We start from the raw sequence: 288,358 nt of genomic DNA, 5'->3' as shown, positions 1-288,358 counted from the left end.
CTTCAGGCTAGGACACGTCAAGGGCGTATGCCCCAACTTACGACTGTGTCCCCGCTGCGCTGAATCTCATGCTGAAGACGCCTGTCGGGCGACTACTCTGAAGTGCGCCAACTGCAGTGGTCCTCATGCTGCCTCGTCGAAAGACTGTCCTCGAATCCAAAAGGAGCGCGCGGTTCTCAGACAAATGGCCCGAGACAACTCAACACACAGGGAGGCAGCCGAAGTAGTCCGGCGTCGGCGTCGACGTCGGCATCATCGAAAGTCTTCAAAGAAGGCACATTCCCGAGACGCTCCTTCCCACTCTGTAGCGGTTCCATCCAGTAGCGCCGCGAAAGGGCCCACCACTTCTACGAAAGAAACAGAGAAGCCTCCTTCTCTGGAGGAATGGCCCACGCTCCCGACGCGCTCTTCTGCCAAGGAACCTGTGCAGGTTGTGGCCACACAAGAGCCGTCTCCAACCATGGAAGATTTGCCTAAAACTGATCGTCAAGTGATCTCGGTGCTGCGTTCCCTTATAGAAGCCATCCGAGCGATATTAGTCGACATGAAGACACCATCTGCTCGAAGCGCACTTGGACTATTGGACGCCCTAAGCCCAGTGCTTGAATCTCTCAACTAGGAAGATGGCTACTTACACCTCAACATTTCTTAAAGAAGTCAAGGCTGCATCCGTCATCCAATGGAACGCCAGAGGACTAAAATCACGCCTTTCAGATTTTCGTCAGTTTGTGTTTACCAACGTGTTTCCAATTATCGTCATTTGTGAACCCAATTTGTCGAAACCAATAAGACTATCGGGGTACGAAGCTGTCATGTCTTCAACGAACGGTGCGTGCAGCAAAATCATCGTCTTTGTTCGTCGTGAACTGACGTATGTTGTGCAACCAATTGCACATCACGATGACAATCAGTATGTCTGCATCACTGTGAAAAAGAACCAACTCATGTTTACTCTCATAGGCGTTTATATATCACCGTCAAGTAATCTCGATTCCAGGAGATTAGCGGATATTTTGAGAGTGTGTCCTGCACCATGGGTCCTCACAGGTGATTTCAATGCGCACAATCACGCATGGGGAAGTACGCGGACAAATGCAAGAGGACGCAGGTTAGCAAACATCGCCTACAACTATGGCCTTACTCTCCTGAACGATGGCAGCCCCACTTTTCTTCGAGGGGTGACATACGGCAGCTGTCTAGACCTTGCTTTTGTCTCCAACTCCCTCGCGAGATACGTCAAGTGGTTTCCAGATGTTGAGACACGAGGAAGTGATCACATTCCAATCTACCTTAACATCAAAGGCTTGTCTAGTTATGGTCCACGGACGACCATTCGAGCAGTCCAATGGACCAACTTCAAATCTGACATGGAAGATGCTTGCAGCGATGGCCTACGATCTGGGTTAGAGGAAACAATTAAGAGCACAATGCAAAACGCCACTCGCACGGTGACGATATCTTCCACACGAAACGACTTTGATATAGAGTTGGAGCGACTCCGAGCACTGCGACGCCGGGCGGAGCGTCGGTATCGGCGTACAAAATCAATTCACGATCTTAGGGCAGCCAGGAGGATGCAAAAGAAGATTCGGCGTCGCATGGATAGGTTAGCGTCGGAACGATGGACAACGTTTTGCCAGTCACTAGACCCTCGCAAGCCACTCTCACACATTTGGAAAACGGTGCAAGGTCTGCGTCACCCTATGGAACAGCGCTTTCCATTCAAAGCGCTCGCGCTATTTCAAAGGAGGCCAGACATCGATGTCGCAGAAGATTTCGGTGCGCAGATCGCCAACCAAGCCACTCGTCCAGATTCTCCAGTGAGAGGTGACGTCCCCCGTTCCCGTGACTACCACATGGACCTCCTTTTTACAATGGAGGAGCTCGAGGCGGCACTAGCTCTCTGCAGGCGTTCAACTTCTCCGGGCCCAGATAGTATTCCGTACCGAGCCTTGTGCATCCTTGGGGAAGGTGCAAGGAGAGAACTGTTGAGCCTCTACAACATCTCGTGGCAGGATGGCAATGTTCCTGATGACTGGAAAGTAAGCCGCTTGTTGCCCATCTTGAAGCAGGGCAAATCCCCACTCGAACTAACCTCATACCGCCCAATAGCGCTGGCCAGCTGCGTAGGGAAGATAATGGAACGGATGATACTAGGCCGCCTGGAGTGGTATCTTGAATACTACAAGATTTATCCGAATTAAATGGCTGGTTTCCGACGCGACCGCTCTTCTACTGACAATATCGTTGATCTAGTTTCGTACGTTCAGCACGAAAGATCCCGTAAGCGACTATCTGCAGCTTTGTTTCTAGATGTGAAAGGCGCTTATGATAATGTACTACATGAAGCCATTTTGGGTGCTCTTGCGGTGGTTGGCCTTGGTGGTCGAGTCTTTCGGTGGATTTCGAGTTACCTGGCTGCAAGATCATTCTTTGTGTTAACAGAAGATGGCCCAACTACGCAACGCTATACTTCCAGGGGTGTTCCTCAAGGCGGAGTTCTTAGCCCGACGCTATTCAATCTTGCACTAATTGGCCTTGCTGAATACTTGCCAAGCACCATTAAAATATCAATATACGCAGACGACATCTGTGTCTGGACATCGGCAGTCACACGTCCTCAGATACGTTCCCGGCTTCAAAAAGCAGCAACTATGATTGCCAACTACTTGTTCAAACAAGGTCTCAGCATATCACCAGAAAAATGCGCGCTGGTGGCTTTCACTCGCAAAGCAATGACCCCTTATGTCATCTCAATCTGCGGGCGACCGATTTCTTACGCCAAAACCCACCGGTTTCTGGGCATCATTATTGATAGGAACCTCTGTTGGAGTCCACATGTGACCTATATGAAGAAGCGCCTGACCGCTATTTCTCAACTGTTCAAGTTCCTGGCAGGAAAGACGTGGGGGATGTCAGTAGACGCAATGATGGAGCTCTACAGGGCCCTGTTTCTCGGTTTCCTCAGATATAGCTTGCCTGTGCTTAGCAATACCTGCAAGACCAATGTTCGTGTTTTACAGGCAGTACAAGCCCAAGCGCTGAGAGTGTGCCTCGGTCTGCCCAGATGTACGTCAACAGAAGCAACAATTGCAATTGCTGGTGACTATCCGATACAAACTCACATTGTTGTAGAAGTCCTGAGAACGCACATCCGACACTTCGCACGTGCCCCTGGCCATCACCTTGCACTGTTGCCTTCAGAGAGGTGCCAAGCATCGTTCGCCAAAATTATCGTGAAATACAACGATAAACTTCCCTCGGGCTTCACTCATGCATCTAAACCATCCATACCACCTTGGTGTCTTATTCGACCCACAGTGCATCTTAGTGTACCAGGGATCCGGAGGAAATCTGAGTTTTCGTCACCCGTGCTGAAACAACTGTCTCTTCTTCTTTTGCACGAGAAATATTCAGACAGCATACATGTATACACCGATGGTTCCACGAACCACCAGTGTTCGTCAGGGGCAGTAGTTATCCCAGCAAGAGGTGTTACCATCAGCTTTAGGACTGACCACTCCACGGCATCTACAGCAGCGGAACTAGCTGCTTTGCGCTCTGCACTTTGTGTGGTCAATCGGGAACCACCGCAACAATGGTCAATTTTCAGCGACTCAAGGGCTGCCCTACAATCTGTGCTCTCAGCACTGCGTCGCGGCCCGTACGAACAGCTTGTTTTCGAAATTCGATGCCTTCTCCACACTTTACTCGAGAAAGGGCATCATGTGACGCTTCAATGGCTGCCAAGTCATTGCGGCATCATAGGGAACGAACATGCCGATACTGCCACGCGGGCAGCCCTTGAAGGAACACGAAAAGAAGCCATACCACTTTCGAGGACTGATGCTGCCAGTAATCTTCGACGGCTTGCGCGTGAAATCACGTTTTCACTATGGTGCCCACCAAGCATCGATACGAATCGTCAACACCACCTGTCCTATTTGATGGCTCTCCGCATGCCCACTGGACTCGACCGAAGAGAAGCCACCCTACTTCATCGCGTATGGCTAGGAGTGGCATTTACAAAATCTTACTCCTTTGTCATAGGAATGGCCGACAACGCTCTCTGCGATGCCTGTCATTGCGAAGAGACGCTACACCACATTCTGTGTGACTGTCCATTGTATGAAATCCAGAGACAGTCACTGGCGTCTGCTTTTGCGCGCATCGACAACAGCCAAATGTCTGTGGACACTATTCTGTGGAGTGCCCGAGAGAAGACACTACAACAGAAGGCGACGAAAGCTCTGTTGAAATTCCTACGCGACACCGACTTGAACAAGCGACTGTAACAGCAATGTCACACACCGCGAAAGACAAGACTGGACTATGACTGAGTGTGCGCGCAGGTGCTGCCGAATGTGCTGTTTCTATCTTCCCTCTCTGCTCTCTTTCATCTCCCTTATCCCTCCCCCATGCGCAGGGTAGCAAACCGGCTGCCTATAGGCTGGTTAACCTCCTTGCCTTTCTTTTCCCTCTATTTTCCTTCCTTCCTTCTACATGTATAATAAAGCTTTTCTCCTTCAATGTCAACTAATGCACAATTAGAGATGACATATCGCTCTCTCATGCCCCGCCGCGGTGGTGTAGCGGATAAGGTACTCGGCTGCTGACCCGCAGGACGCGGGTTCGAATCCCGGCTGCAGCGGCTGCATTTCCGATGGAGGCGGAAATGTTGCAGGCCCGTATGCTCAGATTTGGGTGCACGTTAAAGAACCCCAGGTGGTCGAAATTTCCGGAGCCCTCCACTACGGGGTCACTCATAATCATATGGTGATTTTGGGACGTTAAACCCCACATATCAATCAATTATCGCTCTCTCATAGCGGAACACACACTGTTTGGGGGATCAGGAAGACAGATGTAGATGCTGTGGTGAGACCACAAACAATATATTTCTGGGAAAGCCATTCAGGCAGACGCGAACATGCGCGAACAGCTCGTGCTTAGTGCGTCGTCTTCGTTGTCTCCTGGTCGGATTCGTGAGGCCCGCACTAGCCCGCTACATGATGTTCACAGACGCCCAAATCTTCAAATATCGTGCGGGAGTGGCTAATTTTGCGTGCGTCAGCGCCTCAAGGCCTGACCACACGTAGCCGCTGGAGCGCGTCAACACGTGGGTTATTGACGGGGCGTCGCACCCTCTCCTTTTTCTTTAAAGAGGGGGCGTGGAGCTTTGCATAGCCGCGAGTCTTCACTTCCCCGTATAGGGAGAGGGCGCGGCATTTCACGCGTTGGCACGCTGCAACGCACACGTGTGGACAGACCTTTACACGACAGAGCCGAGTTGCAAACATAACGAGGATAAACGCATGCTCGCAAAACGTACTCCACTGGGTCCGTATTTCTTTTTTATCAGCGCAATGCAGGTGAACCACTTTCTACTATTTATGTCAATAGTGCGGGCAAGGGCGCATCTTTAACATTACTTCATCGATTTGGGCCAACAACAGTCATCTTCGAGAAAAAGAAAATACGACCAAAACTAATCACCTGCTCAAGCTGTCGGGCCCACTTGAACTCTCGCTTTGCGGGCATGTTCGCCCTGTTTGTAAGGGCCGGTTCCCGCTAGCGGCAAGCATGCCTCGCTGTTTGAGGTTCGACGTTCTCAGGCAGCCGTGCACGGCGGTTTCCTTTGCGCACTTCTGCTGTTCTTCGCCGTTCGAAGAATGTGTCCAAGACCCATTGTTGCGCCGTTTGCCGCTTGCCGGAGAACGAGGTTGCCAATCAGCGACGGAGGAGCGACACGGGTGAGCCGCATCGTCTGCTTTCTGCTCTCCGCGTCATCTGCCTCTGCCGCGGGACACTTGGAGCTGCTTGTTTCTTGCTCCGCTGTTTTCACGCGATAAGTGTGGGTGTCGTGCGTTTTTTTCCGAGGCTTAGTTCCAGCAGTTAAAAGAGCGTTTCATCCTCTCCGATATTTATAAGAAGCGCAGCGTAGAACCAGATAACGCGTCCGAAATCTGGCGGCCCTTCAAGTGGCACCAGCTATCCATGGTTAGGAACAACTATAAACAAACGAGTAATATGCTCTCAGAGATTCCGGAAGGCTCGCTAAATCTAGAACATTGATTATTTCAGTATGGATCTCTCAAAAACTCTGCCGAATCTATTCGAGTATTCTGTTGTCGAAGCTTAAGGACATGCGTCTATATAAGGCAAATGGAAGCATCAGTTCGGAGCTTACGAGCTACAGAGTTCACGGTGGCCACTTGGTAGATTCGAGGCGGTCGACATCTGTATTCGGAAGGGTACCCACTTTTATCGGAGGCTGAAATGCCTCACCGCTGAAGCTTGCTGTGCAGTTCGAACAGCTCTCCTGCGGATGGCGCCGGCCGCTCGTCTACGCAACCGCACCGTCAGAACAGACTTGCCGCTGGCGTGGAACGGCCCTAACTCGGCTCTAGTACAGCACAGACGCACTGAAAAGCCGCAGCTCATGTACCGTAGTTAAAGATTTGGGTGGCCCTACGTGTGGTGCCCGCGTATCCCATTGGACAATTCAGCACGGAAGCTATACGACAAAGAAATGAATAGACGTGGTTGTATAGTGTTAGTGAATGTTACTGTGTGGTTGCTCAGATGGTGTGTGACAGAAGCCCTTACCTTACATTGGTTCTTTTTGGAGAGCCACCATTTTGGCCCAGGTGCACATGGCTATCTTCTTTTTGTAAAGTGTCTTTAGCCGCACATCGGCTGATTGCGATGTAGCTGGCAGGAGGGGCTTGGGCGCGACCTATACCCCTTCGCAACAGCTTGAGATGCAGCCTTGCGCAGCCAGCTCCCGTGTATCACAAGTTGGACTGAGTCGTTTTATCAGGGTTTGCTCCCGATAACGTCCAGACGAGCTTGATGCGTTTAGCCATCCCCGTAACGTGGTCATCGAGAAGCAGCGGCAGAAAGTCTTTCCTATTCTTTATAGCGTATACGTGATCAAAAATGTAGGACTCGGAGCAAATTATACTCTTCAGGCGTCCTGTCAGTGCTGGATTCTACTAGTAATATCTACAAAGAAGCAAGGTAATCTTTGTTATAAGCACTAAAGCAGCGTTTTCATAGACAAAATTGAGATGAAAGATACAAATCAACACAACAGTTAAATGAACGCCGAACGTAGCCCAATAAAATCTACAGATACAGAAGTGAACCTACAGGCCTATCAAGCATGAACTACACACGCATCACAATGTATGAACAACAATGAACAATGTAACTTGTGCAGAATGACAGCTCAACTGCAAAGAAACTGAATGAAACGTGGGAAATATTTTACATTCAAAACGTCATCTTTTGAAAATGAGCAAAAAAATGGTATACAGTCTAAACTGTGATCACAACATAAATTTAAAAAAAAATAGGGCGCTCTATACTTCGCAGTAAGCAAATACGAAAGAACTTGAGAAGCTACCTAAAAAGTCAAGAATAATTCGGAACACTTAATAACTATTTCTGTATCTTTTCTACATATTGTCTCATTCAGTTTTGTTTTTGTAGATTTATGAAAAGTATGCACCGATAAACATAAAATAAAATAAATGTAAATGGTAGCACACAAGTATCCTCCGGAATAAACTGAAAATACACATAACAATTCCTTTATTATAGGTATAGGGTATGTCTCATATTATAGGTCTTTGGTCAATACAATTCCGAAACGGAACTAGCTGCGAGCTCATTGGGCATTAGTTTACTTGTGCAAGATATCCAAATAAAGTTAACTGTATCTAATGCATTAAAACGTGTTAATGGAGCTCACTAGGTACAATTGCATTGTATTTCTTGCTCTTGGTATTGGCGATACTGTGTTGATGACCTCGAGATTAAGATTATGTTGGCGTTGTTCGTGTCTCCCAATACAAGCACCCAGAGGAACCTATGGTAGAAGAGGAAGTAGACATGACGCACATCATTGTGCATCGCTGGCAGCCATTTCGACTGTGAGGCTCGACTGTGAAGAAGCTTCCCGGGCTCAGGATCGGGCGGTAGTATCCTTTTTGTTCTTTGAGAGTTCTTTATTTTCCGGTAACTGTATTGGTCTTTCTCAGCTGAAGCGAGTCATTCCATTTTGATGTCATTTTCTTCCCCTGGCCAAGGGCACTCCCCTTGGTTAGCTTCCACTCCCGCCAAGGATTGGCCGATAGACTATTTGTTACGCAGTGGAGCGAGAAGTGTCCCTGTGGCGCTGGTACCTACAGATGGGGGCAGTATTCCGATCAAGAACCCAAAGGCGATTCAAGTGGAGCTTCGAAAAGCCACTTCGCATCCCCAGGAGATCACTGAGGTCCGCCAGTTTGGTCGCGGAGGCATCCTGTGCTGTTCCGCAGATCAGGAATGCATTCGTGAGCTCCTGCAATGTTCCGAATTCGCAGCGCATCCGGTAAGCCCATTTATTCCGGCACACCTCGCATGCTCGAAAGGATTAGTCCGCGGTGTAGACACAAGCCTGACACCTGCAGATGTGCTCGATTTGTTTTTGGTGGCGGGTGTAATTTCAGTGTACAGGTGCACCCGTACAATTGACAACATAAAATCACCAACAGAATCGGTGATAGTGACCTTTTTAGGAATAGTCCGACCTTCCGAAATTAAGGCATGGCCACTGATCTATAGGGTAGAGCCACTTTCCCCCAAACCCCTGCAGTGTTTGAAGTGTTGGCGATATGGACATAGCGTCAGAGGGTGCCGATCAGTTCTTAGATGCCGTCTGTGTGGTGAAAATCATGACAGCCGCGAGTGCAGCTCTGAGCAAGAGAGGTGCTGCTTATGTAATGGAGCGCACCCTGCAGACTCCGCAGACTGTGCAGCAAAAGAAAGGGAGCTTGTCATATTGGATATTGTAGAACGCAAGAGGTGCTCTCGGAGAGAAGCCGTTGCAGAAATGCAGGAGAGATCCAAAGGATATGCCAGTGTTGCAGCACGTAATACCACCGCCATGGATGCATCTCTCGCAACATCTATCGCAGAGGCCGTTGAGAAGGCTATGGAAAAGGCAATGGAACGCCTCGCAAACAACCTTTTTGAAAGCTTGGCACAATTGGTTTCCAATCAACTATCTCAAATTCTAGGTGTAGCATCTACGAACGATTGGGCTCCTCAGACATCATTGGTATCGCAGCGTACGGAAATAGAAAGTGCGACAACACGTCAGCGAGCAGTTTCTCCTGAGGCAGGGACTTCCAAAGCAACGGAAGACGGTGATCTTACGGATGATTCGGAAGCATGTGCAGATATGGATATGGACTCTCATAAGGCTCTGAAGCGAACCCGATCTCCCCAATCAAAAAACTCTTCGCATAATTCGAAATCTAAAAAGTATCTATCCAAAAAAGAATTCTTTGAGAGCATGTCTAAGAAAGACTTTTTGCGAAAGGACATTTTGGACCAAGCAGTTTCTGCGACGGTTCTGTCGTCAAAATAGGTTCACTAACCATATTACAGTGGAATTGCAGATCTATTTTTTCCGCAGCCACAGACCTATCATACCTTTCTTCACAACTTTCCCCGGATATTATATCTCTGCAAGAAACCTGGCTTTCAACCAGCCAAACGTTTCACCTAAAAATTATCGGCTATTTCGATTGGACCGACCTAGCAGAGGTGGTGGGCTTGCTGTCTTGATAGCAACTAAGTTTAGTCACAAAGCTACGATCTCTTATCGTTGTGTGACTCCAGATTGTGAAATTTTGATAGTAGACATAATATTACCAGACGCTTCTCCCTTGTCGTTTGTAAATGCGTATTTCCCAGCCGGGGTGCAAGACACACGAAATCTAGACGATATGTTCTCTGCCTGCAGAAAGGATATATTAATCACTGGAGACTTCAATTCACATCATGTGGCCTGGGGTTTTAAAACAGATTTAAGCGGAAAACGATTGTGGGAATGGGCTATTGACAAGAATTTATCTTGTTTAAATTCGCAATCTGCAACTTTTGTCCGAGGTCTCTCTAAATCTGTAATTGACTTGACATTTTCAAGCTCATCTCTAAATATATGTTCGTGGCAAACTTTAGACAGTGCTACTAACAGTGACCACTTGCCTATTAGTTTTGTACTGAACTTTCCAAGAATACATGTCGCCGAAAAGGTCCGCTCATTCCTCAACTATAGAAAATTAGAAAAAGACTTGAGGGCTACTTTTGATCACCGCAAGGACATACAAGGTGACATTAGGGCTATGAGTCTGTGTGCAGTGTTAAAAAGATCAGTAAAAGACGCAACGTTTAAATTAGACTCGGCCACAAGAGGTTCTTTTAGTCCATGGTGGACTGAAGAGTGCACGAGGAGCTATAGAAAACGGAAAGCTGCATGGAAACAACTGCTGGTCAACCAATGTCCAAAAAATTGGTGTGATTATAAATTCGCAGCAGCAGACTTCAAACGCACAGTAAGTACAGCAAAAGATGGTTACAATATGAAACGACATGAGTATCTTTCTAGGGCTAAAAACAAAAAAGCGCTCTTCAGATTTTTAAGATCTCAAAAGATGTTACCACCCGCTGAAAATATTGACTCTTCTGTTCTTTCCCCCCGTGAGCTCTCTGATTTAGTAGAAAATATTGCAAAAGGACTCCAAGATAGATTTATGTCAACTCTACCACTGCACATTGTGAACCCAATGGCAGGCGAGGATTTCGAGGAGGTTACTTTAGATGAGCTGGCAGAGATAATAAGGCACTTATCTCCTTCGGCACCTGGACCAGACGGGGTAACAAATTCAATGATAAAAGTAATATTCGAGATTTGTCCAACTGAAGTACTTAATCTGGTGAATTTTTCTTTGACAAAAGCTTGGATACCTGCGGAATGGAAGCTGTCTAAAGTGATTCCACTTCTTAAAAAGCAGGAAAAAGGATTCGCCTTGGACAATGTAAGGCCGATATCAATCACGTCAAATCTGGTTAAGCTAATTGAAAGAGTTTTGAATGCCCGGGTAATGAAATATATTAATAATAACGCAATATTAAACCCCAGTCAAATAGGTTTTAGATCCGGTTGCTCAATATGGTGTGCGCATGTTGATTTAGAGAGCCGAATACAACTGGCTCGGCGTCGGCGCCAATACTGTGCTTTAGTTACTTTAGATTTGGCTAAAGCGTACGATAGGGTTGAGCATTCAATTTTATTAAAACAGATGGCATATCACCACTTTCCCAACTACATCACTGCGTGGGTGTCGGAGTTTTTAAGAGGGAGAGAGTATTACTGCTTTAAAGATGGGTACTCATCAAATAGATATAAGCAGACACGTGGCGTACCACAGGGGGCTGTCCTGTCGCCAGTTTTATTTAACATTTTCTTAAGCTCCATTCCATCAACTAAGGATATTCAGTTATATGTGTACGCGGACGATATTGCTTTCTTCGCAAGTAATACCGACCTTCAATCATTATACGAGAGTCTACAGAATTATCTCAATATGATAGAAAGATGGCTTAAAAATATTCATATGACCCTGAACGTAAAGAAAAGTGTGCTCCTTGCATTCTCTTTTCTGCAGCCTATCAACATCTCGTTAATGTACAGTAATGAGCTCATTCCGCAGGCGAATTCCCTTAAATATTTGGGCATCATATATAATGACACATTAAATTGGAGAAGTCACATTGATGATGTGTATTCCAAGGCAACACGGGCCATGGGGTGGCTACGGAAGCTTGCAAACCGTAAAGCGGGTTTAAGAAGAGATGTGCTAATAATGATATATAAACTTTATGTGCGGCCCATCATGGAATTCGGATGTGTACTATTTTCTGGCAGCGCAGCCTATAAAATGAGACCCCTGATACTGCTGGAAAGAGAAGCGTTGCGTTTGTGTCTGGGTCTACCAAAGTTTGTTGCAAATAACGTGTTGCATATGGAAGCTCGCCTACCTTCTCTGCTAAATAGGTTTAAAATTCTTACTGTGCAAGCATTCTTAAAGATATACAGTTCACACCAAAGATTCTCATTTTACGTTTTCATTCAAGAACCGACTGTATTTTTCGAAACCCATTGGTCGCGACTACACACCCCGCAAATAGTATTTGCACAAGCGCTACTAAAGCAACTGAATGTAAAAATTAGACATATTGGTCCAATACACAACCTAAAGTCAATGCTTAGCATACAATTCGATGATATATTTCCTCATAACGCGAAACAATTGGCATATAGGTATTTAAATGACCAGTTAGCAGATTATCTAGCCCACCTAGAGATAAGCAATATCATAGCGACTGATGCATCTGTGTCAAAAGAAAAAGCTGGGGTTGGCATCTTCTCTCCTTCTTTGGACTGGTCTTTTTCGATTCGACTCCCAGATTATACCCCGGTATTCATGGCAGAATTATTGGCCATTGTTCTTGCCCTACGCAAATTACCCTCAAGCGAATCATTAGCAGTTATCATTACAGATTCGTTATCAGTTTGTAATGCACTTTCTACGGCAGTAAATTCAGAGCTGATGAATACGTTTCGGCATTTAGTACCGAAAAACGTAAAAAAACTGCATTTGCTATGGGTACCAGGTCACCGCGGATTATATTTGAACGAAATGGCGGACTCTTTAGCTGCAGTATCCCTGGGTGGGCCCACCATCCCAGTTTTGCCAGATACGGCTTACGTAACCGCGCTAAGAATCCGAAATGCTTGCCTGCAATGGGGAAAAGGTAATTTGGATAAATTTAAAGATTTCGAGCATTTGAGCTATTGCTGGAATAAACAGTGGTGTGTATCTCGCCAATTAGAGGTCACTTATACCAGATTGCGCTGTGCAGTTCCACAACTAAATTATTATCTTAATAAAGCTCAGCTCAAGGCGTCACCGCTATGCATTTGGTGCAACGAAATTGAAACAATTGAACATTTCTTTTTATTCTGTCATCGGTATTCTTATCAGAGAAATAGATTTTTAGTAACCCCATTACAAAAGAAGCTCGGAATACAAGTAAATTTACCAGTAATTTTATCACTTGGCGGAACTTCATTTGGTTACTGCCACAGGGATGTATGCTCCGCTGTGTTTGATTACATTAACGCAACTAAACGATTACCATGCTAGTGAACCACTACCTTTTCAAATCTTTAGTTTATGATTCGTAGTTATGTCTTTCAAAAACAAAAGATGGTTTGACCGCTTGCTCAGCACACATTTTCGTTTTTTGGTAGTATTACTTTAAGCTACTTTTTTAGATTGGCTTCATTTTCAGTTTAGTTTCATTTAAGTATCCTGCCGCCCGGTTCTTGGCCCATCCCCCTTTGTGGGTAAGCGCCATCCATAAAAGGCCATCAGCATCAGCATCAGCATCACTAGAGTGTGTTTTCTGTTGACGAAAAGTAGCATAGAGAGTCTGCTGTATTTTTTAAAATCAAATTGAACTTTAGATAAGGGTATACTATCCCTCAGGAATGTAGTAGCTGCATTATTGGAGTAAGAATGTCCATAGTGTCACGGGGTTTTTTTCAGACCTCATGTAAAAAATACAAAAGCAGTAGGTGGAACCCATTTCATATTTTTAACTGTGCGCCCTAGACCTATAACAAGCCTCCTTTCAACCGCTGCCCTTGCTTTAAATTTTTAATCAGTTAACGCACCAGTTCACAGCCCAATTTAAAATTGACCAGTGATGGTCCATCGCCTTTAAAACAAACATTCGACAGCACGGCTATAGGTGACGCGTTTCCTGTGATTCATTCACGGAACTTTTTAAACCGCTTATTATGTTATTGTTATTCAATCATTTGCTTATTCTACGTCTAAACTTAATTCCAAAGAATTTTTAAGTATACTTCTAAAGCATTTCGGTTCCCGACATATTAGAATTTAGGCGAGAAAACGAACTTTCGTTCTGCAGTGAACTTGAGAAAAAAAAAAGCATACAGAGAAAGTAAACTAGACACGCGCGGGTCGAACGAACACGTATCAGCGCACGGAACAACTCCCACGGGTTCTGCTCTCATCGCCGAGGGGACATCGTGCAGGACAAAACGTTGGCCCGAGTCAACCAGTGTCCGAGCACGCAGCACACAAACAGCACGGCCCAATCGGACCGGGCACGTATGGACACAGGTCAGCACAGCGTATACAGGCTGTGGCGGCGCCGCCTTCCCATTCCGCGCGACGTGATCAAATCTTGGCGCGGTCGCTCATAACGAGATGCGAGTTGAGTTCGCGAGTATACTCCACTGTTCAACTTTTACCGTTTTTCAGCTGCAGAGCCACAGGCGTAGTGTACCGTGCCACAGACTGAGTGTGTGCTGTCGCCTTCGGTCGTGATGCGCGTCTCGTCAAGGGTTGTGCCATGCAAAAAAACAAAACAAAAAAAAACAAAGGGGGGACAAAGGCAGACACGCTGGCGGCAGGAGAGACAGTGGGGCTGGCACAAGACGTGACGACGACAGGCCAGGCTGAGCACGTGGGACGTGATTCGTGGCCAGATGGATGTGCTACCAATACGGGCTGACAGCGGCGTTCTTCTTTGGGTGGCGTGCTTTCTGTTGGCCCGGTTTCGACAACGCTGACTCATTAGCCAAAGTGCGTGGCGTCCGCGAGCTGAAGACCCCGAAGTGAACTGCTGCGCGCTTTACACTTTGTTGCTGACCTCGACACCATGGCTTCCTGTCTGGCTTCGCTTGGCGCAAAGTTTTGGTTGGCACAAGGAGGGCGTGGGGAAGACGCGATCGCGGGATATTAGTGGGCATGGTTCGGAAAGATAGCGGCATATGGTTGGAGAACGTTTTGCCTTATTAAAGTATTAGTTGAGTGGAGTGCTTCGCGAGTGACGGGATACTGATCCGCGAACGTGTGTTCGCTTGTACGTACACAAGCCACGGAGTGAGCAAGTGTAATTATGGTGTGTACGTTTGTTCTGGAGGAGTTAAACGCGTCTTCTATCAGTCGCAGCTCTGAGCGTTGTGAGAGGCTTAGTCTTCTGTACCTTCTGGTTGCGCTAATACAAGATGATGACAGCTAGGCCAAATTACTGTGTGTTATCACACGACTCGCATAGTGAAGTACAAGACCAATGACCACCTGCCCGGCTCCGAATGATTGTTGGTTGTGCCGTGAGAATCATGCGTGATTAACCCCCATTTATCATTGTACAAGTATAGTTTATGGTGACATTTGATTGTTATTTCATGTGTTCAGCTGACCAACATTTATGGCTGAGTGTTAACATATTCCAGCTTAAAGGCGCAACGCGGCATTTGGAGTAAAAGAAGCAAAGCTTTCCCTCGTTCATTAACGTTTGAACGCATTGCTGTCTCAGGCGGTAATGTGTTTCTGTGATGGCTCTGCAGTCATGGGCTGCCTGTGCAGTGCCCTTCTTAACTGCAGAAGGCGCCGGTGAACATAGATTGAATGATAATGGGTGCAAGTATTCGTCGACCATAATTCCTGAATGCTGTACTGCGTCTGTGCCGCGAACCCCTTAGCAAATGCTCGCCCAGTTTGCATTCTCAAAACTCGCGCAAGGAATCTCTGAGGACGAACAGTGTACAAATAAACTTATGCAGAGATGACACCTCCAGCGTTTACTTGCACATGCATACAAGATTTCGTTTTTTTTTCAATTCATTAAGATTAAACTAGCATGGAATGTATCCATTGATTATACAGTCAGACTGAGTCCTGAAATTGTTTGGTTCCCTTGTTACGTACATTGATGCATTACTCCTTATTATACACACCAAGACAAATGCCTCGCGGATGAATTCCAGAAACGTAAAAAATATTTTGTTGCACTAGCAGGCATTTCGTAATTAGTATGCTGAATCGCGTAAAAATGACAACGTGTTCCCGAAAATAAAATTCAATCACCTTTAACTCACCTTGTTACATAAGCACGGTTGTAGACAATATCATTACTGACTCCCCCATAAGTGCAGCCTGCCGTCTGTAATTCTGAAGATCATTTGTGAGCAGGCAGCGTATAGGGACGGCGCACTGCTCTCCCATAGTTGAGTACGAAGTACTCGAAATCGTTAAACACTTTTTCTAAATATATAACTGAAAAATAATTTACTGTTTACGTGAAGTTTCTTCTTTCTAATTATGGGAGCACGTTGCACTTTTGTAAAGCCCCTACGGGAAAACACACAAGCAACCTAATGTGATGTAGAAATGTGAATGTATTAGTGTTAGAACAAGAATAATCGTGGAGGGTATTCAGCAACGGTGATATTTAATGAATAGCACATTGAGAGCGAGCTCAGATATCTTTCGTTTGGGAGCATCACGTACGGTCATGAAAAATATAACAATATAGTACAGATAGTGGCATTCATGCATGAGCTAAACTGAAACAAAGTCTGATACTTCAAGCTATTCTTAATTGAATCACATGTCAGGAGGGTAGACATAAATTTCATTTCATGTATGTGATCACGATCAACAAAAAAAAAAGCTACCTTTTCACAACTGAGAGCTGTGCATGAAACTTAAAATAAAAACACGTTACCTACACGTGATGAGTGTTGTGTATACACGCAATTAAATCAAGTGTATGTTTTTTTTTAATTTCTGCGCTTTGTTGCACTTATGCGGCACCACATGCTGATGAATTGAAAACACCACCAATAACCTTCCTTGTAGCAACTAAGAAGATTAAGCGGGCTAAAGTAGCAGCAATGTTTACGGATTTGTGCCGTTGCACTTGCCTCAAGTAGTGAACTTAAAAGGGCCCTTCTGCGACATTTGGCACGATTTTGCCTTCGTATGGGCTACTGTGCTCCGCCATGCACGAAGAATTGCACCAGCCATAACTTAACAGCTTAAGAATATTTTGTAGCCCTACACAATGCATCAGTTATAGACTGTTACATCCTGTTACATATACCTCTCTGGATTCAACAGAATAGTGTGCCTACACATTGCGAGGTAATGCATCGGTTGTACCTGTATTGACCCTCCGTAACAGTACATTTATAGTCCGACACAATTAGAATTACAACGACCTAATGACCTCTGTTTTCAAATCATAAACTGTCATTGCTTCCGTAGCTTACCTGCCACGGGAACCGTCTTCAGAGACATCGTACGCAAATGTGCGCGTTTACAAATGCACATATTGTGAGCACACCTTTTGCGAATTTATACTTTCGTGGTTTTGGACGTGTTAACACGTTACCACATGCGCACTAGCTATATCATTGCCAAAACATGACTTTTTCGCATGTATGTATACCCACCCCTTATTTAAAACCCCTTAATAGGGGTGTTTAAGAAATAAAAATGAAATAAAATAAAATAATACAAATAATACAGCTGTATTTTTTAAGGCTAATAAATGTTGAAAACAACAAGCGATCGACCGCGTTCTCGACCAAGTCGCAGCAAACAGGAAAGATCACCCAAGGATGGCTCAAAAGTTTCAAAAGAGTGGCGGCCTCGCATGTCACGTATTGATCAATGGCCCCGTAACCATGGTGACGGGGTGGGCTCGCTACCCGTCTAACTTATCGTTCTTGACGATAGATGGCGACATTGGCACACTGAGTAAAGGAGCCATAAATCTGCGCCCTAAAGCGCTTTTAATCCCTACGTCATATACCTGTCCACTCGGCCAGCTCGGTCGATTGCGCGGGCGTGCTTACGACCGCTGAATGAGCGATTAAGCGTGGCGACCCAGAGTTGAAAGAGAGAGAGAGAAAAAAAAAAGCTCATTTGGAATATTGTTGACACCAGATCAAATGGTTCTTCAAGTAATCGTTTCTTTGAAGCCCTTACAGAATGTACAATTTGCTTTTCAGCGAGGGTGGGTAATTGCATACGCTGAGTGTATGAACGTCCCTATCTTTTTTTTCCCCTTCAGGCCTCTTTCTCTGAGCGTATTTGATAGGTGGTCGATAAACGTCACCGCAAAGCACACAGGCTGCGGCGAATGCGGTATATTTAGATAAAACTGAAAATTCGCTAGAAAATTACTTTATATCTTTAGCATTGCAAGTTGGCGTGCACCAATATTCTTGAATTGGGATATGTAGGAGGGATATCTCGAATCACAGTGACGAAAAAAGTGCCCTGCAAAAATAAATAAATAAAAATAAATAAATAAATAAATAAATTTGCCTAATATTTCGTTTTTAAGAGTGCAGTTGTCTCCCAGCGTTTATGCATCCGAAAAGTGATCTTTTTCAAGCCCATACAGAATGCACAATATACGCTCTCCCAGTTGAGTGCAGTAAACGATATGCTGCAGGGGGAAGAACATGCGAAGACGCGCTGCACATTGATTCATATCCGGGCATCAATTGATTGACATTGGTTCATATCTGTTAGGCAAGGAAAACTATCGTTTTAACAGCTCCTAACCACCGGTTTTTCATCATGCAGGACGCTCCCGATTGCGTGGTCATCAACGGCACCCGTGTGTTCATAAGATATCGCCATGAAGCTGCCACCCCTGCACGGACTGGACGACTGAAATGGCGATACAATTTTTCTACAATTCCACTGCGACCAATGATTTCTTATTTGGCATTCCAGCCACATCAACCTCGCTACACTTCCGGTGGTCCTTTTAAGCACACGGCACATGGACTTGCCTTTGAGTGGGCACGGAAACACTGCGCTTTTCACAGCTCCTAACCACCGATTTTTCATCATGCAGGTGTGCACAAAATTTTCTCTATACGCTAAAAATTGGACGACTCATTTTTGCTACTTTTTCCTTGCCAAAAAGTGTTGTGCGAAGTTGTATGTGACTGTTCGTCCATGCTTTTCTTGCTCCCATATACAATCTGGAGATGTTAAAACTAATTCAGGACCTAATTAACACACGCTCTGAGAACCTACTTGACATTAATTCGTTACCAGAAAAGCCCGCCGAGCGAATGAAAGCAATGTTTAGACCATAGTCCAAAATATACACATGCACCCGTTCGCTGCAAAGTTTGAAAGCGCAAATCAAGCTAGCTGCTGACGTGAAAGCAATTAAAAGTGGAAAAGAAAGCATAGAAACAAAAACTAACCAGCATACAAAAAAAGGCTCGATGAACTCGAAGAAAAAATCAAAGGACTTTAATCAACTTGGCAAAGATTTATCAGGAATGTACGCGTCCAGATCTCGTCTAACGCACCGAAGTAATAATTACTAAACACACTTTGATGAACTTGACAGATTTAGGCGTGACAACCTAATCTTTCATGGCATCACTGATGCTAAAGAAACCCGGAGTGAAACTGAAGCTAAGATATCAGCAGCGATAAATGAAGTATTTGAATTTTTCTGCACAGAGCCGATTGATCGCGCACATCGCCTTGGCACGTTTGCACCTGCCAAATGCCGCCCCATAATAGTCAAATTTTGTAACTACAAGACCAGACAAAATGTTTTGTCATTTCGTAATCACAGGAAACAAAAGAACATTTCAGTGACGGGAGCTATTTGTCCAAGTACCCACACCACGCGAAAAGCTAATCGAATACACCAACAGCTATCCTGGGCAACCGCAGTCTAAACTGCGCTATAACAAATTACTCTTGAATGACAAACGTTTCTACTTCAACTCTGAGCTTGATCGCCTTAAAGAAAAACTCGCGCAGCGACTAATCAAGTCGCGGAGACTCCACTGGGTGAAATGCCTCATCACTGTAGGGAGAAAGAGGCGTAGTGGCATATCATCACATCGTCAATCGCATCCAGTATTTGTATCATTTGTTAACGCCAGAAGTGTTCTCAATAAACATTGTGCCCTCTCATCCTATATCCCTCTCATCCAAAAGCGCCCTCTCATCCCTCTCATTCAAAAGCGTCTTATTGACGCTTTTGTGCCGCTCAAATCTTTGAGGTGTGAGAGAGAATCACCTTGGTTTAATAAGTATTTGAAAAGACTGTCCAATAAAAAAAAACGTTTGTTTCGCTCTGCAAAATTTATGAATTCCGAGGTGCAATGGGAATCCTATTTTTTCGTGGCTGCTGACTACAAAGCCGCTTTAAAGAGCGCCAAGGACACGTTCAACAACCACACTTTGCCTGCTATGCTTATTAACAACCCTAAACAAGAAATACACCACCACATTGTTACTTACATCTACTGATAGTGTTGCAGTCCCGCCACACGAATGTGCTTCTGTTCTCAACAATGTTTTTGTGGCGGCTTTTTCCAATGATGTTACTTGCGATGATTTTAACTACCCTGTTTTTGAAGTTCCTCCTATGGACCCTGTTATTTTTGACGTATCCGGCATTCAGAAGATTATAGAAAATCTTAAAGTTTCTTCTTCTTGTGGCATTGACAACATAAATTCCAAATTCTTGATTAATACAAAGTTGTATTGTTCCATAATTCTTAATAAACTGTTTGAACAATCAATTGAAACAGGTTGTATTCCCAATGATTGGAAAGTTTGAAAGGTGATTCATCTGCACAAGTCTGTAAATACACATTGCCCTGACAACTTTCGTCCCATTTCTCTCACTAGTATACCTTGTAAATTTATGGAGCACGTCATACACTCTCATCTCGTCTCTTTCTTAGAATCGAATTCTTTTTTCACTATAGCCCAGCACGGATTCCGAAGTCATTTTCATGCGAAACCTAACTCGTATGTTTCACGCATGAACTTCATTGCATCCTCGATCACGGATCTCAGGCACACTGTATATATTTGGATTTTTCGAGAGCCTTTGACAAAGTTTCGCTTGAACTTCTATTTCTTAAACTACGTAATCTTAACATTGACACTAATGTACTTGCATGGTTGATCTGTTTTCTTTCAAACCGCTCACAATTCGTAACCGCAAACAACTTTGACTCACATCCTTCACCAGTCCGTTCTGGTGTACCTCAGGGGTCCGTTCCCCTTCTGTTTCTAATCTATATAAATGACTTACCGACTAATATTTCTTCTTCAAATAATCTTTTGGCAGATTATTGTGTTATTCATCGCGAAATTAACGACAATAACGATGTCTCTTCCCTTCAATTCGACATTAACAAGGTCATGGACTGGTGCAACACTTGGAACATCAAACTAAACATTAATAAGTGTAAGCACATGCACATTTCTCGAAATTCTAGCGCAGCTTCCACTTACCACATTAACAATGTCTTTCTTGAAACTGTACTCTTCTATAAGTACCTCAGTGTTCACATTTATTCTAACCTGTCTTGGAAAACTCATATTCATTATATCATAAATAACGCCGACCGCATGCTTGGGTATATTCGCAGGAACTTCTCTTATTCATCCAGTTCAATAAAACTATTACTTTATAAAACGCTGGTTCGCTCAAAATTAGAGTATTCTGCATCTGTCTGGAGCCCCGGCATTGAATCGCTCATTTCCGATTTAGAAGCTGTGTAGAACCGTGCCTGCCGTTTTATACTCTCAAACTATCACCGAACAAGCAGCGTAACCGCTATGAAATTAAGTTTGTCCCTCCCTCCTCTTTCTCATCGCCAGTCAGTAGCTTCATTATGTCTTTTTCACAAAATGTATTACAACAGCTATCTGAAACAGAAATTATTAACAAGGCCATCATACATATCTGCTCGAATTGATGACCGCAATAGAGTTGCAGTTCCATCATGCCACACCAAATGTTTTCACATGACTCATTCATACCCAGAACTTGTGTCAGTTGGAATGATCTTCCCCATGATATCGCTTATATATTTGATAAAAGTATGTTTCGTAAAACTATTGATCTTCTCTAAATGTTTGTATATATATATATATATATATATATATATATATATATATATATATATATATATATATATATATATATTTGCTTGTATATATGTAGTATATATGTGTATATATATAAGGTTATTATTGTTAGTATACGTTTTTCCTTATAAATTGTTGTCATTTATGCCTACTTTATTTCACTTATCTGCTGCGAGTTTTTTTCTTGGCTGTTTCACGTTGCTTCTCTTATGTATATCTCCACTCCCCTCTGTAATGCCCTCGGGCCCTGAGGGTACAATAAATAAATAAATAAATAAATAAATAAATAAATAAATAAATAAATAAATAAATAAATAAATAAATATAGATACATGCGATGCGAAAATAGTAGCTTTAACTGAAACGTGGCTCTCCACGGAAACAATAGATTCGGAAAGGTTTCATGAGGCAAACAACTTTATGGCTTATCACTGCCACCGCACCGAGTATTGAGGAGGAGGCGTATACTATATATACTTGCGGTCTCGAAAAACATATATAGTATATAGGAGAACAATAAGCTGTTCGTTTAGAGAAATTCGTTTTTCAGAAACAGTGAACAGGAGTAACATTCCAACATCTTCAGAAAACAGAGCATGGACAGACACAAACATTTGTTATAAAGATATGTTTCGAAAAATTTATTCACTGACAGTGTACATCAATTACTTTTGCACGGTACATTTCAACAGAATGGAGCTCTAACACACAAGATATATGCATTTAGAAAAAGTTCTTAATGATTTAGAGTACTTGGTACTCTACTGTGAGAGAGCTATAATCCAACCGGTGCACCTTACATTTCATAAGGCCCTGCTTATACTGTTCGAAGTAGTGCGTGTGTTTAGAAAAATTTGTTAATGATTTAGAGTACGAGGTGCCTTAGAAAAGTGTTTAACAACTTAGAGTAAGATGGAAAACTGGGCTAGTTGGTGAGCATTCATCGTGGTTAACAGCGCGAAACACCCGGACAGGAGCGATAGAAGGACACGGTACAGCGCTGACTTTCAACTGAAATTTTTATTGAAAACACGAGAATATATATATAGACAGAACAGAAGACCTCGTGACCAAACCAGCCCCCTCAATCGATAAAATTATACACGGCGACAAGGCTTTGTCATGTGCACGCAATCTTGCCACAAAATAACACATACTTCAAACTATAAGATTCCAATGTCGTCAAGAAAACCGGGCATGAGCAGACGAATGAACTTTAGCCACTATCTAACAAAGATAATTCATTACCAAGTAAGGCGATAGACGGCTGGCTAACGCATTGAGACCCTTTCTTATTTATAAAAAATGCCTCCATAATTTCTCTTGAAAGCTTGTCTGGGTGCTTGAAGAGTACTTTTGTTTTTTCAAAAAGTGGGTGGCATCCACATTCGCGGCAATGCAAAGACAAATGTGAATGCGCAAATCCTTTCAAGGAACTGTGGTGTTCCCTTAGCCGTATATTGACACAACGCCCGGTCTGACCAATGTACTCTCGCCCGCATGAAAATGGGGTTGAGTACACGACATTCTGCATGCACAGCGCTGTACCGTGTCCTTCTATCGCTCCTGTCCGGGTGTTTCGCGCTGTTAACCACGATGAACTTAGAGTACTTGATAGTCCACTGTGGGAGAGCAGAAAGCTGTCTCAGTGGGTGTCCAAGAATACCCATCGTATTTACAAATCACACAGTTATTTCACGCACGGAATGAGCGTGCGTCTTTAAAATCACGACCCACTATACCACCGAACAACGTCAGGAATGCGGCATGTTTGGCAATAAATTTTGGCGATGCCCGAATTTTTCACATATGTAGAATTCTTCAGGCGGGTTTCACATGCATGCTGTCAGAGAGAACTTTAGTTCATTGTCACCAGATGATTCAACAAAGCTGTCGTAGAATGTATTTTTTGTATTTGTATTGAACCACTTGCGTGATGCATTATTGGGGTTCAGATGTATACTTGCTTTTTACAAGCCTTATTTTTGTGGGTACAAAGGCGGAGACCTCAGATGCTTCGTGAAACGCGAAAAACTGATCGTGGGCATAAAATTAGTTGCAGGTTTGAAGACTTATGATGTAGCATGTTTGAACGGTGAATAGACATGCAACGAGAAACATGTGCGCAAGAGAATCAACCATGACTCCGCTTCGCGGATGCCAATGAAACAGTAAATCTGGTGGCGTTCCCTTCGTCGGTCTGACGCACTTCTGCGTTTCGAAAGTGTCTGCCACTCTTTTTATCACTGATTTTTCTTGAACACTTCTTGTTTCATGAAATTCGACAGTATGAGTGCTCAGAAATGCTAGTTCCTGACGAAATTGAGCCGACTTCGCTGATAATCGTCGTGGTAGCAGGAATTTCTTTTGCTTGCTCATCATGTCAAAGAGAGCTTGCCACTCTCCATAGAGCATTCCTCTTAATTGTCAAATGTTTTTTTTTTCTAACTTAATGTCGACTCATGCACCACTGGAGAAGGCATATATGTATACAGTTTTCTCACTACAGAACACATGGGGCTCGTGAAAACAGGAATACATATGCCGATCATACTTATAATATGGAGGATTTCACATTGCGAAACCAAGGCATGATTACGAGAGACGCCGTATAGGGGAGATCTCCGGAAGTTCAGACCATCTAGTGTCCTTTAACGTGTCCATGGCATCGCAGAGCATACGGGCCTCCACCATCTCACCTCCATCGAAAGGCGACCGCCACAGCCGGGATCAAACCGGCGACCTTTGGGACAGGTGTCAATGCTGTGAGACCACAAACTACATATTTCTGCAAAAGTCATTGATGCAAACGTGAACAAGAACAGGCGCAACCATGCATTTCGTGCTTGGCGCGTCGTAGCCTTCTCCCGGTCATATTATTGTGTACCGCACAAGCGCTCCACATGCTTTAAATGTTCGGCCGAGAAGTCCGAAAAATCCGATTGATTGATTGATTTGTGGGGTTTAACGTCCCAAAACCACCATATGATTATGAGAGACGCCGTAGTGGAGGGCTCCGGAAATTTTGACCACCTGGGGTTCTTTAACGTGCACCCAAATCTGAGTACACGGGCCTACAACATTTCCGCCTCCATCGGAAATGCAGCCGCCGCAGCCGGGAAACGAACCCGCGACCTGCGGGTCAGCAGCCGAGTACCTTAGCCACTAGACCACCGCGGTGGGGCTCCGAAAAATCCGAGGAATCTCAGATATGCTAGAAGAGTGAGAGGGCGACACACCAAAAGCTGAATGAGAAATCCGCAACGCCGGTATACGAGCGACCGTACAAAGGCTGTACAAGGGACTGTCTTCTTCGGAGACAAAGCTTTGGACCATGGCTGAGCCGACAGCAGTGTACGATGAGCGTTTTGAAAACGCGTAGTACCGGCAACCTGGGCATCTCAAACAGATGCTTCGCTAGTTGTTCAAGAAGACAGCGCGAAAAAAAAGTGGGCATAGAACGATTCAGCGTGCATGTCACATAACCAAGGAGCGGTTGTGGTTGCTCAGATGCTGACTGGCAGAGGCCGGGACCTTATAATGGTTCCGCTAGGTGTGCCACCATTATGGCGCCGGTGGTGATGGCTAGCTTCTTTTTCTTGGGAGTCTACTGCTGCACATCGGTTGATTGCGACGTAGCTGGCAGTAGTGGCTTTGGTGGGAATGTAACACTTCGCAACAAAGACCAAGTTTCGCGCAGCCAGTTTCTGTGTGTGAGAAATCAGACAGCTTTATTTTATCAGGGTTTGCTCTCAACAATGCCCAGTATACTTCACACTTGTTCCTCGCTGCATGTCGCCTAGGCCGGAACATGCTCATGGGGCGGCATCGGTGACTTTCTTATTCTTTATGGCGTGCGTGAGCATCTCACTGCAGTTCACGTTAAGCAGCCTCATCGATTTCTCTCCACTTGTTTTAAAATAGAAAATGTGTTCAGAAAAAGTTGTTAACGATTTCGAGTACTAGGTCATAGAGTTTCCTGATATACACTAGAGGGAACTTTGGCGCTATAGAGTGTATGGTAGCTGCAACGCAAGGCGCTTCAGCGATGGGAATGATTGGTAGTACACGTATTTGTCGAATCTTCGTACTTCTCGCCTGCTACTAACTCCGTGTGTGTTCGTGTGCCTTATAAATGTTTTCTCACAAAACAAAAATTAGGAAATATTCAGCTCCTGCGCTTCACCACCTTATTCTGTTATGCTTAGCATTTTGAATCGGGTCACAAAACTCAAAAGGGTTCATTTTTTCCTTCAAAACGAAACCTAAACCAGCAATAAATGATGCCGTAAAAATGATTTGTCGCCCGCAAGTACGAAGACTAGGCAAATTCGTGTACTACCAATCATTACCATAGTCGCTGAACGATGGCAGGCCAGAGTCCCCTCCAGTTAATTCTATAGGAACCTCTAAGCTATAGGCACTCTACTCATTGGAGAGCATGAAGCCTTCTAATTGGCCGCGCACTTGATGATGCCCTGGCATATTAATTCGTCTCCTAATGTCTGTAACGAAAAAGGAAGTTGACTGTTTCGAAAATGGGCGAATAGTCTAGAGTACTTGGCATACAACTGGTCCACGTGGAGGGGGTGGGGTTAGGAAAAGTGGGTAATGGTTTAGAGTACAGGGTACCCTACTATGGGAGAGCACAAAGCCGTTCTGTGGACTTCAATGCCACACTAGGAAGTTTACAGCATGTTGTCGCTTCATAGAGACACTCAAAAAACTACTACAGTTAGAAAATCACATACGAAGAACGCCCCAACAAAGAGCTTAACCCGCGACCGCCAAAAAACATCAAGTCAACACTATGTTTGACAACGCGTTTTCGCAAAGTCAGAATTTTTTACAATGTGTATAATGCTTCAGGTTTGTTTCACATGCTATAGAGAGAGGGCTTTTGGTCAATCGCCTTCAAAAGATTGAACAAGGCCGTCGTAGAATGTGTTTTTTGTGTTCGTATTGTACTACCAGCGTGATGCATTATTGTGGTTCACATGTACTCGCAAGATTTAGAGGTATTGATGAAACGCGAAACGTGACCGTGGGCGTCAATGGCATTGATCAACATGAACGATACAATAACTATAGGCCCTATATTGCGTGATCACAAATGACGTCTGCTGTGATGTAATCCAAACGTTTCAGATTCATTGGTTGTAATGGTTGTATTAGTACTAATGTAACCGCACTTCCCTGTACGCACAGAAACTGACTTATTTGCGCAGCAGAGTTTGTGGAAGCCAGTTCCTGTGCATGTCCTACAAAAGTCATGTAGCCAAAAACAGGACCACATGAATTTGTTTCACTTCAAATCAACACTTGTACTTTATTGAACGGCATATGATTTTATTGTTGAGGTCTGTATTTGTAGGCAGCCAAGGTAAATTTTATTTCCTGCTTGTTTGAAAAAATTGAGTTCATTATCTTCAAAATGCGTATGCCCGAGAGATTTTTTTAACATATTGTCTGATATGTTTAAAAATTCACTCCGTATCCACGGAGCCCTGTGGATCATCGGCTAACAGTGAATCCCCGTACATTGCCCGCTTTAGATAATTTAGCGAATGAGACTGTTTGTGATCTTAGTGGCGTTGTTATCAAAGCTCGAACGATCGCACACTTTGCAACTGTGTCCAAAGTGGCAGTCGAGAAATTCTCGTTTCAAGCGGGCGTGCAGCGTCATTCACGCCGGGTTACATACGTGGTTTTGGCGCTTCGCCTCGGCTTGTCTAGCTCTGAACTCCGGGTTCACTTGCCTTCGTTGTCGTTTCGCCTCTGCTTCGCGAGCCCTCAACATGGGGCTCACTTGGCCGACGCCTTCGCACCGCTTCGGCTTTGCGAGCCCTCAGTGCTTGCTGTCGAGCCTCGTGCTTGTCCATGGCGACTGACACGTATGCATAGTCTGAGAGCGAGGAAAATGGAGTGCGCTTCGCAAGTGCTTCTAGCGGTCGCCATTGAAATCTTACCGGGGAATCCACCATAACGAACGCAAGTGCAATTAGATGCCTACGCCAGGTGCATTCCGCTAGCTTGACCCTAATATGCTTCGCCCCTAAAGTTGCGGGCACTTTTAGCATTTCATGCCTTTAAGACTTGAACGCGATAGCAATATCCTGTCCCTATAGCGCGTACTTCAACCATTTAGTGCATACATTGTATTGTATGATGTTACTCGAGAAGTTTGAATTCTGGATTACTAGAATGTGATCAATAAAATTGAAAGTCTCTTGTGTCAGTAAAGCTTTCACATATGGCTATGCTCCATGTAATGGGTAGCATGCTTTAAACCACGAGCAACTATGTGCGTGAAACTTTTTTTTTATCTAGCTATATACTCTCTAGGCAGTCTTGAGCGAATACGCGCAACGTGTGTGCTTTTCATAACGACAAGCCGTATTTGAACCATGAAGTCGTTAGCATAATGTTCTGACACCCAGTTGTAGTGAACGCGTGTACCACGTCATATTACTGCGATACTACATGTTCGATTGTGAAAGCCTGCAAACGGGACGCCTGTGTTTGTAAAGTATGAACGTCTACGCGCACCCTTTGCAAGACCCAGGCCGCAACCTTGGACCACGTGATCTGGGGATGCAGTAGGGACCCTCCCCCACCAAACCTCATAGGACAGTCACCTTCAAGTGAGGCCTGGGAGAGAATGCTCACGACCACATGCCTGGACACCCAACTCCGGGCCATCAAACGCGCTGACGAGGTGGCGACCAGGCATGGCCTGACAGCCTTCGCCACTTAGGAAACCGTCAGCTGCCTTAATAAAGTTCTTTACTACTACTACTACTACTTGTTCTCACTGTATTTTTAACCAGACACGTACGTGGCTGCAGTGTGTGGTGTAAAAGACCTGCTTGCCACGCAAACTGTCTGAATTCGATCCTCACTCTGACCACGAAACTTCTGTTATTTTATTTGCATCTCTCTCGATTTTTTGACCATGGACAAGAATATTCACAACCAATGACGCCAACGCGAGAATTTCTGCGATTCGAGCTTAACGCAATCAAAATATGTGTTTTTAAGTCACAATTTCACTGTATATAAGGAGGACAAATAATTACAGTATACTTTAACGATCACGTTAAGATGCGCAGTATTGAGTATTAATAAATAAATACAACGACTTGTGCAACTCTCTCATGCATTTGAGGTCGCATGCAAGAAACTCATCAACCATTTTTATGGCTGTCAAATATTCAAGTACAGCAATTAGGGTCGCTCTTTACCCCGCAACTTCTGTTTTCCTGTTAATTTGCTTGCGGTCTCGGAAGAGCTTAAATTTTGACATCAAAAGTAAGTAAAGCTGCCTAGCGCGACTAAAAAAAAATGAGAGGGCCGAAATAACATCAACAAACGCGTACAAGTCGTTGATTGTGCAGAAAATTATCCGCATCGCGGGAGGCTTAATTGAGCATCTTCAAAAGGAGAATAGACAACCGAACAGCATGGGCGCAAGAGAATTAAGTGAGGAATCCTCTCTTTTGTGAAACGTGCAAGATGAATTCGGAGGGATGTTATTATTTCTCAACATTATGATCGACATCAAAGCTGACTGGTGCTAACTCCTTATCTTCCGAGGTTTACAAGGTACAATAAGGTATGTGAGGCTAAGAAATTTTCGTGAATGTGAGCATATACCCGCAAAAACTGCTCAGCTCACTGGCTGGTGACTTTAGCAAGTTACCAACGTGGCTCATGTCTTGCTACAACGAAAGCCAAAATGTCTACAGACAGCCCCGGACCAATAAGAGCGAGGATAAAGAAGAGCCACGTAAACTCTGTAAGCAGTGTGTCTGGGAGCGGGACACGCAACCGAAATCCGGTTTGTGTATCACCTCGGGTACGGCCATCCGGCCGCTGACGCCTAAACATATGTTTACGCCTAAGCTGTCCAAAGGGATTGGCTACGCCTGTGCGTGGTGCCGGGGACAGGTATGACGGAGTAGGTATTAACTGCGGGGCCCGGCGCCGTGCTGTCCAGTCACGTTGTAGCCGACGATGATGGAAGGCTACCGGTGCGGTCGAATGACGGCCTGTGCCACGCACACACCCCTCGTCCCCCTGTTCCGAAACCGTCGCGCTTTTCTTTCACACGCCAGGCTTGAGCATCGACTGCAAGAGCCTCGCGACGAGACTTCACCGCTTCCTACAGAGTGACTCTTTGTCGATGCTGGAGCTACTTCCGTGGTTACGAATTATTACAATGCGAAAAAGCACGAAGCAAAAAAAAAATTGCGGCTTTCTGTTTAACGACGCGAAAGCAAACTGCCCGCAGGGGATTGTGACCCGCACGAGCTACAATAAACAAAGCATTTAGTAAATGGGTGAATTGTGGCATAACAGTAGGCTGTTCTGGACCCTTGCTTTCATTAAGCAATGGATAATATATGTAAAAATGCATGGTGTCCACACGTCTTTTTGGAGCAGCGTCTGTATTTAGTAGTGAGAAATGCATGTTTGGTAAACTGCACCGAACTGACCGACAACGAGCCATTTTGGATATAAGAGAAACGCTGAGAAGTGATTTAAAAAAAAAGTGACATTCTAAATGACATGAAAAGTATTTAAGAAGAACAACAAACTCCCCCGACATGTTTATATTTTAGTACTTGATGTATACTTGAGGTCCATACAGAGAATAAATCGTGAGTATGTATCTCTTTCAGAGTGCCGTTGAACATGTACACTAGAACTATACTTTTTGAGCAGGATTATTCTCGGAAACGCGTGTTATTTCCACAATAAATAAAATAATTATTAACGAAGTGTCGCTCGTTACCTTTTTTATGTCTTAACAGCTCTTATTACAAAAGTGTAACCAGCGGCATAGAAAGTTTCAAACACTTCAAACGAGTCCTGACGATTGCATTGCATCTTCACTTTCTTTTTCCAGCGGAGTACAAGTCTCCATTGAGTTCTAATGTAGGAAAAATAAATTTTGTCAGATAAATAATTGTAAGAGTACTCATTTTTTTACCCGCACCCTTCATAGCCGTTATTTCAATACTGGTACTAGTATAAAATAATTCTAAACAGGTGTTCCTAAACTTATTCATTGGGTGATACTCCAGACCTCTGAATGGTTGAGGGGCAGCACATGAAGGCTGAAAGCAAAAAAAAAATTAACCAAGTAATATAGATAAATGCAACATCCCCCCCCCCCCATATGGTTCACTAGACCAACTCTGAAAATAATTCACAAATAAAAACTTACCATTTAAATACACTATCGCATAATGTGTTCGACTCTGACATAATTATTGGGGAAAGATGTACATATACAGGGCTGAGCGAAAATGTTTGCTAGTGACCTTGCAGAATTTGCCCAGTTTTCCTGTGCTGGTGAGGTTTGCCGTACTCGTTCAGTCCAGCGTCTCAATTTTGCTGTTTGCTCAATGTGGAGCGTTTGGCGATAGTTGGTGGAGTGCCCTTCTTGTCACGGACCTGCTGAGGAAATATATTACACTCAAGTACCAATTATTCACCCTCATATATTTTCTAAACATTTAAAAGCTGATTTAGGCGGAAAGTCTCTTTTTATTTTTCAGTAATGTTTGCCACGTTGACAAAAGTAATGTTCATGCCGGAACTTGAGAAAGTCATGTTTTACAACAACTTGTTATGGAGTTGTTTATTTTATATTATTATTATTATTATTATTATTATTATTATTATTATTATTATTAATAATAATAACATTATTATATTCATTAACATGAATTTAAATGTACTTCGTTAAAACAGTTAAATATATTTGATGACATACACTGATATAAACAATTACCTAAATAAATAATGCCAAAACGAGTTTGACACCCAGAGCAGACATCCGGACGTGTCTACATACAAATACAGTTTTTTCTTAACACTTGGATAATAATATTGAAACAAATACGATAGAACACAGACATAACATTGAAGATGAAAGATTTCAATGACGTTTACACTAAATGCCTATGGTTTGAAATTATTTCCCTGGATATGTACTCGTCACGTCCTAAACTGGACATTTTTCATTACTGCTTTTATTTCGATGCGTTTTGGCACGCAAAAGTGTGAAACGTCACAGGGCCAGATGAGCGTGTGTGTGTGCATCACTGCATTTGAAGCTTTTATGCTGGAAAACACAGCATAACCAACTGATGGGTATGTGTGCATCTAAGTAGTATAATATTATACGTTGTTTTACGTCCAGAAACCATTACATGGTAATTAGGCATCTGTATATATACTACAGCACAAGGAAAAGCTGTTTAGCTTTCTCTAGAATGTGTTGTAGGCCCGTTTGCTGAGATTTGAGTGCACGTAAAAGAACCCCAGGTGATCGAAATTTCCGGAGCCCTCCACTACGGCGTCCTTCATAATCATATCGTGTTTTTGGGACGTTATAAACCCCACAAATGAATCAATCAATTACTGTAGATTGTCATGGCCAGACTATATAAGCAGCTGCTCCCAGTTGTTCTCGAGCCTGTGGGAACGGTGCAAGTTGGTGGCCTGCTCTCTTTTTTTATATAACGTTCCTGTCTAAATTCACTTAGAGAAAATATTTTTTTTCTTGATCGTTATCTTTCTTCTCTTCATTTTCTTTTTGCAGTAAAAGGCAACATCAAACTCGTGTCCCCACTTTGGCAATCTGGAAGTAGGAGGTAGAAATAAGTCAAAATACAAATTTTTTGCCACACACACACAAAAAAAAACTTGTATAGAGTAGAAAGCATTGTATTCTGCAAGTGTCTTTTTGAAGTGATATCTGCTGCCGAAGCCATCCAGACATGAAACGCTGCAATTACAGGATGTGTTGGTTCGACAAATGCACTGTTTGACTCGCTGTAATATGAAACCTAGGTTATGAGCGTGCACGTCTTTTTATGAAATGATGTGCTCAACAGGGAGAGTTTTGAAATTCGGTGCGAGAAAAGGAAAATGCTAGAAACATTATTGAAACTTCATAAACGTTTCGGAGACCCATCAGACGACTCGTGACCTTGTTGCCTTTTGCTTTATGTTTCCCTTCTAACAACTTATATATTACATGTACGTGTAGCCATCAGGTTCGTACATAGTAGAGTATTACGCACCGATTAGTGACTCGACAAAAACTTAAGGTGACAAAATGCATATCGGTGCATATTTCTCGTGGCAAACGCTGATGTTTTTGCCAAAAAATATTGGCCTTCAAAAGCAGCCTTAAATGCTATGTATTTCAAGCGAAATTCACGGAACTTGTAAGCACATTGCGTGCACGTCTTGCGTGTGAAAGAGACTTGGTGGCATACTCTTCACAGTCGTCCATCTTAAGAAAATGTAAGGTTTCGAACAGATCACTGATTCTATGCATTCTCGAAGTGTAAGAAATTTCCATTGAGAGAGCTCGAGCCGCAAAGTTGAACGTTTTACATTAATATTGCGTCTGAGCTCTGAAAATGAGCAGCACGTTTAAGTTTTTTTTTTAAAAAGGATTGCTGCGACTTCGTTCACCTAAATTGAGGAATTCTCAACTGTGTTTCTCATGAAGAAAGTGCACGAAAACTCTGTGATTTGTGGAATAAGGTACTTAGACGTGGTCACAGCACCGGTCTGACTCTTCTGCATGGTTTCAAACAGTGTAGGATTCCCATCATTCCAATGCTTGCACCGTAAATGCTGTCATATCTACCCTGGAAGGTGATGCATGGTTCGTCTCTCTTATCAGCGAACTAGAAACTATAGCCTTGACGAGCCACTTAGGTTCAACTGATTACATCCACTAATATACATATTCAATACACCATCTGTAGAACTTTCGCTAGAGGGTGTATGCGGCTATACATATTAGATGTCGCTTTGTTTAAGGACATATGACCTGTAACTAAATTTCACAGCCTGTAGCAAGTACACTGCAGCATTTAAACTTACATGATAAATAAAAAGCGCACACGCACTAACAGAGCCCGCGTACCGTAAAGTGCCAAAGTCGGGCGTACTGTGTTTTTTTCTTCAAACCCCCAGGCACGCCATGCTGCAGCTGCACCCGTGCATCCTTGGCAGACATTATGCGATGTGAGTACGCTTCCCCGAAATATATTTGGGGGGCTACGTACAGCACAACAAGCCAACTAAAATAAGTACATATTTAGCACATTAACAGTTTCCTTGTGGTGGTGCCACTTCGCCCACTTGAGATTATTTGTCATATATCTGTAGTTAGATGTGAACAATCTCTTGATCGCTTACATGGCCTAAAGAATTTCATTTTAACATGAGCTATTGAAATTCAATCGGCCTCTTTCGATTCTGCTTTTCGTGCTGTTCAAAACGCACTGCATTGGATGCGACACTGCCTCTGCGCAAAGCTAAAACGCAGTTCAAAACGCAGCATCCAACATAATACTACTGATTTCACCTCATCTGAATGCACAGTAGTTTTGCCAGACAGAATGCTTGCTGGGAAAAAGGGGAAAGAAAAGTGAACTCTGAACACATTTATTGAGAGTGCGACGGGGTATATATGTGCGCATAAGGGCATTTTGAAAAGTTATCAACGTGAGTATATAGCCCCTCCTTCAGGTTATATTATCTGGTGATAAAATTCCAGGGTCATATATTAGATTCTCGGGTCATATACCATCGCACGCTTGCAACAAATAATGTCTATACAAGATAGAAGTTCAGTGGCCTTTCGGTTACGCATCTAATGTTCTAGTAAGAACAAAAAATACAACTTCAGGAAAGACGACATGAGACATAGCTCTCGCACTGCACCGTCCTGTTCATCGGAAAGCGAGCGGCCGAACGGGGACTACGCCTCTTTGCGACACCGAAAGATTTCGGCATGCATGACGAGCAGGCGCGAGCGAAGCGCCGTGTCGCGAGTTTCCGCTCCTTTGCGATGCGTTTGATCGAAGCAGAACATCCACCCACATCCTGTATCTGCGGGCACTGAATTAATGCGACATCTTCCGGAGACGTATCGGCCTGCAGGCCGTGGGGGTCATTACTCAACCGCCGCATTCGGTGAAGACCTGAGACGAAACCACCAGGCTGCGATGCCTGCTGTGTACAATATCAGAATTGGCGAGCAGGGGGGCCGCGGCATCCTTGAGCGTTTGCTTTCGAGTGTGAGTGATCACTTTCTCCGTATTTTCACGAGGGCCTCGTAAACAGGCCCCATCGGCACTGCGAGGCCGGCAGCATTTCTCGCATCTGTGTGTCAAAGCTCGCTATTTTCGTCCCAGTGCCACCGACGCCTACTGACGCATGTTATAAAGCCAAAAACGTTATAGGTGCCTTGAGTCATATTTTCAAGATTTGGTGATACCTGACGATACCTCGCGAGACTTTATGAACACACACACACACACACACACACACACACACACACACACACACACACGCACACACACACGCACACGCACACACACACACGCACGCACACACACACACACACACACACACACACACACACACACACACACACACACACACACACACAGGAGATACGTAGCGTGAGCTATGGACGCACGGATGGACGGACGAGCAAGCTAGCTCACGCTAGTGAAGCACCAGACCCATAGTGACACTTCACTACAGGAGCTTCCATGCATTTTCCGGCGCGCCAGATGTGCGCCGTGTGACGTCAATGCTCCTCAGGCATGCGCAGAACGGCTCTTGGTAAGCCACGCGAAACTGCTCAGCCTCGGCCAGTGTAGCTTACGCTACAAAAAGAGCTTATGTTGATCAAGAGCCACATGACACTCAAGTAAATGTATACGTGTGCCGCCGGCACACCAGAATTCACATCGCTTCATCGTCATGAGGCGTTGTCAATGATTGCACATATCACCAAAATAAGACGTCATCACGCGGATCATCTCTCGATATAAGCTGGGCCGACCCCGGAGGCAGAATGCCTCATAGTGCGAAGGATCAATGGAATCGACAAAGAAGAAATGGAAGAGTAACAAAAAAAAAATAGGATGGCTTTGTTGATGCAGTTGTTGCAAAAGAATGCATGAACAAGTCTGCGATTTTTTTCGATGCGTCCGGTGTTGAGCGCCATGAAATGTCGTAAAACAGAATGCTTCCCCGAATCGGATCGCTTATGCAAACCACCCGGGAAGTCGGAATCAATATTTGCCGTATAAACCACCAGGCATTCGTGCATAGTAACGATAATAAATCATTTTCCACTATTCAGTGAGAGGTAAGTCTACTTCGCAATGTTACTATTTATAGATATAAAAAGGTAACTCTTGGGTTAAATGGGGCAAGTGTAATACCATCACTTGACAGACGCGTTGCATGTTCTATACTACATGCGGTCAATTTCACAGCCTTCATTATTCCTTTAAAGGTCACTCTGTCTCCCTCTTTCTTTCTAGCATGGACAACCGGATGTGATCGGTACATAGGCACCCGCCTGAGTATGTCACTGGTATGAACCAGCGTTGAGTAAAAAAGAGAGAGGGCGGGGGTGGTGTTAAAGAAGAACGAGATTGGATGCCAGCCACTGGACGAGCCCCGTCAGGCTTGTTAATAAGGACACTGCGTGTGCAGACTTCTCAACCCTACCTGTTCCGTTTATTTATTCTCTGTATAAACTTTCTTATAATCACTCTAATCATTAAGACATATAATAAACTATAGCAATTCAAGAGAAATCGAGGTAGTTGTATTAAGCACGCAATGATTTTCGGATGCTCAATGGACTTCAATTTTTTTTTTCTCGTTGCTGTCAACATATTTTTTTTTCTTATTTTCATCAACTACAGCGCCCTCGTTGAACATCAGTGTACGGGGAGGATAATAACATTTTAAATACATATACAGAAACGTAATACAAATAAAAAATAAAGATAAAAAGACATATGCAACGTTTTGGGCAACTTTGCTCGTAGGAGCTGCGGAATATTGAGTATTAGCGCATGAAACGATTAGGTGTCACTTTAATAGGGCGAAAGCCTTACATGTCTCGTGCGAATGGGACCATGAGCGAAAAGCCAACGGCGACGCGAAGTCGTACAAATTCGTTCGCAAGGTAATATCGCGAATCAAAATGCACCATTAAATCACGACACCAATTGACTTTCCCCTTCCACTTGTCTTCAATTAATGCATAATGGATAACGATTTACTACGAACATAGATAGGGATTGACGGATAACGATTTACTACGAACTAACCACTATAGTAGCGTCCCGACGCGGCAACACTTTGGTATTCAAAAGCTTCACGAACCACTGACCTCAGCTTACACGCACGGCGAATCTCGCAAAAAGCCCAAAGCAATCAATACTGAATTCCGCGATCGGTCATTAGTCTAATCGCTCACACGTTTACATATAAAAAAAAACTAAATCTCACAAAGTGTGGCCTGCAGTCATTTGGCGTCATTCATCAAAACGCATGTACTCCCGTGGTGCTGTCGTGAACGCGCAGAAGAAAAAAAAAAGAGAGAAAAAGGCTAACAAGGGTGCTTCAAGGGCTGCTGCGGCAACCCCGGGAATCACTGTCATCAAGCCGGGGCCACCTATTTATCATTGGGTGGCAGGCCCAGCGAGCAAAAGCCCAGGCACAACCCGCGGCAGACATCTTCCGGACGTCGGCGGGACGACACCGGCAGCTCCGGAAAGCGTTCGCAGCACGGGAACGGGAGATGGGGCTTATCCTGTGTACGGATCATACCCTCCTGTGCAAATCAGACAAGCTCGAGTCTAAGCCGGCTGCTCTGCCACTCACGCCCTCACCCCCCTCCTCTTTATCCCTTTCGCAAGCACCTCCTATCTCCCGACTGCATCGAGAACAAGGCGCCATCAGTTGGTCCATGTTTCCCGTATACTGTGAAAGCATGTATGTGTCTACGACCTGCGAATAGGCAGATTCCCGTTGCGGTCTCACGTGGGATAGAATAGGTGTAGACGTGTAAAGACGCCGTGCAAGTAATTGGTGTCCGTATGACAGATAAATCAGCACTTTTTGTCAGGCTTGTAGAAAAACGATCTAAACAAGCAGTCAGAGATGTTACAGCGCAGATACCGCGTGGCTATAGGCGCTCGATTTGATGTGTAGTGTTTAACGTCCCAAAACCACCATATCACAATGAGAGACGCCGTAGTGCAGGGCTCCGGAAATTTCGACCACCTAGGTTTCTTTAACGTGCACCCAAATCTGAGTACACGGGCCTACAACATTTTTGCCTCCATCGAAAATGCAGCCGCCGCAGCCGGGATTCGATCCCGTGACCTGCGGGTCAGCAGCCTTATTTACTAGACCACCGCGGCTCGGTGTGGCCATGACGCTTTTGTACTATTTTGTTCAATGTTTCACAGCTCATAAAACAAGGACGAACAAAGAAAGGACGCACAGAGAGTTGTGTGTCAACGCTCTGCGTGTCCTCTCTATGTTGATCCTCGTTTTAAGAGCTGGGAAACACCGAATTATGTTGCCCCAACTAACCCAATGTTCAAACTCGGGGCACTATTTCACTTTGTTCACTTTGGTATTCCCCACCCAAACTATAGGTACGCGTAAAGAACAATATACATTGGCGGGAAGCAATCACTTGGCAAAAAATGCCCAGAACAATGTCAGGCACACGATTTTAGACTATTTATAACGGATACTAGAACCTATTTGTACAGCCCTAAATCACTGTAACAATAACAGGGCACAAGAAAGAGGGGATATAGAAAGGTCGAAGCTTACATTGGTATTTTGCCTCTTGGCATATTTATGTTTGCAGGATGCAGTCCACGAGACTGTTATGGGCTGCAGCTGTGCAAGAACAGCTGCGCATCAAATAGTCCTTATAATGTTTTTTGCCACTTCTGTGCAGAACAGGCCCGTCACAAAATATCATTGTGTGGCCTTCAGGTCAGCTAAAGCTCTGGGTGTTAGTGGCATACAACAATAACAATTGCTCCAGCTGTGGAAACTTCCACCTCCCCCCGTTCACAAACGTGCATATGAAAAAAGTAGGCACAGCATCCCAGCATTGCGGCTGAGTCATGGAAATACGACTGCTATGACTCGGATTAGACTCACGTCTTCTGCGTCACCAGCCAGTTTGTGCCAGCTGATGCCGATGATTGATGTGCAGATATCATGGGCAAGCATCATGAACGACGTTAGCCATGGACACCCCTTCTAAAAATACGGCTAACATGGTCGTCACATTTGGAAAATCAAAGCGAAAATCTTGCCATCACGGAGAAGTTGCTCATTGGATAGAAGTTCCGAGACATTTAGGCTAAAAAAGGATAGTCAACATATGGGGACCATCAACGCCAAAAATGTTGGTCTGTCTGTGTGTCTGTACATTTGTCTCTTTGTCCTCGGTAACAATATCCTTAATGGCACCAAACGATACCTCAAACGGCCAACCCCATCCGCAGCACCCACCAATGTTGCTCAAGTTTCAGTGTTCATACTTGAGCGATTGTCAGTTAAACAGCAAAATTGCGCATATCTGAAGCATCATAACAACGCGTCGATGTTTTGTATGTGTGTTTTTATACTAGAGAAAGCACACTGAAGCAGTTCTAAGGACCACAGGGTTTATCACGCTGCGCCGACAGTTCAGCGCGATGCTCAAAAAGGCATTTCAAATGCTTTGCTAAGACGACACGGTGGCACCTGCCCGTCGCTTTGCGTTATACTCCTTATCTCCTTTGAGACAGGCGCACATCTTTCTCCGTGGGCGCGCACGCCTTCCTTCGTTTTCGAAGATAACTGCCAGATGGAGCTCGTGTCTAACGTGTCTCGATGAGCTCGTTCACCTTCGCTGCATGGATCGAGACTCTCTAACGCAGCGCTCCCAGAATACAAATCACCGATTTTCTCGCACAGAACATCAAATAAACGTTTCATTCCCTCTCTCCACACGCAAGATTATCGTCTTTCGACGATATTTGCAGTGAAACATGCAGATATGGGGCAATTTTTTTATTCATAGTTCTAAGTGTTTTTATTCATGTTCTTATTCATAGTTCTTATTCATAGTTCTTATTCATAGTTCTAAGTTTTATTCATAGTTCATAGTTCTTTCGTTCCTCTAACCAGGTGTCTGCGCCCGATTTAGGTTAGACCACTGCGCAAAAAAATGACACCAACGCATCACAATATTCTAAATCTTACGTACCTGTGCGTGTATTTGATTCTCAGCGTTCAAATAACCTAAAAGCAGTGCACCCCATTTCGCGTGCATTGTGAGTGGTTATAAATTACCACATGTAAAATTGTGTGCACATCTCATTTCATCAGGTGTATTGTTTTCATACGTAATCATATGATTTCTTTTAAAAAAACGCTGCTTTGCCCCATATCTGAAAAAATGATTTTTTGCCTCTGTGTGGCCGCAAGATGCTTGGTTGCATTATGTTAGTGTGTTCTAACTGATTATTAAATCACAATAATGAACTATATGCTAGAACGCAATAGCATCACAATATGGGCATTCTACAACAAATTATTTTCTTCTAACATGCACTTCGTGGGGTCACACATAGTAGATATCAATGAAGAAATTCTTACGATATGGCCAGCCACAACTCTATCGAAGTTTGAAGATGTGAAACTCCTAAAATAATATATACTTTCAGCGCATTTCCACGAATTCGAAATCCAATGTGTCTGTTTCTTACCAAGAACCAAGCGAAGGGGTGATTATTCAAGCAATTTTTTCCTCTTGAATGAATTATCGTTTGTTCATTCAAGTACTATACAAAACGAACAATTGTCAATGTATCGCGAAATAGAAATAACCGTTTCCTCGACATCATTAAGGACACTCATTAATTCTCAAGCACGTTCCCTGACCTCCGTTCCACCTTTGCAAAAGAGAAACAATCATTATACGCAATTAAATTCTCAGAACGTATGTTGTATACACTTTAATGGAGGAGCACGTAAGCAATAATCCCAGTGTCTAAACACACTAAGTATAGTGATCTCAGACCCACTAACTATGAAAGTTAATCTGTTGAAATGTTTCACTAACAAATATGTAATAATGCAATGCGGGACCAAGCGATTTCGTCACATGATGTTCCTGCGCTTCGCCCAGCCTGCACCGACATGCGACCAGGTTGTCACGCACCCTTCGACGAAATCAATCAACGGCGTTGCTCATCTCCCGGGTTCCTGATCGTTAACCCACATCTCATTTCGTGTGGTCGTCATCCTCAAGCCTTACTTTTTTCGTGCCCTTCTCTGGACCGTAATGAGAACGGACGGTAGATTTATGACCGTGCGTTCGGCACAGACAGGACTATATGACAGGCTCTATATTTAGGGTGGCCGTCATTGTTATTGCGCCGCAGGGAGATCGGTCGCCCAGAAAAGGACAATTTGGGAAGAAGGGCTGAGACGGGGAAACGGAAAGCAAACACAAAGGTAGGTCTCTGCAACTAATTTGTCCAAATCGGCACTGGGTTGGCAGATCTCGTCTGCTAACTGTTTCCTCCCAAAATAATGTCGCACTCGTATTTGCTTTAGGTACTGTTCCAATGGAACACGCAAGAGTTTCAGCCCGAAAGATATCACTACCTCAATTAAACACGGGCAGACTTGGTCAGCTGCCGATTCTTGTTCACATAACTATAATTTTATGTACGAATTTTGAAATTTAATGCTGTGAGTTATGTGTAGTAATGCTGCAGTAATAATAATAATAATAATAATAATAATAATAATAATAATAATAATAATAATGTTATTATTATTATTATTATCTTTCGTTCACACTATTTCTTCCATTACTTTTTCATCAACATTTTCTTTTGTTCTAGATGACATCACCTAATATGCCTGAAAACGTGCATAATTTCAATCCATCACCCACGGTTGCCTGCTAACCTAAACGGTGCTTGCTTTTTCTCGACACTGTTATGGCATAACTCGGGAAGACTGTATACGAATATATGAATGTATATGAATTGACTGTATACATATCACATAACTTTTCACAGTACACCTTTTGCTAATATCCTCCAGAATGTCAGCTGTCACTCATAATTTAGAAAACTTGACTCTTTGCAAAATGAGCTTGGAGCTGAGTTTCTTCCACGAGAAAAAAAAATTTACGCTCAGGAGGCTGCAAGGTTTTCTTTTGGACAGCAACAGTACATTCCTTGCACTCGCTATTGCTGTTTCTTGTTGTGAGATTATTGCTTTCGTGCGTTTCTCGTTTCGCACAAAATGCTGCATGGTCGTTCAGGAGTTCTGGTCATATAGCACGAAGAAAATAAACAATTACATCAGTGCGTAAAAGTGTAAGTTCAGCAGCTGATATAGAGCAAAAGAAACCAGTGACTGCATAAGGACGAGAACTTGCCGACGAGGCTGTTGCAAAAATAAAGACTGACCCATGGTCTCTGAGCATGTCCTTAGATTCACCTTTGTCATAGCCATCGTGGTCTCTGTGTGATAAAGGGCAGCTGTTAGAGATAGGACAACACAAACACAATTTCTGGTTTGGAGCACTGATTTCAAGTTTAATAATATGGCTATGAAAGTGATTAAGAACACTTTTTCTGTAACGCAATGACCCGGAATCTACAACGAAATTTTGAATGAATGAGCAGCTTTCCTGTAGTTGATCAAAATGACTGATTCTGGGATGTTGCAACGTCCTAGAGATAGTGAGTTATAGCTAGCAAGAAGTAAGTGATGCCTCCATACCAGCTTTGAAATTTCTGTAACCTGGTATTTCATTACAAAAACATCAACCTAATTGCACGAATGTTCTTCTATTTAGACTTCGTTATTAAAAAGATAATAAGCCAGCAAATTGAAACTTGTATGGCCTCATCAGTATGGTGCCATGGCCGATAGACCACAGCAGGATAGGACATCGAAGCCAATGTTTAAAAAACACTTCACGAACGTGTTTTCAAGATGATCCATGCTATATATATATATATATATATATATATATATATATATATATATATATATGACCGTTTTATACATTAGTTGTTTCCTAACTTCTTTATGAAAGCTCGTAAACCGCTAACATTTGCGGTGAAAATATGTTGACGGATTATGTTCTGTTTTTCATTCTTAGGCACTACATACTGAAGTTGCCAACTTAGATTCTGTCCAAACCCACCATGACTGCAAGTCTGGCACATGCTTACATGCCTCCGGAGCCGCCAACAGCAAATAAAAAAAAGAAGAACAAAGCCTGCCAGCAAACCTGTTTAAAACTACATGTTAGTGTTTCCGGCTAATGCCCCTCCGCAATAAATAAGCCTAGTTAGCGCCGCGGAACGTTGTTATCCTATTCTTATATACATGTGTACACTATCTCCGTTACGGCTTTACAAAAATGCACTCTTCTTTTTGTGTGTAAAGTATGGTCTCCGGCTGCACTTGCAAGCGTTTTTCAATAAACAACCGTGCCAATTAGCCCTACAAAAATAATGAAGAAAAGGAAAAAAAAACAGGACGTCCATACGTGAGTTTAGCAGATGAAGAAACTTGTTCGACGTAATTTTCCTGGAACGTCTGGAAGGCTTAAACTACCGAAAGTAATAAACGGCTTGCATTGTACTTCGGTAATCTTTCGTTTGTTTTTTTTCTGGCTTTGGAAAAAAAAACGTATTTCTTATAAGTTGCATGACATGGTTTAAGTTTGAATCCTTTTTAAGGGCGTTTTTTTCTGTTTATTTTGTGTTGGTTGTACCTTTATTTATGTAACCCTTTTCATTGTATTTTCTTATTTCTTTTTTTATTGTTGAGCTTTAGTTGCGTCCAGTTCCGCCACTGCCCTTACTTCTAAAAGCCACGCACTGATGCTTTTAGCGCCCCGCCCCGGTGGTTATAGTGGCTAAGGTATACTCGACTGCTGACCCGCAAGTTGCGGAATCGAATCCAGTCTGCGGCGGCTGCATTTTCGGTGGAGGCGAGAATGCTGTAGGCCTGTGTGCTCAGATTAGGGTGCGCGTTAAAGAACCCCAGGTGGTCGAAATTCCCGGAGCCCTCCACTATTGCGTCTGTATAAAATCATATGGTGGTTTTGGGACGTTAAACCCCACATATCAATCAATAAATCTGATGCTTTTAGAGAAGACACAATGGCATCGTTTATATTAGGTGACACCTTAGAGCTGCATACACGCAGACCAGGGAAGAGGACAAGACGTACTACTGAGAACTCGTGTCCTGTCCTCTCACGTACTGTTTTCGTCATTGCTCCCAGTATTTCGCTGCTATGACTGCTGTGAATGCAACAAACCAACAAGCTCAGAAGTGTGTTCTCTTGGCCTGACTTATAGGCTATCCGGAGTTTCCAGTGGTTGTAATCGCACGACTTGCAGACATTAAATTGCGAAGAGCTGTTCACGTTCATCGTTAATTACCTCGTCAACTGAGGCATATTACGTTATCGAACCTGTCTAAAGGTATCAGACAACGATATCTCGTTCCTGGCATCTCCCGCCTGCTGATTTAATCATGCACTTGAAATTACACGTACACTGATATCTTTGTATATACATTTGGCGCGCATGATTGCTTTTGCCAACCGCTGGCGTTTTCATGTTCTAAAAAGTGATTGAGATCTTCAAGAATATACCAGCCACTGCATTTCTCTGCATTAATTATTTATGTTTATTGAGATGTTACTCCTTTTCGCGCTACATATTTTACGAAATTATATTCTGATATATATATATATATATATATATATATATATATATATATATATATATATATATATATATATATATATATATATATATATATATAATGTGTGTGTGTGTGTGTGTGTGTGTGTGTGAGCGAGAGAGGAAATGGCAGAGAAGAAAAGGCCGGCCGGATAAACAGTCCAGAATAGCCGGTTTGCTATCCTACAAGTTGGAACAAGAAAGGGCAGATTGGAAAAGGGGGAAAAAGAGTGGAAAGAGAGAAAGATAACACACAACACAGCAAACAGACAAACATGCAGCCTGCCACTTGTCCATCACGCTCGCGTGGTACGCGACATCATGGTGGCAGCCACTTGTTCAAGTTGAGTTCCGAATATATATATATATATATATATATATATATATATATATATATATATATATATATATATATATATATATATATATATATATATATATATATATTATATATAACGCGTCCTTAAAGCGCCTTCAACGTACTGCGCTGTAGATACAGACAATAGTGTCGTACGCATTCGCCTGAGACGAATAAAAAGTGAAAGCCAGAATTTACTTCGCGCGAATCTGAGGTTTTACGTGCCAAAACCTCGATATGATATGAAGCACACCGTAGAGTGAAAGGCTCCGCAAATTTCGATCACCCGCTGTTCTTTAGCGTGCGCTGACATCACGCATCACACGGGCTTTTCGAATTCTGCTGCCGTAACGCAACTGCCGCTGCCAGAATCGACCCCGTGACCTTGGGGTCAGCAACTGAGCTTCGTAAGCCCTGCAACACCACGGCGGACTTTTAATTCCAACCTCATTTTAACATCTCCCCCCCCCCCCCCTCTGCATACCACGAGGTGTTGTTTTGGCTCCGGGTTCGGTCCTCCTTGCCCAAAGGGTCAGCATCATATCATGACACCATCGTTTCGTTACATGACGTTGCAATAACGGTGACCATAGTTATAGCGCGAGAACAAAACGACGACACAGAGACAAGAAGGACACGAAAGACACATTCTTGTCTCTGTGTCGTCGTTTTGTTCTCGCGCTATAACAATCGTCATGCCATACCAACTAACCCAAGCTGCCACACTTCTAAGTTGCAATAACGTCACGAGGGTGCTACAAAGTTTGATTATATCGGAACGTCTTGACGATTTTATCTGCAGTCACGTGATCTATATGTGTGATTAGAAAAGGTGGCTATGTGTGTGTTTAGAAAAAAATGGCAGCATATCCACGGAGTGAATGATGGGGAGTGGGGCGAAGCATTCGTATGTCCATTCGTTCTTGCTTCCGTCCGTTCCTGCGTACGTCTGTGTAACCGTCCATGCGTCCATCCACCCATCCGTGCGTGTGTCTGTTCGTGCGTCCGTCCCTGCGTTCGTCCATGCATCCGCGCCTGCGTCCGTTCATGCGTCCATCCATGCATCTGTCTGTGTGTCCGTTCGTCCATCTATTCAGCACTCCAAGTACCACCATCTCGCATCTTTTCATCATATATTCTCCATATAGAAGCACCGCCATCCAGCGGACATTTCAAGGACTAAACGGGAGGTGGCACATGCACACTTTCTTACGGCTTGCGCTTCGGGTTTACTTCCCACCTTTAACCACCTTGAGTTCATGGTATATACTAGTTCACTGTATTCATGGCTATGCGGCCCAACGCTCGCTAAACCTTTCTAAAACAATGGAGGTTACACCCAGCGAGTATAACGTAGCAACCCTTTCTTGTCAGATCGTGCTCAATGTACATACCAATAGCTGCTAAGGGGAATCGCAGCGTGCGCGTTACCTAAAGGCCGAATGTTCCTGTCTCTCATTCCCCCTTAGCAGCCATTAACATGTGCATTGAGCACTATCTTTTATTGTTCAACAACGCACTGAAGAAATCTCTCACCGGAACCACCTTGGAGGTCAAAATCGTAAGGTCCGCTATTTCGGGTATGTGCCACTGGTGGTTACGTACTACGAGGGACGCACAAGCCACGCCATAAGGAGCTTCGCCCCTAAAAGTGTTTAACGATTTCGAGTACTTCACACTCAACTATGGCAGAGCGGTGAGCCGTCCCTGCTAAAACCTAGGTGGTGAGTAAGCCACACGAAAAGGTTGGTAACGATTCAGAGCACACTGGCGGTAATTGTTCGTATTTTACGAGCAACGTAAAGCTTTCGCCTTTATAGAACTGTCCACTCTGCACAAGGTTGTCTGGTTGGTGCAATTATTCAGGCCGGAACTGTGATCGGTAGAACGGTACGGTGCATCCCCCACAGCACCAAAGATATGTCCCACTTACTCTCTTAACGCCTTGCTTGAAACACCGTACTGTTAGATGGCGGTCGCCTTGGACCCCATCGAAAATAAAATAATGCCCTCTATCTACCAGTAAAACATAGAAGATGAAAGCTTCTTACTGTCGTAAATTATGTCGCCCCTCCCGTAGCATACCCACTTCTTAAATGCTTGTCAACGCCTGCAGCTGGCGGAATGCTTTCACTAACTACCGAGCAGCTACTGACACTCCTGCATTGAGATATTTTATTTTAAAGACGCAGGAATATTCAACGCAAGCTTGAACTATTCGTTAAAGTGTTGTGACAAATAACAAAGGAGGTTGCGAAAACGGGACAAGAATATACTATCTTTCTTCTTTAATTGAAGGCAGTTTCTATATTTATATATTCTCTTCGCGTACTGCTAAAGCAAGCAGCCACTTATGTTCCGTACTACGCCGAAGAAATCCGAGACATGAAATTTCACAATTTCGAAAATTGTTCCCTGCAGACGTTGACGAAATTCCCAGCACATTGCCCTACACAACAGTACTAATGTCTACCTCCATCCACGCACACACGTACAACTAGAAGTGTCTCACGTACTGGCGACTTTTGAAATTATGGCTAGTCCTTCCACTGCCACACAATAAAAGCGGGACTGTTAGCACGCTGCACATTGTGGGCTTCAAGTCTAACACCAACGGTGAACTAGAAATCGCTCCGCGTGAATATCAGAAACAAATATCATAAGCTATGCTTGCTTGGTGCATGTGCCTGAACCGATTACAGCAGGTGAAGGCGCACTGTGACCACTTATTTTCGGTGGCCATAGGAAAATTTACCCACTCGTAAATTCCTTGCAATATTATGAAGATTCTCTTTTTCCCTTTGGCTCACAGACAGGCGAAAGTTTCCCTAAAAAGGGGAAAATTCCCTGCACGAAACATCACTGCAGTACACTGTAAACGAAAGTTAGCCGAAATGGGAGTTTCTCCAGCACATGAGCCCACAAAACTCCCCTGCCCCAATTATTTACTCCCTGGTAGGGAGTGAACTCGGCACATGTCATCGTAAAACGCCCCCTCCGTAATCACAGAGTTTATGAACGACATGACCTTGTTAAACTCCCCAGGGAGTTTCAGGTCACGTGGTTACAAACTCTCTATAGGAGCTTTAAAAACCCTCTTTGGGCGTGACGTGTGTGTGTGTGTGTGTGTGTGTGTGTTTGTGTGTGTGCGTGTGTGTGTGTGTATGTGTCTGTACGGGCATAAGTTTGCACGTCGGTGTGAAACACATGTGATTTGTGTGGCTAACCGTGTAAGCATCTGTCAACAGGCAACGAAATTATAAGTGCAGCGAAGAATAGCAACGACCGGTTGGTATTTACTGGGAACATTTCAATATATTTCGCACCTTAAACCACGCTGCACATCGGTCCGATTCCTCAACGAAACGTCCTGAATGCCACGCTTCAAAGGGCCGAGTAACAAAAAAATTCGAAGAATAAATTAATGGTAGCAAAAGTAAGCTGTTACGATCGTCAGCGGCTGCTCCTGGAGTTTCACCATCAGAAACTTCGAAGTGGTCTGAAGTAGGCTTCGCTCGACTACGGCAGGCTGGCCGGCAACCGGTCTGAGAGTTGCGCCGGCGACGCGCTCACCCCGTCTCCGCCGATAGTGGCTTCTCGGAGTGTCACCGGGATTTCACCGGCTGTAACATCTAAGTGGTAAGAAGGCCTCGCTATGCCGTCGGTATCAAGCCGGCATCGTATCGAACTCGCACTGTGCGCTGGCCACCGCGGCAAGCGCTACGAGCTAGCACCGACCACCGGCGATGCAAAGAATGTGTTTCACAAAAAATGAAGGCTGCTGGGATGTATAACTGTCTTCTGCGCCTTGCGACCGCAGCTGTCAATGACTAACTACAAGGCGAGCGCCGAACGTGGCGGAGTACGATCGTCAGCGATTGCACCGTAAAACTTCGAAGCGGTTCGAAGTAGGCTTCGCTCGACTACGGCAGGCTGGCCGGCAACCGGTCTGAGAGTTGCGCCGGCGACGCGCTCGCCCCGTCTCCTCCGATAGTGGCTTCTCGGAGTGTCACCGGTATTTCACCGGCTGCAACATCTAAGCGGTAGGAAGGCCTCGCTATGGCGTCGGTATCAAGCCGGCATCGTATCGAGCTCGCACTGCGCACCGGCCGCCGTGGCGAGCTCTGCGAGCTATACATGCAATGCATGCGAGCAACGGGAACAGCGACTGCGAACCGTCTCATTCGTTTAAGTCTATCGCTCCGTAGCTTAAACTGCGTGGATAGCGGACACCTATTTCTGTGCATGGGAAAAACGAGACGTAAACTGCACATCAAGCATTTTGTGATCGCCAGCTGTCATTCATCGAATCACCGTGCCGTACTCGTGAGTGAGGCCTAGTCGTCGAACGCGGTAGCGGCGGTCTACCTCGGTTCATCGCTGGAGCTGCTGAATGTGCCTCGTTAATGTGTTCATTCAAGGCCGTGCGCACTTTGTGTATGATTCAGTGCATTTTACGGGTCCACAAACAGCACTGCTGATGCGAATTCAGCCTGTACGACAGAACGTCAACTGATAAAACTTTTTCGTTATAGTAAAAAAATATTAAATATTAGGCAGGATTAGGATAAAAGGCATGTGTGTTGAAGTGCTTACATCAGACCACCGCAAGTTCATACTTACGCCGCGCGTATTTATTGCTTAATTATTAGAAAAAAAAGGCTTTCACCTGGGCTACAGGAGGTCAGAATGTGGTGCCTATATATACTCGGTGACTATATGGTAGGTGTGTACTGCGTGTGGCAAGCTGTGGTGAGTGCGAGTGTTGTGATATTACGTGAACGTTGTGATAATGTTTGTGTACTGTAATCATTGTTGTGCGTATTAAATGTAATGTAATTAAAGTTACGCTTGCGCATGGTACGGCTGCTGACGTAATTTTTTTTCTCGGTCGATGCAAAAAATTTACTCCCATACTAACCTGAAAAAGTTCCCCTATGGATGTAAATAAAAACCCCCCTGACACCCTGCGAAAACCCCCTTCTGATGGGGAGTAAATTTTTTACTCCCAGAGACGGGTTTTTTAAAACTCCCATCTGGGTGTGCGCTAGAGGACAAGGTCATTTACTCCCATTTCGGCTTATTTCTGTTTACAGTGAGTAGCTATACGCCTCAATAAAAGACGTTGTAAAACTAAATAAAAAAGAAAGAAAAACGGCAGTGAACTTGACGTCAAAGTGCATATATGCACTGTGAACTAACGTTTTCCTCTGGCCGCGATTGTGCAGCTACCGCTTTATACGCTACGCCACTCGCGTGCATGACCGTTGGCGGTTAATGGCGGTGAAGACGTTGGGTTCGCCCTCAAAAAAGAAAAAAAGAAAAGGTGCAAGAAGCCAAAACAAAGCTTGGTCAGCGCGGCAGCACAGCGGTTTTGTTCGGAGCGTGGCGAGTTTGTCCAGTCGTCCAGAAAAAGAAAATAACGAAGAAACAAACGCAGAAAAGAGGGAAAAAATCGAAAAAGAAAAGGGCAACATTTTTTTTTGTTCCAACGCTTCTCGGCCAGAACGGCGCGCAGCGCTGTTTCTTTGCATTCCTTCTCTGTCTAGATTGTGTATATTTATATTTTTTTCTCCAACTTCTCTCGGATCCAGACGGCGGCGCAATCAGGGAAGCGCATCGGGGAGAGCCTCTCGCCAGGTCTGAATACATGCATAGCAATATTTCCGGCGACACCATCCTGCCTGAGCAGCCCGCGCTGAGATAAATTACGCATAAGCGCGCATACAGTGTGCCCCTTCGCTCATAGAGCGATCGCCTCGCCCCCTCTGCCTTGTTTCCGAGCCCGTCGTGCTGGCGGCGGCGGCTCTTGGCGAACACCGCACGAAGCCGTCACACCAGCGCGCCAACGAAATGCCGCAGTTCCACCAAATTTCTTGATAACCTGATGCATGAGCAGCCTTTTTTGCTGTTGCTGTTGTTGTGTGTTCCGTATTTTTTTTTGCCCACTTCCCCTCGTACATATTCACTCACGCTACGCGTTCTAGTTGTTCCATTCTGCGTTCCTAGATTGAATACAAGGCAGACACAGCCCCTCCATGCAACCCCTCTTCCCATTCCTCCGCCTACACACTCACTCACCCCATCCACCTTTCGCTTCTCGGTCCAGTGGAGACAAGCGCGCCGGCGACGACGGCGAATTGCGACACAAAAAAAAAAAAAAAGAACGACACCTAAACTACAGACGCGGTTACACGAGCACACACACGTACTGTGGGAAGAGATAAGAAAACTCAACAGCTTACAACTTTCGTTATATCGTCGCCACTTTGTCGGTTTCCTCTCGATTTGATCGTTTTATTATTACTTTTTGTTTTTCTTTGCGAGTTGCGCGCTCTCTTCGGGTCTTTCGTGCATGCTGTCTGCGCGGTTTGTGCAAGTAATTCGCGTCCGGTGTGGCCACGTTTTTCGCTTTATACATTTTCTGTCCTCTCGTTATGTCGTCTTTCGATTTTTATCTTTATCACTCTTTTTTTTTTCAGTCTCTTTTCTTCATCTTCTGCTCTCCTTTTCCCCCGCAACCTCCTCTCCTTCAATCTTCTTGACGTTCCGGCGCTATTACTAAATATCCAGCCCCACAAACAGCACAAATATTTATTTCCTTCTCGACGGCGACTGCCCGCGCGCTCTCCTTCGCAAGTCGTCCCGCCGAGGGGCACCGCAGCACTGCTTCGGTATTTCACCCTCAGAGACATTGCGAGTCGGGAGTCGGCGAGGAGTTCCTCGAGACGGCCGCGGCTCTCCTCGTCGCCGCACCGCAATTGGAGCCGGACGCGACGGCATAGCCGACGTCTACGTCTTCGAGGTCATTGTTGTACAGTCACAACGCCGAGTCGAAGCCAGCGCTGCTGTACCCCAAACGCGGTGGTACCCTGTGCAACGGCGCCGTCCCCAGGAACGCTGGCCAGTCGTAAGGTCAGTTGCTTTTTGTGTTTTTGTTTTGTTTTACACGTCAAGAGAGAATTTATGTACATAAAAGCAGAGAGGCCGGCCTGAGCGACATATAGCTCAGGCCTGCTACTCTACACTGGGGAGGGTGGAGCGAAAGAGTGATGAAGGATGATGGCAAGGCAGGCAGAATAGTCCTGTTACGCTGGGGCCAATTCAAAGACGTGCGTCCAGCCCGGTGGCTTGTAAGGGTGCTATCTTTAAGACTTCAAGAAAACGAAATAAAACCTACGAGTTACTCTCTTCGGTGAGTCTATACACGCCACGTGTAATGTGACTCTCTAATGAGAACCTAAAGCGAAACGATAAGTACGTTTATACTGATAAAATATACACTGAGAATTCGAGCCTCATTAGTTTCACCTGTAGGCCCGTGTGCTCAGATTTGGGTGCACGTTAAAGAAACCCAGGTGGTCGAAATTTCCGGAGCCTTCCACTACGGCGTCTCTCATATTCATACGGTGGTTTTGGGACGTTAAACCCCACATATCAATCAATCAATCAATCAGTCATTAGTTTCACTGTCATAGCTTTATATCGCATGGTAAACCCTGTGTCAAAAGTCTTACTCTTAAACATCACGCCACCGCGATATTCTGAGGTGACGTCCGGGATTTCACAAAGTATTCCCGTGGTTCGGCCGCATTGCCTCAACAAACTTTTTCTGAAACTTGGTGTTTTACGTCTGCGGCTTCTTCGGAAGACAATGTACGTCGTTTCTACTTAGGAAGAACAACGTAGGCCCTAGAATGACGCCACGGTCACTGGGGCAGGAACCTTACGGCAGCGCTGCCATCAGTACTTAGTTTATTTCTTTTTTTCTTTTTTTTTGAGTGCTCGTACACGTTTTTTCGTTTACGAAACGTGTTCTCGAAGCAAGAATGAGTATTTTCGTATTGTGTTAGAGTAATTTACTAATACAAGAGAAAAATGCTTTTTCACTGCAGTGGTTCTTAATGCCACGCTTTCTAACTCTTCTGGGCCCCGCCGCTGTGGTCTAGTGGCTAAGGTACTCAGTTGCTGACCCGCAGGGCGCGGGTTCGAATCCCAGCTGCGGCGGCTGCATTTCCGATGGAGGCGGAAATGTTGTAGGCCCGTGTGCTCAGATTTGGGTGCACGTTAAAGAACCACAGGTGGTCTAAATTTCCGGAGCCCTCCTCTACGGCGGCTCTCATAATCATATAGTGGTTTTGGGACGTCAAACCCCACATAACAATCAATCAATCAATCAATCAAGCAATCAATCAATCATCTAACTCTTCTGGGTCCCGCTACTCTGCAATGACAGCGTAATGATCTCATGAAAAAATTGACGTGTCTCTTTAAAGGTATTCATATAAACCGGACAAACAAAACAGTCAGAGGACTCATCTTCTTTCTCTTAGAGTGCACAAAAATATTTTTGTGTTGTTTCGCTATTTCCTTTTCAGTGACCACGTGTTAAGTTGGCACGTACTTTAACGCGCAAGGTCACCGGGACGGCTTCGCATTTTTGTATACTGGATTAAATGTTCCGCTCGCCCTGTGCTAATATAGCGAGGCCTCTGCCACTTACGCGAACGAGCCGATCGTTTGATCGGAATGCTTCCGAGAAGGTCGCGGCAATCGGGGCTGTCCCAATCCAATCGAACTTGTACCCCCCCGGCAGGGCAGTGTGCCACTATCTCTCGTACACCCTGTATGCGGGTTTTCTTCTTGTCCTCCTTTTTATACACCGCTTGAGGACGCATCTAAAGCAAAAAAATGGCAATTTATAGCTTCGCAACCTCTTATAACGCGCAATAAACGTGACGAGATGGGGTCATAACGTGAACGAAACTATCCTCGGAGACCGGTGTCCTCGATCCGTTCAACACCCCGTAAATAAAGTCCTTGGAAGACCATTAACGTACGACTGATATCTAGGCAAAGGGGGTGAAAGTGTTTGACCTCGTAAGGAGAAAAGAGCGAACGGAGTCCCGCTGCTTAAATTAATTTTTGTATTGGTACTTGAGCCTATACCACTCTTATTTTTCTCAAATTGGGACTGTAGAGGCAGACAGGAAGATTATTGTGTGTAAATACCGGACCGCTATTGAGAAAACAACTCGCACGTATTTGAACTAAGTATTCAGATTTGTACTCTGTTGGGACCGTTGTCCTGCAAGAATCTTTTTCTCATGGGCGTGTTCCGGGCTTTGAACATAACAAGCTGTTCTCAACGCTGCCTACCCCTTCACCGCCTCCCTTTGACCTTTCTTTAATCAATGCTCTTTACGCTATGCATCGTTGTATTAAAATTACTGATGCATTTTCACCTACAAGATCACTAAAATAATGCATCAATGGCAGCTCCAGTGCCCCTTCCTCACTCTATATATAGTTTTTTTTTTACTGACTTCGCAAAACCCTCCCTAAAAATTTTGGCTACACCACTAGCTCTCTTTCAGGAGGCGATCATTGACTTCAAGTGCAATCAATATTCTTCTCAATCTTCAATTTAGAGAAACTCAGAGGTTCTGTTTCAACTAGCTTGTGCGTCATCACGATGGGTAAGGGCAAGAAGGGGAAAAAAAGTTATGATTAAGCGAAGCAGGCGCGTATATTGTATTTGGAGCTCGAACCCCGATGGATCAGTTGTCACGTGGTGTGTCTTGCCTACTTAAGAAAAGAAAGGAGAGACAGGTACGCTAAGCCTTCATGATACCTTATTCGCTAGGCTGTAATTTCGCAGGCCAGAATGGGTATGAAAAAGACAGACAGACAGACAGACAGACAGACAGACAGACAGACAGACAGACAGACAGACAGACAGACAGACAGACAGACAGACAGACAGACAGACAGACAGACAGACAGACAGACAGACAGACAGACAGACAGACAGACAGACAGACAGACAGACAGACAGACAGACAGACAGACAGACAGACAGACAGACAGACAGACAGACAGACAGACAGACAGACAGACAGACAGACAGACAGACAGACAGACAGACAGACAGACAGACAGACAGATAGATAGATAGATAGATAGATAGATAGATAGATAGATAGATAGATAGATAGATAGATAGATAGATAGATAGATAGATAGATAGATAGATAGATAGATAGATAGATAGATAGATAGATAGATAGACAGACAGACAGACAGACAGACAGACAGACAGACAGACAGACAGACAGACAGACAGACAGACAGACAGACAGACAGACAGATAGATAGATAGATAGATAGATAGATAGATAGATAGATAGATAGATAGATAGATAGATAGATAGATAGATAGATAGATAGATAGATAGATAGATAGATAGATAGATAGATAGATAGACAGACAGACAGACAGACAGACAGACAGACAGACAGACAGACAGACAGACAGACAGACAGATAGATAGATAGATAGATAGATAGATAGATAGATAGATAGATAGATAGATAGATAGATAGATAGATAGATAGATAGATAGATAGATAGATAGATAGATAAAGTGGAGGAAGGCTAGAGGGAGCCACTGCGCACATTCCATCGGCGGCAAAGGAACTGAAGCGAAGTGTATCATCAGTTATCCGCGAACCTGGTGGCCAATCAACATGACTCATCAACTTCTGCCGTCGTCATCATAGCCGCGGCTACCTTCGGTGGTAGCGACGTGTGTTTTCGGTCACCTATTTTTCTTTTTTTAAAGAATTGTAGAGCCAAATGCTGTGATGCAAACAGTTGAAAGAACCACTTTGTTCTCCTTTCCTCATAACACTCACTTCCCACGTTGGCCTGATGCTTTATACTTATTTATACTGGCCTGTGTAACGTCATGACTAGCTCTGTTATGAAAACAAAACCTTCTGCATTGCTAAGAGGATGACTTGATGTCTGTCATAGTATGTTACGTATTAAATATCAAGCAGCATGAGAGGTCCTCACTGCTCAGAAAAAAATGTTTGGGGACACTTACGCATTTTCCTACCAATACAATCGGTCCGCCAATTAAGCAAAAACCTAGGAGTGCAACAGCGCAGATTTTCCAGAACCTAAGGAGACAGGAAGAGAAAGGTTTCCATGCAATGCTGGATTGGGTTCGAAACAACTGACTAAATTATAAGCCTATGCCCGCACCATATGTACATCATGCGATCTTGTCTCCGAAAGTTATGTGTCATGGGCTCGAACTATTTTATATTCAAATGGAAAGCATATTCATGATACGACGTGAGCTCAAGTCTATATTTCACGCTCTATAGTCCATACAATGCACGACAAAAATAGAAAGAAAACAAGATTATATTTCATCAAGCTGATGGTGACGAAAATGGCTGCAGTTTTTTTCGCAAGTCACTGGACGTCGCGTTTCTTAGATATCCTACCTCGACTTTCCCCCCTCCCTCTCAGCACCGAGGCAACGGAGGTCGTTTGGGAAGAGTGATTGGGTATTCGATCATCTTATGTGAGAAAACTGTCGGGAGAAAAGCATTAATGAGGCGCGAAGAAGACAAGTCGAGGAACTGACGTTCGAGCATTCTACCCCAATACTGTGGAATGAAATAGAAGGCGCCACGAAAACGTTGGGAGGCAAGACGTGCACACGTAAGTGAAAACTGGCTCGCGTGGAGGTAAGAAGGGAGAGGTGCCTAGCAAAGATCAAGGCGCAACTAAACTGCTACACGTGCGGAAAGCTCAAGAGGAAGACAAGTATAAACTGTAGAAGACAGCAAATAAGAAATAAGGTAGGACGGCAAGCCACGGATCCCAACGTCTCACGAAGGATGCGCACATCGTGAGGTGCTGGAGTCCCGCTCATCCGAGATGACGATGGGGCCCAGGAACGTGCCACGGGGGCCCCCACCGGTACGAGAAGGAGCGTCTCCTGTTCGAGCCGTGTACGACAGCGGCAGATGGACGGGCCCTCCGTCCAAAGAGGCCTCGGGCAGCGAGCGGAGGGAAGCCTGCCTTCTTCTCTTTCTCGATGTTGTTCGGTGGCCGCCCTGCCTTCCATCGCCCTCCTTACCACCATCAGAATGCAACGCACGTCCAGTGGCCGGCCGTGCTCTGCGGGCAAGCTAGAGAGGGGGAGAAAGCGCGGCAGGAATCCTTCCGTAGCCGCAGGTGACCCTCGGTGCATTGCTGCTGGGGCTCGTGTCGGCTGGGCGGGTGCGTCGTTGCATCTTCTTTCCTCTGTAGCGCGCCCCGTCCATGTCCTTGCCCTGCGTCTTGCCACTTCGCTCCGTCTTCCTCTGTTGCAGGGAAAACCTGCACGAAAACGGCGACAAGCATCAGTGGCGACGCGTGATGCGCAGAAGCAAGATGGATCGGATGGGCAGCACACGAGTGCTAATGTTTTTCCCAGCCGTGATACATGCAGCGGTGATTCCATTGCCTGTTCGCTTTGCATGGCATCTGTTATAGTGCAAATAGACGAAATTGCGAATGGTTTCGCGATGCACTGTTGTTTGGCTGCTCGTTTTGTCGGTACTAGAAGTGCTTGTAGAGATTCATGATAGCAGTGATCGGGATAGCGCATAAAGAAAATAAATACGGCAGTACATCTGCCGTCTGCTTTCTTTCTTTACTGCGTGTGCCGTTTTCTATACGTTGTTATATATTGTATATCTCTCGATTTGTCACACATAGTTATGAAGTATGGTAGATGCGTTGCACCAGGTAGTATACAAAAATTACCATAAAAATGGGGAAGTTGTTTGACAGACTCGCTTTGATGAGACTTTGAACTGTAAAGTGTATAACATCACATTATGACAGTGAAATGATCCACAAAAAGCAGGGAGCGTCTTTCTTCGAAAATGTTTGTGTGATAATTCCACGTTTTAAATGCGAAGCATTTCTTAGTGAACTTCGGCAACTTTGAACGGATCTATCTATCTATCTATCTATCTATCTATCTATCTATCTATCTATCTATCTATCTATCTATCTATCTATCTATCTATCTATCTATCTATCCGCCTACGACTTTTGGCTCTCCTGACCGTTTATACAATGGTATCGATACCAAACTTAGTATGTCATAACATGACTGTATGGAGAACATATTTGAATAGTCATAACACGAAAATCATGATATGTGTGTCATGAATGTCATGATTCACATTTCATGGTTCACCAACCCTAGCGGTGGTTTCGTTCACATGGCATGTTGCAAAACTACTATGGTATGACATGATTGCATGGCGAACACAAGCGTTAGATCTTAACATGATAATCATGACATGCGTGTCATGTAACAACACGACTACATGCCACGCTCATGATGTGCTCGCGACCGTTTCGCTAGCGTTACAGATACCGAACTTGGTATCAAGGTACGTGAATGGATGACAAAGGTATGCGACTGGTATGCGTGTTGTTATGGTGCCTCGAATATGCGCAATAATTGCTTTTTAATTGACATGAACGCTGAACTTTGAGCAATACTGGTGGGAGCTGCAGATGGGGTTGGCCGTTTGGGGTATTGGCTGGTCACTTCGGTGCCTTTTAGAATGCCTTTTAGGGTGCCGTTAAGGGTGGATGGACAGACAGACAGACAGACAGACAGACAGACAGACAGACAGACAGACAGACAGACAGACAGACAGACAGACAGACAGACAGACAGACAGACAGACAGACAGACAGACAGACAGACAGACAGACGGACAGACGGACAGACGGATGGGCAGGCAGGCAGGCAGGCAGGCAGGCAGGCAGGCAGGCAGGCAGGCAGGCAGGCAGACAGACTAAGGCATTCCTTCCCCACCAATGCTAACAGGCTGAGTCGGCATGTGTTTGTTAACAGCGAAAGATTTTCGCGCATTCGGAATTCAGTCAAGGGTGTCTTTACATGGCTTTCGCTTTAAGTTCGAGGCAACGCTTCTCCTTCATTCAACAAATAAGAATAATAAAGACGAAAGAACAATTAAACATTGCGAAACCATACACAATTACGCAACATTCACGCAATACCCCCCTCCCTTACTCTGCGACGCATTTACTCGAATTCCCTCCGTGGAAAGACGCGGGAGGCATTGTTTTTTGCTGTATAAATATGCTTAGATGTAGTTGCGTTTGTGGTATTGATCATGTGGGAAGAAGTGGCACCCGGGTATTCAATATAACAATAAAACACTCATTGTCCCTGCCTTGAAAGAGTCTATTTCTTTCGCGACTTCTTCCTTGACATTCTCCCTGCACTTGGCTATCGTCTCTGAACATATGCATTGCAATGCTTTCGGCTATACAACATATATACAACATATATACAACGTACAAAATATGTAGCTTGAAGAAACAACCTTTCTCCTGTTGCAAATGCGGTGGTTAGCTGAGCACATGCTGGCTGATATATATAGTGTTTGTTCAAAACCGAACAACAGGTAAGAGCGCCGCACAAATATCCATACAATAATGTATTCTCCGTTAGTTGGACATTTCGGGTAAACTGTAAAAACAAATATCTATTGTTTATTCTATTCTATATAGGAAATTTTATACATGTATATTTTTAGCAATTTTATAGTAATGTTGTTAATGGCACATATTTTTGCCAGAATTCACACTTTCATTGGCACAGCAAAAGCAGGTGGTATACTGTATGCGCATTGAGTTCTGTTCAGTTGGCATTAGAGTAATAATAATTGTTATTTTGGGAAGAAGAGGAGACGATGGCTTATATGTGAAACGCCTTCCATGTTGAGAGCATGCTACATTGAGTATTATTCGTATTTTACACAATGTTGCAGGATAGATAACCACTTCCGAAACATTCTGTCCCTATCCAACTAGCCTTGTTGCATGGTTAGCGTCTGACAACCCTGTTGATGGTCCAATTTATTGCTCACCATTTGCTCGTATACTCGACTCATTCACGTTCTGACGGCAATTTCCCCTTAAGGTTGTAAGCTGGAATCAAACTTAAGGCTTATTGATACTTATTATGATCACATTCAGAACATCACCCACATGCGGTGTATCCTATTCCGGTACACATCCCGGCTACTGCATGCACTCCATGAGTGCTCAGGCAATCTATGATTCGTCGTGCTACAAGCTAAGGCGGCAGTGACGACTAAGTGTTGTGGAAGCATAAAGTTGTGAAATCTATGTGTCAGTATTACTACAACGAAAACAGTCTGGCTAGCATTCATATTTTGTCGAGTGGCCGTCGTAGTATCAATGCATACTTTATTGCTCCTTTATAGTAGATCATGTTCTTGCGTCTTTCCAAATGTTTGCAAGTAATAAACATTCACAAAAGTAGAAGCTTCTGGACACACACACACACACAAAAGAAATCAATTTAACCTTCGATTCTCTAATAAGCCATGCTCTAGTGATTACAATGGAAATATTTGTTGTCGGACGGACTTGGAGATGTCATCTGAGGACGCCCGCGTGCACCTTGTTTCATTAGGATAAATCTTAACTTCTGCCCACTGCATCACCCAAGCATGCTGACAGATATCTTAACTTGGGGGCAACTTCTAATAGTAGCATATAGTCACTGAAGGCCTTGGTTGAATCTCTGACGAAACTTTACATTTATAACTAATTTTCTGGAATATTCTATGCTTATGTTTATTCTACACATATGCAAGAACACTAAATATCGTAAGAAAACGATGAAAAGTGGCTAATAAGTTTACTTTTAATGTCACACTTGTATGTTAGTATTGGGGGCTTGAACGCGCGGTAATTCAATGACTCCCAATTCTATGTATGTCCTAACATTGATTACAAGCAAGGCTAATGATATGGAAAGCTTAATGCACTGGTGTGGAGATTCTGTCACTAAAGCTATGACGTTGTTACGAGCTTATTCCTCCTCTGTATTTTTTATGAAATAACCATAAAAACTTTTATCACACACACATTTGGTCTGCGTGTGTGTGTGTGTGCGCGTGCGTGTGTGTGTGTGCGTGTGTGTGTGTGTGCGCGTGGGTGTGTGCGTGCGTGTGTGTGTGTGTGTGCATGCGTGCGTGCGTGCGTGCGTGTGTGTGTGTGTGTGCATGCGTGCGTGCGTGTGTGTGTGTGTGTGTGTGTGTGTGTGTGTGTGCGCGTGTGATAGGACACGTTTGGTGTACTTTCGACATATATGTGTACTTCTACATAACCATCTCTCAGTATACTATGAGGTGGTTTTCCGTCAGAGCTGCTACATGTGTCATTCGACGTTCGTAGGCCAAGGGACTACAAAGTGGAATTACGCGTTGGTATAGTGAATTTAATTACATAAGTCAGGAAGCCGCAAATCAGTGCTCGGTGGCCTTGTGGCGCCTCGTTGGAGGAGTCACGAGGTCAGCCTATGGTATATCGGCTCATTTCGAATGCGGTATCCCAAGGACCTACTTCACGGCTACGCATCATCTGCTGGCCAAGAGTTCTTCGGCAGAAGCTATTGGGCAAATCGCTGTATTACTGGAAGTTGTTTGTTGTCGAAACGGAGCAGCGTAACACGATGGGCGAATCGAGTTCTATTATTTCAGCGAACTGTACGCAATTTGATTAGATAGCCAGGTTTTTTTTTTAATTTTATCGCAGCCGGACACATTTCGACATATTTTGCCACCGTGTCTGTTCTCAATACACTAATTAGTACGTTTGGGGTGTAATTACAATACGCGATATTCTGTATAATACAAAGCTGTGCGCATCGAGTGTCGTTATTTCAAAGAGTCATGATCTCAGAGCCCTTTCCAACTTAAGATGTTATTATAAAGCTAGGAACAAACTTCCAAACAACAGAAACAATGACAAAATTCACAACGTAAATATTAGGCTACATTTTGCGTACGCTTGTGCGAAATTTTAAAGATGTGTGACGATGCCACAGGAAATGCATACTGTTTATGGAAATCTAGTGCCTTTTGTGGAACACCGGCTACTCTTTTTCACATGAGAAACGTTTTTGAAGAGAGAGTCTATATGTACGCTTCTGCGTGTGCTTGTTTTTTTCTTGTGTGCTTGTGTATGCCTACATGTGACGGTAAAAAATTGGAGGGTGGGGGGAAGAGAATTGGACATTCCTAGCCTTTTTGCAGGAGGGTCCGATTGGACCTTCTGGCTTCGCCAGTGTGGAAGACTACATACTTTGTCAGCTGTACGAATCTTATTTTGGTTATACGGCATACAATTTCGCTTGAAGCAACATGATAATCAGCAAGTGCTTTTTTATCATCATCGTCAGCCTGACTATGCCCACGGCAGGGCAAATGCCTCTCCCATGATCCGCCAATCAACCCTGTCTTCTGCTTTCCGTTGCCACGTTATACATGCGAACTTTTTTAATGTCATCAGCCCACCTATCTTTCTGTTTGCCTTCTCTAAAAATCCAGTCCAGTTTTTTTTTCTTCTTCGCAGTGGCTCTCAATTTGAATGTGACCAATGCGCAAGGTGTTTGTTGCATGAATGAATGCGTCATGCAATCGTTGAGGCCCTTCGCACACTTTCTTTCTGTCGGTGTCTTTCGCATTTCCGCGAAATTCTCTGACTTCTAACACTTCGTGAGGCCTGTCAGTGACAGACTTCGCGCTTTTCCGGAATGCCGCCTTACTCGCACGCACGGTTCATATCATTCACAACTTGGCGCATTCGCGGCTCTCTTTCGAGAGGCGTCCCCCTGTTTGGCGCCGCGTCCGTTATCGAAGTATTTTACTTTTCCTTTTTCGGGGCCGCTGTAAAAAAAAATTTTCAAAAGACGTGACAGCAGAGCTCAGGCTGCGAGCGACAAGCATCCCCCCACGGACCACTTATTCACGACCAAGGCGCTTCAAACAGTTTTCTTCCGCTTTTTATGCCTTCATTGCCGCGTCAAGCGCCGCCAAAACGCAGTCCTGGTGGCGGTGGCGCCCTGAAAGGGACTTTTCCGATCCCCCTCGGCTCTCTCACGGCAGCGCATCGCCCTTTTTTTTTCTCTCTCTCCTCCAGGCTCTCACAAAGTTGCCTGAACCTCCTCACCATGAACCCGACTCCCCTTCCTTCGTCCTGCCCGCCCTCTGGCGACGCGGTGCTGCGCTGGTCCACCCCGGATTCTGCGTGAAACGGGGAGGCGATGGTGGCGCCGCTGCGAGCTCTGACGACGCGCAAGATGGCTGCGCTGCCAAGGTAAGGCTGCGACTGGCACGTCGCTTTTCTCCTATCCGCCACTCCCCTACGGCCCGCATCCGTGACTGCTCGTGTCGCGAAGCGATGCCTCTTGCCTTTCCGGTGGCTTCCACACTAAGCCCGACACCACAGTTAAAGACAGACACTCCCCGTTAGGCCCGGAAGTCCGAACGCCTCCGTTGGATATCGCTAGCGCTCGGAGTCCCCCGTCTCTTCTCGCGACGCGCAGTCGGCCCTAGTCCCCGTCAGGTTCGCATCCGTGCTCTCGTCCTCGCGTCAACCTGAACGCCGACACCGTCTGTTGACTCCTGCGACCTCACCGACGGCCGAGCAATCTCCCGTAATCGCGGCTTTCGATATCCGCGAGCGGCGCTTAAGCCTACGCGCTTGCCGGCGTCTGCTACAAAATGTTTCTTTCGCCCTCGGACCTCCTCGCTTCCTCCGCCTGCCCTCCTCCCGGCGATCTCCCCCTCGCTCTCCCACGGTTATAAGCCAGTTCCGCGGATATAAACAGTGGCCAAGGGCTCGATACAAGCGGTCCTTGCGCAACGTTCAGTGAATCGAATCCTCTCGTGTCCGGCCACCACATATTTTCTGCGACCCGCCAGGATGGCCCGACTCGCTGGCGCGGGTCACGGCGTGGAGCTGACACTAACCGCTCAATTGTCACGGGACGAGTGATGATGGCCTCGATCGCCATTTTTTATTGCTGCGACGGTACCTCGTTGTCGTTGCGCGGCGACAGTTTGAAAGAAATAATCGGCCATTTTGGTGTCGTCGTGGATCGCATTTCTGTCAGTGACTTTCTCAATCGTACGCTGTTAGACTTCTCATGTGGGAAGTACGTGGCGTGCACAGCGAAATTATTTGGTCCCCCTAAACGCACACGCTGCAGTGGCACATTGATCGGATGGGCACCTCCGGGACGGTAACTCGCTGAGAGAGGGGGAGAGCTAAAAAAAAAAGGAACAGCTAGTGTTCTTTTGCGCACAATGTTTCAAACTGTTCCGGAGGGTCAAAAGTGAACGGCGCTTCAAGATCGTTGGGAGATAACAACAAGAAACAGAAAAGTAACAGCCTTGAATTAATTGGGCTGTGCTCTGGAAGTTTTAATCACAGAAACGTTGTGTTGTAATCGATTATTTCATCACCCTCTTTACTATTATGTTCTCATTCCTGTACGATGATCTTGCTATGCGCATGTGCGTTATTTTATTGAATTTGTATTTGGCTGCCAACAAGAAATTAGAATGCTCTTTAAGTAGACGAAAGAGATTATTGTGAGAGTGAAACTTTTTAGCACGTTCGAAGGCATCCAGAGTGCATGCGTGCCTGCATCGCTACTTTTTTCAATGAAATAACGACTAGAGGCATGGAGCCATCGTAAGGAACGCCTGTAAAAACAAAAAAATAATCTTTAACGTTTCTACTAACGCTCTGCGTAGTAGTTAGAACATAACCATGTTCTGTGGGATACGCCGCGTAAATAGCAATATTCATATCTACCCCGGGCAGATTGTGCTGCTGGTGTGCCTAAGCGCGGGTAGGGACTGTATATGCAGCACTGTTTTGCATACATATTGCGTCTACGTGTCCTCTCCTCTGATTTCCAGGATTATGCCTGTGTTGATATATGCTGTCGGGATCATACGGATTCTTTTCATTTCCTCATGTAGCATTTCATATGTACTCTGCAGATTCAACGAACGATTTCGGACTCATTACTTTTATTAGAAAGCATCCGCGAGGCTGACTAAGCAGATCCAGGATCACTTCTTGAATTTCATGTTTTACATACAGAAGCACTGTTTTGTTGCTGCTAATGTTTTCATTGCTTTTTTAAAAGCTAATGTCTGAGAAATGTCATTACAGTTCGCGTTATAAAAATTAAAACTGCTTGGAGAATTTTAAGCAATAACTCGTTGAAACAGTACCGATGCAGAATAATCCAAGCATGCATGTTCGTTCGTCGTTGACAGAGAGAAGACTGTTTGATAACGGTTGGTATGTTTTGTGTTGATGTGGTGCATAATTAATCGACAATACTGTCCTAGATAGGCATGCGTAATATTAATGCGATTGTGCGGCTAAGACCTGCCCTGTTATTTATTCATACTCAGTAGTTATACTCAGGTACTGCAAATCAAGATATTATCAATCATTCACTTCTGATTGATATGTGGGGTTTAACGTCCAAATACCACCATATATGATTATGAGAGACGCCGTAGTGGAGGGCTCCGGAAATTTCGACCACCTGGGGTTCTTTAACGTGAATTATTCACTTTTCTGTTTCCTTGTTTGTCTGGCTTCACCACGTAAGACTAAAAGGTAAAATTTGGACGTATATTTAGTCCTGCCAGAAAGAATGCAGGGGAAGCATGATTTTTGTTCTGACGTGACAATTAAGTACATCTTACCGTACTGATGCAAAAATGAAGCCAGAAACAGAAATAGTATTGTTTTGATTTGATCGATTTGTGGGTTTAAATTCCCAAGTCCACTATATGATTATGAGAGACGCCGTAGTGGAGGGCTCCGGAAATATCGACCGCCTGGGGTTCTTTGAACGTGCACCCAAATCTGAGCACATAATAGTATTGTTTCGTCGTATGTCGCAGGGTAATGTACACCTTCATATCTGAATAGCGTTCTTGTCATGTATGAGTATATTTTACCAAATCTCAACAAACTTTCTAGGCTCAGTGCACGAAGTACTTGATATAATCTCTTACTATGTGTTTTTTACTAGCAATTTTTTTTATACAGAAGAAAACTAAGGAATATTTTATGTTGTGCTGGAGGGAATTTATCTGACAGAGCTGATGAATTTTATGAGTATTTTATTTTCTTATTTTCTTATGCCCATTACGAATCTGTCACCCACTGAGCTGGTGGGTTGTATGTTTCAAGAGGTGTAATTTTTTTACTTCAACGAGAAAAAGGTAACAAAGTAAAATTTTGCGCATATAGTGGTAATTACTAGCTATGTCTAGCAGTAAAATAAGGATTATTGTAAGGTGCGGTAGCCTTTATGAGTAATACCACTAGGGACGAGGCACGCATGTTTATTTTGTAGGAGGTAATATTTGTTGCTTTTTTGTACCTTTATTCCTTCTTAAGCAGCTAGACATACAAACGAAATTCACTTTGCCATTCTCACATCGAAAGTTGCTCAGGATAAAAATGTCCCGTATCGATTAACAAAACTCGCCATGAATAATTTTTATTGAATATGCTCGCGCACTAATCCGTGTCACTTCCTTGCGTAAAGGTTAGTTCTTAGGCTTTTGCAATCGGTGTAAGCTTGCCTTAACAAGTGTGCTACGGATATGAGTTTGTATATTAACTCATGTGTAAATATTTCGCAGCTAGAAGACGCGTTCGCAGTAAGATGTGCATAAAAGAGCTTGAGAGAGGAACCATTGAATGACTTTTCCGTGTATGAACACATTCAAACTATTACATTAATATGCTATCACGCTATCATACCAACAAGCCCGAATCGCCACCCTCATTAATAAAAGAAGGACTTGAGATTTCATTCATGCTTCCATCACGAAAGTGAAAACACTGCTTTATAATATCAGTTCTCCTTTTTTAGGCTTGAATGGCCACTGAATCAATAAGTACAACTTCGTTTCAAAACGGTGTGTGGCGTATAAATTATTTATTTAGCAGTATTGGTGAAGCTGCTATGTTGGTCCAACTATAATTAGGCAAAATGAACGAGACCCTTCATATGAATCGCTAAGTGAGATTGAAACTATATATAAAGTCCTCCGCCATTAAACAAAGCACGCTGCTCAAATTGCCGTTATTCAAGCGTTTACCGACTAACTGTCCAGCCATTAATGCAGAAGCATGGGGTATGGATTTGCACCACTTTAGGTAAGGAGATGTATTTCTTAACCCGAGAAAATCGCGCAAGTCAACAACGAGCAATGTTTCCGTGCAATCGGTGAAAACAACGTATAAACGTTGAAATAAATATGGAAAATTGAGTTTTTTTTTAATATGCATAATTTTTACGACGTCCCGCTGTCTAGGGTATGCGAAGCTGGGAGTAATGGCTCTATTTACAGCTCACTGTGAAAATGGAAAGTCGTATAGTCTATAAACACAGTTGTCCGGCGCAACTCTGCATCCTTCTCTTTGAGGCTTTCACTTCCTCCACTCTTTAAAAAAAAATATCAGAATAAATGAAGCGAAGTAGAGCCTGCGAACATGCATCTCAAAAGGCGGTTCATTTTTACAACGTTGTAAAACGTCGATTTCGTTTTTAAAGTGTTTCAAGAAGCTGACGCGCACAGTGTATAGTTATGGTATCGAAACACGCCACCACTGAAGTAAGGAAGTGTACTCGCCATAAAACTTATCCACTTAAAATGACGTTCGGAGTGGTTAGTTTCACATAACTATTGCGAATACACTGTTTAGAATCACTTTAGGCCACGAAGAAATGAAAGGAAATAAAAATTTACGCTGAATAAAAGTGCTACGTTATGAATGCCGCAATTGCACCATCAGCATTACGCATACAGCCCGTTTAGGGCGTCGCTGCACATTCAGAATGTTTAAGGTTACTGCTAAGTATAGGTTACTCGCCTAATTTAATCTCAAGTATTTTCTTCTACTCACACCCTACTTCCCCTCCCCCGACTTCCTGATCAGCAGAAAGCAAGTCAGGGGCATGACAGACACGTCGGCCTCCTCTGAATCGTCATACATACATACATACATACATACATACATACATACATACATACATACATACATACATACATACATACATACATACATACATACATACATACATACATACATACATACATACATACATACATACATACATACATACATACATACATACATACATACATACATACACACACACACACACACACACATACATACATACATACATACATACATACATACATACATACATACATACATACATACATACATACATACATACATACATACATACATACATACATACACGTAAACAACCAAATTTTACAGGCTTACAGAGCAGAAAACAAAAGATGGACAAAAGAATAATGGTTTTACGTGAACAATGAACTCGCCCAACGAATTACGTTCCCGAACAAACAAGCAAGCAAGCAAACAAACAAACAAGTGAAGAAACAAACCAACAGCTTCTCTCTTACCTTCCAGACAGCCCACTGAGTAATTTTTTTTTCGCTTTGAATGTGCAAGACAAGGTAACCACAGAATATTTTATGCTACGATTACATTGATTGAAAGCTTTTTTAGAAACAATAGTACGACCATTTTTCAATAGGGCATTGTGTGAATCATATACTATAGCTGTTCTTATTCAGAAAGACGGACAGATAGGCTGAAGCTGCAGCGCCTCTCATCCAGCTAAACATTTTCATAAGACTTTGGATTAACCTTTGACATGATAGCGCAGCTAGTTTTCAAACCATCCACGATTTACTTCACTATCCTCAGAAGATACAGTCCCTGACCTGCAGGCTGTGATCAGCCCAGTCAGCTATGCGTTTCACCCCTTGCTTCTTTTGTCGTCATGGCTCACACATGGCGTCATGACACACACACACACACACACACACACACACACACACACACACACACACACACACACACACACACACACACACACACACACATATATATATATATATATATATATATATATATATATATATCTTACTACACTGTTGTCTTGGACCTATATATGGTAGTGACGCTTTATTCTTTATTTGAAGGGCCTTTATGAGCCGCCTTCAAAAAACCATGTCTCGGATCTCCTCTCCAAGAAAGAGTATGTACTACTTTCCGGGTCGTCCTTTATTGCCGTTTGATGTGGGACTTAACTGAGAGGTGGCAGGTTTCTTCTGTTTTAGCTTTCGACTGTGGCGCCCAGTCTTCGGCGACTGTTGTTCATTATGAAGACGAAATTCCTCAATTTTTCACCATATGGTGAATGCTCTCTTCGCTACGTATTTTAATTTTGTTTATTTCAGTATTGTGGGACTTCTAGCTCTCAAGTTGGAATACTTTTCCTTTCAACTACGTCACTTCTGCATGCTTCGCGAGCACACTGAATGTTTTTTTGCGCGGCCGTTTCCGGTGCTAACGCGGTAGTTTAATTGCACCGCAGGTGTTTCAGTGAGAACAGTAACACCGACAGAATGACAACGAACAACGTCTGCGACAATAACGCCAATTACGCATTCGTTCTTTTGCTTTTTTTGTTTTCTCATACTCTTGCACTTTGCTTTGTTGCGGGCTTGTGTTCGCGCCATTGCTGTGTACTGTAGCCTCTGGCTTGGCGCGTCTTCAGTGAAGCAGTGCATCACGTGACCGGGAGATCCTTATCGGCTCGCAGCCGTGTTCCGTTAATTGTTGCTGCGTGCGGTCTTAATTGGCCGCAACGCCGTGAGGAGAATTTAATCACCGGCGCGGCCGATCCGACTGCGCGATGCCGGCCAGCGTGCAGCGATGCGCGAAAAATGACCCGGGTCTAGGCTGCGGATTCCAGCGACCATGCGTTCGTGGTGTGCCTTTCCTATATAGCTTTGAACGTGAGTACATTTTCCAGTTCAGTGTCTTAAAGTTCGAGGAAATCGTTCCTTGCAGGCTGACAGTGTTCAGAGAAACGAGTCTGAAGACAACGCTTCACTGGAGCGTAATATTTGGATTTAGATTTTCTTTTTTCTTTCTACTAATGCATGCAATGTGTATCGTCCCGCCGCGGTGGTGTAGTGGCTAAGGTACTCGGCTGCTAACCCGCAGGTCGCTGGTTCGAATCCCGGCTGCGGCGGCTGCATTTCCGATGGAGGCGGAAACGTTGTAGGCCCGTGTGCTCAAATTCGGGTGCACGTTGAAGAACCCCAGGTGGTCGAAATTTCCGGAGCCCTCCACACGGCGTCTGTCATATTCATATGGTGGTTTTGGGACGTTAAACCCCACATATCAATCAATCAATGCAATGTGTATCCTCTGTAGTTAACATTTTATCGCTTTTTTTTTGCTGCTGCACAGTACTAGGTTTACATACTCGCGCATACAAAGCAGATGCATCGATTCACGGTGCAGATTCCCGGTTTCCAATATTCGTGCAGTGGCCATTTGGTTGTCATCACTACTTATATTATCAGGATTCTTGTAATGAATTTATTGCTCTGCGAAATGCCGGCGCAGCAAATGCATTGCGAAGTCATCTGTGGAATGCGATAAGAATTCGCGTGGCTCTTAGCAATTACCGAAATGTAAAGAGAGAGAGAGAGAGACTAAATTGAGGGAAAGGCAGGCAGATTTAGAGGTAATTGGTGTATCCGGTAACTCACGCTAGTTTACGCGATTCCTATATTGCTGTAGCAATGGCGTTCATTACTGACTCTTTTGCCCACATATACAACGAAGTTTTATATGAAGTATTAACGTAAGATATGCAAACAAGTTGAGGGGTGGGTGAAAGCTCGAAGGGATGACAATCTGTCGAGCAAGAACGTTGCAGGAGCCAACACTTCGACAAGGAAAGTTTCTTTTAGACAACTCCTCCGGTCAGAACATCAGCTGCAGCGCTATTTGCTCTTTGTTCGACGATTTCTCATCAACATAATTAAACTATGTAACTTTGCTAAAGTGATCCACTATAACGCCACACCAGTCCGCGAGGCGTTCCTTGTACCAACAAGCTTGCCTTTGTTTGTGGTGACTGATGACGGCAGCCATTATGATGATCCCCGTTTTTTTTTTTTTTTGAGAAAGCTTTCTTCGTACGTTCCATAAGTTATGAAGCATAAAACCAAGCGTTAATATAGTTGAGCAGTGGTGAATTTAATATAACGTCGAAAGAGGAGGAACCCTACTGGAACAACAGCAATACGCATAACTTAGCAACTTAGCAGCAATGTGCTACGAGAGGAACTATCATTATAGTAAATAGCCAAGTTACGTAACGATATATATAAATGACAAGGAAGCCTGAAGCAGCATGTTAGGTAACCAATGGCGTTCGGCGGTGTAAATTGTAACGTATCGGGCCCATCTAAAAAAAAAAGTAGACGGAGTTACGCCGAGACCGACAACTATAATTAGGGTACGTGATTACATCCGGCTGCTGCATGAACTTTTGTCCTGAGCTGTAGATATATGTTTGAAATTTGTAGTTTGGTTGAGTATTTGTGGACAGATAAATAAGAAGAAAAGGAGGTGTAAGACACGGAAGCCATATAAGTAAGTCGTATATAAGTGTGTGGAAATTTGTCACGTAGTTCTTAAGTTAGAAGCTGTGATGTAAAAATGACAAAACAATCTTATCTGGTTTTTTCTCAGAAGTGAATGCAAAGTATGAAAAGTCTAGCAGAAGAAATGGGCCGACTATACCAAAGTCGTTGCTACAAACTACTATAGCCATAAAAAAAGACTAACAAAGCAAAGTGACAAAATATAAAAGAGGAAGTAAAATATACAGTTCCCAAGACTTCAAGATCATAACTGGGATAAAGTGATGATAATAACAAAGGTTACACTAAAAATGCTTGTAAGCTGCTGATCATTGGGAATTTATGAAAACGTTGCCTTATAAAAGATTTTGTGGAGCATAGGAAGTTGATCTCGATTTGTTAAATAGCGACAATAAATAAAGGGTGTTCCTGGTGTTCAGGTCATTTGTATTAAGCAGTAAGTAACCTAGGAGATCGCACGATGTATTAAACCTGGCATAGAACTTTGAGCTTTCAAGCGTATAAAATGTTTTTATGAGATCATGCTTTGAACCCTTGTAATTGCAAATTTTTTAAAAGTTGTAGTAGGCTTCTGTTATATTCGAGTAACTATGATGTGTAAGCTGCAAGGTAGGTCACACGCAGATTGATTTGAAAGCTAGCCAGTCATTGACAAATTTGTTCGAAGTCTCTCGATTGACTGAATATAGGGGGCGTATCTAATAATCATATGATGGTTCTGGAACGGTAAACCCCACGTATCAATCAGTCATTGAATATATAGGGGCATTTGTTTATTACGAGAAATTCTCATACGGTGACAGTTAAAAATGTTTATGTTATGATCTCACACGAACGTATATCTCAAACTTTATGTACGCACATTTTTTACTGGGCCGCCTCGTTATTCCAAGTGGTGATTCGTCGGTAAGGAAAGCTTCCGTTTCTAGAAGTCGCGAAGAAGTGTTTGTAAAAAATGAAATTATATAGGGTTGGTGGTACGAATACACTAAAGGAAAGAACCAATACTCCAGATACGCCAGCAATGGCGTTGAATGTTTTTAATGGTACCCTTTTATTACTCATCTGTAAACAATGTAGCAATGTGGCATTGAATACTCGATAAGTGGGTGAGACTTGGCGCACTCATCCTGTCAGACAAAAAATGTTGATTCTTTGATTACCTTTACAGCTGCTTTCCGTACTAAAGATAACTGATGATAACCGTATACTAAATATCTTGATGAGGCGAGGAACTAAGGTCAATTTCTGCTGCCTTCTATAGGAGTCCTTTAACAGTTAACTTTCGCCATTTTACTTTTCTTTCAAGCATGAGTGCCGAGAGAGTTTGGGCACGGTAAATCGCGCCGGACATAAAACGCGGACTGCTTCAAAATAAGGACATTTATTATTGATCGCCGCGTAATTGCGCTCGTATATACCGGATAAGTTTCTGCGATCGACCCGCCTCGTCGAACTTTGTGTTTGTGACGTTTTAGTGTGTGTGTGTTTTCGCTTCGGTCCCGCTCTCTTTCTCTCATTCCATTTTCCTTACTTTTCTGTCTCCCATTTCCCCTTCCCCAGTGCAGGGTAGCAAACCAGACACTTGCTTAACCTCCCTGCATTTCTTCATACCATGTCTCTCTCTAGTTTCTGCGACTCTGTCTCCCGCAGTCGCTTTTTGGGCACAATCGCAGACGAGCATTCTGAGAGTGAAGCAGGCGTACATAATAACGTAGTAGAAGAATCAAACTGAACCTCATATGTGTCAAATGTTTCAAGGCAACGCTGCAGTCAGTACTATCTCAGCGACGCCTCCATGGCCAATATCTATAGGAGAGTTGAACTTGCGGCAGGGCACTCTGAGCAGGATGAAGTGCTTAATTCTTCGAAAAAACATAACACATACCCGTGAAATACTTCTTAAGGAGCCGCAACTTTAGTCGTGAAGTGAGTCACGCGTGAAGCTAAGGCGACCACAATACAAATACACAATACAAATACTACAAATACACACATCCAAGACTGGCTATCCTTCGAGCGGCTGCATAAATTATACGTATATCGAACGCAATATTTCATCGGAATGAGCTAAACCGAGGGTGCAGAGACGACTTCGGCGGGAGCAAAACGAAAACGATGAGAGATATACGAAAGGGCACCACAAGCATAGCCGAATTGAGCATATCAATCACAAGCGTGCTTTGGAAGTTCCAAGACGGCGTGGTACGATTCGTTCCGTAAAAAGACGCAGGGTTGGAGAAGGAAGGGGGGGTAGCTTTTTTCGCCGAGAGATATGAGGGAGAGATAGGCAGTGGTCGTCGACTGGACGCATGATTGACCAATCGCTTGGTCATCTCAAGCCGGTCGCCCCTCTCTCCCAGGATGCGACCACTTCGTAGACGTATACAAGTCGCCGTCCGGTTGCAGGAAGACGAGACTGCGAGCTCGTCCACATTCGCGTCCGATGCCAGTTGCCAGCACGCCGCGTCTTCCCCCCTTTCAACGCACCAATGGCCGTCCGGCCATCGATCAAAATTGCCGACGCGCTCCGCCAACCGGACGCCCCTCGTGATGCATGCATTAAAGCGTGCGTGCAGCGCAGCTTGCAGTCAGTGGCTCGCCGGAAGCGCGCATAAACCGTGTTTACGGTAACGCAAAAAGCACTCGTCCCGAATCTCCTCGTTTCGTCTTCTTCCTCTTCTACATACTTCGTTTCTGCGTTCTGCTTGCATTGTCTTACGGCTTTCCTTAATGTCTTTGTAATGACGTTTTCGTCTGGTGCGTCCCCTCGGTCGAACGTGAGGGCCGCCGAGTTATCACTCGGCTTGAGGTATTCACGCTAGTTTTTTTTTTTTCTTGCTCTTCTTCACGGAAGAAGAAGCACGGGCACATTCAGAAGCTGAGGCGGCATGCGGGAGGGTCAGTGACAACTGCATCCTTGAAAGTTTACGCATCGTGCATCCGTATACACAGCCAGAATCGCGGCACTGGCCTATGGCCTTTCTTCCTGTCACTTTTCCCCTCTCACCATCGTCCTCCTCGAGAGAAAGGCTCGGTTGGAGACATAAAGAAATGGTGACCGCCTGCACTGTGACGCGATTTGATGGTGAAGCGACGTGTCATTTCACGTGGTGGCTCGTGTCATTACACGCTTTGGCGCCCTTCAAGAATTTTCGAGAGAAAGCCCGAGCTGTGAAATCATCGTCAGCAAGCGTGTCAATGGTAATTAGGATTGCTTGGGCGAGACCAGCTCGGTTTCGTTCTCTGCAATTTGTAAATTATGGGGGCGATCGCATTGCGAGCTGCCTGCGCTGCGCACGGCTTGAAGGGCCAACGCCGGGCTATTGTTACATATGGTTAGCTTGATTAAGATGCATAGCCTCTTCGCATTATACGGATTTCGCTGTTTATAGGCTCTTGCGAAGATACCTAAAGTGTTGAATTGCTGGTCACGGAAGAAAGCAGCGAGCTTTACCTCTTATATCGCAACAACGTTGTTTGGCCTTGTAAAGTGTGCTGGTGTTTTCTGAAGCAAGATTCTCTTTTTGGAATATATGAATCATTGTGGGCTCGAGCCACCATGCGAGAGCAAATCTTTAGGAAACAAAGTGACGAATGCGTTTTTTTTTCTTCCTGGGAAGCTGATTTTGCGTAGTTAGATGGAAAAAAAGTGAGGTAATATCGAATGATGTACTGTTGACGGAGGACTTAGGGGTTTAAACTGTGAAGTACATGTTTATATCGCCCACACAAGATGAAGTAGCAGCCGAGAAAATTGCACTAAACAAGCTCACTGTTTGCCTATTGCGATTTCGGAAATAGAGGAAAGCATGAGACGACAACGAGCATGTTCCACTTGTAGGTATACGTATGCGTCATATAATAATAATAATAATAATAATAATAATAATAATAATAATAATAATAATAATAATAATAATAGTTCAGCTGTTTCAGCTGTTTAAAACGCATGCAAATTTATGCATGTTCAAAAGCAGAATATTGAGCACTGCGAATAGAATACAACAAAGGACTGCCACAGAAAGCACTGTCTTGTACATTATTATTATTATTATTATTATTATTATTATTATTATTATTATTATTATTATTATTATTATTATTATTACGAATAATAATGGATCTATAAGCAACACAAAATCAGTGTTTGCACAATACCAAGTGGCTGTTCAGAAGGAACAGGCAGAAGGACCGAAAAGGACCATTCAGGGACGAACGTAATCGCAGGAGAAAAGGAGCTTGAAAGTGATCGACTCACAAAGCGGTCGTGCATGTAGCTTAAACAAATTAGAAAGCACATGAATCCTTTTGGCTGTATCAACTGCTCTAATATAATTTTAAAGCAGCACAGTCATTTGAAAATATAGTAGTAGGTCATTCTTCGGCTAAGGAGAACGATGGGGCGGATTTCTTTTCTTGATGTATCGTGCACAGAGATGCGGAAATATTTATTTATTTTATCTTTTTACAAGATTTCTGCTGGCTTCAAAGTGAAGCCATAAACAGGAGTGGGTAACATATAAATATAGCACACTGGACATTTTCACAATATATTACGCACAGAGAATGCCGCGGACACACAGGTTTTAACGCGGTAAAAAGAAAAATATACAGTGCATGACATGCAATCGCGCATAGCATAATACCTATATAAGTGCGTATACTAACACCACTTGTGTACTTACAACGCAACGTCACCAAACAAAGAGTACAAATATGGCAGGAAGATGTGCTATAAGTTTTTTAGCTCCGATAATAATGACGCCACTGTCACCGCCTCCACAATCCCACCAGGTCAAAGATTGGTCAAAGATTCTTTTTTAAAAGTGAACATTAGTTTTCTGCGCATCCGCTCTTAGTAATAATCAAGAGAACCTTTAGATGGTCTGTGTATTGTACGTGTAAATTAATAAATAGGCAGAATGCTGTGTACGGCGCACGTTGTTTTGTCAGGAACTGGTGGCACAACGAACATGGACGGCATTCACGGAAAGCTCTTGGTTAGAATTGTCGGAAAATAATATGCGACGAAATCTTCGTATTGTCAGCGTCCGGGAAATCGAAACATATGCGTGCTGACGAAAACATGCGTCAGTTGGGCCCTAGTGTCTCTGCATATATATATATATATATATATATATATATATATATATATATATATATATATATATATATATATATATATATATATATATATATATATATATATATATATATATATATATTGGCCACACAGATAAGATATCAGACAACAAATACCCCTTCATCGGGAGGACGGGCGTACTAATATGGAAGGCAGTATGCTAGCAGCAAATCGGTATATACCAAGGCGAGATTATTTGTATTGTCCTAATAAGGGGTTGACAGCTGGGATACTTGGTGACTGATCATTATACCGTAAGGTTAATTAGTAAAGCTGAAGATTACATGGACAGCAGGGACAAGACATGTATAGAGTGGCGTGCCCTTGTGTCCCTGCTGTCCCCGCAGAAAGTTCATAATATATACACTGCCTAAGTGCTTTTTAGGAGCGAATCTGTTTGGCAAATCATTCCTTGCATCTCGTATCACAAAACTATCCTAATCATAAACGTATGCGTGCCACAAAAATCGGGGTAGATCTGCACTATACCCACCACTGTTCCACCAAAAATAAAGAAGGCAATAGTTATAAATGACTGCAAAGCGATCGAAGTCAGCGAGCCGAAGATTCCGAGTACGTACAGCGAGAGCACGTACAGCGAGAGCAAGAGTACGCATAGCGAGAGCAAGAGTACGTACAGCGAGAGCGAGAGTACGTACAGCGAGAGAGAATTGACGGAAGGCTAACGACGACGTTCCCGTGTGTCTTATATGAGAGGTGCGAAAGCTTGGATACGACGATAGTTATAGCGCGAGAACAAAACGACGACACAGAGACAAGAAGGACACGAAAGACACGAGCGCTACTTCGTGTCCTTCTTGTCTCTGTGTCGTCGTTTTGTTCTCGCGCTATAACTATCGTCATGCCATACCAACTAGCCCAAGCTGCCGCACTTGGATACGAGTTTCGGTCTGTGGAGTTTGGACAATCGTGTCGTGTATGTGGTTTCACTCGAACCTCTACATGTGCTCTGAGAATCAGCGTAGAGACAACCTATAACATCACCTATCTAAAGATTAACAAGAAGCAACCTCGAAACCTTCATCACCTTATGGCTAATGCCTAGAAACACCCACCAGCAAGCATGTTAGTCGTAAAAGCGCCCAGTTTCGCTGTTTATAGCCTTGCGTGGCTTAGTGCAATATTCGTCCATGTATTTTACGAATTGGCAACCCTCGCTACTGATCTCTCATAATCATATAGTGGTTTTGGGACGTTAAACCCCACATATCAATCAATCAAATCAACCCTCGCTACTGAGAGGCCCCACACGAAATTTAGTTCAGTTGTCTGTGCACATCGTGTATCGTTTACGTCAGGTTTTACGCCTGCTGAGAAACTGGTGTATTCTCCGTGGTGCCTGACACTTCTGCAAGTACGTCTTTCAATTCCAGGAATACAGAAAAAATCTAATTTGCCTTCATCAGCCCTAAAACAATTCAGCTTGCACCTCCTGCACGAAATGTACAATAACCACGTCCACATATGCACGATTGTTCAACCACAGCGTCTGGTTCTGGCGGTGCGGTGGTGATTCCAGCTAGAGGAATCAGTCTGCGAATCAAGCTGTCACACTTCACTACGTCTACGGCGGCAAAATTTGCGGCTTTACGTTGCGCCCTAGGGTACATCAAATCCCAGCGACCGAGTAAATGGGCTGTGTTTTCCGACTCGAAATAGGCCCTACAGAGCATGCAGTCAGTCCTTCGACGAGGTTGCCATGAACAGTTAACTTACGAGGTTGTCAAGCTTCTTCACCACGTCATAGAAACAGGCCACGAAGTCAAAGTTTCAGTGGCTGCAGCCATTGTGGGATCAGTGGCAATGATTCCGCAGACAACGCGGCTCGCACATCGCACCAAGAAGGGCACACCCTTCTGATTCCTTTGTCAAGGACTGACGCTGCAAAGCAACTTCGTCACCTGGCACGTCTGTGTCTGCTGGAGTGGAGCACCCCAAGTATAAGACATACGAGACTCTACCAAATAAACCCTCGACTGGAACTTCGACCTCCATCCGGACTCTGTCGACGTGAAGCTTCGCTTCTTTGTCGCCTTTGGTTAGGGGTTACCTTCGCGAAACCATATACAACCCTCATCGGATTGACCGACAATGCGGAATGCGACGTCTGCTGCACCAAAGAAGACATCGACCATCTGATATGCCATTGCCCTCGATTTGCCTCGGAAAGACAGAAGCTTTCGGAAGCATTGCGACAATTGGACGATCGGCCATTCTCTATGCAGATGCTACTGCAGTAGCATCTGCATAGAGGACGGTGTTCCATGGAACACCGTCCTCTCTTTTCGTCGGCTCAAAAAGCAGTCAACGCTGTCTTGTGCTTTTCAGGACTACAGGCCTACATGACCACCTTTAACTTTTGTGTAGTGCCACCGCTGCATACGCTTCAGCCCATTGACTGACAATCCTTTTTTTCTCTTTCTCTTCTCTTTCCTCTCTCTCTTTCATCTTTATGCCCCCTTCCCATTCCCCCAGCGTAGGGTAGCAAACCGCGCATGTGCCTGGCTAACCTTCCTCCCTTCTCTCTTGTTGTTCATCTCCCCCCACACACACGTTTTATCATCATAGTCAAAATAGCAGACATTTATAAAAAAAACCATAATTTGTGTGTGTGTGTGGGGGGGGGGGGGGTGACCACGTCGTGAAATGGATTTGCTATGGCGATGTGGGCCAAAATATATGGGATGTTATCATTGTTAGTAAAGTCGTTAAAATGTAGTAGCGCAGGAGAGGCTATGTGATATAGCGTGTATTCCCGGGAAAATGTGTTACCAAAGTTTCACAGCCGTTGTTGACTCTCCGCGATTACGTCAGCCAGCAGCTGCATGTTGCATGTTCGCTGCATGTTGCAGAAGCATGGGACTAAGATTGATGACATTTTGTTTTCGCGTGGCCCCGTGTAAGAGACTTTCTTCTCCGTCATATCGTGTTGTTCGGTGTTGTTTTGTTTATACTCGGTCTAACTGTATACTTCCTCTACGTATTGTCAGTTTAGTATGCCGTGTGCGTAGTTCTAGTCTTGATTCTTTTATCTATAATGTGACGTCAATCGCATGCCTTCGCTCGGCAGATCCCACCGCTTATTGTTCAAGTTATAACAACCAGCTCGCACACATTTTCGCGTGCTGGATAACCAATATGCCTAACTTATATTAGCAACTTAATTTCTTCTTTATAGTGGCACCTCCCATGCCACCGTGCATAGCTGGCGAGCAACGCCTGTTCTGAGAGTGTTCAGCCCATATTAGAGAGTTTTAGTGCTGCGGAATGGTGCTACGTACGCATCACGCAAGCGCCTTGCGTTACGTGGCGTCATTTGCCACTAATCGGCTTTTAGTACGCCGTGGTACCCGCGTACGTAACGAGCGTGAAGCGTGTTGCGTCATCTGGTATATCAAAATAGAAGCACGCGTTGTTGACGGCCAATGTGAGCCAATCCAAGGGTTATAGCCAGATTATGGCCATATTTTAAGCTACAGAGCCGGTCGGTGCTTGCCTTCGATGCCGCCATTTTGCAAAACGAAGTCTGGCGCTTTCACGAACTTGTTCGAGAGCGGCGCCATCAGCTCATACGTACGCACGCACGCATCTCTTGCGTGCGTACGTAGCGGCCGCGTACGTAACGCGATACGTGCGCGTTGCGGTCTGCGCATGCGCACTACGCAGAACGTGGCGATCTCACGTACGCAACGCCGCCACGTACGCAGCGTACGCAGTACTAAAACTCTCTATTTACTCAACCTGTTCGTGCATCTGTCACAAGACCATACTTCTCGTTACCGCTGGCGTTTCGTGATCTGCAGACGGAGCGAGGTGCCTGATACACGCGCTCTGTGGCATAATCGCTTATTCGGTTAGCGTTCCAAGTGGTGGCTCGATCCTGCTCGCGATTCTCTCGGTGGATTCGACACTATGCTTTTTTTGCTTCACTTTCGCGTTCTCAACGATACTTTTCTACCCTAGTCGGTGGTATACTGCACTGCGGGGCTACATCTTAGGCGAGAACGCAGAAGCGATTATATATACAAGCAGCCACTTGCGATGTCCCGCGCAACGCGTTGGGCGGGTATACCTGGGTCCCGCTCCGCCGCAGCTGTTATACGACGCGCGTGTTTGGTATACGGCGTTCGTGCGGTTGCTTAAGTGCTTGAAATTTATGCTGGAATCCGTTTCAGGTGCTTATCTTCGTTCCGCTAGACGTATTTGACCTTGGCTTCTAACGTTCATGAGTTACGTCTTTTCGAGGGGTGAAAGCCTCGAAAGACTCGAAGCTCTTCAGATTCGGGCACGCTGTATGTGGTTAGGTTTGACCTGTTCGCATGGTCTTGTAAGGGTGCGCGTGTTCGGGTGTGGCCGCGCACCTGTGGTTATCTTTGCATAGCGCTTCTTTGCAGGTGCCTTCATTTCGTTTCGCTCGGTGATTTGCACCGGTTTTGCTTATCTTGCAAGCGATCTTCTTGCTCTCTCTTTTTTAGATGCGGAGCATCTTATACTCGCGCCTTGTAGTGCGCCGTCCGCGCGGTCCGCGCCGTCCGCACCGCTTCTCGAACATTCGACAGCTGACGCGCGCGCATGCGCCGTCGCGCCGTCGCCCACTCTTCCACCATCTGTGCATCCCTTCCTCCTCTACACACCGCGCGCGCTTCACTCCTCCACCATCTGTGCACCCTTCCTCCTCTACACACCGCGTTCGACGTCTACAATTCTCCTGATTCTCCAGTGGACGCGCATGTGGCGTCGCGCTTCGAGAACATTCAACAGCTGACAGTGCATGCGCCGTCGTGCTGTATATATACTCAAGGTCGGCGCTCGCTCGCTCAGTTGCCGCTCGTCGGTTGGTTTGTACGGCGCGTCGACGTCCAAGGTCGCGGTGAAATGAATTCCAACGAATCCACAAACACAATGATCGACGTCCCTTCGACCAGCGCCGCCCTTTCGCATACGTGTGTACGTGTTCACTCATTTAACACCCCCTCCTACAACCACGTTAACCAATTTAGCCATCGACCCAAGTAAGTCGCAATTTAACACCCCATTTCACAACCACGTTAACCAATTTAGCCATCGACCCAAGTAAGTCGCACTTTAACACCCCGTTAACCAATTATATGGTCCGCATCCTCCTCAGTGTTCCCCCGAGGGAAGCTGCGGGCAATTTTTTTAAGCCAGGCATTGGAATTTCTTTACATGTAAGCAAGTTACGCATCAATGAAAAAAAAAAAGCATCGCCACGCGTCAGCCTTTGCGACTCTAGAATAATTAACGTCAACCAACTACGGCCTCATCATCATCACCAAATAGTATTAACAATACCTGGTTTTTCGTACGTGCCAAAACTACAATATGAATATGATACACGCCGTAAGCTGTCGAATTTAGGACCATCTGGTGTTTTTTCTTAGCGTGCACTCACATCGCACAGTACATGGGCTTCTAGTATTTCGCCTCTATTCAAATGTGACCGCTGTGGCCGGAATCGAACCTACGACCTTCGCTTCAGTAGCCCACCACCATAAGCACTGCTGCACCACGGCAGACTCATCATCATCATTATTATTCATATCCAGAATCGAAGTTCGCTAGGAATGATAGAGAAACGTTTCATGTTTTGCAAAAAAAAAAGGTATGTCGTTTCACCGCCATTCAGACTGACAAGGGTACGAGGCATTTTGGGTGTACACGCATTTTACTGCAGCGGAAAATTCACACAAGGACTGCAAAAGCTGATATCCTTAATTGTGCAGTATCGATGCCGTAGATGTGTTGACTAAACAAAAGCAGAATAAAGCCCTGGCGGTTGCTGCTTACGTGTACCCCCTAAATCATTCCGTGAAATTTATGAGGCGTACTGGCCCAACCTCAGCTTGATAAATAATGATGCTGCTTAGTCAAGAGGCTTTTTTGGTTGTGACCGGGGATGCGAAATCCTACAAGCTTTGTAATATCTAATTTTTTTTTTCTTTGAGCTATATAAACTCTCTAGGTACATATGATGATCACCTGAATGCACTCGTGGTCATACCTTCCTCAGTGATTCCACGAGAAAAAAAAAAAAAACTCGATATATTTTTCTTGGCAGCTTTCTTGCCTTTAGAAGGGGCTCATTTTCTTCTAGTTTTGCGATGGTGCATGTTTAACCTCTTATAGCTGGTCTTGTTGTTTTTGTTTTCTTTTCCGAAATACAAGAATTTTAATCCCTGTTTGAATGCTTCTGTGCGAGCTGAAAACATTTCTAATTACTCCCCCACCATTTCGCAACATCAGTGATCTGCATACTATAGTTAATTAGTCGAAGCGGGGCATCTAGCACAGAACACTTTTTGTATGCTTTTGCATTGAACAAATTCGGACATGGTGAAGTAACAGATTCGCTCATTTATGCCACTGTGCGAGACACTTCATATCAGTATGTCACATATTATTTAGCTGAATGTCTTAACCGCGCAGGTTTTCGAAGTATTTTCCCGCCTTGAAGCATGACGCGCGAAGTGTGTGTGTGTGTGTGTGTGTGTGTGTGTGTGTGTGGTGTGTGTGTGTGTGCGTGTGTGCGTGTGCGTGTGTGCGTGTGTGTGTGTGTGCGTGTGGTGTGTGTGTGCGTGCGTGGTGTGTGTGTGTGTGTGTGTGTGTGTGTGTGTGTGCGTGTGTGCGTGCGTGCGTGTGCGTGCGTGCGTGTGTGTGTGTGTGTGTGTGTGTGTGTGTGTGTGTGTGTGTGTGTGTGTGTGTGTGTGTGTGTGTGTGTTCTGCCTTAAACAAGCAATGGTAGCCCGTATGCCGAATGTTGCAATAAGCAACACGTGACGCCCCCCACTAAGAGGTTCCTTCTCCTGATCATTGCGTTCACATTCATGACTCTTGACTTGAGATTCGGTATGTCGGCAAATGGCAGAGTGTCTTTCGTTCATGTATTCTATAGCTTTCTCTATCCCTCTTCGTATACGTTTGCAAACTGGATATTTTTTAGCCACTTCTACTTCTACTCGCAGTTCTCATACCTATTGTTTAGCCGACGTTGTGCTGTCGGTGAAGCTGCAGTCATTAATTGAGCATTATATAGTGAACATTTATTTATTTAAGCACAAACAGCTTTCCAGCCACACAGACGTAGTGCGAAAGATGAAGTGCATCGACACAACTATTGTATCAGTAGATGACTTAGCGTGCTTAATTTTACAATGAAAGCTGTTATGAGAGCACGACAGCCGTTTTTTAGCGCCGTATAGTCGTCCCCCACTGTCGTCGGTGTCCGTAACATCTTCGTATTAAATAAAAAAAAATGCTACGAAACGAATAAAAACTATTCGGTATACAATGAGTCGAATGCGGGCCCTCTCTGTGGCAGCCCAGCATTGTGCCGAAGAGGTATGCCGCTGCTTGAAGATCCTTTCCAAAGACGTCCTATGCAGGTTTCATGTCGGGGAAGGAATAAGCTGAATATGTGTATTAGAGCTTTTTAGGTCCGTTAAACAACAACAAAAAAAAAAAACGACGTTACGGAATGCAAACCGCGTAACGAGTGCGTCCTCGATACTTTACAACCCGTCACGAAAGGCTCAGACATCTTTCTTCGTCATCAGGCGCAGGTTCAGCATAGTGCACACGACACCTTACAGGTCTGCATGCATAGCAGGTATACGACGCTTTTCCGAAGAATGACGAGTAATGGTCAATGGTGATAACGCTTCCCTACTACACAACTACTATGATGGTTTATGGCATGGTGGGTATGTCGCAAGTGTAATTTTATTAGTTGCTGAGAAACCACGTTACCTTGTGTAATACAGTGTGGCTATAGGGGAATATATTGAAGACCAGGCGTCACACAGTGCGAATTATGTAACTGCATAGGTCGTTTAAAGCTTTCAACACATTTCAAACGGCTAGCCATAATTCTTCATGGCCACTAACCACCGCATCGAAAAGGCGCACACAATGTGTTGCAGATGCGTGGCGGGCACCTCGCTTCTACGCATAGTAACGAATAATGACTTGGCGGGCGCTTACCTTTTCCACAAAAATATTATGAGATATGGCGTAGTGTGTTCCCCGAAAGTGTACTTGTAGTATACAATAGTTGCCTCAAGAGTCTTTAAAAAAGGCTCTAGAAAGCGCGCTTTTCTAGCTTTCGCTCTGAAGGTGCAGTGCGTTCCCTGCTTGTCTAACGCTTATTATTTTTTTTTACTCTTGCTTTTAAGTTCGAGTGCATCAACGAGGCGGGACTCTCGTCGCTGATCAGCTTCCCTGCGTTTCTCTTCCTCCCCTCACGAATGGCGTAGTAGCTAGGGTTAAGTGGATAGTTAAGTGGGTTCAACTTCCTCTCCTCCACCCGGAATCTTAATATTTTGTTGGTGCACATATATGTGCACACAAACACACGCACGAACGTTTGTAAAGGATGGTCGGACCCGTCTCACCAAGGAAAAAGTTAGCGGCCACAAACCTGCCCAAGGCGCTTCTCTGTCTATATATATAAGCGTAATCGTTCTAGTCTGCAGTATACATAGAAGGTGAAACGAGAAGAAATAAAACAGTCCTCAAAGAACAATGCTCCATTGTTTACGTCGACGACGCGCTTACACCGTTTTTCACGTTACGCTTGACGGGTATACTTCCTGTGCACGGTGTTTCGACCAGGCGTGTCCATAATTGTAACTCGCCTTCGTTCACAGAATCCTGGGTATCGCTGGACTGTACGATAACAACTTGTTTAAGGCTTGTTTATGTCGGATGCCAAATAATTATCCCCATTACATATTTTTGTTTCGCTACTTTTGCTGCATGCCTAAAAGTGAACTGGCGTTTGCGGCGTCACGAGGGATTAACTATTTTCTATTCTTCTATAAGTTTCCTCTGCGAAGCCCACGCGATAACAGAAAGTCGTATATAAAAACATACGTACCGTATTTACCCAATTTTAATGCGCCTCCGATTCTAACGTGCACCTGGCTTGCATGTCCCAAAAGCGAAAATGCAGCTATGGGACTGAAATTTAAAAGTGTGTACGCAAATCTAATGCGCATGCGGTTTTATGCTCTAGTACGCGTTGGGATTGGTTAAATCGGTAACCTACTTTGTGCCAGGCATAACTGTATATTTCGCATGTGCAGGTTCCTAAAGGCGTGCCGAAGCTGACGCATATATGTAAAAAAGAAAAAACTGAGTTGCCACTCTGCATGATGTCTGGCTGTCTTTCACGCCGTTATCAATGCTTCGCTGCAACTTTCGCTTAAAATGTGGGCGAAGGCGAAATGTGGATCAATAGTTAAGGAAAATGCAGGGAGCCACAATAATAAACAGAAGTTGAATAAGAAACTCAAACTTAACTGAATATAGTACGCTGCTACGATTACCAGCGATTATCATCAAGATTGCATCAATGTTTCGCTGCTTCTCGTTGAACGCTTTAGTTCACCATGTTTGTTTCGTATTTATGTGCTGTACAACACAATGCTGAGAAAAGATGCCGGGTTGTTAGCCAAGATAGTTTAAGCAAACTATATTCAAGAACGCCGGTATGCTTTTAGTTTTTTATTATATATAATGTTTGATAGGAACCATCCTCTTGAATCACTCTTGCTTTTTTTTTTCAATGGTGCAAGTCAGCATTTTACTTTCCAGAAACAAAAAAAAAAGACAAGTATAAGTCGTACTATTTTGATTAGGTAGCTCTATTCTTCTCCATCGTTAGGAAGCAAAAAGATTGTTATTTTTTTTCCTTTTTGTCATCCATGCACAGACGTAGCAGATGGTTGTAAATGAAACAAGCATGTTTTTCTTTCTTTACTGCTGGATTCGTTCTGCTTTAAAAAAAAACTATTTGTCGTATACTCGTTCGCCTCGGTAGATAAGCTATGGTGCTCATCTACTGACCCGGAGGTCGCGGGTTCGATTCCGGCCGTGGCGGTCACATTTCGACAGAGACAAAATGATAGAAACCGGTGCGCTGTACGTTCGATGTGAGTGCACGAGAAAGTACACCGGATGCTCTAAATTTCCGGAGACCTCCATTACGGCGTCCCTCGTAAGCACATCATGGTTTTGGGACGTAAAGCACCTTAAGTTATAATTCGGCGTACACTCTAGATATTGTAGTAGATCTTTGCGATTTCAACGGCCAGCTTGAATTCTAGTCCTGCAGATTATGCAAGGAGTATCCTGGTCACGTCATGCGGGACTTGGACTTTCAGTTCAATGCAGCGCGGAAATTACTGCTAGCCAAAATGAAAAAAAAAAATCACAGAAAATTGGCTTGCCAAGGGAGATGTTTATGTGCTGTTAGGCCTAGATCCCCGGTGAACTTAAATAAACTGTGCTAAAGGGATCCGACTTTGCATCCGCGTACTGATGAAGTCAACGATTGGTGTTATATCACGGGTAATCATGAATGCTGATGCGGGCCTTAAGTATACCCTTGTGACATGAAAGATCTGGGACGAAATTAGCGACGGCTTACCTCCGTAAGTGCCCTCTTCCATTGGGCAGCCGCTTTGTCTAATCATATGCCCGTCATCGCCATTGGCTAACACGAGTGCCTACGAGGAGTCGTAGCGTAATTTGCGGTGAAAATATATATCCTGACTGTTTTTCTTTTGTTTAGTGAGGACGTTTCATGCTTGACTTTATACGATACGTATATCATGAAGTTCAGCCACTTATTACTGAGCCTTTTTTTTTTGTAATTTGGCAAGCTCCACGCTTTACAACACTTGAACCACATTATGCACTCAACTATTCCGTGCAGTAGAGTGGAGTCGCGAAATGCGGCCACGGAATGGCTCGCCAGGCATTTCTCGTCCGTTTATAATGAAGCCCCGCGGTTTCAGCTCACTCATCAATTGTCATCTCAAGAGTCACTTATCAGTCGATATCTCAAAAGGGTGCATATATCTGGCCCTGTGTCGAGGTGGAAATCTGATCGGCAAATGCGCTAACGACTTGAAGCCGTACTTATTATGATGCTCACATGGATTCCATTGCGTAATTCGAAGAAGCTTACGGCAGTGTATTTGTCCCAGTGTTGATAACGACATTTATTAACTGCCTGAATGCTTCCAATTATCCTAACATAAGGTAAATTGCTTGTGTTTTTTTTTTCTTTCTGTATTTACCTGCCCATAAAACATGTCTCGAATTATCGCCCGATTTCTCTTTACTGCACCACATCGAAGATTCGTGGGCCGGCTCCTCACAACGTATATTTATTGCGATAAATTGTTGATTCCAACACGAACTTCGTGCCAGTGGATCAACTATCATGAGTCTTGGTATATTCAGAACGCAGATCTCCATGTCCTCACTTCGGAGAGGCCAAGTTGACAGCATGTATACGGCGACCGCAGCAAGGCTTTGGACGTAGTCAACCGCTGGCTGCTTAAGCTTAAATTTATGCACTTTGATGTCGCCCTTTCAGTTGCAAATCTCTTCTGGAGTTATTTTCTAAATACATCTTGTAAACTATAGAAGGCCAGACGTGTTCTGTGTACAAGACATCTGTAGTGAAGTCTTTGAAAGGTCCCTGGTAGGACCACTCTTCCGTTTTAACTAGGTTTCTTCCGCCATACAGAATTATTCTTTTCCTGTATGTCTCAGTGACATGGAGATAACAAAGAAAATTCATTTGGTTAGCTATTACGTTATCGTGAAGCCAGATTTGTATTCTAAATTAGGCGCTATCAATAGCCTGTCTCTGAACACTATACGAAGGCCAAAGCCAGGATCGTCCCTCGCGAAACTCGACGCGTGTAATTTTTATACTCTGTGAATTCCGTATATCGTTACATATAACTTTTACGACAAGTGAACTCATAGTAGCTAGTTCCGCGTATAATAAGCGGACTTGGCTTCTTTTTTTGCTTGTAGTTGCTTGTAGAACTTTCCAGTCACTGTTCGCCCTTTCCGGGGCTTATTTGCACTGCCCCAGCAAATATAGTTGCTTTAGTGATCACCACGGTCATGCACCAATGCGCGTCTGTCGTTCACTAATAGCGTGTTTGTCGATGACTAGTTCTCTGTCAAGAGGGGGCGAAGACTCAATGGGGCACCCCGACCCCACGTCTTACAAAGTTAGTGTATACGGGGCAGATGTTGAACCTCTCTTGACCCCCCTCCCCCGTGTGGTCGCCTATAGACGAGCGTTGGAGTCCAACATACGTTCGGGGAACCGACAGGTGACGATGGCAATCGTGCCTTCAACTGAATGGAGACTGCCCTGTAGACAATATAATGAAAGATCCCGCCACATTCACGAATTGAATGACGATGAGCTGGTGAAGCTTCGGAGGTAAATCTGGTAAACCGTCAATCCTCCGTACATTTTGTCCACTTGTTCATCATCATGTAAAGACGTGAGAAACCTAACTTCGTGCGCTTGGCTGCAGCATCCCTCGCCGCACCGCCTCTGCAGGATCCGCTTGCCTGTGCTTGCGTGCCGCCGCCGCTTTGCAGGCTCTCCGGGTCAGCTTGTCTCAGTGCTTTGTTCATTGCTGCTCTGTCTTGGTTCTTCTTTGTTACAGTCGTACATTGCTTGCTTGCCTGCACTCACGCATTTCGTTATTATTCTCCGTCTCTTTAATAATATTTGTTGCGGTTTAATGTCCCAAATCGGGATATACAATTGAGGGACGCCGTATGCGACGTCCCTCATTACCATATCTTGATTTGGGACGTTGATTTCTGAGGAGACGCTGCTTGAGAACGCAAGCGGCACCATCATGGCTTCACCATTGGCAAGATTTTGGGTGCATGGAACCACGCATACAAGTTAATGCAACGAATATGCTCAATCGATTAAGACACGGATGTGACTCACCGTCTGTGATGTTAAGCACATAACTGCCGTTTTGTCGATGACATGAGTGACATTTGTCTCCCTTTCTCTCTTTATCTCTCTAACTTTTATTCCCCTTACCTTCTGCCCAGTGCAAGGTAGCCTACCAGGCTCAGCCATGGTTAACCTTCCTGTCTCTCTTTCATCCTTATTCTCTCTCTCTCTCTCTCTCTCTCTTTTAATCTCTGAAAATCTCGACCACCTGGGGTTATATAACGTGCGCCTAAATCTAAGCGCACGGGCCTCTCGTATAATCTTTATTTTACTAATGACATAGCATCGGCTTTAGATCGCGGCTCACTTGTGCATTGCATTTTTCTTGACTTTCAAAAAGCTTTCGATAAAGTACCTCACCAATTACTCCTCCTGAAAATTAGTGCCTTAAACATTGACCCGAACATTCTTAAATGGATTGAATGCTTTCTGACTAATCGCACTCAGTTTGTAACAACTAATGGCTATAACTCACCTCTTTCTAAAGTAACATCCGGCGTACCCCAAGGTTCCGTATTAGGCCCTTTACTCTTTCTTATATATATTAATGATCTCCCAGACAGCATTAACTCCGCTATAAGGTTATTTGCAGATGATTGTGTAATTTACCGCGAAATAAACAATGAATATGATAACCAATTTCTACAGTCAGACCTTGACACTGTCTCAACCTGGTGCAATAAATGGCTTATGACTCTCAACTCTAACAAATCTAAATGCATGTCAATAACCCGGCGATCTATTTCTCCCCCCTGTACCTACAGAATTAACGCCGTTCCCCTCCAGCATGTCTCTTCATATAAGTACCTCGGCGTTTACATTACCAACAATCTATCTTGGCACACGCATGTTACCTACATCTGTAATAACGCTAACCGAACGCTAGGATACTTACGCCGCAACTTTTCTCGCGCTCCGCTGTCCCTCAAAATTCTATTATACCGATCACTAATTCGCCCAAAGCTTGAGTACGCGTCCGCTATATGGGATCCCGTGCAGCAAAATTTAATTAACGCGTTAGAATCTGTTCAGAACCGCTCAGTTCGGTTCATTTGTTCTAATTATTCCCGTACTGCTAGCATATCAGAAATGAAATCTAACCTTGACCTACCCAATTTAACTGTCCGGAGGAAACTGGCGCGACTGCATTTTTTTCATAAGATATTTTTTCACAATCCATCAATGAAGCGAGACCTCATTTCACAACCGTCATACCACTCGATCATCGCGCATTGATCATCAGCATAAGGTTGCCATTCCGTTTTGCCGCACCAAATTCTTTTCAGCAGCCTTCTTACCGAAAACAGCCGCCGATTGGAACCACCTTCCCTCTTCCGTTGTATCAATAACAGACCCTTTGTTATTCAAGACTGCAATTTCTCAGCAATGCTTGTAACTATACGCAGTTTCCATTATCTATCTTTGTCTTGTATGTGCTTGAATTCTTATACATTTTTAGTTGACTTATGTTGCCTTCCTGATTTGCACATCTGATACTTGTTTCTTTATTTTGTCCTTTTTTCTTGTGTGTTATATATGTTGTACCCACCCCCTCTGTAATGCCCTACGGGCCCTGAGGGTATTCTAATAAATAAATAAATAAATCGCCTGTCGGTGTGTTTCGTCACTTTAACTCTTTGTTACCGCGCCGATAGAACGTGATCATCAGTGATTCGAAAGCGCCGAGGGAGAATTTAGTAATATGGCGGCTCCTACCCACTATATAGTAGTTGGGCCACACAGCATATTCTGTAAGCACTCATGCATCGTTTTCAGCATAGTTCGTTTTTTTGGGGGGGAGGGGGGGAGGTGAAGGGTGCCTGAGCGGCGATGATATTCAACAGCGCCTCAGAGACAGCGGTACGCGTGGTTTGTTCGCGAAAATAGATGTCGTAGCGAGACGCTCTCAAAAATGTCCTTTGCACGATGCTGTTGCATATAGTTATTTTTGTGCTGTATGTAGTAAAAGTGACGCTGAGAGAGATGTCAAATCGTGTAAATATTGTTCCGATGGTTAAAAAAAGTAGTTTGAAGCTTGCACTGAGCCTCGCGATGTTCGACACACACTGAAGCAGATCGGTCTCATGTTTCCTTATTGGTTCATCTCGGCAGAGCCTTTGCTTAAATTGTTACTTGAACTTCACTTCAACTTGGCTGTAGTGATGATGCAAGATTGCTTGAATTTGGTTGTCACTGCATGCCACCTTGTTTCTTTCTACACGAGTGACCCATGACTGCGTTTGGTTAGGCGCGACCTGTACATTGGCTCTCATTACCACAATGTATCGTGTGATGGTGGTGTGACTATGGTGGTGTGACTATTGCCTTCCCCACTTTTAATGGGCCAGTTACTCAATCTATGTGGCCCATAGCCGGTAATGATGACGAAAGGTTTTTGGTACAAGGATGATTCACTAAGCATCTTCGCTTTTAAAACCCGTAGAACGAGCCCGAATCTTTGTCAGGTGTTCACGAGTACGTTTCACTTTTGGGCGCATTGGTCTTTATGCTGAATGAAATGTCAAGATAATGCTGGTACAACTATATTGTCTATGAGTATAGTTTTTCAGTTGTACATTGGTGAATAATTGGTGGCATCCTTTTAAGCAGCAGAGAGCGGTGCGCAGCGCAAGGAGGGAACCCGCCTGTGATCTAATTAGTGTTGCGGATTTATGTGTCACTAGGAAAAATGGCGTTTGTGGCAGTTTTTCACAGCGGAAATACTAAACACCATTTGTGTTAACAAAAATGAGCATGCTTGATTGTAAGCTCTGTAGCCGGAGTTATATATATATATATATATATATATATATATATATATATATATATATATATATATATATTGTAAGCACATTCCAAGCATTTGATCGTTCTCACTTGCACATACCCATCATCATCGTTCTCACTTGCACATACCCATCATCATCGTCCTCTCTCTTGGTGTGGTTCTGAGCGGAGCCAGACATCGCAGAATAAACGCTTCTGCTCGCCCTGCCTGCTCGCCGTACCTAGTCTGCCTGCGTCTTTCAGAGTGGTGGAGGTGCTGGGTAAGATCCCGACGTCCTCCTACGTTCATTTCCCACCTGGAGCTCCGATCTGGTCGCCGATTGCACCCAGCCACCCACACAGGTATGCAGACATCGGACCTAACGCCTAGCCCTAACGCTACAGCCCCTACGCCGGCGGCTGCCCGCTCTTCATCTACTGTCACCAGCCCTCAGCGCGAACCGCCCGTGTTCGCGGGTCTTCGCGGTGACGACGTCGAGGAATGGCTTGACCTTTACAACCGTGTGGGTTCAGCCAATCGATGGACCGAAGCAGAGAAACTGAGCTACCTTCCTTTCTATTTGACCAGCGTAGCCAAAACCTGGTATTTTAATCACGAAACTGACTTCGTTGATTGGTCGACCTTTGCCAACAAACTGCGACAAATATTCGGATGCTCATCGGGTCGTTCCGAAGCCGCGAAACAGAAGCTGGCTGTGCGTCTACAACTGGCACATGAGTCGTACACTTCGTATATCGAGGATGTTTTGGCCCTCTGTCGCCGTGCGAATAAAGACATGACGGAAGATGAGCGCGTTCGCCACATCCTTAAAGGAATCGGCCCAATCGCATTCAACGCCTTGGCTGTTGGCAATCCCGCTACGGTTAACGACGTCATTTCGACATGCCAACGCCTTGACCAGTTGCAGTCCCTTCGGCTTCAACAAGACAGTGATCCACGCCTGATGCCTCCCTCTGAATTAAAAACCCTTATCCGCACAATCATCCGGGAAGAACTTCGAGACCTTGAACAGCAGCGGTCCACTGTCGCCTCCGCTCCGTCTCCACCATTCGACCTGCGGAATCTTGTTAAGCAGGAGTTAGCGGCAATGGCGACACCGACATCCCCGGTCGCTCCGCCAGCACGCCCGATGCCCACATACGCCGATGTGACGCCCAGGTCGACACCGGCAGCACCGGTTGTTCAAACGGTAATGCCCACATATGCGGAGATCGCTGCGATTCCGCCTGCTCCCGGGGCATCTAGCTCTACGGATACTGCCAGTAGCCATTTGGCTGCTATGCGAGGTGGAATGACTGCTGCACCCTTGTATCCTCAGTGGCGTCAATCCCGTCCTGTTTGCTTTTACTGCGGTATACGAGGCCACATTTCTCGTTACTGCCGTCGCCGCCAGCAAGAGGAACGACGAGGCTATGCTGAGTTCGAACGAGACCGGTTCCGAAGACCAGATCTTTATGCTCCAGACACCTACCCGTCCGCGCAGTACCGGTCTCCGTCTCCTCCAGTGTCCCCTCGTCAACATCAGGAATACCGCTCCTCCAGACGACGCTCTCCATCGCCCTATCGCCGCTCCGCATCGCCGCTTCGTCCAATCATCTCCCGTCCTGTTGACCAATCTTCGGAAAACTAAGGATTGCAGTTTTTGGAGGGAAAACTGCGTCCCGTCGACCAACAAAAATACCTCCTGTTCGCCCAGCTAATATGTTGTCAGTGATTATTGAAGGTATTCCTGTGCAAGCTCTCGTTGACACCGGTGCAACCACTTCTGTTTTGCGTAGTGACTTGTGCTCGCGCCTCCGTAAAGTCAGAACGCCCTATGTGGGACCTGTGTTGCGTGGGGCAAATAACGTGCTGATTCAACCTGACGGACAGTGTACGGCTCGTGTTTCTATTGATGGTATACGTCACCACATCGAGATGATTGTGTTGCCCACGTGCATTCATGAACTTATCCTTGGTTGGGACTTTCTGCATTCTGCTTCCGCTGTTATATCCTTTAAAGAGAACGTCATTCACATAACGGATACAACGGATGCGCCCATTCCAGTTTCATCACCCTCGATCTCCAACTTGGTCATTGTTGAAGACTGCGTCCTGCACCCTGGTCACGAACACGTGATAGCTGTCGCATCTACCCAAGTAACCGACGGTGATGCACTTGTGGCTCCTTCGTTTCGCTGCACCTCCCGTGGAATTCTCGTCGCCTGTGCTTACAATGTGCTTACAATATATATATATATATATATATATATATATATATATATATATATATATATATATATATATATATATATATATATATAGTGTAACGGATGAGACATGGCGTCAGTCAGAACACCAGTTTATTCTGACCCTTCGTCTTCCTCATCTTCCTTGCCCACATTCCCCTGTGAAGCGTCACACGTTTCCCCCTCCCTCCGTGAGAGCGTCAACTTATTGGGACAATAGTAGCGACGCAGTTTGTTGACGTGCACAATATCAGTAGTTCTGCTTAACGGAGCTACGCATCGATCGATCTCATAGTTCACAGGAGAGACTCTGCGAGGAATTGTGTAAGGTCCTTCCATGACTGAACTGAGTTTTCCTTTGTTCGGGTGCCAAGGTGTTTCGTAGAGGACCAATTCACCAGGTTGGAGATCTTGTGGTAGGAATTTTTTGTCGTAGATTATCTTGTTCTTCTCATGATAGGCAAGCGTGTTCTTGATTGCACTTTTCCTTGCTTCTTGCACACTCTCCATTGGTGCGTATAAAATTGTGTCGTATGAAGGAATTCCATACATTAGGTACGATGGTGGATATCGTGTTACTTCATGTGGGGTTCTGTTGTATTCATCGACAACATCCGAAAGATGTTTGACCCAAGACTTCTGTGGCTGCTCATTCATTTCGCACTTTAGCCGGGTTACAATAGTCTGATTTGTACGTTCGTTCATGCCATTACATTGAGGGTGTTGGGAGGATGTGAACAATTGGTGGACACCATTGCGTTTTAGAAACTGCTTGAATTTTCCAGCTGTGAAAGCTGGTCCACGATCAGATAGGAACTTCTTGGGTTTTCCTGCTGCAAAGATGGCGGTGATGCACAAAATGTATGCGTCACAAGTTTCGTTCTTGTGGGGAAATGCCCAGACATACCGCGTAGCGTGGTCGATCGCCAAGTGAATAAACTTCTTTGTCGAGCCATATCCTGAAAAGCCACCTATAGTGTCCATTGCTAAAAGATCAAAGGGTTGTTCTGCAGGTGGTAGTGACTCTAGAGATCCGAATCTCTTGGTTTTCGGCTTCTTGCAACGCTGACATATGTCACAGTGGCGCACGTAGGATGAAACGTCTGTGATGATTTCCGGCCAATAGTAGGATGATGACAACAAGCCCAGAGTTTTCTTTACTCCGACGTGTCCGAACTGACAGTGTGCTTTCTGCAGAAGGCTCAGTCGAAGCTTGAGAGGAACATACACTTTGCGAATTCCTTTACGTGTCACGATAGTGACCCCGTTTTCCGTTGTGTACTTGCAGCGAGGGTGGTCATCCTGGTAAGTTTGAAGTTCTGGTAATGAAAGGAGTTGAACCATATATATAGGGCTTCGCGAAAATGCGTCTGCCTCGATGTTTTCGCTGCCTTTTTGATGTCGAATGTTAACGTCATACATCGACAGCTTCAAAGACCATCGAAAGAGACGGCCATGTGGGTTTTTTATGTTTCTGAGCCATTGTAAAGCAGCATGATCGGTGACAACAGTGAATGGTCGTCCATGTAGGTAGCAGTGCCACTTGTCAACAGCGTCAATTATAGCGAGGCATTCGAGCTCTGTAATGGCATAATTTAATTCGTGCGCGAGTAGCTTACGCGAGTGATAGGCAACGGGGTGTTCTTTACCATCATGATCTCTTTGCTTCAGAACTGCACCTACGCCTACGTTAGATGCGTCGCAATAAAGAATGCATGGTTTCTCGCAAGAAAAAATTCGTAAAATGGGTTCTTTGGTCAGACAGTATTTCATGTTCTCAAAGGCTTGTTCACATGAGGAATCCCATTCCCATGGTGTGTCCTTCTTCAACAGCTTCGTAAGTGGGAAAACTATGTCACTGAAGTGCGGTATAAACTGGCGGTAAACGTTGGTGGTGCCTAAAAAACGCTGAAGTTCTTTCGGGGATTTCGGTCTTGGGAATCGCAATACAGCTTCTATGTTTTTTCGTATAGGCGACACTGTACCGTGCGACACTCTGTGACCCAGATATTCAATAGAATCTTGGGCAAAATGACATTTCTTCAATTTAAGTTTTATATTCTCCATTTTTAGGGCATGCAATAGAGCTTGGAGGTGCTGTAGGTGCTCAGTAAATGTGTCGGAGAAGACTACGATATCATCAAAATAATTAACGACATTCTTTAAGTTATGTTTTCTGATAACTGATTTCACAGCTCTTCCGAATGTAGCAGGAGCATTTCTCAAACCGAAAGGCATAACAAGCCACTCATAATGACCATTCGGTGTGACAAAAGCTGTTTTTGGGATGTCCTCTGGGTTCATTTTGACATGCCAATAGCCTGATCTGATATCCAATGTTGAAAAATATTTCGATTTTCCCAGGTAGTCTAGAACATCGTCTATACGCGGAATAGGTTGGTAGTCGGGCACAGTGACAGAGTTAAGCTTTCGATAATCAATGCATAAACGTTTGCATCCTTCACCTTTTTTCTCTGCAAGAATGACTGGAGCCGCGTATGGGGAAAAAGATGGACGCACTACACCTTGCTTGAGAAGTAAGTCCACTTGCTTGGCAATTTCCTCTTTGTCTGCCAGGGAGCATCGATACGGTGGTCTGTGGATAGGCACGTTGTTGCTGAGGGCAATGCAGTGTCGTTCCTCCGCGATATATCCGAAGTCCATCTGAGACTTTGAGAAAATGTCTTCGTAACTGTGAAGCACCTCTCTCAAAGCAGCTTGTTGCGATGGTGGAAGGTGCGTGACATCAACGGTTTGGAGAGGGGTTGTATCGGCGCTGAAGACACACTTTTGTGTTTGAAAGGAATTATGCAAAGCTTTGTTGTCTTGAAACAAAGTCATCGTGTTTAAATCCAGTGATAGGTTGAAAAGGAGGCGTTGTCCAGGCCTAGCAAGAATTCAGTCTTCATGCCTGGTAGAACGTGTGCTTGGACTGCCCGCTTTAACTTCCCTATTTCCAACTGTATGTGTACGCGGCCCAAAGTTTTTTGTGGTTGAGATGACTTGTTGGACACTAATGCATGTATCCTTGAGCAACTGCAGCTTGAGTTTTTTGAACACAACTTCATTGATACAGGTAATAGTCGCTCCTGTATCTAGAGTTGCGTTTACCATGTGTCCGTTCACAAGTGCACCAAAACGTATTAATGAGCCTTTGGGCCGCCCTCTTGGTTTCCCTGGTTGTCAGTTAGAGCAGACACCATTTCACGACGAGGGCACTCATTGTGCCAGTGAAACTGATTCGGCAAACCAGCAGATGCACAATGTCGGCACTCACTGTGAGGGGTGCGCATCAATCCTGTAGGGAGCCATGGTCGCGTAGAATGAGGCTCTCGACGCATGAGCTGCCGTTTTGACGAGTGTTGGGAAGCATCTCTGTGGACAGAGTCTTCCGCTTGAAGTGCAGCAGCAAGCCACTTGGCTGGGGTGGTGAGCGTCAATCCAGCAAGGCGCCTTTCGATCTCTTCAGGTACACCATCAGTCAATCCTGATACTATGTGAACGTCTTTTAAGTCTGCGAGGCGACCAAGGTGTGTCTTCTCTTCATAGTAGTGCCTGATGCGCTGTTCTCTTTTGAGCCTGCAGTGTATGAATTGGCGGAAAGGGTCGCTAACAGGTGCAGAAAATCGTGATATCATGCTTGTTTTGATGCCTTCCCACGTATCTTCTGCGTCGAAAATCTCGGTGAGGTACCAGCGGAATGCCTCACCTCCCAGGTACTCGCTGATGCAGTCGATGCGATCTCGTTCGGACCAGCTGACGTTGCGCGCCTTCGTTTCGAAGAGGTGCAACCACTTGTCAACAGGGACGTCGTCTTCAGCTCCGGTGTATTTCGGCAGGCTGATCATCTTCTTTGGTGGGCTCATGATGTTGCTGCGGTAGATCCTGTCGACTTAGTGTAACGGATGAGACATGGCGTCAGTCAGAACACCAGTTTATTCTGACCCTTCGTCTTCCTCATCTTCCTTGCCCACATTCCCCTGTGAAGCGTCACACACACACACACACACACACACACACATATATATATATATATATATATATATATATATATACACAGCTTGTGCGTTTCAGGCTTGGTTCGGCCTATTTCGATAGTTGAAATGTGAAGACTTCTTTTTTGGAGCTTATACGTTCAGAATAGTTTCATTGTGTGTGGTTGAGTCATACTTTAGGATGTTTTAGTGCCGTGCTCAGTGTGTTCAGTGGTAAATTTAGTTATCTGAATATTTCTTGTGGTATATTTAGCAAATTTGCTGAATATATGCGGCTCAACATCAAACTTATTCTTCTTAACTGTGTTCATTCTACTACTCTGTTTAAACAACTTGTAGCATAGAAAATATAACCGTGCAACCTGATAGAGTAATGTAGTTTTCACTTGGCAAAAAAAAAAAAATCGTAACTGCATCATTCGAAACTACCTAACACATTTTTATATTTCACATTATTTTTTTTTTCATTCTGCGGGCAGAACAGTCAAATTATTTTGTAATATTGTTGTACTATGAATATGGTTGCATGTTGTCCCCAAAATTAGTTTATTAATTTAATACTATGAAAAACTGCATTAACAGTATCATATTAATATGTAATTTTAATCTGTATAATCATATTGACGGTAAAACAATTCCTAAAACATACAAAATGTAGATAATTTTTTCATGGTAACGGTACTGTTGAGAAGTGCGGGTATGATAAATTGACCGACCTCATTCGACTCATGTGATTCTAAAGTGCTTGAATACTACTGTTACAAAAATGGTCGTTTAGGAGGACTCCTGTTTACCCCGATTTTACTGTGACTTCTGTTTGATAATTATTATAATAACTGTAATGTACCCTGTATTTGAAATTCAGTATGAATTCAGTCTTTACATTTTGTCACTTGTGTACGTGTGACTTCCTTTAGAAAGTCGAAATGAATTATGTGTTTGTTTGATGCTTTATTCTAATGATAAGGATGTGCTCTGGACGCGCTCAGGGTACGAATGCTATTCATTTGCGCTGTGTACTTGTTTCATGGCGTGCAATTTTTCACCGTGTTGCATGGCGTGTCGTTGCACTGCATCGCACCGTATACTGCACCGTCTTGCGCCGTGATTTATGAGAGACGGCGAAAGCTGTATTGATGTGAACATAGTGATACGTACCGTATAGCCAAGCAGCCGAAGTTGAGAGACATTCATAGCATCGCAAACTACTTTCTCCCTTTCTCGCGCCCCGATATGTCTGCATTTACGAGTGCGATGAGTCTGATGACCTTGAAGTTCACGCATATACTGGCCTTCCCCGCGCAGGTATCAACGACTGGTGGTGCGCGTCGCTTCATTCAGCAACTGAGTATTTCGAGGTTTGCCAGATTAAATGATAAGCGGCAGCTGAACATTCGCGAATATGTACTGAAAGCCTTGCTTTACTTTTTTTTTCCTTAGTCGCCCGGTCTGTATCACTGGCCGTGAGTTGTATACATGGGAAGTTGCTGTGATGCAAGCACCTAGGGGCTTTTATCTTATTCGAGGCACGTGTCCAAGAAATTCATGAAATGTTTTAAATTTGGCAGCATTTCTGACATGATTTATTACACATTTTACAAAGGTTCTTTTAACAAACGACCTGTCTCGTAAAGAAATTCGGAAGAGAAGGCACCTTGTAGGTTACCATGCCTGTCAAGTGCGGCAGTTCGTGGTCGATTAGGTGGCGTAAAAGCCACTGAAATGAAGTAATGAGCTCTGCCATGTTTCTAAATTACGCTTCTGCCAAAGTATAGTCTTCGCTGTGAGATAAGTTTTCGTAAGCCAGAAGAAGATTGGTGGTATGGGGTGAAGGAGGAGAAGGGTATGAAATCCAAGTGGCAACATAGCCAGAAGATTTCATTCCAGGACGCATTTTTGTGCCTGCCGCATGAATTTGACTGTTTGTTATGAAGGGATGATTGGATTTCGCAATATAGAATATGTATAGATATATTTCCCCAAAACGTTGGATAACCTTTTTGAAATGAGCAATCAGTGATGGTCAAACAAAACATAGGGTCATTTGATGCTTTTGTAACTATACTTTGCGCAGCTTATGCGTACCTAAATATTTTTATTGTAGAGGACCTCAGCAGTATCTTCACTTTTTTCTGCAGGTGACACCTCCCTGCGCCTGCTGTTAGACCCATCCGTCTGGATGGTTGGGCTGTGGAGTCGCATTTATCAGGGAGCCCTGATGCTGTTGCAAGCACTAAATTGTTCCATCGCACTCGCTCTGACCCAAGTGTTCTAGCTGCCGGCCACAAGGAAGGCACTGCTGTTGTACTTGAAGCCGGGGCACATTGCCAAGGTAGGTCTTCAACACTAAGCTCCTTGCTTTATATAAGGCTCAATTGCAAACATAAAGTCAAGACACCGAGACACATAGTCCTTGAAGACTCGCCAACGTTTATATAGGCTTTCTGTGTTCCTTGTCATGGTGCAAAGTGAAAATGTGTTCTTGATAAATGTGTGTACGAGTATTTCTAAACTCGCCCAGTAAAACGTAATTACACCTATTGCGTTGTCAACACATCAACTTCCTGTCCGATGTGTTCCTTAAAGTGGGTAGATGTGCATGCTGTAGTTGACTTTGTCCATTGTGTAGCTGAAGTTGCGTTATGAGGTATCGATTCTTAATATTATTCCCTTGTGTAGACGCCCCACAGCTCCTGCACCGAACACTTGAGCATTTCTTACTGCAAACACTAAATGTTTCGCTCATTATATTGTGCATTGTGCTACTTTTGAATTATAGAGTTTATGATTCAACTGTTGAACAGTGCCATTTTAGTCCTCTATAGTTTGCTACTGAAGGTCTCATGCTTCAGAGAAAACTAAACAATGAATCCTGATTTATTGAAACGAGGGAACCATGATTTGCATATAAAAAGAGAGATTTGTTGCATCAGAGGCGTTATACTATGCCATTACCGCACATATTAGGTTATGCTAGCTAAGAAAACTTAGTGCGCAGTGTCATCAAACCCCACTTAATAGCATTTACATACAACAGTATTTTAAGCCCTTTTTATATAAATGACAAAGCTGCCAGCTTGCTCTTAAAAGCGCAGCCTCTATAGTTTCATTTTTCACAGTTCATGTTATGACAGGCACATCAGGTACTTGAAGCAATCCTCTTTCTGTGCATACACCAGTTTCCCTTCATCTGCGATGCTGTTTATTGTTAAATTGCGCACACTCATGATTTATCCACTTCACCTACAAACACCAACGCCCACAATACTTCCAGTATTGCTCCTACACTATTTACACGGTTTAAAATTGCCGAGTTGAAATTATGCTCCTACCTGTCGAAGCGGTTGCAGAGTTAATGAGCTTTTTAAACACAATGTGACATCGTTCATGACACGTCATAGAGCGTTCATCAATGGCGGTACGATCTCATAACTATGCGCTTATATGTAAAGTCGATTCTACATGCTGTTAGCGCTGTAAAATAAACGTGGTATATTTTTTATGTCTATGGCAAGTTTAATTAACACTTGCACGCTCACAATATGATTGAAAAAGAATAATGCTACTGCACATCTGTTGGAGTTTATTCATCTTGAAAACATTAGACACACAACCCCTTCCTAGAAAAAAGCTATCACCAACACTATCTGGGGTTGAAGATTATCTGAAAAATGGAACACGTAATGTTGCACATGTGATGTTGCAGCATCGATGACGTTGCCCCCATAAGTAGCCGTGACTATGTAACTTTTGTCTGTATAGGAGTAGAGCAGTATTTTGATAGGGCACCGTACACTCGTTATGACTAAAAAGCAGATGAACATCCCAATATTTGCTTGAACCATCAGTTAGATGTTATTGCCAACAACAAAAATGCGCATTTTGCCACCTGTAACCAAGGCTTGCCGACGCAGCATATATAAATTCCCAGCAGGTCGAAAGCTTCCTGCCAACTGCCATGGTGTTTAGCTGAAGGGTTTAACCAGACCATTTTTTCAGGGGAGGGGGGAAGGGGGATCTGGTCTTGTGGATGTTTGTATGAGTGCACGCATATTTGCACACACAAAGTAAAATTTCGAAGGGGGGGGGGGCTTAATCCCTCAAAACACCTCCTTGCTACACTACTAATAGTAATTGCTGGTGTTCAATGTCCCAAAACCAAAATATGTATAAAAGGTACGCTGTAGTGGAAAGCTCCGCAAATGACGTCCACCTTGGGTTCTTCAAGGGACACCTAAATATAAATACGGCTTAAGCAGACCACAGATCGCGGGATGCAATGCCGCGACCTGTGGGTCAGCAGTCCGCACCTTAGCCACTAGACCACTGCGGCAGGTCTGGTTACAACGCTGCTTCACTAAGATCTGGCCTCCCTTAGCTTGCTGTCTACGTGTATGGCATACATTGCAGAACTATATCACTGATTACCTCATCCTTTCATTGGCATACGCAGTTCCTAAACTTTTATCACGAAACTCTTTTGTTCCGGTGTCCACCACGGCTCCGCTGACGTACTTCCGCCATGGAAGTGACGTCGAAAATGTATATTAAGAGATCGCAAAGAAAGAAAGCGGTAGGCAAGTATCTGTCGCGCCGAATCGAACAAGCAACCGGTCGATTGCCCGCGCGCGGCGCTAACTGGTACGCCACAGAGCGTACGTTGTCTGTGATGCTAACGGCAAGCCATTTATATACACCATATACCATTTGTCAATCCTCAGAGCTTCGAAACTTTGGCGCGTTTTCGTTATCAGTGGCGAGATAACGTGACAGGCTCGCGTTAGGCGTGCTCTAAAGGTCGTCGCCTTCGCCATGCGCCGTCTTCACGGAGCGTGGTCTCTCCTGCGCGCGCGCTTATCAGACACGTAATTCGGGAGAGGACGAAAGTCACTTCGCACGCTGCCACGGCAGCGTTTACGGAAGAGCGCGCTGCTAACACACGACGAAAGAACTGTGACAGTTCGCGCTTGTTCTGTGTATTCCGATTTCGTGCGTGCTTTATACTTGAAGTGTGTGCTTGAAGCTTTGAGCTTCTTGCTGTTCCTAACGTGAATACGCCATTTGTTGGTGCTGCTGAAACAACGCACGATACACGCTCAACTACCTTTGTAAAAGCATGTTTCGCTTTCGTGTTATACCGATTCCTCTATAGGGGGATCAGCCACATTTTTTTTTACATCAATACGATGGTGCCTATTATTGTTTGTAAGATTACTCACCATTTATTTCCATCCCTCAATTCACCGTCTTTCGTTTAGCGTGCTCGTTCACCATCGCAACATGTCGGCACCTGCAAAGTAAAAGTATTCTTTTCATTACTGTTTTTAAGATGCCGTTACTCGGCTTGTTAGATTGTTCTTCACATAATCTTGTACCGCATATCTTTCAGATAATTCAAAGCTGTTCCCTTTTCTCATACAGATTTCTCTTTTTGCTCCATGAGTACCTCGCCGCCATAATGCACTGCTTTGACTTCTTTGTGTGATAATTCTACAGCACTGCAAACTCTAGTTATCTAGCCTTATCGGATTTGTATTCATTAGCTTAGTCGAAAAGTTTAAATGGAAAGTCATACATTGTTGCCCCAGCTGCACAACTTTGGTCAACAAATGATTCACTTGAAAGCACTATGCACTCACATCCCTCGAGCATACCATTATGTTATGCACCTTAACATTAAGATTACAGCAGTTCGTTAAGAATTGAAGCTTTAGGTATAGTCGGTCTAGTTATATTCCACTTGCAGGTGAACAGCAGATGAATGTGGCGCTGAATGACGCACCTTATCAATATTATCGTCAAGCCATCCCAGGAATAAATTCGGTTTTCTTCCGATGTCTGTTGGCGATGCACAAAAAATAACCGAATTTGTAATAATAGTTGACTGCTCATGGCCACAAAAACGTAACCGTTATAGAAGTCAAGACATATTACACCGTTTGCCGCGTTACACAAAAGATTGGCCAAAGCAATTTCCATTTGATCTGTATAATACTCGATTCCGACTGATTCGGAAAGAAGGCTGGATTCGTGAAAGATGTCCAACAAGTAATCACGTGCAGTCCATTAGTAAGGTGATAGACAAATGTATGGAATATAGCCAGCCTCATTATAAGAACTATTTTATAGCTACGAAAATGCACTTTAGTATAAGCAGCTGCATGCCATGAAAACATCGTGCGAATAATGCTCTAGCAGTCATTTAAAATAATGGCCACCTACATTAATAGCTGTTAATTCTCATTAAGAAATATTTTTGTCAAGGAGACAACATGTACATGCCATTCAGTACAGCTTTAGAAGTATTCGAGCTGTCAGACTGTCAGAAATCGAGACTATCACCAGTAGCAAAATGACTGAGCGTCTTAGACAACTGATTGCTATGCAGCAAAGGTAAACGTGATGTAATGACTGACAACGGGACACGAATTCGTGGTTAATGGTGATGCTTCAAGAATCGATACACGAGAAAGTTTATCTTAGCAACTTACCGCACAAACACCGTCCGTAAAAAGAAATTTACTATCCATAAAAATAAAAGTGCATTTGACGGGCCCATAGTGGGTATCACGGCTTTAAATTTTATGACCTGAATCCTAAAGGGCCCGTAAACCGCCTCCGGTATTTTTTTCGAACTTTTCAAGCAAGCACGCGCAACGCGTGCAGAATGCCGTCGCGATCAACGATTGTGCACGTGACAGTGCTGTACGAACCGACGGCGTGCCACAAACTCCAAGAAACAATCCCTCCTTTTTTTCCGGGCCTTTCGTGCCTTTAAGTCCGTGTGACGCGTCGTTCGAATTGTCTTTGACGCGCCGATACAAATATGCTGTGAAACAAGAGCCTACGACTTCCGGTCAGTCTGCGATGACCGGCGCCATAGTAGCAATGGCCAGTGACTACGTTCACTATGGACACCGCTAACTCAAGCTAATCGCTCTGTAGTTTCATTATTTCAACGTTTCACCAGCCTTGGACGCTTTGGGGAAATGCGCACCAGCCCTGGTAAATTACCCTAAAATCGGTCATTTCAGAAGTTGGTAATCGACATCATCTGATCGAATGTCATTACGTTTACACGTGTGGCAGAACCCCTTCTCCCTCCCCCTCCCCCAAAATAAAGTAGTGTCATTCAGGAACTTCAGACCTTAAATACTGCATGCCATTTCTGGTGCCCGTGTGACATGAAAAAAAAAAAGTGAGTCTATTTTATCAGTCATTCCATTTCTACTTCTTCTGTAGAAAATCCAGACCAAATGCCTCAAATAGTTCATTTTTTTTAATTCACTATCGAGTTTAAAAGCTTCCATTATATTCTGTTCATGGTAATGTGGTTATCGCGTAAGTAACGAGATCTCCTCCTCTTTAGATATCAAAGGCAATCTTTGAGCCTATTAGCATATCAGGGCAATCATAGCACTTCTTTGTGTGTTTTTGGCTGTAAGTTTAGGAAACAGTTCGTTTTAGTCAGTTCCCGTTACTGATTTTATTGTTCTAGCTACCAAGCTGTCTATGCCTCCTCTTTCAATAATGTGGTACAAAATATTCAAAAATTACTTCAGCCCATCCTGCCCTCCTCTTCCAGGCTGTACAACCGTACACCAAGAAACACTATTGCCCTTTTCTCCTGCCATCGCGACTTTCGCTCTGAAATGTCACATCACTATTATATACTCAAACGGGTGGCGTATACGACCCTTTGCCTTCACTGCTTTCGGCTCTTACCGCACAACTAACTTGCATGACAATGGCTGGCCTCTTCTTTAATCCTAGCGGACCCTGCAATGCACACAGTTCGCATTATGTCAATCAAGAATACGACCCTATTCGTTACGACCTCGCACGCTAAAGTTACTACTCAAGCGACTCTGCGCAAAAGGAAAAGGAAGCGCTGGACAGTGTGTTTGAAGGGGAGGGGGGGGGGGGAGTTTAGAAGAGGGAGAAAAAAAGCGAGGAAGCTCGAAACCGTACATTAAACAGACCCGCGGAGCCAGTGTACTGTGATAACTGTCACACTTTATATCAAAATAGTTTTACAGCTAAAGTTTTTCTGTGAATCCTACAGTTCCGCCGGAGTCGTATCCTCCGTTGATGAAATGAAGTGACTTGGTACCGTTTTATAGAGAAGTCTACTTTTCAATTAGTTCCTTGCAAGGTTAGTTGTGACCCGCCTCAGTGGTCGAGTACGCCAAGGCACTCACTCGGCTGCTGACCCGCAAGTCGCGGGATCGAATCCCGGCTGCGGCGGCCGCATTTCCGATGAAGGCGAAATTGCTCGAGGGTCGTGTGCTTTATAAGTTCATGCTGAAGAACCCTAGGTGGTCCAAATTTCCAGAGCCCTGCACCGCGACGTCTCTCACAATCGTGTGGTGGTTTTGAGACGTTAAAGCCCAACAATTATTATTAGGGCCATCTGTGTGTAGACGTGGCTCTCCTGATTTAGCTCGCTTTATATGTATACATTAAGTATGTTTTGCACTGTTTTTGTGGTTCCATCTATCAAGCTGTGTTTGCTTGTTGTTGTTTTTTTCAACGTGGGAGAGCACATTGAGGAATTGCCTCAAACCAGCCACTTACCCAGACTTCACAAATGTAACAAAATAACGACTGAAAAATAAAGCCAAAAAATTTGCTTAGTTTTGTTTCAAAGAAAATTAGACTCCATTGCATGAAATAAGTTACACATAATAATGGAAAATAATTGAGCGTGTTAACAGTGACTTCACCTTAGCGTCCCAAAACCACCATATGGTTATAAAAGACGAGGTAGGGGAAGGCTCCGGAAATTTCTAACACGTGGGGTTCTCTAAAGCGCACCTGAATCTAAGCACATGGACCTCGATCAGGCAATTTCGCCTTCATCGAAAAATGCGGCCGCCGCCGCCAACAGCGAAATTTCACGGGCCATTCTAATTCAGCTATACATTTACCGTGAGTGTCTTCAAAGTACATTAATGGTGGAGGGTACGAGAAGTTCTGTAATGAATGAACGTTTCAGGCTTTTGCGACATACGCATGAGCTGGCTTAAGACGGATGGCGACTACACTGGTTCGATGTGTTCGGATGCACAGCAGACTATACTGTATAACTGCCGCATCTGTGAGCCAGCACTCGCCTGGGCTCGAAAACAAGAGAAATCAGTTACTACGTCTGTGCCTCACCCCATTAATTTCTTTGCACGCAACACCGAGACAACCGCAAAGATTACCTGTTATTCTTTTTAGTGGGCCCTACATGTATTGACCCGGATGCAACAGTTATTAATGACGCACCTTTACACTCTTCTGGAGAGTCGCACTTATTGCGGCTTTCCGAAGAGTGCCTATTGAAAAAGAGTTATTCATGTGGGGACATACAATATTTACTTCTTTTTGTTTTAGAGTTTACGACATAGTGTTTTAATAAAGTGTTGCCCCGAAGCAATATTGCCATGTAATCTTTATTTTTGTAATGCGCACAAAAAACGGCGTGATATCAAGCGGAAGATTCTCTCTGAAACTAATTGAGGAACATATATCTGAAGCGGTGGAAATCAATGTTATTAAATACGGAGCATTTCTCCGCGTACTGCAAGCACATTTGGCGTCTATCTACGTATATATATTTCTATAGCTGCTTACGTCTGGGTTCTCGCGTGATCAGCCGCTTAACTTGGCCTGAACCAAAATCAGCCTGGAAAGGTAACATGGTTTGATGAACATGACGCGCCGGTCAGGATATGAATAATCTCACAAATCAGTCGCGCACGCCGTTAAACACTTTCTGCCAGACAGTGGCACACACCTGTGGGTATAGGTATGTGCCGCTGGCATGCCAGTATGTGGCACATGTCATTGACACTCTGTATCTACACAGGAAAGGTAATAGAACACGTGGGTAATTTTAATGCGCGAGCGTTAAGAAAAAGCTGACATCGGGAGCACTGACCCGAACAGCGCAAGGAATAAATTTCAGGGTCCCTGCGGTAATCGAGCCCAGGTATCCTGCGTGGTAATCAACTACTGTATACCAACCACACAGCCACGCCATATTTCGAAATTATTTTCCAAATAGACCCTAATGTTCGTGAAACGTCAATCTTGGTTACCAGTGCCGGTAATCTAATTTTATAAACATTACATGTGTGCTCCTATGATGCAGCCTCTACGTCGGGTTAACGTCAATTGTAATTAGGGATTTACGCAGTAGTGTCCAGGGCTATAACCATCCTCGTGGGCACCAGCTCTTCTTATCAGCTTATGGTGTTGCTAATACTCGTGTTCCTGTTGGCATCGTTGTACAAGTGCAAACAACAGGTTTTATATGAACACGTACAGCAGTTTCGCTATTATCTTTGAAAATGGTAACACGCTCACCTTCCCTTCGCATGCCTTGCTTCACTTAACGTCGACCCCCCCGCGGTGGTCTAGTGGCTAAGGTACTCGGCTGCTGACCCGCAGGTCGCGGGTTCATATCCCGGCTGCGGCAGCTGCATTTCCGATGGAGGCAGAAATGTCGAGGCCCGTGTGCTCAGATTTGGGTGCACGTTAAAGAACCCCAGGTGGTCAAAATTTCCGGTGCCCTCCACTACGGCGTCTCTCATAATCATATGGTGGTTTTGGGACGTTAAACCCCAGAAATCAATCAATCACTTAACGTCGAGTCTGAAGGTACATGAGATTTGACGATTTTTTTTCTTATCTTTTTGATTGCCACTGACAGATATGGAATGAGCATAAAACCATATACAACAATAAAGGACTTTGAATTTAGACTGTATCTAAAGCAAGAAACAACTCTATACAGACCACAGGTGAACAATTTTCACGACTGTCATAAATTTAATCACTCAAGTGATTGTGGAAAGTGGCTCACGATTAAAAAAGGCACCGTAAATAATTCTATAACTGGTCGCGCATCACGCATCAGTTATTACTGCGTCATTTTTTTATTATTACTTGTTATCACTATATGTCTTCAAGCATTCACACGTTAACGGCCTTAAGCCACGCCTGCCCTGCAATTGACAAATCGTAGAAGGAATTCGCGATACCTTCTTCTTTTAGGTATGCCTCGACGGGGAACATTACTGAGCCGTCGGGTATAAGTTGGTGAGCTAATATAGGGGACTAGACTCGGGTTCCGCATTCTGACGCGGCGGTGGCAATTAGATGGGAAGTTAAATGTCTACTGTCATTTAGAGGGACACTAAAGAGAGACAATGGTTTGGTTTAGATTGACAAAGGGCACTCTGAGGACTCTAGTGTCGTTCGTTTCACTGTCATAAGCTCGTGATCAGCAGAGAAAATGAAGGCTGAAATTTCATCTTTAAATTTCGCGCTGAAATCTCAACGCGTGACTTCAGAAATTTCAAATTTAACTTCAACACAAAATTTTTTTATGCCCGAGTCCACGGATATGACGTAGAATATTTACTAACACGATTGCAAAAGGGGAAAAACGAGAAGGGAAAGTTACGCAACAGGCGCCGTAACAGCGACCTCGCGCTCCTGAGCGCGTGACGCTAACCACTACACCACAGAGAAACCTTTCTCCAACATAATAACGGCAAGCCATTTATATACACCATGTACCGCTGGCGGTCCTCCAAGCTCGGAAACTTCAGCGCGTTTTAGTAATCAGTTGTGAGATGGCACTACAGGCGCGCGCGCTCCAAAAAGATCGTCGTGCCGTGCCACCCGCGCGGCGCTGTGCGCGCGCGCCTCCACATGGCGTGGTAAAAGAGCGTATGGATGTTCTCCGGCGTGGTGGCTCACTCGCGCCCACATATCTCGGGATTCCGGTGCTTTGTACATCTTGTGCTTCCACCGGAAGTTTGCTCCGAAATTACAGTAGTTAAACAGCGCGAACGTCAATTCACTCGCTGCCGCGGCCGCGTTTACAAAATAAGCGCGCTGCTCGCACACAATGTAAGGATTGCGCTCGTCCTGTGTACGTTTATTTCCAGCGCGCTTGCTGCTCGAGGTGTGCGCGGCAGCTTTCGAGCTACTTACCGTTCTTCGCGTGACATTGAAATTTGTATACTGCAACATCCATTCCTTCACCCTTGTGGCGAAACAATGCACAATAATTCAGCAACCAGCTCTGCGAAGACACGTTTCATTTACATTTTATAGCGATTCCTGAAAGAGAGAGCAACGACGTTTTTGTTTTCGTATTTTCGTGACATTGGCTCAATGAAATTTTCTGAAACTTTGTCTGCTAGGTCTATGGCACCCACAGATGTCAATGTGCTGCATTTTATCAATTAGAAGCTACGTAAAGGACCCAGTAGACGCCTTCAAAGTTGATAACGTTATGGTTTTTGGGGCTGGAATCTCGAGGTGGCGTCTCCACTCGCACTTTCTTTTTTTCGCGCGTTTTATCGCCTACCAAGCTTCGTGTCGCAGTGAGAAAGGCGTTTTCGGAATTTTGATATTGTGCTACACTTATACTCGAAGAATGATTTTGCTCTTTAGTTTCCCCTTAAGAAAGTCCGTGTGGTCATATTGGCGGGTTCTCGACCATGGCTTGCCTCATAATGGCATCGCTGTATTCATTGGCGCGCGTTAAACCTCACAATTTAGCTTATACCAGTGTTATCGAGGTATGCCTAACTTCATTTACCTTCAGTATAAGCTGACGAAATCTATGTCGCAATATTAATGTATCTGTTGAATCTTTATAAATAATTAGTGAAGCTAACACTCACGCTCATTTTTCTTTTACAGGCATGTGATGGCGCCTATTCCTGTCCTTGTCTCTTCCGTGTGAGTCCATTTACAATATTTTTCTATATATGTGTCGGCCTAATGACGCAATGCTTCAGAAGGAAACAAAATAGATCAGGTAAATTAGGATTGGTCGAACGCCAGACACAATGCGGTGTTCAAAAAGGCTACGTTGCTCGTAAAAACAGTGAGTTGGTGTCAACTAAACCATATTGCCATGTATACCGTGAAGGTGACTACGCTAAGTGAGTGGCTTCATCGGGCTGCACAAACGCCGCTTCAGGGATTTCTTTTTTCATGTCAACTTTATTTTTTATTTTTATAAAGCGTGTTATTTATATTCAATTTATTCATTGCCGCTATTCGGGGACTTCTACGGAAATTGCCTCCGCGCATACTGCTCCATTTTTATCGGCTGAGCTGGCTGAGGTGGAGCCATTCGACATACAGCCCGCGTCTGTATAAACCAACTATATACACCACTTGCTCTCAATACAAACGTCCATTCTTACTCCCGCTAGACCTCGTAGCTCCTGTACTTTCTGCTCTTTGACACCCTTCCTCGCTTCCTTATTGGCTGCGCAAGACTGCAGCACCTTTATTTTTCGAGCATTAACCACTGTGCGCCAACCCCCTCCTCTCATTCATTGGTGTTCGTCGGATCTTTCCTTCGTGCGGCTTTTGGCCAAGCATGTCCTTAACTGCCTTTTGCCCATACATAACACCACCTGCTAGCCTACGAAGTATCTTTCGTTTTACTCATCCTTATCGCCTCCTCTTACGAGCGAAATAGAAGAAAGGGGAAAGATTATGTACAGTTTATGGGGTTGCACGTGTATTTAGCTGGTCCGCAGTAATCGCAGTTACGCTACATAGTGCCAGGCGTGCCTTCTCACTGAGTAAATGGTTTGTGAGCGTGTTTCGCGTGTGAATGAAGAGACTCGGAGAAGCGACGCCTTTCGCATTTTCCGCCCCATTCACATTTCCGGTGGGGTTGACGTCTCGGCGAAGCATAAATGAGATGATATTTTCTAGTTGGTGCGCATGGTAGTTAGCACGCAAAGTAAAATACTAACTTTGGGAGACAGCGCGAGTGCGGAACCACTCTCCCCTATCCGCCACACCTTTGCACAAAGCACGTCTATGAATGGCTAGGCCAAGTAGTAAGACAACACGTACATAATGAATGGCTGCATTGTTAGGAATCCTAACTAGAGTTAATAAGCGTGTATTGCCGCCACATTGAGGTTTCTCGCTCTCTTAAACAGCAAAGAAAAACAAAATGCTGCTTTTGTGTGTTAGGGGGGGGGGGATCGATGTTCTGTTGATGTTTTTGCACAATAATTAAATATGGGACCTTGGTCCCCATAGCTTATTAATTTACGCAAATTATACACTTTCCGTGCACGAGGCAGAGCGTAGCCAGATAACTTCTTTCTAACTAGCACAACAGGAACTTGTTAAGACTGTTGCCTACAAATTTCGTTAAAGACTGCAAGGCGAAGCGTTATACAACAGGAAAATATATTTCGCAATCTTCAGAAGCCGGGAAATCACGCTTTCTGAAGAGTACTGATGTCTCCCATTCAGCTTAGTGCTCTATATTTCGTAACACACAAATAATAATAAGCGTGACGAAGTTCTGGAATTTTTGTTGCCCACTTGCCCCCCCTTACACGACATCCTCAGCAACCATTCTGGAAACTTTGGTAAACGTGTCTCTAGCTTCTCGTCTGGGCGAAAAATGTAACGATCCCGCCGCAGAATGCACAAGCAAATTGAGTTACAACTTCTCTAAGACTTTGTCTAGCTTGCGTGTCTGTGTGTACTTGTGACCGGGTGGAAACCGTGAGTCACATTATAAAGCCTTCCTGGCAGGGTGGCTCTTCGACGCCGCCTCACAGTGCAAGCTTGCGTGCGTGTTTCAAAAGGGGGAGTTCGTTGCGTCACTGACGAGGAAAACGCGCCCGCCTTCCCGCCAACTCTTGTGGATCTGGCTGGACGAAGACTAGACGAGCGCGCGGAAAAGAGCTGGCAACCGGCTTTTGTCGATCGCGACTTCACTAAAGAGAGAGAAAAAGGCCGTGCAGGGATCCCAAGAGAGGGGAACGAGAACAATGCCGCGAGGCGAGTGGAGAACAATGACACGCGGCCGCATGCAGCCACACAGACGCCAGTGCGTGCGTGCACACAACGTCCGACGTAAGCCGAGCGGAGGGAGGGGGGGAGTCGGTGCATCGTGCACGCGAGCGAGTGCGCTTCCAAGTCTCCCGCCAGTGCCGTCCGTGGAGGCGCCGTTCCGAACGAGCCGGCTACAGAGGGAGGGAGTTAGCCGGTAAGGAAAGAACGGGGGAGGGAGTGGACTTCCCGGCTAGTCGCATTGGATTGTAGGGTTCCGAGCCTCCACCCCTCCTCCTGAAATTTCTCCTTCGTACCCTTGACTCGACTGCCGGGCTTCAGGCGCGGCCCGGCTTGTCCTGGTCTAGCAGGCTTTTACCACACCGCACTGCCCGGCCGCTGCTGGCCCTGTCGGAGACGTATTTGATTATATGGTAGAGAACTCGTCCCCCCTCCTGCTTGGCTGCTTCTCTTCGAGGCGTCTGTATTGAAAGTTCGTTCGTCTGTTTTATTTTCCTGTTTTTTTTCTTTCCCTCCACGCTATCGCTTCTTTCATATTCCCGAGTTCTCATTTTTTTTTTGTATTCGTTTTCATTCGTGCTCTTTGGTGGATGCCTTTCCTCTGCTTGGCGTCTTCGGCCAGCGGGGTACGTTTCATTGCATGCGACCTCTTTTGTTGCCCACACCGGGCACCCCTCTTTTAGTTGACGGTCGGAGGGGGGGGGGGGGAGAGGTGGTGCGGGCGGAGAACGAGTGGGGACAGGGAGAGAGAGTGAAATGAGCAACAGAAGCGAGCATCAGAGAGGGCGTTGCTGTGCGTGAGCGTGCGCGCTTTTTTTCTGGCCCCCTGGCGGCCTTCATTGTGCTCCGGTTGGAAACCACTCCAGCGTGCACGAAGATTATGTAATTATAGACGTCGCGTACTCTCTGGCCTTTCCCTTGCCTTATCTATACTGGTCGCCAGCAGTCCCTTCAGAGACGGTGGCTACAGGCAGTGCGGCGAGATTCGTTTCTGGACCGCTGGCACAAAGGCCCGAGCGACTGTGGAATCTTGAGGAATGCCCTTTCGAAGGGCCCCCTCCCCCCCCCCTCGGAAATTTGGAGGTCTGTACTGTTCTTTACGATTGCTCCGCCGTCCAGGGGGGGGGGGGTAGTTCTCGCGCGGCTTTATTGTGCGCTGCTCATTCAAGTCGACACCATAAAGGCGCACATCAGCGTCTCTTAGTGGACAACATCGTGCCAAGCCGGTGGTCTTCGGTTTTCTCGAGGGCGCTTGTTTACAAAATTTATCCACGAATAATAGCAAACTTAAGCTCAGGGAAGCCTCTAGCTCATTTGATAGAATTGTCCTGTATAGTAGAACCTGAATTACCCTGCTGTTCCCAGTGTTTGTTAGAAAGTCGCCACATGAGTCGTGCGGTGTAAGTGGTTCCGGCCTGTGCATAAAATCCCTATGGATCAATCACATCAGGTTTCCTCCACTATCGGTTACTATTGCTAGTGTTACAGCTTTTCAGCTAATTCTTCTATGATGAACAAAGGCGGTCATATCAACCGTTCAACATCACTTTGGCCGAGCCACTGTCGTAGAGGAGCTTCTGGGAAGCCGCCTGCGCCTTAATTACACTTCGCCAATTTCGTTGAATTACTCTTTGTTAGAGTGCTACTGCGGCCTTCTTAATTTGAGCCCGCGACTAAACGCGCTGGTGAATGTTTTTTGTCACTTATCGTAAGAATACTGCAGCAGGAGTTTTTCTTTTCTTTTTTTTTAGTAAAGGCGTATGTATGTAGGTATCGGCGCTGATATACTGGCAATGCCCCTGCTAAGTGAATTGCTTTTTGATCTTCTCAGTGTATATTAGGCCCTATACCGCTCAAATATTCTACGATTAGCCTCCACGTACAGAGATAGTTAATTACTCCGTCTATAATATGAGCATATACGTATCGGCATATTTCTATAGCCTGGCGGGACAGACTGTTTCAGCCAAAGCTTACAACTCAAACAAAGTTAATCAGATCAGCTCCTAGAAGCTTCTCATTGTGGTTGGTGTGTGCGAAGTACCGGTATGCATGAGAAATAGCGTGCATATGTGTGTGTGTGTGTGTGTGTGTGTGTGTGTGTGTGTGTGTGTGTGTGTGTGTGTGTGAGTAAGTGAGTGAGTGAGTGAGTGAGTGAGTGAGTGCGTGCGTGCGTGCGTGCGTGCGTGCGGTTTCCTTATGGTTATTTCTACATCTATTGTCGAAAAGCAGTTGACACAATAAAGAGAAACAATGTCGCCCCCTTGTGCCGAAGTGTCAGTCCCCTGGGCAACTCGCGAAAGCACACGCAAAAATATATGGTGTCTTTGGTGCATCGGCGACTGCCATTGGTGATACGAAGACCTATAGCCACAACCCAGACTCTACAGAACACAAAACTTTTTTCGTATTTTGTTGGCCACTCAATTACATACACTTCCACATGCACGACCATTCCGGTGATTTACGTCGCACTAAAACACAGTCGGCATTAAACAAAAAAAAAAAATCTAGGTCGAAATTAGAGGAGCAGTGGTGCACCAAAAGTCCCCCTTAACTGTCCGTGCTTTTGTGGGAGTTTCGGGGGACGGTTATGCTAGTGAAAATGGTTGATTGGGCGAGCTGTTGATTCCTGATGGTTTGAAAAACGAGCGTGATAGTAGACAGGGACAGGCTCTTACTACCACCAACTTAAAATTTAATCGGACAGCTATGGACTATACACTGATGGATGAAGCATTTCGTAAGCGCATACGATAAGGCTAAATCGCAAACCAACATAGCAAAACCGTATAAAATATCTGTCGATGAGCCCCACCTTGCCAACGCCCACTTTGCCTTACATGCAGCTATTCCTTAACGCCTATGGCATCTGCGAGTGGCCAAAAACTCTAGCTGCTTATCGGACAGAGCTATTGACGGTTTGCTCGCGCAAGTCAAATATTCACGCGTTATATGTTTGCATCTTTAATGATAATTCATTGATAATTTATTGACAAGATTAGCGCACAAGGATTATCATGCTTTAATGGGCCAATTAAATAACCGCATTGTGAATTACGTATGTTTCGTTTGACTTTAACTATTAGCGCTGCCACACGGCCACCATGCACCGAGTTCCGTTAAACGCCATCAATGTACAACTCCATTAGGAAGTTCGATGGAGGCGGCCTTGAGACCATGCATATTGAGACGATGCAGAAGCCGCAAGGGGCCCATTATAGGCGCTGCTACATCTGCGTCCTACATGTCTAATCTCGCTGAAAACATTCTCAATCGTACGAATGATTAAAAATATATCTAAATGATTGAAACCAAAGTAAAGGTAGTTGTTTTAGCGTGTATCACGGAAACGCTCGTGTATATGCAAGAACCTTGGCAGCACTGTTGTCAGGGGTGCTGGCAACACTAAGTTTGTCTTGCTCTGCAATATATATATATATATATATATATATATATATATATATATATATATATATATATATATATATATATATATATATATATATATATATATATATATATATATATATATATATATATATATATATTCTGCGAAACCCAACCCAGGCTGTCATATCGATGTCTTCAAAGTTGCACTACCGCGCCGACCGCGTTATAATTTCCAATATTGGACCAGGACACGTCTTCCTCGCAGCTGACGAAACCCTCACGGCGCCTGCATGCTTCGTGATTCACTTCTGCGGCAGCGGCCACCAGGGTCAATAAAGAGGGAAGAACCCTCGACACTCACCGCTACGACATCTAGTGGTGTTAAAGCAGAATAAAGGGCACCTCAAGATAAACTGAACGAGGTGCACAAACGTCAACATACAACGGTGCGCTCGGATAGGAGACACTTGTTCGAAATAGCGGCAGGCTGCTTTAGCGAGGTACACGTATAGGGGAGAGCACGCGCACTTGTACGCGTATTATTTGTTTATTACGCAAGTGTTTTATTCTGAGGTTCACCAGGGCTTTAGTGACGTATTTCCGTCACGGAACCGACTTCGAAAATGTACACGTGGCCAGAAAAGAAACAAAGTTCCGCCAAAGGGAGTCGAACCCATGACCTCTCTGTCAGGGACAACATGTAGATGCCGGGCATGCTATTCTCTGCGCCGTGGTTCCATGCATGCTCTACAGCTTTTAGAATTACGCCGTTTTTACGTGCAACTGTGCTCTTCATAAAATGAATGCATCATAACTGCCCTGCCGCCGTGGTCTAGGGGCTAACGTACTCGGCTGCTGGCCCGCAGGTCGTGGGATCGAATCCCGGCTGCGACGGCTGCATTTCCTATGGAGGTGAAAGTTCTGTACGCCCGTGTACTCAGACTTGGGTGCGCGTTAAAGAACTCCACATGATCGAAATATCCGGAGCCCTCCATGGACGGCCCTGGAAAAGGGGGCTCATTGTATCTAGCGGGCTGCAGTGACGAATTCGGTATGCGCAACAAGTGCTCTTGTTGCGCTAAAATGTCGCTTGACGTTGCCATTCTTTTATATTTCAGATTTATTGCAGACAGTGACAAATAACATGATGTACAATTGTTCTGTCCATAGGAGGGGGGACGGAAAAGGCAGGAACTCGTGACTGAGGGTCACACACCTTTCTAGACACACATAACTCAAAGAACAGAGGCTGTTTCATGAGGAAAGATTTAGGCATCCACAAGATTAATTATGATGTACATATTTGGCAATACAAGGTGATTACAAATATAGAAGAGTATTACGGACATAGCACACCACAACAGATAAGTAAATACAGGTTGGAGAAAAAATAAAAAAAGAAATTATTCCTGAACTGATAGAAGGTATACGCAGTACTTCAAATAACGTCCTACACAAATTTCATATATGTGTAATTTGTGGATATGGATCATATATGGATCAAGTTTCGTAAAGCATATCGATGCGGACTTCCACAATGACTTAAGTCCGAACGCCAGAGTTTTCGTTCCACGTTGACGTTTAAACTCATAGTATACCCTCGTGGGATGCTTCACACACAAAAAAAAAGAAAAAAAAAAGAAAACTGGAGAGAAGTTTCGTCTTTGTATACTTTAGCCGAACATAGCGATATTAATTGCGATAGGCAATGATTATTATGATAGATGGTGTTTTATGGCGTCAGGACCACTCGATGGCCAAATAGCGCCAGTTAATAACTATCACAGGTATCACACCTCTTCACAATAGGCAAGAAAATAATGGAAGCACTATCAGCGACGTCGCAAAACTTCAATTTCGTGTGAAGGCGCGGTTCGCTATAGTGAAGGGTTCGCAGGCCATGTGTTTGAGATCCCTGGCCTATTCTAATAACGTAAAGACATCCGCATTACCTAAGAAAAGATGTGTTAGTGGTGAGCATTTTTTTTTTGCACAATTACCTCAAGACGTTCATTGTAACAAATCATTAGAAATACAAAGTTCGGAAGCATTGGCCGCAGACAGATACGAAACCGGTCTTGTGAATGCGTAGCATGACAAGTCAGCGCGAACAATTTGATCCCCGTTGCTACCGTTAAATTTAACGCTCACTGTTATCCTTCCAATTGTAAACAGCTATGACCTACAGTGTGCGCGTGATCTATGTGTTTATGTATATATCTTTTCACTCCTTATTCACTCGTCGATGTGGGTTATAGCGTGGAACGGCAAACGGATTTTTTTATTCACTCTTACCCCCACCCTTTCATCTAATTTATTGTTAGCATAATTTATAGCAGCTTCAATGTTACATAACCTTAATATTTTGGAGTCATTCAACGCTATAGAAATGTGTGTATGTCCAGTTGGCTTTACACTGCGCTTGTTCCTCCAAGAATCACATACTGCGATCCATGCGGTCCGTGCCTAAAAAATAATCGAAATGCTATCCATCTTGAAAATGTGACACTGGTAACGAAGTTTTTGTATGATTGAATTTATCAAACCGTTCACTTTGACTGAACGGTTTGCACCTCGAGTCACCAGCACTGCATTAATGGCCAAAACAATATGTACCTTGTGCAGTTACGCCAACTGAAAGTTCATGCATTATGTGTAGTGACTACGTATATATCTGCGTGTTCTTTCTTAAGAAACATGTGTTTTTACTTTGTGTGTGGGACCGAGAACATCAGAATCGCATGAAATATTCGCTAGAACATGCGCTTATATATTCGTTTTACAGTGACGAGGGAAAGAAAGAGAAGCGAGCCAGCAGTCCACTCCCCATAGCAACGGAAATAAATGCGCTCTCACGAGCTTTACTTCGATCTTTTTGCCCATTGCTTTCACGTCACTCTACCACCTACTTTCCGCTGAGCCGACTCGTAACCAAGGTTAACAGTATATCCGTGTTCTCAGCCTTGTTCGACGTTCCGAGACAACCTCGAGCGAAGGCGATAGGAAGTAGAGAAAAAAAAAAAGTCCAAAAAGTGAAAAAGAGGAGCCACGGACGGCGAGGGGCCGAAGGAGATAGATTGCAGGGGGCTGTCTATGCGGCGACATTGATGGATACGCTTCCGATTGGCCCGCGTCAAGCGATCGCTATGGGGCCTACGCGCGCAGGCTCCGCCTCCGACGCGAACGCCCCCTCTCCGCCTGGCGGCGGTCGCTCAAACTATGGTTTTGTGAAACACCCGCTAGATGGCGCCTGCGGTACAAGGTGGCGCGTTTCCACGAATTTTTGCCGCGGGAACGTGATCGCGTCGAGTAGCGTCCTGCATATATTGCATTGGGTTGCAATATTATCATCTCATTGTGTGATTCTTGCCACGCTGATTGTCCGCCACACTTCGTGCCACCGCAATCAGTATGCGAGCGAAAAGCAGATTCGTTTTTTAAGCAACCCTTTTCTGATGATGCGTGTATTTCAGTGCGTTAAGTTTCAGTGCCCTGCGCATTTTTATGCAGCATGGACATTTTTTAGCCTTTCGATTGAATCATATGTGGGGCTTTACGTCCCAAAACCACCATAATATTACGAGAGATGCCGTAATGGGGGGGTCCGCAAATTTTGATCACCGGGGGTCGTGAAGGTGAGTACCCAAATCTGAGCACACTGGCCTACAGCATTTTCGCCTCCACGGAACATGAAGCCGCCGCAGACTCGATTAGATACCGCGACCTGCGAATCAGCAGCCGAGTACCTTAGCCGCTACACCACCGCGGCGGGGCAACATTAGGCCTTTCGAAAATTAACTTGGGTCTTACATGTTTTGCTTAATTTTGCTCGAAAGGCTTTGCCACCTTTTGATACAATATAAGTACTGTTAAACGTGAGAAGCATGCAAGGTAGACCTAACGATACTGTCACTGTCGTCGCAAGATAGTTATAATTTATGTTATTGAAGTGCAGCTTCCAGATCTTCAGCCAGTTCGTCTTCCGTACTAGGACGAAAATAGGCCCTGCCTCAAGAATACTTCTTGCTGGAGCTAGCAGCATTCCTCATGCGTGCTTTTGCGCTTATCTGCATTCAATTTGCACTTTTCATACTATGTTCATGCTCGTTGAATATTTCTACTGCCGCCGCGGCGCATTGAAACGAATGCCTTACGTGGATCGCTTACTTGATGCTTCATAAGGAATTCAATTTCGCCATATAATGTACTCGGTAATTATGACGCCATACGTTCTCGCAAAAAAAAACAAAAAAAAAACGAGGGGCCACGTTCACGAAACTTGTTCCTTCGTTGGTGGAATTTTCATTCCTTGTTTTTTTTTTTTTTTTTTTTTGTCGATGGGCCGGTTATCTTCGCTAATGATATGTCCAACGTCAAGATTGGCTGAACTTTCTTCGCACGCAACAGTCCAACCGAACTGATTTTTGTTAACGTGGAAAAACGATTTATTTTACTTGGGAAATGACTATGCTTTCTCCTTCAGAACATGAACCAACAGCTATTTTACCTGTAATTTCAGAAACGTATAACACTGCAAGTTCTTGCGTCGTGTGTGTGTCAAACGTAGCGCCTCGTATTCGTTTCTCGCTACATTGTTTTCTAGTACTGCGTATAGACCTCACCTGTCAGCTGTCTTGCGGTGGATAACTTTGACCAGGTGGGGCTTTAGTTTCTGGCAGCGAAGGAGAATGTTCAATTAAGCCAGTGGTGTACTCGAACACCCTAATAAACTTGCGTGCCTGTTTAGAGAGACTAAATTGTTCTCCAAACATTGGAGGAATCTGTTTGTTGCAAAACCTCGCAAACAAGCCTCGGCTTTTATGTATATATACAGCGTTGATTGATATGTGGGGTTTAACGTCCCAAAATCACCATATGATTATGAAGATGCCGTAGTGGAGGGCTCCGGAAATTTAGACCACCTGGGGTTCTATACACAGCGTATCTGGATGTAACCATGTTTACCGCAACAGCTGTGATATACGTATATATACATGCAAAAGTTACCAACATGAAACAGTAACAACAAAGTTCAACAGGCCACACTTGCGCTTTGCTTCTTGTACGACTTAGTTGCCTACTATTTCTTCCTCCATGGACGGAAGCGCTGCCTATTCTTTCAAATGAGTTCTTGCATAATAAATGCCCGAACATGCTGCGAAAAAGGGTGATGGCGGGCATTCTGGTTGATGATTCGCTTGACTTTTAATACACTCCAAGCTCTTGGTTAGTATTGCTTATATGCGTTATATTACGCAAGATGCGATCAAATTGAATCACTTGTAAACATATACAGCTATTTGTAGGACCGGTATATATCTTCATTAAATTATGTAAGGTATGAAACAGCTAACGCCCATATTTGATTGGAATATTCTTGCAACTTTCATGCCATCTTTCGTGATGTTCGCCGTTCTCGAAAGTTAACTTGCATGCTTTATAATAATACTCCGGAGCTTGCCCGTCAATCTGCATAAGAAAATTGCTTTGAATTGAACTTACGAATTTACTAACCGAGATCTCACGTGCGCCTTTTTTTATGTTCTCTGCTTTCTATCTCTCTATCTTTTCATCCCTTAATCCCTTTTTCCCAGTGTAGGATATATAGCAATCGGGACGCGCGTCTACTTGACCTCCCTGCATTTCCTTTCCTCTACCTGCTCCGCTACGAATTTGACTGGTATAGCCTTGTTCTCGCTGTGGGAGTTCATTTACGCTTAAGTGTGTATTACTTCATGATTCGTTGTGCAGAAATACTGGCTTATGCGAAGAGTAAGATTGAGATATGACGGAAACAACATACTTCCTTCGGCGAAAGAATAGAATTTTTGGGGGGTGCAGCGTTTCGGTATACGGCTGCTGCGACTTTGCTTGATGTGTGCCGCCAGTGGCCTGTTGCTTCGAATGAGCATTATACCAACCGGCTCGAAGTAGAAACATTCTTGTCGTTTGTATTTTCTTTTTCATTTCATGCGAGATAAATAAACCCTATCGGATGGTATAGCGTGATGTTCAAGCAGCTATAATCGTTACAGAAAGTCCGCCTCAGTGGAAAAGTGTGCTCGTCTGCTTACCTGCACGTTGCAGGGTTCGATCGCCACAGTGGCGGTCGTTTTTCGGTGGAAGGGCCGTGTATTATGCAATGTCAGCGCACGTTAAAAAAAACGCCAGATGGTCAAAATATCCGGAACCCTGCATTAGGGCGTCTTTCATAATCATGTCGTGGTTCGGGGACGTAAACCCCTGATATTCCTATCAATTGTTACAGAAAAGCTGTAATAATTCACGCTGAGATTCACTGAGATTTGCGCTGAGTCAGGACAGCGCGTAGTTCACGATAAGCCAGCACTGTGGGTTGCAGAGCTGTCGTGCATGCTCTATAAATACCATTGTACGCGGCGCCCTATATATTTCTCTTATGTGCTATACTAATGATATGTGTATTTATATATTCATTGTTTTTCTGCTACAATCGCCACGGCTGCGCTCTGTATGGTGCCGATTAACCTCCGCTCATATAGAGAAATGGACATGCGTTGTCATCACCGGGACAATTGAAGGCAAACATATGTTAACCCCACCACGACACCTCTCGTTTGATTTTAATGAGACAAGATAAAAAAGACGAACGATTCCATGTCTCGTAAATGCATTCGATTAAAGCAGGTGCGCTCGGCACAACGCCGTAGAAATGGTGCTCAGAACTGTCAACAGGTTTACTCAACCTCGGCCGCGCATGTGCAACGAAAATGTCCACGTAATAACCAAAGGCCTAATTAATGGGGCCTCGTTCTTATTCCGAAGTTTCAGCACTGGTGCTTCGTTCTCGATGATGACCCATATCACTATTGGTTGATATGTGTTCTTACTAAAATGTGTACCCCAGCTCTTTTTTTTTCTTTTGCCGATTATGTTAGAATCGCCAAAGCTGAGGTGACAGTGCTGCCGTAACCTGCTTTTTTTCCCTTTATTTTTCACGTCCCCCCCATGCACACGTATGCAGCCGGCTCCAGTTCCACGCGCCTCGCCCAAACTGGGTTAGATCAACTTAGTACGTTGCCACGCCATCCTACGCAGCCACTGCCTCGACGGCAGCCGCTTCAGAGTCGGTAGGCGCAGGCGGGCGATGGTTGGGAGCTTCGTGACACTTCTCCAGCTGCAGCCGAACCCCTGATCACACACGCACGCACGCCGCTCGGAGCGAAGCAGGAAGTTGGCGCTCGCACTTTGCTCGCGTGCACACACACACACACACACTGTCCGAGAGCTCGCCATGGAAAAGCGAGCGCCTTCTGTTTCCAAGCGCGTGACAACAGAAGCGAGACGAACAAAAAAAAAAAAAAAGCGAAATAACGGGGCGTAGTTTGCGCAGAGGGCCAGGTGTTGTTCGCGGGGCGCGCGCGGGATGTAAGAAACTAATACAAAGGAAGCTGCTGCCAGCGCGGCTCTTGCATGCGGCGCGAAGGCTGGCGCGCGCTCCTGCAAACTGCTGACGTCTCTTCCCGTGGTGTGCAGCGCGAGATGCCGCCGCCGCCACCTCGCCTTCCCGTTCTACCCCATCGCCAATTCCGAACCTTCCTCGCAACTTCCCTGCACACCTAACCTCCCGCCTCTTCTCGACGTCGCGAGACCTCGGGCGCGTCTATGTCGAGGAGGACCGCATCAAACGCAGCGCGGTTCGCTGTGCCAGCTCGTCTAATTCCACCCCTCTAGCGCCACCGGGCCTGAGTAGGCTATACACGCACGCAACGGCGGCGCCTGTGTGTAAAGTGGGGAGGGCTTCGCCCTTTGCTGACTTCCCTCCTCCTCCCTCGCCCCACAACACTAACCTCTCTTGCGCGAGTTGTTTGTTGCGCGGCGAAAAAGACCGCGGTGTCTGCTGACGTAGTAGCCCGGGTGGCGGCACATGCGCCAGCTTCCTTGGCTTCCACCCCCGGCGGCCGAAAGCTGCTGCGGCATGGCTGGCCGCCCCGCATAGATGTACCGAGTGCTCTGCCAGAGCCGCTGTAAATAAACCCCGGAACGTGTAAGGTCGCGCCCAGGAATCCGCGGCCTCCGAGGGTCTCGACCTCCGAGAAGCTCTGGACTGATATACTCACAAAAACGCTCTCTCATAGCGAAAAAATAAACTTTGTATAAGAGACTGCTTCAGCCAATCCTGATGCTCGACATTTCATTGGTGGTATCGGCCGGCCAATAGCAATGAACGACGTGATTTGTGAATTGGCTTTCTCACGCTTGCGCGATCCTTGCGTATATCGAAGCACACTTTCGTCGTTGTAAAGAGAGGTGGTGTAATTCATTAGTCTAACTGAATAGGAATTATGTTTAAATATCTGTATTTTCCTTAAGCTCAAATCAAGTTACTCACTCATGAATAATAAAAAGCGTGCTTTATTTCTTCATTTTATGTATGCAAATCAAATAAATCATAAACATTTCACATGGAAGCCACACTCCTACTGCACACGGCAGTACATACGAATTGAAGGGCGATCTCTTTCATTTCGGCCATTACGTACTGTAGTGAAAGTTTTAACAGCATGCTGTATTAAATCTTTGTGGTTCTCTTCAGAACGAACATTGTCGACAGTTCTCAGTGAAGAAGGTCCGGTTGATTGATATGTGGGGCTTAACGTCCCAAAACTACGATATCATTATGAGAGACGCCGTAGTGGAGGGCTCCGGAAATTTCGACCACCTGAGGTTCTTTACATAACGTGAACCCAATCTGGCACACGGGCTTAGAGCATTTCCGCCTCCACCGGAAATGCAGCCGCCGCAGTCGGAATTCGATCCCGCGACCTGCGGGTCAACAATCGAGTACCTTAGCCACTACACCACCGCGGCGGGGCGCAAGAATGTCTGGTTAGATGCCTGTTTATAGACATACTTTACCTTTGCATTCTTGTAAAGGTTTTCGTAGTTCGCCTGCCGCGAAACGGTTATTGCATCCCGTACCTATTTGTGCAGAGCTCTTTTGAACCGACACGTATTTGTACTTCCAGCGGATATTGAAAGGCACGTATAGATTATTGAAAATCCCAGGCATTCTAAATTGGAACCAATAGTGATATACGCTAGTACCACTGGTTCAGATTTTTACATCGGCATAGTTTTGACCATTATGAGCACCCGCAGGTCTCTCTGAAAGGATTTCGCACAATATTGATGATTTGTTTACATAAAGTGCGCACCCCCCCCCCCCCTTTTTTTTTTCTAGAAGGGACTTTTATCAATTTCAATGATGTGTTCATCGTGTAAACGTGCTTTCCTGTGCATGTGCCCTTGAAACGTGCATGCGCAAGACAAGCAGCGCCTATTCGGTAGCTAATCAATCTCGCATTGCACCTCCGCATCCCGCACTGCATTTGTGCGTAAGGGTGAAGCTACACGTCCTCATGGGAGGACTGAGTGTGTCTCGGGGATAGGGAGAACGAAAAACAAAAACGAGAAGAACTCCACTGCTCGTGTAACATTTATAACGTTCCCGTCCGCAGCGCTTATCACATTCGTTATCTGACGTCCCGAGCATTCATCACAGTTTTCGCGGGGCAAAGAGTTCATTTCTCATTTTATCACTGCGAGGAGCACGAGCTGCGGCGGAGCGCAAAAGGGAGAAGGTTTGTTATCTCCCTAATGAACAAATCGCACTGGTTTGGTGGACAAGCGTGCACGTACATTTTAATGTCTGGAGGCAATTTTCACTTAGCGCACATTTCCTTTCCGACACCGCGACCGTCGATGCCGCTTTTTTTTATTATTATTCTGCTTTCGTTGCTTCGCACCTCTTGCCAGCACCCACTTACGATGCAGAGCACAGCGCGAGAGTGTCTCGATGCAGACAGCCCATTTGCATTCTGCACCCGAACGCGCCCGCCTTATGAGTTTTTGATTGCCTGGCCATGAAATATGCATCATAAATAGTAACGTATCTATACAGAAAAAAATGGAGGGGGGGAGGGGCAATGACATAACAACGAGGATTTTCTTTATGCAAAGCAATCATTCTGCACTCACAGTAATGGAAAGGAGGAAACAGTAGACACGTCTCGGATTCAAACGCCGCCGTAAGTGCCGATGATTTGCATCTTTGGTCTGAAGTATATGCAGCAGTTCCCTGATAAAAGTTATACAAGGGTGTTAAACTTCCAATACACGATTAGTGTACTGGCGGACTGCGTGTGATATCAGTAGTTATCTATGCGTAAACGGGGTACCGGACAGCACCTGTAAGCATCCATTTATTTGTATATGTATTCTGTTGTCTTGTTGGGAAAAAAAAAGAAAGAAGAAGTACGAGGAGAGACAAGCAGGAGAGGGAAGACAAAGCGTACACGGTGGCGACGAGTTTGAGAAACACACGCCCAAAGAAAGGCAGCACGGATCACGCCGCCGTTGTGGCCCTGCCCACTGCTGTTCGCATGGCAGCAAGGTGGTAAGCAAAGCAAGCACGCATGCACGCACGCAATGCATGCATCCATGCATGCGAGTAAGGCAAGCCGTGCCCCGCACGAAGAATGCGCCTAGAGTGACGCCCCTGGCGGGGAAGCGAATACAAGGAAGAAAACTCCAGCAGCAGAGGAAAGGTTGCGGGTGCTCGGTTCTTGCTTGGGCACTCGGTTTTCTGCCAGCGAAGCCTTTGTGAGAGCTGCTGGGCCAAGCCAAGCAAACCTGCGGGCCACGCCGGCGGGTCGGTACTACGAACCCTCTCACGCGCGCGAACGCGCGAGCGAGCAAGATGGCCGCCGCATGAGTGACGCAGGCACGCCATTTATCACGCGGCCCTCCCCGACCAAGAAACATCGGTCTCTCCCTCGCGCGCGGGTCCTCTCTGCCGCTGGGTGCGCATTTCGGTGTGGCGGCCAACACTTTCTCGCGGCCGCTCGCACGGCTGAGACTCTAGGTGGAGCCGCGGTGGCGTCCGTCGACACGGAACTTGCGTGAATGCGTGACTTATACCCCTGTCACACGGCCACCACTAAACTCCGTTGAACACCGTCAACGTAAATCTCCCCTATATAGGGGGTTCGACGGAGAAGGAGTTGTGGCAGTGTCACACGGCAATGACAAGGTTGTAACAGTTGCCGCGAGGGGGCTCAGCTGGCGCTGTTTGATTTTCGGAAGAGTATTCTAATTTCATCTCAATTGATTTTTTTTGTAAATATTCGTTATGGGGTGTTTACAAAAAAAGCACTATTAAGTAGGAGTAAGAGGCTAACAAACCATTAAAAATAATTTCAAGTAAAAACAAATTTGATGAATGTAGTGATGCTGCTAGTGACGCTGGCCACATTGTGCTTTTAGTTGTTTTGTTGCCTGTGTTCATGCCCGTCTACAGAAGTTCTTGTGCTTCCTTGCCTTGTGAACGCACATTTTGTGTTCTTCAGCCATGAGTGACACAACGACGACCACCACACGCATGGACGAAATATTTTTCAATGGCGCCGGCCGGCCCGACTCGCGAGGCACGGAGTGTAGGGCATCGGTGTTGAGAGTAAGTGAACTCTGGCGGGCGTAAATATATGTGAACAAACACGCGTTGTGAATGAGTACTACAACGAAAGAACTTTTAATATTGCCAAAATGTATTATTCTTTTCACTGCGGCCGCTTAGTGCTCGAGATTTTTCTCTCACCTCTAGACTGCTAGGGACGAGAGTACACTCTAAGCCAAAACGGAGCAACAGGGGTATAGGGGTTGCTCCTTTCAGGGAGCAATTGCATTGCCACTCCCATTACTCTCCTAAAAGGAGTAACTGCAGAGGGAGGAACCGTTGCTCTCCTTTCAGTTCCTCCTTCGGGGGATGAACAGTTACTCCCTCCAGTTCCTCCCTGCAGACCAACAGTTACTCCCACCAGTTGCTCCCTGCTGACCAACCAGTTACTCCCACCAGTTGCTCTTCTAAGAGCAACAGTTACTCTTTACCGTTCCTCCCACGTGTTCGCAGTTACTCTCTGAAAACCAACTGCACATGCTTCCAGTTACTCCTTGGGGAAATGAGTATTTATCTCGAGTATGCTTGTCACACGCTTAACACATGGCGAGAGCTCCTTGGAAGAGCACTGCTTGGGTGCTTCAAAAAGTGGACAATATTGAAAGGAAAATAAATGCTTTATTGTTCTTTTTATGAGGCAACGTGTGACCACACGTAAAAGTAGACTTCGCCACACCACAGCCAGCACTAAACAAACACCATAATACATCAAAGGTTTTCTGCGTCATCCATGGAAAAACAATCTTGAATTTCTAGCATAGGGCACTCTGTGTCATCATTGGTGAGAGAAGGGCAACTTCTCCAATTCTGAAGAACTCAAGTTTCGCAGCTGGTGTTTCCATCAGGCTAGGGCAGCAGAACGTCACCGCAGGCATATGTGAAGCATCTCATTGCTGCCAGAAAAAAAAATAGAAGTGTGAGGTTAAACATGCCAGAATCAATTCATAACAATGAGTCACACACACTGCAGCAGCGCTTACATTCTAGGATGTCTGCTGCAAAACGAAATGTGAAAAAAAGAAAGGTTCGGCCAAACGTTACTTGGCAAGCCATATAAATGCTGATGTGGTAGACGCTCTTCACATGATGTCTCAGACAGCAATATTCTGGAAGAAAATGTGCAGCACCTCAACAAGGCATATTTGTAGCAGTTAAAGATACCCTTAGGTTCAGTTAACTTGTTTCCTATACACAGCTGAGTGACATTTCTATGAGCCCATTCACCAATGGGCATTCTAAACGAGGTCATGTGTGTGGCAAATAACACGTACTGTCCGCTCATGTTAAAATACTTATTTAGCTCGTGCACATAGTTGCTCTCGATTCTACTGTTCTATCATACGCTGCTGCGTCTTGAATTGTGCAATACCTGTAGGCACAAGCCAAGCATGCAAAGCCTGCTTGAAAGCAACCATTTGCAGAGGCTACATGATAATCTTCAGTATATTTCTTTGTACCTGACGCAAACGGCTGGACAAAACTATAGACAAATAAATGTAGACCGTGCTACCTTCAAAAAATGCTTTAAATTTAGAAAACTAGGGTGCATTTGTTCACTCGGTTGACGAGTCACAGCCACGAGATATGTAAACGAAGCAATATATCTTGAGGCATGCACAGATATTCTGATTCTTTGTTTGACAGTGTCACAGATAGCTTGCCAATACATATATATTTGAGAGCAACAAGATGTGAAGCTTTTATTAGTTCAACGTCTTGTTGGTTCACAGCCAAACAGGTTACTGCTTGTTAGACAAATTGGAGTAAGCACACCATGGTTTCCAAAAAAAAAAAAGCATTATTAGAAGTTAGCTCCCGGTGTGAATGTCTGCCTATTTATTTTGTACTGCCTTCTACATGTGCCACAAAGACATTTGTTGAGGATGTGCTACCAGTCAAGCCAAGATCGCATACTTGGTCAATGTGATGGAAATACAAACATTAGAAACACTGCCACCTCTAGTAAGAGCATAACACTTCAGTATCTTGGACTAGCAAAGAGGTGCACAAGAAAGTTAAGCCCACTCTTGCGGAACTTTGAACGCGAATATTTCAGAGTGGGGAAGGTCAACATGCTGTGGCACTTTTAAACCCACGAAACATCTGCAGAAAACAGGGTAAAGGCAAGTCAAGAAACGCTGTTATGAAGGCCTGCGCATGGACAGCTTTGTGAATCTAGGCCCAAGTGTTATGCTTTGTGCAAGCCAAAATCCATGTAAATAGGGAAAGCATACTTTTAGGAGTACCAGCGTAAACAAATCTTGGCAGTTGGCTTTTTAGTACAAACAGCAATCCCTGCAATGAAAACATAAACATTTTATCTTAACGGTAACAGTGTGAGCACACACACGGGCCAGCGGAGCCATGTCGAATTGTCAGTGCCAGTGTAACCATGTGGCATAATGAACTATTCTCTGGCCAACACATGCACAGTTTGCCCCTAAAAAGCGATGCTTTCATATACGTAGTACAAAAAGTCTGCACTTACCAAAATTCACTTGCTTTCTGTACTTTAGCATCGTTGGGAGCATCTTTATCTGCAGTATAACCAAATTTGTGTCATATCCCTGAAAAAAAAGTAAAAGACATGGATCAAATATTGTTTCATTTGGTAGCAGTGAAGACAGGTTAAGAACAGCCAAGTGGGAATCAGCCTAATTATGTGCATGCGGCAAATCCCAAACGGCGTTATTGAGGTTGTCGAAATTTTCGTCGATTGGTATTAACGTCGATATGTGACTTCAACGACATGCCAAGTTTTCACAGCGCATAAAGATTTCATGATGCAGAATAATGACAGCGCTAACGAGAACATACAGCATTTATGATTGTCTTTTACAATATTCAGTTTCGCTAAGGTTTTGCATCACTAAAGAAATCTGAAAGATTTGGGTCATTCCTCCTCCAATTGTTCTGTCAATATGTAAACTGCTCGCTTGATGGTGCGCTTATAAAATAGTACGTTCAGCGCAGAGGTGAAGCAAGTGACGCAGTGATGTGGGCAGATTTTTTTTTTTTTTAGGCGTGCGGGGAGGGGGGGGGGTCCGCTTATCTGAATAGGCCGGGCAAGCGAATATGGTCGTCAATTTGGGCTCCCTACGCCCGGCCTAAAAAAATTCTGTGCGCAACCGCCTGGCTATGCCAGTGAAGTGATGCGACAATGATTTGTTTACTTACTGATTTACATACACTTTACATCTCTAAAAAATGCGGCCCAAGGTCCCAACACTCAGCCGTTAACATTACATAAAGCCAATGGTAAAAAAGTGCCAGTATGAATGCAGCTACAACCCCGCCCCAATGTTTTTTCAAGCGAGGTAGTGTTGCGGAAATGAACTTTTAACTGCAAAAGTACACTGGCACTGCAGTGGTGACAGGGGAAGCAAGAGGGTATGCAGGCGGTAATAGAGGTAATTTAGTCCGATACGGCTAGCAATGCATACGGTGAATAAGAGCAAATCATTTCTCTTTCAATAGCGCAACCACTCAACGATGTATTGTAAGAGCATTAAATGTTGCTGGAAATGCCACTCACCTGCACGCTGATGCATGCACAGTCCTTTGTCCGACGAGCGAACAGGCTTGTAGATAGCTGAAGACGTGTTTACGATGTGTTTGTTCGACCTAGCAGCAAAATCCACAACTACTTCGCGCTCCATAAAGATAAATATACACTAACCTTCATCACGAATAAGTAGAAACGCAAATCTGCGACACACACACACGATCAAAACATAGCTCACAAGCGCGCACGTCCATGTGCTCGCCAACCACAGACCATATGAAAATGAGTTAGTAGTGCGAACGCGAACCTAGTTGCGCCGAAAAAAAAAAAAAAAAAACGTCGAGCAGTGGCAGCACAGGCGTCAGCGCAATAACTTCAGTGTGTTCTCCTAATACATTTATATAAAAAAAACTGAGGTACACTAAAACTCATAAATAAATATAAAAAGTTCAGTGTAATTTTTATTTAGTGCTAGTCAACATAAACACTGAATAAATATTACTTTGTAATTTACATCGTTTGCTACGCTAGCGCCACACTTGTCGTGCGGGCGCAGATGGCGCAGATTTGTCATTCTGCCCTCAAACTACACGGTGAAGCGCGCTACTAAGTGTATGGCTGATGAGAAGCGCGTCTGGGTCCGCTTTTTTTTTTTTTTTCCTTCTCCGATATATCTGGGCGGGGGGGGGGGGGGGGGGGCTTCTTATGCGCGTGTTTTGGTGCTTGATCGACTTTGACGCCCTTACTTCGCGGACGAACGGCGTGTCTAGGCTTTTTTTATCGTTGTTTTGCACGTGTTTCGGCGTTCGGTCCGCTTTGACGTGCCAACTCTCCATTCTGCTGCTGCGTGTGTTAGGTATTTGCCGTACTGTATTCTCAGGCCTTCTGTGTTCAGCCAGCGCTGCTATCTTATTATCTACGGATGCTAAAATAAATCACTGTTTCGGTTTGGTGAAGTTTGGCACACAGAACAAACAACAATCTGGCCCATGAATATCAATGTGGGCGGCATGCATATTTGTGTGCGGTGTCCTGCCGGGGAGTAACCGTTGCGTGACGAGAGCATTTACAGCGGTTCCTCCTTCCGTTGCTCCCTTACAAACTTAAGATGAATACAGTTGCTCCCCCATTCTCGAACAAGTCGGCCATCTTGTTCCGCTTGGTCTTTTCGGAGAGTAACAGTCGGTCTGAAGGAGTAAAAACAGCCGTTGCTCCCATTTTGGCCATTTTTGGCTTAGAGTGTACCCCGTTTCGCTGCGAAGGGAGATCGTCGAACGTCCTTTGCAAAATGCTCCGTTTGCCTTCGTTTGCGTAAGGATAGCCGTGTGACACGGACCGCATCTTCGTTGTCGTAAGGACGAGGGAGTTAAACGGTCTTCGCGGGGTGCCCGTGTGACAGGGGTATTAGTTGCACACTGCGCGGCGTCCCATTGAAGGCGACCGTCGGCCTGCGGCTGATATCGCCGCCGCTTACCATTTTTCCCTCCTTAAGAAAAAATGTCGAAAACGCGAGGACACGAGCGGGTAATTGTGAGAATACCTTTTAGGTCCCCATTTTTGGCAGCACCCCGTCCGTCGCACTACACACACCCGGCTTTTGGTTCTTCTGAGTTTCTGTCACGTTCCTATACATGTATGTTAAGGTTTTCTAGTTCAAAGAGGAAGTCTATTCAAGGCCGATGTGGGCATGTTCAAGAGCACTATAGATTCCAACGAACGACTCTGTGTGACAGTGATACCGATATAGAGATATTTTTGTTGTATTTTTAGAACACCTTGGAAGTCGCAAGCAGAAGGAGACCATGTTTATTTTACTGCAAATACAGAGTTCAACAGCGCGGAAAAACACGACTGGTTTGTACAATCGTGTTTTCCTGGGCTGTTCAAATATTTCTTTGGAGGAGCTAAGCAAGAAGGACTGGTACAGTGCTATAATGCTCGCCTTCTTTTAACTCTTGTATGTGTCGCCTCAGTTCTTTACGTTTGAGTTTTTTTGTGCCACTGAAATTTTGCTTGACGATGGATTACCAACTCACCGTATCGCTCATATGTTTCGTTTATTTTATCGGATGATGAAAGCAATAAGGGCTGTCTCTGTTCGACATAGGCGATGTTTACCATTTCAACATTTTTCAACGTTCAGCATTTTTAAACGGGGCCATGTTTCTCCTGTTGGTCCTGTATTCTCCTACTCTCATTTGTAAGTCCCCAGTCTTCATGGGGCATGCAGCCAGCCAGGTGCCTTTCTGGCTTACCGGCTAGCCCTTCTTCCCTTCCTTACTTTAACGACAGCTGCATTCACACGTGTCTAATTTTAGGATACTTGTCAGTGACTCTTCGCTTTGCATTATGCATTACTGAGACGGTGCTATCAATACCGCTGCACTGAATAACCTAACGTTCCGTATAGGACAGCGGTGCGTTTCTAAACGCAAGCCATCCGAGAAGCATGCGCACCGTGATATATTACTTGCTGGCGTCCCCTGGCCATGCGGTTACGGCGAAACCTGACTTGCTTTGACAGCACGTGCGTAGCTCTCTTCGCTCGAATCAATCAAAGATCCATGCCTGCATGCACACACAGCAGGTACACGTCCCTATATACTCTTTCTCTCTCTCTTTCTCTCGCTTGTTTCGTTCCTCCTGGACACGGAGTGAGACAAGTTGTCTGGTTGAAAAGTCTAGCAGAGAGAACGAATGACGTGCGGTCGTTTTTCACGTTTCCAACGGCGGCAAGATGCGAACCATTCCTGGCACGATGCCTGAGCAAGCGCACGAAAACAGAACGTGCTCCCCGAAATGATAGCAAAAAAAAAAAAAACCAGCAAGAGTAGCAAATATACAAACGTATTCTTAAATATCGGTAACAATATTAGGAGATCTCCAGGTTAGAGAACCGAAAACAAAGAACCTTAATTCGAACTATTTACATTCTCTTATACCTGCTCCCCCCCCCCCCCCCCATTTTTTTTTCGTGTATACACTGTAGGTGGGCTTGGCGCACTATGTTTGCGGTAGTGACGCGGCAGTATATCTCAAGGAAGAGGATTCGCATCGGCAACACGGAGCTTCTAATCTGGTCTCACTCATGTATTTTTGAGTTCCGGCACCAGCCGACGGCTCAGGATTTACCGCCGGTCGCGCTTGGGCGCTCCGCGTCGGCGATATATTTTGGTCGGTTGAAGAGGGGACTCGAAAAACACGGGGAAGTGCTGGCAGGAGCGGTCTTCCAGCGGAGCTCCTAGTACGAACTGTAAAACGTGTCACCCCCCCCCCCCCCTCCCAAGACCCTCTGTCATGGCAGGTTCATTCTGCGCTCACCGTCTTAACTTGTCAAAGAACCCCGAGTACTCGCGCCTGAAGGATGGTTCCGCGAGCAACAGCCCTAACATGCCAGTTATTAGCGGTTTTAGGCCACCTACAAGTACGCTAAATGAGTATCATCGAAGTTACTATTGGAGTTATCCACGTAACGTCTTCCGCAGGTGGTGCCATGCGTGGCAGTCGTCATAGTCACGTGCGAGGTCACGGTGTAGGCCCATATACAACCAAGCGGCTTAGATGTGCGTGTTGTTCTGATATCGTTTCACGTGACATCGGACTGTCATGCCGCAGCACTCCATTGAACACGGCTATGGCGATCGGATGTACACACTTGCTTGCGCCGCCTGATGGGCCGAGCTTGGTGAATACATCCTATACCCTCGTGCAGTTCAGTTATACATGAACCAGATTTAGTTGTGTCTTGAGTGAGGCACACAAATACACACCTGGTGTCTATCTATAGGCTAGAACATCCACCATTATGCCGTAAAACTTTTCATCACGATGGTGAATTATGTATGTGGTGGTAGAAATTTTCACTGAGATGGTACAATTTATCTAACCTATGCAACTGAAACGTGGATAATAATATTTAAGCATTAGAAGCATATGGCAACCTTCCAACATGCATTTGACGAGTAAATTCTAGGTTTTATGTAAAGAGACCTGCGTAGAGTGATGCTGAGCGTTCTTGTTTAGTATAACTGGTATACTATATATGAAACAGCGAAGAAGGGTTTTAGGGGCCGTAGGTAGCAGACACTTACATGACGTTTTAGATGCGGAAGCATCTTATACTCGCGCCTTGTAGTGCGCCGTCCGCGCCGTCCGCACCGCTTCTCGAACGTTCGACAGCTGACGCGCGCGCATGCGCCGTCGCGCCGTCGCCCACTCTTCCACCATCTGTGCATCCCTTCCTCCTCTACACACCGCGCGTGCTTCACTCCTCCACCATCTGTGCACCCTTCCTCCTCTACACACCGCGTTCGACATCTACAATTCTCCTGATTCTCCAGTGGACGCGCATGTGGCGTCGCGCTTCGAGAACATTCAACAGCTGACAGTGCATGCGCCGTCGAGCTGTATATATACTCAAGGTCGGCGCTCGCTCGCTCAGTTGCCGCTCGTCGGTTGGTTTGTACGGCGCGTCGACGTCCAAGGTCGCGGTGAAATGAATTCCAACGAATCCACAAACACAATGATCGACGTCCCTTCGACCAGCGCCGCCCTTTCGCATACGTGTGTACGTGTTCACTCATTTAACACCCCCTCCTACAACCACGTTAACCAATTTAGCCATCGACCCAAGTAAGTCGCAATTTAACACCCCATTTCACAACCACGTTAACCAATTTAGCCATCGACCCAAGTAAGTCGCACTTTAACACCCCGTTAACCAATTATATGCTCCGCATTCTCCTCAGTGTTCCCCAGAGGGAAGCTGCGGTCAATTTTTTTTTTAAAGATTAATGTTATGAGTATGAATGACCGCAAAACATCTATATACAGTCAAAGACGGAATGCGATTGATTACATACGGCGTTATAATGTGAAGATTTTTTATGTATGATGCCATGGCGTCTACTAGGACAAAATTGTGATTGCATGAGTCGCTCGACAACGCATTGCCACGTTCACCAGGTAATAAATAGATGGGCGATGATTATTATGGGACTTAGGTTGTAATACTTCTCCAATCAGAGTAAGCGTTTTTGTATTCAATGCCGGTCGTTCTGAAATGGCTGTTAAAGATCCTCTCGGTCACCCACTGGCAATATAACTGTTCGGTCATTAGTGGCGAAAGAACATGGCGTGTCATTTTTTGCTGCGCCTAAGCCACATGTGTAAAGAAAGAATGCATATTATTTGAGCGCTAGTAGCATCAAAAAGTTGTTCCACGAAAATGAAGACTCGGCGTTTAAGCAAAACGAACTTTACTCCTAGGCCTGGCATGGCAGAGGGTTTGTGGTAATTTATCGCAGGAATGCGCAAAATCCAAAGTGTTATGCCATTGACCTCCAGAGCTTTTCCCGTTACCTCGGCCCACCAATGTATTCCACTAATTACACCGTCTACGGGATAGAGGAGAGCCTCATTTACCGCACAACCGATCACAGGAAAGGTATACGCCACCGTCGCACGATAAACGCTCCTGGGTGTGCACTCGAGATCATCATTCATTGTTTGCGGTGCGTTCTCGCGCGGGGGCCCTAATTTTAAGTGTGAATACACTTTATAAGCGACCCCAAACTATCCACCGCCGTCGGCGGCGTCCGCAGTCTTCTCTCTATCTTTAAAAGAAAGAGGACTTGGCGGGCCGCAGCGCGACGCTCTACCGAATAAGCCACGGACGCGACGCTGATATCGGTGTCGCTCCTCCGCTCTCCTCGCTCGCTGCAGCTGCGCGCGCACCGCTCTCTCTCGCGCGCCCGCCTTCTCTCTCAGTCTCCCGTCGAGAGCGGGTCGTGAGGGGGAGTAAAGTTAAAATCCGTTGGCATTCGCCAGTGAGTTAACGTAAACTCCCCCGTGTGATCAAATTGCGATTCCCAGGAACCATTACACCATAAAGGCACCCTAGTGTGATTAATAAATATAATAGTGCAAATTAATAAATCCCCTCATAGCATCACCCCGTGTATTCGCACTTAACCATGTTCACCCTCGGGAAAATGCTTGGGAGTTTTTTGTTCCCACGTCTGTGCACACGGACTACCGGTAATGAGAGACAACTCCGAGACGCGGTTCGCGTGCATCCCGTCAATCTGCTATAGTTTCGTCAATCTGCTATAGTGCGCGCCGTGTGGCTTCACGCCAGGTCTGTATACGCGAATCTTAAGACCCTCGTTCAACACGAAGTCCTGCATCTGGCCTCGGGACACAGATCCACCTCCTCGGGCTGCAGCCATCGCCGCCACTGTCATGCCGTGTCATAGCGCAGCGTAAGGCATAAGGAAGTCGATGCTGTATCCCTCCCCCTTCACCACCGCCTTCCCGCGAGGCTCTCCTAGTCGCGTCACGATTGTCGGCAGCTCTCATGCTGAGCGAGACGACATCGAAGGCTCGCGCGCTGCAGGCTTGGTTGGTCCGCGCAGGTCGATTTAAAACGCATTAGAGTCCTCCCCATCTCCCCGCCTAGCTCCTCCCCTTCTCGATCTGAAAAAGAAAGGGCGAGGGGACGATCTGGCGAGCGCAACAAAGCAATAGGGGACGCGGCGGCGTCATCTCAGCCGGGAGAAGAAAAATGGCGACAGGTGCCACCGCCGCCGGCGCTGAGAAACGGGCGGTGTTTTTTTTTGTTTTCTTTCTTTTTTTTGCTTCAGGGGCTTCTGGGTCTCTCTGCTCTTGCTCTTGACGAGCGGCGCGAAGGGAACAACCTCGCGCAGACTTATGTGTGAAGGGCATAGCGCGTGCTATGTAGTTTTGAGCCGGCCGGCAATGCGATATCAGGATAAGTGGTGATGTCCCCCCTCTCTCACGAGCTTTTCTGTCGTGAGGTCCGAGGTCTTTTAGACGACTCGGTCGGTTTCATCGCGTTCTTCAGTCCGGTGGTTGCCTTACCGGAACCATTCCGTTCCGGTTCTTAGCTTCAAAATAACCGTGCGATGCTGTGATGTGAAGAGCGTATATAGTTTCGCTTTCACCAGTGGCGATTATTTGTCCAATATTTCCCACTCGCTCGCTCGTTTCTTACAGCGAGAAAAACGCACGTGATCTATTTATTTATTTATTTATTTATTTATTTATAATAGCGGCATTAGCGCGATATCGCGTGTTGTGTAGCTCGTGGGGCATTAATTTTAGGTGCTTAGCTCATAGATCGTATATAGCCGCCTTTGATTCAATTTCCCAGCTGCCTAATCCAAGACAGTTTCACCAGATCGTTCATTGCGTCTGACTGGACATCTTGAAACGTATAAGTACTGGAACACGTGCTATGCTGTCATTCAGCTAGACATACTATAGCTTACTATTACTATGACTTCTTTTTTTCACAAGTCTTATTCGGCCGCTATAGCTGTCAAGCATCATTTTCATGCCGCTACCCTTCCAGTAATGGGAAAGTAGATGTAATTCAGTGATGTGATGTAAAATCTTTGTTGAAGATAGCAATAGAACACAAACACGTAAAATCACCCGAAGTGCCTAGCGGAGGCGGATAAGGAAAGAGAGCTCGTGATAATATGCAGACGTTGGTGGAGAAAGAGAGACACTTGCGCTGACTGTAAAGAGGAAAAAAAAAAGCTTGCTCCGAATATCGCCGCGACGAACGATAGGAGCACGACATAAGCGCGAATATTCCAGTTTCTCGCCGCAACTCGCCTCTGCGCGCTGACAGCGGTGTACTTTTTTCTTCTTCCTTGGCTTCGTATATTCGTTTCCGCGTCGCGCGCCTTGGCCGCTGCAAGGTAAACTCCGACAGGTCATCGGCAGTCCCTCGGTCACGCCTGGCCGCGGGCGTCCCATCATCCTTTGGCCCACCGACCGAGGCGTTCGGTGCTGGCAATCATCATCTTCGTCACCCGTCCTTCCACGGTTCGTTCGTTGTCGGCTGACCAACGAAACGTGCGCAACGCGAGGTTCGGCGCCCGAGAGAGAGAGAGAAAAAAAAAACAGGAAAAACGGGGCTGTTTCTGCACACGACCGCTGGCGTGCTTCGCTTCGGCTTGCCGAATCTCTCTGTCCGAGCGATAACACGGCCCGGGTGGCGAGGAAAGAAAACGCACGGGCAGCCAGAACCGTTGCCTGCGTGACTGAGCCGCGACACGAATCACATTGGCGGTCGTGACCGATCTTGCGGCACGCACGGCCGCACGTTCTGCCTTCAGATATATCCACTGGCTTCCTCTGCTCTCTCTCAACACACATGCGTCGCCAAGGTGTTCGGTAGCGGAAAGCTCGTTATAACGGGAGGATTATAATACGCGGCACGAACCGTCCGAGTCTTATTGAGAGCGGTTCATTCCGTGGGAAAAGTCTCGTCCCACCCTCGTGCTTCCAGGCAATGCTGTACGTGTCTTCCCCGGCCTGTGAATAAATCATGAGAAAGGTACGCAGGCACGGATATTGGTGTCGACCCGCAATATGGGCATCGTAAGATTGAAATCTGCACGCCGTGTAGTCGGTGTTTCCAACTGTCAGTCGTCCTTCTGTCAGATGCAGTGACAGAATATGTGATGTAGGACTCTGTACTATAAGTCCTCGTCCTATATATAGTGAACCGCCCTGTATGTATGACCGGAATTAGCAATTGGAAAATTTGGGGACCGTTTAGCTTCACCTTCAAGAGTTAAACGCGATAGCGATATCTCGCCTTCCACTGTATACAGAACGACTGTCAGGTATCCCTCGGTACTGAATAGTTCCATGCAGTTGTTGCGCTGTGTTACTGTGTTAGCTGTTGTTACGGTTCGCCTACAACATCGCGGAAAGAAATAAGCGTACACTCAAGAACAGGACGAGGTTTATAATATATAATGCCTGCCTTCATCTCTGTTTTTCGGCGTGCGCTGTTTTCCTTCTGCAGCACTGAATAACAAGACCAAAACCTGTATACAGTTCTGATGGACCTGCGTGCTAATATTACCGGGTGGGTGTGTCACGCATACTCTGGGCTGCGTGACGTAATTTTAAAGATACTCATACTTATCACGCACAGATTGGGTGCGTCAGCGAGTGCGAATTGACAGTCCAGACCACACTGTCAATAGCCGTTCGTGCCGGAGAAGCTTCAGAACGGTTTCCCGTAATGCGATTTTCATTGGAAGCGTGGTTCTTTCCCGTAAAAGATGTCCTTTAGCTATAGATCGTTCACACGGAGGCGCGAATAGCGACGCGAATACATCGGGCAAGGTGGAGGCGATTGCATCGCCGGCATAGTGATATGGTCGCCGCATCTGCAGCGCGGCGACCGTGTGTACGCAGGCAGGGGTGCCGGCCACCTTGTCATCCTCCTCTGACCAAAGCGAATACGCGGCGGGGACGCAGGGGTGGTTCGCTTCATCAATAGGCCCGACACCCCACCCACGGACCGCTGCTAATCCCGACGTTCACTGCGATGCCACAGAGCGCGGCTTGAAGGCCCCATTGGACGTGGTCCGTGCGTGTGTGTGTGCGCGCGAGTGTACCACAGGGTGGCGTGCTTTTCAGAAGAGATTCCGCTCAGTGGGTGCGACCCATGCTGAGGGCGGCGCAAAAAAAAAAAAAGACAAGTGAATTGATAGAAATGCGTGCGTAAAAGCGTACAGGACCAGCTTAGAAGATCTCCTTTTTCCTTCCTCGTCTGGGATAGACGTCGGTTCGTCCTGGAACACGACCAACACCCTGCGGGGCGTAGCTGATTGGCCGGCGCCATCTTTCAAAAAGCGGGCCACCCTTGTCTCCATGCGGCGAGCGGCCCAACGTGTCAGGGGCATTCTTCCCGTGCCTTTTTTTTTTCTTTCTGAGGTGTGGCCTTTCGAGGAGTTCCTCTCTAGCAAGAAGTCTTATTTTTCTTTTCGTTTTTTGTCTTTATTGAAAGCACTGTCTGTTGTTGTCTTGGTGTGTATGACTATGGGACGAGCAATGTTGCGTGCGCAAAAAGCAACCGTTGTTGCCCGCCCTGTGTATGCCGGTCCTTATTTTAAAGCACCAAGTCGTAAAGAGGAGTCTGGTTTATTTGATGAAAGATGCTGACGCAAAATGACAGCTCTGTAGCGACACAAATATACATAGCGAGAAATGCCCCACCAGCTTTCTTAAGATGGCCTGACGAGCACTACGTGTCATTCACAATGACACTGCGTATAATACACAGTCTCGCTAGGAACAATCAATTCGTAAGGTGAACCAGCCTTTGATCATGTCTGATATCGCGCACTGAAAGATGGGAAAGAGTACATGAACATGGTAATATAAACCAAGAAAACGGATCCCCAGATCCATTGAGGTCACCTGTAATGTGCTCCTTCTCGCGTAGTATCAATTATTAAACTCGATTCAAGCATCTCTCGGTGCAATTGAGCTTCTCTCCAATGACTCCCTTAGCGCGAATGTCAGCTATCGCATCGCGTGTCGACCGCTGTAAACGTCCTGATTTCCTAACATTCTTCTTATGGTGGCATTGAAATATGAGGGAGTTATAATCGAAACACAAACTTGCGTGTAAAAGTCACGCAAATAAAATTAATGTTCCCTCATTATGCTACCAAAATAGTTATCAGTATTATATCGATCGAGCAGTGACCCGAGGTGATAAGAATGGTATGGGCAAGCCACTCACTAACGTCGAAACTAATCGAAAACAAATAGGTTCCATATAAAATAGGAGTGTAGCTGTGCTTAACCTCCATGGGTTCCATTACTCAAGTCTTGTCAGAGGGATTTTAGTTACTTTTATTATTCTCACAGTATATGTAGTTCAGATGCCGGCCAGATTATTGTACACATTATATAACGTATTAGCAGTAGTAATAGTACGTATTAGCAGTAGTGCATCTCACCGTTTAATACACTAAAACAATGGGCGAATGGTTCGCTCACACTAATTGCTTCGTCCCTGATTGATATTCGCAGTTCCTTGATGTTTATTTTTTCATCCTCAAGGCAACCCTTTTCACACAGAAGAAAAATAAACGGTGGTTCATAATTATCAACGATGCGAGATAGCGGAAAATACTGGGCAGTGTTGACGCTGATCGCTATATATACGATCTACTGTGTAAAGACAAACTGGCTATCATGTTTTCTGGGACTGGGATTGCTTGATGCGTCTCTCTTTTGCGGAGTGGTTGAGCATCTGCAGCCACTCTTCTTTCTGTGTTTGCCTTTTACTGAAATATATTGCTCTAAATTTTGTTTTACTAGTATTCTGTTAAGCCGCAATAAATCATCACCGCTGCGTATATTAGCAGTTCAAGTCCTTATTGTCACTGACGATATTCGGACTTGAGTTGCTTAAGCACCTTGATCAAGGCAAGCACTTGCTCATTGAACGAATCAGAATCGTTTCATTGCGCATCCATGAGTTTTCAAAGACGCAGATTTCCACGTAATGTGTGCGTCATGAACGGCAACTGAAAGACCTAATATTGCATATTTAAGGAAAAAGTTCGTAAACTAAAGGAACACCTCGCTTAAGCATGCGGGTGGTTTAATATGTGTTAAAGCATAATTAATTAAAGAAGGAAGTACTAAATTATTAAAGTATTATTTAGACTTCTTTGAACTGTGGTGACAATGCTACTGAGGTTTTGGGAAATCGGCAAGCAAACTATGCGACGCCACAATCACCCCTTGCTGCTGGCATATTTGACATATATGCAAGTTGAGGAAGGTATATATTACACAGGCTCGAAAGAACGAAGTTTGATAACTGTACAATTTGTCTATAACGTGTTTCATAATGGGTGCAGTTGCTGATATAGTTTTTTTTTTTGTTCATGTTCTTGCAGGCCTTTGGCTGAGGGACCATCGCCGCGGCCGAAGCTTACTATGGGATAACCAAGGCGTTGGGATGTTCCGGTGAGTGACTTGGAAACGAGTCCGCTCTTGCTATCATATGTCATGGTTGTATCACATGTGATCGCTTTGGCAGAGACAACACCTCACAAGTAAACCGAATGAATTCCATTTAAAAGTATATATATATACTTAGGTACGGGCGAATCGTAAATGCGTGTTTTATGGGTAATGGTTGACTCATTGGACGCTGCAGCAATTATTAGGTCAGCATTCAGCTTGGGCATATTGGGCACACGATCACTATTGTTGCATATTCTATAACGGGTAACACCTTTCCATGTCTGGAGTGTATGGACAAATGTATACAGTACGGTCCGCTGTTGAAGTTTAGATTATATACAACGGGCACCGTTCATGTTGCCGGCCATCTAACATCACGTGGATAAGGAAACAATGTCCATGCACTGCAGTCTCCTATAAAAGGAGTCAGAACTGTCGATCACTGATATATTCTTAGGCAAATCTTGGCCAGTATGCTTTTGGAAGAGATTGAAATCTAAACATAACGCGAGCACACAAGTGTTCCCTTTAACAGCGGTCCCGCCTGTACACAGTATGCGGTTTTTCTGATGAATTTTTGCAACCATGAAGTATATATACGTTACTGGTATATAGATTGCTCACTCATAAACAAATGTCTTTTGAATTTTGCTTTTTTTAGCCCACAGCGCTTTATTTTCATTAATAACATATATGAGCTCTTGACCAATTACCACACAGCGATATTATTCACTTGCAGCGACAACGAAAGCGTGCTTGGCGTCTATATAGGTATACCTATCGTGACAAAGCCGCTCATAGCGCGAAAAGCCAAACTTTGCAAATCCCCACTACGAAACTCGCCTTGTAATATCAAATCACGAGTCGCTGAAAAAGGTGCAACGGCAGGACGATTCGCCACGCGATACCATACGTCATTTTCATTCAGCGCAGCTGCCCATTCGAAAGCCCGATCGCTTCCTTAATATGCCGGATGAAACGGTGCTCCGATATACAGGGTGTATAGCGCGCGCAGAATTCCCGTTTCCTCGGACGTCGAAGCTCTTCCAGTTGGGTTCGCTCGCTCGGCAGGCATGGCAGGCTTTCCACGGTTGTGCGCGCGGGGAGTCACCCTTCTACAGCTCGGGCGCGTACGGCGAGCGTTCCAATTAACTTGCACGCGCGCGCGTGTGTATATGTATACGCGCGCATTTATACGCCGAACTCTCCCGACGCTCCCTTAAGGCTCGATCCGTATTACATGCGTGCACGCTCAGATACGAATCGCTCCTGCGCGGCAAGGCGCAGCTATAGAGACGAGCGCGCTCCCTGCTTCCTATACATAACAGCGCGCTGCAGTTTCCCCCGTTCGTGAGCCACAACTGCTGCCCGAGGAAGAGGTGTATATAAGCGGCCGGTATATGGGGAGCGGGGTAGAGATAGCGGGGCGGGTGGAAGTTTTAGCCTTATGAAGTAAGTCCGTAAGCCCGTGGATTGCGGAGCCTTTAGCGGCGGTTAAGGCCCTGACAGGCCGCAAATCCGCGCCCTTCGGGGAGCTCTCCGCTTCCTCTCGTTCGTTGGCAGGAAAGAGATTGCGAGGCCGGGCGTGGCTTCGACCTCGGCGCTGCGCTGCGCCGGCGGTTCTTGCGTCGGGTGGGTGGTGGTAGTGGTTCATGTGGAAAAGGAAGATTGCGTCGGGAAAAGGCGAGCTTTCGGTGCTCCTCTCTCGCTCTCCGCGTCTCTCTCCTGCCAGCCTTTAGCTCCCCTCTCCCCCGCCCGGGCCAACTACACGCGCCCTGGGCGCGTTTGTCGACTCGAGCCCGACGCTCTTTCCCGACTGTGGTGTATACTATAGTATATACTGCCGTGTGCTTCCAGGGTCTTTCCTCGCTGAATCGGGCGTCGCGTGGTGCGGACAACACGCACCGCTCCTCCATGTTCAGGAACTGCAGCGACCACCGGGTGTGGGAGGGAAGGGAGGCCAGGAGTCTGGTCCGCGCTTGATTACGAGTTTCAGGGACGATTCAGTCCGCGAGCTGGGTCCGTGCTCTTCAGAGCGTGAAGCTGGTTCCTTCCTTGGACTCCCCGCGTGCCGGCTGGACTTCCGAAGAGCCGCGCATTCGGCCCGCTGTGCTGGACAGCTGCGAGGCATGCACTGCGTAGCATACACAGGCTCTGTAGCTCTCTTGAAGCTACACCCACCAAGCCTTCCATGGGGGCCACTGCCTTTTATTGTTACGTTATTCTTGATTGAGCTTGGTTGTGAGAGTATGCGCGCGCTGTTTTGAGCGCACTCATTTGACCTATAGGCCGTCCTCCCCTTATCCCTCCTCTTTTTTTTTCTTTTTCTTAATAGTAATACGAAAAAGTGGTGTATAAAGATTCTGTAACAATATTTGCTGGGCTGCAGATCGGGCAATGTCTTATAGTGGTCGGAGGTTAAGAGAACTTCACATTTACCGTACGCGCGCATGCAGAACAACGAAACGCCATAAAGATCGCTGTACAAAACAGGTAGATCGAAAAAGGGTAAGTGAAAGGAAGGCAGGAGGAAGAATATTTCCTGTTTACGAAATTCCCACAATGAGAGAAGCATGATGTTCAGTTTCGAATAAGATTATTATGAACGGGAAACTGTACGAAAAGAGCTAGGTTCTCTTTTTTTTCATGTACGTTATGACAAACTCAATTTTATGTGGTCATTGTGTATATATACAGTTGCAATGGGAAAAATGTCCGTGTTTCACGTTAATTTGGGAAGACAGGTATACCCACCCACCCTATAGCAGGTGCCTTTAGCGAAAAGCTGTGACATTTTGCGTCCCATGGGGGCTTATATACCGAGGGCTTCTTTCTACCCTTACTGCAGGTGGAACACTATAGCACATGCTCATTCTATTTCTTGGAGGTATTGCAACAATCAGGCTATACATCAAGTACGCTTCGCTTAAAAAAGTATCTTCTCCATACCCGATTCGTGTCCCGATTCCTCATTGTTCCTTACATTATACGTAAAGCTATACACAACGGCTGGATCTTACGAGACTATATAATGTATACCTACGAACCAAGCGGAATTTTGCGCATAATCCGTCTGTATACGCAAGTCTCGAACGAGTCTTTGATGTCCTTCTGTAACTGTTACTGTCACACATTTCTCGAGAAAGTATAGAACACTGCGTCTTGTTATACCGCGTACACGTCAAGTATCTCTCTCTCGTTCGCATTCTGGCACGTCGCTTGTTTGCACATGTATATGCACGTACGAGCATACGCAGATGTATACTCGCTTCAACGACTGCACCCGCGGGTCGGTCTTGGGGATCCCGGTGCTGACGTGATGCAGAGTCGCGCGAAACGGAATGAAGATGAATGCATAGCTTTCCCTAACTGACACAACTCACACGCCTTCCAGTCGGCTTCTGCCCTCCTCCTCCTCCTCCTCCTATTCTCGTTCTAACTCGGGCGACGGTGACAATGAAAAACGCGCCCTGCGAGTGCTCCGAGGGCGCCTCCGGCTTCGACGGAGCCAAGTGGCGACGACGCGAGAGGGAAAACAAGACAACAGGGACCGGGCTCTGTTTTCGGTCGGCACCGCGCGAAACAAAGCATCAGCGAGCGTTGGGGGGGGGGGGGGGGGCAGTGCGCCGCAGACTGCCGAGTGTTGGATGAAGAGGGCGTCAGCTAGGCAGTATACAGCAGCGCGGGCTTTTCTACGCTGCTACAAGACCCTGAAGATGTGAGGGAGCACGGGAGGATGGGCAAGAGGAAAAGAAAAGTTAGCGCGCAACAACAGCCTCCGTGTAGTCGGAATAAAATATGACGCCTGCCGCGGCCTTGTTCAGGAAGAAAAATGGAAGCACGTAGGCGCGCTTCTTTACGCCTCGAAGCTAGTTCGCTTCGCACGGCGCTTGCCCCTTTGTTGTGGTTCGATTTGTTTTAGACCGGGTAACAGTGAAGTTGGAAGACCCATCGGAAATGGGCTGCTGTTTTTTAGAGTGTCTCACTCTCGGAGGGAAAACGGCTGTTTTGTGTGGAAGTGTATACAGACTATATATAACGTGTATACGCTATAGCGCCTCTTCTTCGCGCGTTACTCGAGTTTCATGCCGCTGTTCGATGGCCCGAGAAAGCATTCGCGCGCAGTCGTTCGCTGTTCTATGCTCGCTTCCAGGAAATTCGTGGGTTACGTGCGGCATAGTGTTTATTCAAAGTGCGCACTCTTTTAGGGTGATCGAATGTAGTAAAAAAAATATGGTTTCTTCTAGCGCACATTTCATGGGCTGGTGTGCTTTTCTCGTGTTACGAATCGCATTGCGATACATGACTGACTGCGCTCGCCTTGGCAGACCCTTACAAAAATGCTTATAGAGATTTAATTGAGGCTAAATTGACTTTTCTCCATAGGTTGTACTGCGTTTAAACTAAGCGCCTATTGAGTTTTCCAATTGAGTTACACAAGGATATTCGGCCACCGTGTTTCTATTGAATATCAATTTTTTGCGGAAGATTTGAGCGTCTTTTGAGCGAGTCAAAAGGAAATATTGACCAGCTAGTGACTTTCCTGAACGAGTGTCAATTAAAACAATTTAGGGGAGTGTATATTCAACTCTTATTGTGTTCGGTCAAAATCATCAATAAGCAAGCGTGTTATGTAATTTTCAAATATTCACACCAACATTTCTTGAAAACTCGCCACATGACTATTTTATTTCAGAAGTGGTACCGAATTAACTGCTATCAGTTTATTCTTCAAGCGGTTGGTAGAAATAAAATAGGGGTGATCATTGAAAACTCGCCCGATCGATCAAGGTGACTAATGTATAGTACGAGCATCTAACTTAATTTTGCCCATCTAGAATTCATCTGGTGTGGTGGAAGGACGGAGCTGTCGACACAAAGGCTTCGGTGGCTTCGATGCAGATGGACAGATGGATAGGCATAGAATGGTGAAGCCCTTATGCAGCTGAGGTGCCAAGCGCCGCGCTGCCTGCTGTAAGAGTGACAGTGGATAAACGTATGCAGACCGCGTTAAGTGTACCTCTTGTACACGTTGGCAAGCGTAGCGGAACACAAGAGAGACATGTAAGCAGGACGCACACTGGACATCGACTAAAAGGTGATGCCCAGTCTGTCTGCACCGCGAGACGCGCAAACTCAACACCCACCAACGTGCCCAAATTTCTGCGTCAAGCGCAGGATTTGACGATGGCGTTATAAGTGGGGTATCTTAGACGTACAACGAGTGTAAGTTACGCATTTTCGTCACCTCTACAAGCGCATGCAAAAAAAGAAAAAACATCCATTGATGCAAAGGTGAAACAGGACACTTAATTAGACAACCTATCTATAATGAGGCAGCACAAATTTCGAACATTTTGTACATGCGCTGGTTGCATTTCTTTCGTCTCCGTCGGCAGTGAAGGACAGCGACTGCGTGCATCAGCTCTCTCACTTTCTCTCGCTTGGTTATCTTTCTATTCAACCCCCACACCTAGGTATAGTAAACAGGATGTTTATTCTCGTTTGCCTTACTACTGATTTCTGATCGCTCTCTCTCTCATTCGGTCTCGCACTGAAGGCCGTCTGTAACACCATATGGTGGCAGCACCATCCGCCTATATACGGCAGTCTATAGTGCTTCACTATACGCGGGCTCGTTTGAAAATCTAAATTGCTGCGCGGTCCCCACTCTAAGAAAACAAGCGACCGCCCGGTGGCGAGCAATTCGCAAATTATTCCCCGAATTTGCTCACTGCAAGTATATCCCTTGTCCTGATGGTAACCTTGCTCTCGCCATAAATCTCACGACGTAAATTTATTTACCTTTCGGTCACCTTTGGCCAACAAGTAACGCTTATGTAATTCGCTTCTCTGTGCACTCTCAGCAAACTCGAGGGTGAGGGGGAGGAACATATAGCGTGGACAGCAACAAATAAAGAAAACGGAAATCGCGGCCATGGTGGAAGTGAAAGAAAAAAAAAATGAGGAGGGGTGGTATATAGATTTGGCGGTTGTATACACGTGTGAGAGCATCGCCATCTCGTATAACCTCGCTGATGGCTGCGGCGAAGTGAGCGGCGGTCGTGCCAACCTCCGTGCACCTGAGCGTCGTCCCCTTGAGCCGGCCTGGCCCTCCGCTGACTCTCCGCATGCTGTAGCGTAGCTTTTGTCTCTTGGCTTCGGTTCTCAAGCCGCGCTCGGCCGTGCGCATCAAGGACGCCTGTGGGAGGAGCGGCTGTTGCTTGAGAGCCAGGCGCAGAGACGTGCGCTTTGGAAAATGCCGCGCAGAAGCGCAGCTCACGCCGTCCTCTCGCCCGTTCACCCGCCGAGTTTCGCGAAGGACAGTGCCGCGACTTTGACGTCGGCGGCCGTTCGACGTGGTATACATTTCTGCTGCGTTCACATAAGATGAAGGAGGGTAGAGAGACGATTCTTTTTATAGATAGATTTGCGGGGTTTAACGTCCCAAAACCGCCATATGATTATGAGAGACGCCGTATAGTGGAGGGCTCCGGAAATTTCGACCACCTGGGGTTCTTTAACGTGCACCCAAATCTGAGCACACGGGCCTACAACATTTCCGCCTCCATCGACGACGATTCTTTTTATGAGTATTAGCAAGTTATGACGTATAAGAGATGCGAGTCGGGGCCATATACTTCGCGCGAATTGACTTTCACACATGACTAATTAGCGCAAAAAAAGCACAACAGACGGGCGAAAGGAAACATAGTGACGCAGCGTCCTCTCTGTTCTTCAGTTCGTCAACTGTACTTCATTTGCGCTTATTTGTTGCGTCTCCGACGTGTGGCCGAAGCGGCGCGCCACAATGAAGCCTGTATGTTGTTACAATTGTTAGTTTGTAAGCATAACCTCGAGTGAAATTTAACGAACAGAACGAAGCGCGCACATATTCGGGCCCGGTATCGTTCTTCGACGTGATGTTGGCACCCGTTCAACTCGATTCAAACTAAGGATCGATTTACTCCAGCTTGGTGTACGTTTCAACGGTGTATATAGGATGAAGGAGTATACTTGCTCCTGTACACAATTTACTATCATGTTTGCTAGCACACTCCGTGTATATGGCTTAATTCGACAGCAAGCCTGTGTATAATCATCAGGGCAACTCTTACTTTTAATAAAACAATTAATAATTAGAAAATGACGATCATGCGTACTGCCCGTGCACGGTTGTTTCTTAGACGTTAACTAAGCGTGTATGTACGCGTTACAGGGAACATTTGACATGCACGAGGCTTAAAACGGGACATCGAGCATAAACTAAAACACGATATCATATTCGGTCGTGCATGGGCTTTCTTTTCATCATCATCATCCGTAATTCTCATCATTTTAGAAGAGCAGCTGCCACTTACTTCATTGAACGTTTCTCTCCTTTTCTGAAATATTATCCATTGCGTCGTACGTCACTTGAGAGATCGTCAACACGCATCGGTACGTGTCAGAAAATGAACGCGGATTAATCAATCGGATTAATCAACCCGAAAATGCACCTCTGCGAGGTGTTAGCGGCTCGTGAATACGCAAGTCACCTCAAATATTTGGCGCACGAGAACTGACCTTAGATTTCGTTTTACTGTCACCTTTTTCCTATTTAATTACTTTCTGCGTGTGCGACTATTGCTGTACACGTCGTAGTGCTGCAATACAACGCAAGCTTACAACATGTAAACATGCAGCTGCAGATATACGTGGAAGGCTCTCATTCTTGCGTTTCCGTACACGTCTCAACATAAAGCCCTTAGCATAATAAGGAAGTGCACAGTGTGATTCACACATGATGAGCACGCTTTGTTTGACAACGAGCGCGGGAAAATGTCGCTGCATTGAAAGGCTTTTTTGTATATGTATACATTGAAAAGACTTCTTCGTCTCTCTCTTTCACTTTTCTTTTCTTTTGATAGTTTATACGAATAATGCCGCTCAATGAGACCAAGATGTTGGATACAACGTCGCATCATCAGTAAGGTGCACCATTATCGCCAACAGGCGATCGCTAGGCTCATGCGGTATAAGACAGAACCTTGGCCTTCATTAGAACGTCGAGCTTCTTCCCAGCGTTTGCAGGCGCCTTTAGCAACCGTATCGCCACATGTGCCTCACTCGCTAATCTTTCCCTACGGCCTTATGCAACAGAGCCGAGCGCATGAACAAAGTGTGCGTCAAAGTAGGCGGAACAGAGCGATTTGACAAACGTGCGTGGAGAATCTCCGGCCGGCCGAATGAAAAAACGGGCTTCGCCGGCGACCAAGGTGCGGTGAGGAAAAGCTCTTCCTCGAAAGGCAGGAAGCCACGGCCTTGCTGCTTCGATGCGCTTCAGGGTTGAGCGGCCCCGTGCCACCAGCCGTCGCTGAGCCGCAGAGGAAGTTGGCAATTCGCGCCTTGCGTTTCGCGCGCAGCGGTGCCGCTTTGTTCGCGCTTGTGTGGTCCATCTCTCTCTCTCTCTCTCTTTACTGGCTTGTGCAGCGCTCGGTTAACTTGTGCGTAAATGCGCAGATGTTCTTTCCGAGACACCTTTTGAGAGAACTCATTGTTTCGTGCTTTTTCTTTAATCATAATGATGTTATGAACATCGGCAAGTAAGTACTCTTAAACTTGCGTTGGCATCATCTTTGCTGCCTGCATCACTTTATCGGCTATTTTAAAAATGGCTTCGCGTGCCGTGACATTGATTTGTTTACCTCTGTGTTTTCCATCTTTAAAAACTAAACTAACAGTGCTATACGCTAGACGCATACGCATGAAAAGGGTTGGGTTGGTTCATACGATGTTTCATGACCCTGTTAATTCACGTCGCAATATGCAAAAACTAGAAAACATCGGCTTAACAGTCCAAGATGGCGGCGCCCATATGTCTTAGAGGAAATATTCTATACAGGGCATACTTATCTAGGAGAAGCCTAACAAGAGTCCCCTATGGTGCTGTGAAAACTTCAGTGTGGTTATATAGGGCTCATCTTTGTGTATTCTACAAGTCATGCAATGATATTAGATTACGTATGACATGAACCACATTTGTCAACTGTGTACCTTGCGCATGGAATATAAATCTATATAGAGTGCTTGTGAAGTCTGATTTCGTGAACAATACGCAGTTACGATAGGTTCTTTTATTTCCCCATCATTTGAGTCTTGGGGTTTACTTGCTAGCGCTCGCCGTTATCCAAGGTGTACTCTTCATGGACTTTCACCTACTATCCCAGTCAAAAACCTTGTTACGTGTGCTCTTAGCTCTGATTTAGCGATAGCGACCTCATATACTAGTCACCATTCCCACGTCGTGGTAAATACGAAACAGCAGAGTCTGTGCGACAACAAAAACCTTGAGATCACGTGCGCTTCGCAGCAGAAGGCTGGGGTGTTGGAATTCCCAAAATAATGAGGCACCAGAACCGCTGACACGAGGAAAAATCTTTATGCCAACAAGCGTAATAGCGAAGGTGACTGGCTTAGGCAAGATAACATATTCCTGGTTGACCTGCTGTGGTTTGACTTCTTATCATACGTCTTTCGCGAAAGGCTGTTCTAAGCGTGTTAGAGTGTATTTGATAAAGTGCTTGCCAAGACGATAAAATGTTAGACCGTGGTTCACCTCTCCACCGGCTTGAAAAGCTGTGCGCCTACTGTTATGAAATATCGAAACAAACTCAACCGAGTCACGACCGCTGGGTTAAAAAGCGTGTCCCAATAAGTGCATCTGGGTTTCATAGCCAAACCAACGTGTCCCCTCTACTAGTCCTCCCGTCACTCTTTGTTGATTCTTTTTTTTACCCTTCGTCTGGTTGACTTCTCTGCATCACCTTCTCCTCCCTATGTCTCGGTTCTTTCTTTTTTTAACAGGTTTGCTGTAACAAAAACTTACACTTACTGTGTAATTGTATGCTGGTGAGTAGAGAGACTCGAACACCAGAGTCATTATGTAGGCTTACCGTTTATTTTTACGGCTCCTGACTTTTCACATAAACACTGCTCGCTTTTCCGGGGCGACAAGGTCTTTCTCCCCCGCGGACACGTCGACACCGTCCCCATTCAAAACAACCGTCATCCTGCCGCCCCTCTCTTTTTTTAAGCGGTCACACCTTGCGCAACACCCAGTGGGTGAGCGCCAGGTGGATGTGTGTAGAAGGAGCAGCGCTCTTAAAGTGTCGCTGCTACTTCGATGCATGCCGTATGACGCCCGTTTTTGTGCTCCCTCTTGTCTGCTTGGTCCACAAAACGCAGATGTCATTGTAGGTAATTCTATAAATAAAATAAATAAATAGGTGAGTACGCTGCGTGCTGCGAGTTTTACGATGTATATATATATATATATATATATATATATATATATATACTTGGGGAGGTGTTATTGCATGAGAATCTGTCATCCCGATGGTTACGGAGCGGTCTGGAGAAAATACATACCTCACGACTGCGAAATAAAGCAACTGCGCTTTTAGTACACGCAGCATTATGTGCACTAGCAAATACCGAGAGGCACAGTATATTTGCTTTCTAACTTTCGGTTTTACGATTACGCGGAAACCGGAGCGATTCGCACGAATACATTTCGCACCGATTTCGGGGAACTAGATTTGCCACGCTGCAGTTGTGCAATGCAGTAAAGCAGGCTGTCGAGCTTATGGCACTCGTATTAGCGTGAGCAACTTGGTGTCGCACGGAAACCGTTGTAGTAGAAACTCATTTTAGTTCATACAGTTGAAGTGCAGCTTCGAAACATCTGTGCGCAATACCTTTTGCAGAGCGTACATAGCACGCATACGGTTTTAAGACGAAAAACCGCACATACACTGGTATCTAACCTCCCATCACTCAAGGTCCATGACAGAGCAAAAGATTAACAAAAGCAAAAAAAAATGCTGTTAAAGATAACAAAACAGAAAGCACGATTCACGATCAGCTACACACTGCTTCGCCCCATCAGCATTCACTTCGTGGACCGGCCTTACTACTTTTTTTTTTTCTGTAGCTCCGCGCAATTTTTGTCGTTTGCTTGCATATTTACTGCATGCTTTCCGGAAAAGTTAGTTGGGAGCATGTCGTTGTATCGCTCCACACATAGTGTGTGGATTGCTCTTGTATTGATTTTATTTTCATTATTAAAATAATACGCGATCACACAAAGAGAAGGCGGGTGGAGAGCGGAAACAATATATTGAATCGCGCATACAACAAAAATGAGGAAGGGCTAATTAAATTATTCAATAAAGGAAAATAGGAGGAAAAGAGCGGCATGGAGGTTAACCAGCCTATAGGTAGGCGGTTTGCTACCGCGCGCATGGGAGGGGGATGGAGGAAATGAAAGAGAGGATGAAACAATGGAGATATAGAGATAAATACAGGAATAAATAGAAATACAAAAGAAGTCTTCTGTACACCGTAGGTTGCCTACAGTATCCAAGAATCCTACAAGTATGCTATTTGCACATATCAGCTGGTTTGTTCAAAAGAAAGCAGCCTTAGAGACAAGAATTAGAATCGCTCAATGCGTAATATGACACGGAAACAACTTAGCAGGACTGGCAGTTGGTCGAATACGGGCAATATATACATCGGTAAACAGCCTAAACAAACACATTCCACTCGTACCAACAGACAGGATTAGCTAGAGACCATACGTAACCTATGTTACAGCATTCTCGGGAGGAATCAGAAGCTAGAAGTAAAGAACCGGAATACGCAGATGGCTCGAACTGTCTCGAAATTCTTGTATGAAGAAGCCGAACGCCCATATTGTCCGATTCGCGTTTTTCTTGCGCTCTGATTTGTGTGCTTCTTGAAAGCAGCAACAGCACCAACTATGCTATATAGAAAGAAGCTTTCAAATTGTTGAGCCAACATAATTGACAAGCTCCAGCGCTCATCGTAAGTTTTCCGTCATGCGAACTTAGCAGGGTGTAATCGTCGCGAAGGTGCACCTCATCGCGTTCCTTGTTTCAGAATTAGATCCACGCGGGCTTTGATCTCGCTTCCTTTTCTTTGCCGTTCTCGGCCTTGCTTACTGTCTTCTTTCGCTTTCTCTCCTTCATACCCGGTGCCGTTCGAGGGTGAGGCGGGTACACGCCCACGATCAATAAATTTATGGCCTGCGGTCTGGCAGTCGTGTCCCTTAACGTTCGGTTTCGTCGGACGTCGTCTCCGCGAAGCCATTCATTATTCATTCAGCGACAAAGAGTGGTGGATAGTGGGAGGCAGAGGGGGTGTTCGCTCGAGGGGGAGAAGAGGGAGGCATCGTGCGTGTAACGGAATGGGCAGATAATATAAGAAGAAAACATCGCCCAGCGTCTCGCTCCCTTCGAAGGAAGACGTACCAAACACGTGGCCTTATGGAATAGAGTATTAACCACGCATATGACTGTGAAGGGAGCCTCCGCTCTCGACAGCTCGTGATCGGTTTAGCGGCGCGTAACTAAGCAGCTGAAAGAAATTGAAGCTGTTCGCCCATCTTATCGAGTGTGCATAATCGCCACCGCCATGGGTGGACAGTGAGAGAATTGGACGACGCTGAACGTATGCGGGGCGTATATGATCTCGCGAGAACAACGACAACAAAACAAATGCCTCCGGGGAAAAGCGGCGTAGGCAAATGCCGGGAATCGAACCCGGGTCGTTTGCGCGGCAAGCTTGTGTTTTAACACAGAGCCACACGTCTGTTGGCGTTTTCGAAACGTTCTCTGCGCTTGTTTCAAATGGCTGATATCCAGGTGCAGTTTTTCCTCGGTTACACGTTCTCGAATACAGCGAGGCCTTTCCTTAATTCACGTCTCATTATTATCGGTATTTTTACACAATTGCGTGTGGCGGAAATTCCGGTGGCGGAAATTCCGGTGGCGGAAATTCACGTGGCGGAAATTCACGTGGCGGAAATTCACGTGGCGGAAATTCACGTGGTGGAAATTCACGTGGCGGAAATTCCGGTGTCGTAGTTGTCGTCGTCGTTGGTAGTAAACAAAAAAAATTGGTGACTGGTGTTGTCTTGGAGCAAAATTGAAGATAATGTCAATGGAGAACTAACTAAATTAATACGTACGGTTAGATTGGCAATAAAACTGAGATATTGTTTGAGGCGGTGAGGAGCTTTACCGCAGGGCCACTCCAGTTTTATTCTTATTGCGCGGAAACACTCGCACTAACTATATCAACTACTCAAACCATGAGTTATAGAAAAATAACCCTCATATATACACAATACACACTATTTCAAACAGTCCATGACGTTTGGTAAGAAACAGACATTCGTACACAGAGGCAAGTCATGCGCGTTCTTGGAACGGCTGCCTTCTCTCAAGCAGCCACTCTCGTTCCTTTTCCTCCCCGGTTGACCTGTGTTGTGCCTCGCCCAAGTTCCACGTGGTCTTCGCGGCCTGCTGGCACCTGACAGCTGTTGATGAGTCAACCCTGCACCGGGACGGCGACGGACGCGGACAATCTGGAAAAACCACGTCGCCGGCTCCTCTTGACACAAAAGTCGTTGGCCAAGCTTTTGTCAGCCGCCGAGAGCAACACTCCGAAGCAGCGTCGACCCAGCAGCTGTACGGGGTATTCTGCCTTGCTTGAGTCAACCTGGCTGCATCAGGGAGCGACTTTGCGCATGGGATTCCACGTCATCTCACTGTGGTGCCACGCTGGCGCGTGGGGTCTCCCTCACCAAACAGCGAACTGGGCATGTCTTGCCCCTTTCCTAGGTTCAGAGGGAGGCGGTGTTTGGCTTTCCCTCTTCGGGGACGGAGAGGAAGACGACGATCTCATTGGAGTATCCTGCGCATAAATTTTCTTTGCAAGGGATCTTGGGAAGGCGGACGATGTATAAAAACGCTAGCGCAGAGGCGCTCGTGTGTGATTCTCTTTTCATGTTGTACCACGCTACCATGTAAATACTGTATATAAACATTTTTTTCTCCTTCTCCGGCTTCTCTACTCGTCCTCTCCGGGGACTCGGATGGCCCGAGTCCGCACCACGCTACCCAAAGGCGCAACAGTGGCTGGCAGCTTATGGGATTCGCCTGCGTCGGCTGCATCGAAGTGGTGAGTGCCGCGTGTTTGCTCTTCTTTTCGCCAGACTCGTTAGCGCAGATGGTCGGTAACGTGGTAGGGTGATTTTGGTAAATTTTGATTCGCAGACCAAGAATTGGGTGGCTCGTGGGCAAAATTACCTTAGAAGAGAAACGGTGTGCATATCTAAGATGGAGAAGTTTAAGGTCCAAGAACTCCTCGAAATTTGTCAGGAGCTGAATATTTCGGTCGGCTCGGTTAAAAGAAAACAACAAATTTTGGAGCACTTGGGAAAAGAGGAAGTGAGTTTAGAAGAGGCCATTGAGGCCAGAGAAACCATTTTGGCAAAGAAAGAGGAGCGTGAGCGCTTAGCCCGTGAACAAAGAGAGGAGGAAATAAGGAGGGATCGCGAGGATAAAGAACATGAAATCCGTCTGAAAGAACTGGAGCTTCGTATGTCCGTGGGAAATCAAAATTCAGGGGGTGGAGAATCAAAGATAAAGGATCTAATCCACACCTTCAAGGCGGGTGACGACATTGCATTATACCTCGTGCATTTTGAGCGAGCATGCGAAAATGCAGGGTTTAGTAGGGAGACTTGGCCACAAAAACTGATATGCGTACTACCAGGCGAAGTGTCCGATGTTATCGCAAGAATGAATAAAGAGGACTCCGAGGTGTATGACAGGGTAAAGGCTGCATTGCTACGAAAATGTCGCCTATCGACAGAGGCTTTCCGCCTGCGGTTCAGGCACTCTAAGAGGGGCAACGAATCTCATTCAGACTATGCCTACCAAATTAGAGCCAACTTTGAAGAGTGGCTCAAAAGCGCGCAAGTCTATGGCAACCATGACAAGGTCATTGAGTTGATGGTACTTGAGCAGTTTTACCGGGGAATTCCCGAGGAGGTAAGGCTTTGGGTGCAGGATAGGATGAAAGACGTAGACATGAACAGGGCAGCAGAACTCGCCGAAGATTACTGCTCACGCCGTAGTCTCCGCAATACACCACGAACTTCGGAAAAAAATGAAAAGGTAGAAAGCTGGTCGGGAAACCAGGGACGCAAGAGGTTTGCAAGAAATAACTGGAAACCCGAAAATTCCAAGTTATTAGACAATCAGCAGGGAAAGGACAGTGAGGGGACTAAGGCGGCACCTTCATCAGGTTCAAAGGCGCCTGGTGACATAGCGCATGCGTTAGAAGCGCGGAAGCCAGTTGTTTGCTACAGCTGCGGAGAAAAGGGCCACATGGCCAGGAGCTGTAAGAGGCACATGGCATTTGCCACAATTCAGGAGTCAGAGGATAGCTTAAAGCTGTTGAAGCCTTACATGAGGACACTCTCAGTGAACGGCCGAATGTGTAGGGTATTGAGGGACTCGGCGGCCACAATGGATGTAGCGCATCCAAGTTGCGTATCTTCCGAAGACTATATAGGAGAGTGTGCCTGGATTCGGCAAGTGGCAGAAAAGCAAAGCGTCTGCCTACCGATAGCGAGGGTTGTAATCGAGGGCCCTTTCGGCCAATTGTGTACGGAAGCAGCAATTTCAGCCAACCTCCCGGAGCACTTCCCTTACCTATTTTCAAATAAGTCTGAGGAAATGTTAAAAACACGTGGAGAATCATTTGCCACCGAAATAGCTTGCATGGCCCTTACCCGTTCGAAGGCGCGCGAGCTGACGCAACAGCTGAGCAGCTCACCCTCTGGGGAACAGACGTCCGAGGGCAGTGTAGGAAAACCTGAGGTAGTTGCGACGGAAAATGAGTCTGCCATGCGAGTTGTCGAGACGGAAACTGGGGCTATGGTCGACAACAGCGAGGAAATATCTCTAACGCCCGAAAACGAGGACTTGGTGACAGGCTCGGTGTTAACACCCGCGTCCACCAGTTGGTGTCAGCTAGCCAGAACCGACCGTGCAACGCTAGTGGTCGATCAAAAGGCGGATCTCGCACTCTCTATGCTGCTAGATGCCATACATAAGGAAGGTAACTCTAGGAAGAACGTTTCGTTCTACACCCAAAACGAGGTGTTGCATCGCAGGTATGAGAACGCTAAAGGGCGGGTCTACAACCAAGTGGTAGTTCCACTAAAATACCGGCGGAACATTCTCGACCTGGCCCACAGCAACGCCTGGGCGGGCCACTTAGGTATAAATAAAACGAAAGCTAAGCTGGCTCAGGAGTTCTACTGGCCCGGGTGCTGGAAGGATGTAGAGATGTTTGTCCGTGGATGCGACACTTGTCAGCGGATAGGAAAATCAACAGACAAATGGAAGGCACCAATGAAACTAGTGCCAATAGTCACAGAACCCTTCCGTCGGCTCGTGATTGACATCGTGGGGCCTCTGCCTCCATCTAAATCAGGATATCGGTACGTCCTGACCGCGCTGTGCGTTGCCACCAAGTTCCCGGAGGCAATCGCACTGAAAGAGTTGAGTTCAGTATGCGTGGTGGACGCATTGTTGTCTATTTTTTCTCGGGTGGGTTTTCCCTCGGAGATACAGTGTGACAACGGAAGTGTGTTCACAAGCTGCCTTACGACTACATTCCTAGAACGCTGCGGGATAAAAATCGCGCATAGCTCTATTCACCATCCACAGTCGAACCCTGTGGAACGCATGCACTCGGTCATGAAACGCGTTTTGCGAGCTTTGTGCTTTGAGCATAAAAGTGACTGGGAGGGGTGTATACCAGCTGCGATGTTTTCTCTGAGGTCGGCCCCACACGAGAGTACGGGTTTTAGTCCGGCTGAACTTGTCTACGGCAGGAACTTGAGAGGTCCGCTGCACTTAATACGAGAGTCATGGACTGGATATGGGGAGGACCCTAATGTAGTTTCCTATGTACTGGATTTATTGGGGCGACTGGGGACTACACGCGAAGTGGTGGAGAGCAACATGCGCGCAGCACAGGCGCTTTCCAAGGCCCGTTACGATAAGTCAGCTCGAAAGCGAGTCTTTAGAGTGGGCGATGAGGTGATGCTGTTGTGCCCTTCAAGAAAAAACAAGCTGGACGTACAATGGGAGGGACCAGCGACAGTGTTGTCAGTGCTTTCAGACACCAACTACGAGGTAAAGTGGGGCCGGAAATGCCCCAAAGTGTATCACAGTAACCTAATGAAACCCTACATGCGACGAAAAGCAGTAGTAAACCTTGCACTCAATGTTCCTGAGGATGAGGGCGCGGAAATCCTTTGTCTTTCCGATGGCACGGTCAGCAGCACATTGTCCGATAGGGTAGACACAGGGAACACCCTAAGTAAGGCTCAAGAGGAAGATTTAGAGCTTTTAGTACAGGAATTCGCTACCGTTTTCTCCGAGAAGCCAGGCAAAACGGATGTGATTAAGCACGACATTGAGCTGACGGTTAACAAGCCGATCAGCTGTAAGCCGTATCGGGTGTCACCTAGACAGAGAGAGATACTAGAGGCCGAAATTCGCCGCATGATCGACCTAGGTGTTATCATCGAAGCAGACAGTGATTTCACCTCGCCTTTGATTTTGGTTGAGATTCCGGGCCGTGATCCAAGGCCATGCGTGGACTATCGCCGCCTGAACTCTGTAACAGTCGACCAGACTTACCCTATTCCTAACATTGAAGAGAGGGTAGAGACAGTGTCTAAGTCGAAATACATTTCTACGTTAGACCTTGTTAGGGGGTATTGGCAGGTCCCTTTGACAGAGCGCGCGAGTCGATACGCTGCTTTTATCTCACCCCTGGGCACTTTTCGTCCTTTGATGATGAGCTTTGGGCTCAAGAACGCGCCGTATTGTTTCAGCCGCCTGATGGATAAGGTTCTCCACGGGCTCGAGAAATTTGCGCTGCCTTACCTAGACGATGTGGCGATATTTTCGGACAAATGGGAAGACCATGTTGAACACCTTCGGATGGTTTTGGAACGGGTCAAAAATGCAGGTCTTACGGTAAAGAGAGAGAAATGTCATTTGGGCTGTGCTGAAGTAAGCTATTTAGGGCACATTGTAGGAAATGGGCGTCGTCGACCGTCCGAACTCAAGGTAGCCGCGGTGGTCGGTTATCGTCGTCCCAGCACTAAGACCGAGATGAGAGCATTCCTCGGCCTCACAGGTTACTATCAGCATTACGTCCCGAATTACTCCGAGATTGCCAGCCCTTTGACAGATAGTTTACGCAAGACCGCACCTGTGAACATTCAATGGGACTCTAAAAAGGAAGACGCTTTTCAGAAGCTGAAGCACGCATTGAGTGAGAAACCCGTCTTGAGGGCACCGGATTTTGCAAAACCTTTCACTATTCAGTGTGATGCAAGCGAACGCGGTTTAGGAGCAGTGCTATGTCAGACGGACCAGAGTGGAGAGGAGCGGCCGGTTTTGTATTTGAGTCGCAAATTGAGCAGCAGGGAAGAGGCTTATAGCACTTCGGAAAAAGAATGTGCTTGCATTGTTTGGGCCGTACGAAAACTAGGCTGCTATGTTGCTGGCTCTAAGTTTATTATAGAAACTGATCACTCTCCACTAACCTGGTTACACCAAATGTCACCTAAGAATGGTCGTTTGCTCAGATGGAGCATAGCACTGCAGCAGCACAATTTCGAGGTGCGCTACAAGAGAGGTGGCCTTCATACAAATGCAGACGCCCTAAGTCGAGCGTTTTGACTCGTCAAAAGACGCGGAAGGTTTGTTTGATTTTTTTTGTTTACCTTTACCTAGTTTATGTGTACTTTTTTTTTCAATGTGTTACAGTGAGGGCGTAGAGAAATTTTTCACTGACTCCCTCGTTGTCCCGAGCTCTACAGTTTGCTTGTTTAGCTTGATTATAATGTTATCTCGATTCCAAATGGAGTTACGTATGAAAGAGTTACTGGACACTTGTCCCGATTGGTATGCACATTGTTTCCTTGAGCTTAAGTTATTAAGATAAGATGTTTGCTTTGTAAAATCGGAGGCCTGGCGATGAGAGTGGCGTGCACGCGGTGCTTGTCGCATTGTGTGTGGCTGACAAAGGTCGTTTCTTGGAGCTTGTCACCCACTTTTCACCGAAGCGGGGCGCAGAGGCCAGCTCTTGGAGCATTCCAGTTTGACCAGGCCCTTCGAGAAAGCAAGAGCCTTGCCGGAACGTCGCCGACATCGACCCGGCCGAGCTGCATGGAACAACTCGACCTCCCGATGTATCATCTGGCGGCGGGGGTGCTGTTGTGCCTCGCCCAAGTTCCACGTGGTCTTCGCGGCCTGCTGGCACCTGACAGCTGTTGATGAGTCAACCCTGCACCGGGACGGCGACGGACGCGGACAATCTGGAAAAACCACGTCGCCGGCTCCTCTTGACACAAAAGTCGTTGGCCAAGCTTTTGTCAGCCGCCGAGAGCAACACTCCGAAGCAGCGTCGACCCAGCAGCTGTACGGGGTATTCTGCCTTGCTTGAGTCAACCTGGCTGCATCAGGGAGCGACTTTGCGCATGGGATTCCACGTCATCTCACTGTGGTGCCACGCTGGCGCGTGGGGTCTCCCTCACCAAACAGCGAACTGGGCATGTCTTGCCCCTTTCCTAGGTTCAGAGGGAGGCGGTGTTTGGCTTTCCCTCTTCGGGGACGGAGAGGAAGACGACGATCTCATTGGAGTATCCTGCGCATAAATTTTCTTTGCAAGGGATCTTGGGAAGGCGGACGATGTATAAAAACGCTAGCGCAGAGGCGCTCGTGTGTGATTCTCTTTTCATGTTGTACCACGCTACCATGTAAATACTGTATATAAACATTTTTTTCTCCTTCTCCGGCTTCTCTACTCGTCCTCTCCGGGGACTCGGATGGCCCGAGTCCGCACCACGCTACCCAAAGGCGCAACACCTGTCCATGCACTGAGAAGCGAGGCCTGGACGATCCAACTGGAGCCCGATCACGTTATCACCGTCTACACTCGAAAGCAAATCTGACGAGTCCTGAAGCCTTGCGAGACCATTGCCAGATATCTTTTTTTTTCTGCTAATTTTACATTTTTGCATAGTGCCAGGTTCGGTTTTTCTAAGAGCGTCAGTAAGCGGGCTGGCAAGCTCTGAATAACGGGGAATGTAATGCTGGTAGTACCCTGCCAATCCTAGGATTAATCTCCTATTTTTCTCATTCTCTGTTTTTGTTTGGCTTTATTTAGATCTGCACACTCGATCATTTCTTCAAGTGTATACAGCTCCTTTCTTCATTCCCAAGGATATCTCCAACTTCCCATGCTCTCTACTATCTCTTATCGCATAGATGACGTCGGTCACCGGTTTACCACACTTTTAGATAATAACATCGCTGTGCATGCGGTATCACTCTTGTCTCTCTCACGAAACATTGCTAAAGTGAACAGATTTGAATATGTGTTATTGAGTACTTACGCTCCCGTGAGAGGCTGAGTTCTCAAGTATTAATAAAGCGAATCTCGATTTGGTTGTTGCCATTCGGCTGTTGCCGATTCGGCATTTGCCAAAGTTTCCGCACATATATAGTCGGATGTAGCTTTGGAAGTCTGCGGCATTTTCTCCCGAAGAGTGCTTGTACAATCGGGTACACTGTTAAACGGAACACGTTCGTGCACAGCTTGTTTGGATCTCACTGTCTTGCAAGTGCATAGTGGCTTAGATTTGCATGAGACTACGAGACAGGCTCCTTTTGGCAAACTGCCGTGCATACATATGGTTACCTTATCCACTTCTAGAGGGCTGACAACACGAGTGGTGTTGGACGGTACTGTACTCTAATGCCTGCACCAATGGGAGCGCACTCCTGGCTCACGTCATGAGCCGCATCGACGGTCGGTTCTCTGACCTTTGGAGGACATTGCCAAGTGCGTGAGTGGGAAGTGATTGGCAGCCGCGCTTCGATCACCTGGGCGGGTCCTCCCCGGAATTATCAAGTCGTAACCGACAACGGCGAGTCACGTGATCACCGACAACAGCTAAGTTTGTATACGAGCTTTGTCGGTGAACGTGCGTCCGAGAATGGAAGCACAGTTTATAACTTCCGATGAAGTGTAAACTGCAGAAGCAGGCGCGTAACATGCCGCAAACCACGGAGGTATCTTTGTGCATGCACAAACGAATCGACTCATCGCGCTCGATTGTTCTGTAGGCGAGATTTCTATGTAGAAAACTCGTTTGCTCATTTCATGTGCATGTGCGCCAATTATGATACACATTAACGTCTGTAAAGCCAAGTAAATAAATATGGCAATGACACTGCTTAAATGTCATAGTTTTTGTTAAATACCGATTTTCTTGTATAATAGCTGCATGTGTTTACATTGGCCGGTCATCTTCATTAAAAGGGGCCCTATTATAAAGCTCAAGTTTCTATTATGCTTTCCCTTACGAACTATTCTGCATTTCAATAAAACGTAATTATTTACTTGGTATTTATTTCACTGGTTTTGTGATAGCAATATACTGCTTTCACTACTTCAGTGACGAAACCTACTCTTTTTTATGTGTTTCTTTTTTTGCCGTCAGAAGTATAGGCTATATACTGCTTAGTCGCGTACGTTTCAAATCGGCAACGCCGATGCGACTCGCTTCTCCGCGAGATTGTATACATCTTCCGCAAGACATGGAAGCGATATCAGTTGCTTAATTCATGCTTGCATACATGTACATGCTACCACGCATCGCAAACGAACTATGTACAGACCCGTTCGCAGCGGTGCGCTGTGAAAGTAGATTTTCATATATATGCATATTTCTCTGTCGCTAACACACCGCGTGACTAGATTTGTATCGATGTGGCGGTGAAATATGCAGCTTGTGTGCATGGACTCATTGGTAAGCAAATATATAGCCATATACGATGCGTCAACACTGCCGTCAGAACGCCGCTTAGCCCTTTCCTCTCCGTTCTTTCTGTCTGCATTTGTTTTCACTGCGTGGTCAAGCGCTGTCAGTTATCATGACTGATGCAATACTCACGCGGGCAGTGCGCCAAATTATGTGGGAAGAGCCGCGCGACAGATTTATTTCGTTTCACTGCAAGTCCCGGAGCCCCCACATACTTTCTTATCACCTTATCAGTCTCTGTTGTGAGTGTGTTTCGTTTTGAACCACCCACGCAATAAAAAAATGCATACGCAAGTAATCAAGAACTAAAACACCGGTTGAGCTGTGCGCAACAATCCGGGGCAGGCCAAGCCGTATAGCTTACAAACCTCGCACTCTCTTTCATTCGCTCCGTCTATCTTCGGTTAACGGATTCGTAAAAATGGCCGGCTTATATCGACTGGACCCCGGACTCTAAATACATACATCAGTATGCAGGTATAGATATGAGAACACGACGAAGACTCACAAACAGACGCATGCGTACGCGCGCAAGGACAGGTGGTTGGTCATTTCGTCTCGAATAGGGAGGGGTGGAGGGAAAGGGAGAGGGCACTCGGCTTTAGACAAACTTATCGGGGCCCCACGATCTGCTTCGAGCCACATCGATCCGCGGCACACACAACGCGTGTCGCTTCTGCTGCACGGAGCGGCTCGTTTCGGCTACCGTAAACTGCACTGCTCCCCGCTCGACACATACATGCAAGACCCAGTGCGTGTGTTCTCTGGGGCTTGTACGTATGGGACAAGCGCACGTGTACGTTCGTATCTCTGTGCGTGCATCCGTAGCCAAGGAGAGTCACCGCTCGATCTCGACATTGTGGGCCGCCCACTCATCGCCCCCCCCCCCCTTCCCTTTTGGATTCTTACTTTGTTTATGAGGGTCTAGAGGCTTCGAAGAGACGCGCTCGCCCCTTGCTTTGCGCAAAGAATAGCCGTTTTTTGAGGGGGGGGGGCAGGGGGGAGGGTAGCCTGCTCACTCGCTGTCGGGAAGCAAGGGATGGGCGAGCCTAGTGTACGAACCCATCGGCCGAGTGGGTCTCGAAGAGAGACAGTGGACGGGCCTCACCACGACCGGCTAGGTACTGCGGTGACAGCCGAGCATGCAGCGTCTTGGGCGGCGCGGTGAGTTTGACCTCGCAGAACATGCCGCACCATGGAATCGCCGCTCAGCGCCTGTGTATACGTGCTACATGCATAACTAAGTACCACGTGTCACTGTCCTCTGTGCACTGCTGCTTCTTTGTGCCCCGCCTTGTGTGTACGCTTTCTCGTCTTGCGTTTTTCATTGCGCCTTGCGTCTTGCTGAATGTCCTTGTGCGCGCGCCGTAGTTTCTTTGTTCCGTCCACGTAACAGACACCGCCCTTTCTATTTTGGTACTGTGTGCTTTATTATTTAACGACGTCCGTTTGGAATTTCATTTAGCCTGTAAATTGGGACTGCGACGAATGTCTTGCTACGAAGTTGTCTTTAATATATTCAAAGATTGAATTCTGGGACGGTCTCAATGGCTGACATAGCTGGAGGTGCATGCACTCAGTATGGCGTCTACGGAAGACTATTGCAGCGGTTTATCCCCGTGGTTCGCATTTAAGGCAGACTTCACGGAAACATGGTAAAAATTCAATGGAAGTTTTACTTCAAGCTAGAAGAAATATGGCACTTTATTAAGACGGCAGTTTTTTTTTTAAATTTCGCTGTATTCTAAATCTTCTAATAACCTTTCACAGTTTAATGATTCGCAATGGGAAGGTTTGACCGACGGTTGGATATACTATTCAAGATGGCCGGTCACGGGGAAGGAACTCCGATAGATAGAACGCTTCGCGACGTTTTCAAAGGAGCAGCACTCGAGCATGTTGACATAATTGACTATTTCGTGCCTACTCCGACACCAACATTATCCGGTTTGATATTTGCAAACCTATGACTGTCGGGCTTAAAAGATGAAAGGGAGACAGGAGCGGTTTAATTGCATGGAAAACCCTCTAACTACGGCCCTTTTTGATGACGACCTGGGGCACCGGTTTAGAGTGAACAGTATAGAACGTGCGAAAGTTTCGTCTCATCGACTATATTGTTTATTTTATACATCTGAACGATGCTGACCCCTGAACTTGCATGCGTTTGGTAATCGATATTCACCTCAGGCAGAGTGTTCACCACATTGTGGCCTTGTTAGTCTTTCTATCCTGCACTGCGTATTTTTCTTTCGGCGAATTTCTTCTTGCGATTGCCGGCAAACGGAAACCGCCTTTGCTACTGCGTATTTTTCTTTCGGCGAATTTCTTCTTGCGATTGCCGGCAAACGGAAACCGCCTTTGCTACGAACCGAATATGACAGTTTTCTCCATTTAAAGCCCACCAGTGCCGAGCCTGAAATCATACTATTGGAGCCATGGACCGTACTCAGATGAAGGCTTCACACACAGATGACGTATTGTTCAAATAGGAATTAACGCGGCTCATCATATATATAGTAAAGACGTACCAAAGCAAGCGTCTAAATAATAACTTCTCGTATGCACTCTGACGTGGGGATACTAACACATGGTTGAAGGATCAGATGAGTTTTTCGTATACCTTCTTACATGTTCTTTTATTCTATATGCCTGTCATTCACACATCCTGACGTTGTCGCTGCTTTAATTCCTTTATGCTTTTATAGGAAAAATAATGGTACAGCTAGTTGTATATGGTGTACTTAGAGAGCGGGAGAGAGGAAAAAGCCAAAGGAAACGCTAGTTTTATTTCGCGAGATACAAGGCCGATTTACGGCCCGCGTATTCGGTTGCCTCGTATTGTCCTGTATATGAGAGGGCTCCTCTGGGACGGTGCTCGTCTGTGTTTGACTTCCGCTGGAGACGTCGTTATGACGACCCACTCGTGTAGAAACGAGTCGATGCGGAAAAAATCGATCTTCAAATGTGTACTTATAGAAACAGTGAGGCTGCAGGCCGCCGTCTCCTCGATGCTGGCCGCGCCTCCTTCGATTATTTGCTGCGCCGCATGGCCGCCGAAAAGCCATGGTTGACTTACTGCTCCACCTCCCACCCTTACTTGCGCCATTCGGTCTGTGCGTTTTAAACGATGCTTCGCCACTGACCTCTTTCCCATTTAACCACCAAGCACCCTCTCCTTTTGTCTCTCATCCGGTGCGTCGCTTGTTTTGCCGCAGTTCGGGCGTCGCGGATATCTTGCATGCAGTTCCTGCAGCTGAGGATCCTGCGGTGAGAATGCTTTTTTTTTTATCCTTTAAACGACCAATTTGCTTATGTTTTTTTTTTTCTTCTTTTAAGAGTCGGTAAAAGGTGAGCCATTCGTGTCGAGTAACGTATACATTGATTCCAATATACTTGTTTCCTAATTGTACTTTAGGACGAGTCAGAATATTCATTCCTATACGGATAAACGCCATCTGCACTTAGAGAGAGAGAGAGAGAGAGAGAGAGAGAGAGAGATATGCAAGGAAAGGCTGGGAGGTTAACCAGACGCACATCCGGTTTGCTACCCTGCACTGGGGAAGGGATAAGGGGAGAAAAGAGGTTGCAGAAAGATGAGAAGGTACACACAATCACGAGCACACTCGGGGAGCACACACAGTCTACTTAGAGCCTGTTAACATTTCCCAGGGGCTCCTTGCACATTGAAAGAGACAGGTGGCAGGGGTCTGGGGGCAGGTGACAGTGAGTTGCAGTTAAACTATATTTGTTGGCAGGTGCGCTATTTTCGCATGTGCTTCACTGTGATAGAAAGAGGGACTGATGAAAAAAAAAAGAAATTGTGACTTCTATGAAAAATAATAACGCAAGTCCATGGATGATTAGACGTGGAACGATGGTGGTGTTGTTGGTCTTGCCTGTATACGAGCGAATGAGTTCGCGTGCTTGCCCGCGAGCCTAAAATGCTGAGCTCAAGTTTTATACAGAGAGCAAGTGCTTGTGCGCGTTCGCTGGCTGTTATTCGTAACGAGCTTTGATGCTTTCAAGCACCGAGAGAAATTGCGAATCCAAGGAATTACGACTCGAGTCTATGCATAACGTGTCCACAAGTTCTCTATTGCATGAACGGTTATGCATTAGTTGTTGCATAGAGATGCGGTCCCGTAAACCTCGCAGGAGTTGCAAAGAGCCCCCCCCCCCCCCGCTCAACAATGTTACATAAACGTAAGAGTCCATGGCAAATGTAAACAAAATGCGACAGTACAAATTTAATTCATGTTTATTCATTTAGTGATGCAAGAATTAATGAATGGGTGGTAGTTTTATAAAGTAAAAATAAGTGCAATGTAGTGAAATCTGTCGTTACTTAACTCCAAAGCTCTCATCCAGGATGAGAAAACGAATACAGCCCATCACTATATATTGTCACCTTTCGGCACGTAGCGCTTTTGGGTGATTAATGGTAGAGTGTCTCATATGCTGCATATACCGTAGTCATACACTGCTAACTTCGACGTATGCATCCGGTTCCATTTAAAAGTCGGTGCGCACACTATATTGACGCAACGTGCAAAGACTTCCTCCTTTTGTGCTTACGGCTAATAACCGTGACAATATTTAACCCATTAGTGCTTAGTATAATGAATTACCAAAGGCTATCTAGTGGACTGCGCTCTTAGTTATCTTTCCACTTCTTTCGACATATCTCACCTTTCTTTGCATAGAGGGCATAATATTTAGAATCTTCACCCAGCGTGGATTTGAAAAAGAAAGAAAACGAACGAGAAGTATAGTAGCATAAAGTCTCGCTAAGCTCGGCGCTCGGTTCATGGACAGCTAGCCCGCGTGCCCCGAGCAAGAAATGCGTCCTCGACCAGCGTCCCCCAGGATACACACACACGCGTATACTGACGCACGCACGCACTCAGCGTCAACCAAGTTCGTATACACACAAACACTCGCGTATAGCCGAGACGTGGAGGCCGCTTCGAGACGCGCTACATTCTTGCCTCCAGGGCAGCCAGCCCGCTGCATTATGCAATCTCGTGCGAGGAGCGCGTGAGGCGTAATGGAATCGATTAATCACGCCGTGTTGCGCCGTTTCGCCCAGAGCGCGTCCGCCGCTATGTCGAGCGTCGCGTTCGCGGCACCGTTGAGCCTGTGTGACGCAAGGCTGGTTTTAAAGCGTATACTGGCTGCTGCCCTCGGGCGCCCAGTGTGTGCGTGGGTCGCCAACGTTTCGGCGGAGCCCCCCTCTTCGTCTGATACGCGCCGTCCCCCTCGAAAACGGCGTGTATCATCGGCCATCGCGTACGGTGACCTTCGTGCAACTTCGTATACCCCTGCGGGTCTCGCTTCCCCGCACGACCCGTTAGCGTGAGCCGGGGGGCGTCCGCTGGCGCGTGAATTTGGGACGAGGAAGTCGCGTCCTCGACTCCGACCGACGCCTGGAAACATTCTCACGCGGTGTGGATGCTCGACCATGAGAAATTGCGCACGCATCGGGCTGTTCCTGCAGGGCAGTTGGTTCAACGTATAATTATAACGTATAACTACGTATAACTACGTATAACTACGTATAACTAAGTTCAACGTATAATATGGCTGATGGCCACCCTTGAAATAGCCGAGATGCTGTCAGTCAGCCAGCGTCATTCTCCTCGAGATGGTTCACTTTGTTAGGTGAGCAGAACTAACCGACCCATTTGTCAACTCGGGCGAGGGAAACCGCGGGTAAAGAGCGTATATGGAATATGTCACAATAGCATGTCAGGTTCGCACAATTCGAAAAGCAGTGCGGCTAGAAAGTAGACATAATCACAATACTCTAGTGAAAATTGCTGCAGTCTTATACGTCCTACAACCCAGTTTAATAAATACGTAGTTGAAGGCTCCGGAAATTTCAACCACCGGCGATTATTTAAAGTGTACTTAAATCGAAGAATAGGGGTGTCCGGTAACGTTGCACCCCTCACCCCCCCCCCCCCTTCCTCTCCACCGAAACGAGGTCGCAGTCGCCGGGAGTCATACCTACGCCCTCGAGTGCGTGACACCTTACATGCTAACCTATACTACGACAAGTAATCGCAATACAGCGTTCGATTCCTGTTTTACTCGTCTTTTCCTGAGGTTATTCGCAAATAGCGTTTTATAATGGGTGGTTTTACCAGCACGCCCAACCAAACCAGGACTAAATATACCGTCTTACATAGTCACGATTTCAGCTGATACGTTGGACGCTTACGTATTTGCGTGAGCGTATAATGTTCTCCAATTGACTGATCGTATCGCATGGCCACATTAACGCGTTTAGCAGGAATCTATATCGAGCACTTAATGTGCTGTATCAGACTTAACAAAAGTTTTTTGTGTGTGTTTGCTTCGTCATAGTTCCGGCTCTCTTACGTGGACATCGCGATCGCATATACGGACAATGGCCCGTTTCTCACAATGAACAATGACTTGGTGCGCAGCACCGCGAGGTTATACTTAAACCTTTCGCGCGATCAAATGAAGTTGCCCAATGATAGCCGTTGTATACTTGCTATGCGCTGCCCAGACGAGTCACTCTGGAGGTGTCGCACGGCCGCAGTGTTTTTGTTTCGCAAAAATCGCCGCTCACGCCTTCCTCTCACGAATTGGACCAGCTGTATACAATGAAGAAACCTCGCATGCTTTGCTGAAAGTGACGGAAAGCCTTGGATTTGTGCGAGCTTTCCCGTAAATAATAGGGGTCGTATACACGGCGCTTTTCCGTCGTACACGTGGACTGTGCCTAACCCATACCAGGTAACTTCAGTAATGATATGCGCAGCATAGTTGTTGGGAATAATACGTAAGCGCATCTTGATTACGTATATTACGTAAGCGCAATTACCTAAGCGCAAGTGAGAGTATCTTGATCCTGTTTCTAAGCGTGCCCTGATCCTGAAACGTAAGTGCATCCTGATTAGGACACGGGTTTGTTTTTCGATTAGGAACAATCCTAGCGTAAGAAGTTGCTGTGAATATACACAAGTGAAAATTTATCATGACTGACAAGTGACACATTCCTAATCTGGACAGTCAACACGAGCAGGCAGTGGAATATTTTGTGTCAATCTCTCACGTTTTCCGCCACGAGATGAAATTTCTGCCCGCATCTTTCTTTTTTAATCGATCATTATAGAGAAGCGAACACAAGAGACCACGCATGCTCAGTTAAATAAATTCACGCACACATCTTAGACTAAAACTCACGCAAACTACAGGTACGTGATAATTATAACTGAAACTTCAAGATTGATTGGGAATAAACGTCTCAGTCACATACTGCCACAGCGTAAAATTTAGGCAAGCATTTGTCCCCTCCCCTTTTTTTCAGGTATCCTGCTTTAGGAAATCTTTTGTGACAGTGACCCTTCGAATTGTGGGAGTCCTGATATAAAAATACCTACAGTGTGTGCTTATTAGGACCTCGTTAACCTGGTATTGAGGTTCGTATCCCGGCTGCGGCGGCTGCATTTCCGATGGAAACGGAAATGTTGTAGGCCCGTGTGCTCAGATATGGGTGCACGTTAAAGAACCCCAGGTGGTCGAAATTTCCGGAGCCCTCCACTACGGCGTCTCTCATAATCATATGGTGGTTTTGGGACGTTAAACCCCACATATCAATCATCAATCAACCTGGTATTGAATATAGGGTCTCGCACGACCGCGTCTTGTCTGTTGCACAGACTGCGACTGTCTATTGCAGGCTAATTATTTTGATAAGAGCCAACTATGACCACTCCAGACACTAGTGAGAGGCATGCTATCGGCGACGGTCAATTGATATCGAAGCCCTAAATGAGGCCGCCCTAACACGAATAGCCTTTGCGAACTAAATGCATACATCGAATTACGCCCCAACTGCGCACAAGGACAGCCGAACTATCGCTCTAGTTGTATGCGCCAAAAAAAAAAAACGCCAAGAAAAGAGTTCTTGAGCAAACACAGTTACGGAAAGAAACAAACACAAAACTGTGGGAAATACGAAAAGCCAATAGTGAGATAAAAGCGTATTTTGTATACAGAACGCGACTCTTACGCTGTGATAGGCTGGCAGGGTGTGCCACGCATCGGAGCTGCTTACTTTCAATATCATGATGCAGGGATCGCGTATGCAGTGGTGCAACATTTAGTGCCCACACGCCCATGCAGTGTATTTTCAGTACACCAGACCGCGGCCACACATTTCTTTTAAGCGAGCACGCTGCTGAAAGGAGTTTCTGCAGGTTCTTTATCATAAACTATTCAGCCGCAAATATTTTATGATAATTATTATTTCAATCTTGTTGTTAATTTGTTTTAAGCATTAAAACTGTCGAGTTTTTTGCCTACGTGTATTGTTTATCTCTAATTCGCTTAAGCTACACAGTCACAAACACTTTTTCAACGTTTACAAGAAAACTGCAAGACATAGCAGAGTAGGAACGCCCTTTGCCGAAATCGTATCCGTGTAAAAAGCGCGGAGCGCCTCGCATTTGAACAGCCCCTAGGGATGTGTATACACCGGAATTGGCCGCGGTAACGTCCTATACGCGTCGCGTACATCTAAAGGTTCAAGGCGAAGGGCTGACGGTGCGTTGGGGAGATTAATTACATGTCGCTTGCGCGTCCGTAACTGATAATTATAGCCAATATGTTCGGCGTATCGAATGTCGCCGGTGCCGCTTGCCCGCGGCATATATTGGCCGAGAGCCAAGACTGTCTCGAAGCGACCAATCGCTGGCCTGACGGCGAAAGTGGCGATATGACGTTTCGCGTATAGAAAGAAACCACAAGGAAACCACGAAGTTGCTCGTGCCGTTCAAACGCGTAATTTTCTCGCCTTTAGCATAATGCTCGTCCGGCCGCTCACATAGGTGATCGCGCGTGGTTTTCGGGTGATATCTATCACACGAGTACAGTGTAGTTAAACGTTACGCTGCATTGTGGTGTGCATCCTCTCCAGCACTATGCATAGTTTGTCTCTACCGCACATTGCTCGTTAACGCCGCTCGTACTCCCGTGATCCCGTGATATTTACCGTGATCACTGTATGGACAACTATAGCACCTACAGTAAATTGGCAATCGATTGATTGATATGTAGGGCTTAACGTCCCAAAACCACCATATGATTATGAGGGGCGCCGTAGTGGAGGGCTCCGGAAGTTTAGACCTACCTGGGGTTCTTTAACGTGCATGCGCCCAAATCTGAGCACGCGGGCCTACAACATTTCCGCCTCCGTCGGAAATGTATATAGCTGCCGCAGCCGGTATTCGATCCCGCGACCTGTGGGTCAGCGGCCGAGTACCTTCGCCACGAGACCACCGCGGTGGGGCGATTTGTAATCGAAGGCTCAAGTTTGGACAAGTGACCGGCATTTGATATCCTTGACCTCTGCTCGGTTGTACAGAAACATTCATCGACCTCACTAATGAGGCGCGAACGCATGTGCGCTGACCATTCGGGCTGCCGTTGTTAGGTTGAGCCTGACCCAATAAATCGCATATATATACCGCGGGTCACTTGAACGCGTCGTGCAAGTCGCAAACAACGCATGCTTTGGAAATAAGGATGGCATTGAGGTATCACACTGTAGACACATCGATGAGCCACGAAATGTGTATAAACAAACACAGGAGAAGTAAGATAGAGCGTTGGAGGCACGGGTATAGTTAATTGTGACCTAGATGACTTGCACTTCCTTCCCACTTTTATTTAACATGATCTTTTTTTTTTGTTTTCGTTATGTTCACCGTTCAACTTGCCGCATATATAAAAGATGAGTCAGCGGCATTTTATCGTCAAGTGTGAGATGCGGGTTCGATGAACACGCTGTAAACCACAGCATTCGTACGTATACGTTTCTGTGGAAGCAATCGTATACGCACACTGTTAAACTTTGCTTAAGGGCATGCATGCACTGGTGACCAATGCGATCCTATAACTCCCTCCGATCTATAACTCCCTTTATAAAGTTGCCTCTCGATCTAGCTTGGGTCAAAAAAGATTTCTCTAAAGGTTCCGAACTTATTTAAGCGCCTGAGTATATATACAAACTAAACTAGAGCAGGTGGCGCCTTAGGCCATTTACTCGAGGAAACAAACAATAGCGGCACGTTCTCGTACGCGTTTCCAGCGCAATCGTCGCTCCATGAGCAATCGTTGACAGCTCATTCATCAAAGCGGCACGGCGTGATTTCGAACTTCAAAAACACACACCGCCCTGTGGCCGTAAGGGTCGCCTTATCTCCGTTATCACAAGGATGTGTCTGAGTAAATGATTCGTTTATCGCCTATTTATCTTACTCACAGCGCCATTTCATACTCGTGGCGATAATGCCGCGCTCCGACAGATAGTCGTGCGTGCGACCTATAGAGCTCTCCGCTATAGCTTTGTTCGTTCAGTCACTCATTTCATTTTAATCACGTCCTCGAGTCATCGGCTCCGATTCTTACTGCCTTTCGTTAAGCAACATCCGCCTTCTGCAGCGCCAGCAGCCTGAATCGCCATTGCTACTTATTTTCTATCTGTATCTCTCGCTACACGTACGCACTTCCCCCGACGCGCCGAGCTACCGCGCGAAACCTTGTTTTCAACTTCTTTTTCGCGCCAGTCCTCCTCTTCATCCTCCCTGGCCTTCCGCGCTATAGCGTGGCATCCAAGATAGCAACGAGGAAGGACGCCAAGAAGAAGACACTCGCGCCGGCCGTGGAAGGCGGCGCGGCTCGGACGCACGCATACCCCTAACGCGCCCGTGCTCATTTCCGAAGCGCCTATACCTGGGCGGCGAAGGCTCACTGGCTGGTGCGCACACAGGCACAGCGACGATGCGCCTCGCAGATAAGCTCGTCCACCCATATTTCTTCTTTCTCTCTTTCGTTCATGCGCTTCATTGCGCGTCTCGGCTGTCGCGTTCTTCTTTTTCGCTCTTTGTTTCTCGCAACACCGCGCGAGAAGAGACGCTCGAGTCGAGGATCGCAGTATTATGCCCTCGAGCTATCTCGTGGATACGCCGCGAGAGGGAGCTGCATCCCCGCCCCCTCGATTCACGCCGCGCATGCCTCCGCATGCTGCTGTATTGTGTATGCGCGGGAAAAACGCGAGCAAACGCCTCTGTTCTCGCGTGCTCACGTGCACAGCGCCGTTTGGTTGGGGTGATAAATCGTCGGCGATGCAAAGGGGAGCGACCATTACGTCCTAATACTACTACACCCCCCCCCCCTCCCCTCAGCAAGCCTTCTATCCAAGAAACTCGCAGAAGCCTCGAGTTCTTTATAGATGATACTAGCCATCCTCTCCGCTGCCTCTCTCAATCCCCCGTTTGTGTTTCGGTCCGGTCTTATAACGCATTTATACTTCGTGAGAAGAGATGCTCCGCTGATTAGTTGAGTTGCTAATTTTATTACTGCGCGCCGGAAAACAAGAGAGTTAGCTGGGAGCCTGCTCGCTGCACATGGCCCCCGGCATTCTCATATAGTGTGCCTATATGTCATGTTTTCTTTTTATACTCCTATACGGCGCCGTAGCGTGACTAGTGTTGTCAGGGTTGTTTTCTTGAGCGTGCGAGAGCGACATGCCTGGAGCAGGAACGCTAACCAAGTTAGGTACGCTTCAAGCTGTCGTGATGAATTATAACGCGTCAAGGCTGCAGGTCGCCACCGGCGAATGTCGATTGCAATTGATATATAGGTTTCTCCAAGGATTCATCACATTTAAAAACAGAAAGAAGACGCGTATGAAAACTCACGTATTTTCATATTGGAGCTTTATATACGGCGTGAGTCTGTATACACGAATAGTGGTTTAAACTTGTTTATCGCGTGCACGCGATTGACCAGTGTCCCTTTATGCCACGTGGACTCGTACTTAACACGTACAACTCGATGCATACGGCAAATTGTCAGTGGTGTGCTGTATATCGATACGTAGTACTTATCGGCTTAGTGGGTCATTGCAGGGAGCCACTGATAAACGCTCTAAACATGAAAGAAAACCAAGGATTGAAATTTGTTGCAGCGGCCAAAGAAGAGAATGGGCGTGTCTTTATGCACAGTACTCATTACATTTCCATCATCACCTTATATCCTGAATCAGAGTTAGTGTAGATTACCAAATCTTACATGTCCTTATTAGAACAAATTGTGCAAGATGAAATCGGGTGACGTGTCCGCATTTAAGTGTTCACCTCATCGCGTGACAACTTCTATAGCGAACGTCACATGACAAGATAGAATATCCTTACCCGGACAGTTCTTTAAAAGTGATATTTCATTGGCTAGCTGACTTCGGTACCGACAAAAGCGGCCTGTATTCACAAAGACTTGTTTGTAACGATGAGCCAATCTCCATACCGGACATTATATTATCAAGACGGGCTGGCCAATGGTAGATAGTGCTTTTCTCCTGCAGGATCTATATTGTTCAGAAAATATCCTGACGGAATTACTGTTCTCATCAAGGAACATTTCATTCGAGGTTAAGGTTAAGGATGTTGTAGGTAGCCGGCGGTTGTAGCCTTGCATAATTTGCAGGCAATTGTCCCACCCGGTTCCCTCTTTGCTAATTGTAGCTAATTGTCCTTTGTTTGTTTTTAACTAAGCACGAGCAGGCTCTTAAAATAAAAATCGCGCACAGCGTGACGTAAGCCTGCATAAGACGGTGGCCTCTGTGCTATTCCACATGCAGTAATGTGCCGGAGTCTATCTCGCTGCACTATACCCCAAACATAATTGTCACTTATCACCAGTCACATGCGAGGTGTGTAGCATTCAAAAATTTCAAGAGAAGTCACGACACTTGTTTCCTGAAGATCGAGTGTCCGTGCGGAAACGCAATATCAGTCACGCTGTCACATGCCGAGCCTGTAACCGTTGCAGTTCTTCAAATAAACCTTGTCGTTCCTTCTTAATCTCACGACATTTGAGGAAATAGTGTTCTATATCGCCGTTTTCCCTGCACTTCGGGCACAAGGGCGTCGCGGAGAGTCTGATCTTGTGCAGCCATGCTGGGCATTCAAAGTGGTTGGCGGGTGTAGTATTAGCAGTGACTGTACCCCGGGACACGTTCAGGCCACTCACTCTAACGCTATGCCTTGTCTATGCAGCCTCATCAGCGCTGCATCGCCGCAGAAAGGTCAAGTAACAACCTGGTATAACGAACGAAAGGAGGGATATTAAGGGCCCATTTTTTTAATTGTTTGTGTTTATAAAAAGTATTTAATGATATACAGTACCTCGTATACATTACAATATAAGAGACCAAAAAGCCGTTCCGAGACGAGTTATGGAGCCCTCAGGGAGAAGCAATATATAATGAAGTCAAGAATGTTATACGAGGCGGCAATCGTATAAACCTTTGGAATCACTCTGTATTCTTGTTTACCTCTTCTACAGTTTACCCGGTAACTAACCTGGTAATGAATACATGTATAAGAAAGTACTGTTTGATAATATGTGCAGTTTCACAGGGTATACATAGAGGTGTTATTCGGCAACTACGTGTTTCACACGTCATGATGATTCACTTTACTTTGCGGATAACACAGGCATCGCATCTGCAGAACAACATTCAACGACCGCGTATGTGATAGGTGGGAAATCATTGATACATGGTATTTCAAGATGTCAACATTAGGGCTGCTGTTTTTTTTTTGTGTGTGTGTACCCGTGTACTTCGATATGAGTGCACGTCAAAGAACCCCCAGCTCATCAAAATTTCCCGGGCCGTCCATTTCGGTGTCCCTTATAGTCGTTTCGTGGACGTCATGGCCTAGCAATTGTTTTGTTATTAGCAAATTTCGTTGTCTTAACCGGTGGAATGACACGTACTTCAGACCATGTACCATGTATATATATATATATATATATATATATATATATATATATATATATATATATATATATACTACTGTGGGAACGAAATCAGCGACAACATTTACAAAGGCGCGTATTGTCAATGTAACTCAGGACCTCATGGTGAGGCTGATGTGTTACTCGTTGCTTGTTATTTGAATACATGCGTTGTGTTTGTATTGTTTTTGTTCTCATGCATACCAATCTTACCGTACCGTCACTGTCCTAATTGTTCTACATTTTAAGACTTGCACGAGCACATCTGTTAGACCTCTTTATACAGGAACCAATTATCAATTGAATATTCGTGACTACTTCTGATGCTCTAGCCATGCCTGGTGGCCCTTGCGCCACTTATAAGGACTACATGTCATCACCTTCTAGGCATGTATAAAGCGACAACATTTCTCTTCATTTTCCGTGTTGTCAACTTCGTTGCCTTTTTCAACTCAGCAATGAACGATATACTTATACAACATAGCCAAATTCAGCAAAAACACACCTTACAGCGAACTGATATGCGCAGGCGAAACTCGGCGCCCGAGAGTCTCCGCCAAGGACTCTCAGCCAAGCACTGTGTGGTTGCGCACTCGTCGGGTCGGGCTGCACGGACGACGACCTCCAGAGACCGCAAGGACAGACAGGTATATAGCGAGAGACACAGAAGGCGTGCGCGTTCGAACGCTCTAGCATCGGGGGCCGGCTTTTGCACAAAGTATACACAGGCGCGGCGAAGAGAGCCGCCGCCGCCAAAGACCGTTGCGCGCAAAGACGAATTGCCGATGGGAGACAAATGGGAAACTGCGGTCGGCGCCATTAATTAACGTCCTCGCGGCCAGGACCGCTCCCATTGCCGAGACGCGGGGAGGGCTCTGCACGGCACTGCCAGAGGCAGAACGAACTCGGCAGAAGCGAAGTGGCGGCCGACCCGCATGCGCACAGCGGGTGTGTTTACAGCGGCTGCAGACAGACATTCGTTCGCGTTTCACCGTATTCTGTACGCTGTGGTATCGTGGGCCTCGAATGGCGCACGTGCTGTAGACCGCGTTTCTTCTGTCCTCTATTGTACTTGCGCTAGGAAAAAAAAACTGCCTCACATGCCACACGTGCATACGATCGAAGGGACCTTTCTCGATTGGCCTTTCTTGATATATATATATATATATATATATATATATATATATATATATATATATATATATATATATATATATATATATATATATATATATATATATATATATATATATATGTGTGTGTGTGTGTGTGTGTGTGTGTGTGTGTGTGTGTGTGTGTATAGTAATCTTGCGCATCTTGTATATATAGTTTACTTGAATGACTGTCGTTCTTTAGTATCTTTAAAATGCACTCGGGGCCGTGTATTCTATTATCGCTCAACCATGGGAGCCTAGCTGTTTATCTCGGTCACTTAGGAGGGATGATAAATCAGGTTCGTGTCGCCTGTGCGTCTGCGTAATTCTACATTACAATGTACCGTGGACACATTAATTTCTGAATGAATAAATGAAGAATGTTAAAATGTGTAATAATGCACGATTTCTATTAAAAATAATGAGAGGGAAGGGGGGCTTGTTACGCCCTCATTCAATTATTGAGCACTGCTTTTACGTTACTCGTTAGAAATCGATACCGGGTACGCAAAGTGAGATGTAGTTTCGGAGATAACAGAAATGTAACATCGTCAGCATGTTCATGCGGACACGACGACGAGGACATCTATCATACCTCTTGCTCGACTATCCGAAACACGACACACACTGATGGAAACTCGAACAGGAACTCCATAAGTTAGGTCCCGAGCGGCCTGTCGCGTTGAATAAAATACTAGGCTCATGGCCATCTAAAACAAATGGCAAAGCAATGAAGGTGCTGCAACACTTCTTCGAAAAAACAAAGATTTGTGACCGCTACTGAGCGGACTACAGTTAAAAGCGAGCGTGGCGACTACGTGTTTGTTCTGTCCGTAGAAGAATTTTTTCTTTCACCTATGTAAGACTGTTTATATGTACATATACTATTCTGTTTTTTTTTTCTTTATTTGTAACAGTCAAGTGGAAAGGGGTAGCCGTTGCCAAGTAACGGTGACAAAAACTTCTATTCTTTTCTATTTCAATAAAAAAAAACAGATATGTGCACAGATATGTGTACGGCAGCGGCTAGCAGCCTAACACGTGGCGTTAAATTACGAGTGGTTGCAATAAATAAAATGAAAAGAGATCCAAGAGATCGAAAGAACATAAGAAAGGTAGTAATGTTATAGAGAGCCATGAAAATGCATTGCGGCGTAATTTCCACGTAAATGCCGAAATACAGGAGGACGGACGCCCAAGTGGTCAAGGCCAAATGACATGGTGTGCATCGAGATCGGCTATATTACATTTGGATATGCGTATATACCGTATGAACAATATCGCGCTTCTCGTAATCCTCCGTGGCGGCACTGGGCATCGCGTCATCTTTCAAGTTTCGCTGACAAACCGATAGAGGTGCCGCTACACGGCGGAGCCGGTCGACGCACCGCCGCACCAGACAATTAGGTCCGCACCGTCTATAGGAAGACACTCGGAGCGCAACACATGGCATCTCGCTGCTTCTTCGGGCTACGGGGCCAAACGACGCCGCCTTCAGAGTGCGGTGTGTACATGAAGAGAGGAGAGGAGGTGCGCGCTAGGCGCGAAACAATGATTAATACCCCCCAATTAGCGCGCTTTGCCGCGCTGCACAGCGCTACACACGGGAGCCCACCGCGCGGCCAAGAAAGACAAATGCTCCGGCGCCCAGGGGCCGCGCGCCAGTCGCTTTCTCTCTTCGTCGGGTGCGCGCTTTAATAATAGCATCGCGCGGCGGCTGCTATGGGCCCCGATTCGAGAAGTCTGCCGCAGCGACCCTCGACAGCCGACGCGCGTGCCCGATGTCCCGCTCGGCGGTTCGGTCTTTCTCCCGCCACGGCAGCTAAGAAAGTGCGCGCAGGGAACAACGCCGAGCGCTGCCAAGAGATTCCGCGGTACGATATCGCGCTTGCGCGGTATACGCCCTCGTACACACTTGGGAGGAGCCCGCACGTGGAAGCTTATAAAGCCAACACGGATAAAACTGGGTTGCGCGGTTTTGCGAACAGACGTGCAAGCTGTCGTGTTCAAGGTGAAGTCGAAATTCCCCGAGACCAAATTAAGCTGTGTTCAATGAAATTCATTTCACCGTTTAACTTGCCGTATACGTGTATTTGCATCTCTTATCTGCATTCACAAAACTTTTTTTCCATTTTGCCAAAGCGTTTTCCCAGTGGTGAGCTGCTTCTCTAATTACGCTTCCCGCATCGTGATTGGCTAACATGTTCTCTTGCGCAGATGTTTATTGCTAGATGTTTTTTTTTTTGTGAGTACATGCTCTGAGCACTTGTGGTGCTACAAAAGCGACGCATTCTAGCCACAGCTAATGCCCTTGGAGTTGAAGGGCTCACTGCGTCGGGCTTCCACAATATTGAAAACCGAAAATAACGGGAATAATTGGTATCCAGTTAACATTATAACCCGCGAAGGCATGCATATATCTGAAGTTGAGGGTGAAAATGATGTTCACGTGTCGATCTGATATCGCTCATGTTGAAGGAGTTGATTGCGCGTCACGTAGTCAGTCGGCAGGAAGGGTGTTTAGCAGAAGTAATCGTGCTTTATTGCGAAAGAAAGAGCGGCTAAGAATACGCGAGATCCAATGCCCCCGTCCACCGCTTAGAGCTTTTCTTGGCACCTTGGACACCGCACATATATACAGTGGACACGTCACGCTAGCTGTTCATTTCCGCTTGCGTATAGACGGTTTCAAGGTTGACCGAAAAACTTCCGCTCACCTTATTTACCAGCTCCTAACGTCCAAACTGAAGAAAGGTCTTAATTTTTGTTTTCGTTTTTTCAAGGAGAAGGAAAATCTCTCATTAGTTTATTCACATAAAGGAACGCGCGTAAGTTCAAGGGAATCTTTTATAATTTTTATGTAGCTCAAAAGAACATCTATTTGAATATATTTTGCCAAATAAGAAAAGAAAAGTGTGGAAAATGAGTGGGCTATTTTGTAAAGCTCTCCTTACACACAGACGTCGGTGGACAAAACCGGGTGTCATCAAGGGCGACAGTAAAGGGTATATTTCTGTTTACAGGTACAAATAATTCCTGTTGTGCATTTGAATGTATGTTAAGATATATAGCGATGTCTTGAGAACGAACAATGTGACACATAAATGTCTTCTGTGTATGTATGATTTTTTCAGAAATAAAATTCTCTTACACACAGGGTCTATCGCCAGGAACAAATGGCATTCATTGAAATCTCTACTAGCCGAGTATCTATTCGCAATGCACACGGCCTATAGGCGGTGCGCCGTGCAATCCACTATGGCTGCGGAAGGGTGATCAACCCGTGAACTCGCATAAGATAAGACGCGTGGACGTACTCCCCGTGCCGCTTTCAGCGGATGAACTGTTGATCGTCAAATGAATGCATATCGAACCAAAGTACTTTCCCAACCGATAGAAACTGCTGAATGTTCGCTACCTTATTTCTCGCCGCAGTGCAAAGGGTGGGGGTGTCAGCTGATCGACTGGTTGTATCAACGATTCTTTGCGTAATCCTGTGCGTGCTACAAAAAAACTGCGCGAACCAGAATTCACGTATGAACTGAACGGCACTCCGAGATCATTTGTGCCGAGCCTGTCTGGTGGATTTGCCGCAGTAGTAGGCCACTAGCGAATAGCGCGCCGTCGTGGCTGCACAGGAACGAATGTTTAACGTAGCGATGGTTTGCAAACACATTACGCCTTCGTTACTTGCGCTGTAAGCATCATGTAGCTGCTTCCTCAACGGAACACAAGCATTAAACTTCCCATTAGGTAGCACTTCTGTCACAGGCATGATCAGACTCTAACAGTGCGCAGCTTCCTGCACTTGGACGTTGCAGGTTTCATCAGCGCCATCGAAACAAGAATATCGAAACGAATACAAGCGTATGCTTTTCGCAACGTCAAAATTGCGAAAGTTCGTCAAACAACAACGTCGTTCCGACGGCACCAGTAAAGTGCAGGAGAAGTTAGCGTGGACTGTAGCCGTAACTGCATATTTCATTGCTTCGCTGGTCCATAACCATTTCGCTTCGCTGGTCGAGCTCGAGCGTGTTGGTGGCATGCGGCGCTTTGAAATATCCACTGTAATTGGAATACATTCAATGCACAAGAAAAATTATGCTTTTATTTTGAGCTTGCTGAAGGATATTATACAATAAATACAATCAAAGTGACTTCCGAGCATGAAATAACATTAACACAAGACGGGACGTGAAGCGCACCTCTCTGCTCGTGAGCTAGCAGCTGATCGTTCATCGTCGATGTCACTCTCAGCACGTTGACAACCATCTACGTCCAGCGAAAAATTCTCGACGTCAAGAAGGTTCCTTTGAACATCACTGCTGCTGATAGTAATCTGAGCAATTATCTCCGCCAAAGGACCTCTATAACACCAACAGCGCGTCATTCACCACGCACAACACCCACACGGCGTCACTCACCACACGTTTATCTGAGGGTGTGGAGATCATTTCGCTCTTGATACCTGGCAAAAAAGGAATCGCTTGCTGTGTGCTGCCATCTACCAACGGACGTAAAAAACAAGCGGTGCAGCTTAGGCCAAGGTTCGGAAGCGCTAATCGCGAGCCTGCGCTACTTTCCGCATACAATGAATACTGTGGGATTCTTGCACTACATAAGCACTGCGAATGCTATACGCACGTAAAAAAGCGAGTTTTAACTGAAATCTTTAGACGTTAACATTTAGCTATCCAAAGTGGCTGCAGAAAATCTCGCCAAGCTGATTGGTGTACTCTGCGGGCTATAATCGAAAGCGCCAGTTGCCACGTGTTTTCAGGAAAACTTCGCGTCTCGCAAGAATGAACCAGATGTATCGTGTCACGGTTGGTCCGGCAGTGATGCACTAAACATACGAAGTGGTTTGTGTTCGTTTCTTGCTAAGGCGTTAACATCGCGTCTAGCACCGCCGAACAAGGCAACATTGGGAGCGTCTGCCTACTGATCATCCATGAGAGGACGCTCCTGAATTCCGCTAGGTGGCGCGACAGTCTCTGAACTACGCGAATAGCGGCAGTTTCGCTGAAAAAGTAACGGAGAGAAAGAGAGACCCCGGCGACGTCATTCTGCCTACGCCAGACACGCTTCGTCTGCGGTACAGCTAAGTACATCGCCGTCTCCCGCGCCGGCTTAAGTGCGCTCGAATGGAAATGTAATGGCACTATTATCAGGCCCGCCGAGCGAAAGTGCGAATGGGTCCGCTGGAATTGCAGGGCAAGGTCGTTTCGGCTCGCGTGTCTGTGTATGTATAAGCCGCCGTCGACGCGGGGGAAGCCCCTTCTACTCACAGAGTCATTGCGCGGATAATACGTCGTCTAACCCCTCCGTGTATAAACACGCTCGCTTACTACAAGCAGCCTCAGAGGCGATGCCTTCACGCGCGGGAGCCGCTAGTCTTACGTCGACGACGGCGTAGCATACGATGTATGTCACGGCGTACCCCAGAAACGTGTGTAAACATTCGCACCATCAAAAAAACAGACGAAGGTCGCCCTCGTTCTCTCGTACAAACACACAAGCGAGGTCTCTCAATAGAGCCTGGGCGTTAATAGTGTAGCGCGTGGATCCATATAGCGGGAGGGGTGAACAAGAAGTGTTATGGGCGCGTTAGTGAGGCGTGGAAGGGGGGGGGGGGGGTAACGCACAACGCTCGCGTAATAAACCGAACCACGCGCGGTCTGCTTAAACGGCCGCTATTTATAACTCTCAAGAGCCTTGCGAGTCGCCTCTCTTCCGCGGCGTTAACAGTTCCGCGGCAACCGCGGAGACCCCGAGCGACGACCGCTGCTTTCCCAAGCTGTGTGTCTGTAGAGAGAGAGAGAGAAAGCAAGCGTGAAGCCGTTTCTCCCTTTCGTACTCCTGGTGGCCGGGGCCATTTGTATGAAAAATCGCCGTCGTTTTGTCGCTTCCCTCCTCGCCTCATTCTTTTCTCCTCGCTGGGTGTGCGATATATTTCTCTCGCCTATGAGAATCAACCCCCTTTTGCCACCCCCATTCTCTCCCTCGCACGTTTGCCGCCGCAACTGCTATCGCTCGCTGTACTATGCGAGCGTCCCCCTCCCCTTCTCTACTACCTTCCTCTAAGATACCCCCTTCTCGATGGCGGAATCATTCTTTTGCCGGGGGAAAGAAAGGGAGTGCGACTAATTTCTTTTACTACGTTGCTCCTGACCGCGATAAGGACCCCGCCGTTGCAGCGAATGAAACGCAGTTTGCGGCCGCACTTGGTGTACACTTTCTTTTTTTAGGGGGTGGAGGGGGATCGCAACGGGTGCAGAGAGAATTATTTCGATAAAGTGAAAAGAAATCACAGTGTGGGGGGCTTCTCTTTTCTTCTGGAGCTTTTATTCGCATTTCTTTTTTCATATTATGATGCCTCGTTTTTGTTTGTTCTCCGCCAGACTTTTTTTCTAATTCTCGGACAGCGGGGAAGTGCGACTAACGCGTGCTTAGCTACGCTTTCTTTCGATTACACAGAGGTGAAATGGTAGTATAGTAACATTTTGGGTCGTTTTACGTCCCTCAAACTGCGATATGATTATGAGGCACGCCGTAGTGGAGGAGGGCTCCGGAAAATTTCGACCGTCTGGTGTTGTTTAACGTGCACTAACATAGTACACGGGCCTCTATAGTATTTTGCCTCCATTGAAATGCGATTGCCCTGGCCGGAATCAAACCCGCGACCATATAGGGTCAGCAGCATATCACCGTAATTTACTGATCCAGAGCGGCGTACTCTGACGGAGCCATAGACTCAGTATGCCTACAGGTTCGGGAAAATTTTCGTCGAGCCACTGCCGCCGAAACACTTTGAAAACCGTGACGTCGCGCTCGGGGATTTCGGCGCGCGAACTTTTAAAAACGAGACATTGACCTCGATTTCGTCGTCGTTTTATAAACGTACGATGGCAAAATTAACGGCGTTAGTGTACCCGGAATACTATTCGTCATTCTGAAGCAATTTATTGTGTCTTCGTATAGTGTCCGTTTAATGTATACAACCGCGGCGCATGGCATAGACGTCTTCGAAGGAGCGTTTCTTCGCGTACGAGCGCGTGACGACGATTGTCGTCAACGGCTGGTAATGTGTGCATGCACGGGTGTGTGGGTAGCGTAACGGCCGCTCTGTTTCGTATACAGCTCGGTGTCGTCAGCGGCGGTGGTTACGCGCGCTCTGTCTCGCGCGGCGGCGACCATAAATTAGAGCCAACGAGCTTTCGCGTTTAACGACGCGACGCGCGTGCCTGAAACGTCCTCACGGGCGGCCGCAGACGATTTATGGGCTCGTAATTGTTACTCCGCGCCATAAAAATGTCGGAATAAGATTCCGCCTGACGACCCGATATGGGAAGGCGAGAAAAAAATTAAAGCCGACAAACGGTATTGCATTTGCCACTGTATTTCGCCGTCGCCAGTGTAAGTGACACGGTGTGCCAGTGGAGTTCGAACAGAAACAAAGGTTTTTTTTTGGGGGGGGGGGAGGGGGGCGAATGCCATGTGAAGAGGGATCAGAGTCACAATTTCGAGCGTCGCCACATTTATTGTAACACCGTTTTCGCGTCTCGAAGAGAACGTGCTATAGTTGACGTAAGATGTAAAGTGCAATAGAGCCGCGGCAGTGCATTGCCTGCGTTTCATCGCATTTGCTGTAGCGTATCTGGATGGGATATGTGGGATTTAACGTCCCAAAACCACCATATGATTATGAGAGACACCGTAGTGGAGGGCTCCGGAAATTTCGACCACCTGGGGTTCTTTAACGTGCACCCAAATCTGAGCACACGGGCCTACAACATTTACGCCTCTATCGGAAACGCAGCCGCCGCAGCTGGGATTCTAACCCGTGCCCAGCGGGTCAGCAGCCGAGTACCTTAGCCACTAGACCACGGTGGCGGGGCCGCTGTAGCATATCTCGGAGGCAACGTAGAAAGAAGCACGTGATTGACATCTGCTTCACTAGGTGCCGCAGTGATCGCAGCCACTCACAATCTTTGAAATCAATCAACTTTTCGTAATTATGCAGACGCTTAATGAGCCAGTATTTCAGTAAAATTGCGCGCCTATACCATACGTATCGAACTTGAACCAGAATATTTCGCCTGTATTGTTCTTAGAATACTTTATTGTGAATAGTTGGCAAACCGGAAGCTATTGCTGGAGCGGAAGTGCTTGAAAGAAAAACAAGAGTTAACTCCTCGCACCGCTGAAAAAAACATGCAAATATTTTGCACGCAAGGTTCGACTAACGCACCGCTAGCTCCCTAGAGGATCACTAAAGAAATACCTCTGTTCCGCAATGGGACCGAAAAGCGGGAAAGGTCATACACCCTGGAAATGGCTTTCACGGGTCTATAGGGCATCCGCCTTCCATGTCGAGTCGCAAGGGGTTGTAACCCGTATTCCCTTCACCCTATTTTCCAGTTCAGCGTTTGAAACTCCAAGTGCGTGTAATGCACTCTGGCACGCTCATACGGTATATTTTTTTTTCTTTGGCTTCCCACCAGGGCACCACTTCTCCACTTGCTTTCAAATTCAAGCGCGAACGGGCCAGACTGTGTGGAAAGCATAGTGGTACGAGAGTTGTGGATAGATTCGGCACCGTAGATCGAGCATTCCCAGCGACCGGTCCTGCAGGAGAGGAGCGCACAAGTCGGGGAAAGGGGTTTTTCCCCGCGTCGTATATGGCGGCGATAAATCAGGCAATTCATGAAGACAAACGAGCGCCGGCTCCCGCTTTACAAATGTAGCGAGAAAGGAGAACGCATTGTTGAGCAAGGAGGGGTTGCTGCGAACACCCCGTACGGGACTTATTTTTTTTTTCCTTGTTTCGTTTCAACGTATGCGTAGTTCCTTACTTTCTTGCCCTTAGGTTTAACGCTTCGCGTTGGGCTGCGAAACAAGCACCGTCCGTCAGTGCATTTCTGTGTGCTCAGCCGCAAACCGTTCCACCAGACGGAGAGATAGAACAAAAAAAAAGTGAGAAAAAAATAGCATGCGGTACAGCGAAACCCAGGGACCATTTAATTTCCACCGGTGTCGCGAACGAGGCAATCGGATTGCCCCGAACCCTTTATTTCTCGCTTTCGACTTCAATCCCCATCTCCCCCTACCGTCCCCCCTGATTCTTGCGTCGGCTTCCCTTGCATAAGCTTCTTTCCGCGGATTCTCCGGCTCGAGTACAGCGAGGCGCTGTGTGGCTGAAGGATTCGCCCTGCGTTATTTACAAAGCGGCAGCTGCTGTGCGGCGAAACACTGGTGGGCAAATGAGAAGGGCTCGTGGTGTCCTTATGTTTAAGCCCAGCCGCTTTATGCGGTAATATGTGGACAACGTGCTGCGGACCCTTGAACACTGAGAAGTAGAGTTGTGTTTGTTCTCTGTTTGAACGTTTCCGCAATGAGAGAATGGCTTCAAAAACGTCGACGCTTATGCGAAAAGTCCTGTTCTAAAGCTGCGCGTACAGATCAGTATAGATCATGCTGTTTGGGTAACATCTATACGCTTACCATACGTGAGATGAAGTCACGGTGAAGAAATGTATAGTTTTGTTTACGAGCCTCCTCGCGAACCAGGTCCATTAATCTTTGCTGTAAATTGATTCGGATGTCATGGTCGCCCGTCGCATAGAACTATAGGAAGTGAATGTCACGTTTTTCTCCGGTAAAAACAAAAGTGAGATGGCATGACTATGCGGAGTACAGAAGCTCACCAATCAGAACGTAGAAGCGAACACTCTGAACCAAGAAGATCAGCAACACGTATTACTAAGACGCATGTTGTGTGTTGGTTTGCTGTTTTTTTTTTTTCATTGAATGGGGACATTCGTCATCACTACGCCGACCTTCTACTCTTCCCTGTTCTCAGAATATGCTGTTTTTTAGGGTTTTCACGTATTTTGTTTTCTCGGCGGTATAGGCCGATATATATTTGTGCATCCGCGTATTTTTTTTTTTTGTTGTTGCACCAGTTTACTGTGTGTTAAATCCTTTTACGCTTGTCGTTGTAATTTCATATATCATGTGTTAATGGTGTCATGGTTGCTGGATTTTTCTTTTGTTTTTTCTTTGTTTTCGTTGTTTTTTTTTATTTTTGCTCGCGTCCATGTAATATTCTGTGCTATGCTTGTATTAGGATGTTTCGTAGGATTGTATATATATGTTTTTTACACCGTATTTGGTATTGTAATGTTAGCTTAGGGTCTTTACTGTTATACACCTCTTTTTCATTGTCCCACCTGCCTTGTATAGGGTTCACTGGCCTCGTCAAGCTGTGCATAAACAGCTTTTAGCCAGTGAACCTCTCCAGAACCAGTTTCTTTCTGGGAAAATAAAATGATTTGATTTGATTTGATGTGGTTCTGGAAAATGCAGGCGAGCATTACGTTACCTTCAGCAACTTTCGAGGGATCACTGCCCAGTTCGCGGTGCACGCCTCGTTCTCCCACTCGGCAGGCTTCCGCAGATATTTGGCCAAACTCGCAAAGCTTTCTCGTTCGTAGGTGTTTACCATTATCCGTTCGGTTTCGTCAACGACGTACCCAGCGCCACGACTGGCTCAGATTTTTTTTTTTCTTGCGAACAATTGCATAGCGTAAGACATTTACGTCCGTGCTGGTCCCGACTTGCAACATACATCCTGACACGACATGTAGGGGGAGCCGGAACCGCCTCCTGGTGTTAGCGTGTCCTGACTTAGTTACGCGTTAGCGGCACAAGAAAGTGTGCGAGTAGGAATAGTTAGCGATCGTGGATCCGGATACTCCAGAGGCGACGCCGTTTGTACACGCGTGCGCCTCTCACACCCCGAGGTTCGGGGAGAAACGGGGCGGGCTGCAATGCCAAGGCACGCCGCGTGATGCCCAGTCAGAAAAACGTGCCGCTGCTCGGTGTAGTCAGCCGCCCACCAGTCAGTCGGCTGCAGCGTGGAAACCAGTTCCCCCCTTCACGTGCGCGTGTGTTCGCGGGCCACCTTTCTCACTCTTACTACTTTTTTTACTGCTCTTTCGCCTCGTATCATCTCTTTTTCGGACCCCTCTTTCTACAGCTCCCCCTTCTGGCCCCCCCTCCTCTCGCTTTTCGTCTGGGCCGTCCGATCCTAATTCTGGAAAAGCAGGGAGACCTCAAAACAAGAAAGTATAATAATAATAATAATGAGAAGAAGTGAACTAAATCCTTAGCGAATATGAAAACGGTGAGAGGAAAGTTCGAAGGGGGTAGCGCAGTCGAGTTCTTGGGAGGGGCGGCAGAGGTGTAGGGATGAACTCAAAAGTTAAAGAAGCGGCGCAGCGGCGAATTCAAAAGAGAGCACTAGCAGCGCAGAAACAAAAAAAAAAGTGCGAAGGCAAAAAAAAAAAAAAGAAGCGACGGGCTCGGTGCGATGCACAAAGAGCAAGCAAGAACTCGAGAGATCGCCGAGCACGAACGAAACACTGGAAAGAAGACAAGAAAAAGCGATGCAGCGAATTCGCGAGCGGCGGCATATACCGAAGGCGGACTGGTTTTGTCTGTCCCCCCCCCCCCCCTCTTCTACCCACTCTCTCTCTCTCTTCCTTTACTACACCCCAGCGCCGTTCATCTGTATTTCTTGTTATGCATTTCTGGCGCTCTTTGGCAGCGGCGACGGCTCAGGCGCACCCGTATGTTCCATGAACTCTGCTGCGCGAGTTTCGTTTGGCGATCACGAAAGGGGAGGGCTCGGCCGGAGGGTTCCCCCCCCCCCCCCCCCATCCACCGCCCTCCTATAGCTCGCCAGCTCGGTGGCTCACGCACGCAGGCTCGCGGAGAGCCCGATTCGAGCTCACAAAAAGAAGCGCCGCGTCGGAGCGACTCGTCTTCCTTCTTCGTACGCCTCCTCCCTTTACCCCACTCCGTAGTATACGTCTCTCCTCTCCTCTTTTTTTTTTTTTTTGTGCCTCCACCCATGTCCCTACTATTTCCGCCCACTTTTCGCTCGGGCCTCTTCTTTCTTTCGTTTTCGTACAGTTATGTTTCTTTTCCCGCTCTGCCGCTTCGCTTTATTTTTCCCGTTTCTTTCCGCTTCGATCGTGTTTCTTTGATATTTTTTTTCTACGCTTCTCTGGTGTTGCTGCCGCCTCGTGCTGGCGCTGTTTCCGTCTGTACTCTTTGTGCGTTTGCCTCTTCTGCCTCGGGCGTTTTCCTCCTTTCTCTCAGCCGTCGCTCGGCTGGTTTCCAAGATGGCGGCCCCATGTCAGCGAAATGATTCATGGCGGCTCCGGCTTTCCCGATAGTCGCCCGTCGACGGCAGACATCGCATTTCCTTCGTGCGTCGCCCGTCCGGAGCAGGCGCGTGGTTCGAAACTTCTCGCTCTCTCCCTTTTTTTTTTCTTTTTTTTTCCTTCTACGCAAAGAGGCGAAGTTTGCGCTTATGTTTCTTGAGCCTGACTTTGCCTTCCGTAATCATTTGCAAAGTTTTTTTTTCGTTCTTCTTCTTCTTTTGTTCCGGATAATCGAAGGATTTGTTCGCTGACATGGCGTGATTGAAAATGGACGCCGTGATAACGCCACATTTACTGTTGTACTCTATTCTTGCGTGGCGGCCTGTTCTCAATCAAACGTTATTTTTTGCGGGGCACGAGCTGATCTGTCACCTTTCTGAAGGTGCCAAGGCCGTGCGCAGACTTCGCGCATGTCACTCTTGAGCGACAAGCAACAACGGCTCACATTCTAGGAAAAATTCTTCTACGCCTCCAAATTAACTCTGACAACATCAAGTGACGTTGCATACCGACTCTAAACCCGCGAAAACACGCTCAACGACGTTGACACATCGTTCCGCTGAGCAATCCGTCCGATAATGTTTTGTTCTATTTATGAATCCATGCTTAAAACCAGTGCCCATTGTTCAATTTTTTTTTTATCTTGAGCATCGTTATCGATTATTTATGCGACCAGCCACACGACGCGATTGTTGAAATACTGCTAGCAAATGATTCATATTTACGGAATATGCCCCCTGCACAAAACTCGCTATACAATGCGCTGAATTTCTTTACTCGTGTTTAGATTCAATTGCCTAAAGAAACCGTCTTCGTTGTGATGCGTTACCGATTGATTCCAGTATTTTTTGTGGCAGCCTGGTCAGTGCATTTTTGGGCGTCACGCAAGTTAACGTTAACAGCCCAGAGAGGACTATGACGGTGCCCAAGGAGCCTTCGATGAATAGGTCTTATAAACCATACATGATAACTGACTATTTCCATGTGATTGCCATGTTTTGACTATTTCCATGTTATTTTCCAATAGTGAGTATTACCATTATGTTGTGTATCGATCGTATTTTTATTGTTAATCAAGCTTATTCATTATTACTCACGTGTCCGTATACTATTGCTGTATTTTTTTGTAATTACCCCATCCATGTAGCCATAGGAGGACCCCTGTCAGTTTCTCTGAAACTTTGGGACCCCCTGCTGTAAAACGCTGACCATGTAACTCAACTGAACTATTTAATAAACTTGACCTGACTTGAACTTGACTTGAATGATTCCCATTAGGCAAAGGACACGCGTTTCATTCGACGATACCTCTTCCCTCTTCATTGTAACATACCACATGGCGAAATGAGACGACGCAATGACGTATACCACTCCGTTGAATGCTTCTTATGGCGTATATAAACTTTCTATGTACACTGTTTTGGCTAATGGTGCATGGATTGGCGGGCCAAGATGGCCGTGCACGGCGTACCCGGGATACGCGACCTCCAAAAAATAGATGGTGTGTGGCACGCCGTGTCTCGCGGGCAATCGAGAGCTGTCGACAAGTCGTTCAATGTCGCGCTGGCTTGCTGTGGATGCGAGTCACGTTTTCTTGAGGGCTGCGCAGGCCTGCGCTCCCGAGAATCCCCCCCCCCCCCCCCCCCCCATCGCTGTGCGCAATCTTGCTTGACATTTCCTGGAGGATGCGAGGAAGGGGGCAAAGCTATAGCACCATTCCCCTTCTCTCTCTTTTTTTTTTCTTTTCTTTGAGCATTCTCTCGCCACGTGCGTTGTAATGAGATATCGTTCCATGCTTCAGTGCGGTAACTTACCCTCCACTTTTTTGTCTTACTTCTCTCGTTTTTTTACTACTTCTTCTTCTTTAACCTCGACTCTTACGGAAGTTGTACAGGCGGTAAACGCGTTCAGCGCCGGTGGTCTGGTTATCAGATAAGCGCGGCTGATTAGGAAACGCCTGTCAGGCTCGACCGCCGGAGAGGAAGCCGCGCAAGGGAAGGCCTTTGCACGTGACATCTCTGATACCTGCGGTCACGTCAGCCAGCTCGTTTATTACGAACGGGCGGCGAGCAGTTCTCTTTAGCTGTTTCTGATATAGCTTCTGCTATACACACGCGTAGCGAAAGGATGCTGTTTTGCAGGAGTGCTTTGTTCTCGTAGGCTATAAATAAAATGTATATCCTCCTAAACGCGTCACAAATGAGCACCCCTCTTTGAGGAACGTCTGTTCCTGTCAGAGATAGCGCGCTAAGTTATTGCGGCGAAGCTCCGTCTTCACAGCATGCATGGGCAAGGACGCAATCTGCCCGACAGCTACGACAGCCGTATAGTGTTGTCGCTACACCGCCAGCATAATTTATTTATAGTCCATGATGAAAGACCGCTTTCGCACCGACCAGGTTTTGTTCCTTTTTGTGTGTGTGACCCTGTCCTACAGACTGTGTTCAATTGTGAGCTACTTCCGGGCACTGTAATAGTGTAAAATGTGAAGTGAAAATTGTGATAATTGCTACAAAATCTGAGACGCGGTACGTGCGGATTACGTTCAGAAGCTGAACACTAAACTCGATCTGTATTCCTGCATGAATGTTTTACGGTTTGCACATCGACGTTTGCTGTTGTGCAACGATTCCTGTGAGGAGATGAGATGTCGGTGTTCAGGTATTATGTTGCTTTGAACTTTTGTGATAACGTATATGTCCCAGCCTGCCACACATGAAGTTCTGATCATTTCTTGCGCTTATACTCGACGACGTGGCATGCGTATAGACTGCGTATACCCCTCCGCGTTAATATTATCACAGAATCAGTATTCAGGGCCTATATGTTAGTCGAGATATATAGACAGGGGCAAGCGCATTCACAGGTTTCTTTTTATTTTTATTTCGCCGGTCTCCTGGCAATTTTTACCATGTGTGTAACGTGATATCGTAAACAAGCATCGTTTCGCAGAAATTCTGGCGTCGGTGTTGGCGTCATTGGTTGAGAGGGAAGAATCATTCTGTTATCTGTGACCTAAAAAATCGAGAAAGGTCCAAAGAAAATACACGAAAGTTTTCACGTCCGAGTAAGGACCGAGGTCAGGCCTGCGTGGCAAGCAGGGGTTTCACCTCTGAGCATCGCCGTTGCCTGAAACTGCTTCGCAAAAAAAAAAAAAAAAAAGAGAATGTGATAGCCATGCACGTAGTGGAAGCAGTCTCCTTAACGCATCATATATTGCGTGGCAGAAGCGTAGAATCACGCCTAGCTGCAGGCGTCAAAAAATGTGAATTTAACAGTGGTGGGTTTTAAAATCCCACCTATTACAAAACGCCCTGACACATCTAATCATCATCAGCACAGAGAGAGAGAGAGAGAAAAAGGAAACACAGGGAGGGCAACCAGAAAAAGACTCCGGTTTGCTACCCTGTGCTTGGGAAGGGGAAAAATGGGTGTAGAAAAACAGTTAGCGACAGTGGGGAAAAAGGTTATGCGACCGGATCACTAGAAGGTGCGCCACTATTTTGCTGCATCCGCGTATCATCAGCACAACTATCAACAAAAAGTGAGCAGCTGCGTATGATCGCTTGTTTTCCCTATGTAAACGGACGCGTGGGCCTTTCGCTGATTCGCAAAACGAATAATTATGGCGTAGCGGGCGCTTAACTGTGCTTGCAGCAGGCATTCAATGACGCATTGTCACGGCAAATGTTACGTGCACAGTCCTTGGTTTCCTCACGGCACGGTAACAGAAGCAAACTAGCAGTTCAGAAGCCGATGCGCATGATACCTGATTACGCTATCGCGATCTGCCCTTCATTGAAGGCGAAGGTTTATTGTTCTCCCATTTGTGCCTCAAATAAACCTAAGCTTTGTGATGGGCTGCCATGAAGCTATATGTTGATATACTCCTGTTTGGAACATGTCGTTTCAGCTGTTTAAAACGCACGCAAAGTTACGCATGTTCAAAAGCAGAATATTGAGCACTGCGAATGGAACACAACCAAGGACTGCCACAGAAAGCACTCTGTCTTGTACATTATTATTATTATTATTATTATTATTATTATTATTATTATTATTATTATTATATTGGGATCACGCTGTTCAATATTCTTGCGCTTCAGAATATGTTCTAATTCCAGCAAAATAAACACACTCGCAAATAAATTAATTAAGTCCTGCAGACATTCGCCGGGCAGCTGGACACATGGTATAAAAACAAAACAAATGTCAGTTTCTAAGAAACTATAGAGAGGTGGAAAAAAAGGACACACTGAACCGGAAGGTGTCAGCTTCGAGATGATTAAAACGAGCTCATCAACTCGGCCGACAAAAAGATCAAAGTGATCCTTCAGAGAGAGAGAGAAGGAATCGGAGGTTCATTCACGAAAAGTGAACTTTCGCAAGGCTTTGTGTCATACCCCCCTTCCTTTCCCCTTATTCTTCTTCTTGCAAGTACGCAACAATGGGTTGACTGGATCTTTTGGCGCGTTCAATCTTTGCAGACAGTGCACGACGTGGTGGGAGCAGCAAGAAGAGGACGGCGTCAAGAGCGGGGATCCGAGCTCGCACACCAGTCAGCTGCGCAGAGCTGGGACCGGCGCCGTTGGCCTGGCTGATCAAGTGGACAGGGAAACACGACGGGGAGGACAAAAAAATAGCGCCTGAGTGGAGGGAGGGTTCGGCGGGCCCAATTAGAGGAGACAAACTGCCGCGACGGACTCGGACAAGAAAGCAGCCTGCAGGGACTCGCCTCCGCTCATCCGCCCTGAGTGACAAAGGGCGTTGCCTGTGCCCGGCTGGGCGCGTTGCTACTGATTGGACTTCTTTGCAGACAGACAACCGCGCCACGCTTTTTCTCTTTTCCCCTGTCTCCCCAAGACACCCCTCGCATCCAGCTCTATTCAATACGCTTCTGCTGCACCCTTAATCAAATCGAATCAAAGTCCCGGAACAGGAAACCAGGAGGGTGGATGAGTGCGGCTGGGACGGATGGAAAAATTAAGGGGTGGGTGGGGAGGATGCAGAAAAAGGGGGAGTTGGTGTTCGTCGGCACAGGACAGCAGCTACGAGAGACTCCAAGGAGGCGGCCTCTCATCGAGCAGCGGGAGATCAGCGCAAGTTGAGCTCTAGTGTTCTACATCTACCCTGTAGATCCGAATTTGTTTGCCACGAGACTACAAATTCGGTTCTAGAGAGGTTTGTGTGGTACATACGAAACGTCACACTGCGTAGGAGAATCCTCATCGACCATGTGCGTTTGTGTGTACGTGGGCTTCGAAGCGCGTGGAGGGATGTGATGCAGTTATATAAGTGAAGCTTTCGCAATACACCTGTGCCAGCTTCGTCTTGGTCTGACTGTTTAATGAATGTGAAAGTTACGTTAGTGATGGTCTTTAAAAAAAAAAAGGAGGGGGGCGTTTCTTTATGTTGCTTATACCTGCTTTCATCGTTTGCATTGTGGTATGTCGAGTTGTGTAAAATAAACGTCAACTGTGCTTGTCCGCTGTTGAACTGCACATGAAAGTCTTAAATGACGAATAAATTTGGTTTCTTCACTATTCATTACATTACAGCTAACTATTGTGCTGAGTATACTCTGTACTCGCAATGATGCCAAGTTGAGATTCTGACCTTACTTATCGAATGATAGAGTTTAATAAGGGCTGGACTGTTGTGAAATCTCGCTTCTGTCACAGAAAATAGAGCCAAGATTATGCAAGTAGAAGGTACGACCGAATTACCATTAACACAGTGAAGCTCAGAATAGTTAAACATCTTTGTGTTAGTGCTTGTTCGCTCGCACAATATATCTACATCATGAAGTGCCCCACAACGCAACGTTGCTAAACCAGAACGAAACTGGACAACCAAAGGAATGGTCACGTCGCTATAGTTTCGGATTCATTGCACTATCGCGACAATCATTCGGCATTCTCTCCTCGAGCTTCCAATGTCATAACATATATAAATATAGCGATTACTTCCACTACATTCCATGCCAGGATGTCATCGTCAATCCTTCCTGGTCGACTAAACTCATTGGCAACGCAACTGAAGCATCATTCTGACCACTGGCAAAGGGCAAATAGGAATGATGTCTAATAGAACATGGCTGCAGAATCAACGGCCTTGGGTAGGAGATATAGGGGGTAGGGAGACCTATACATTGTTGTGCCTCGCCCAAGTTCCACGTGGTCTTCGCGGCCTGCTGGCACCTGGCAGCTGTTGATGAGTCAACCCTGCACCGGGACGGCGACGGACGCGGACAATCTGGAAAAACCACGTCGCCGGCTCCTCTTGACACAAAAGTCGTTGGCCAAGCTTTTGTCAGCCGCCGAGAGCAACACTCCGAAGCAGCGTCGACCCAGCAGCTGTACGGGGTATTCTGCCTTGCTTGAGTCAACCTGGCTGCATCAGGGAGCGACTTTGCGCATGGGATTCCACGTCATCTCACTGTGGTGCCACGCTGGCGCGTGGGGTCTCCCTCACCAAACAGCGAACTGGGCAGGTCTTGCCCCTTTCCTAGGTTCAGAGGGAGGCGGTGTTTGGCTTTCCCTCTTCGGGGACGGAGAGGAAGACGACGATCTCATTGGAGTATCCTGCGCATAAATTTTCTTTGCAAGGGATCTTGGGAAGGCGGACGATGGATAAAAACGCTAGCGCAGAGGCGCTCGTGTGTGATTCTCTTTTCATGTTGTACCACGCTACCATGTAAATACTGTATATAAACATTTTTTTCTCCTTCTCCGGCTTCTCTACTCGTCCTCTCCGGGGACTCGGATGGCCCGAGTCCGCACCACGCTACCCAAAGGCTCAACAGTGGCTGGCAGCTTATGGGATTCGCCTGCGTCGGCTGCATCGAAGTGGTGAGTGCCGCGTGTTTGCTCTTCTTTTCGCCAGACTCGTTAGCGCAGATGGTCGGTAACGTGGTAGGGTGATTTTGGTAAATTTTGATTCGCAGACCAAGAATTGGGTGGCTCGTGGGCAAAATTACCTTAGAAGAGAAACGGTGTGCATATCTAAGATGGAGAAGTTTAAGGTCCAAGAACTCCTCGAAATTTGTCAGGAGCTGAATATTTCGGTCGGCTCGGTTAAAAGAAAACAACAAATTTTGGAGCACTTGGGAAAAGAGGAAGTGAGTTTAGAAGAGGCCATTGAGGCCAGAGAAACCATTTTGGCAAAGAAAGAGGAGCGTGAGCGCTTAGCCCGTGAACAAAGAGAGGAGGAAATAAGGAGGGATCGCGAGGATAAAGAACATGAAATCCGTCTGAAAGAACTGGAGCTTCGTATGTCCGTGGGAAATCAAAATTCAGGGGGTGGAGAATCAAAGATAAAGGATCTAATCCACACCTTCAAGGCGGGTGACGACATTGCATTATACCTCGTGCATTTTGAGCGAGCATGCGAAAATGCAGGGTTTAGTAGGGAGACTTGGCCACAAAAACTGATATGCGTACTACCAGGCGAAGTGTCCGATGTTATCGCAAGAATGAATAAAGAGGACTCCGAGGTGTATGACAGGGTAAAGGCTGCATTGCTACGAAAATGTCGCCTATCGACAGAGGCTTTCCGCCTGCGGTTCAGGCACTCTAAGAGGGGCAACGAATCTCATTCAGACTATGCCTACCAAATTAGAGCCAACTTTGAAGAGTGGCTCAAAAGCGCGCAAGTCTATGGCAACCATGACAAGGTCATTGAGTTGATGGTACTTGAGCAGTTTTACCGGGGAATTCCCGAGGAGGTAAGGCTTTGGGTGCAGGATAGGATGAAAGACGTAGACATGAACAGGGCAGCAGAACTCGCCGAAGATTACTGCTCACGCCGTAGTCTCCGCAATACACCACGAACTTCGGAAAAAAATGAAAAGGTAGAAAGCTGGTCGGGAAACCAGGGACGCAAGAGGTTTGCAAGAAATAACTGGAAACCCGAAAATTCCAAGTTATTAGACAATCAGCAGGGAAAGGACAGTGAGGGGACTAAGGCGGCACCTTCATCAGGTTCAAAGGCGCCTGGTGACATAGCGCATGCGTTAGAGGCGCGGAAGCCAGTTGTTTGCTACAGCTGCGGAGAAAAGGGCCACATGGCCAGGAGCTGTAAGAGGCACATGGCATTTGCCACAATTCAGGAGTCAGAGGATAGCTTAAAGCTGTTGAAGCCTTACATGAGGACACTCTCAGTGAACGGCCGAATGTGTAGGGTATTGAGGGACTCGGCGGCCACAATGGATGTAGCGCATCCAAGTTGCGTATCTTCCGAAGACTATATAGGAGAGTGTGCCTGGATTCGGCAAGTGGCAGAAAAGCAAAGCGTCTGCCTACCGATAGCGAGGGTTGTAATCGAGGGCCCTTTCGGCCAATTGTGTACGGAAGCAGCAATTTCAGCCAACCTCCCGGAGCACTTCCCTTACCTATTTTCAAATAAGTCTGAGGAAATGTTAAAAACACGTGGAGAATCATTTGCCACCGAAATAGCTTGCATGGCCCTTACCCGTTCGAAGGCGCGCGAGCTGACGCAACAGCTGAGCAGCTCACCCTCTGGGGAACAGACGTCCGAGGGCAGTGTAGGAAAACCTGAGGTAGTTGCGACGGAAAATGAGTCTGCCATGCGAGTTGTCGAGACGGAAACTGGGGCTATGGTCGACAACAGCGAGGAAATATCTCTAACGCCCGAAAACGAGGACTTGGTGACAGGCTCGGTGTTAACACCCGCGTCCACCAGTTGGTGTCAGCTAGCCAGAACCGACCGTGCAACGCTAGTGGTCGATCAAAAGGCGGATCTCGCACTCTCTATGCTGCTAGATGCCATACATAAGGAAGGTAACTCTAGGAAGAACGTTTCGTTCTACACCCAAAACGAGGTGTTGCATCGCAGGTATGAGAACGCTAAAGGGCGGGTCTACAACCAAGTGGTAGTTCCACTAAAATACCGGCGGAACATTCTCGACCTGGCCCACAGCAACGCCTGGGCGGGCCACTTAGGTATAAAGAAAACGAAAGCTAAGCTGGCTCAGGAGTTCTACTGGCCCGGGTGCTGGAAGGATGTAGAGATGTTTGTCCGTGGATGCGACACTTGTCAGCGGATAGGAAAATCAACAGACAAATGGAAGGCACCAATGAAACTAGTGCCAATAGTCACAGAACCCTTCCGTCGGCTCGTGATTGACATCGTGGGGCCTCTGCCTCCATCTAAATCAGGATATCGGTACGTCCTGACCGCGCTGTGCGTTGCCACCAAGTTCCCGGAGGCAATCGCACTGAAAGAGTTGAGTTCAGTATGCGTGGTGGACGCATTGTTGTCTATTTTTTCTCGGGTGGGTTTTCCCTCGGAGATACAGTGTGACAACGGAAGTGTGTTCACAAGCTGCCTTACGACTACATTCCTAGAACGCTGCGGGATAAAAATCGCGCATAGCTCTATTCACCATCCACAGTCGAACCCTGTGGAACGCATGCACTCGGTCATGAAACGCGTTTTGCGAGCTTTGTGCTTTGAGCATAAAAGTGACTGGGAGGGGTGTATACCAGCTGCGATGTTTTCTCTGAGGTCGGCCCCACACGAGAGTACGGGTTTTAGTCCGGCTGAACTTGTCTACGGCAGGAACTTGAGAGGTCCGCTGCACTTAATACGAGAGTCATGGACTGGATATGGGGAGGACCCTAATGTAGTTTCCTATGTACTGGATTTATTGGGGCGACTGGGGACTACACGCGAAGTGGTGGAGAGCAACATGCGCGCAGCACAGGCGCTTTCCAAGGCCCGTTACGATAAGTCAGCTCGAAAGCGAGTCTTTAGAGTGGGCGATGAGGTGATGCTGTTGTGCCCTTCAAGAAAAAACAAGCTGGACGTACAATGGGAGGGACCAGCGACAGTGTTGTCAGTGCTTTCAGACACCAACTACGAGGTAAAGTGGGGCCGGAAATGCCCCAAAGTGTATCACAGTAACCTAATGAAACCCTACATGCGACGAAAAGCAGTAGTAAACCTTGCACTCAATGTTCCTGAGGATGAGGGCGCGGAAATCCTTTGTCTTTCCGATGGCACGGTCAGCAGCACATTGTCCGATAGGGTAGACACAGGGAACACCCTAAGTAAGGCTCAAGAGGAAGATTTAGAGCTTTTAGTACAGGAATTCGCTACCGTTTTCTCCGAGAAGCCAGGCAAAACGGATGTGATTAAGCACGACATTGAGCTGACGGTTAACAAGCCGATCAGCTGTAAGCCGTATCGGGTGTCACCTAGACAGAGAGAGATACTAGAGGCCGAAATTCGCCGCATGATCGACCTAGGTGTTATCATCGAAGCAGACAGTGATTTCACCTCGCCTTTGATTTTGGTTGAGATTCCGGGCCGTGATCCAAGGCCATGCGTGGACTATCGCCGCCTGAACTCTGTAACAGTCGACCAGACTTACCCTATTCCTAACATTGAAGAGAGGGTAGAGACAGTGTCTAAGGCGAAATACATTTCTACGTTAGACCTTGTTAGGGGGTATTGGCAGGTCCCTTTGACAGAGCGCGCGAGTCGATACGCTGCTTTTATCTCACCCCTGGGCACTTTTCGTCCTTTGATGATGAGCTTTGGGCTCAAGAACGCGCCGTATTGTTTCAGCCGCCTGATGGATAAGGTTCTCCACGGGCTCGAGAAATTTGCGCTGCCTTACCTAGACGATGTGGCGATATTTTCGGACAAATGGGAAGACCATGTTGAACACCTTCGGATGGTTTTGGAACGGGTCAAAAATGCAGGTCTTACGGTAAAGAGAGAGAAATGTCATTTGGGCTGTGCTGAAGTAAGCTATTTAGGGCACATTGTAGGAAATGGGCGTCGTCGACCGTCCGAACTCAAGGTAGCCGCGGTGGTCGGTTATCGTCGTCCCAGCACTAAGACCGAGATGAGAGCATTCCTCGGCCTCACAGGTTACTATCAGCATTACGTCCCGAATTACTCCGAGATTGCCAGCCCTTTGACAGATAGTTTACGCAAGACCGAACCTGTGAACATTCAATGGGACTCTAAAAAGGAAGACGCTTTTCAGAAGCTGAAGCACGCATTGAGTGAGAAACCCGTCTTGAGGGCACCGGATTTTGCAAAACCTTTCACTATTCAGTGTGATGCAAGCGAACGCGGTTTAGGAGCGGTGCTATGTCAGACGGACCAGAGTGGAGAGGAGCGGCCGGTTTTGTATTTGAGTCGCAAATTGAGCAGCAGGGAAGAGGCTTATAGCACTTCGGAAAAAGAATGTGCTTGCATTGTTTGGGCCGTACGAAAACTAGGCTGCTATGTTGCTGGCTCTAAGTTTATTATAGAAACTGATCACTCTCCACTAACCTGGTTACACCAAATGTCACCTAAGAATGGTCGTTTGCTCAGATGGAGCATAGCACTGCAGCAGCACAATTTCGAGGTGCGCTACAAGAGAGGTGGCCTTCATACAAATGCAGACGCCCTAAGTCGAGCGTTTTGACTCGTCAAAAGACGCGGAAGGTTTGTTTGATTTTTTGTTTACCTTTACCTAGTTTATGTGTACTTTTTTTTTCAATGTGTTACAGTGAGGGCGTAGAGAAATTTTTCACTGACTCCCTCGTTGTCCCGAGCTCTACAGTTTGCTTGTTTAGCTTGATTATAATGTTATCTCGATTCCAAATGGAGTTACGTATGAAAGAGTTACTGGACACTTGTCCCGATTGGTATGCACATTGTTTCCTTGAGCTTAAGTTATTAAGATAAGATGTTTGCTTTGTAAAATCGGAGGCCTGGCGATGAGAGTGGCGTGCACGCGGTGCTTGTCGCATTGTGTGTGGCTGACAAAGGTCGTTTCTTGGAGCTTGTCACCCACTTTTCACCGAAGCGGGGCGCAGAGGCCAGCTCTTGGAGCATTCCAGTTTGACCAGGCCCTTCGAGAAAGCAAGAGCCTTGCCGGAACGTCGCCGACATCGACCCGGCCGAGCTGCATGGAACAACTCGACCTCCCGATGTATCATCTGGCGGCGGGGGTGCTGTTGTGCCTCGCCCAAGTTCCACGTGGTCTTCGCGGCCTGCTGGCACCTGGCAGCTGTTGATGAGTCAACCCTGCACCGGGACGGCGACGGACGCGGACAATCTGGAAAAACCACGTCGCCGGCTCCTCTTGACACAAAAGTCGTTGGCCAAGCTTTTGTCAGCCGCCGAGAGCAACACTCCGAAGCAGCGTCGACCCAGCAGCTGTACGGGGTATTCTGCCTTGCTTGAGTCAACCTGGCTGCATCAGGGAGCGACTTTGCGCATGGGATTCCACGTCATCTCACTGTGGTGCCACGCTGGCGCGTGGGGTCTCCCTCACCAAACAGCGAACTGGGCAGGTCTTGCCCCTTTCCTAGGTTCAGAGGGAGGCGGTGTTTGGCTTTCCCTCTTCGGGGACGGAGAGGAAGACGACGATCTCATTGGAGTATCCTGCGCATAAATTTTCTTTGCAAGGGATCTTGGGAAGGCGGACGATGGATAAAAACGCTAGCGCAGAGGCGCTCGTGTGTGATTCTCTTTTCATGTTGTACCACGCTACCATGTAAATACTGTATATAAACATTTTTTTCTCCTTCTCCGGCTTCTCTACTCGTCCTCTCCGGGGACTCGGATGGCCCGAGTCCGCACCACGCTACCCAAAGGCTCAACAACATTTAATTATCATGGTACAACTGGGTTTTCAGTCCGTTCTCATGGCCAAAAATGACTCAGGTATATATTATACCTTCATTCGTTGCGTCCCACTGACATGGCTGTTGCGATAGTAAGGCACGAAAAAAAAGTTTCTTCATTTCATTGCGATAGCCATTAAAATTTTTTTTCAGCGCTCGTGGTGTGTTAAGAACAGATGACATTCTTAAAGAACAAATATGTGTCTTCGGGGATCTTTTCGTTAAATATTAACAGTGATACCGCATACGATTTTCTGACTATTTCAAGTTGTTCACGATACAATCATGTTATTAAATACAGTTTTGGTGTTGTAAACATGTAACACTTCTACAAAGAAACAACTATACTGTGAAGCAGCGCAATATATGTCAGGTTTCTCATCAGAATTCTCGTTTTTAACACCTAGAAAAGTTGCAACACATGTAGGCTGCTATAGCAGTCTGCCTGTGTTGCAACTTTCCTAGTGTGTAAAAAATAAAGCAGTGAGTCAGACTTTTCGCAGTGTTAAGATGGATCAGCATCGTCGCAACCGAAACTACTAAGTATCCCTCTGAAGTGGCTCACTTTCCTGTAAGATGCACGTCCTATAGCCGTTCAGCTCGACACACATAATTAAGAATAAGCAGTCAGTTAAATGTGCAAGAATCACTGAGAAGTAGCCAATCAGACGCAATTTGTTTTAGAGCATGCTGTCAGGTCGCAAGAAACCTGCAGCATAAACACAAGTATATTAGCATAATCGGTCTCTGTTAAAGTAAAGTATCAGGAAGCGTTCAAAACTTTCTTTACTTCATAATTTATGGCTTTCCTTTACTTGCGCAATACTTCCAAAAACTAGCGTACGAAAAAAAAAAGGGTTTCACCGCGAATAACACCAAAGAGAGCCGCGGTCGCAACTATACGTGATACCATAAAATTGTATGTCATTATCATAATGTATGCAGCATGTGCGGTCGCCGTTCATAATTTATGGTGCGAGATTTACTCGCAAGCTTTTGTTGCAAAGACGCGGTGGTTCACTCCTACAGAAGTAGCATCCATTACTGTCACTTGATGCCTGTCCCTCGCAGATGCGTTCCCGCTAAAAGCGACAAATATGCAAGTTAACATTTCACTGCCTTAGAGCTCGCCATGCACGCCAACGGTGCGTGTATGCTATATAGGAGCTAGACTTATAGCATTTACGCCATTGGCTGATGCCAAAGGAAAGAATATATCCAGCGAATAAAATTATGAAGACAGGAAACCAAGGAGGAGGCAGGAAAACGGCTAAACTAAAGCTGTTTATTCACGAACGCGAGGCTAAAGTCTGTACACTCATGCGTTCACGAGGTCTTCCTGCAATCCCTCTCCAAAAATTGCAAAAGGCAATAAATACAATCAGTGTATGTATTTTTTCGCATTAATGATCACTCAAGATTACAGAAAATATTGCAGGAAAATGATTTCTTGCGATATTGCAGAGATTTCTTGCACTATAAAGTGGAAGAAGTATGTACTAGATGACGAGCCTGGACATTTCGTCGTATACAGTATTCTCTGTGCTTTACTGATATGTGGTGGAAGATCTGACCCCCAGTGACAGCTGTTGGAACAGTTATATGGCATCGTCGAAAGCGGCACATATATGAAGTGCCTTTACAGCGAGGTAAGTACCAAAGCCTGAAGTTCCTGAACGCGCTCTATAGGCGGTGTCGGCCTACACATTTTTATTCGCATCACCGCTGTACTGCTCAGTATAGCACATACTTCTATGACGACTGTATATGCATGGAGACCACTATATGAGAATTCATTGCTACGGAGATCTGTACTTGACGAAATAAATTATCTATCTATAAGGTGAAGAATCTGGCGTCTGTGTGTCTTCATTGATTCCAAACAGTCTTTGGAAGCTCTCTGCGCACACGTGTTAGACGGCGAAAAGCCGAGGTAACGGGGAAAAAACTAACTTGCTTGAGTGATGCTTAGGCTCTTATGAAAGTGCAAGCGACAGCGTAAAAGAGGGGGGGGGGGGTAAGTAAAGAGAAGGAAGGTAGGTAGGTAATATAGTAATAATAATAATATCCATGAGGTTTTGTTTCCACAAACCACGATATGATTAAGAGAGACGCCGCAGTGCAAGGCTCCGGAAGTTTCCATCATCGGATGTTCTTTAACATGCACTCACATCACACAGTACATGGGACTCTACCATTTCGCCTCCATCGAAATTCGACATCCGCGGCCGGGATAGAACCTGTGACCTTCGAAAGTCGCACGGTTTCATCCCCATAGCCATTGTTTAACATAGGCTGACATAGTTTACCACGGCAAAAGAAAATGGTTTGGTACACTATGCCTTATGGTGGTAAATGCATATAGTTAACGTGAAATTATAGAAAGACCACCCGATCGCAATTATTCACAGCAGGTGAGATAACTGATGACTCTGTGCAATTGCTGGAATCATTTTGACGAGATTGTTGGTGCAAAAACCGTAAAAAATGTTCCCCTATATCCCTCTGATACGACGACTTATAAGAATAATACTAAAAAATGATTCGTTATGCAAGGGCCTGTAGTCATCGGCACTGCGCTATAGTTCTAAATAAAGACAGGCTTAAGCGGAAGTCCATAGGGCTACATTTACAAGACGACTCTGCTGCAATCGACCGTACGTATACATAGCACAGACTACAAAATGTCTTATACTATATTGGTCAGCCGACGCTCCAGCGAAAAGGACATATGAAAGCTACAATGATATATACCAATGATATATATAAGCCCGACTAATCTCTTGGCATGGCGCTCCGATTGTGCTCGGTGTGGTGATATATTACGAATCATTATCACACCGTAATAAAGGAAAGCTGTGAGAATGCGAACCCACCCTCTCGAATTCGCGAAGCGTTTTCATTTACTGCGGACATGCTGTTACTCATATGCCCACTCTTTCGATTAGCCGGCTCCTCGAGCAGCTCCATCTGACGAGCTGCTTTGCAAATACAGGGCCTGTTCCAGCGATAGAATTCATGAACGTCTTTGCCGGAAAAACCACCGTATAATGAGCATGTCGATTGGCGTCACAGGCTAATGGTGAAAAATCACTCTGCATGAAAGGGAATCTTTCTGGGATGTGTTCTATAGTTTTTTTTTTTTATGATTACGCTCAAGCCGGCTTGTTTGCGTAACGGCTGGCGCAGACATATTCAGATGGTGGATGGGCCGGGTTAAGCCCGCTCCCCGTAATTATAGCTTTCATGTGTGTACAGTGTACATACAGAGACACAGACACAAGTATACATACATAGCAGCCAGACCCCTCCCCTTTGCCTTAAATAAAATCATCGCTACACCCTAGACAATCAGGGCATTGTGAATTATTGCTTCATTTACGTGAGACATTCGACGCCTTCAGGATGTCGTATAACACTCTGCAGCGGCGGCTACGTTTAGTGTACGCAACTTGTTTAGTTAAGTTGTGTGAACTTGTGGTCACAAGAGAGCATGGACGCATTCCTCGTTAGATTGTCAGAACCTTCTGCATAGACACAATGTTTCGACATAACCTCACTGTACTTCGTGCGGCTGTAAAGTGCCACATTGAGGAAGACACTATGATGCTGCACGGGCCGTGCTGTGTTCAGGAAGCAAAGTGAAAAAGCGTAACTTTTACTCTCGCTAAATGAGTGCCACCAAAAACGCATTGCTCACACATGTGAAGACTATGGTTTTAATCTGTTGTTTCAAAATTAATCGCTAAACACACAATTATTGAGTCAAATTCACACAGAACAACAACATTACTTTGCTTACTATATTAGAATGCAGTAATGAGGGCCTTGTGTTGATGGTATGAGAGTACGACATGTTTGTAGATAGTGCATTGTAATTTGCGCCTGGTGGAGCTATAGCTTCAACCTTTCCGAACGCTTATATAAGCACTGAGAGAACGCTAGAAACACAGCTCGCATAATGTAAGTGTTGCAGCTTGAAGTGTCCTATTTTTTTGACAGCTGTGAAAGGGCCGCCAGAAATTATTTTAAACATACAAGGGAAGCAAGTTCATCTCGAATAAAACGTATGTCAAATATTGGTTTATAAATTATCGCACTCCTTAGGGGCCTATTGTTACAACCTCGAAGGTTTTCGAGCCCTTGCATGCAAGTGCATCAACAAAACATGTACCATGAATGCAAAGAGAATGCATAAGGGGAAAAGAAAGTAACTGGCACCTTATTTTTCTTGAATATGCACGTAGTAATCACGTTCACCTAGTCGAGCTCACGCGAATACAAGTTACACTTACGTCACGACTTGAAAAAGTTGTAATGCGAGCGGTTTATTTGTATGGATTCTTTGAACATAACTGTAACGCATAGAAACGTGAACACGAGCAGTAATAGTAATCGTTGGGGTTTAACGTACCACGACATAGATTAGGGACGGTGTAGTGGAGGGCTCCAAGAATTTAAGACCACCTAGCATCTAAGCTTCGTTAACGTGCACGCGAATCGATCGAAGTACATGGATCTCAAGCATTTTCGCCAACACCAAAAATTCGGCTGCCGCGGCCGGTATTCCATCCCGCGACCTTCAGATCAGCCATCGAGCACCACACCCAATACATGGTCGGGCACAACCTCAAAATTTTGCGCCATTTCCTCCTCGAAGGCCGATGCATACAAGTCTGCACCAATCGGCCCACACTCGGGACTGACGTCACGGGCAGAACGGCCGGTTACCCCGCCTTCTGAGAATATACTGCCGAATGCACTAGCAGGACTACTTCTTTTGTCGTGGAAGCCATCGACTGGCACGTTTCGGTTGTCTGGGCAGGGCTTCTCCGGAATTCTTAAAGGGGCATGGTCAGAAAACGCTGCCGATCGGTAGTCCAGGCTCTATACCAAGAATAAGCGAGCCAAATATTATAGCGCATCACGGGGTCTGGGATTCTATACAAATTCTCAAAGTGAGCCGAGAATTGCTTTCTATTCTTTCGACAGATGACGCTACAAGCTCCAAAATCACTCGTCACAGCCACTGTATATATCAGTCATTGCGGTCGTTACTTTAAGGCGGCAGCGGGAGGCCGCGACTTATCCACGCGTCCACGTGCGATCGCACTTGAAAGCAATGCATTAAAAAAAGCAGAATAAACGTGCTCAAGGTTACTAAGCACGCGTGACGTATTTCTTTCCCTTTGACATCACCCCCTGCTTCGATTCAACCGCTGTCATCGGGATGAGAGAAGAGAAAATGTTTGTAACTTCTCTTGTTTACAGGACGGATCCTAAATATAAATGGAAAGGCTTTGGACAATCAGATTTATTGTGCGCGCATTCATCTGTCTCACTTGTGTCCCCGCTTATATATGCTACATATACATTCAATGTTGTCCTTCAAGAGCCTCAATGACATGCGACTGCAGCTACACTGGCCTGTATTTGCCGAAATTATCCACGATTCAAGTTTCACGATTCAAGTTCCACGATTCACGTGGAACTTGAATTGAAGTTCCACGTGGAAATTATACGCAATTCAAGTCGATCACCAGGAAGTGAAAGTTGGCCACTTATAATGCAGAATATTAAACGGTGTCTACCGTCAATGCTTCAGATTTTTCTTCGAAGCGGCTCACACCGGGGCTCGACGACTCTCACTCCGAGCCACGGAGCCTTCTGTGCGTGAGGTGAGGGGAGAACGCAGGGTTTGTTACAAAGAAATTACAACCCAATATATATTGTAGAGGGCTCGTTTGCTGCCCCTGCGCCAACCAACCTTATGGCCTGGCACTTCCTTCAAGCCAATATGCGCCCAAACCTGGTGGCATACAATCACTGGTATTCCCATGACAATATCCCGATCTGTGTATGCAAGTACAGAGCGAACCTGTGACACATTTAGTGGGCGTGCATGTCCAGAGCCTCTACTCGAGAGTGTCGCAAAATAGCTAACAAATGCGATGGAGACAGCACTCCTCACCACAGCCCCATAAGGACTTCAGTGGGGCGTTCAGATGGCCGAGAGCGCCACCAGGACCAGAGGGCCGTCTTTAAGAGAAATTTCGGCGCCCAGTAAATTAGTCCCCCACCCTGTGTGTTGTTGCCTCGTTTCGGCGCCAACGGTTACATGAAAATATATATATATATATATCAACGACTGCGGCACAAAAGAACGCGCGAAGAGGGCTGGCACTTCCACACTTAATTGCCAGGAGAATGAGAAGGTATGCATGGTCAAAAAAATCAAGGATACCGAGGAGGAAGCTGTGGTTTGCTACCTGACGTAAAAAAATGAACGTGCAAGGAAATACAAACTTAAGTATGAACGAAGTAAATTGCATGCATGCATAATGCAGCGCAGCTGGTCCATGTACCATTCTCAAGGTCTCAACTATATATGTTCGGATATCATAACTATATACAAGTATGGAACTATATACAAGTATGCTCTCTGCATGCCGACTGACCATGGTCGGAGGCGAGGAAGGAGAAGGAGAGGGGGCGATCCTTTTTTATGCATGCTATAGTGTGCGCGTGTATATACACATAAAATGTGTGAAATTATAAGGGGGGGGGGGGGGGGGCGTGAGGAAAAGTTAGGACATCTCAAACTACCTTGACTACGCTATACTGCTCTTTGGGGCAATTGCCTTGAACTTACAATTCAGATAATGGACGACTGTTAAGACATGTGTCATGCGGTGCGCAGTAAGTTGCCAGAAAATGTGCACTAAATGTCAGAAATTTACGTCAATACACAGGAAATTGGACATGATAGAAAGCCACAACCATGAATAAGTGAAATTAGACACATCAGATATATTATAGCTCATAGTAAATGTTTATGCTTCAGATGCAATACATGATATGTGCGTGCCGGACTTTATATGCATATTCGTTGTCACGAGAAAAGAATTTAGTACGTGCATCCGCTGCACTGTCTTCTTCGAACACTCGATATATACGCGAAAAAAAAAAGCGTTTTCGTCATTAGTGGCTGTTGGTTTCTCCTAAAGCTATGCGTCTCAGTCGATTAACATAGCTCATTTTTCATCCACAATATAGCAAACGTTGACCCCTGCACTGCTGGCTTTTTTTTTAATAGGCATAGTGAATTCAGGTGCCTTAAAACAATGCATCCCTAATAAAATCAAAATTATGCAAGGAAGTCGCACAAACACACGAAAGCAGTTATTATACCACAGATTTGCGTTATTGCCTTAGACGCCGTGGTGCTGACTACGCACGTGCATACATGCATTGCCGTCCGTTGTGTTATATCTCTGCATATTCTGTATACTTACGCGTTTGTTTTTTGCTGGGGCTTTGTTTCCAAAGTAATCTAGTTGTGTTAACGCTCACTCTAGTGTTTTACCTGCTTCCCTCTTTCTTATGGGGTATACGCCACGGTGGTTAAGGTGCTCAGCTGCTGATCCGAAGGTCACAAGTTCGATCGTGGCAGCGGTGGTGGCATTTCGGTGAAGGCGAAGTGGTTAAGGCCCGTGTACTGTGTGTTGTCAGTGCACATTAAAGAACACCAGATGACCGAAATCGTCGGAGCCCTACACCACGGCGCCTCTCGTAATCATATTGTAGTTTGGGGATGTTAAACCCCAGATATAATCAATGTTATTATCTTTCTTCTGAGTTTTTTTCTTTCCTGGTGTGATTTTTTTTTTAAACTACCGCATGATAATCGCACCAGTCGACAGATACATTCACTCTTCTCACTTTAAAGGGGCCCTGCAACACTTTTTGAGCATGGTCTGAAAACGCTGCCGATCGGTAGTAGAGGCTCCCGACAACACGAGAGCCAAATACTATAGCGCAGCACGGGGCCTAGAATTCACAATAAATGATGAAAATCAGCTAAAAATTGCTTTCTCTTCTCTCGACAAATGACGGAAGACGTTCGAAAATCAATCTTAGAAAGCATATCAGCCATTGGCTGATTTGAACATGGCGCGCTCGGTTGCTATATATCGCCGTCGGAGGCCGCCACTTGTCGACGGGTGCACGCGCGATCACACTGATGAAGCCGCGCATTCGAAGAAAAAAAGTTTACCAGGCACGGGTGACATATTTTCTTTGCCCCTGCCATCCCTCCCTGGTTAGCTTCCAGCGCTTTCGTCGGGACAAGAGAGAATGCAATTGCCGCATGCGCCAAATCTCCATTCACATAGGACGGATTCTTAAAATTTTTGTGGCGTTGAGTTCGTGAATCCAATAAGCTCTTCCAATGAATTCATTCCATGGTAACTTGAAAAAGTGTTTCAGCATCCCTTTAATATCGCTCCCCCTCGCCAAGCACACACTCACAGACGTTTCACGTCATGCTATCATCTTCTGTTGTTTGTTTATTATACCCCGTCCTTCGGTTACAAAAAAGTTACGAAAATTCTAAAGGTTGTTTTAAAAAAACATATAGGTACTAATACGCAACGATTACCTCAGCATGGCTGGACACGCTATGTTTATTCTGGACAGAATGCGTGATCAGTAAATGGCGTATGCAGATAGGACTGCGCAATAGTGTTACACCCATGCTACTTGAGGTGTGAAGAAGTGCGCAACGGCAACTTGCCCGAACATGGTTACGGCTAGTTTGCCAGCGACGCCCACCCGATGTTTCCCTATACACGCGCGAGGGTGATATAGCACTTGAGTGGGACAGCAATGCTTCGTTTATCCTCCGGCATTTTTTTCTTTGTCACTTTCTCGGTTTTCTTCGTTCTTACTCGGTTTGTACCTCATACGCACAGCTTTCCGGGAAATTGTACGGGGAAGTTTTTCGCCGGCGATGTCCGTTGGGGGCCTTTCTCGGTGGCATTCTACGAACGCATGACCTTCACGGTGCGTGCTTGTGTTCACGGCGAGTCGTGGATTCCTCAAAGACAGCTGCTCGAATCCTGAGAGCTTCCCATTTTTTACGTACATTTTTTTATTTCTTTTTAGGTACGGTAGTTCACCCAAGCGTACTCGCACAAGGCACGCGCTCACTGTATATAACTTCGAGATAACCATCTTTGGAGCTCTTGAGTCTTTCAATTTTTTTTTCTTTTTTTACGCTACACCAGAGGCTCGCCAACAACGAGACGAAAATTCGCAGAAAGGTGGAGCTCTGACGTCATACCAGCAGACTGTCGGCATGAATCAGCGAAACATGCACGAACGGGAACAGTTGGGCCCGTGTCTTTTTTTTTTTTTTTTTGGGTGTATAGTGGCGGACGACATGTCTTGGCAATGCTGTGAAGGCTAGAGTGCCAAATCGCGCGAATCCGACCGCTAATGAGTCCTACAATTGTTTTCTCAATTTCTACGTGAAATATGAAAAATACTGCCCTGCTTTTTCTTTTTTCAATGCGAAGCAGCTCTTTGACTAGCTTGTGTAACGCTGTCCCTCCGTGCACCCCCACTGCACATGCTCGCGTCTCGTGCTGGCCCAGGAAGACACCCGCAAAACAGTCGCTTCGCGGGTACCGGACTACTTCACGTAGTAGTACACGCGCAGAAGCTCCGATTCTGTAGCTTTCCCTTCACTGCCTAAAAAAGTTGTCCACGAGTATAAGCGCTGAGCCGAGATGGAAGCGAAACGCTATGGAGGCACGTGTGCTATGTGATGTCAGTGCACGTTAAAGAACACCGGATATTATTATTATTATTATTATTATTATTATTATTATTATTATTATTATTATTATTATTATTATTATTATTATTATTATTATTATTATTATTATTATTTGCTGAGCCGACCAATCATGAGCACGTTCCAGCTCACCCAATATTCTTTCACTTGCAGTGGGCATGTATCTGACTTCAGTGAAATTTCTTGTTCAACCACAGTTGATATACATGCATACTCCTATATGCAGCAAAGCAATCGAAGAAACTTCAGAGCTGCAGCCGCAGAGACCGTATGAATGGAACACCGCACGTGTCATGTGATTGATGGTCGAAGCCTCACCTCCTGCGAGTGCCCTTTTGTCTCGATGTCGCTTAAGAGAAACAGAAAGCAAAAGTAAACTGCTTGTTGGCGAAGCATGTAGAAAAGGGTGTTCCAGCTCCATACTAATTTCAAACCTGTGGAGAAAGGTGAAGTATGCAGTGTTTTGAGAGATATTTCTTTAGTGAGGTGCTACTGAGAGAGAGGAGGGGTGAAAAAGCGAAAAGACACAACTTTTGCAGCCGGAGCACAGCTCAGCGCCAGTAGGGGTGCGGTGAGGGTATCAAAGATGTGAAGCAGAGAAGAAGAAGAAGAGAAATGGCGTTCATGACAGAGGACGCGGCGGGCGGCCTCTGTAGCCGGTTGTCCAGTCCGGTGTCCCCATGGAAGCGAAGAACCACCTTGAAGACCTCGGTGTAGTGCCGTGCAGGGAAGAGAAGGTCCCTCTGTGAAGCCGCAGGCAGACCGTGGCAAGACAGCTCGTTGTGTGCGAAGCGATGGACAAACACGCAACGGGCACTATAGTGGAGCAAAGCGTGAAACCAGACCTGTTGGGAAGGGTGTCTCCGTTCACTAACGTCGTCGGAAAACTGCGTTGGGAAGCCGCTATCATAAGGAGCTTCTTCCTTAATGCCCCAGTGTAGGGTAGCTCACCGGTCGTTCTTGATTGATTAACATCCCTGCCTTTCGTCTCGTGTCCTTCTACTTCTTCTTATCCTTTCTTAATACCCGGTTTGAGTTCCAAGTGGCACGTAGGAAAGCGTGTTCGTGCTCCACTAACTTTGTTGCTTATTTGTTGGGCCAACTGTAGCCGTCTTTATTTATGTGCCCCTGGCGACTGCGCGAGTAGTGGTATTTCTTCGTTTTTTGTGGCGCTTATCAGTTTTATAATGAACCGTGATTACATGACACAACATGAAGATCTCAGACGCCGACAGGCCAAGATCTATATGGTGCTTCGCACCTGTATATCACCGTGCCTGGGCCGTCCTTTTAGTATACACTATACATCTAAAAAAAAAACTCATTTGTCCTTTCCCACTATACCGGCTCAGTTCGAAAAATGGTTATTTCACCAGAACGTGTCTCGCAAGTTTAATATCTCACTTTGATTCGCCATGGAAACTGTGTAAGGCAGAGCCCACGACATCGCCCCCGTGACATCGAGCAGCAAAGTGTCACAAACCAAGATGGTATGAAAATGCACGTATACAGCGTGCCAGTAAGAGCACAGATGTTTGCCCAACGTTAGCCTTCCGCGTATTTGATGTGACTGACTCCAGACTGTGCCGCATGAATCCGCAACGAGACGATTGGTCGGATCATGTTACAGCAGTTATTTAGGTTCGCCTGCAAATATCGTCTCCTTCACTTGACAGAGTTGAGCACTGCGCCGCTGCTCGGCAGAAAATGATGCTGCGCTGTATACACAAGAATCGCAGCAGATTATCACTGATATGCAGTGACTTGTCCTGCCTAGAGACGGTGCTTCCATTGGCTTTCTCAAGTGAAGGTGAAGTGTTGAGTGCATATGAAGGGACGTTCTAGAATATGGGGGTTAGCTGTGCTGTCATCGAAAGGTTTGCGATGAGGCTAGTAAGCATGAAGGTGAGTTCGCTCGCTGTAGCAGTTCAATTTTGTAAACTGAGTGGGCTGCTTGTTTTACTTCGTATAAAATTACGATTGTTACTATAGCCTTCAATGCTTCGCGCTTGCGGCGAAGCTGATTTTTTTTCAAGTTATGAATTTGTGTGTACTTGAGCACTCTCGGTGTCGCCCCACCATGGTGGTCTAGTGGTTAAGGTACTCGGCTGCTGACCCGCAGGTCGCGGGATCGAATCCCGGCTGCGGCAGCTGCATTTCCGATGGAGGTGGACACGTTGCAGGAACGTGTGCTCAGATTTGGGTGCACGGTAAAGAACTCCAGGTGGTCGAAATTTCCGGAGCCCTCCATTTATACGGCGTCTCTCATAATCATATGGTGGTTTTGGGACGTTAAACCCCACATATCAACCAATCATCAAGCACTATCGGCGTCAAATAAAACGCGGGTGGCGGAGTGTGTGGACGGAGCATTAGCAAAGGTATACAGTGAGCGCAGTTTCACTGACAGGCGTGTACATTCGGTATAACAGCACTGTTCTATCACAACCCGATATTGTCGCCCCCTCATTATGGTTCTGACGTTTAATATGAAGTAAAAAAATAGGGCTGATAGAAAACAAACAGGACAATATTATCTCAAGTGTAACGTCCCAAAACCATGATATGCATGATTATGAGAGACGCCGTAGTGGAGGGCTCCGCAAATTTCGACCACGCGGGTTTTGTTTTTTAACATACACCAAAATAAATACACGGGCCTCAAACATTTTTGCCTCCACCGAAAATGCAGCCGAGAATAAATCATGCACTTTACGGGTGCATGATCGAGTGAAACCACTAGATCACCGCGGCGGGGCGAAAATGAACGAGAAACGACCAAATAGACTTGGCATGCGCATGCCCCAGGCAACCATTATAACCATATCAGGTTATCAAAACAAGTGCTATAAACAGATTGATTGATATGTGGGGTTTAACGTCCCAAAACCACTATATGATTATGAGAGACGCCGTAGTGGAGGGCTCCGGAAATTTAGACCACCTGGGGTTCTTTAACGTGCACCCAAATCTGAGCACACGGGCCTACAACATTTCCGCCTCCATCGGAAATGCAGCCGCCGCAACCGGGATTCGAACCCGCGCCCTGCGGGTCAGCAGCCGAGTACCTTAGCCACTAGACCACCGCGGCGGGGCGTGCTATAAACAGGATAACCATGCCTAGACTGGACTGGACTGCGGGCACTGTAGCTTTGCTAATGCATTGGCCAAGCGCTCCACCGTTCGCGTTTCAATTATTACCGATAGTAGATTGCAATGGGTGAAGGTGGCCATATGAGCTGCCAATGTTCACCAACATACCTATGTAGGCTCTGAAGCAAAAAAAAAAAAAAAACTATGCGACATGGGTTCTCTTGGAACTTTTGCAGGCGAGCACATATATTCAGAATTAAAATCGAACGACGGATCGAGTGCATAGATATTGGAATAGCTCTCCATATTGTGCACCAAAGTTGAACAACAAGTAAAAAAAAAAGAAATTCACTTCCTTTCACGTTGTGCCATGTGCGACAGCTGGTAGACGAGATTTTTATGCGAAAAACGAATGATTTCGTCATTGATGCCTCGCTGTTTTTTTCCCAGTGAAGTCAAAAAAAAAAAAAAACCGCTGGGAATGCAGCAATAATATCAGCAAGTCACTATAGCTGCAGTTTCTTAACGCACATTTCGTAACAGCATGCGATGTGGATATAATCGCAATATAGAACGGTTATTATTTTTAAAAGAGACTTCTTCTTGTATACCCTTTGTTATTTTTGCTGAGGATATGGCCCGTGTTGTACGTTCCACTTCCTGCCTTTTTAACGCATGCAGTCACGTATCGCGTAGCCTTGTTCCATTTATGATTTAGTTCTGTGCCAACACCGATGTATATACAACAGGAATGCTCGAAAATGCTGTCCATTTACCATCAAAACGTTTGAGAGAAACGCAAGAGACCAAAGCCTTGTCACAAGAGCAGAACCTCCGGTTTTCTATCCTGCACTCGCGAGCAGTAGATGACGTGGTAGAAACGAGAAAAAATTAAATGTAGAGATCAGCTCTATCACATCGGCTCGTAATCAGCGTGCACAGTTTTTAACACACAACCACACGCTCCACAAAAAAGGACAATGATATATATAGCTTACACGTCTATAGCCAGCAGTGTCCACCACTGCTTCACAAGCAATCTGAAATCACAGCTTGCGTGACAATCGTTATGACAATCCAGAGGCGTCCTGGCTAACAGAATCACCAGCTTATTCGATATAGTAACACTCATATTTGGCTTCAGACTGGTGTGAAGATTACTAAAGATAGGTGGTGTATGCATGGCATGATGTCCGTGATTTTACGATATTATCGTTAAGCAAGCCTTACACGTAAGCAAAAGCTCTGCATCTGTAAACTGTGAGTCGCCTCGAACCAAGGTACAATAAGTATACAGTAACGCAAAGGCAATCGAGAAACGTTACACGTAAGCGATCCACAGTGCCCACTAATAAGCTGCATGTGTCTATTGCATTGGAAAAGCATGTTTCGAGCATTTATACCTGGCCAACAATCGAGCGTTATTTTATACACGTTCAGTGGCTACGACGGGAAGCCTGATTTTACGGTCATAAACCACGGCACAAGGCGAGTTTCGTGTTCTCTAGAGTAGGCATAATTATCGATAAAAGACGGTGTTCAGATGGTCCGCTTTTACAGTCTGGGACAATCATGTTTCTTGCTTTCACGAACCTGAGATCGATTTATCTATCAAAAAATGCGAAACTTATTTCACAGGTTTATGTCATACGCAGATACATAAATGGTGACCCTGGTGTAACCGACGCATTTATGTAAAGGTTTTCACAAGTCAACCCACCTTACAAATTATTTGAGTGATTGCATTAGTTACTGTGACCGAAGTATTGAACAGCCGAGAAAATGTAACTATCGAGGCATCAATACAACATAAAAAAAATCACAGTGCATGCTCTTAAGATCGAAGCTGTAGCGTTCAAAGCCGCACAGTTTACCAAATGTAACAAGCTAATAAAATACTCGCTGACAGCCAGCCACGCAAATAGCACAAGAGCCACACTGCAGCATAGCAAGATAGGCACACAGACATATATCGAGATGCGCCTCATAGCACAGAGGGTGGTACCGACCCACATGCCACGGCATTTTGACAGGTTCTTCGGGAAATGCCAATACGCACCTTAGGCAGTGGATCCGGGCCTTTTGATGACTATATCCACTGGGTGATCGCTCACGTCTGACTAGGCCAGCAGCAGCAGCGGCAAAAAGCAAACGCAACAACTGCCGGTGGAAAAAGAAGCTGGACTGCACCAGGTTGAACGGGAAGGGGATCCGGGTGCGCGCTATCGGTGACGCTGCCTGCATCCGCGGCCCGCGCTAAACAAGACATCCCGCCCGCTCTAGTGCACTGCGTTCCTCCGGGAATTCTCGGTAAGATGCGCAGCTCGCCTGATAAGGCCCGCCGAGCAACGCGCGCGCCTCCAAGACAAAAGGGGGTCTCACCCCGGATGACGGAGTAGCAGGGCCCCCGCTTGAAAAGAAAGAGAAAATTGGCTCGCTCATTTACGGCGGGTTTTTGGCCCGCAAAAAGAGTATGGCGGTGAGCAAGTCGCACGACAACTCCCGACAATGGTCCGCGATCTTCTTGAAAACTTCCAAGCGATGGGTGTACCGACGAGGTGGCGTTGAACAGCGCAACTGTGGCGGCGCGTGATGGCGGTTAGGACGCGACGAGTGGGCCCAATTTCACGGAACGGGACGCGCGCCTGCCGGAGCCCGCACGTGGTCTGAAGAGCAGGGGCTGGGCGCCCGCTCGTTCGGCGGCGTTCGAACGCGATTGTCAAAGGGGCCATAAAACGTCCAAAGGAGAGGGGACGGGACGTCCCGTCGAAAAATAAATGATCCTCGCGTAAAGAAGAGCCCTTAGCTTTAGTGCTCGCCTCCCGTCTTCCGCACACCATTCTCCCCCCTCTAGCACGTACTCCCCGCAGCCATATCAGTTTCTGCGGGACGCCCCGCAGCTGAAATGGTCGAACAGAAGCATCCAAGGTGCTGCTTTCCAGGACCAAAACAGCAGAAAAAAAAGATTATACTGAATGGAAAACCACGTGTTGCCGCCTTCGCCACGACCACTTACAAACACATTCCTATTTGCTTTTACCCTTGCTGTCTTTTTCATTCTCAGCTACACGCGTTGCTTCGTTAGTGAGTTGCTGCCGTCCGTGCACTTTAATGTGAACCCGGCTGATGGCTGGCGTCGAGCAGCACTTCAAGCGAGCACAGGCGCGTGCGAATGAGCGAAGACCTCTGGTAAAGACGTCTAACCCATGGAATGGTCGCACTTTTCCTGAGGAGCACAACAGGAGCACAGCGGGAGATGTCCAGAAGAGCAAAATAAAGAAGGGTTGTGTCTGTTCTCCCGGCTATCCATATAGGGTTACCCGCTGACTTTGTCTCTCTCTACGACCGAGCCGGATCGCTGACAAAGCCGGACGCGTGACACTACGCATTGAAGAATGGTCCTTTCTCGGTCATCCATCGTGGTTCGTCGTCTTCTACGGTAGCGTCCGCTTTCTTCTACGCGCTCCGCTTGTTTGCCTTTATTTTCGAGACCCCCGCCGAGGGCAGAGAAAAGACGATGGAAAAACGCGGCGGGGCTTGATGGTTTTCGGACGGCTCTGGCAATTTCACAGTACTTCGCCTCGCAGTTCTTGTAGTACCGGCCGTGCATGCTCGGACGTGTGCTGACGGGCGCGTGGCGACGCGCGGAAAATGACGAGTGGGCTCCCAGCTCACGCCGCTTCCTGACGAGCGAATCAACAATTGGCACGCCACATGGTTGCTGCATGCCGCTACATCGCAGCGCTCGCCAAAGGAAGGCGCTTCGCGTGAAAGCCCTCCCAGCGTGCCTGTGTGTACAAAAAGAAAAGCAGCTGGTCTTGTGTTGGCCACGTAGTAACTATGTGGCCGGAGAGATTCACGCAAATGGTGAAGGACATTGACATAAGTGAGCGGGGGTGCCTTTTTCCCTGCCGCCGGCGTATAACGTGGAAAATTGGCTCGTGTGCGTTACGCAGACATAGGAAAGGAAGAAGAAGGGACGATGACTACGATGGCACTGGAGCGTTGGACACGAATGGAAAGCGTCATGCGAGAGCGGGTTTGTAAAGAATGTTTGTGGAAGTGGTGTTCTGGTATTGTGGGCACACTTGTGCCGTACTGCAATGTAAACAGTCCCCCCCCCCCTTTTTTTTTAAATGCCTTTATGCCACCTGGAGCGTCCTCGCGTAAGAACGCACCGAAGGTTGCATGAACTCTTGCGCGTGTAGGCGTGAAATACACCAAAATTGTACGCTGTGCGGTCAGTGCCAAGTGTCGCCGTCTTACGCTCTTGGTAATAATTGTTTGGGAGCTCTGTTATACTGTTTGGAAACCTACCATTACTGACTATTGCAAAAAAAAAAGAACGACAAGTAGGAGCGTGACGCCTTGTAATTAAGAAGGATTCTCATTTTGCACGAACGCGCAAGCACTGATACCCCTGCTTACATCTTTTTTTCTCATCTTGAGTGCCTCGTGGAAACATTTACGTTTCCACGCTTCGGTGGTTCTTTGCACTCACTAAAGTTGTCCGCACATATGCTGGAGTCTCCTGCACTTCCTGAAAACGAGTTGACATGACCAATACATATTTTCTTTCTGTAACCTTGCATAACAATGATATACTTAGTTGTAATTTGTTTCTAGGGCTCCGTAACGAGTGCAGAACATGAATAGCGTAAGGGGATTAGCAAATGTGGAGTTGGAAATTTGAGGTACGACGGTATTTCGTTGAAACGAGCCGTTACTGAAGTTAACGTGAAACATTGACCTTATGGCTGCGGCATCTCCTTTCCTCTAATGTGCACAATCATATGCATGCTACCTCATGCGCCTTACCCCTATACATGTAATGTGGTTGCAGTATTGCCACTTTCGTATATACTGAAGAAGTTCCGAAGCGTTGAAGTTGATGCCAAAGTGGCCGAATGTGAATTGACTTTGACGCTCTAATGTTTTCTTAAAGTTGACATGGATCACGGCACCCGAGTCGATCTCCCTTCCGCACCCGTCAATATGCGGTTCACACGGCTAGCAGTCAAATACGTCATCACTTGCTTTAAGACAGATCGAATGCTATATACGTATTGAGCCAGTGCTGATGCGCTTTCAGTTTTTTTCCCTTGATACTCGTATATACTATAGGTGAGTTGGCAACTACAGGCGAATCACTTCTATTTGAGCATAATATGAAAAAGAAGCACTTAAAAAATGAATACACAAGGTATAAAAAAACGTAACTACATAAACATAATATTCTGTAGATACACTTATCAAGTAGTACAAAACTATCAATTCAATGATAACAAATGAGCTGGTGGAAACCCAAATGGTAATAACCGTTTCCTGTGTGTCCGTGTTTCTATGCACAATTCTTGCTAAACGTTCTTTTACTTTAGAACACGTTGCTTCGAAAACATGCTCTGATTCAGAGGTGAGTAATGCTCTCGTCAAGCTCGAACTATATAGTTTAAGAGTGCGAGTTAACTGGTCAAGGGCACTCGGCAAGTGCTAGAGTGTTTGCGTCAACTCAAGTGTTTGCAGCAAGTGCTCATGACAAGTGCACTCGGCAAGTGCTCCAGTGTTTGTGGCAAGTGTTTGTGGAAAGTGCCCAAGTGTTTGCGGCAACTCACAAACAAGCGCTCCGCTTTAACCGACTGCGTTAATGTAACGATGTCGTGCGATATATGGTCCCCACTAATCACTCTGAACATCTCATTTATAGAGGTTTCTGGGTCTAACACGCACAAAGAAAGCTATGCGAGTGATTTAACAGCATGAACCTTCCCGCATTAATTGGCTTGCACTGAAACCATATTGATTCACTTCATGGGACTCGAGGTTCGTGACGTCACGCTAACGTCACCATTCTATCATTGCCAAGTTGATTTGTGATTATCCAACAGAGACCGATAACAATGTCGCAATATTGTTATAAGATTCAAGCATGTTGCGCAACGTGAGTATGCGACCTTTATGTCATCTAAGCCAGTGGAGAAGCAGCAAGTTTATATAGCTGTGTTCTTGACGTAACATGCAAGATCTATCTGCACAATGAGGCAGACAGGAAAGGTGAAAGGTGGTTGACGCAAGTCTGGTTTGCTACCCTACTCTGGCGAAAGCGTGCGTGGAAACGTGCGTGTCTCACGAATGAATGAACTATCTGAATACCTTGACGCCTCCCAAATCCTCGTTCATGCCAACTGCGCCGGTTGTCTGAATGAAATGGGTACAAACATGTCATCAAATAAGGAAAAGCAAGCTCCAACTTTCTGTCTACATCCTGCAACATGTATTCGCTATAGCATCTGAAAAATACAATAAACAAAAGATGCCGTGATTTCGTACCGGAGTGGCACTATAGGGGTAAGTATTTTCATCTTTGCGTCACGAAGTGTGCTCATGCGCTGTCGCATTACTAACGACAGCGTGTAAGAAGTGAGCAAAGGCTCATTTGTATACAACATATATGTGGTACGCTTGACACAAAGGAACGGGTTTCATAATTAGTCAGTCTTCGTGCCTATGTGTCCATGCGGAAACGAGTTCAGCATTCTCGCTCTGAAGGCACCACCACATCCATGTACGTATGTAATATGATCCACATAGGTGTAATTTACAGTCGTCAGCAAAGCTTAACACGGACGCTCCGGCACATGACCTGGACCACTTTGCCTGATGACAGCGGCGAAGCGCTGAGCATTGTGGCCGATGTATACGTAGTACCTGTTTACGCTTGGATAGTATGTCGGCATGCGTGGGTAACATCTCGACAATAGAACCCAATGCTACGTGGTGCTAGTGTCAATCAAAATGTTCCAGGACACGCTGTGAAGAGTTTGTGTTAAGCTTGCGATCAGCTTCACGTTACTCAGCAATTTTTATTGACCGGGTACTTCAAAACAGGGGTGACACAGCTTGAGCGCCGCTCTTCCTACACACTCACACCAGCCATGCTGATTTAATGAACAGGTTACAAAATTTCTTATTACCCACTCGGGACATAATTCTCGCCAGTTTTGTTCGAAACTATCATATTGGTGATATGCACTGACGTCACTTAAGCTGCAATGTTAGAGTTCCAAACAACAACCTGGGGCACAAAGTTTGCAATTTCAAGCTAATGTTTTTGGTATACACCGCACCCAGAGTTTTTATTTTGATTACTCATTCAAAGAGGTCAGAAGCGTTCCAGCGGTGTCCTCATGACATGACGTTACGGCGTGACGCGAGATAAAACTCGCTACGCTATTATGCCGTCTAGACGCCATCCAAACCACCATATCTGAGTACCAGTACGTTAAAAATCTGCGTCTATATGACGCCACGTTCATGCCAACCATATGTTCGACTGTTTAAACCAAATGAGGTTGGAACCTCACGGAGCGTTCGGGCGAATGCAAACTCTGCATGTGTGTATACGGGTTGAATATGCTACTTTTCAGCCGCACATGCCTCTTTGAGAACGCATTGCATTAGTATGAAATATGCTAACTCTCCCTCGTATGCTGTTGCTCCGTTTAGAGGGACCAGCGTTACGCTTATAGCGCGCTCGTTACAGGAGCCCGCGCCACACGTGCGAAAGTTGCACGACAGAGCATGCAGCACAACCAAAGCCGGCCGCGCTCGCGCACTGAAGAGCATCGGCAGCACGAGCGGCTCCCGACATTGCGTCATCATCCATCACCTGCCTCTCTCTTCCTTTCCCAGATTTCGTTTTATGCTTTCCCTCTTCTGTGCGTGTCTATGTGCGGCCGTTCATTACCCAAGAGCGTATGGTTGCCGCGTGCTGACTGCGCGGACAGCCAAGCTCTGCAGCGTGCAGTCGGCGTCTCTTCGTCACGGTTCGCACCGCATTTCCCCCACTTCCCCCCTTTTATTTTTTGCCCATAGGCGTCATTACTTGTTTTGTCTTTAGTTCCCCTCTGTTTTTTTGTCTCTGGAGCGCACACTGGGTGCGACGATCTCCCGCCGCCCAGCAGCACGTTCGCCCCTGCATGCACACGACGAGAAAGCGCCGCATCGACGCGCACACCTCATAGGCCCTTCACAGGTCCACGAAAGGCGGGATCAGGAGGCACTCTTTGAGAGTGCATTGGACATGTTTGAAATGTGACAGCACGTTTACACCCGCGGCCGTGGCCCTCTCGGTCGTGTGCCCGCCCCGCCGCGATGATCTATACCTGAGGTACTCGGCTACTGACTCGCCGGTCGCGGGATCGAATCCCGGCTGCAGTTTTCGATAGAGGCAAAAATGCTGTAGGGCTGTTTGCACCGATTTGGGCGCACGTTAAAGAACCCCAGCTGGTCGAAATTTCCGGAGTCCTCCACTACGGCGTCTTTCATAATCATAGGGTGGTTTTGGGACGTTACATATCAATAAAATCAATCGGTCGTGTGCCCGCCTTACCAGCTGCACAAGGACGATCCGATAAACGCTGGAAGTTAAGTCGTTGCTGAATGATGTAATAATGAAAAAGAAACAGCTCCGAGTTTCACTTTGCCAAAGCATTGATAGGTTAAAGTGGCGTCATGAATGCATAATATGGCCCCAGCATGGTGGCTTAGATGACGTCAAGGCAGTATAAACACGCGCTATTTCACCTGCTTTCGTGAGATAACGACGTCGCTGGAACATATTCGGGCTTGTGTGCGTGAATAACGATCGAGCCAGCTCGCGCAGTGCTGATGACGATAACGTGACATCAAGAAGTCAGCGTCCCATCATGTTGGTGCTCCAACCTGCTATTTTCAGTGACGGTAGTGCAAGCCTGGTTCTAAACGTCACTATGTCTGCTGCTTGCCTTGTTTGGAAGCTTGGGCCTTTTTGGTCATCAAGTGCCCTTGCACCAATAAACAACGTATATCACCTCGAAGCACAGGCCCTTAGCACTCTACTGAGCTCCATGAGCGCAGAAAAGTTTCGACACAACAATTGTTTTCAGTGGAATCATTCGCGGAACCCAATATAAGCGAAAGTCACTAGATCACGTCCCTGAGCGTTCCTGCTATATAGATGTCGAAAGCAATAGGTGGTGCTTCAGGTCACCAAGCCTCCTAGAATGTATACATAGTGTTTAAGAAATGTGTCCATATTCTTTAAAAATCAGAAAAAGGCGTCATTTGCTGGCTGTCTTCACAGTTGCTTTTTCTGTAGCGTTGGACATCTTAGGAGGGTTGAAGAGATCATTTAGAGCCATAATTAGAAAAAAGTTTAATAAATGACTTTTCAATTAGCGGAGTTAGGCAGCTAAGTTGAATGGAAGAATTGAAGTCATTCATCTGAAGAGCCCATTGCCGCTTTGAGATGTTGTAAAAGGCAGGTGGCAGGTTCGAATTCGATTGTAGGCCCGTGTACTCAGATTTGGGTGCACGTTAAAGAACCCCAGGTGGTAGAAATTTCCGGAGCCCTCCACTACGGCGTCTCTCGTAATCATATGGTGGTTTTGGGACGTTAAACCCCCCATATCAATCAGGTTCGAATTCGAGTGATTTCTTAGCAGGTGACGTCATATATTCATCTAGTAAAAGTGTCATCTAGCAATAATTGTGATTGAATAAAATTCCCCTAAATTCTCCGGCGATGCCGAAACCAAATGACTGATGAGCGCAACAAGCAGGTGACTATACAATGACGTCATTGTTCAAAAGAGCGGTTACAGGGCTGCAGTACTTCCCCTTTTTCGGGAACCTATGTGCGTCATGCGTGCTATAATTGCAAGCGTAGCACACACACACACACTACGAAGTCGGTTGATGGCTAATACAACAATGCTCCCTCAATTCGGACGTCTCAGACGAACTTGGCAGTGTCGCTCTTTCGCGTTTCGGTTCCACCGCAGAAATCAGGAGAATTTCATTACTTCGCAGTTATTACTGGAAGCCACTTTTCCGAAATCTCGAAGCGGCAATGTGTTCTTCGCATGAACGACTTCAATGCTCCCAGTTGACTTATCTGCCTAACTCCACTAATTGAAAAAGTCGATTAATTTTATTTTCCTTATTACTGTTGGAAATGATGTCGTCAACCCTCTCAAGATACCTGCCGCTACATAAAAAAGCAACTGTGAAGACAGCGAGCAAAAGTTGTTGATTTTTAAAGAATATAGGACACATTTCTTGAAACACCCTGTATATATAGGCTTGCAAGGTGCACATCGTCGCCCCGCCGCGGTGGTCTAGTGGCTAAGGTACTCGGCTGCTGACCCGCAGGTCGCGGTTTCAAATCCCGGCTGCGGCGGCTGCACTTCCGATGGAGGCGGAAATGTTGTAGGCCCGTGTGCTCAGATTTGGGGGCACGTTAAAGAACCCCAGGCGGTCAAAATTTCCGGAGCCCTCCACTACGGCGTCTCTCATAATCATATGGTGGTTTCGGGACGTTAAATCCAACATATCAGGTGCACATCATCAAGCGCGCGCGCAGCTAGTTCTTTTGATATATCAACTTCTGTCTACTCCATTTCGCATCCACATGTCTTTGACTTTATCGATTCATGCCGCCATGTACAAAGATAAAAAACATTCGTTTAACAATCCAAGATGACGGCAAGTATATATCTTGAGTATGATCACCCATAACACTTCACCTTACGGCATGAATTATCACAGGATGTTATCGCTAGATCACGTGATCGCTATTGAGTCTGGTGTTAGTGATCCCAAAGGACGGACACTCTTTAGAGCCTACGCGATGAAAAAAGAAATGATATAGAATACACCGTGTATATATATACTCTAATGAATAACAGAGTGGTACATATTGTCCCTGAAAAAAAAAAAACTATAAGGTACCACAGAGGAATCAGCTAAAAAGAGATATTAGCCGACGTGGTTACTGCCGAGTCATGGATTCACACATGACAGGAATCTTACCATCTTAATCATGTTCAGCGTAAAGTGCCGGATATGAAACTACACATCTTCGTCTCCCTTTTCTGGCTATAGTATATAGACAGAAAGACGCTAGCGCTTTACATGGTACACGTGTAACGTTTACAAACACCAAAGTTTGCCCTGGTTACTCGGAAAATTGTGTGCATGTCTAGTTTACAACAAGGGCAAGATCAACCTAATTAGTTATAAACAAAGCCGCATATATTTGCTTCCTAACCTATATACAGATAGCCACTGTCAAGCAGCTGCAAGGCCGCAACCACCTTTACCATCGCTGCCTTGATAAAGACAAGCATATATCGACGAACTGGTTCCAGCAATACCCCATTTTCAATAATTTTTCATTAGTTAAGACACCAGAAAAAGAGATAGAAGGAGGGTAAAGCTTCGTGATGACTGCCTTTTGATTGGAGAAGTTTGGGCTATTCGATATGGATTTTGTTCTGTGCACCGGTGACACGAACACTTTTTATCGCGATAAGGGCCAATCCGAATCAGGCTCTACACAGATTGGGTGCTGCTGCACGGTCACTTCAATCACGATTAGGTCCTATTGGGACCAAGATGATGGAGATCTGTGCATCGCAATGTGGCTCCCAGGTCGCAATAATAATGTCGTCTGTGCCAAACTGGACCCGGATTATCTCGTGCCGTGTAGCATGCGAATTGTTCAGATCCTGCAGCAGCAACCATTGTTCATCGCGATCAATGAATCCGCACCGGACCGGTCCTAATCGCTATCAAAAGTGCCCGTGTGGCACCTGCATTTTATAGTGGAGAGCTTAAAACAGAGGTGCAACTGCCAGGAGAAACTCGAGCAAGTGCATATTACAGATAACAAAGAAACTCTGTAATCTTGCGGGTTACAACGCAACCTAGGCTGAACAGAAGTAGGTGAAAATAACAGGAGCAGATGTAATTCGTCCCTGCAGTGTCAGGGACGAGTGATGCAAAAGAATCACCACAAAATGACGACACCACATGGCGTCCGGATTATCAATCAATCAATCAATCAATCAATCAATCAATCAATCAAACAATCAATCAATCAATTTATTTACCACTTCAACAAGCAGAGGGCATGAGAAGAAAAAGCTCCTGCGAGCTTGACTAGGCAGGTGTGACAGGTCGCCAAAATTGGTAATGCCATCATGACGTCACATTATGAGGGCATCATATCGCGTAATAGCTAGGTAAAAGGTGCCTCCAATCACGGAAGCAATGCAATATCAGGTGAGGTGCTCCTGACCTTTGAGACAGTGAAAAACCACGTTAGGAGCAGAATGCCTTCGAAGGGTGGTGTGTCAGCATCAATACATCGGTTACAAGGAAAGACGTGGACTTCGAGTTGTCTCGAGTGAGTGAATAATGGACCCGTGATACGCTCATTTGTTTATTTTTTTTTAATAAGAACGCATGCCTTCCATATATTTCGTCCTGTATTTACTCAACCCAGGTGATATTTCATAATCTTGGGAGTTCGTAAAAAAAAAAAAAAAGACCCTCGTGTTCTTCCTTGCGTAACGCATCTTCGCCTGGTTTCCCCCGCATACTCACTTTCCTCGTACACCAACTGCGTGCAGCGATTAGTTACATTGTTTATCGTCATGCCCAACGTTGCCACCATTACCGCTTCCCACAGATCAATAAGGCATCGTGAACGCACAGCATGCAACGTCACACATACACACTCTTACTTTCTTACAGGTATAAAGCTAGTTTTTCTTTTCCTCGTTCGTGCATCAGCCATTGTAGAGCTAAGGTATTCAACAGGTGTGTGTAATGTGTGAGTGTCAAATGGTCGAATTCTTCTCGGTGGTTTTCTTGCTCACTCTTCTTGAAAAAATTCAATTTCTCGCCTACTCAGCCTTCCTTTCCTGCAGTGCCTGCTTCGAAACCAGGAAAGAGAGATTTTAAATAATAAAAAAATAATAAGAATTGAGTCACACGAGAGACTCAGAAGCACACGGTGATGCCGCTCACGCCACGAAAAGTGTATTTATATACGACTCAAAGAAGGATGCAATGTGGAAAACCTGGTCGGGGCATTGGAGTTTGGGTGGTTTTTCTCCTCCTCCTTCTTCTATTTTTTTATTCTCGTCATCGCGTTCAGGCCGGCATTGCGACCGAGCCTCCATGCTTCATTGACGCAAAAAAAAAGAAAAAAAAAGAACTGCGAAACTGAGGCAAATCGTACTTCAGTCACGATGACGCCGGACCGAAGCAACTCGCCAGGGCAAGAAAGAAAGCGTACATACAGGAGGGGAGACTCACGATTCTTCTCGATTCGAGTTCGCATTTCCTTCGTTTATTTATACCTCGCCTCCTGCAGATCACGGCGTGAGTGTGGGGGGCTCTTCGGCGACGCTTGTGTCTACTGTTTGTTTGGTTGTTCGCGAGCTTGCTTGTGCGTTGATCGCCTTTTGTGACGACATGAAAAGGAAAACAAAAAAAGAAAACGTTGCGTGTTTTCCTCGTAACCGCATTTGCCGGTGCGCATGAGCATTCTAGGCTACGATTATATCAAGCGTCGACCAAACATCGAGCATGGTAACTCGGACTTTATTAGAACAGGCTGTGTTCTTACGATAGCGATGTCACTCTCAATCGTGATAGCCGATTCATAAATATACAGGGGATAGACACAATGGCGAACGTACGGTAAAATTACAGAGCCACTGGCTTGGCGTTAATGATTCTGACCACGGAAACTTACGTCTGATTTTATTGTTGAACAATAAAAGAGCGAGAGTTAGAGAGAAATGTTTTTAATGAAAAGCTCGAGATGGTTAGCCTGTCAATTCGCCTGACACGAAAGAAGGTAAGGAGGAGGAGAAAAAAAGTTTAAGCGAAAAGACAGGGAGGTTAGCCAGTTCTTAGACCGGTTGGCTACCCTGTGCTGGGGAAAGGGCTGAGTAGAATAAAAGACGTTAAAAAGAAATGTTGCGAAGAGAGAGAGAGAGAGAAATTACAAAAAAAATTGCGACAGAGGAAAGGCAACATGAAAGAGTATAAGACACTATAGTCTGTCTCTGAGACCAGTTGACTACAAAAAGCGCAGCAAAGCTTGCAAAGCCTTCTGGGCTGAGGATGGGCTTGGCCAATGACCCAGAATCCTTTGTTCCGACAAAGGCCGGTCGTCTAGTCTATCCAGAGCTGCAGTCAGTTCTTGTCTTTGCGCGTTGAGATGGGTGCACTCACGCAGAGGGTGCGCGAAATAATTTAAATTACGTAGATTTTATAAGGGAAGAAATATGGATCAGGGTAACTATTTAGAAGCTTCGTCATGCCTAAATCGGTTCTAATCAATACCTTCTTTCTTTTCTAATGGTATCAAAAGCAACGAATAAAAGCAAAAACATGAAGCTTGTGAGGTCTCACGTGAAGCGCCATGGCACATCAAATTTGATGCGAAGTTGAAAACAAAAGAAAAGTGGACCTGCATTTCTTGCACCATTTAAGCAAATAAAGAAGTATTCAAAAGTAATAGAGAATTAGTGGAAGCGGATTTAGCGTTCATATATACTTATTACAGCTTGTGGCTCTTGTTGCGACTAACGTCAAGAGTAGGAAGACATCTCGTTTTACATAATGTGGGTATATGAGACACAACCAAATAGAGCTAACAGATTTTTAGGTCATATCGTTAGCATAGATGATGTTCATTGCTGTATTGACTGTACTAGAATAATTGCGATGTCAATTGTAATGAATTCGAGTGTTCGAAAAATCACCCTTTCCGCCGAGAAATTCCTTATCCCACCGATGGAAACAATGATTTTTTGCCCACTTCATTTTAATTTACGTCACAATCAGTAGCCTACAGTATACAGGAGACAACAAATCAGTGGTCTACGCATTTCCTGGCCAAATTGTCTGTTCGAATAACTAGGTATTAACTAACACATAAAGAAGCCCTTTTATAAAAATATCTTTTAGTTAATTCATAGCAAGGGCATCATCATGGCATGCTTGCCCTAAGTTAGCATACTGGATTTTATTAGTCAATTGTTGCCTCGCGGAAGAATAGCGTGCCACACGACACCCTCTAGGGAAAAAAACAGCGTTGAAAACTCGCCCTTCAGGTTTGAGTGGGACTGACGAGCACTGCCAGGTATTAAATGGACAGAATACCCAAGGATGTGGAGAATGAGGCGCCATTCGCCTTAGCTTATTCGGTAGAGCATGGAGCCTAATTTGAAAGTTGCACACTCTCATTCAACGGACGGAAAAGGTGACTTTAGATGCGACTGAGCAGCTTATGAACGAGGCCTGTCCTCTGTCGCACCGCAGCCACCGCTGACAATGATGCTGATTACGACGAAGAACAAGCGCATTCCAGGCCACACATTCTCTTTCTGCCATCGCGGAACAGTTCATACAAGGTACCCGTTATACACAATGATGATGATGACGATGGAGATCACGGACAAAGACTGGCTTGTGCAGTATACGACGTCTCGATATGGTCTACGATGCATTTCGCGCGACTGGAAACGACCATCAATCATCAGGGTAACGTGCAAAGACCTCGTCTTTGCAAACTTCCCGCCAGATCCGACACCACGAAGCAGTAATAATGAAGGTAAAATGAAATTCGCGACTCAACACAGCATACCATTTATCACCAATAAACATTGTATGTAAGCGCATTGGAACTCACTTAGGTGCGTGAGTGGTCCAATTCACAGGTGACTTACGGTATAACAATGAACAATCCCACTGCCTTGTCCAGTCATCATCGTTCATTTCGGGGATATGTCCTGGCTTTTTCGACGTCATCAATTCATTTAAATTTACGGAGTGGTTAAAACAGTACAGTTAGAGGAAGTGTGTTAACGCCCTCTATGTTTTACTGGCCTAATTGCCATTTTGGTTTGCTTGTTTGATATAGATATTATATAAGTGGTTATAACATAAGAAAAGAAAAGTGCCGACCCGTAACTGTCTCTCCTTACAAGGACACCTCAACAGGTCAGCACAGAAATGGGGTATGGGGAATAAAAGATATAGGGAGGGAAAGATTGGAAAAGAGAAAAAAAAAGAGAGGGGAGGGTCATTCTTTCTGCTTTCCGCAACGGTTCGTTTGGTCGCATCTAGAATATTAAACAGTTCCTTTGGGCAAGTGTGGTTGTATGTCACATGGTGGATTCATTTTTACGTCTGTTAGATGAGCCTTAAGCAGTATTTCTAAGAACAAGTTGTATGTTCTGACACGCGGTTTAAAAGAGCACATTTCTTAGTGGTTAGCTATTATGTAATGGAAATTGGTATTGGCTTAAACATATAATGATGTGACATACGGGGAGCATGACGATGAAGTGTAATATAGTTACTATATCCAAGATAAACAGTGCGGAAGCTCAGGTGAAGATGAAATCTTTGGAGGATCGAAATCTGATAGAATGATCAATGTTGTTACTAGTGTGTCCACATGTGGGCTTGTCTTCGTGAGGGCGCCAACAGCTTCGTTGAGCCGACAAATGCAAATGAGAAGCTACAGACTCGCAACCAACTTCTTCTACACTGTTCTGATGCGCATTGAAAGCAAAGTGCTTGCATGCCATATACATTTCAACGCCAGCAAATGATGTTAGTATTCGCATGCTCACTAAGCAAAACAATATCTGCAAATATCTAGCTTGCGTAGCCAATCAGTTGTAGTATTTACTGCGTCTGATTAGGTGGGAGTAAACGGTCATCCTTTCAGCCAAAAGAACGTGCCCAACTCCGTCGCCTGGTCTGAATAGCGCTTGGGTAGGCTAGCGGTCTTCTTGGATTTCAATAACGAGAACGGGCAACTTCGTACGGGCTCTTAAAATAAAGCTAACGGTTCCACCACAAGCAATCAATAAGGAAGGCTTGCTTCATTGAAAGGTAAAATGAACGGACGTAAGTGGCGTTAGAAGCACTGGTAAATATCTCTAACAGTGAATAAGCATCGAAGCAACAATCAAGGAAACATGTAAACGCGGAGAGGTGGTCGCCATATTTTTGCTCGTACAAAGCGTACAAAATGTCATGAGCTACAAAAATTTCAAGATATGCAGGTGAAGCGCTAGATTAAATGCATTCGGCGTTTACGTTGCTTCCGATATTAACCGAGAGTATTAAATCACAAATCAAATCAAGAAGCTGTCAAAAACCGCTAGTCAAACTAGCGATAAGGAAATAAACACTTTCATTAAATTGAAGGTCCGGGTACTGGTTCCCTTTGGGCACCCGAATTCCCGAGGGCACGTGCTCTGATGTATTATTTGGATCTCCGCGCACGTATAGATAGATGCAGCACCGCCTCCGACGAACCGATGGAGTAATGACCCGGTTCTGTCCCCCGCACCGCTTTTCGTCGTTGGCCAGTGCCCGCTGATCGTGCTCAAACAAGGCCTTTTTTTTTTTTTGCTAGTGCTCTTGAGCTCACGAGAGAGAAAAAAGAGGAGCTCCGGGGATTGTCGGTCACCAAGACGGCGTTCATTTCAGTGCTTTTGCCGCCTCGCACCGTTGGGCAGTCACGCCGTAGAGCATGCCTGCCCGCGTCAAACGTAACATCAGTCTCCCTTTGAGTGAGCGGCTTGCAGGGACAGCAAATAATATATGCCTCGGCTATTCCCAAGCACACCTAGCCACCACGTTTTCATCCGGCCCGTGTTCTTATGCCTCGGCGCCGTCTTTCACCAACGAAGAGGGAGCATCGGCTGGCGCACTGCCTCCTCACTTATGACGCACGGCCGTCATTGCATGAGCTGCGCGCCGCATTCGGCCTGGCCGAAAACTCGACCGACAGATCACACGCACAGCCTCGCGAACCTGGTTCGCTCGCTCGCTGGCCTCCGCTGAGCCAAGGCAACAGCCGCGGCAACGCACAAACGGACCGCTACGCAGACCTGCATGGGCCGACGGATGGACGGATGGACTCTTCGCCTTTTATTTTTCTTTTATTTTTCTGACTGTAGCTCCGTGCGCGCACGTCGTCGCGCCGCCGGCGAAGGGCTGGCGGAGCACGCTCACCCTGGACAGGAGGTAGGGGGGTCCTTGGACGTTCGCCGCCGTGCACCTCCCACCTCCCCGATGCGGCAGGAGCCGAAGCCTAGCTGAAGAAAGCAAGGTGGAAGCGGGAGGGGGCGGTGAGGCTGGAAGGGGGTTGGTTGCAAGAAGTTTTCTGCGCGCACACGTTGCAAGCCTTTCTTCCCGTCCCTTCGCCTTCCTTCAGAAAGACATTAAGCCAAATGTCCCACGCCGCCGCGCCGTTTCCTGCTGGCGAGCAAGGCCCATGCAGCTCCGGCACAACACGCACGCCGCGTACCTTCTACCTAACTCGAGCCGTCCGCCTCCAGCACGCACACACACAGACACCACCGCCGGTCTCTTGCTTCTTCCAGTGCTGTGCGTTTGATTTTTTTTTTCGCTTGTGTGCTTGCAACGGCAGGTTTCGGCGCCAGTGTACATTCTTCTTTTGTTTAGCGATCTTTTTTTCGGGCATAGCTTGTTTCCTCTTGTTGCTCCTGCTGCCATAAGAGGTTGGTGGAGAAGAGGTGGGGGCAAGGAGGGGGGGACCTACAATAACGCGGAAGAAAGAAAAATCACGATTTAGTCATTGAGAGCCCGCCTGGAACTCCGCGAAAAGGTGGTCATTGTTTTCGACGCGGCTCGCATCGGTTGCCGCGCTGCTGAAACCGAGATGGCCGGCGGACGCGCCGCCGCCGTCGGGTCTGGTTCCAGCTTCCCGCCTCCCGCCAACATTCGATGACCTTCTTCGCCTTCCCTCGTGGGCCCAGAGACAGCACTAGCGCCACTGTGCTATGATTTAGTCTCTGTCGTCTATACTGCGCTGGAACAACCACGATTCATTGTTTCGATCAACCGTGTCTAGGAGAGCCCTGATGACCTTCGTCCTGTAGCTTTGTTTCGAGAACAAGTCGACTCGTCCTACCATGCATCGTCACTCAGACGAATTAGTCACGTGACATATGACGTGATTCTGATTCCTCCGCAGCCTGAATTCACACGACAGGGTAGAATTCGCGCCACAAGCGAGGATTTCGGCAGTGCTCCCCGAGGATCCCAAGTGTGATAAGGGCTATTGTTGCTTCACAAGTGCATGGCCCCGCGAGGACCGAAGCGGGAACGGCTGCATTATGCTGACCACGTACGCAATTTGCTGGCTCGAATCTCGATCCGGCCCATCGCGTGAATACACCTTTACGGGACATATGGGCTCATTGTTTGCCGCGAAATCAAGGCGACAGACGTTAGCCTTCCCTCACCCGAGCAAGTTCGATTTCATGCACGCACTTTTTGCCGCCCGGTTTAATGAGCACCTGCTGATTCCGGAACCCCTATCTCCCTCTTTTCATCCATCAATCCCCTTTCCCCAGTGTAGGATAGCAAACCGGACGCTCACCTGGTTGACCTTCCTGCCTTTTCTTCCCTCCTCCTCTTACTGTTGGGAAGAGAAAAGTAGTTAATTTTCTCTTAAAATTACTATCACACTGCTCTTGCAACACTGAAAACAAAACAGGGGTTTAGAGCGAAAACTTAGGACGATTACAGCAAGCCAGCGAAGAGGAGTGCACAGGGATGGCAAATGTGAATGCGAATCTATATGAAGATCAACTGGGTCACTAACTTTTTTTATTGATATACCTGTGTACCTTGAGGATTCCGAGGGGCATTTATACCACGATTGCGAGGGATAAAACGCAAGAAAAGTGTCATACATTATGGTTGAGAGTTGCGCAAGGAGTTTATGTCGGGAGACGGCACAAAACCAGATGGTGAAGAACACCTGACATGACATCAATCGAGAAGGCGAACAATGTAGAAGATAAAATCGCATGACGTTGAATATGGCTATGTAAATTGCGTGAAAAATGTGCCTTGGTTTATTTGATAGTGTATATTTAAACACTCTAGTATAAATAGTTGGAACTGACCAACGCGCGTCACAGCTGCACGATACAGAGAAAACAATAGTTCTTTTGTGCACGTCCGCACGCCGAACCGTACGTTATATACGAGCGCCGAAGTGGCACTGCCAGACCATCGACGCCTTAATAAATATGTTTGGCTGCTGAACCGTGTGTAATGTGTGCCCAAATGACACGGGCAGACAATACCAAAACACTTTTCAAAAAACGGTGGCACATATCCGGGGGCTGGTAAGTGCCACTGGCATGCGGGCATGTGACACAGGTGTTTGACAGTTACCCATGTGTTCCCATGTTTGACAGTTACCCATGACAAGTGTTTGACAGTTACCCATGTTTGACAATTACCCATGTGTGTTCTCGCCGTTCCTATAGGTATACCCAGGAACGGAAAGAACACGCATGGGTAATTTTAACGCTTGAGCGTTAAGAAAAAGCTGACATCGGGAGCGTTGATGGGACGAATGTAAAGCATAACTTTCAACTCGGATTCAAGCAGGAACGGAACCCCGGCATTTTGCGTATCCATCAAGTGTTATAGACACTAATGTTGGGGAAACGTTAAAAGAAGTAAAAGTCATCAAGCAGAGCTCTAATGCACTGTAGAATACGGGCGCCACTGTGGCAAAGTCACCGTGTCATTAATGCTGAAACTGCACTCAGTGTCCCAATGTTATAATTCGCCCACCACATCAGGGTCAATGTTATATTTCTCGGCATATAGATTGTCCAAGAGAGACAAACCACTATTGATTTTATTCGGTTTTGTTATGTCGATATGAACAGGAATTACATGCAGATTTTATACATTTTGTGCGAGCTTTGTTTCATAAACAAAGGTACAACAAGTAATTTCAATGCTTTAATTAAGACGTGTGTGAGATTTTAAATTTAAAAAAATTACATACCCTCTTGCGATTTTGTGTCTTATTATTCTCTCCTGCGCTTAATTATGTACACAACGTGGGATTAGAAGTATATACCTGTTGTCAGTAAGCATCTCCTATGAACAATATGTTAAATGGACAAATGCTACATTTCACTATATGTTGGTCCCTGCATCGTATTTAAATAACCAAAGTAGTGTGAGTGGAAGGTGAAATTACTGATGACGGTGGATGGTATTATTAACGCTAGTTTAAAGTTTGTAAATATGACTTGCTACTTGTTACAGAACTCTCTTCCCGTCAGTGTGCCTGCTTTGTGGCATTTTCTGATTTTACATTATTTCTTTTTATTTCTGAGGAAGGCTTCTAAATTAACGTTCCTGTGTGGAACCTTGCAACTTTGTTGATGTTTTCCAAGTACATGCAAATGTCTCTTTTAGAATATCTTCATTATCTACGGGAAAAGGTGTCTCCTTCTTGGATGCATGCAGGTTTGCCATGGAGGCGCAATCCTTTGTGCTTATGTTTTTATCGGACATGAACTGCAAGACATGTGTTGTGTGAGTAAAATCCACGGATGAGTAAAATTTACAGCTTATGGATTGATTCTGGTATAACAAAAGCCAACTCGAACACCCATTACTCCTTAGAGATCTCCAGTATTTCAGACGGACATTTCAATAGTGTCGAAGTTATGAGGCACTTGATGTTACATCGCCTCTGGAGAACGCTATAAGAAGCGTGCTAATCAAAAACGTACTCATTCACCTACCATTTACGATCGTGCCTACGGTTTTATAGTAGTGGATGCAAGCCATGTCTTGAATAATGTCGTACAATACCAGTTGGTACTTAAAGGTTTCTAACATATGGCTGTGTGTTCTGGTCTGCTGTCTTCCCTGGTACCACTGTTTCTTTCTGACACTGCGAGCACAATGTACTGAGTGCCATGTGCATCGCGAAACAATGAAATGCCTACTCCGCGATACTTACGATAATGAAATACTTGCTCCTGAAAGTTGCTGTCACAGAAATTTTTCAGACACTTTCGTGTATGAAAGCTCTGGGGGCGCAATCACTTTATCATTTAAACGGGCCATGACATAGTCATCCAACGAATCGTGGTTTTCACAGCAAAAGTACAGGGTAGATCACGCCGATGCAGATAAGAAAAGGTGGCCGTAAAAGAGTATTTCCTAGCAAAACAAGGCCCAGACGCCACCAGCTTAAACCCTCCCGACCACCATTTTGTCAGGGCGTGTGTGACATCACACGCTGCAAGAAAGAGGGCCGTCGTCTTGTACCAATATTTCAGCCACTGGCTGGAAGTCATTCAATTTCAGTGCCGAACTGAAAAAGGGTAAAACATCTGTTCATGCGCAGCTGACCATGCATTAAAGAAAACCGCCACATCTGCACGGAACGGGCAGCACAGTCACAGCGAAAGTTGGAAGAGCAGCTTTTCAGAATCTTTCTTCAACACTCTTTTTAGGTAAGTGCTACAAGCGCATTTGCAGGGCACTCACTACACAAAAAATCATAATATTTCTTTCGTAAGGAGGCGTTCACATGCTGTTCATTGTCTTTTTTTTTTCGGAGATGCCTGGTACCACTAGATACTTGAAAAGAATTTTGTGCAACTTTTTTATGCTGCGGCGATGTAGAATTATGCAGGAAGATTTCGTAGTCTGGGTGGGAGCATTCGATGACCAACTCGTTACGCAATTCGCATTGTGTGATGCCTGGTTGTTCCTTTACTGTTATGAAACGCTTTATTAAGCATATATTAACGCGATTCCTTTCCCGACATCAAGCCTGAGTAAGGCCAGTTCGCAACAATATGGCTCTATGTTAGAATACTGGTCTAGCACGCTGGGGACCCAGGTTTGAAACCATGTTTGTATCTTTGGTGGTTTTATTCACTCACTTTCTTTATTATTTCGTGCAGTAGTAGTTATGCACACCGGTGGCGGAGGCGGACAACAATGGCGCATGCGATCATTGTTGTGATCTCATATAACAGCTTTCGCTGTGATATCGTTCGCCCAAATGTAGACGTAGGTAAAGGCGGCGCTGTATAGTTAAGGACAAAAAAAAAAAAAAAAGAACTGGACTAACAAAGACAGATTATTTTCGTCCTGAACTTTGCAGCGCAGCATTTATCCACAGTATGTTCCAAGTGGCCCCCCACTCAAGCTTTTCTGAATGCAGATTCGCCCGGCCAGCTGCGCGTTACGTCGCAGCTCCCGAGCGCACCAGTGTTGCCAGATTTTCAAGCCTTTCGCGTATTTATAAAGATATTCATCCATGAACTAACTGCTCCACTAAATGCACTCAAATTTCGACAGCTCATTTGTGAATGCTCAAGGATGAACCAACAGTATACATATTAGGGTCGAAACTATAGTGTCATGGCCCCGCCACGTTTATCTGCTGTCACGTATATATATACTCAACGAAGGTAACAGGCCAGGCAGCCTGTATTCAGATGCACGACATTGGGTCCAGTGGCACTGTGTCGTAGCTGCCAGGCAATAACTACAAACGCCATATGTTGGTTTTCTTCAGTCAGCAGTACGATTGGCTAGCCAGTATGTGGTTGCCAAGAGAAAAGGAAAGTACGCACTTTTTCCTTCTTTTTTGTGTGTGGCTGAGTTGGACAACGGTGTTGGACAACGGTGTTGGACAGCATCGTGAATAATCTATGCTGGCAGCTTAGATACCTTAGAAGGCCGCATCGAGCCCAGGTCATGTGAATGATTGAAAGGTCCTGGACAACGTCTTGTGCGACGTGACGCCACCCTGTATCCGGAAAAGAAAACTGAGAAAAACTAACAGGATTTTACTTTTTAGCTCCTTTCTTGTATAAGTCAATAATAATAAAAAAACTAACTTGGCTTGTTCAGCGTAAAAAAAAAATGCCTACCTCTCAGTTCCTCTCAGCGTCCATCTTATTTCGACGACTATGTTGCCTTCATCGTATATATCTCCAATTCTGACGTCACGAACCTCTCTGTTTCACCGTCAACGTGAGCGATGGAATGGGACCACAAAAAACCGCTGTCTGCCTAGCTCTCTGTTTGACCGACCACGGTGAGCATTGGCGCTCACCACAAGAGGTGTCCACTGCAGTGGTAAGTTGGAGAATTAGTGCCTTACGTGCATCATCAGTTAACACATACACGCTTGAATCGGTGAACGTTTCACAAAGTATTCGATTCCGAGAGATCGCTATATTGAAGATCACGCCTAAATTCCTTTCCTCGTTTTTGCGTAGCCAGATACGAGAGGTTATATAGGTGGCCTGGCTCTGCGACTCGTTCCCCCTGACTTGGCCCCTGCATGCGTATATATGGGATGGCCATGACGGTGCACGGGGGCCCCACGGCCGTTTCGTCACAAAGCAAACACACGCGCCTCGTCCCTTCCATTAACTCTTCCTCTGTCACTCATCACTATTCAGCCAGAGGAAGCCGGCGCGTTGTTCGCTACCGCCTGCATTCTGGCTACGGGGAAAAGGCGGCGCTGATCTGAATATTCAAATCGCGCTGCTGTTGCCTCGGATGCCAGGGGAAAACGCAACGCCCCTTTCAGTCATGCCTTGGGGGCGGCGGCGCAATTTTTCGATTTTTTCTCCTTCCTTTGTTTTTTCTCTTTTAGTTGCCGCAGATGAGTCACGGGTGCACAAGTCTTGAGTATGCGGCAAACTTTTGCGCAATTGCGAAAATCGAAAGTGGCAGGACAGCTGGTTCAAGAAAGAGAGAAGGGCAACTTATGCACTGCTGCAGCAAAAAAGGAAGGCGAACGAGAACAAGGAATGAATAACAGAACTAGATTTGCTGATAGGCCGTTGGTTATGTGTGCGCTGCGGCGATGGAAGGAATCGTTTGCCGCAACGAGCCAAAATAATCCGTGAATCTCGCGTTGATGAATATTGAAATTAGCTAACCAAAGCTGCTGACGCCTCCCTTTGCATGATTTTGAGCGCTAACTTTACACGTTTACGCAGGCAGTAGAATTCTGTCAAAACTTCTTGAACTGATGCATGGCTAAATACTTGCACTGATTTCCACGAGAGGGCGCAGTGACATACCCCTTGAATATGGGATGCCATATGTTACGGCTTGGTGGCGTTAGCCACCGCCCGATCTAAAGGGTACAGCCATATCAATCCATCCATCCATCCATCCACACATCCATCCATCCATCCAAGCATTCGCCGATTTTAGTTTTTGTTTTAGTTTTTAGCACTTGCGCATATGCGTAGGAACTCAGAAGACATAAATTAAAAAACAATAGGTGGTAAATCCCTCAGTAGTCTTTGCGGAGGTATAAAAACAAGTACAGTTTTATTTATTTCTGCTATTGTAAATCCAATAATGCGCCATACGCATGGCCAATGCGTATGACGGAATTATGGAGCAAGGAATAACATAACTTCATGAAGATAACCAAAAACTTCGTTGCAGTACAGAAGTAGTTATAGTGAATTATTAGCTGAAACTGTTTGGTAAATAAACAAATATCACATATCCTCGTTTGTAAACAATAATGACCGATTTGTCTCTGCATGCTTTAGTGCATTCAATGATTAAGTTCTTGGTTGCGTTATTGGTTGCACTTTTTTGATGACTTCATTCTTGTCCTTTAATTTGTTACTTCTGATTATATTTGTTAACTATGTTTTGTTCTTAGAAGGATCGCAATTTTTTCATGTACTTTTTTCCACTCCAGTAATAGCCCTATGTATGGGCTGACAGTATCCGTAAATAAATAAATAAAATAAATAAAATGAAACACACAGGGTCACCTAAGCATTCTATTAATATCACTCGAAGGTGAAATGCACCCTGCATGGATACTTTACCATGCAATTTATATCGATGCCCAAGGTTTACTGGTTAACACTCACTAAAATAAGTTCCATTATTATCCCTCTTGATGGTTGAGTTTCACAAATGAACTCACTGTATACCTTACGAAGGAAAGGAACGCAGGCGATGAAGGTCAATATGAACTATCGTGTTCACATTCGCCTTCATATGGCTTTTGTTTTGTAGCTCATCAGTGAAGTGACTCGAACGACGTTTTTTTGTTTATTTTAATACTCTTGAAGAAGCCACTCCAGCCCCACGTAGCTTTCTAAATAGCTTTTTGTACTGAAGAGAGCTGAGTGTTGTGAGACTACAGCCGAACTAAAACATGGCGAAATCACTGGACTCTATAAGCAACTAAAGCAGAAAGGTGCGAGAGAGCGAACGGTAATTAATTACAGAGTAGGCCAACTTATTCGACCAGGGCAAGCAGGATCAGCCATGTCCTGAGCCTGATGCGCAGGCTCTTCCTGCCTTCCACACCTGTTTTGTGTAGCCTGGTCACCTAATGTTTGCTTGCACTTGTTTATAATGTAGATATATTAAGGGTGGTCGAGGCTTGTCCGTTGGCGGCGTTAGCGTACGCCATAGCCATGATGGCGGTGACACTGATGTGGTGAAGAAGAAGAAAATTATTATGATCATGGACAACGACCTGCTTGTTCAGTATATGACGTCTCGATATGCTGTACGATGCATTTCGTATGACAGGAGGCAACCACCAGGGGCACGTGCACAGACCCTGTGTTTGCCAACTTCACACTGGATCTGGTACATACAAAGCAGCAGTAAAGAAGGCAAAGTGAAATTTACAACTCTAGATAGCATACCATGTATGACCAATAAACACTGTATATAGGTGTACACCACATTGTCACTCATTTACATGCTTGAGTGATCGATGTCACGGGTCATCTATGGTAACTCCGAACGATCCCATGCTTTCCCCACTGATCGTGATGAATATGCTCTGTTTTTTACACTTTTCCAACGTACCTTGGGGCCCGGGAGGTTGGTTGCGTAAGAGAAAGTGCAAAAGTATGGGAATTGGTTGCTTGATTCATTGATTAGTGGGGTTCGACGTCCCAAAACCACCATATGATTATGAGAGACGCCGTAGTGGAGGGCTCCGGAAATTTAGACCACATGGGGTTCTTTAACGTGCACCCAAATCGGAGTACACGGGCCTACAACATTTCCGCCTCCATCGGAAATGCAGCGCCGCCACAGCCGGGATTTGATCCTGCGACCTGCGTGCGGGTCAGCAGCCGAGTACCTTAGCAACTAGACCACCGTGGCGGGGCGGAATTGGTTGCTTCATATCAGTGATGAAGCAGCGTTCATTCCTCCGGTGTTTTATATATGTTACTCAAGAAAGTCAAAGTTTTGGCACAAGTCCGAAGCAATGAATGCGACAGCAACACATCGGGCTGTTACATGAAGTAAGGCAATGAGATTAAGGAACTATGTGAAATGTAGTGAGCACGGCCGATTGTGCTTGAATTGACAGTAATACAGTAACCACAGCATCTAAACAGGTGTTGTGAATAGTTGGCTGCGCGACGTCCGCTGACTGGAGGCGAAGTCCAAGTTCGGCATCCAGAAACCCGACAAGCCACTGGTTGGCACGTAGAAGTATATTAACCTTAAAGTTTCCAGTGGCTATCGCCGGCGCATCCTGTAGGCACACCATACGGAAGTTCTGCAGCAAGAAGTCCATGACATGTGTCCACAAGGTTCCTGATGAGATGTGCCGTGCTGCGACAAGAAAGCCGAGCTATGTTATAACGGTGAAAGCATCACCACAACTGATCTGGGGCAGCAAGTTGAGTTTTTTCCGTCTAAAGTGATTGCTTACTGACATGCTTTGGCCGCAAAATAACGCACACACAAGGTAAAGAAACACTCAACGACAAGCACAAGCCGCTTGTGCTTGTCGTTGAGTGTTTCTTTACCTTGTTTGTTTGTTGTTTTGCGGCCAAAACATGTCAGTAAGCAAGTACTAACTAAGCCAACAATCAGTATTGTTAAAGTGATAGTGGCGGCGTGGGCCTTTTGACAGGAACCAAATTCACAGGCATGACAGGACCAGCAACTTACCGAATAGTCCTGTTCTTGATGCGATCAATTTTCCTGTTGCTTCAGTGAAAGTGGAGCCAGAGACGTGCCCCGCCGCGGTGGTCTAGTGGCTAAGGTACTCGTCTGCTGACCCGCAGGTTGCGGGATTGAATCCCGGCTATGGCGGCTGCATTTCCGATGGAGGTGGAAAAGATGATAGCTATAGCGCCAAAACAAAACGACGACACAGAGACAAGAAGGACACGAAGGACACCTTCGTGTCCTTCTCTTCTCTGTGTCGTCGTTTTGTTCTCGCGCTATAACTACCATCATGCCATACCAACTAGCCCAAGATGCCCCACTTCTAAGGAGGTGGAAATACTGTAGGCCCGTGCATGTGCTCAGATTTGGGTGCGCGTTAAAGAGCCCCAGGTGATTGAAGTTTCCGGAGCCCTCCACTACGGCGTCTCTCATAATCATATGGTGGTTTTGGGACGTTAAACTCCACATATTAATCAATCATCATCGAGCCAGACGTAAAAAAATGCCCCTTTCAACCAACTGTAGGCTACAATGAACCCACCACTCCGTTGATCAAGCCAGGACACGTCACTCTTTAGGGGAGACATGTATAGCTTGTCCAAAAAAAGTACATGCTTTGTTGAAGAAGACTTCTTTTGAAAGTAAGCCAGTGGTAAATGGTGTATATACATATATAGGTCGCCATTAGTGACATAGACAATATGAGTGACGTGGTCTAGTTGGTTAATTGAGAAGGCTGAGGAGCGAGGTGTTACTGGATTGAATCCCCGGTGAGTGTCTTGGAATTTTTTTCTCCTAATTGATTTACATATATATATATATATATATATATATATATATATATATATATATATATATATATATATATATATATATATATATATATATATATATATATATATATATATATATATATATATATATATATATATATATATATATATATATATATATATCCTTGTTGACAACGCTCCCGTTGTGCCATATCATATACCTTCACGAATACTAACTGGCCCATTGAATTATTACTCCCACTATATATATATATACGAAACGACGGACGAACGTGTGAAAATGTTTATTACTGCCTACATTACCGTATGCCGAAGGCTTCTTTCGCCTTCAGCATACAGTAAGCTATATATATACACCATTTACCACTAGCATTGAGAAACTTGATCCTTGATCACGCCCTTTCTTTACTAGCCAGGCGCTAGAAAAACTTGCGTATATTGCTATTATACCGTAGGTGTTCTGTGCTTCAACTAGCTCCACGCCAAACACCTTGCGGAGCTCGTTGAAGTCCCCGAAATCCCTGAAGGGCTACGGCTCTTCGTGATCTTGAACTATTAGTGAAAATGCCGACATTTTCATCAGTGTGCGAAAAAGAAAGAGGCGTCAATTCTCACATATCAGTCTCGTTGTGGTAGCATTTATATATTCCAGATATTCTCGGCTGATTTTATGGCGTTGGCGTCGCCGTTGCCGTCATGTCCCATTATGTATGTATGTATGTATGTATGTATGTATGTATGTATGTATGTATGTATGTATGTATGTATGTATGTATGTATGTATGTATGTATGTATGTATGTATGTATGTATGTATGTATGTATGTATAAAAGCCGCGAAAACATTGCTGAACTTATTTTCCAAAACGCAGAACAAGGGATTCCAGCTTGCGATCCTTCACTCCGCAGCACACTGCGTTAAACCACTCGGCTGTGCACAGAGCATACGTCCTTCAGCATACTAACGGAGTGCTATTTGAGACACAAAATACCGCTGGCAGTGTACGTAGGGGTCAGAAGTGGTCAGAAGTTCATGGTATATACTAGTTCACTGTATTCATGGGACTGCGGCCCAACGCTCGCTAAACCTTTCTAAAACCTAGAAGGTTACGCGCAGCGAGTCGTGGACTCGCTCGCTGGATGCCGTGCCGACCAGTTGTGCCCTCGCTATCTTCGACGTCAGCGCAGCTCTGGCCGACTGTGCTCGCCCTACGTCATCTCCTGACGCCGACCACCGACGACAGTGTAGCTATGACCGACTGGACTTGCTCTACGCCACCTCCTGACGCCGACAGGAGCTCTCGCAAGTGGTGCCCCGTCCTCGGACTCTTGTGACCGTGTTTCCATCTTTCCTATCTCTCCTATCCCCTCGATATGTCGTCGCTCTCTCTGGCTTACCACCTCACGCCTCTTTCTCTCTCTCTACACCTTTATTCCTACCCTTTTAATCCATCCTCACCCCCATCCCTTGTGAGCTACTGTTGAAGCGTCGCTCGCTGAAGCAGACAGTTACGGGGCTTACTATTCTCTTCCTTTCTCTCTTAGAGTGCCTCTGTGTGTCGTCTTTATCACCAAAACGATGGCACGAAGGGTACGCTATAGAGGCCGTCGCCCCGCTCGTTTTTCACCGGAATTTCGATGCGTTCGCGCCACCTACCTGTACCACTTGTACTTTGTCCAACAGGGTGTGGTCGACCGTGCGCTCGCTTATCTTGTAAGATGGGTGGTTTGTATATCTTGTGCTTTCGCCGTAAAGTTTGCATTGAATATTCACAGCGCACGCACGCCACTTCGCTTGCGGTATAGGCCACGTTTGGGAAGGGGTGAGCTGCTGCCTAAAAGAGCCACTGCAGGTGGAGCCGGTTGTGCATAGTTCACACTTGCAGCGCGCTGCTCAAACACAAAGTTAACAACTGTGGCAGTTGTTACTTCGCGCTCGTCCTGTGTATACATGCGCTTTCATTTTGTGCGTTTTAAGTGCGAAGCATTGCTTAGCGTACTGCAAGCATTTTTGACATCTATCTATCTATCTATTTATCTATCTATCTATCTATCTATCTATCTATCTATCTATCTATCTATCTATCTATCTATCTATCTCGGGGCACTCTTGTGATCACCCCCTTGACTTAATTGGGGTAAACCATAATTAGTATGGGAGCGTAAGATCGTTTGACAAATATGACTTACTGGTCATGAGATGAATAATGTCACAATCTCATCGAGTACGTCATCAAATACTTTGCGCCAGACAGTGGCACATACCCGTGGGCGGGTATGTGCCACTGGTGTGTGGGTATGTGCCACAGGTGATTGACACTTCATACCTATACCCAGGAACGGCGAGAACACACGTGGTTAATTTTAACGCGTGAGCGTCAAGAAAAAGCTGACATCGATTGCGTTTACCCTTAATAAAAAAATCACAGCATATCCACAGAGTGAATGATGATGAGTGGGGCGAAGCGTCCATCCGTCCATTCGTGCTTCCGTCTATCCGTTCATTCTTGCTTCCGTCCATGCGTCCATCAGCCCATCCGTCCGTTCGTGCATCCGTGCCTGTGTGTAAATGTGATTACAGATAAGAGCGCTGATAAGCAAGCTGTGGCATAAAAAGGTATAACAGAAAGCAATATTCATGGGGGCGCTGAGACACAAAGCGCTATCACACGCTATAAAAGAGTGCACAGACTTGAATTAATTAGGTTCAATCTAATTAATTTTTTTTGAAAAGAACGAAAGCCTAGGGTGGTGTATAGGTCTCATTTTCTTCAAACTCTATCTCCAGCCCCCCACCCCCACCCCCCTCTCCATGCTTTCGCCATCTGCACTGTCCGGCCCTGCGACCATTCCTTTGTAACTGCTCTTTTATACCTTTTGCTGTGTTTAGGAAGTACGTATATATGCAGTGACATGCAAAAAAATACAGAAAGTAGTTTCGCAAAGAAACATTACTTGCTTACGAAAAAAAAAAGAATACCACTTGATTTAATTTTTAAACTAACGAAACCAATTATATATAGCAATAGCTTTCCGGCGTCTTTAACCTATTTACTACTTCTTTATTGCTATTCTTATGGCTACAGGGGCTAGTTTGAAGAGAGAGGAATACGGACCGAGGTGCACGTATACTGTGTTATATCCTGTTTGCCCTTTTCTCTAGCAGCTGCAGACTGTACAATAAAGAAACGTCCATTTGTTGATAGCTTAACGTCAGCTCCCTGCAGCACACCCTCACCACCCCCTTTCTTCAGAGTTTGTAGTTATGCTTTTGTTTTCTCACTTGCGACCAAACAGCTTCACAAAGAGCACTTCACGCGTGTGTAGACCAGCATAGAGCGCAAATGACAAAGGTGCCGCTAATGGCCGCCCCGCTTATATATAACGCGCGCGTAGTGTATAATCAACCAACTTATTACGCCAGCCGCGGCCACGCTTTCCTCTTTCGACCGCCAGAGCACGTGAGCGGCCGCTCGTGTCCGTTATAGGCTTCCGCAGGCAGAGTGGGGTGGTCGCGTGTCGCATGCGTGTCCAGTGAGGCTCCATTATAAAAGGTGGAATATCATCGCGCCCTTTGTTATACCCGGGACGCGTGCAGACAGCGTTGTCTGTTGTTGCTGTTGTTGTAACGAGTGCTGCTGCGCGTGTGATTGTACGCGGGCTCAGTGCTGTTTCCTCGTAAGGTGGGAGGCGTAACGTTGCACCCTTTTTTTTTTTCAAAAGTGAGGAAAGCGCACTCTGTCGAAAACAAAGAAAGCATAATAGTATGAATTTTCATAGCTCCGTCAGAGATATCATAGATACGAATAAAGTGTTGAAAAGGGGGGAGTGTCAAAACCACTAATGAATGAACGTATACTAGCATTATGTGCAGCCACAAAGTTATCGTGGATAGAAGCATTAAAATAGTGACGGAGGTTGTTTGTTATGTGATTCTTAAAGAGAAAAGAAGAAAAAAGTGAGCCCCGTAACTGTCTGCATCAGAGTGCGACACCTGAACAGTAGCTCACAATGAACGGGGGTAAGGAGGGATAAAAGGATATGATTAAAAGGTATATATAGAGAGAGGAAGGAGAGATCGAGGCGCAGGGACAGCGAGCGACAGAAGTAAAGAGGAGATAGGAAAGATAGACATGGTCGCAGCAGTACGAGGACGAAGCACCACTCAGCGAGAGCTCTAGTCGGCGTCAGGAGATGGCGTAGGGCGAGCCAGTCGGCCAGAGCTGCATGCGCCGTCGTTGGAGATCGCGGGGGGCACAACCGGTCCGCATGAAATCCAGCGAGCGAGTGACGGAGGTTCTGTAGTTCGTAGTATACAGTATGGTATAGTATAATAAACGATTGTTGTCCAGTGGCATTACTCACCGAACCCAGTACTTCATGCAATGGCGGATAAAAGAATGCTGCCATCAGCCCTCGGTGTTCCCACGTGGTTTAAGTTTTTACGGAGCCCAATGCTTCTTGTCTTCGTTTACCGGACGAGACGTAGAGAATTCATAATGGTTCGTCTGATGGCGCATTTCGTTACAAGAGCAATGTTTATCAGAAAAAGGTAGCCCCGGCGTCTGTGTTGTATTGTTCTCGAGTCCGTGTTTGTACGCCTTAACGTATTTGTGATGAACATCTGCCAACTAGCTCGACTTTTTGTCGTTTTAAGGCAATTGTATGCGTTGTCACGTATACAACAAAATGAAACGGAGCAATGCATAAACCAATGCCAAGCAATCGCGAACAGCTGTCGTGTTTTGCCCGACGCGGAGCGTGCTAATATCTCTTTGAGAAAGAAATAGTCGAGAACGGCAGCAGAGTGGAGGACATCTCTTTTGAAAGTCAAACTATTCATATGACGCTTTCTGCCTACTAAGTTGCACCCGTAACTTAACCCACTTACACAAACTTATTAGAGCGATAGCGTTATAGAGTTCCATTCACAGCAATTTCAGCTTCGCCGTCGGTGTCGTTGGTAGGGGGTGAGAAAACTGCGTCCCGGCCATCACCAAAAAATCGACGAAGATGCAAATAAGATTAAAATATTCTGGCTTCAACCATGGGCTGTCAGCAGAGGGCCCACGATGCGGTATAGTCGGGCTCGGCCTGACGGTCCCAACGTGGGAGCAGCTCGCTGCATGTTGAGCATCGCACCTCAGGACTAACAGTAAAATTTCACATCAATTCGAGTGAGAGTCGAACCCAGGACATCTGCGGGAAAGTATATAGGTGTTAAATTACTGAGCCACGCCCTTGCTTGAAACTTCTTCGAAAAAAGAAATCTCTGTGAATGGCATGTAGTAGGAGGAATCTCCACAAGACCGGTAATATTGTGTTTCATAAGCTTAGAATAGTCCCCAGGTGTCGAAACATGTAAATTTTACAAGGAATGGTATACTAAAAGCCCACGAATTACAATGTGCTTACGTATATATAATCATCATCACATGCAAAACAACCACAATGGGAGCAGCTGTATGGATTCGCGTGCCGCCTTATACGAACGCGTAGAGGGCCCTTCACTGATTCGCAAAAAAGTAATAATTATGGCACGACGCGCATCTTACAACTGCACTTTCTGTAGGCCTCCTGGGACAGGTTGAAACGGCCAATGTTACACCGTGGCCTCCGAGATGGCGCGCGCGAGAGAGAAACATGCCGCACACCAGCCATCTCTGAGGCTATGGTTACACGCAAAGACGTTCGTTTTCTTGTGGCACGGTTAGGGCATGCACCGAAAACCGAAGTCAGGCTAGTGATTGAGAAGGCGATGCATGCACAAGGCCGATCACGCAAAGGCTTTCTGTCCTGGAATGCGGAGGTCAAGCGTCCGCCGAGTTTTCGTTGTGTATGCGGGCGCATCTGTGATGCCGTGCTTGGCAGCCGTCAACACAGCATACACTTATTGGTCTGACTGCGAGTGCATCGGTGTTCAAAGGCTCCCCAACACTCTTGAATCGACAAACCATTTGTGATCACGTTTGAGAAGCTGCAGTGCAAGAAATCCATAGACGGAACTAAATGCTTAAAACGACTCCTGACCTGCCAAGAAGTTGTTGCAAGTTCACCTCTTGTATTCGTCGTTTTCAGTCTGTTCGGGTTTCCTTGTTTCTTTCTGTGTGTGTGTGCGTGTGTGTGTGTGTGTGTGTGTGTGTGCGTGCGTGCGTGCGTGCGTGTGTGTGTGTGTGTGTGTGTGTGTGTGTGTGTGTGCGTGCGTGCGTGCGTGCGTGCGTGCGTGCGTGCGTGTGTGTGTGTGTGTGTGTGTGTGTGTGTGTGTGTGTGTGTGTGTGTGTGTGTGCTGCAGTTTGTCAGCATTATATGCCAACAAGCCAATCTCGCAACTTTAATCAAGTTCAGTTTTGATTACACAAGCTTACACCAAACCTTAGTCTCTCACAAGTGCACATGCTCGCGATCCTAGCTCTTCAGACGCGCTCGTGCATGGTACTTGAACGTTCAGGCAGTCCCGCGGGTGCTGAACCCTACCAGAAAGACAGGTCCCTGGTGGGACGAAACAAAACAAAACCGGTGGCGGGGACCCGGGCTGCAACTATGCATGCGCGGCGCAGTTTCGAGAGAGCGGCAGGACGCGTGCATGGGGCAATGGGGCCGAACGGACCGCCGGTCTCAGTCGGGACCTGCCCTCCTGCTACTGCTGCTTCAGAGAACAAGCGCCACCTCCCGCCGCCTCGAGGGACAGCGTGGCGGCTGCCGACACGGCCTGGGCTGCCTGTTTTCTGCTTTTGGCCCAAGAGCCGACTCGCCTCTGCTCAGCCGGCCGGCGGCACACAGGGCCCTGCGCGCACTTTATACATATTCATATCCGGCAACACGGCCTAATGACAATCGCAAGGTTCGAAGCTTAACTGATTCTCTTCATTTGCATAGGCAACGCGCTGGCCCGGTCGAGGCGGCGAACCTTCTTCCTTCCCCCTCTTCCTTTATACGTTCTCGTCACCTCCCCTTTCCGCACCCCTCCCGCAACTGTTCTTTTGGTCCAGCGGAAAAATGGAGAGATGTTCCCGTCTCTCCCCCTTTCTTTTCCTTCCGAGCTCTCTCGCTTTTCGTTCTTTTCGATGGCTCGCGAGGCGCCCTCCTAATGAAGGACGCACTTTAGGGGTTCGTCGCTTCTGCTCGTCCCGCCACACTCCAGGCACGGTGGTGGTAGCTCTGCCGCTGCCGTCGCTTCAGGCCCTGTTCTTTGTGCGGTCGCTCGGGACGCCGAAGGCGCCACCGGGAAAGAAGAGCTCTCGTGAAGTATATGGCCGCACAGTAGAGCGCCTTGTGCGCGATACACACGGACCCCCTCCCCGTCGGCCATCCATCGCCTTTTCTTTCTGCTTCTCAAGTGGGGACTCGTCCGAACTGAAATGAAGACGAGCGTGGCACTAACAATGGGAAGCTGGCGCTTTCTAGCTTCTGTTAGAAGCTCTGCTGTGGACTGAGAGGGAGGGGGGACGGGACTACTAGAGCTATGCCTTCTGAACCTACGAGTGGGCTTCGCAGGAGACCACACTCGGGCTATTTGCACAGAGTCAGTTTGGAAATCGCGTCCCTATGTGACCGAATACTCAGTGTTGCCAAACCTTTCAGTAGTTACAGGATAAGAACAGCCTTAGGCAGAAACCGTGTTCTGTCTGTAGTGAGGAAAAAAGAAGGCTAGAAAAAGAGTGAACGAAGGAAGACAGGTTACGTTATCACTCTTGATGTAAGATGGTGTGCATAGCGCATACGTGGCAGGCCAGAGGTTATTATATATATACAAAAAAAGCTGTTTCGTTTCTACAACAGCAAGCGGACATCTTTTAACAGTTTGTGCAGTATTACAGAGACCTTTCAATCAAACGTTTGCGACAACAAACATGGGGACCATTCTCCAAACGCCGTTGTATTGACAAGGATGACGCCAAAATACTACATACAAAAATGCATATTACCTTCACTAAACTTAGGTTACATTTGCCAACGGTCACGTAATGAAATATAAAGCCATGTCTATAAAAAAGAAATTGCTGCCGGAAAAAAAAAGAAAGAACGTTTCTGCCTCTTCCTGCACAATGAAGATTTCCCGATGACAGAATACGTGCCTTCAAGTTCAGACTAGGTTTCGACTATGGGTTGCGAATATACGTGAGGTCTCCAAGAACAAGGTTACCCTATGCGCTCTATAAACTGGTGACAATCTATTGCAGAATTTCGGCTAAGCATATATGACGTCGTTGAGCTGTATACCACCCTGTGCTTTCCGAATGAGCCTCATGAACCTTGTTAGACCTACTAAATTATCCGCCGTTCATTATCATTCGAGCAACCACGCAACACTACATGACGCACAGCGAGGCTCCCCGGGCTGTGTATATTCTCCCCCTTCAATAACTGCCCCAACAGTTTCTGGCGCGAGGTTCTGCCAATGAGGTCGGATTTCGCGGTGGGGATGTCACTGCGAGGGCCCACACCCGTCGTCCATCTGGCTGAAAGAGAGGAAGGCCATGAGCTACCTATTCGCGCATTCGGTCGCGCTTTCTGCGAACGGGCACGTTGACCCTGCCTGGCGTGGCACGCGTGTACAGGCGTGCATGCGTGAGGCCTCGACGCTGCCGCGTAACCCAAGGAGCCGGCCACGCCAGGGCTGCAGGCCGCACGCCGCGGACTGATCTGTCCGATTCCTCTCATTAGTTGGAGTGGAGCCCGGCGTAGGACACCAACGATGGGCGGAATATGCACTCGGCTCGTTTGTCGTGGTCCCCCGTTAGAGAGCGTGTCGTCTCATCGGGACGAATGCGCACGCCTTCTGTGCATGTGCATGTTTCCTTATAACCTGCGGGTTGTTGTTTTTTTTTTGTTGTTGTTTGCTCGGTAGCTTCTTCGATATACGTGATCAGGAAGACCGGGACAGAAAATTACTCGCGTCTTGTCACACAGTCCTGGCATAACGAGGGAAAGCTCTAACGGGGAGGGAAAGAGGGGTTGCTCGAAACCTCTCTAGTTCGTCACGTTGATAGTTCTGTGTCGTGTTGTTGTTGTTGCTGTTGTTGATGTTGTTGTTGTTGTTGTTGTTGTTGAATGGCCTCAACTCTTTGTCAATGCGTTGACAACCATGTAAAACAATAAAACAATACCGGGTGCAGACATTTTTTTTTAGAGTACCAGCAGTACGTGCCACGCTATTTGTCTCTCAACTCCTCACAAGAGCTATCGCTAAACTCTTGAAGCATGATGCGTACATGTGGTATATTTTAGAGACTCCTCATAAGGCAAAGAAGCTGTGTTCGAACGCAGCAGTGACTCCACGTTCACTTTGTGCGTTTTTTTCATGAAGCTAAATTACGCGTTCAAGAAAAAAAGAAACGCCAGGCCTGCGCTGTATGCGCGTGGCACAATCACAGCGAAAGCTTGAAGAGCGGCCTTCCAGAGCCTGTTCGAAACACTCATTAGGTAACTACTGCAAGTACACTTGCTTGGTACCCACTAGAACATTAATAGTCTTTTGGGTAGTAGGCCAGCATAAGGCATGCTATTTTTCGCCATTCTTCTGAGAAGCGTTGTATCCGCTAGACACTTGCAAGGAATTTCGTGCCAATTGTACATGCAGAGGCTGACGATGATGAGGATTTATGGCTGAAGTGGGTATGCGCCACAGTTAATAGGGAAACAAGAACAAGCTTTTGTGATGGTTTGGAGTGTCGTACAGCCCACTCATTACGCCCTTTGTATCGTGCGACGTCTGGTTGTTCTTTCGCTCTTCTAAAACGCTTTTATAATTCGTATTAACGCGATTGCTGTCCCGACATCAAGCCTGCTTAGGCAAGTTTGACAAGAAGTCACAAGCACCACCATTGCTCAGTGGTAGAATACTGGGCTGGCACTCAGCGGACCCGGGTTAGAGCCCCACTGTGCCATTGGTGCTAGGTCACGCCTGCCCAAGGCAAGTTTGACAAGTTACAAGCACCGGTGTAACTCAGTGGTAGAATACTGGGCTGGAACCCAGCGGACCCGGGTTAGAGCCCCACTGTGCCATTAGTGCAAGGTTTTTTTATTTTCGCGCGATGTGGTTACGGACAGCGGCGGCGGCGGACAACAACAACTGCGCGTCACCCGAAAAGTGATCTCATCACAGCTTTCGCTGTAAAACAACTCTTCATGCTCGAAAGCACTGGAGGCACTTAACGGAGGCCCTCAGTCGGGATCACAATTACAGAAGGTGTCTCGTGCTAATAATGAAAAACTTTTAGGGGCGTGATATCTTTATTAAGTGAAATCTAGCTATCATGATAAGAGAATCCACTCTAGGAGACCATTTCGATATGTATGAGCAGAACGTCACTCGACCTTGGCATCTCGTATCAATACGAAAAACTGCTAGCTGCCATCATTGCAGCACATAAAGTCAGTCTTTCTGTACCGCGATCACTGATCCTTTTGCGACGTGGGAAGCTCATTGTAAGCAAACATCTTGGTATGAGCGTTAAATAATTCCGGAGTTTTACGCTCCGAAACCAAGATATGATTATAGCGCACGCCGTAAATGAAGGGGAGGGAGTCTGCGGAGCTACCTGGACATCTGGGTATGATGAACATGACCCCAAATTATAAGTACACTGTCATCCTTGCACATCACCTCCATCAAAATACGGCCGCCTTGGCCGGGAAATAAACCCGTGTCCTCCATGCAGCTTGGCTGAGTATAGCGCTAATGCTCAGAGCGTTATGACAGAAGTGTGTACCAAAGCATCGACGTCACTTATAGCAGGCCCGAAGTACGAGGGCGGTGCAATAAATACTTAGCCATAAAAAAAAACTGAAATTTTAGGATGCTGTCTTTTTGTTTCTTAACATAGTTCCCTTCAAATTCTTTACACTTGACCCAATGATTCTCCAACATCTTGATCCCGCCAGAAAAATACATTTTCTCCTTAGCTGCAAAGCATGTAGGGTTCTGTGGAGGCAATTATTTCTTCATTGGACTTAAACTTTTGTCCGGCGAGTGACTTTTCAAAGTTGGGAAACAAGAAGAAATCACTCTTTTTGTTTGCAACTTGAAAAGGTCATTCGGGGCCAACTCTGGAGAATATACGCTGGACGAGGCACCACTTCGCAGCCCAGTTCGACCAACCTGGCCGTGGCGACGGCCCATGTGCATGTGAGCTGGCGCATGTTCATGGTGGAAAAGCACCTTTTTTTTTTAACCAAATGTGTCCGTTTCTTCGCGATTCGATGTCGAATTGGCCCAGTGATTCGGCGTAGTAGAGTCCTGACATATTTTGCCTTTCTTAAGGTAGTCGACAAAAATCACACCATTACAATCCCAAGAGATGGTGGGCATCCCCTTTCCGGGCCGTTGCAATAGTGACTCGCTTGCGGGATTCCGTGCCGACCGGTTGTATACCCTCACGATCTCCGACGACAGTGCAGCTCTGGCCGACTGGGCTTGTCCTACGCCATCTCCTGCACGATACAGGTCCCCGACGATTACGACAGCGTAGCTTTAGCCGACTGGATTACCCTTATGCCATCTCCTGTCGCCGACTATAGCTCTCGCCAGTGGTGCCCCATCCTCGGAGTCATTCGACCGTATCCATCTTTCCTATCTTCTTCTCACTTCCGTCGTTCGCTGTCCCTGCGCCTTGCTCTCTCAAGTTCCTCTCTCTCTATCTCTTTACCTTTTAATGTTATCCTTTTAATTCCTCCTTTACCCCCCCCCCCTCGTGAGTTACTGTTGAGGTGTCCTTCCCCTAAGAGACAGTTACGGGGCTCACTTTTCGCTTCTTTTCATTTAAAATCACTTTTCCCCGATGCGACAATCTTCGCCTACTCCGGAGCAGGTTCCCTGGGTGCAGTCCACTGTTGCGACTGTTCTTTGGTCTCTGGTGTATACCAGTAGATCCGCGCTCCATCGACGGAACCAAAATAACGCAGAAACACCTTCGGATCACGCCTAAACAGGTTCAAGCACTGGTCTGAAGTGGCGTCACACGAACGCGCATTTTGTCCGGAGTGAGCAAACGAGGCACCCATCGCACCGACATGTAGCTTTCTCATGCCCAAATTTGACGCAGACCCACGTGGTTTTTTGAGATGTCTACTGTCTCAACTATCTCACGTGCCTTCAATCGGCGGTCTGCCAATACGAGGTCGTTCATTTTTGTAATGTTATCTGTGGTGGTAGCCGTTTGCGAGGCCCCTGGGTGAGGCTCATTAAAAGCTGGCGTGCGACCTCGTTTGATCTCGTTGAACCAATTTTCGACGGTTGCCATCGAAGGAGAGGACTCACTGACACGGCACGCAGTCGCTCTTTGATTTCGCTGCGTGATTTCCCTTCCAAAAACACAAATAGTACAGCGGACCAATATTGCTCTTTTTGCATTTTTAATGGACAGGCAAAAATCACATGCTTCCTCAAGTGGTCAAAACAAAACCTCGAGCCCGATTCAACCGGACTTTCACGTGTGTCCCTCTATTGGAGTCTATCATACGATGACGTCACGTTTTCGAGGTGAGGCTAAGTACGTATCGGACAGCCCTAATAACATTTAACTTTGGTACTGACTGTTTCATTGATAGGAGTAATTATTTACCTTGACAGGTGTTTGTGAGCTTTGAAAGAGAGCTTCTGATCTGCCAAATACATAATGTGGCACGTAGAAGAGTCCATGCAATGTGTGTCGCTGAGATGTGAAATCACAACTTGTGATTCTTGTGCGCCGCAATGGACATCCTGCCTGTGATAGACGTCCTGTGGGGGTGAGTACATATGTATCTCGCTTTATTAACGCCTTCCTGGTAGCGCGAGACAGAACAAAGGCAGCGTTTTAATATGTACACCATGCGACGCTGTCCAAGTATAGTTAAACGTGCTTCGCCTCCGTTACATTGTTTCGAACGACTGGCCAGATTAATGGAGTGCTCGACTCGGTCACATGCCGCTCGTTACAGCGCTTCGCACGCCGTCTATAGCGCTAACGATGGGCCCTGGTATATAGACGGCTGGTTATGCTCGTCAAGTTAGGGCCTCTATAGGTAACACAGTGCGTTTACTACAGACAGCACACCCGTTGCAGCAGCATCACATGCTGTTCACCTACCACGCCTTCTCTGAGCGCATAGAAGTAGAGAACGAAAGGATGGGGGAACGGAAACTGGAGTGAGCGATGTCTTCATTAATATTTCCGCCTTCTCCCGCCATCCTCGCGAGAACAGCGCGCACCTCCTATCTCGCTCCGACGCTGTCTTCTCGCCGATCGTCGTCTTCCCAGTCGTTTTTCTTTCGTTTCTTGTTTTATTAGTGTTTTTTTTTTGTATTATTGTCATCAAGCCCTGGCGCGCTCTGTCGCGCCAGTATCTACCAGCGTGTTTTTTAAGGCACCGCTAAACGAGCGAAGTACTACAAGCGAGTGATCTAGCCTCAAGTCTTATCCAACAAAAAGATAGAAAGAAAGAAAAACGTGTGGAGGGTAAAACAGTGCAAGATAGCCGCGAGAGGAAATGAGACGCACGAGAACAAAAAATAGAAAAGAATGAAGCGTCAGATACGTAAAGAAAAAAAAAGAGGAGAAGGCTATGCTTTGCAGCGGCTTCTTCTTCAAGGATGGTGAAGGCTTTTATTTCAAGTAGAACGCTGTAACCCCCCCCCTCTCCCTCCATAAAAATCGACCCTGTAACACGACCCCAAGCTTGTACGCGACAGTGGCAGCAGCGGTGTGAGGCCGAGACGCAGGGAAACAGTTCGAGAGCTATAGGAGGGAACTAGGGGGAGGAGGAGCACTTGTTAAATAGCTTCTTGTTATGCGGTCCACAGATTACGGCGTTACATCTTTGCGCTTCCTTAGGGTATAAATCTCCAACCACCCCCAACGCCCGTCCGCTCTCGCAACTTCGAGCCGTTTCCTCTCTTTCTCTCCCCTTTCGCTCGGTTTCTCCTGCCGCCGTCTCGCGATGCAGTATTTTCTTTTATGAGCCCCCCGGCGCGGTGCCGGAAGAAACCTCACCGCAGAGCTGACGCGCGAGTTCCCGCTCCTACGCAGGCACCGCTTGCGCGGCTTAGAAGAACTGCTGTGTTCTTCAGCTTTGTTACTTGTCTTTCTGTATCAGTGTTTTACATTGTTTTCTTCTAGTTCTTTTTTTTTTTAACTTCAAAACCGCCGCTGCTTGTCTCTACAGCGCGGCAGTCCTCTCTGGGTATTTGGTGATGCACGCGCCAGTGAATGAGAAGTTTCTCTCGTGTCGTCTCGGACGCGAGACATATTGTTCGGCGATGAGCGCAGTCTTTCTCGGGATTCCACTTTTTTTTTTTTCTGCCACGATCGCGAAACGAGCAGCCCTCCTTCACAAGCTCCTTCCAACTAGGCACCCAGAGATGAGAGACTTTAGTGTGGAGACCACTTCTTTTTGTTTCATTTCTTTTATTATTTTACTCCTCTCCAACAGCTGTTTGCGCTTGAGAGCCAGCTCCTGAAGAGAAAAAGCGTCAAAGCTCGTTGCGTCCCTCCCCCTTTTTTATTTCTCGATGTCTTCGAAAACTTTTCCTTAGCAGTGCCTGAATAGTCTTGTCGCCTTGTTCAGCACCCATTCGCTCGCTGCCTGAATTAGTGCGCTGGCTCTCTGACAGCGAGGTGAACGCCGTTCGGGACGACGCTTATTAATGTTGTCCCTGAAGCGTCTTCTCGTTTTTTTTTTTTCTCCTCTCGAGAAGTTTTTCGAGCGATAAGTTCTTTGGTGCGCGGCAGCGTAAAGACTCAGACTAAGTGGGTGACACTTAAAGAATGAGTGAGACTTTATTTCGCGCTCGAGTTCTTACATCAGCGCTAAATTTACAGTCGTGAAATTCGGGCGTGGTTGCTTTTGTTTGCTTCAATGTCGCACTTTCTTTTTCCGCTCCATATCACGCTCTGTCTCAGTGCTCTGTGGCGTAACAACATAAATAGTTCTCGTGCGCCGAGTATTAGAGTCCTTATACTGCAATATATGTCCTAGAATTCTAATAAGTAAGGCAGAATATGGCCTAGATACTAACAAGCCTCTCTAGTATTGTTCATGCCAATTTTCTTTTCGAATGCGTAGCACTTTTGGGGCATGGCCTGTCAAATATCCGTAGGTTTCATGTGGGGCGATCACGCATAAAATAAAGTGGTCGGTACAGGCGTAAAAGCAGGCTACAGATGCTCAATACAAAGTTAACAGTAAACAAAAGGGTTAAAATAACATATTTGGCAGAAATAATCAACGAGTAATTACGATAATGAGCTTGAAATCACCACAATGCTTCGGAAAGAGAGAGGGCGCCAGCGCCTCGCCAGGTGCGCGATTCCTTCCGCCACAGCGCCTTCGTCGCTACATCAGAAGCGGAAAACAACCTGACGGAAACGTCTTCAGAAAGATATGTACAGCCACCCAAATCTTTAGCTATCAGACGGGAGCGGCAAGTTTCAGCTCGACGGAGCCGAGTTGCTAATAGTAAGCGCATGCCCACAACGTTAACGCATGCCCACAACGTTAACGTCTGCTAACTGTATGAAGGCGACAGGCGCAAGCCCCGGCCCACATGGTCGCAAGCATCGCTGCAGACAAGACACACACACAAACAAGTGATTCTATTAATCAAGGTGTGCCGGTGAGAGCATACAGTACACACCCGAGTAGCCTGTCCCACTTAGAATTAAGCGCGGGCCATCTCCTTTCAGCATCCTTGGGCTGCGCCTGGTTGTACAGCACTCATAATTAGTAGGCTGCTCCTGGCACGGTAATTAAAATGTGCCATCAAGACACAATAAAAAAATAACACACGCAAACAGAAGAATGGGGGAGGAGTTATGTTAAAGTGTGTAACAAAGAAGCTTATTGTACGGGTCTTCCTTACCTATATAGGTGCTGAGACTATATTGATAGATTGTTCCCTGGATAGAGACGATATACAAATCGCGTTAGTGACAATCACACCTTAAGTAAGCGCAAGTCAGACGTCTAGCGAACTTATACAGATGAATGCTATAACGTTCTACAAGGAGGAAGCTGATGTAAGAACAATTGGCGGGGTGGTTGCAAGCCATCTTTTCGTGATTGCACAAATGATTCGTGCACATGGCCTCCTCGTATATGAAGGCACTTCATGAATGTCTTTAATATCGTCGTCAACAAGGTCACCCATAAGAATGAAGAATTAGTAAACGCGGAGGGTTGCTGCTGCCGTGGCTTCTACAAGCGGACTTGTCTTCATTAGGTTGCATCTTAATTGCAGCCCGCTCTGCGCCTCTTTCATGCGTGCCACTGCTATAGTGAGAAGCTGCCTAAAATTTTTAGGCGACGTAAAGGGTAATTCAATAATAGCAGGGGTTTTCGCATATGTTGCTTTGTATGAATGGCAAGCGCCTGCAAACATGTCTCCCTCTCCCTCTCCAATCTCAGTTCAGTGAAGTGTACAAAGTGCGCTCAAGTCAAAATTTCGCCCAACCCTCCACAATTAGGAAGGTGAGGGCATATACAGACTACAGACGCTCAACGCAGGCCCGTAGCCAGGATTTTTTTTTTTTTTTTGAGAGATGGGGGGTGGGGGTGTCACTTGTTGAAGGCTTTCAAAAACCCCTATTCGCACTATTCATTCTTGGTGAAACACCCCTCTCCACCTGAATCTGGAGAGAAGGGGGGGGGGGGGGAGTCTACAGGGCACCCCGTCCAGGCTACGGGCCTTGCTCAGCGTAAAGCTTCTTACATGTGAAAGGAGACTCTTTCGATGCTCAATGAGTGTTCAACGAGTGATGAGGTTATTGGGGAAGGCAGCATTTATTAAGGGAAGCCTCACCAATATATTCGCAGGTAATTCTCGCCTCGATAACTAATGTCACACATTCTGTTCTGTCAGCGAGTCGTGAGCGTTTTTCAACGCAGTTCTTTCGTTGTTAACGACACGGGCAACGCGCCAAGCGCTTGAAGAATGATCACCACACGTTCGGCCATAACGCGGCGTGAAAAATGGAAGTGAGAACCGCGCCGCCCTATCATTTCGCGCTTCTCCTCTCGGAAGCAAAATGAATAAAAGAAAATCATTTGCAGCCGCATAGTTATTATCTGGCTTTAAAACTCCAAACAATATTTAAAAAAAATGGAGGCACAGTAGAAAGCAGTGATATCATCCCTTCAGGACTCCTTAATTTTATTTACATATCACCTCGATTAGAAAAGAAACAGTAATTTTCGCACGCTTCTGGCGGAGATTGAAAACGACGGCTTTTCATGATACGTGGTTATTTCGGTGCATCCGCCACGGCCACAAGCACATGCGACACGTCGGGCATCCGCAGTCCAGGGCTAATCCGGGGCGCCCAAAAAAACAAAACCAGTTTTTCGCTGAATATAACCAAGGTGAAGAACGAGCACGGCTGTGTCGTTCGCAGCGCGTGCAAAGGGTCCCGAGAAGAGTCTTGATAGAGACATAACCGCACCGTTCTATCGTGCGCACCCCACTCCATCCTGCTTCGATACTCACTTTTTTGCAACCACTCGCGCGATGCGACCAATGTTGCGCGCCGCTTACCTATCGCAGAGGCGCTGCGCGTGTCATTGCAGTTGACGGATCGCCCCCACGCAACTCGTCCATCATAACGGCCTGTCTAAACGCATTCCGCGAGGCTCCCATAAGGTTTATAGAGCAGGTGATTCTTTAATCGGCCCGCTTCCGCGCGCCTCCGCGTGCTTCTGCGCGTATACGGCGCTGCTGAGCAATCCGCTCCAACAGCTCCGCCGTATACGTACGCATTGCAGCGAGTATAGCAAGGACGAAGACGCCGCATATTTACCCCAGAACGGCTTGCGATAACTCGCGACGCCGAGATCGTGGCGTCTTCCTTTTTTGCGAGAATGGATGCGCCGTTTGAAACTTTGTGACTCTATTGATCGAGGGAAGATATGCGTATACACCGGCTTTGGGAGTCTGCAAAGAAGAGCTCCGGACAAGCCGACGCGAAGATGGAGAGGTCCAGCGCGGATGGAGACGCTAAGACGTCGCGGTAACTCCGAAGCTTTCCGACTGACCTGGCCGCGCTGTGCAATAAACTGCTGCGTCCCACGCACGCTCAACTTAAAGTCGCTTCCATGTGAACCCTCAGGAAGCAACGGCATCTTCGAAAGTGCGTATCAGCAAAACACCGCTAGCTGGCAGTTCGGTCGACTATAAGTTGACATACAGAATGATAAGGTAGTTACGACTCATTTTCAAAATGAACCTACAGGTACAACGCTCTCTGTAACTGTCTCATAACCTCATCATGTTCCTTGTACTTGCGAGCGTTTTCTTTTCCATTTCAGTGGTCTGGCCGCAAGACTATGAAAATTCACGCATGACAAGACGCGTTTCTCCCATAAGTAAGGCAGGTTCTAAGAAACACTAAGGAGTACCGAGTAACGTTGTGTCTTCATCTCTGGACGAAACATTGCAAGAGTGCGTAATTGTACATCCATACAAGGCAGTGCATGGAGGCATCTTCGTTTGAAACGACTGGAAAATATAACGCACCATGAAGATGACAAGGTCCGTGCATATATATACCAGCTCACTTCTAGCAAACATGACATGCATAATCTAACCATTTCGTGGGAGGGAGCTTTCAAGATGTATACGTTGACCATTGTGGACAATGAAATGGCATGGCCCAGCATACGATTCCAGACACCACCCGCAACAGAAAAGAAGGAGGACACAAGGCCCAGTTTATAGACTTAGCAAGCCTACCGTATATCTGTGACGTTTATTCGAACCGAAACAAAATAACCTCAATATCAACAATATGGACTCCCACTCTGTCCCAAAAGTACAATGCTCATGAGCACGCCCTATTACTAGGGGAAGGTGCATTCCGTAAGCACCCACTCACGGTGACAGCGGTTACAATCTAAACAACAAGAAGAGTGGACGAGATACTTATTTTGAATACCCTCACCCCCAAATTATTTTAAATAGTCGCTTTTATGGCTAAGCAAAAATAAATAAATGTTATTTAGGCATTTAGGGACAATGAACATGCACATAAAAAGCTGACATTGGTACACAAACGCTGCTGTGAGAATGCTATCATGACGAATATACATGCAGCCTACAGCACGCATTCCTTAGCAAACCTCGCGAATGCACATGCTCGCAAGGAACCTCAGAAACATTGATGGTGCTTGTTAGCATCAAGACAAACAGGAAGAGACGAACTCTGCTGACGAGGCTGAATTCAAGCACCCGTGGTGCACATCAACGCTTAACAGATACACAATTCTCGACAAAGTACAAATTGCTGCACGAAAATGCGCTTTTCTATTCCTAATGCTCTGGAATCTAATTAGTTCAAATGTGAAACAAACTTGATTCCTATTATACAATGAAAATACCTTTTCATATTGGAAATCTCTGTAGTGTTGTGTTCTTATCAGAAATATTAATTCATGATACATCTCGAACTTGAACCCAATTCTTCTAATGAAGAGCCACTTGAGCTGGTGCTTTGTTAACCTCTCGTCTTTATCAAACTTGGTCATGCGCGACGAATTCTCTTGCAGCCCTTGAGGCTGGATCCGCACGTATATATCACCATCCCACAAAAGTTTGCAGAGAAGACACCGGGCCACTTTTTGCGCACTCTTCTTTACTGTTTAGCCCATCATGACTGTAGCGTACAATCATCTCAAATCAAGTGACGGCTTCCTCATAAGTTGCGAACTTCACAACGAAGGAAACAGCTACAGACATGTGGCATGGTCATGTGAGTTGACAGCCTATAAACGCACTCACTCAATCAGTGTGCGGGAACTAACTTATATGTCACTATTGCACACCGCCCAGTCTATAGTGTGCCAAGGAAGAGACGCAAGCTACATAAGTACGCGAACAGAGCCAGAATGCCAGATCGAACAGGGATCGAAAGTATATAGCCCATCCGAGGAATAGAAAACAAAAAGAACAAAAGGTTCGGCGAAGAAGATGACTGGGGAAAAGGCAGTGCACGCGTCAGGGGATCAGAGGAGCCCGTCGTCGCTTCCCGCCGCTCTTTGGGGAAGAGAAGAGGGAACGGCGCCGCACAAGGGAGCTTGCGTCGATGAGCGCGGGGGAGGAGTTGGCGTGCGGCGGACGGCCGGCCGGGGAAGGGATATCCTCAAATCGGGAGGAACGGAGCGGCGACCGCCGCCGCTTCCTCCGGGGCGACGCCGCCGAAAGGGGAAGCGCGCGCTTCCCGCGATGGGGAGACAAAAAGCGAATAAAGGGGATTATGGGGATCGAGCGCGTCCCTCATTCCTCATTCGGGCCCAGTCTATAAATCATAAAGAGGAGCGTCGCCGCCGCTCAAGCAGCACCGGCTGCCATTGAGATATAATTTCTTTGCAATTCGGTTTTGGTGCTTGCCGCTCGCTTGCCCGCCACGCGCCTTTTGTCCCGCTTCCTGCTTATCTTTTGCTGTATTTTGCTTCTCGACGCCACCGCTACAGGGCGTCCCTACGCGCGCGTGCTCCTCCCTGTGAGCAGCGAGCGGTGGACGCGTCTATTTGTTTCGAATACGGCCTCTCCCTCCTTCGATCGGTGACGGGGGGAAGACTTATCTCTTCTCGCTATCGACGCGTAACGTGTATTTTATTAAAGGCTATATATGAAAGGGGGTGTATTTTTATCTTCTTTTCAGGTAAGGGGGAAGATGATCTGCTTCGCATAGCGGCTTCATCGCGAGCCGTTACAATACCACCAGCCAAGTACTTTGCGCCTTCTTTAGTGGCGTGTTTTAGTTGTATAGGCTGGCAACATTCCCGTCTTGGTATCCTCACGCTCGCGGCTTTCAATCTTGAGGGATGCAAGAAATCACTGCTCGTCCTGCATTTACTACTAAGTGCGACCGTCACCTTCCGTAGACGATCTGAGGTGGGAAACACGGTAAGTACTTTATGAAAGTTTTGATGGATAGTATTACAAATGTCAATATACACGCTCCAGTTCCACAGAGATCATAAGTCTGAGCAGCCAGGGAGCAGGTTCCTCATATTTAAATCATCTCAGAAGAGCTTCCACTCTATAGGCACACACCATTTTATTGCGAATGTAAGAAGGGATATTTCCCGTACTGCCAGACGTTTGGTTCCACCGAAAAGAAGGCCATATATGGCTTACTTCCCCATAGTTCTACGGGTGAAAGAGGCTGTGTTTAATCTAGGAGCAGTCAACGAAAAGACATGCATACTCCACAACCGATTGTCAGCTCTCCCCCCCTAGAAAACAATAGGCTTGTAATTAAAGGGCCCAGTAAACAGTAGGAACAAAAACATTGCCAATAGCTGGTGATAGAAAGCAGACCAAAACCTCTGATCTCATTAAGTGTCCCACAGGATTCAAAGCCACATTTTTGTCAATATGAAGATGGAAAGATTCCCAGCCTACCACTACAACGCACAACCAAAGAAAATCGATATTTTCAGGTGAGGAGAGCCATACAAACATTTTTAATTCGCCACTTTGTGCCAATGTCTAGATTTCATTAGAGTTGCATTAAATTGATATATTTTCCTTTGTCTTCTTATCCTCTGCCTCGTAGGCTTCAAATTGAAATTATCCCGTCCCCACAGTGACGTGCATGATAGCAAAGTGGCAACACAAACCTGGTAAGTTATATGACTGTATGTTATTCTGCCTCTCTATTCCTACGTTGAAGAGGAGGCTTTCTCAGATTTCGCCCTGTGACTACTCGTCATTCATGAAGCAAGACGTCTCCAAGTGACAGTGGGCTACGCAAAACTATGCCATATAGATAGGCTGAGTGATGGGTTCAATTTGCATTTACAATGTGGAAGTAGTTTTTCTTAGGCCAGTCTATCGTTGATCTTTTGCATACGCTTGTGCATGCAACCCCACATATATGCATACCCGGGATATAATTTGCAGCTTAAAATTCAATTTATGTTAACATAAGCTTGCAGCAGCAAGCTTGACTTTTGAACTGAAGGTGGTCCACAGCTTTTTCTTCTTTTTTTCGAAGTATGTTCACATTACATTACTTGCTTTCCAGGGAAAAAATTAGGTCGAGAGAACGGAGTGCTAGGTGAAGGAAATCAACTGAATATAAACAAACAGCAACATCCCTCGAAGTCGGATGAGATGTGAGTGTTTACGCACTGTCAAAAAAAAAAAAAGAATATGCTTTCTTCTTTTAGAATTACAGAAATTTATTACGTTAGTAACTTGTATCGCTTATGTTTACCTTACCGTTTCCTGAACCAATATGATACTTACTTATCCATCCGTCTCTCCCACTGGCTCTCTTAATTGCCCTGCTTAATTTCGCTTCCAAAGCTCACCTGAATGTTAAGGTTGGATGTGCGCCAGCTGTTAAAGGATTCGCATCATCACCAAGTCTTCGTATACTTCTCGTACTAGAATAAGGGTGTTTAAAAACATTTGATTGAATAATTGACTTGTACTTCGCTACTGAAAGTAATACCATCCATATACGTAGAAGCCCGTGCTTCATCTCCACCTGTCATATTCCGCATTGCTCCTCATTTCATCACCATTAACTCGCCCTTGGCTGATTTTCTCTAAGGCATGCCCGGGCGCACTCAGTCATTCCAGCGCGCCGCCGAGCGAAAGACAGAATGCCGCAACTCTCGCTCTGCCGTGCCAGGTGTGTGCGCGTATCGGGACGAGAGAAGAAAATCTGGCACAAGGAAGTCATGAAGTTCACGTTACGCAAGCGAGACCTCGCAGGCCTGGGCGCGCTATAGGACTCGCTCGCTTGCATGCTAATGAATCGATAGCCGCCTGACCACTGATCCGCGGCGGTGAACGCGCGCTGTGTGCAACAGTCAAGGAGAAAACAGCGGTGCAGCCTCCGGGCAGTTCCACGCGCAACACGACTGCGGGACGCCAGGCAGCGTTCTTTCCAAACCTGCATGGAGATACCCCACAATATACACACCGTGTGCGCGTGTGTCGTCCGCATGCAACGGCAATGAAATTACCAGGTTCGGTGCACCGAGTGTTGCGTTTTCTTCCAGCGTTCGCGACGCTAAAGACGCTAAGCAGAAAAGAAAAAAGAGTGATGGGGAGCCCGTACGGGCCAGGCCGTGCCCCCGGCCCTGTCCCACGTCAGCATCGTGTAACTCTGCAGGTATCCGGCGTTTTGGTGCGGCGGCAGGTCAGACAGCCGTCCCGTTTTTCCGTGCAACGTTGGCGGTGCATGCGCGCCCGCGAGTGCACACAACGCCTCCCCCCGAACGCGCACTTGTCGAAACGCGATTGCAGTCGAACAGCAGCCCTCGCCAAGGCACTACATTGCCGAGAGGCTGGTGAAGGTCATCCAGCTAGCTAGGCAGCATCTGGAGCGAGTGAAACGAGACCACGCGCCGGACCAACAAGCGAGCTCCACGACTCTCGATCAGCGCGACGCTTGCACACACCACCGAGGTGAAGCATATATGTTGTATACGCTCGGTACGGGCATGTATTTCATAGGCAGCCAGGACCTTGAACGAGCCGAGCCTTTGACACCGCACTGACTTTCTCTATTGGCTCTGGAAAAGAACAGGGACCCTGTATGCGAATGCACGCCAGCCCAGCGAGCGCCATGATTCATAACGGCCGATTTATCGGGACGTATAGATATAGATACCCCATAGGGGTTATTGCGCAAGGAGACCGCTGATTGCTGTTATTTCGTGAGCGTAATTGTATTTGCGCGTGCCACGGGTAAGTATACACGCAGCGCACGGGACCGCAGCCGCTGCTGGCTCTTGAAGAAGATTAATTGTTGTTCCGAATCTTGTGCACGGATCCTGCGGTTGATGCATGGCTTGCTTTCGGGGTCACCGTTTGTTTAGACAAGGCGCTGCGATCTGTCGTGCTGTTAAACAAGCGTATAGATTTTTTTCCTCTGTTATGTATTTTAACAGCTGTAGGCGTTTAGTTTAAACTATTTTTAAACAGAAGCCGACTCGAATGTTTAGGTCATCAGCAAGATGGCACAACATATTACTGGACACTAGAGGTAATCACTGGAGAGAATGCGTTTGAACACAGAGGAACACATGAAGAGTAGCACTGGTTCGTACAGCAGTCATCTTCACAGCGCTGCTTTGCGAAGTAAACTTTGTTTTCGACTGCTTGCCCTTAGACAGTAAAAACACGATGTCAAAATTATGCGAAAAAGAGAGTCTAACAGCGAATGATGAAATGGTCAATAGACCGAATAATCAAGGTCGGGTGGTCTTTCATGCAGGCATGAGGCCTGCGGTAGACGGAAGGGACGAAGACGACTTAAACGCAGACTTACAGGCACATTCACATAAAGCAGTGCGCCAGTGTCCCGTCGCGGAAGGTGGCGTCAACAAACGGGCACGATGCATCACAGTGGCCGTGGTGTTGTTGCAACCAGAGGGCGCATTCACAGACGGAATGAGGGTAATCGTTTCACGAAGTCTCTGTGACGTAGCCTCCTCTGTTGGGCGTGCGTTTGGTCACGCTTCGCTTTTGCCAATAGCAACGTGTGGTCAAGTTGGTGATAGAGCGTTTATGCGTTCGAGAACCACGCTCGTGATTAACTGTATAGTTAATGAGTTGAACATCAGTGACATTTTTCTACTTTGTAAATTTCTCATCTTAAAGTAACTAAAAAGACCTCCTTATGGCAAAATCTTCACAGACCACTCGCGAAAGCTACAAAAAAGAAGAAGCAAAGACAGACTGATTAATTGCTCCACTCGTTAAACTGTAAACAGACCGACAGTTCATACTGTTTGCCCTAACAGACGTAAATGAACCGGTGAAAGTGCACTCTTGATTTTTTTCTCTAACATTGCTAAGCTGTTGAGGCGTTGATAAAGAGTAATTAGGACGAAGACGAATGGGTCGGCATGCAATTCCTGTGTCTGTTATACTTCTTTTTTAGCTGCAATGCTTGTCTTTTTAGTTATTTATCGGCACATAGCTCACTTTCAAGCCACTAATTGCTGCTCTCTCAAATGATTAACACGAACAGGAGAAATTACTCTCTACTCCGCTTGCCAATACGTAACAAATGACCTGTAAATGCTTTAAAAATTGTGTATCTCGTGTATCAAAGTATTCGGACAACGGGTAACTTATCCGAAGCGTATGTTGCTGTGTAGATACCAAGATTGATATCGAATTCATCAGAAATGACATTTTAGATCAGTTGGTGCATTCACAATGTCAATTACAGCAGTAACCATGCTTCATGAAAGTGCTTATAATCGTAGTGGCTCAGACAAGAGCTGGTTGTCACGTGTAATTTTGAAATACAACAAAATCACGCTCATGAAGCGAATGAAGCATAGATCTAGAAGCTTGGCTAGGCAGGTGTTTTTGACATTGCAATACAGATAGAGCATATTTTAGTAAGAAATGACATTAGAAACAATGCGCAAGTGTCGACGTGTGAAATTCGGAAACTATATATAAATGTGGTTCAGTATGTGGCAGAAAAACCGAGGAATCATTTCACTCGATAGTGCCACATGGATGAAAAGCGAAGCCGCAGCCCAACGCACAGGGTTGTGCAAGAGCACAGGTATTTATTTTCATTTCGTGGTAATTGCTGTGGCTATAGCTTTGTGATAACCGTAATATGCATTGATTGTTGTTGTTGCAACTTTAAATTTTTGGCCAATGTTAAATATATACGTGACCATTGTTGATTTGATGGTTTAGTCACGTTTAATGGTGGGCCATCTCGAAACAAGCGCTTACATATCTCAAACTAAGCAAACCATTCTTTTCTGGAGTTAAAATGTCCACATTGAAGTTACCAAGAAGGATCATGGGGGGTATAGCGTATGTTGTCATTAAGGCTGAAACACGCAAAGTATGCAGTCATGGTCTTCGCTCTGTCACACGAGCATGGGTGAGCCGGATGTGCGCTAAAGCTATAAATGCAATGAGGTACTGGCAGTATGCAAATATAGAACTGAACGCGCCTTCTTCAAGGTATTAGGGCCTGCACCTTTTTGTCGACAGAGACGAGGAAGTACCGGGATCCTGATCATATAAGTACAGCTCCTCCGTGACGTAGTGAACCAAACTATCAGGCTGCATTACCTTCACTATCGAGTCATATTGTAGCTTGACGCACGGAGACGGAAACTAGATGAAATCAAAACGGCTTCAACTGCTTATGAATTATTTACGGTTTCTTCGCATTATGCAGCGACAATTAGCCGAACTTAACTCCCTAATGGTGTCAGCGAGCGATATTATATATAGATAACCCGCGATACGGGATTGCCGTCGTCGGCCATTTGTGCTGCGGCGCTTGCGCCGACGGGCCACTCCCGTTGCAACGATATACGAGCGCGTCCTGCCGTGAGGAACGTTTTCGGTATTTGCAGGAGACTATAGCTTTTTCGAGGATCGTGGTGCGTGCAGCTGCGGCGATCCAGCTGTGCTGACTGGGCGAGGGCCGCATTGTCTGCGGACCATCGCTCCTCTGGTGTAAAGGCCTCATTTTATCCCCCCCCCCCTCTGTCACTGCAGAAATGAGTGTGCTCTATTTGCTATTTTTTATATGCGCCCGTTTCCTTCTTTTGGGGGTCCGCGCTTCGCGTCGAATCCTCTTGCCTACATAGCTGCACAAATTAGAGATAAGGCGGCCAACGTGGATTATAGCTTTAGCACTATCAGCAATTCATCGATTATTTACCACCAGTTGCTTAGTAACGTTTGTAAAAGGACGGGGTGGGGTGACTTATTCAACAATTCGGCATCATGAAAACTAGTGGACTAAGTCCGCAACAGGCATCATACTGAGCTAAGAAAAAACTATGCTAAATTCATGAACGTTGCTTACAGTTCTACTAACTGAAGACTATACCGTGAAGTAGTCCATATTTACAGCGTCAACATTAAACCTGGTGTTAGATATCAAACTTAGACAGCAGTCGTGAACATAAAAGCCTCAGCCATACAGGGGCCAGTATTTTGGTAATACAGCCGAACATTAATTTACCTTACCAGTATTTTACGAATCATTGTGTATATCGAACCTTTCCAAAATCCTCTTGAATATATTTTCTATATATAGAATACTTTATGTATAGAGGTACCTATATACAGAGCTCCTCTGTGAACCCCTTCATATACAATATATTCGTACTGGACTGTGTTAACAAAGTCCTCCATAACTCATGTTCACACTCCGTATACCGATCATCTCCAGTCTCCATATGTCGTAACGCATTAGGGCGAAGCACCTTAAACAGCACCATGTCAGTGTGTCGCCGTCGTCCACAGCAGATCTAGTGCAGGTGCATTTGCACAAACTGGAACATAAGTCAACAGCAAAAAAGTTTTTAAAACGCTGTTCACCAGAACAAACAAAATAAACGGTCACAACATCATGAAAATGGCGACATTCAAACACCCGTTGATCAAATCACATAAAAAAAAAGTTACAATAAAAAATTAATAGGCTATTACTCAGAGCAAAATAGGAGGCCAGAATACCGTAAAACAGCAAATAAACACGTTCATCAACATGCGAACGAAGCTAAACAGTTGTGGAGAATGAGGATGCCCCTAATGTTCCGTTTTGTGTAAGAGAGACGGCTCACTGCTCTCCCATAGTTGAGTGCCTAGTACTCGAAATCGTTAAACCTTTTTTTTTCTAAACACACACATATCCGTCTCCATGTTGGAAAAGGTCCTCATCATGTAAGAGCCCCACGGGACTGCTCTAAGCTCTCGCATAGTAGAATACCAATAACTCTAAATCGTTAATCACTTTTTCTAAACAAATCACAGCCACGGTGTTACACCATGCATGATCACAGGACATCCACGGAGTGAATGATGATAAGTGAGGGGAAGCTTCGAAGGGTTTTATCGGTAAACCGTGAATCATCTGCTGGCCACGTCCACCCATCCGTCCGTTCATCTGTCTGTCTGTTTGCCTGTCTGTTCGTCCTTCCTTCACCCGTGCCCGTCCGTCCGTCCGTCCGTCCGTCCGTCCGTCCGTATGTATGTATGTATGTATGTATGTATGTATGTATGTATGTATGTATGTATGTATGTATGTATGTATGTATGTATGTATGTATGTATGTATGTATGTATGTATGTATGTATGTATGTATGTATGTATGTATGTATGTATGTATGTATGTATGTATGTATGTATGTATGTATGTATGTATGTATGTATGTATGTATGTATGTATGTATGTATGTACAGTTGTCTGTCTGTCTGTCCACATGTCCATCCGCCCACCCGTCCATCCTTCCGTCCATCTAGTGAACACTCTAGTCCCGCCATCACGCATCTTTTCATCATATATTCATCTTATACAAGTCCCGCCATCTAGCGGACATTCCAAGGACTAAAACGAAAGGTGGCTACTACATACAGGAGACGCACGGCCCATGCCTTAAGGAGTTTCGCCCCTAAAAGATTATGAAATGGCAGTTAACTAGAACAAACAAAAAAGGGGGCACAACGCTGTGAAAACATCGACAGTTAAGCCCATCAATCAATTTCTGACACCTGATCCTATCAATATCGCATGCATGACGTTTGACGGTGTGTATAGTGATTTCGAAGCATGTCACTTCAACCTGCGGGAATTAGAACTTGACAATCACACGTGATATTGTTGGATTGAGTTAAGGTGTTTATTTGCTAGCACTCAGCGATAACGCGCAGTGGTGACAGTCACGTAAGGCACGGAGTCCTGCAGCGCGAGTGCCGTCGAAGATCACCTATATATACTAGAAGGCGCTCGAGAGTGCAACCCATCTCAAAGTCCCAGGGCTTCGCAAAACATTGAAAGAATTTACTGTCGTTTAACGATGGCACGTGGAAGTGTTAGCGCTGGTTACTTAGAAAACAGCATATTGCAGAGATTGATAGATATGTGGGGTTTAACGTCCCAAAACCACCATATGATTATGAGAGACGCCGTAGTGGAGGGATCAGGAAATTTTGACCACCTGGTGTTCTTTAACGTGCACCCAAATCTGAGCACACGGAGCATATTGCAGAGAGCATCGCAACGTAGTTTAACGTGGTTGACGAACATTTAGATGCACAGTTACAACGCCTCCATAGACATTCTGCAGGGGAGATTCGTGGTCTCTTCAGACATTGTCGGGGTGGTCGATAACTTCCGGCGTCGAAGTTCGAGATTTAGGTATCGCGTACCTCCACCACTTTGCAGCGGGGTTTACTTTACGACGTCAGACAGCAGGCTGCAAACCGGCAGAGCGAAAAACAGTCAAAAAGACTCGGCACCAACCGCTCGCGATCAAGGCTCGCGCTTCGCACTAAGCGAGTGTCCTACTGCATGCGCGACTCTTTCACCGCAATACGAATGATTTCCATTCAGGTGCAGAAGCTGTGGTGTACACTAAGGCGCACAGCGCTGCTATACGCGTTTTAGAATGTGCAGTAGTGTACAACGTTGTATGGTTTTCCAATTCATTGCATGGGCAAAAACCAAGTACCACATAACCGGAACCCTTCGCATTATTAGCCCGTTTTCATTGTCTCCTAAGTGAAACTACACTACTCTAACATTCCACTTTACGCAGTACGGACTTGTTGTGGGAACTACAAAGTTTGCACAATAGGTTAGTTCTCCATTCAAAGAATGTGAGAACTCATCCAATTGTTCACTTTGCACTACCCTCCATCTATTATTTGAGAACATTATCTTCTTATGTTATTACCCGACAACTATACCACATTTCAATTTCTCACAAGTGTCCAACGCTTGCTTTGCTAAACACATCGCTTCATATGCAGGGCGCCTTCATTGTTCTATGTGCTCGCGAAATCACCTTATAGCGTGCATGGGTAAGTTGTTGAAGCACGTACTTCAAGCCCCCGCGAGGCTCTCTCGATGTGCTCTTTCACAACCACGAATGTGGGCGTGAACGCTTATACGTCACTAGGGCTCAGGGATGGAGTGCTGCACCAGGCTGCCCGCGCTACCACCCGTCAGCTGCTCCCGCAAGAAGGAAAAGTTTCTCGTCGAGGAAGTCTCGGTGGCCGAGGAAAAAGTATCGCCACACGCATATGTGAAGGAAACAAAAGCGCCGCGCGAGCCGCGACATTTGCCCGCCCAGCTTTGCTCGTTCGAGCACCACGGGGGCCCATGGCTGTATATATGATCGTTGCTCAAACGTGTCCTCCACCCGATCCCTTCATCCTTGGCGGGTTGGAGACCTGAAGGAAAAGAGACGTGGATGAAGCCGTTGATGGCTTCGAGATTAGCTAATCTGCCTTGAAAAAAGTCATCTGGCTCCGCTGAAGATCTCTGAAGATCTATCTATCTATCTATCTATCTATCTATCTATCTATCTATCTATCTATCTATCTATCTATCTATCTATCTATCTATCTATCTATCTATCTATCTATCTATCTATCTATCTATATATCTATCTATCTATCTATCTATCTATCTATCTATCTATCTATCTATCTATCTATCTATCTATCTATCTATCTATCTATCTATCTATCTATCTATCTATCTATCTATCTATCTATCTATCTAGCCTCGTGTGTCTGGGTGTTCTCATGATCACTCCCTTAAATTGGCGCACAGCAAAATTAGTACGAGAGCGTAAGATGGTTCGACGAATACGACGCGCTGGTCATGACATGAATAATGCTCCAATCTCGTCGCGTACGTCGACAAAGGCATAACCAAATACAGTGGCATATACCCGGGTGAGTGTATGTGCCACAACTGATGGACATTTTATATCTACCCAGGAAGGGCCAGAACACACATGCATAGCTTTAACGCTTGAGCAATAATAAAAAAAACATACACGGGCAGCGTTCACCAGACGAATGCAAATATTAAATGTCGGTGTCCCAGCAGGAATCAAACCCTTGCATTCAGCTTGGCAATCAAGTATTCTATACCCCTGAGCCACGCCAGGTCTCTAAGTCATTGTAAGAGAGGAAAAAAAGGAGAAAAGTGAGCCCCGTAACTGTCTGCATCAGGGTGCGACACCTCAACAGTAGCTCACAAAGAATGGGGGTGAGGAGGGATAAAAGGATAGGAATAAAGTTGTATAGAAAAAGAGATGCGCTAAGCCAGCGAGCGAGGACATATCGAGGGGATAGGAGAGATAGGATGGAAATGCTTTGCAAATTGACCCTATAATGTTTATGAAACGTCAATTCTGATTTCTGGGTATCACGTTTATAAACCTTACCAATGTACTTCTATAATATAGCCGTCATGTTGGGTTAACGTCAATTGTAGTTAGGTGCCTTCCGCTGAGGTTGATTTCTGTAGCAGTGGAATATACAGGACTACCGGCCAACCTATAGCTCCGGTGCAAACACCAGTGTTTTATATGAGCTCACCGCTTCTCCATGGTGTTGCTAATATCTACGTTACTGTTGGTATTTTTTCGCACCTCCGAACAACTGCTAACATAAAACATAAGCGGCTGTTTAACGTATGTGTGTGCGTGAATTTGCAAGTATATTGAGCGCCACTTAATAACGTTTCACTAAAAAAAAAACACATTCATCATGCATTTGCATCTTTTGCATAACATCAGTTCCAAAGGTACGTAGGATCTACCATTTTTTTATTAAAAAAACAGGGCACTTAGCCGGTATATGAAAATAGTCGACTTGCTACTCTGCTTGGGGAAGAGGATTGGGACTCTGACGTAATTCTCGCCTCTGCTATAAGGGCGCTGTTTGTAACATATGCTCGGTGACCACGGAAGCTATAGTTTAATACTGTCGCGGTACAACGCGAATAAAACACAGATACACCTTGGGACGACGAAAGGCAGCGTGTCCTGAACAGCTCAGTCACAAGATCGTCTTCTTCAGCCTCGAGAGAAGCTAGAGGCCCACTACCTCGTGCCCACTAAATGCCCCATCATCGTTATCGTCCACATGTAGACACGCGTCATTTGCCTCTCTCCCAAAGAGCATCGCCCCGATGCGCAGTCTGTAATGCAGTTTTTTTTTCTAAATTAAAGTATCATGCAGTCACTCGCTGACGTAGGGTTTCATGCGGACTACGTGAACGAGTTCAGGATGGTGCTGGCGACGCCTTGTACTATACGAACAGTCGGGAACAACTTCGTAAGTGACATCGCTCAGTCGTCGCACAACTAGGTATGGTCCAAAGTATCTTCTTAAAAGTTTTTCGGAAAGTCCTCGTTTTCGTATGGGCGTCCAAACCCATACTTTGTCGCCAGTTTGGTAGACGACTGTTCTGCGGTGAGCATTGTAGCGGCCTGCATCGTAGTCTTGCTGCTGGCTGATCCGTAAACGTGCAAGTTGCCTAGCTTCTTCTGCGCGTTCCGTAAACGTGTCGGCGTCCGGGACGATGTCGTCGCCTTCGTGCGGTAACATTGCATCTAACATGGTTCGTACTTCCCGTCCATGAACGAGGCTGAAAGGTGTCATGCGGGTCGTTTCTTGCTTGGCCGTGTTGTATGCAAACGTTATGTAAGGCAAGATTGTATCCCAGTTTTTGTGTTCGACGTCAACGTACATCGAAAGCATGTCTTCAATGGTTTTGTTTAGACGCTCTGTCAGCCCGTTTGTTTGTGGGTGGTATGCGGTGGTCTTACGATGCGTTGTTCCACTCAGCATCAAAACATGGTCCAAAAGAGCTGCTGTAAATGCGGTTCCTCTGTCTGTGATTACGACGGTTGGTGCACCATGCCTCAGTACAATATTCTCGATAAAAAATCTTGCCACCTCCGCTGCTGTACCTCTCTGGATAGCCTTTGTCTCGGCATAACGGGTCAAATAATCCGTCGCGACGATAACCCATCGGTTGCCTGCGGTAGAAGTAGGGAGTGGGCCCAAAATGTCCATGCCGATCTGGTGGAATGGAGTCATTGGGACCTGTACGGGTTGCAGGAGGCCAGCTGGTTTAGTTGGCGGTGACTTGCGTCGCTGGCAGTCGAGACAGGTACGGACGTGGTGCTTCACGGCTGTGGTTAGTCTTGGCCAGTAATACCTTTGCTGTACCCTGGCCAACGTTCTTGTGTAACCCAAGTGGCCAGAGGTAACCTCGTTGTGGCATGCTTTCAGTACTTCGGTGCGAAGGGCTGCTGCGATGACGAGCAGATAGGCAGATCCCGTCGACGAAAAATTTCTTTTATAGAGTACTCCGCCACGTAAACAAAATGATGACAACGCTCTTGCGAAAACTCTTGGCGCCTTCCGAGATCTGCCATCCAAGTAGGTAATTAAGCCAAGCAACTCAGCGTCGTCTCGTTGTTGCTGCGCAATGGTGGTCGTGTCGAGGACAGCGAGAAATGATGTTTCCTCCTCCTCGGGTAGGGTTGCCGACTCAATGGGTGAACGGGACAAACAGTCGGCGTCCATATGTCGCTTCCCTGACTTATGTACGACTGTCATGTCGAATTCCTGCAGCCTGAGACTCCAACGCGCTAATCGGCCGGTAGGGTCTTTAAGATTAGTTAACCAACACAGTGAGTGGTGGTCGCTAATTACTTTGAAGGGGCGGCCATATAAATACGGACGAAATTTTGTAACCGCCCATACCACGGCGAGACACTCCTTCTCAGTCGTGGAGTAATTAGCCTCAGCACGTGTTAACGTTCTGCTTGCGTAAGCGATTACCCTTTCTGCGCCATCTTGCTGCTGCACAAGCACAGCTCCCAGACCGACATTGCTAGCATCGGTGTGAAGCACCGTAGGGGCTCTCTCGTCGAAGTGGGCAAGGACTGGGGGTGTTTGTAGTCGCTGGCGAAGATCGTTAAAAGCAGCTTCCTCTTCGTTATTCCACTCAAAGATGACGTCTTCTCTTGTTAGGCGAGTTAGTGGTGATGCTATGCGTGCGAAGTCCGCGATAAATCGTCGATAATACGCGCAGAGGCCGAGAAAGCGTCTGACAGCCTTTTTATCGGTCGGCATAGGGAACTGTTCTACGGCTGCGATTTTTTCAGGATCGGGACGAATACCAGCATGACTGACGACATGACCAAGAAATCGCAGCTCTTCGTAGCAAAAGTGGCACTTCTCAGGCTTCAACGTCAGGCCCGCGGACTGTATGGCTCGTAAGACCACCTCAAGTCTTTCAAGGTGCTCGTCAAACGTCGCGGAAAACACTATGACGTCGTCCAGATATACTAGGCATGTTTTCCACTTCAACCCAGAAAGCACGGTATCCATGAGTCTTTGAAAGGTAGCAGGGGCTGAGCACAAACCGAATGGCAAGACCTTAAATTCATATAACCCATCTGGTGTCACAAAAGAGGTCTTCTCGCGGTCTCTCGGGTCCACCTCGATTTGCCAATACCCACTCTTTAAGTCCATCGATGAAAAGTAACGAGCATGTCGAAGTCTGTCGAGAGAGTCGTCTATACGCGGTAGTGGATATACGTCTTTCTTGGTCACCTGATTTAGCTTCCGGTAATCCACACAGAAGCGCAGGCTGCCGTCCTTTTTCTTAACGAGGACTACAGGCGACGCCCAGAGGCTCTGTGAAGGCTGAATGACGTCATCTTCAAGCATTCTGTCTACCTGCTGTTGTATCGCTTCACGTTCTTTTAGAGCCACGCGATAAGGGTTCTGGTGAATAGGTCTTGCCGTTTCCTCGGTAATTATTCGATGCCTGGTTAGAGGCGTGCGGCCAACTCTTGATGTTGTCGAAAAGCAGTCTTGAAATTTGGCCAGTAACTCAAGGAGTCTGCGTCGGTCGTCTTTTGGCAAAGTAATGCTAACGTCCAGAACAGGCGCTGAATCAAGATTTAGCGACTCGTCGACTACCGCCAAGCAGCCTTCGGCATCTATGACATCGTCGAAGGAAGCGACAGCCGTGCCTTTAGGAAGATGCCGGCGCTCAGCACTAAAATTGGTCAGCAGCAAGTCCGTGCGTCCAGCAGCAACTCTGACGATACCTCGTGCGACAGAAATACCGTGGGTGAAGAGCAGCGAGCTTATTCGGTCCGCAACTCCTTCGGCGTCAAACTGAGCAGCGGCGGCCACAGAAACAAGCGTGCATGACCTCGGAGGGAGAACCACATCGTCATCAGTAAGACGCAGTTGGTTTGGTCGCGCCTCTGGGGAATCGGGTAAGCCCGAACTGTTGCAAAACGTAATCAAGCTCTCTGGTATGTTTATGACGGCACCATATTCCCGTAAAAAGTCCATGCCGAGAATTACGTCTCTGCAGCATGCGGCGATAACGACGAACGACGCCGTGAAAGGAGAACCTCCGATGTCAATTCTTGCGGTATATCTTCCCGAGGGCATCAATAACTGGCCTCCTGCTGTTCTTATATGAGGGCCCGTCCACGGCGTCTTCACTTTTCTGAGGCTGTCAGCGAGGTCCTGACTGATAATGGAGAAGTCGGCACCAGTGTCGACTAAAGCTGTCACTTTCTGGCCGTCGAGAAGAACACTAAGGTCAGCAGTCACAATTTCATCGTTTTCACGGCTTATAGGCTGTATGGCGTCGTGCTGTGCGGGCTTCTTGTCGTTATCTTTATGGCCTGCAACCTTGCCCCCGGAGGTCGCCGCTCTCAGTTTCCCCGGCGCGGGCTAGGTGACCTTCTTGTATTAAGGTTCGCATAGGTGCGGTGGTGCGACAAAGGCGAACGCGTGGGGGACGGAGAGCGGGACTGACGTCTCGGACCAGGAGGCTGAGCAGGCATTGCCTTCTCTGCAGTGGTAGAGCCGTCCTCAAAGTGATAACGGGCTCCATAGAAAGAGGTGTCGTCACGGCGCGGAGTGTATTCGTCGTTGGCACGTCGACCGTCAAACCAAGGTCGTTGAGGACGGAATGAATCACCTCGATGCCAGCAATGACGGGCAATATGTCCTGCACCTCCGCAGTGAAAGCATAGTGGACGCCTGTCTACGGTGCGCCATGCATCTGTTTTCCGAGTCGGTGGACGCGTCGATGCCCATGGGGTGGCTGTGGATGGCTGGTTGTGGGGCTGTAGCGTAGGTGTTTGATGCAGTGTCTGCTCTTGCGGCGGATACGAAGGGGCCATCGGCACCTGGTGGTACAGCGTCGGCATAGCGGGTGGTGGACGTCGGAGAGCGGCAGCGTAGCTCATAGGACGCTTCTGAGCATCAGGACTAGCCGTAGACAACGCTTGGTGGATTTCATCGCGTACGACTTCAGCGATCGATGCGATGGGATTTTCAGCAACAGGATTCCGCAACTTCTGCAGTTCCTCGCGAACTATCTCCCTAATCAAGTCTCGCAAACAGCTCTGACTCTCAGACGTCATGGCGGTAGCATTGATTGGGACATTGCAGGACATGCGGTCATATTGCCTGCAGCGTTGATGAAGGGCCCGCTCGATAGCCGTAGCCTCCTTAATGAAGTCAACGACGGTAGTCGGAGGGTTGCGCAGTAGCCCGGCAAAAAGCTGCTCCTTGACACCGCGCACGAGGTAACTCAACTTTTTATCTTCGGTCATGTGTGGGTTAGCTCGTTGAAAGAGACGAGTCATGTCCTCGGCAAACATTGCAACGGTTTCGTTGGGTTTTTGAACCCGTAGCTCCAATAACTACTGCGCGCGGTCCCTTCTATCGATATTGGTGAAGGTATCGACGAACTTCTCTCGAAAGTCGGGCCAAGCTGACAGATTGCCTTCTCTATTCTCATACCAAGTACGAGCACCGTCGTCAAGGTAGAAATAGGCGCGCCAAAGCTTTTCCTGTTCCGACCAACGATTTACCTTGGCGACACGCTCATAGTGGTCAAGCCAGTCGTGAACGTCTTCATGGGCACCGCCACTAAAGCGATCGGGAACGAGGGGTTGAAAAAGGGTCACCTGAGATGGGTGCGTCGGAAAGCTGCCTTGGGGCACTTGTTGCGAGCTTGCGTTGGCCTTTGGTTGAGCTGTGCGGTGCCTAGCAGGTTCCGGCGAGTGAGTCAGCTCTGGCGCGAGGCCTCGCAACCGTCGACTGGAGCGATGTACCGGTGTTTCTACAGGTGACAGTGCGTTTGGACTCGATGAGCGGCTCCCAGCGGGCGTGTGGAGCATCAGACAGGGTTGCGGCCCAGCGCCTCCACCAGTGTCGTGGTACAACGCGAATAAAACACAGATACACCTTGGGACGACGAAAGGCAGCGTGTCCTGAACAGCTCAGTCACAAGATCGTCTTCTTCAGCCTCGAGAGAAGCTAGAGGCCCACTACCTCGTGCCCACTAAATGCCCCATCATCGTTATCGTCCACATGTAGACACGCGTCAATACGCTAGCACATGTACAAAATTGGTTTCAAATGTTTTGGAAGTAGATTATGCAGTTAAGTTGAAGTAAATGTATCATGATCTTGCTATAGTACTTCTAGAAGAACATTTGAGGACGTGCCTATTTTTTTGGGGGGTTTAGAATATCTGATTTTATTTCGTGGAATGTCTGACTGCACTTCAGAGCGCACATACATGTGAAGAGGTTGAACTGCATGTGCGGTTCATCCGTACGTTAGTACTTGCAACATTATTGAAACTTCGCAACATGAGCGTTTCGTCGAGGAATCATAGTTGTAAACGGATCATTGCACGCAACTAAAAAAATATTCTTGTAACGAAAAAGTTTGACTACAGGATTATCAGCTGCTACGGCTGCCACAATTAACGGTAATTCTCTCGCGATACCCATCAGTTCGTATGCGAGCAACTGCCAGCAAACGTGATGTCAGTGATACGATTATTCAAAATATGCTGGTCAACAGTAACTTCGGGAACGCTCAGGAGCCCATTATGTACCAACCTATTTCAATGCACTTTCCCCCAGCATTTTTCGCACAAAAACAAAAACAAATTAAAGAAACTGCTACGGCGTATCTGTCTACAATTGTAATGCATGTCGTGTGGCATTTCATATACACTCATTCGCAAGCATGATGCTGCACAATTATCCAGTGTGTTACTTTGCTTAAGAAGCATTTGCTCTAATTCTTTCTTTTTTCCTTTACACCTTTTCACTTTCAATTGCTGTAAATATTGTATAATGCTTGTAACTATTGCTTATATGCTTTGTTGTTTCTAATCTTATATGCACGTTGTTTTTTGTCCTGTCATCCCTCTTAGGCCATAAGATACAATATTGTAACGCGTCCGGTTTTTTGCTGTCTGCCAGGCTCTGCCACTCAAGCCACCAATTGGCTTTGGCAGGCCTAATCATATGTACTGTTTTTTTTTGAAGAAATAAAAGGTATTATTATTAATATTATTATTTTGCGAATTCAGCTCCTTATATAGGAGATGCACGATGGCTACCACTCATTTCAGTGCATGTGCAATCACAGAAGGAAAAAAGAGAAAAAGACGACATTCTCAAACACATCTGTTCACATAGCCTCACGCACATATTCGACACCATGGAAAGGGAAAATAACACTGCCGACAAACCGTGCGTGCCCGCGATGCATAGAAACGGACAAACTATACAAATTGCTTCGCACGCAGTTCTTGTGCGGACAAACAGCGAGCCGTCGCTGTAACAGCCGAGCGAACCACCCATGGAAATTGCGTAGCGGAATTAGAGTCCATGTAACACTTAAACTAAACACGCTCCACACCAAACTGCCGCCGGCCACGCAAGCTGTGCGCACACGGACGCTGCAGCCGGCGGGCGAGCGCGGCCATGGGGGCAGTCTCTTGTATATACAGAAGCGCGCATTTAGACGAGTACACAAAAATTGTACGCGGATACGCACGCCTCATACGCTTTGGTTACTCACTGTTACACCACGCGCCAACGCACACGCTATTGACTCCGCACACCGGTGCTTTCGTATAGCTGATAATGAACCACGCTCGCGGTCTCACACGAGAGGTGCTCGCGCAGCGGGCAGTATGTATTTATGAATGTGTGTACATCATGACACCAGTTCCTTGCATTGAGGGATGACCAGTGTTTGTTTTTTTTCCCTTGCAGCTGTGCAGGCACCGAGGTTCGTGTGACGGCGATGTAGAGAAGGTGAAAGGAACCGGTACACTGGCCGTTCAATAATTTCATAAGCCGCACGCATGCACGCATGGACAATTCCTCTTCAAACTTCAAAGAAAGGTGTTTTTGTGTGTTCGCACGATCCGAAGAAAGAAACCGCCGGCGTTGAAGCTGCCAGGTACACCAGTGCGTTTCGCTTCCCGGAACTTGCGGTGGGTGCCGAGGTGGCGGTGACCAAAAGAAGACAAAGAAACAAAAAATATAAAAGCCGCAGCTCTTTTCAGCCCTCAATCGCCGCCTCCACAGCATGTCATTTCCGAAAACCATAAACAGCGACGCCTCTGGAAGTGCTCGCTTCCGCAACAACTCCGTGCGAGGTTCCGAAGCGGAAATGGCGCGCCGCGCGGCTATTTCAGCAACAACTCGGTGCGCAGCTGACCGTCGATGCGCACGCCGCCTGTGGTGGTCTCGCCAAGCACGCCGCGAGTGCCCGTATATAATAGCAGACGTGCCCCTAGTTTCCAGTATACGTATAGTCCAAATCTCATTCCGTATAGGGTATACACAGAACGTGTGGAACTTTTCAGCATTGTACGTATTTGTCAGCATGCGTAACAAACAGACACAAAACAATTCAATTAAAAAAAATGCTACAGTTCCAGGATCCAACCCACCACCTCATTACAAGGGACTCCGGAATCATTTCAGCTATGTGGGCTCATTGTGAAATGTATAGGGACCCCTTAAAAACTATCTTTTTTTTTAACGAGCAATTCTCTTGCTTCTTCACTATGTTGAGCAGCAGATTACACGAAGTAATGAGGGAAAATTTTAGACACTTATAATACCACAGGAAGAATGAACAGGCACTATAGGAAAGAATGTCATACGAAGTATACAAAGAGCTTCCATATACGAAGTAAGCCATATACGAAGTAAACTGTGATATACATCGCGCAATACAAATTTAAGGCGCACTTGTTTGCTCTTTGAGGAATCGCCACCCATACAGCCCGTGTGTGCTTATTACTGCTTCGCGATCATCGAGACGTGAGAAAAAAAAATCAGGTGGTGGACGCTTCCTCTTGCAGGTCACATGTAGTTCCATTGCAGGGGCTTTGACTGCAGCTTGTAACAGAGGTCTGACTCAAGTCTTCTAAATTACCGTTAGCAAATATCGTGCGTCCGCTACCACATCTTAACGCATAGATTCCTTTTGTGCACAGATTGACAGGCTTAACTATTTGAGCTCATTGTGCGTGAAACGCATCAATACAATCAACCGAGAATAAAATGCAGAAGAATGTGACATATGCCTTCTCATCGTCTTTAGCAAAGGCAAAAGGGAGCGTTGCAGTTTTTGAAGTCGAAGCATTCCTTTTGCAAACCAAACTAACTTATAGCGTATCTATCTATCTATCTATCTATCTATCTATCTATCTATCTATCTATCTATCTATCTATCTATCTATCTATCTATCTATCTATCTATCTATCTATCTATCTATCTATCTATCTATCTATCTATCTATCTATCTATCTATCTATCTATCTATCTATCTATCTATCTATCTATCTATCTATCTATCTATCTATATATCTATCTATCTATCTATCTATCTATCTATCTATCTATCTATCTATCTATCTATCTATCACCACCTACGTCTGGCCACTCTCATGGTAGTATGATGAGCTTCCTATATGTACCGAATTCAGCGTAGGTATAGGAGGACAAGAGTGTCTGTCAAACACGTGTCACAGGTCAATGTATAAATAGCGTGAGCCTTTCCACCAGTCAATTGTGACACACATCCTTAACAATTTAGCCCGCGATATGTGTGATATTTGGTCCCGTGATATGTGACACAGGTATGTGTCACAGTCTCTGTCAGCACAGCTATAGTACAGAGGAAATTGACGTGGTGGTGGTAAAGAGTCCTTGAAGCAGAAAATCCGGTACCGACATCAATGGCAGTGTTCCTTATCGAAAAACCTCGATGGAAACAAAGCACGAAAATCGCGGCCGTGGAGCCAACGAAACCATGGTATTCTTTACGGTAGCCTTATATACAGTCTAACACTATAGGACATGGCAGTGCTTTAAATCAACACGTCAATATGTACCATAGTTGTTGCAGGGTTTGCTCTCTCTTTTTTTATAGCAACGTAATAAACAATGTTATATAAAAGCAGCTGCTGTATTCGGGCTTGTCACGAATACGCCAACAACCCCTACTTATGATACGCACATCATGGAACCGTATACGGTTGGCTTCATTGAGGTACAACTGCTCATTGCTTTAACGCGAATGCCGACGTTACATCGCACTATGAGCTACCCTTTACACGCATGTATGTTGACACGCGATCGGAAGACGGCGATATGCGCTCAACTACTCAGTTTATCTAAGCACGTGAATGCAACTTGTAACGCTCGGCTCAAAGCGATGTAACATCGACACAGGCTGCTTGTTACTGCTTCGCAAGAAATCTCTTGCCACAACGTGGGGGATCTTCCGGATTCTTTATTACAAGTGTATCAAGTTCACTCAGTTAATTTTAGCCCATTCAAATTTCAGAGACATTCAACGTTATCTGCCTGATGCATCGTCTCTTTTGTTTCTACTACACCTACCTACTACTGCGCATCACATACCTGGCACCTTTCTATTTTTTTCTTTCCACCCATATACAATACCTCGAATTCGTCTTCTCCTTACTTTATGCTTTTGCTTTTGTTTGTTTGTTTCTTTCAAGCAAAAATGCCATTAGGGTCGATTTAGTTTCTTTTCATGATCCACTTTCCCGTGATGCCAATCGACACTCCAGGATCGTAGGAAAAAGCTGCGCATTGTTTTCCAGTAGCCCAGGCTATCCCACTGGCCCTGACTTAGTCTACTGTCCGCAAGCTTATACACGAGATACTCAAGTCGTGTGCGCGCGCTAAGTTGGCGACATGGGAAGGAGGGGGGGAGTCAGTATCACCCCCTGACCTTGGCCGACTCCATTGAACGCGCTCACCCCAGCCAACATGCGCGCTTTTTCTTTCCCGCGCTGCCGCCATTAGTTTGTGAATTACCTTGCACTGTTCCAGAGAGCGGCCCTTCTGGAGCACGTTCGTGACAAAAAAGTTCCCAACAGAGCCGACATTACGAAACGAAGCGATTAAGACGCGCGGGACCGTAAAGTCACGTTTGCACATTAGCAGCTCGGCCGCTTCCAACGCCGTGGTTTTCTCTCGAGCGCCTCCTTCCGGCGGTCTCGGCAAAAGAATCCCAAACTTATAAAACAATCGTGAAGGACGCACATGCACACACTCTATCCAAGCGCGGTTACACTTTCACCCACCCTCCAACCGCGAAGGGCGCAGCAAATTGAAAGATTACGACGGCTAGAGCCGCTCGCGTGATGACCGTGGTATGTAGTAGCACGCCGATAGCGAAAGCCCCCCCCCTCCCCCCGAATGAATGGGGGAAGAAGGGAGGGGTAAGTCGGAATAAAACGGGTGCTTCCGAACAAAAACTGCGCTGATGAAACTGTGAATGCTAGAGAACGGAACAGGTGAAACGCGTGACTTGCACGT

General features: G+C 46.1%; 2 long non-coding RNA genes across 2 annotated transcripts; both read right to left on the bottom strand.

The window, feature by feature from the left end:
• Nucleotides 1-55,890: 55,890 nt before the first annotated feature.
• LOC142814605 (uncharacterized) lies at nucleotides 55,891-219,664 on the bottom strand. Its single transcript, XR_012894965.1, has 3 exons — nucleotides 219,489-219,664; nucleotides 103,185-103,255; nucleotides 55,891-56,874 (listed from the first exon to the last, which is right to left on the bottom strand). It is a non-coding gene; the product is annotated as an uncharacterized LOC142814605 (long non-coding RNA).
• Nucleotides 128,304-131,470, bottom strand: LOC142814601 (uncharacterized). Its single transcript, XR_012894964.1, has 3 exons — nucleotides 131,241-131,470; nucleotides 130,194-130,272; nucleotides 128,304-128,598 (listed from the first exon to the last, which is right to left on the bottom strand). It is a non-coding gene; the product is annotated as an uncharacterized LOC142814601 (long non-coding RNA).
• Nucleotides 219,665-288,358: the final 68,694 nt, after the last annotated feature.

Source organism: Rhipicephalus microplus, chromosome 4 (genome assembly GCF_043290135.1).
Source record: "Rhipicephalus microplus isolate Deutch F79 chromosome 4, USDA_Rmic, whole genome shotgun sequence".
NCBI lineage: Eukaryota > Metazoa > Arthropoda > Arachnida > Ixodida > Ixodidae > Rhipicephalus > Rhipicephalus microplus.
Note: the sequence above shows the minus strand (reverse complement) of the source record. Positions and strands in the feature narration are given on the sequence as shown.